The sequence below is a fragment of the Lepidochelys olivacea genome (genome assembly GCF_965140295.1).
Source record: "Lepidochelys olivacea isolate rLepOli2 genome assembly, chromosome: 3".
Taxonomy (NCBI): Eukaryota; Metazoa; Chordata; order Testudines; family Cheloniidae; genus Lepidochelys; species Lepidochelys olivacea.
The window spans coordinates 160,949,854-161,238,211 of NC_140413.1; the positions used below are offsets into that span (position 1 = coordinate 160,949,854).

A 288,358-nucleotide genomic window follows, 5' to 3' on the forward strand; every position below is an offset into this window, starting at 1 on the left:
AATGAATGGCTCCAGTGAACGAGCAGACTAGGAAGAGTTCTTCCTGGGAGCACTGGTTTCTCAGGGCATATCGTCTTTTCTTCAGTCTTCAAAGAACCACCTCCATAGTACAACAGCCAAATATATATGCTGCTGAAAGCCTGAGTAGAAAGCGTTGCCACTTCCTATATTACTATCCTTGAAAAGAATAATTAGCCTTTTTTGTCTTGAAAGCACTTTACAAACATTAGCTCTCACAATATCCATGTGAGATAATGTAGGTGTTATCCCCTTTTTACAAATAGGAAAACTGAGGCCTGGGTAAAGTAATTAACTTGCCTGAGGTGAAAGATGGAGTCTGTCTGAACTGGGATTGGAATGCAGGAGTTCCTGTTCCCCATGTCCTGTGCATCTTACGACAAGTGTATTTCCTTACTAAACTATCAGACAAGGTTTATGCTCACTCCTTGCCACTGCCAGAGCAGAGTCTCTTGTTTACATCAGTGTAAATCAGGGCTAACTCCACTGAAATCAATGGAATTTGTAAGAATGCTGTAGGAGCAGTGTCAGGCCCATATTGTATGAAAGCACATGTTTTCAGAAATTTTTTTTTAATTATTAAATCATGATTAACTGTCGGTTAGTTTACTCTGCTGAGGAGTATTTGAATGTTACACCATGTCTGCACTAGAAACTTTTGCTAGTACATCAGTGTCAGTTAGGAGATTGATTTGGGGGGCAAAAAGACCCTAGTGTAGATACAATTATTGTGGCAAAGAAGTGCTTTTGATGGTATAGTGTATTTTGCTCACTGAACTGCATATAAGCTATACCAGCAAAAGCACTTTTTTGCTGGTATAAGCTGCATCTACTCTAGTAAGAAGAGTAATTGCTGGCAATAGCAATACTAGCAAACTTTTAAAGCTAGATGAGGCCTTAAACTTGTAAATGTAAAGGTAAAAATACGTAAATTTTAAAAATAAAAAGGAAAAATTATGCACAAATACAGTATCTTAGGAATCAGCAAGTGAAGGGTAATGAAATAAAAAAGCACAGAGAGGAAGGATGGTCTTGTGATTAAGGCACTAGATTGGAATTCAGAAGATCTGGATTTAATTCTGGTTCTTCCTGAATGACCTTGGGTAAGTCTGCTTCCTTTATTTTGCCTATATAGTGTGTGAACTTTTTAATGCAGTCATGGTCTCCCGATGTGTGTCTTGTCTATACAGTGCCTAACACAATGGTGCCCCATTCTTGCCACTGTAATTCAAATACTATAACTGATATTTTACATGCCGTTGCTACAAATGAAATTTAATAGTTTCCCAGCTTGTGGCAAAAATATAAGGTCAATTTCAATTCAATCAATGGGAGTTTTATCTGAGTAAGCACTGAGCAGAAGCATCCCTCAATTTTTTGAAACCATCTGCTACTTACATGAAGTAATGTAAGATTTTCTATTAAAATAAAATGCATTTGCGTTCATCACTTTGGACATTTCTTACAGAGTTAAAATCTTGTAATAGGTTAACCTATATGTTTCAATTTCTCTTGGATTGACTGCCCAGCTTCCATTTGGCAAAATCAGAGGTCCTCCAAATCCAAGGCATTTTCAAGGGAGTACTCCCATTTTGCCAAAATACAGAATCAGTTACAGCTGATGCCAGATGATCACAAAAGGAGTTAGCTTGTATCCCTCCAAATTAAAACAAAGAAAGCTTTACCGCTAATACACGCTAAGAAACCCTTAAAAATGTGGCTCATTTTCTTGTATTTTATGAGACTACTAGATGCTCCTCCCAACCATGAAGGAGTTGTGCTAAATGTAGAATGCTTGCATATTGGGTGTGGCAAGATATTTTAAAGGGTTTAACGTAACCTTCATAGTATATTGTTTTTGTTAAATACATTAATTTTATTAGAATGATGTTACTTACCATCCAGTACAAGCACATGGGAAGACACTGTCTCTATCTCAAAGATCACACAATCTAAATAGACATGACAGACAACACATGAAAGCAAAATGTCATCTATATGTTAGATCTTGGTTTGTTGTGGTTTTTTCCTTCCTCCCCACCTCTGGATCATCTTTTCCTATTATCCTTCCCTCTTGTACCTGTAGTCCAACCATGTTATGTCTGCCCCAACGTACCCTCCCCTTCTACCATATCAACCCCTTGCCACATATAACAACCTCCCATCATGAGGCATCTGCAAAGACAGAGCTCAGGACCTTCAACACCAAAACACAGAACTCGATCACAAGAGCTCAAGGAATAACTGTGAGCTGCTAGCAGTAGAGGGATCTCAGCCACTATGCAGACCGGCCAAGCGGAACACAGCACACTTAGTTGGTGTGTTACATATAGATTCAGGCTCATTAGGAGATGGGGTAGAGGAGACAGCTAGAGAGACTCTGCCCGTGGTCAAGGTTTGCTGTAGTCTCCTGTGGGCAGGTGCTTCACTTACCTCCATGCAGTCACTGGCAATTCTTGCTATCAACACCCAATGTATGTGTGGGGCTTGTGTAGTATCATGGGGTGGGGAAGGATCCCACATTCTCTCATTTGCTCCTAGCAGTCACTGACAGCTCCCCCGAGGGGGGTGGATTGCTATTATTCGATTCTTCCTTGGGCATGATCCCTAGGGCAAGAGTTCCACATGGCCTCACCTGCCTCCAGCAGTCATTGAGAGCTCCTCTTTTCTTCTCTCCCTCCCACTGTATGGGGTGGGTTGGAGCTGGAATGCCTGCCTTGTTGGATATGCGCTGTACTGTATACGTATGCATTTACACAAATGAAAAACACACGCACGCACACGTCTGTTATAAAGAAATGCCGTCTATGCAAACAATGAACTCATTCTCCTTTAGATATTTCTGATTGCTACTTGCCCAGCTAAGTTTGACTTGGCAGGAATAAAGATGTCAGCAGGGTAATCAGAGTACAAAGTCACAAATGGTAAATGCTACTGTTCATCGGCCAAGTACCTTAGCTAATTTTAATCTTTTGTAAGTACACATTACTTCACAACCCCTTACCTACCCAGATAGTTTTGCTATATCAGCCCTTCTTAAGAACATACACATCACTATTTTAAGATAGTGGGTTGCTCCTTTATCGCTTACCTCCCCTATTATAAAAACATTTACTAAAGACCTGTAGGACAGGGTTACCTTAGGCAAAGAGCCTTCATGAAAATGTAATTTAGTAACTAGCTGCCAAACATACCAATACATCCCTGTAGCATGCCCAGCACTATAGCTGTCTGGACCAGGGACTTTCAAACGGTCCATGGATTCCGATGGCATGAAGATGGATGACAACAGGTGTGGCGAAAGCAGCACAAGCATTACACTGTACTTTCGGAGACTAGAGCGAAGGCAGCCTAAACTAGCATCAACATCTTTCCCCTTTTATTTCACACCTTATTGTCTCATAGCTCTAATGTGCCTTACATAGCAACTCCACCGCAGGTGCACTAGGAAGCATTATGAAGAAATCTTCCACTATAAGAAAGCACAGCTACTGGGCCCCTGCCCTTTAAGAAAGTGCAGTGTAGCCTTCCTTCCATGACTGGGCAGCTCGGTTAGTTGGTGCCATTGGGGCTATCGCCCTGCTTTTTTCTTACCTCCCCCCGTCCCCTCTGTGAATTGCTAGCACCGTTAACCTCATGCAGTTATTTACTGAGCCAGAAAATGTGTCCAATGTCCAGCCCCTGTATGGTGGGGAGATTCCTTGGGTGGCCCCTCCCCTTTATGCATCTGTGTAAGGGGGTAGGCATGATTTGGCCCTGAATTTAGTGAAGATTTGTAAGCCAGAGAAATCTGAGTTGTATTTGTAGACCTAGGGAAGTCAATTATGCTACGCAAATCTCTTATGCTATTCTAGTCTATTCTATAATCTTCAAGATCTTATGCTGAGCACGCTGGGGCTCACAGCTAAAAGAGAAGGGGTTTGTCACATGACACTGATTGTCACGTCCCTTGGACATGAAAAGTAGAACAGGAAAAATTTACTCTCCTCTTTCACTGATTCATAGCGTGCTTAATATTGGACAACACCCCATTCTATTAAACAAATCTTTTATAATTATATTATCTTTAAAAAATTCGGCATAATGTTTGCTGTAACAGCTCAATTACTGGGCACAAGATTAAACACTAACAAATATTCAATTAAGATACTCTATAAAATTTCACTTCTCAAATCTGCTTTGGTAAACCACTGATACCTGCAGCTGTATATATGACAAATCTATATCTGACATCCGAGAAAACTCTGCAGTTATGTGAATATAATGCTTGTAATCCAATTTCTTTGATATGTGGCTTGGACCAATATTTGTAATTATGTCAGGTTTGGAACTCCTTTGGGTAAGCAAACCTCAATGTGAAATAAAAACGTAATTGTTTAAAGCCTTTTTGACTTGACCTCCTCCAGTCTACCATCAACAAGACTATAACATAGTTACCAACGGTGCTTCATCTGCAGAGGTTTCACTTCCAACTTGTACAGTACTCAGTGAAAAAATACTATATTGGAAGGCCTTTCACTCCTGATTTTAATATAAAATTACATATATGATTTCTCTGCTATTGTCATTAAAAAGTAGCCATTTTCCAGTTCCCATCTGAATTAAGGTTACCACTGTTTACCTATATCCTTAAGAGGTCTCTATATAGTAACTGTCACTAATGGCCAGTTTTAAATGGGTTCTACTGTACGGCATATATATCTAGTAATGGCAGTCCAGTGTATCTCTCTCTGTTGACCTCCAAAGAGGCTGCTTTTCTCATTTCATTATAATATCACATTAACAATGAAACATACTCCCAACTGAACACACTGAGAACATGGGCTACAGGAGATCTTGGTTCAAAAACAACCATGGCAACTCCTCCTCTTTCAGGTGCCAGCATTGTGCTCAGTAGAAAGGCTGATTAGATTTGAATCATTCATACCTCCTGTAAGACTGCTAAGAAAGCAAAGGAATAGAGTAGGGAGTATACTTGGACAATATGGCAGAATCCCCTTCCCTCCAAATTTCATCAAATCTCCTAAATCGTGGTCTCAGAAAGGGGACACTCTCTTTGGAATGCTTTATTTTTCAGCATGGTGGGGAAAGGAGAACTCAGACTCAAATATTTGGGACAAAAACTAAATTAAGTGTAAGCCCTCTTACTACTTACAGAAAGTCATTCTCAACAACATCAGGTTTCATTACACAGTAATGGGTTTTTTACAATTTACAAATGTTCATTGTTCGGTAAAATATATTTTCCATTTCAAAATGGTGCTAAAATATAAATTATCATTTGTTTTATCCAGAGTTTTGTTTTTTAATGAAATTAATTTAAAAAGAGACAGGATTGCCAAATGTAAGATTTATTATAGCGTTTTTATTAACAAACTTTCATTGGAAAGTTCTGGATGCGTTAACAGAGCAGGTACATTGGCTTCAATGTTTGGCATTCGACTGTCAGCGGAATTGCACTTCACTGTTATAGTTCTGTTACAATATTGTGTATTTTCAGGGCAAAACTCATACTCAGCCTCTCTCACTGTACTGTTCAGTATGTGTTTCTGATCATTTTGATCAGCCTTCAAAAGTTGGTCAGTTTGCGATGAATTCGGATCTATCTTGATTTCAGTTATCTTCTGCTTTGATACTGAAGTTCGCTTGTCTTCATTTCCATTTACTGCTGTACCCCTTAAATCACACTTGTCTTTGTTTTTACAGAGTCCCTTTTGGTTACTTGATACATTATTTTCAGCTTCAGAACAAGGTTTTATAAGAGAACCAGCACTTCTGCAGATAAACAGTGAGGAGCTGGTCACCTTTGGAAGAGTTCTTACACTCTCCTCTGTATTCTGAAGACTAGCTGCATCTCTCCTGTTTATTCTTTCATGTGTTTGAAACTGCTGTACTGAATGCAGAAAAAAATTTCTAGGCAGAGAGTTCTGCATCGTGGGTCTTTTCAGTCTCCCCTGAAGACAACTGCAATGGAGCACATGTTGGACTGGGGGAACAAAGCTTTCAACAGCTTGCTGTAAAACATTTACAGGAGACACAGAGTTTTGGACCTGCACAACATTACCAGATGACGGGGCACATTGGTAGCACAAAGTGTCACTTAACTGTCTATATGCATCTGGACAGCTACACTGCCTGTTCTGAGAGGAGAGGGGGCACATGGTATGCTGGTCGACACATGGCTGTACCAGGGTTGAACCAGCTTCATTTTTGATGCTTTTATTCAATTCACTGTTATATGCTGAATGCACAGACGTGCATGCATTTGGGGGTCTGCCATTGAAAAGTTCTGAGCAGATGTGGGTTTCTTCATAACTTACTTTCTCTGATGAATTACAATTACTGGTATGTGATGCCAGAGGCTCTAACTCATAATGCTCCTGCTCCATTTCTATTTTTTGCCCTCCGGAATCCAACTGAAATGTGTTGGCAAGATGTGCTTTGTTTTGTCCCCGGTCTCCTTGGCTTCCTGACAAAGCTTGGGAGAAGACATTGCATTGCAATTTTTTTGGCAGAGGAATCTGGCCACAAGTGCCTTGAGGTCCAAGGCAACGGCACATGCATTGGAAAAAGAAGGTTGCAAAAGCCCAACTAATGCACATTATAAGCATCATGAAGGTGCCAAGTTGGGTGTATGCTAAGACCGTGGAAGGCATCATCATTGCTCCAGCCACAAATGTGGTCAAGGCAGCCATTGCAATTGCAGAGCCCATGCGGCTTAGAGAGAAGATGACTTTTCCTTCTCGGTCTGGATCAGGAGCTAAGCGGTAAGCAACTCCGTAGTGAACAGCAAAGTCCACAGATAAGCCAACAGCTACAGAAATAGTAACAGACTCTAACACATTTAGCTCCCATCCAAGAAGAACCAGAGAACCAACAGTAACAAATATAGTTCCAGCTATTGAAACTATTGCATAAAGGCTTATAATTATATTCCAAGTTGTAAGTAGCATTACACTAAATGCAACAGCAACTGAAAGACCCATGGCAATCAGAGTACCATCAGAAAGACTGTCCTGGAGGTCATAGAACTCTAAATTACTCACAAACCATCCATTGCCAAGACCCTCAGGAGCAGAACGAAGCTCATTTGAAATCCATGAATCCACCTCTCTGTAGAACTGATGCATTCTCTCATAAGCCAGTGTGAAGAGATAAGTGCTTTGGAACTCCAGTACAACAGCCCTGATAGTATCATTTATGTCAAAGCGAGGCCCTGGGGTTTTGCTGTACAAATGGTACCCAGTGCTTCTTTCTAACTCCATGATGGCCCTCTTGATGCATAACTCAAAAACTTCTTGTTTGTATGGAAACCTCCAGTGGCTGCAGCAGGGATAAAGAGCTGGCTCATCACAGTCCTGATTTTCCATCCACTGCTTAAATGTCTCAATAAAGCAGCTTGCAAAGTCTTGTTCTTCAGTTTGGTAATAAAATGTTTGATTTCTTAACTTCTGGCAAAAATGTAAAATCCAGACTTGTGAAGCTGGGCTTGCAATATTAAAACTGCTGTCTAGTTTCAGCTTTCCTTTACTTTTAGGATTTAGAGGATCTCCATTATCTTCAGGAGAGATGCCCCAGATTACTGTAATTGGCATGTGGAGTTCCTCTCCATGGTGGACACGTTCAAACATAAAAAGCTTTTTGTACTCAGCATCATAGCGTTCAAAAGGGTGAGAAGACCTAAACACTTGAAACTCAGAGAGCTCCAGTGATGGTAATTTCATTTTTGGATTAACACATACAATATATGCTCCACCTACAGTTAAAGCAAGGAACCAGAACAGCCAAATATATCGAAACTTGATAACGATGCATGGCAAGACTTTTTCAAAAAATATCCTGGATGCTTCTGAGACTGCAAAAATAATCTTGTGGCACACTTGGCACAACACTGTGCAGCAGCCTTGGTTGCTATAGACCCGCTGCTGAGGTTTTTTGAAGCAAGTGAATATATTGAGAAGATACCGTTCATGTAACACAACTACTGCTGGTAACCATGTTACCATTAAAACATAATTCACCAATATGGCAGTGCCAGCGTAAACACCAAAACATCGGATTGCTGTAATATTGCTGACGTAATTAGCATAGAAGGCAGCCGCGGTGGTAAAACTGGTTACAAACATGGAAAGAGCAGCATGTTGCAAGGTGATGCTGACTGTCTCAGAAGTAGCAGCATGAGATTTATCAAATTTTGTGTAGTTCCAAACATCACACAGGACAAAAGCATCATCTGCGCCAATTCCAACAAGAATAATTAATGCAGTGAGGTTCATAAAAGGGAAAAACTCAAAATTAAATACTACACGATAAAGAAAGTAAGATACAATCAAGGAACTAATTATTGCAAACATGGTCATCAGCGTGATAAACATGGACTTCGTGTACACACACATGACTAAGAGAACAATGACAATGGCTATGGCAGGATACACAGTATCCATTAATAGGTAATCTTGAAACAAACTATGTTTTATTCCAAACTCAATCCCCGTGATGGTCGTTATACCATCAGAAGAGTTCCAGTTCTCAAAATTATCCAGGTAAATGTTCATCATGCTTTCTCCTTTTTCTGTTGGAGAGAAGAGCATGCTGTACTTTAAAGCTGGCACGACGTAGTCAGCAGTCTTTGGGCTTAGAAAATCTTTGTCCACTAGATAGTGCAGAATCTGGTAAACAGCATTGTACTTTGTACATTTACGAGGCACATTTGTACACTTGAGCTGGTCCTTCCTTTTGGCTGCCACATCCCAGCAATCTGGCCCCAGGGTTCCATTGTAGTAGTACTTGGCACATGTACGAAGCAGCTTTAGGGTGTGAGAAACATCTCGTTCTACAATTTTTTGACATGACGATCTGTTGTTTAGAATGGCAATATAGTTGCCCAGCGTCCAGCTGGGACAGCATGAAGCAGCAGTGGTCCTCTGGCAGAGATCACCAAATTGGGAATGAGATCTTATCTGTGTAGAGACAGACACAGGATTAGAACATAGGGCAAAAGCCATTTAAAATGGCTGCTTTGCATTTAATTTTTAAATTTCAAATAATTCACAGACAGGTTCATCCAGGAGGGGTGAAAGTGACACTCATGGAATTCTGTGCCAATACTTAAATTTTTTAAGCACATGTACACATAGGCCCTGATTCTCCTCTCACATATATCAAGGTAAATCAGGAGACCCTCCACAGAAGTTCAGAGTCCCAAAAGTGTAAAAACTAGTAGGAGTGATATGACAATCAGGCCCATATGCTCAGAAATTTTAAGAATATTTTACATTAGCCACTACAGTCTAGTACATTAGAACACAGGATTGGAAGGAACCTTCTGGTTATTGAGTCCAGTCTCCTGCTATCACAGGCAACCCTGTTATATAATCCCATTCATAAATTCATCAAATTCCATCTTAAACCCGATTAGGTTGCCCACACTATTCCTACTGGAAGGCTGTTCCAGAACCTCACTCCAGAAGCCTTCTTCTAGTACTTCTGCCTGAAGATGAAGCAACTGAGGTGCACTCTTTCCCTCTAATGTTCCCCAATGTTTTTTTTTAAACTAATCAGTTGCCCAGGAGGTTGGTTCCAATGTATTCCTCACCCCTCCTGAGACCACATAAAGATGATCCTAGAAGCTATAGGGACTTCTCCTGGCACTGTAGCACAAGCGGATGGGACAGCTCCAGGATAAGAAGCTATGTAACCTAAGCTCCCTTCTACAGCCCACTTTGTACATGAGTTTTGCCTTTCTGCACCTGGCTGACTTTTCCTCTGAATGACTCCAAAGCCTTGTCTGCCTATGAAATTATACCCATTTAACTACTTAGATTGAGAAACTGATTTAGTAAAATCAGTTAAATTAGCTTCCTCAGTGTAGAAACTCTTATTTCAGTTTAAGAAGTGCCTCATACTGATTTAACTTAAACTGGTAAGGAACTGACTTAAGTTAAATCAATATGAAGAACTCTTCAACCAAAGTAAGAGTGTCCAAAAAGAGGGTTGTACTGATTTAAATACATCAGTTTCTTACTTAATATAGTTAAATCAGTAAAATTTTCCCAAGTAGACAAAGCCTAAAAGCTAAATAAGGGCTTGACGAATTTAAGACTCCCAGATTCCATGCACATGCTGCTAGTCCAAACTCCTGGCTTGGAAAGAACAATGAATTGGAACCAATCTTCCAAACACTCCAGAATGGGCATAACTTCATTCACTGGGACCATTCAAGTGAGTGACGTTACACATATGCCTACGTGTTTACAGGACTGGGCCCTGAAACCTTTATCCATGCAGATTTCAGATCAGCTAAATATAAGACATACTACTTCTTATTTATTACACTAGGTTATCATCAGTGATCACTTGTAGCACAGACAAAACCCACAATTTGAGGATTGTCATGATGGGATAGCTCAGTGGTTTGAGCATTGGCCTGCTAAACCCAGGGTTGTGAGTTCAATCTTGAGGGGGGCATTTAGGGATGTGGGCCAAAAATTGGGGATTGGTCCTGCTTTAAGCAGGGGGTTGGACTAGATGACCTCCTGAGGTCCCTTCCAACCCTGATATTCTATGACTGTCAAACAATTCCTGAACAAGAATGACCTGACATTCCATAAAAACAGGATAATTCACATTTGATTGTTTCCAGATAAATATACTCAAACATGCAAACTCAGGGAAAAATGAACAACCTAATAAATAAAAGGAAGCACTGGAATAGCATATCTGTATTTTTCATGGCACATCTCCAGATTTATCCTATGAGGATGTAACATGCAAGCTCTGGGTCAGCCAAGCCAACTGGGAGGAAAGGATTGCATTGTCCTCTCTACATAGTCAGGTTCAAGATGGGACAATGAAGCTTATATGTTATTCTTCAATACTCGCTGCAAGCTATAAATGCTGGTAAAGTAACTGTTGCCAAAGATCAAGTAACACAAACTGGCAGCTGAAACTTGGAAACAAAATTTAGCCTGGAATAACTTTTAAAAGCACTATGCAAAAACATTATTTACAAAACATTAGCATTGCAGGATTAGGCCCTACTTTGTTGGCTAATCAAAAGATATTGCCAAGGTTAGTTGGTACTTGCCAGACCAGCTGTGTCACTGGCAACATCTCCATTTGTTACTGGGATATTTAAAGAAGTGAAGTTGTGCATTCTGCATGTCTACTACCTACAAGGGCACGTCAGCTTGGCAAATGGATCTGCCTGGTGATGTAGGCTTGTGCTCCTATATTTGGAATCTTTGAAGTTTATGAAAAATAGAAGCATACAGATAGTAAGGAAAGCTTCCTGTAATTGATGTGGGAAGAAAAGGACTTCTCTAATTCTAGTTAAAAATTAGGGGCCTGATCCTGTAGCCAGTCTGCATGTGGAATTTTCATTGAAGTTTATGAGAATGCCACGTGCTGAGCAGTTGCAGGACGGCGCCCTAAGTATTAGTAAACCAGATGGTTAAAGTTGTTATTTTTCCCAAGATAGTTTCTGTGTTTAAATGCTAAGCAGCTGGAAATACGATTTTAGAGATCCCTTCTTCTATTGATGTGCAGGGGATTTATACAGATAGCTCATATTATTGCAAATAATAGTTTGGCACAGAAATCCTACATATCAAGAGTAAAATATATGAAACCTTAAGTTGGCACTTCAACTTAACTTGCAAAATTCCAGAATATGTACTGCCTAGTTTTGCTACCATTGAATTTAATGAAAGTTTTGCCACTGATTTCAATGAAAGCAGAACTGGCACCCTTAATCAGGCATGAATTTAATAAGTGAACTATAGCCAACAGAAGAGAGTCTAACAAAGACTAAAGGTCAAAAAGCATACCAATTTCTTGAGACTAGTTACAGCACAAGTCAGCATCCACTCCAGGAGGTCAAATACCAGCAAAAGAACATAGCAATTGAAAGCAGGGTACATCTAAGCACCTCATGAGATCCAGGAGGTGCTCGAAAAGGAGTAACATTTCTATATGGCTTAAGCAATAGCACGAGCCATTTAGAAGCAATTTTGTTATGAAAACAAGTTTTCGTCCAGATTGTCTAAGCAACTGGCATCTGGTTTAACTAATTTTTAATTAAAAGTACTGTGCATATAGACAGGTAAAAATTACAACATTCGTTCTTATCAAATTGTAAATCCAACTAACTAGCTAGCTACACCACCACCTTGCTACATGCAATTGTGCTCTCCAGCTCACTGCTTGATGATTGAATGCTTAACTACAAATCAAGGTTACAAGAAAAAGATCTCTTGTCCAAAACGTTTGATCTGCTACAAATATCCTATATAAAATATCTACAGACACTGCTAAAGCTTCCATGATCCTAGTACTTAAGTGGTGGTTTGTTTGTTTTTTAAGGGAGAGATGTTTTTCATGGCTTACTATATGGTGCTTTTTCTTCAAAGTAGCCTCCTCTTATTCTCCCTTGAGAAGGGTTCACTACTCTTTGGCAATCAGGACTTTTAAAAAAGTAGTATTTGATATAATAAATTCTAAAATTTCAAGGTATATTGACGATAAAAAGGTAACTTCCTCAGTAACAATACAAGCTCCACAAAATTATCCTTCAGATGTAGCAAGCTGTCTTCATTTATTTATCCAAAAATGTGTTTCCTTTTAATTTATGACACAAATATGCTGTGCCCTGAACTGGACAATGATGAGTGGCATTTATTTGAAACAGCTGTCTATGTGGACGTTCACAGACTAGCACTTAGATCGCATTTAGAATTAGTCCTTTATGTTTAAGTGTCACATACAAATAAAATATAACTTCACATCTTAACTTCCAAGTCACTGCTATGACTCCAGAAATCCTCAAAAATTGGGAGTGACTATAGGAAACCACTGTCTTCTTTCAGAGTAGCAGCCGTGTTAGTCTGTATCTGCAAAAAGAACAGGAGTACTTGTGGCACCTTAGAGACTAACAAATTTATTTGAGCATAAGCTTTTGTGAGCTACAGCTCACTTCATCGGATGCATGCAATGGAAAATACAGTGGGGAGATTTTATATACACAGAGAACATGAAACAATGGGTGTTACCATACATACTGTAACGAGCGTGATCAGGTAAGGTAAGCTATTATCAGCAGGAGAGAAAAAACCTTTTGTAGCAATTGAGACACCACTGACTTCCTGAGGAAACTACAATCCATCGGTGATCTTCCTGAAAACACCATCCTAGCCACTATGTATGCAGAAGCTCTTTATACCAATATTCCACACAAAGATGGACTACAAGACATCAGGAACAGTATCCCCGGTAACATCACGGCAAACCTGGTGGCTGAACTTTGTGACTTTGTCCTCACCCATAAGTATTTCACATTTGGGGACAATGTATACCTTCAAATAAGCAGCACTGCTGTGGGTACCCACATGGCCCCACAGTATGCCAACATTTTTATGGCTGACTTAGAACAACGCTTCCTCAGCTGTCGTCCCCTAACGCTCCTACTCTACTTGCATTACATTGATACATCTTCATCATCTGGACCCATGGAAAAGAAGCCCTTGAGGAATTCCACCATGATTTCAACAGTTTCCATCCCACCATCAACCTCAGCCTGGACCAGTCCACACAAGAGATCCACTTCCTGGACACTACAGTGCTAATAAGCGATGGTCACATAAACACCACCCTATACCGGAAACCTACTGACCGCTATATTTACCTACATGCCTCCAGCTTTCATCCAGACCACACCACATGATCCATCGTCTATAGCCAACCTCTAGGATACAACCGCATTTGCTCCAACCCCTCAGACAGAGACAAACACCGACAAGATCTCTATCAAGTGTTCTTACAACTACAATACCCACCTGCTGAAGTGAAGAAACAGACTGACAGAGCCAGAAGAGTACCCAGAAGTTACCTACTACAGGACAGGCCCAACAAAGAAAATAAACAGAATGCCACTAGCAGTCACCTTCAGCCCCCAACTAAAACCTCTCCAGCGCATCATCAAGGATCTACAACCTATCCTGAAGGACGACCCATCACTCTCACAGATCTTGGGAGATAGGCCAGTCCTTGCTTACAGACAGCCCCCCAACCTGAAGCAAATACCCACCAGCAACCACACAACAAAAACACTAACCCAGGAACCTACCCTTGCAACAAAGCCCATTGCCAACTGTGTCCACATATCTATTCAGGGGACACCATCATAGGGCCTAATCACATCAGCCACACTATCAGAGGCTCGTTCACCTGCACATCTACCAACGTGATATATGCCATCATGTGCCAGCAATGCCCCTCTGCCATGTACATTGGCCAAACTGGACAGTCTCTACGTAAAAGAATAAATGGACACAAATCAGACATCAAGAATTATAACATTCAAAAACCAGTCGGAGAAAACCTCAATCTCTCTGGTCACTCGATTACAGACCTAAAGGTCGCAATTCTTCAACAAAAAACTTCAAAAGCAGACTCCAACGAGAGATGGCTGAATTGGAATTAATTTGCAAACTGGACATCATTACATTAGGCTTGAATAAAGACTGGGAGTGGTTGTGTCATTACACAAAGTAAAACTATTACCCCATGTTTATTTCCCCCTCCTACTGTTCCTCATACAGTTCTTGTCAACTGCTGGAAATGGCCCACCTTGATTATCACTACAAAAGTGTTTTGTTTTTTTTCCCCCCTTTTCTTTTTTTCTCTCTCTCTCTCTCTCTCTCTCCTGCTGGTAATAGCTCACCTTACCTGATCACTCTCGTTACAGTGTGTATGGTAACACCCATTGTTTCATGTTCTCTGTGTATATAAAATCTCCCCACTGTATTTTCCACTGAATGCCTCTGATGAAGTGAGCTGTAGCTCACGAAAGCTTATGCTCAAATAAATTTGTTAGTCTCTAAGGTGCCACAAGTCCTCCTTTTCTTTTCACTGTCTTCTTGATTTTGTTAATCTAAATTTCAGTGAGATTCATTTCTTGACACTACTGGTTGTAACATATTTCACTGCTTATATTGGGAAACTCAGAATCCTAGGTAAGCAAATATCAGCTAAAAAAAAAGGGGAGGAAATTGGCTGTGTTAAGGTGACTGCCTGACAATACTGAAAAATCAATCCTTGATCAAATATCACAATCTAAAAAAACATTTCTGGTTAAATGCTTATGGCATATTTGTTAGGTTAACTGCTGGTGGGAATTTTATTTGGTGGTGGGAAAGATAATGGGCCTCTACCCAGGAAATCAATTGAGCATTACTAAGATAAAATGAAAAATATATGGCCTAAGTTGTTTTCTACACCAGGTCTCTGAGTTTACGAAAAGTTACAGTCGCATTGCAATTTAAAGCACAGTGTTTTCAGCGAATGAGACGCTTATACTTTTCAGATGTATATTCAAATACATTATGCCTTTTAGTTCTGTCAGTTAACGTCCATTATTAGTTGAAACCAGACACCAGTCTCAACTATGTGCACAGTTAACTTCTAACACATGCAAGAGCAACTATTAAATTCCCTTAGGCTGGCTGTTGCCTATATCATTTTGACTCTTTACGGGATGAGAGCAAGGCCCTATAGACACTGAACACGGAAAAAATATCTACTAGTCCGGGTTGACAGGGACAAAGTGTCTTCTTTCATTCTCTCACGTTCTAAGGTGGAAGCAAATTTTTATTTCAGAACTATACAATCTGGCCTGCATTACTTTTGCTGTTTGCCTAGAAACTGTATTTATGTCCCTTTGATGTCTCTGATGCCAAGCTATTCTTTTTTGAGTTCATAGGGCGAAGTGACCCACTGACAGCAAGAGATGTATACAGAACATAAAGATGCAGACAGACTGTCTTAAGGGAAATAAAAGTAAGGGACAAAGAAATGAAATCCTTGCCTTCTTTGGGAAACAAAAAGGTTGGTGTATGATTATGAAAGGAAATACATTGCAAAAGAATAAAATATACTCTTCAGTACAGAAAGTGTTGAAGCACAGAAATAGGCTTTATCTTTAGTGAAGATCACTTGAGGTGCACAAACAGAAGTTCTGATCTGTAATCTGGCAAAATTGTTTTTGAACTAGTGCCTGCCTGTGGATTGCTTACTGTGCAACAAGAAAACAACTTGAAATGCTTTCATCTAGTGGTTAGATATAAGGCACAAGGAGTTTCAAATACATATTTTCATCTGGATTAAGCAGAGTAAAGGTTTTCTTTACTTACCCTCAAATTATCTACATTGCACATTGATTTAATTGCATGCAAGTTCCACAAGTTCTCTCCTTCTGTGGAAGTAAACACCACTCGTGAGTATCGATCACCTGGAAATATAGTAAGAAAGTTTATGAATTTCTCAGGTATGTCTGATATCAGAGACTAAAACAGATTCCCATCATTCAAAAAGTAGATAAAAATTATTTTAACTGTACGTCTTCAGAATATTTGTCTGAAGGTGGGAAACTACCTTTTTCAAGAGAGGAGATGATCTCTTTATCTGAAAGACTTGAGTCCTGTAAGAGCTTCAATCTCCCTCAACATCTTAAAGCTGAAAGAATTCTCTAAACTTCAGTCTCCTATTTTATTCAATTTTATACAGTTCAGAAATCCTAAAAATGTCTAGCCATGCTTATTGTCTGCCCTCTCAGATCTGACAAGTAAGAAGGAAAAGTCTCAGCAGCAAACTATTATAGGTCTATCTTAATTCACAGCATATTGGTAGTGGATACATGATATAATCAGAGGCTGCCTTAGTAAAATAATACACTTGGGGATATCATTAATAATTACAAGGACATTTATAAAATGATTTCTTTGCTTTAGAGGCTGGTGACTTCAGCTGAAGTTTCTGGAAAGTCCTTGGGGCCTTTTTTTATTAAAAAAAAAAATCTGTATTCTGGAAGTTATATACGTCTAATGAACACAAATTCCATTGTAAAAGAAGCTTAATTTATCAGTTTAAAATATTGAGTTACTGAAAGCTGTTTCAAATAAAAGTAAGAGGGAGTAATGTCTTAGTGGCTACCAGAACTTTATGCTTAGCTAACCAGGAATGCATATTACACACACACCAATCTTAAGTACCTTGGAGTACAATATGGTACTTTGGGCTTCATATTGCCTGATTTTGTGTAATTTAGGGACAGACATAGAAGAAGTCCAATAATTCACATATCTTGGAAACACTGTAAGTACAACAGGTAGAACAGATGAAGATACTAAAGCCAGAATAGCGGAAGCCAGACATGCCTTTGTAACTCTAAAGAAGATCTCAAGAAACAAAACTCTTGCCTTCCAAATTAAAATTTGAACATTTAACATCTTTGTAAAGTCAGTCTTACTATATGGCACTGAAACTTGTAGACTTAGTAAGGTCTTAATAACTAATAAGTTTTTCATAAACAACTGCTTTGGACAAATCCTCAGTATGAGATGGCCAAAAAACAAAAATCACAAATGAACTCTGGAGGAGGATGCAACAGAAACCTACAGGAGAGGAAATTACAGAATTAAAATGGAGATGACTAGGACATACATGGAGGAAAGACTCAAATAACACAACAAGTCTGGCATTGGACTGGAACTCCCTGGGCAAGAGGTGATGAGATAGGCCCAGGATAACATGGCAGTGCAAAACAGAAGCAGAACTGAAAGCTATCTAAATGACATGGGAAGAAGTTAAGAGGAAGAGACCATCAAAGATGGAAGGCAGCGGTGAAGGCTCTATGTTCTGCCTAGTTTTGTAGTAGAACTTTAAAACATGCACTATTATGAAAAATGATTTCAATAGCCATCATCAGATTAAAAATCCTATTTTAAAAAAAGAAAATAGCCAGATCTTCTCCTACTGTCAATGAGTAGAGGAGACCAAAAAACCCAGCATAAGGTGCACAAAGCAGAATTGTCACGGAAGATGGGACAGGCTTTTCTAAATGCCTTAGGAATAGTGAGCCACAGCCTCCCAAATCCTGCTGATCCTAAAGGCACACAGGGAGAGAAGTCAAGGAACAAAGAAGGCAAAGGGGTCCAAGATGAGAGAGCTACCATCTTGCCATTGCCTGAGTCCCCGGGGATGGTGTAAATGCTGTCATGGATGGGACTACAGGAGTTAATGCTGCTTCAAGCAGTATTAACTTTCACATGGATTTCAAGATAGATCCTCCCACATTTGCTCTTGCTCAGGAGAGATCTGCTTTGTCTCAATTATCTCTACTCATGAAAAGAGAAAGGATGATCTGTGCCAAATTTTCTTACCTTTGTTAGAAGACAGACCTTATAGTGTTAAAAAAAGAATTTTATAAAAATCTACTTTGGTATTCACTTTTTGCCTCTCTCTCAGCTTAGACAATAGAAACAAATTAGTCACTTTCTAGTCAATTTCACATTCATGTTCTCATGCATTGTTATTAACATTTATACTGCAGTAGGCCCCAGAAGGCCCAGATCAAGACTGGGGCCCATGGGTAAGTACTGTACACACACATACCAAGACATGGTTCCTGTCCAAAAAGTGCTTACTAACACAATGCTGAAATATGTGGCTGGTTAAATATGAAGAGGAATGTTTATTTGTTTTAAATAGCCTTCCCCCTGTATATTTTAAATTTCATGGAAATGTTTCCACTGGTCTTACGTTTTATAAAATCTAAATTTTGGGCCAGATTTGACCTCACAGATGTCCTTTAAAAATAGTGTTGCTAGAAGAATATACAAGGAAAAGTGAATTTCTGTTTTTAGATTTAAGCTGAAGTACAGATAATGCACTACTAATGTATTTAATGTATGTTAAGTGCTACTTCTGTACTAATTATGTTAAGGTACTAACAATTAGGATTGTCAACAACTAAGACCAAATCCAAAACCCTTTAAAGAAATGCTCTATAAGAAAAGGTGAGGTGCAGTGCTTGGTGGAAATGGCTAATGAAGTTTAAAATGTGATTTCGTCTAAATTTCTCAGAGCCTTATGCAAAGAGGAAAAAGGTGCATATCATAAATATAGGGAGCGAGACTTTTTTTTTCTAATAGTGAGACATTTCCTGTGAATATTCAATATTCCCACAATATTCAGATTTACTATTAACACCATTCCACTCACTTGGAATATCGCAGAAAAAGCTGTCTTTGTGGAAATTCCAATCTGCTTGCCTTTTCTCTCTCTCATAGTGATCATCTGACCATCTGTCATCCTGATGACTAAAATGGAGGAAACATTTTTATCTTATTTGAACACAGAATATAAGATTCTTAAAAGGAGTTTCCTAACTACTTACACATTTTACTAGCTTTGGCCAGAGAAAATAGATGTAAGTGCTCATATGACTTCAACATTCAATAACTCAGATATTCATGACACTTTTATCCTACTAGGGACCTTAAAGCATATTATCTTTATCTTAACACTTCTTGTAGTTCAAAGTGGAAAACACAAGACATTTTAAATGGTTACACTATGTGGTAGGGTAAGTTTTATGAAACCCTCTCTTCAGCCTACATGAGGCCTAAGGAATATAAGGGGGGGGGGGATTGTCTGATCCAATGTCCCTTCAAGTCCATGGGAGTGTACTCATTGACTTCAGGAGGCATTGGAGCAGGCTCTATTTCAGCAAGCTGAGACAATAACATGATTAAAAATTTCTTACCTTTTAGCCTGTTCATCTGCATATTTAAAAGGATAATTTGCCAATGTTGCTTTGTACCCTGTGTTTTTCACCATATTATTCCATGTGACCAATCTCTGGCCTATTGCAGTCCCTCTTGGCTCGAAACCCTAAGGCAGAACATTACAGAATTTTATTAGTACATTTCATTCCATTGCTTTAAAAGAAGAATGGAAAACATGAACATCAAAGTGAGGGACAGCTATAATTAGAAAGTTCAGTTACTCCAGACATCTAGTTTAGAGGTGGATTGCTTTATAACAGGATGTTTTGACACAATAATGACCAATTGCATAGGACTTACAGGGTGGTTATAAATTCTGATGTATGTTACACACCTTCAGTAAGAAACAGTGATTGTCAATACTGCCTAACCAATCAGTAAACTGGCTCTTAGTATTTTCAGCAGATAAATGGTTTGAGCTAACTTATCTCAATTACAGAATATTTTGTAGCTTGAGTAATTATCTCTGTTGGTTATCTCTGCATGTCTCTTGTCTTTTCTCCATCCCCAGAAGAATAACTCAAAGCCTTAGAACCATTTAAAAGAAAACATTTTTCTTGACTAATGCAATTTAAAGGACTGCTGACTGTTTCAAGAAATACTAGTTTACTATATTCCATTTTTTCTGTGCAGCGGAACATTATTATAGTAGCAATATAACAACAGTAACTTTGTAGTACTTTAGGGTAGTCAAGTAAAACTCTTTCCATGAGAGTTCTAACTCCATGGTTGAGCTGGTTCAGAACAAATAAGAACTGACCCCAGTGTTTATCAGACTCAGATAAAGATTCCTTTTAGACCTTCAATATGGATAGGACTCCATCACTCAAAGGTTCTTAGGTTCCCTCTTCCTTTAACAGATCCTGGCACCCCAATCCGAAACCTAATTTAGAATGTATGATCTCCAGGACAGAGAACCTGTCTTCTGTGACTATGTTCTAATGTGTGGGGCAAATTCACAACAATATTAAATGCATAGTAATTCAGTTGTTGGACATGTATAAGCTTTGGATAGTTGTCTGCTGGGTACTGGAATTCAAATCTAGGGGGTAACAGACTCTGATGTGCAACCACCTCTTTGTATCCCACTTCACTCTTCTGGTGTCATGATCTGCTAGGACATTTGCATTAGAAGAAATACCAGGAACTGTAAGATCTACTATGCTCTTCCATAGGATTCATTAGATAAGGCTCACTACATTTGTTAGCAGCTTCTCAGCCCTTGTGAAAATATCATTGGGTCTGGACTGCAAAGTTCATACCCAAATGTCCTAAAAGCTCACGTGTGCTCAGATTTGGGGTTTTGGTTTGGGCACATCTGTATTGGAAAGCAATGTAACAAGCTCTCCAAACACTACTTAAATTACCTGTTTACCATTATTGTTGGGGAAAAGAGTACAGCTGAGAAAATTATCTGACAGTACAGGAAACTGTTGCTAACTTACCAGCAGAGGATCAGAGAAGTCTGGAAGATCTGGAACTAATATGCCAACCAATGCACACACCACTATTAACACAGTACACATGCCTAGAACCACCACAGGCCAGTCAGCTATCAGGGCTGCATAACTATAAGGAAAGAAAAAAAAAATCTTAGCAAGGAAAGAGGAATTTGAAAACAAAAGAAGACAAGAACAGAATTATTTCACACCTCTCTCTTTATGGAATAAGACCCATCTAAAGCATGGTACAATTTTTTTATTGCACTTAAATGAGATTAAACTGGATCTCACGTAGATACCAGGCAAAGGTCTGAAGCCTCCATTTTCATTTTTTTTTCAAATTGAAGTGAGAAACAGACCAAAACAGATGATGTTAATCTCCAGCAAATCCCTCTCCTCTTGAAACTTCATTTGGGTTCTTGTTAGGAAAAGTCTTTTTCACCAGTCTATTGGTATTTCTTTCAAGATTTTTATAAAAATATAGATTTCAGTTTAGCATTTTTGGTGTGCTGCTGCTGCTAAGATGATTATTTCTGACTTATTCAAAAATAGATTTCTTTGGTTCACAGGTCAGGTAATGATAATTGCTACTTTTACTCAAACTATTCTGGCAACTTTGAATAAAGCACAATTAACATCATTTTAAGTCAAATTGCTTCATGAGACCAAGTATACATTATTGATTTTTATACTACTTCCTCAACTTTATAGTTCTGGTTTGGTCAGAATGTTTTCCCTGATCCGCACTACACAAGAAAATAAGTGTTTTGCATAAGCCAGAAGAACCATTTGCTTTGTAACTTAAATCTACAATTAAAAAAAAGTTATTCAGAGCTTATTATGATAGTCGATAGAATTTGCTGCAAGTGCAAGGGTGAAAATAAACTGCAGCAACCACACACATACTCAGATTTCAGAATATATCATATCTTGCCAATAAATTCTTGGAGCAAAGAAGCTGTTACGTGCATAATTAAATATTTATCTCAATAAGAGGTTCTTGTTAAATTGACAAAAAGTGTGAAATAATAAAGCAAGAAAATGAAACCGAGAAGTACGAAGTTTACTATACAGTAATTAGTCTTACATCAGTCACTTGAAATCAAGCTCCTTGAGTTCCAAGGACAACTTTACAGAAAGGTTATACTGTCTAATCTTCAAAACAGAGGGGACAAAGTCCGGTGAGGTTTGTGATGCATTTTGAAAAAACATCTGAGTATGAATCATAGCATATTGATAGTAGCCGTACACATGTAAATATTGATCAGGACAATTTATATTCCACTTCCTCCACAATCTCCATAAAATAAAGGTTAGTTGATATTACAGCTCTCTCTGCACCTACTGTCACTACCCTGAGAGACTGTTATTCTTTTGAAAATCAGATCAGCACAACATCTGTTTGTTCTTACCTGGACCCAGTTACCCTCTGTCCAAAGATTTTCTGTCCTATTGCTAAAACAAGATCTAATACGCCTTTTTATTCAAAGGCAATAGGACAGCCTCTCTGGCAGCAGTTAACCATTTCTCTATCATAAAACCAACAGTATTCAACAATGCTGTTACTGACTGCCCTGAGAGTCCTCTGCAGTGTGCCTCAACCTGAAAAATCTTCACTTCAGCAATGAGAAAGGGGTATGTTCTACAGGTTTCAGCACAGACTTGGGAACATTCAAGTGTTATTATGGCTTTGCCTCAGTTTCTCCATAGATAAACTTGGAATAATTTTTACCCATCTCACAGAAGGATTCTCAAGTTTAATTAGTTAAAGTTTCTAAATCTGTTTGAAGTGCAATTTGTTATTAAACAAATCATAAATGGACAACTTGCCCAAATAACCAATTGCGCAAAGTTTAAGAGAGAGGGAGTAGATGACTTAACATTTTTCTATTTACAAGATTCAATATTTCTATATACACCAGATTGTACATTAACTAGTTAAATGTTTGTCGAGAGCTCTGAAAACTTAAAAGTTATTTTTCACCAGTGTGTTGTCACTGCAAGAATTATCCCTTTACCCTGTTGTGTGTAGGATTTCATTCTCTGCTGAGCAGCTTGCTTTCATCTCAGTTGTGCAGAACTCTTCAATCAATAACTAACACTAAAGAAAGTTGTGGCCTATGTGACCTGTTTAAAGACTTTAATAAACCTTACATAGGAAACATTACCAGGTCTTTACTCTTGTAAAATTGTCCTATGTTTTTATGTCACTGTAGTGGGAAGCTCTGATGACCATCAGGCCTAGTGGATACCTCTTGGTTGGTCAAGTCATCCCAGAGGGGGCCCCAGTTGTGGTCTCAATCACCCACTTGTGCTCTGATTGGTCCCCCAGAATCCAGTCAAAACAGAGGAGCAGGAGAAAGGGTGCAAAGTAGGGGACCTGGGCCCACCTACTTCACTGGGTCCTGAAGCAGGGCCCTTGAGGTTATCCAAGTGTCCAGCCTAGTTACTGAGCTACCCCAAATTATGTGTTCTCCAAGGTCACTTCCTAACAGTCTGGAGCTCCTTAGTTTGGGGCATAATCATAGGCTAAGCAGACTTTTCTCAGTCTCTTAGTGTCCTGTTCAGTTAGTTAAATCTCTCTCAGAGCTTTCAACTCCCAAAGAAGGGGGCGAATCCAAGTCCCTGTGGCTAGAGCAGCCTTCACAGAGCTGTTGCTACTCTTGACACAGCTCTCAGCATCAGCCTGGCTTCCTGGTATCACATACACTCATTTCCCCCCTCTCCTAGCAATAGTGTCCTTTTAAAACTGTTCCTGAACTGAGAACACTCTATGCAAGTTGCACTTGTTAAGGGGCGCAGCCTCCCTAGACCAGCATTGCTCCACTCCCCACCCTGATTCAGTGTCGGTCCCATCACAGTTATACACTGGATATTTGTATCAGCAATGATCACTGCAGTCAGAATAGCAAAAGCATCCATTTGAACCATGTGACAACAACATTTGTTTCAATATAATTTGCAGTCCTTGTTGGTTTTCAACTCTCCGATGTAGTCTTTGTTAATTAGCCTATGTGCTTTTTAGTACCTTGAACATGCAAATAATTTCACAGCTCACTGAAAATGCAAAAAAACGGCATGAGTATCTGTATCAAGTAGATTCACAATAATTTTAAGTAGCCTCTGACAAATCTGAAAATATCATTCCCTTTCCAGCCAGCATACATTTTTGAGATACAGTAATTAATTCTCTTTTGTCAACTTCAAAATTTCAGATTTTGGTTGTCTGAGCTTCATTTGGCACCACTAATGACGCCAGTGTAAAGCAAGAAACCGCTTCAAGTGATTTGTCCACAAACAACTGAGATCCTAAGTTGTTATCCAAAAGGAAAAGCTGGTCTCTCCACTTCTACTTATTTTGTAGCCATTGTGTGGGAGATGGGAGTTTTAAAATTAAATTGTAGTTCTTGCTCTAAAAGGCAAGCTGTGGATTTGACCTGAATTTAAAAAATGTGGGTGCATCGACCTGAAGATGAAAACGACTGGCCTCAGACCTCTGCCCCCAATTCAGAAAAGCAATTAAGCATCTGCTTAAATCCATCCCTAGTCAAGAAAGAGCTCAAATTTAAAACGGCACGCTTAAAGTTAAATATATGTTTAAGAGCTTTCCTGAATCAAGGCTTCAGTTTCCTGACTTATACCAGCTGATTAAACCCACCAATACATTGGTGCAACTGGCTGAAAAGAGTCAGAGGACTGGGCCAGACTGGTAAGCAAGCCATTTCTTCAACCATTCAGTAGCCCGAATCAAGTGGAAGTGCCCACTAACCACAAAATTCATAGCTGCCTGAAATCTAATTTATGCCAAAACATCTGCTGCATTCAGTCTAGTCAGTAGTATGTTAACATTTCCTACACTGCTTTGTGGTATGGTGCTACATTTTCCTAATCCACCAAATACATATATTTGTGATTCTTTACTTGCCTCACTGCACTTCTAATGAGCTGGGAAATTGTGTTTGAATACTAAGCAATAAAATAATGCTTAGGAGTTCCCTTTGTGAATCTGTCTGTGTGTGTATAATGAGAAAAACCTGGTTCATCACATTCTGGTTGCACACAAAAAGATATATACAACTTTTCAAAAGGTCTAGTTTGTGTATATTTAAGAGGTTTTCATTGTTTCACGTACAATGGAAATTTATTTGATTGGATTTATAAGCAGTATATTCACTGAACAGATCTATTATTTACTGAGGGCAATTCCTGCATGTGGATTATTCCTTTAACATGTGTTCATTTGAAATGGTATCTAAGATTTCAGGTGCATGCACAATTTTGGGTAGGCCATTCTACTTTCTTCCATTAAATGTACAGAGCCGGTACCCACGCCAAATTTGTGTTTAAGGGTAGGAAAGATTATTGCAATGCCCTCTCCTGAGCTTTTTAAATCAGGCTGTTTTATAATTCTTGGTGTTAGACCAGGGAGTTTCTGGTGGTACACTCAGGAGCAGGACTGTGGTCAGCTGTGGATTCTGTGTGCCTGATGTGGGTAGTGTGCGCACACAGTATTTGAAAAGAAAAGAAAATTAAAAAAGAATCAGAAGACAACACGGGATATGTCTTCAATTAATATTATTCTTTCCTTCTGTTTTTAGAGCGAAACCTAGTCATATGCACAACAGCTGATTTTACAATACACTATCACCTGTGTATGAGACATGGTTTTCTTAACATATGAAAGAACATGCACAAGATTTATAAGTGCTTATACGGTACCTTACCTTTTTGGTAACTTGAATGGTCTGGCTGGTCTGAAGGAAAAAAAAAAAGAATTATTGAATGTAGGCAAAATGCACTAATACTTGTGCACGAATACTTTTTTCCTGTGCAGTTCCAGGGAAGAAAATATTTTAAATTGGCATATTCTATCCTGGCATTATCCAGAAAAATGGAACCCAAAAAGGTACCCAAATAAAGCCCATTTCAACTGCTAATGATGTTGTTGCTTCTTTACTAGAAATCTAGCTCTACGGAAGTTATTCTGAATAGCAAGAGAGAACAGGCACAAATGTATTGGTTGCTAATACTTGCTCTTCTTCAAATGGATCTTATTTCATGGAGTAATCATCTTCATTATACACTTCGCATTTTAAAAAATTGTAATTAAGATGACCAAAAAGCGGTCTCTGGGGGAAAATCATAAATCCACTTAAAGATTCAATATCTATGGATATGACAAACAGATGTTACAAAGATGTAACTAAAACCACAGTTTCAGGTGAGTATGAACTTGGTTTTACTTTCTATGGTCATCTTTAATACTGTTGCTATATTCTGTAGACAGAAGACACTAACTAAAGTGACTTTTTTTTGTGAAAAATGGTCTCTTATAGTACTAAATTCTCAGTTCTCTGAAAGAGTACAGGTTTTCTAATTCCCACACCATGCATTAATGGCTCAGAATTTATGAGGGCTTCTGAGATTGTTCCAGGCGCAACTAAAAAAGTCCATTTGTCTAAGAATAAGATACATTGTCTCTGCAAGAGATACTGAGTGAAATCCTGACTCAGGGGAATGAGCTGTACCATTATAGGCATCTTTGTACAGGTATAACTGTGTTCACACTCGGGGGCTGTACTGCTTTAACTCCATGTTTCTAAACCAATATAGTTATGGTAACAAAAACAAAGAAACAAAAACCATCTATGTGTAAAACAGCCCCTAAAAAGTTAGGACTCTTTAGACCAAGCAGAAAGCTCAATCTTATGTAGAATAACTTAGCATACCACTTCACACACATGCTGACCAGCACTGCTGTGATAAGAAAGGAATAATCAAAAATAAGTTTTTCAAGCAATACTCAAATTTAAAGCATAAAATAAACTACATGTTAGCATACCTATTACTGGGCATCATCAATGACACACACGCCTTACATCAGCTGTGAAGATGAAAGAACAGATAAAGCAAGACAAACTAAACCTGGTTTCTAAACTATCTTTTAAGCATCATAGCTAAGTCTTTGTGGTCTGGGTCAAATGATACAAAGAATAACTACAACTCTTAACTACTTAATTCCTGTATCAAAAGAAAAATTAAAATGACACAGCATTTTGAATGTAACTGTACTTTAGAAATACAAAAGGAATCACAAGAAAACAAACGTTTTCATTTTATAACCAAAATAGGGCTAAAAGGCATAAGTCCTTAAAAAACAAAAACAAAACTAAACTTTGTAGACAGATATGTTTTATTGTTTTTAGAATATTTAATAAAGCATTTATTTTCCTACTGCTGTGCTACATTTTGATTAAACCCAAGCTGACGACTTCAAGAAGTTGAACACACATTTGTAAATGATCATGGAATTCGTCACTATTGATGGAGCAGGTGCTCGTAATTCCCAGAATTTATAGGGAAAACGGAAAGTCTCATTGCATTTGGTGCTGAACAAATTCGGAGACTTGACGTAATGGAGGACTTGAAAAATCCATCTGCCACTGGAGAGTAAGCAGCTTTTCCTGGCGCGTAGAAGAACCTATGCCAAATTCTGCAGAATTTTACTTTTCCTTTGACTTAATTAAACAAAGAGTTTCTATCCCTTGCTGTTGCGAAGATTAAATGCATTTCACATTTGGAAGGTTAACAATGCAGTGCTATCTTGCTGGGTCTGGAGAGAGAGAGAGAGAGAGAGAGAGAGAGGACTGAAGTACCCCTCTCTGCTGCTGCTGGTCCCGCTCCTCAGAGTTCTCCTATGATTTAACAGAGTGAAAACAGACTTGATTGTTGTTAGCTTTTACTGCTGCTATTCTGAAAACTGTGGGCAACCATCAAACTGACATCCTATCGATTGTACTACTCCTTGAGAAAGCTATGAGCAGCAATGGAAACAGGCAGCAGAGCTATTAACTCGGATATAAATGGGGGAATATAGATTAGCAAACATTGCTCTGTGTTAGCAGCCAGGAAGCTGGAGGGAAATGGTAGAATGGCAGAATGCCCAGTGCCCAGCTACAATAGCCAGGAAGCTGAGGAGGCATTGTGGAGTCCCTTACCTATGCAGAAGATAGGAGGCTTTAGGATGGGAAGGAGAAGAGAATAAATGCTCCTTCCCTCCAGCAGCCAAAGGGGGCTGGCACATTTGAAACCTTCCTTTTAGCTGGAGGGCGATATGAAAGATGGAATCTCTAAGAGGGATCTAGGAATCCCTAAGCAGGATCTAGTAGGAATCTCATCACCCTTCCCCATTTCTAGGAGTAGAGGGACTGGACTTCTCACCATGGTACTACCTCTGGACAGTGGGGCCTTCCCATCTTTCACAATGGACTCTGGAAAGTAGATTAAGTTCTCTGGCAAATAGGTGCCTGCAAAAAAATTTTAAGCCTTGATGTAACAACCTTGATCTAGATTCAAAACTTCCAGCCTATATGGCAAACTCCGTCAGTCAATCATTGGGCTTTTATGGTCTCTGAAAAGCACGACACGCATATAAATCTCTATATAAATATTAAAAGAAAAAAAAAGACATGGAAGAAGTTAAGATAGGGTATCATTTTTCCACCTACATTAGAGACCTACTTAGAAGATCAATTTTATTTATAGGTTTCTCTGTCGCGTTCATTATTGTAGCATATAAGCATCACACAAACAGTAAACCTGCACTTATCCTTTCAACATCCAGAGGGAAGGGTTATAATTCCCTATTTACAGATCAGGAACTCAAACAGAGAGATTAAGGCCAAAATTATCATATGTCCACTAACTTTGGTTGTCCAGTGTGAGAAACTTAAAACAGAGATGCTGAAAAGTCTCAACTTCAGCCGAGGTCAATGCAGTTACCTCTGAAAAAACATCAAATTAGAAACCCAAAATTTGTAGCATCTAAAACTAGTGGACTCTCTTGAAATTTTATGCCTAAGTGACTTGCCCAAGATCACACAGGAATTCTGTTGCAGAGTTAGGAACAGATCCCAGATCTACTGACTCCCAATACAAGACCATCCCTTCTCTTTCAGCCCAATTGGTAGACAGCGTGGCTGAGTGCTCTGAATGTGGTATGGACCAAGTTCTGCAGACCACTCTCAACGTATCACCAATATATGAAGAGGTTTCTACTCAAAATCATTTGAATCAGAGTTGAGTAGCAATAAGACCATGTATGAAAAGAAATGTTCACGTAAATCAACAAGCTTTTGGATTACCTCAAAGCCAAAAGGCTTATAAACAAGAACAAAGGGCAAATTAGCTAGAAAGCTATAATTAAATGCTGTAGAATTTTTCAGAATGACAGCCACTCTCAATTTACGGTATCGTTCCATATAACTATACAAATTATGAACCTTTAGCTTCATTCATGTAATAAAAAAGGTCAAAGCTTTGGTGGCATGATCAGCTCTTTGAGTAGAGGGCTGAGGGAAAAAAATTAAGGAAAGATTTTTCAACTCAGGTTGAAGTGCAAGAGACAGGTGGATAATCTACACTCTTAGTTTACACTCTTAGTAGATTGACCCCATGGCCAACCAATTTCTAGCCTTTAGAAATAAAAGATCTGCATTTCAATGCACGTTCTGTCACCTGTGAAAATGAATTTCATTCTCTAATCTGGACATAATTACAAATAACTGAACCACCACACTAAATGGCACAACTGGCAGTATGTAACCCAGAGAGATCGGTCTGGTATTGGAACAGTATGGGCTATTGCAAGCAGATTTGTGATGTGTTGGCAGGGTTATGTAGAGAAGTTTGCCAAGCACATGCCTGACTCGCATCAGTTCCAACAGGCTTCACTTTAATCAGCAGATAATTAAACCATAAAAACAGAAAAATTAATTAAGTAGCTGCTCTGTAGGGACAAATACTCTCCTCTCCACAAAACTGGCTTTCCACTGGAGTGCTCCAGAGAACAGAGCACTCCCCTTTCCCCAACCACTCCACCTACCTCAGGCTGCAGGGCTGCTGCAATAGTTTCCATGGCAGCTACCCCCTCTCCTCAACCCTTAGCTAGTTCATCTGGGTACCATGGCCACACCTGTACCCTTGTCCCCAAAATACCCCCAGAAGGTGGTCTGGTTGGAACAATGTATTGCTGAAGTATGCTGTGACACCTTCCCAGTAGAACTGCAACAGCATCTGCTGCCTGTTCCGTCAGACAAGGCTGGATAGGGAACTGTGTTCGTTTTGCATCTGTCTCATAATTAGGGCTCACTGAGCATTTCCATTATAAGTCTATCGTGAGGAGTCTTCGTACAAAATGTTTTTCCTAGGAAAAAACCTCATTTTCTTTTATACGGAACAAAAAAAACCCTCCAACTTTAATATCTTTGTGAAAACAAAACGCCTCAAACCCACATTTCCCTTCTGTTTCCTCTCTCCTCAAAGTATATTCAGAGCTGAACAAATGACGATGATTAAGTCCTTCAAGTCTGGAAAGGTTAAAGGTCACACCTGCTATCAAATTGTTTTCTTTCAAAAGGCATGCATAAAAAAAATTCTGTGTACACCAGAATGAATTCCAGCAGTGTAACCAATACCTTGCAGCTGTTATAATATCTTTATTACACTGGTCAGTAGGAAAAGTTATCCCCACAAACTTCACTAAAAAATTCTTTCGTTCTGCCCTAAAATACAGAAATGCATAGCAAAATGGATCTTTCCTTCTTAATTAATTAATCCTACTGTGGGTAGTTTTTAAAGCACTGTACTTCTATTTAATTCATTTATGTAACTCTACTGAACTTTAAAGAAAGTTTTGCTGAAGAAAAAGATTGCTCATCGATCTTCGTGAGAAAGGAACTGTAGGTTTTGTAAGAATTTCACTGAACACACTAACAGTGTACGTAAGTTACCCATATGAGAAAGCCCAACTGGAGAGGATTCAAATTCAACTCAAAGCTAAAATACCTCTGTGCTTAGCACAACAGGGGTAATGCTGAAAAGTGATACAGCAAGGATTTAAGATAGGACAATGCAGGATTGAATTGCTGCATCACAGCACTAGTACAATTGCAGTAAACCGTACAGGAAAAACTGAAGAGGGAACCTTGTGGTAGACCTGAACTCATCCACAATTTACTGTGAGCCCTCCACCATGGTAGTTGCAGCTGTCATACCCCATTCCATCCTTCCCTAATGGTCCACCAGAGGCACAGGATACCATTCACAGAGCTGTTTTAGGCTGTGTGCCTAAAACGAAAGCACAATGCAGCAGTTCACATTAGAAAGATTCCCTCTGCAACCTCGACTAGCAATTTAGTTTTTATTTTAAACAGCAGGGAGCAGAGTGTTCTGCCATATTCTGTCTCCAATGCTCTACACTGGAGCCAAAGTCTGTTCTTAGTTACACCCAGGTATTCCCATAGACATCAATGGAGTTGCACAGGTGTAACAGAGGGGACAGTTTGGTCCCCAAACTCTTAGCCTTTGGATATAACAAAAGTATTATTAATTCACATCACTTCCCTAACTTTTACCTGGACATTTCCTTGCATAAAACAGTGCTGCATTAGCACGTGCCTCACTACAGAATCATAAAAATGTAGGGCTGGCAGTGACCTCCAAAGGTCACTATAGTCCATTCCTTGTGCTGATGCTGTATCAAGTATATCCAGACTATCCCTGACAGGTGTTGGTCAAACTTATTCTTAAAAACCTCCAATGGTGGAGATTCTCCAGCTGGACCGAGGACAGACCCCAGAAGCACCCCACTAGCTATGGCCTCCCAGTTTGGCAGTGAACCATTGATAACTACTCTGAGTACGTTTCAGCCAGTTATGCACCCACCTTATAGTAATTTCATTTAGACCACATTTGCCTAATTTGTTCATAAGAATGTCATTTGGGACTGTGTCAAAAGCCTTACTAAAAGCAAGATGGATCAATATGGAACTGTGCTAAATGAATTTAATGCTCATCAATAAAAGTTATGCATGGTTTGATGCTTTTAGCAGTCTCTTTGGTTCTTTGACCTAAATTGCATTAGAGGAAAACAATTTGCAGGAAACCCAAACGTGTTTAAGGACAAGTGGTGCTCCTTAAAATTACATAGAGCTTTTTTCTCAGCCCTCCCATTGCACTTCTAGGTTGGGAGAAACTCTTTTTACCCCACAGATAGGAACTGTCATACTGGATCATTAATAGATGCTCAAGGAGGTGCTAGAAATCCTACAGAAGGCCGGTATGGATTAACCAACCCACAAGGCCACGGGAAAATTAGCAAAATAGGCTGTGGTTTGAAACCTGTTTAGCCAACAAATTTTTCACTTTAAAAAACTTTTCACAGTGTAGACAGTGTTAATTGTGTTTAAAAATGTGTTCGCTGGGTTGACAAATGACCAGTCAGCATTTTTTTTAAAAGCATACCTTGCCCTTTCTATGCTAATGTTTAAAAACCTTGTTGGTTAAAACCTGTTAGCTACACACATTTCAAAACACAACCTACTATAGGCATAGCCGGTTCCTTCCAAAACATTAAAAAAAAAAATTCTATTATAACTATAGATATTCTTGTTACCCACGTAAGTGTTCAAACCTTCTCCAAATCCTGTAAAGTTCCTGACCTTTTCAAATGTTACCTCGTGATAATTTAATTGAATGTCCCCTCATTAATGTATTATTAGAAAGAGTGAACAGAAGTTCCTGACCCACATTCTCTACACCATTCGTTAATTTGTATGCTTTTATTAGATTCTCTCTCAATTGTCTCCTCTTCAAGATAAACAGTTCCAGTTTATTCTATTTCTCTTAAAGAGAATTTTTCCATGACGAACTATTCTTGTCACTCATTTCTGAACCTCGTCTTTTTTTGCTCTATCCTTTTTGAGCTGGGATGACAAGAAATGAACACACTATTCCAAAAGGGGAGACATTAATGATTTATATAGGATTTTATTTTTAGTACTAGTCTCAATCATATTCCTTATATATCTGAAGATTTTGTTTGCTTGCTTTTTTTTTTTTTTTTTTTAAAACGGCTGCCCCACAACCACCCAAGGAGTTTATTAAGCTCTTTGCTGTGATGGTCAGGTCTCTCTGTCCAAGTTGTTACAGCTCACTTGGAACTCAGTAAGGTACATGAGTAATTCACATTATTCCTTTATATGCACATTGCTTTGCATTTGTCAGCATTTACTTTAACTACAGTCATGTTTCTCGTTTAGCTAGCATGGTTAGTCTCTCTGAGGGTCCCCCAGTCTTGACTAATCTAAACAGCCATATGTCATCTGCTAATTTTGACACTTCATTCTTCAACCCTTTCCCCTGATCATTAAACACCAGCCTTAGTTTAATCTAGGTGGCACCCCACCATTATCCTTTCACCAGGAGAACTGACCATTTAAGCTTGTTTCCTCTCTCTTAGCCAGTTTATGATCCAGTCCATTATTTTGCCTCTCACTCTTTGTTTCCTACAATGACACTTCAAAAGGGTGCTAAAAAAATACTGCTTTATACTTTTGCCATAGAAGTCACACAGATATAGAGAACTGGCATCTAGTTATTCCTGGCAAATCTTATAGATGGTGGGACAAGAATATGGGTTTGGTTTTATTTGTGTACAGTCCCTTAGTACAATGGGGGTCTGTCCCATGATTAGGAATCCTATGTACTACTGCACAAAATATAAACAAACAACAATTAAAGGAATTTACATACCCAAAAAGGCTTAGTCTACAAAATTATTCTCAAAGTAATTTAGCCACTAACAAAGAAATGTCCAGAGCCCTTCTGTTCCCACCCCACATAACTAAGGTAAAACAATTGTTTAAAACTGTTGTTCAAGCTGAGCAGAGCACATATCTGTCTATCTAGAATCCCAAATGCCCCCCATCATTGAAATATCTTAAGCATCTCCCAAACATTTATGGACTTCTCCTTAACATATCTGTTAAACCAGAAAGTGTTATTTCTATTTTACCAGTGGGGAACTCAGAGACAAGTTAAGTGATTCACTCAAATTTATATAAGACAACTATGGGAGAGTAAGGAATGGAATCCCCTTTCCTTCCTAACATGAACCTCAAATAAATCTTTATTTATGCAGGCCAAATAGTAAACAATTGGATCCTAAGCACCTCATCACTTGAGACACTTAAAATAAATCTAGACAAAACACTAGATATCATACTGAATGGGACAATCCTGCATGGGCAAGATAATGGCTAGACCAATGGCTTCCAATCTGTAGTTCAGAGAGAGTTGGCTGGTCAAAGTGCTGGCTGTTCTCCTTGGCTTCAGCTACTAGGTTACACCAAAAGTTGAAAATACATTAAATATTTTCCACATAAACAACTGCTGCAATTGCAATAAGGATATTAAGTGATCACCAGTAAGATGGTCCACCTGATAACAAATAGCTGAGAAGGCGGTCCATGAGAATCACTATAATGAGATGTAGTCCACTGTCAGAGACAGTTTAAGAACCCAGAAGTTAGACAATTTAATAGGTCTTCTCCAGCTTCAATTTCTGTGATTAAGGTCAAAGACCATTTATACTTTACTGAATGAGTCCCTCACCTCCATCTTCCTATGGCAACAACTTGTGTCACTGCATTTCACTTTGCTCTGAAGTTCACTCTTAAGAGAGTCAAAATATTAAGTTACAAATAGCTATACTTACTGAAAGACTTATCAATAGAAAGACTCCCCTGTTCAAGGATCATGAAGCAGTTAACAACGGCATTTTATTTTGCCCAAGGGAAGTTCTCCCCTTTGTTGGTAGATCTGGTTACAAGTAGTGATAAAACATAGCTTTTTATCATCTACTACACTGAGGGATAAGCTAAAACCCTGCAAGACAGAACTAGATCTGCACCACAGTGTACATCTTCCATCAGGACTTACAACAGAAGTTAAATCCCTACTGGGAAAATAATTATGCTTTCAGCATACTATTCACCATCAGAACCACTTCAATCGTTTTTAAATGTTTTTTTTTTGGTGATTAAACTGGAAACAACATCTGATCATTTAAACTATCATTTAATTTAATGATTAGATCAAGTTACCCTAAAATGTTTAACAAACAATACTGATTTAATTTTCTGTTATACCTTTCTTTGCTTCTAATCACAGACTGGCTCTTGAAACAGTTTAACCACGTGATGTTTGCACCCTTGATTTGTGCTTAGCTTTGCTTATTTAGACCTAGAAAAAGACAACACACAGCAGAACATTGCACCAATGTTGTACAAGTTCTCAAGATGCTGAATTCTTCATTTGATAACTACTTTTGTTTTCCCTTTAGCAGAAAGCATTAAGAAAGGTGCAGACAAACTTCTGGTCAACTTAAATGTACATTTACAAGCAGTAATCCAGAATGCTTTTGTTTCTCTCTCTCTCTCTCATGTTGTTAGGATGGGTCTTAAAATAATACTAACTAAAGGTTCGTCTGATCACAGGTTAAGGCAGTGATCTTGCAAAGACTTACACATGTGCTAACCTTTATGCATATGAATTATTACTTCAATGAGATAGTTCACATGCATTAAGTGATTCATGGATGCAAGTCTTTGCGGTAGTAGAGGCCAAAAATCAAATTTCTTTACAACTGTGACTAAAATATACATAGCATGTCATATTTTTACAACTGAGACATCCAGACTTAAGGGGTCTCATGTTTTGCTTGTATTCTATCCCACTCCTCAGATTATTTGGGACATCTTGCCCTACACTCACAGTAAATGTGAGCAACTAAAATTGCCGATTTCTGCAAGGGAAGGAAGTGCAATTAAGAGAATCAACAAAAAAAAGCTACACTCTCTAAATGCTGCTTGCTACCACGGATGACTTTGCCAAGGAAAATTCTGCTCTGGTGAGTTAGTGTAGCAAACATATTGGGAGAAATCCTGGCCCTACTGAAGTCCATGGCAAAACTCCACTAATGTCTTTCTGGTAGTAAACCTACATTAAATCCATTTGTTAGTTTACTGACCCACTTTTGAAAAAGCTAAACCACTTTAGACATCTACTGATCATGAGCTTTCAGTTGATGGCATGACATGAAGATTGGTTCAGCATGAAAATAGGTTTCTGATGGGCAAACAGATGTGTGAAGAGTTGAATGAATGAAAGAATATACCAGTTTTGTACATGCTTAATTTGAGCTGGATATTTTTATTTTGATATTTAATGTCAGAGTGTAATTATATACTATTTTTAAAATTAAAGCTTATATAATGTTCAGAAATACATACCCCATAGATTACTTTTAAATCTAATTCTCACATAAATGCTCCAAACTTTCTTTCATGCTGCCCCGTATGGATAAACATCCTTCCTGAATTTATTTGTAAATCCTCCGTCTCTGTATTTAAGCTACTAGGAGACTCATTTTTGCCATGCTGACATCTGATTTATACTGAGATCCCTAAAATAATTAACCTTTCCACACTTCCCTTCCATGTTCCCTAAGAAAAGACCAAGCATCACCTCATCCATTCTGTTTGCTGGTGTGCCCCTTCCCCCAGTTTATAGTCTGTTTGACTGCCTTTATATGGTGAGCACGCTGGGACAGAAACCATGCCTTTTCTGTCTGGTAGGCCACCCAGCATATTGTGGGTGCTAATATACAAAACCCTACACACCATGGATTTTATTTTCCCTCCATCTCCCTTTCACTATAGAACCTAGATCTCTGAAGACATATTCTGAGATAATAGTATATCACATTAAATGTTCTCCAAACAGCTGCTCTCCAAACAGGGCAACCACTTTTAAGGACAATTCTTATATAAGATAAGAACATTGCTAACAACACGGTTGAAATGTCTCATCACAGTTAACCATATCTGTAGTAATATTCTCAATGACAGAATTTATAAATTTAGTGTAAAGTAATTTCTTCTTCCTAAGGCCTAAATGTTTATATATTTCTTTTCAAATGGCTCTAAAAGCAAAGCTACACAATGCTTTGCAAGTTAAACAAAAGTTTTGAACTATTCAGGAAGACAATAAAAAGGCTTTTTATAATACCACCATGAATCATTATTTGAAAACAAGCCAATAACTAATTTGGAGCAGACTAATATTATTTCAAGATCCTTCATAAGTCCGAAGCCATTTGTCTTATTTCCTTTCTTTATAATTACAGTGAAATTAACAGATCTCTTCTGGGACTTAAATGATTACTGGAGTAGTTTTCAGCAGCTTTTTTGGCACAAAGTTACTTCCTTACAAAATGTTATTTATATAAATATACATATTAAAAAACTAAGCTGTTATTATACTTCCCAGTTTAATGTAGCAATGTAAGGTCATGCTCACACCTTGTATGCCTCTGATGGACAGGAAACGAACATGACCTAACAAAACACGATATACATATGCGGGGGGGAGTGAGGGAGGGTGATCTATCAAATGACACCAGACAGGACAAAACGGATGTAGGTGAGCACATATTTTAATAAATGTATTTCTAAACAGAAGGTTTTGCACTATTTTATTACAAGCTAAACTGATTCAAATGAAGCATGTACAAGTTTGACTCTGGAATCAGGAGGCTACAGATTTTCCATGTATTATACTTCAGCTGGTACATGCTTCAGGCTTCCTTCCTGTGCAGATGCAAGGACTTGTGAATTAGTTGTCAAAAGGGTCCACTTCTATCTATTGCACAGCCCTGCAGGTGTGGTAAACTTTGATCCAAGTCTTTTTGAAGACAGGCAACAATCTATTAGAGTTACTTCCAAAGTGCTAAATCGTTTAGACACATTATGGAGATGGGAAACATTACCTTTACCTTTCTGTATTATTAAATCTTCTTTAAAAACACTCTGGCTTTACTTCAACAATTTTGTCCCCAGTTCAACAAAGCACTTGTATGCTTGAAGTTAAGCATGTACTTAAGTGCTCAACTTAATAAGAATGGACTTAAGCATGTGCTTTAATGTTTTGCCAAATCAGGGCCTTTAAGGCCACATTCTGACATAAATACACGAGCATAGCTCCCATTGAAGTCTATCATATTTACATGTGAGTATTTGAGGGTAAAATTTCACCTTATGGACTTTATAATCCTATGTATATATCTACTCATGAGACTATGCACGGAAGGCAAACTCATACCAGTCTCCCCAGGAAGCCATCTTGCACTCAATATTACTCACATAAGCAGTATTAGCTACAATGCAAATGTAACCCACCCTTTGTGCTGGATCCAGAGGATGACAGTCAATTAGAGCCCAACCACAGAGCCTAGACCTTTATCTCAAGCTGTTGAAACTCATGCTTTTTAAGCACAGAAGTTCTCTGGTTCAATCCCTACTGTCAGTCAAAATGGTGGTTATGAACATTTGCATGAGCATTTACATATAAATTCACATCCGTTTAATGAAAATAAATCTTTGAAAGCCATTTTGGATTCTCCACAACATAAAGCGAGTTTGAGATTATAGTCATGTAACCATTAATATGTAAATGTGCATACAGGCAATTTGTACAGGAAGTCAATAATTCTACTTAGGATTTTCCACAGTCATCCCACAGAGCTATTCTGATATTAGAATTTTTAGAGCCACGGTTACATTAATTTTTTTTAATAGCAGCATATAAAAATGCATATTCAACAGCAGTGCTACAACATTAAACTGACTTAATATACCCATTTATTTTGTATTAAAAAAAAAGGCTTCTCTAATCCATTGCTGACTTTGCCTATTAAATTCACTCCTCTTGTTCAGACATCATCTACTTTATTTCCTGAGAAGAAATTCATTATTTGAATCTGGTTTGCTTATTAAGAAGCAAGTGAGAAAAAATTCAGGACTTGGTGAAAACTTCAGTGGTTCAGTATTTTATTTATGGAAAAGAATAAAAACAGTGCTCGACTACTGGATAAACTAAAGGAAACAGGATTAATGTAATCAGTATTTGTCAGCATAAAAAAAGCTATGAGAAGAATAAAAAGTCAGCATAAAACCATCTGTCAATGGAATCAACTAGATACACAATGATCTTTTAAATTATAACATAATAAGAATTCTGCAGAAGTATTCTCTTAAGGGATATGCCAGTGAATACTGGAAATGTGAGAAAGAAAATAATTTGATCATTGTTTTTAATGATCCTTTTCTTAACATGCATGAAATTTTTGCAGTTTTATTAAAAGGCAAACAGAAGGCTGCAGATTCCAATCACACATAACTCAAATTAGATTCCGTGGTCTAGTCACCAAAATTTTGTTTTCCACAAAATTCTATAATGCTGCTTAGAGTTGGCATTCACTAAATCACTATTCTGTGGTCTGCTAATTAGTATATGGGACTGGAAGTAAGGAAAACCAGGTTCTGTTCACAGCTCTGCTACCAATTTGCTATGTAAAATTGGGGAATTAATTGAGGACAGATCATGATATCCTTACTCACAGTTAATAGTACCTTACACTAGGAGTAGTCTCACTGGAATCAATAAGAATACTTGAGAAGGTACTGAACATGAGTAGAGGCTTCACAATCTAGCCCTCAGTCTCGGCTCTCCAAAGGTGATTTAGGCTCCTAACTTCCACTAAAATCAATGGAAGTTTGCAGCCTAAACACCTTTCACAATCTGGGTCTTCGTGCCTCAGGTTTACTTATCTTAATGTTTACAGGTAGGTAATTACTTAAACAGGTGTGCTGTAAGATGTAAATTGTTTGTAAAAAGCTTTGCGGTCCTACAGTAAAAGACTACAGATTTTTATTATTGTCCCTCAAACTTTCCAGTTTACAATCCTTTTATAGTTCTTCTAATAACTACCATTTTCCCAGGGCAAAAATAGGTCTTAACATTGTTTGCATAGTTTTCATTTTCTTTAATCATAGATGCTTGAGACAGAGAATTGCTTGTATGATAGCTGTAAGGAAGGCAGACAAACTGTGCAATAAAACAGGCACCACAGTGGAAAACACTATGTTGCAGATTAAAAGGATTCTAAATTTTTAGATTTCCAAGGTTTGCACACTGAAAGAACCAAAGACTGAAAAACTGTTTCCATGAGGAACAATCAACAGTTTATTCCTTTAGACGATACAAAGATGAAAAAAGTGAGTAATCATAGTATAAATGACCAGATTGCTATGGCTCTAATTAATGTCAAACCTTTTGTCATCTCACTTAATTATTGTAATGAGCAACTTATTAGAATTCCCATATAACACCTACAATTTATTTTTGTTATCACCCTTTAACACACATTGCACCTCCGAACTAGAAACAAAATAAAGTTCAGTTTCCAGTATAATTCATATTTGTAAATACTCAGCTAAGTAAATCATGTCATGCGTACTCTCAAAAAAATGTTTCAACCACTCAATATATAGTACATGCTTTTATATAACAGTAGTCACCTCCTCTCCTTTATATGAGAGCAACGGAATACTATTTTCAAAACTAGTTTTATTTCTGGAGAGTATGTTTAAATACATTCTATAATGTCAATGAATGATTACTAAGATTCCAGTAAACCCAGGATTTCTATATGTAAAAACATGTATATTGTTCCACTAGTGCAACTGGACAACTTGTAGAATGAACATCAATGCAATATTGATAAAGACTTATTTAGCAAGGGTGGTGGGGAGAAATCTCACACTGCTGTTATTGTTGTAACAAAATTAATGTCAATTACACTCAGAAGGATCAAACTTTGGTCTGGGTCTGCACCTTAAATCTGGGTTGCCATAGCAATGTCATACAATGTGTGAAAAATCCACATCCCTGACCAATTTAGCTATGCCAACCGAACATCAGTGTAGACGCAACTAGGTTGACAGAAGAATGCTTCCCTCAACCTAGCTATCATTGCTCGGGGAGGTGGAATTCCTATACTGACGGAAAAACCCTCCCATTTGCATACGCTGCATTCTACACTATGGGATTATGGTGGCACAGCGATAGTGCTATAGCTCTGCTGGTAACAATCCCTGTAGTGTAGAAATGGTCATGCTGTTTTCTCTCACACAGACACTTTTATTCCTCCTTCTCTGTTCAAGTACTTTTCCTTCACTGAGAAATGTGTGTGTCACCTATTATATCACTTGCTGCAGGATGAAGGAGGCATTATGAAATGCTGTCACAGGGAAGGACGGACAGATTGTAGGAAGGCTAGATACAGAGAACTGTGGTTATTTACAAGCTGCTTTTTGAAACCCATCTTCTTCATCCCCCACATAGAAAAAAGCCTCAGAACACTAGGAATATACCCAGCCCCTGCATACACCTTTTCCATGAGAATACTGAAAACCACAGAAACAGCCTTGTTGAGTCTAGTTTCTCCCTCAAGCCCCAAAATGTCTAGTGCAGTCTTGTTTTGAAACTGAACCTTGTTACAAGCCTATTATAAAAAGTGTCTGGAGAATGAAAACAGACAATATATTTGGCCAAAAAAAAAAAAATCCCACATTTCTTTTTAAACTGCCATGTTTTCTTGCTCTGCATGTACTTTTTAAGGCTTTCACAAACAAAGCTTTATGTAATTTATGCAAATTTTAAAAGTTGGCCTTACCACAAAACCAGACCATCCTATTAAAGGGGAGCACAGCTGATGCTATTTTTCCAGCCAATTTAGTAAACAAGGATGGACTTGTTATGTTGTTTGCCACTCCTCTTCTATTATCTGTTAATTTATCTCTTCTGAAGCCTACAGTTCAAAGGCCTAGTAGATCACTAGTTAAGTACTAACTATTCTGTTGTTCATGGAAAGGTGAGGGACCCAGGGCATGGGAAATTCATTTTCAAACACACTTGGTCTCTGCCACTTACAAGCACCAGGTTCTAAAGGTCAAAAGATTGTAAGACTCTGGTACTCTGCAGCACACAGACCAAAGCAGGAATTTTACAAGTTCTTTTTGCTATTGCATAGACACTTAGCTCAAAGCAATCTGACGTCTAGACAGATAGAAGTGCTTAATTAGTATGATTAAAAAGCCTGAAAAAGTCATTAGATTGCTTAATGAATAAGTTGTTTAAGACCATTTAGTTTGGACTTGCACAGACTATTTTAATTTTGTCAAGCATTTAATTATGAACTGCCTTTTTTCCACTGTGGTCTCTGCATGTTATCCCATTGCCTGAAGCTCTGTGCAAGTGCTAATGAAAAATACAGAATATTGTTTTCATAAGCAACTTATGTACAATAGTCATCATCATGGGATCTAAGAATACCTATTAAGCCGGAACAAGCCTATTAAGACTGAGTATGACTAATTTATAAAAGGCAAGTCCAAGTGAAGACTAAAAGCCTAGGCTGACAAATGGACACTCGAAGATCAGTCAGTTTGGGGGAAGAAAATAGAGCCAACCTGACATTTCAGTCAGAGGGACAGTTCTTTCCCTTCACTTGCACAAGAGGACAGAACCCAGATTTGGCAAACCTGGCTGGTGTCACAAAAGGGATATAACAGTTTGTTTCACTATCCTTTCCCTTCCCTGACGCATGGAAGCCCCAGTATAGGTATCCCATGGAGCAACGGTATTTCGTGGGTAGGAAAGGAGCTGGCTAAATTGGGGCCCCTGCTCTCCCTAGCATTGTAATTTCAGCCGCCATGGGAACTCAGAGTAAAATAATTCCACAAGAGTGTGTGAAGCAAACCTTTCCCCCCCATGAGAATAAAGAGATGGACGGGATTGGGAATGCTTTATTGTTGCCATGTAGATTACTACCACGCAGCAATTACTGGCACATACTGTGGAATCGTAGTGCATTTATGGGCGGACATCAAACCACTGGGTACTAGAAGCAAAGTAACTGAACAACAGAAACTGCCATTTAGCTATTTGAATGTTGATGAAACAGATCAGAACCATCCCCTCTGGGGTGATCTGAATAATAAAAGTGATTACTTTTGGAAACGTGTGTATTATTTTAGTTTTATAGCAAGGTTTATTGGGATAAGTCTCTGTCTTAGAGATCTTTATTATGGTTTATGCACATACACTGTACACAAAAAGTTATTTATACCTCAACATAAAAATTAAAACAAAGGAACCTTTAAATGTGTGAAATACATTGTAAACTAAATATGTTTATATTGAAAGGTGTTTGGAAGTATGCAAAATCTTTTATTTTTAAATGAGATACAGTATAAAAGTATTTTTAGAACCGTTTTAAAATATTTCTGAAGTGAGAAATAACCTCCTAAAATGTTAAAGTCAGTAATTTCTTCTTAAATATAATATATAGCAGCTCTGCAAGCACTTGAGGAATGTACTAGATAACAAATACCCTTTTCCTGGAATTGAGGAGGGAGCTGTTTCATAACAAAGTCATGTTATTATGACTTGGTATTTGGCAAACCTTTCCACTCTTTTTAAAAAGGCTTTTTAAAAACAAGAACTTTTTATTTCTTTCTGCTTCTCAGCTGTCTGCCAAGTAACTAGCAGCAAACTGTAAAATGGATAGGAGGCAGCTAAAAAAAATTCCATCCCCAGTTCACAACTTTTCAGCCACTTATTTTTATAAAACACTTTTTTTTTTTTTTAAAGGCACTCATTAAAAGGACAACTGTATTAAAGCATTTGGAAAATGCAGTTTAGACAAGCGTGTGACACAAAACTCTGAGATATAGCAGATCCTAGAATCCCAGAACTCAAGACTTAAATTAGTGACCCCACAACAGTTTTTTTAAAAGTGGACTTAAATCGATTGAATGTTACCTTTGCAACGGAAGATGAATGATAGGTCTGAAAACATTAGCACTTTGTTGGTACTTTATGTATCTATGTAAAGTAGTGTATTTTAGTCTTACTTCAAATGTGAACAACTTTGCCACTGATGTGCTGCGTCTGCACCTGTTGTTGACTTCTGCAGTTTTATCTCCTCTCATAAAATGTGATATGCTTATTAAAGCTTCAGCTCCTGGAATCACGTGATAAGATGAGAAGTTCAGCTTTCATTTAAAAAGTAAATTTTTAGCACTCATGGTTGCTAAGAAAAAGATGTAAAGCTAAAGGCTAAAAAAACAAGGAAAATAAAGCCAAATTTATTATTTTAGAAGTATTAATTTTAAATCAATATAAAGATATTTTTGTTGTTTGAATTTTTGAATGCTTCACGTTGACAACACTGTAGCGTGACCTTAGAGCAGTGGTGGGCAACCTACGGCCCATCAGGGTAATCTGCTGGCAGGTCGTGAGACAGTATTTACATTGACCGTCCGCAGGCACAGCCGCCTGCAGCTCCCAGTGGCCACGGTTCACTGTTCCCGGCCAACAGGAGCTGCGGGAGGCAGCGTGGGCCACAGGGACATGCTGGCTGCCACTTCCTGCAGCTCCCATTGGCCGGGAATGGTGAACTGCGGTCACTGGGAGCTGCGGACGGCCATGCCTGCGGATGGTCAATGTAAATACTGTCTCACGACCTGCCAGCGGATTACCCTGACGGGCCGCAGGTTGCCCACCACTGGCTTAGAGAAACCACCACCTATTTGTGTCAGTTTGCCAATCTGTAAAATGGGGATACCACCTTCTTTCTTTGCAGGGAGTTGAAAGGCTCAATTGTTTGTATAGTATTTTGTATATGTGAAACACCATGAATGAGTATTGTACTTTTATCAAGAATCATGAATTAGTCTCCTTAACTTTCTGATACTTCTGTCACCTCACACAGAACATTTTACTTGTTTATCAGCTGCAGTCAAGAGTTTCTGCAACTTCACCTCAAAATGCAAGTGATTTGGGAAGATATTGAGCCTCTCTCTACTTTGGAGATGTGCGAAGAACATTGGTGTCCATTTGTGGACCCAATCCTATAGGTGTGCAACTGCCGTATTCATAGGAGATTAAGTGGAATGGTTCACTTGCCTGCAGTATGACCTCCTCCCCTTTGCCTCTATTCAGTTCATATTTGAATATATAGATTTAAGTTCTCTAGGCTGAATGACACAAAAGAGATTATTCTAAAAGACTCAACATCAAGGTTAACAAGGATGTCATTCAGTATTTTGACTATAGCTGTCTATTTTTTAAAAAAGCACATGAACCTGAGTAAAACAGTGCAACTTTGCTCCAAAAGAAACCGTCTACAGCAGGATCATCATGCTTTCCGTAGTTCAGACTACATTTTAAGAAAGGTAATCTTTGCACTTACCATCCCATTCCATTTATATTGCATATCAGCCCTATGTGAATAACTGAAATGGGAAAATATAAAGAAAGCATTAGAAGTATTTTTAATTTTCTTTATTGCAGTGTTTTGTTCCATTTGAAAAATTAATCATATTGTCTTTTGTTCTTCCTCTCTCCCCCATGTATGCTGCATAGTCTCCATCTTCCCTGGCAGCTCCAGTCCCACCAGTGGTTCTGGTTGTCAGAGTGGGTCATACTACTTCCCCTCCTTTTGGAGGATAGTAGACTCTAATCATGGTTTTGCTGGTTCCTCCCCCTTGTCTCCATCTGCCTCTTTGGGGTGAGTACCTTGGTTGGCTATAGAAGCAGCTGAAAACACAGGTGCAGCAAGAATAAGACCAATGTGACCTGCCAGTTTTCGAAGCACTACAGTTTGAGAATTGCTGATGCACGCAAGCTCCGCCTCTCTCAGCCCCAGTGAGGATCATTGGGATGTGGGGGTGTTTGAAAAGGAGGAGGGGGTAGAAAGCCCTCCAAAAAACTAACTAAAAATAAACCACAACCCTCTCTATGAAAAATAAAGTTCAGAAAACATTGGTTTGAAAGTGAAATTTAATGTCTAGGTAATTTAATTCTATAGTTTGGGCAGACAGCTGGGATTTCACAGATGCTAAACCATTTTACAGTGAGATATTCTGCTCATGGCAAGAGAGTTAATTCAAATGTTTTCTTAACCATGTCCTGAATTAACACTGAAGACATTTGCCATCTCTTACCCAAGATTTTCAAATCTCAGAGGTTTGATTTGTTAAAAGGCTATGATCAGTGTTATTAGGCCCAACATTTGTCTATTTTATCTACTTTTATATGCATGGACTTCGCAAACAATTCTTCTATGTGTTATACCCACCACCACAAAACTCAGCCCACTCCTAACAGGTTACAATGTTTCCCCCGCCCCCATTGTAAAACAAAATAGCAGCAGCCCAGGCCCCTCCATGTGCAACCTTCTGTAAACAGATAACTAGTTCTTCCCATGTAAACACAAATATTTAGTGAATGACAGAGATTTAAGTCTTAAAGCTGTAAAAGGTTCTAAAAACTGAGTAAAATGATATTTTAAAAGTTATTCAAAAATATATTAATTTGACTGCACTCATTTAAACAGTTCTTGTTAGGTGTAGATATTTTATTGTAAATGTAGTCAAACTACAAAATTTCAAGTTGAACACATTATAAAGCCTGCAATCCAGCTCAGTTTAAAAGGCGAGCACAAATGTGCATTACTTCAATCTCTCTTCTTTACACTCTTTAATCCACAGGGATATACCAGCCCTTAATTCTTTTAAGATTAGGTCACTGACAAATGTTACGCTTTAGGCTTGAAAAACGACACAACCAGCCATGCAGAAATAATTAGTTACTTGCCTATAAGCTTTAAATTTTAGCGAAAAGATTTGTGCAAAGTTTCTTTCCATATAATGTACCTTCTTCTCCAACTCCACAATTATAACCAATACCGGAATATATATTTATACAATTGAACAGCAGCAATGAAAGCTAGCTTGATTATACTAAATTTAATTAAACTTAGGAAAACTTGCATTTAAAAACACTTTTGTCAAAACACACAAATATTCTAAAACTGGATGATTTCCAAAGTAGTTTATGTATGAAGAAACATCTCTGGTAAAGGAAACTAATCAGTCTAATTTTTGAGGTTTAAAGTATGGTTAAGTGAGTATGTAAAAATGGCACTAACTCAACAGATCCATTCCTTTTGTGCATTCAATATTATCGGATTTATTTAGCAAAAGAAATATGGTTTTACTGTTTTATACTCATTTTAACACGACAAAGCCCACAAACAGTAAATTGGACAACTGTCCTCCCCTTCAAGCGCCTTCACAAGCAAGGTCACAGGGATCAATCCCCACTCTTCAATAGCCGTGAGACCATTTGTAGGGGAGGTAGCAAAACACCAGTTCTCTTGCCAACAGCATAATTGAGGACATTCTGTTGTACACTTTTTTCTGTGAATGCAACCATCCAAGCCATGTCACAATACATACAGGAGACCAGCACCTAGATGTACAGCAGCTAGCTCAACCCAAGCAAAACCAAAATGACTCTGATCAGAAGAGGGGGAGAGGTGAGGGGGTGTTGCACTTCAAATAATTATGAGAGCATACTTTCCTCATATATAAGGTATCTCCCCTCAATTCTCAGCATAGAACCCAGCCTCAGAGTCCTGGTCACCTCATGAAACCTAAATGACAAGCTGAAGATTATCAAAGACATTTGGCTAGGGGAATGAGCTCTCGGAATAAGCTAGAGAAATTCAGAGTCTGACCACCTATTAGCAGTGCTGCAAAATCTCCTCTGAGAAAACTTGCTCACTATAAAAGGAATGAAACTTGGAGGAAAAATGTCCTGAACATTTTCATATAATGATGGATAGAGAACCCCAACACCAATAGTTAATAGTAGCAGATGCTACATAAAGTTTTAATTGCAGGGTCAAATTCTGTCTGTATTTGCAGCAATGCAACCTTATTGCTGGCATAGGGATTATATGGGTGTAGCAGTTTACTCTGAAACTTATCCTAAAGAATTATTATTACTGGTGATGAGGTGCAATGAGGAAAAAATGCAGCTTGCCTCAAGATCCCTCATGTAGCCATTAGAAAAAACATCTTTTTACTTTTAAAATTGAGCAAATTTGACTTGAAAATCAATGCATCACAATATACGTAAATTCACGTCGTCCATTTCAGCCAGTAAGTTCTCTTGGGCAGCATTCAACTGCCTGATCCACCAGACCATCTTTTCTCTTCCTGCAGATCCCTCCCTTGTTACCCTACAGACAACAGTCTCCTTCACTACACAAACCTGATTCATTCCCTGAACAGCATCCATCCTGTGCACTAAGACTATATCATACAAACACATAAAGAGGAAAAATCAAGGTTGCACAGGCTAACCTTAATTTTGGTATTTCTTAGACGTGCAGTGGTTGAATTTGAACCTTAACATTAAAATAATGCAGGAGGGTTTTGGTATGTGATTTTGTAAGCTTAAAAAACCAGAAAACAAATTCATTAGGTGGAATTATACTGGCTGTCACTTGGGTCATCAGCAAGTTTGGGCCCACAGACTTCTACCAGTTGAGCTAACACAATTAAGTAGAAAGCTGGTGAAAAACTTATTTTATGCAAGAAAATTTGAAAAAAAAAATTCCTCTTGGAAATTGATCACAAAATTGATGAAAAACAATATCAATTTGGGTTTTGAAAATCATTTTTTATTTTAAAAAGTTTATTTTCAAAAACTCAAAACATTTTCACTAAAAATGAATATTTTTACTGCCAAAATTTTGGTTCCTGGTTTTTCATTTAGATGAAACAAATTTTCCACCAAAATGTTTGTTTTGGTTGAAAAACTAATGACATTTATTTTGACAAATATTTTGAACAGCTCTACTGATTGGGAGTATCAATGGGCTGTTATCCTTTTATATTGATCTGCTGTGGAGTGGGGGACTACCCATACACTCTGCCAGGGCATAACTCTTTGCGAGACAGTAGAGTACTATTGGGACTGAGAAATCCTCGGTTCTGTTCTGGAGAGGGAATGTTCTGCCCTGGTTTCCACACCCCTTCCACTTCACCAGAAACTTCCTCCTTGCCTTCTACATCTGGGCTCCAACAAAGGCTAACACTGAGAGCACAAGAAAGATGGTCTCCTTGCTGTCAGTTTTGATGCCCAGTGACAGTGGCCCCCCGGCAACTGGGAGGAGCAATGGCAAGGAAAGTCCTTTTTAGCTGTGCAAAAGATCACCCGCAATCCAGATGGAATCCCCTAAAAATCTAGCTGCCAGACTCTAACAAGCCTCTACTGAGCATGGACACATGGTAATTCCCCCTTCCTCCCAGAGTATTAGAGCTGAGCCAAACTGAATGGCTTTTCACAGGGACAAGAAAAGCCACCCCTCTGCCCCTAGGGTGAAGCCATCTGCTACCTTGCAAGTGCCTGCTCTAAAGCATGGAGATGCTTGTCAAATAATTGTAAGAACCACTAACCCAGGAACCTATCTTTGCAACAAAGCCCATTGCCAACTGTGTCCACATATCTATTCAGGGGACACCATCATAGGACCTAATCACATCAGCCACACTATCAGAGGCTCGTTCACCTGCACATCTACCAATGTGATATATGCCATCATGTGCCAGCAATGCCCCTCTGCCATGTACATTGGTCAAACTGGACAGTCTCTACGTAAAAGAATAAATGGACACAAATCAGATGTCAAGAATTATAACATTCATAAACCAGTCGGAGAACACTTCAATCTCTCTGGTCACTCGATTACAGACCTAAAAGTCGCAATATTACAACAAAAAGATTTCAAAAACAGACTCCAACGAGAGACTGCTGAATTGGAATTAATTTGCAAACTGGATACAATTAACTTAGGCTTGAATAGAGACTGGGAGTGGATGGGTCATTACACAAAGTAAAACTATTTCCCCATGTTTATTCCCCCTCCCCCCCACTGTTCCTCAGACATTCTTGTCAACTGCTGGAAATGGCCCACCTTGATTATCACAATAAAAGGTTTTCTCCCCCCCACGGCTCTCCTGCTGGTATTAGCTCATCTTAAGTGATCACTCTCCTTACAGTGTGTATGATAACACCGATTGTTTCATGTTCTCTGTGTATATAAATCTCCCCACTGTATTTTCCACTGAATGAATCCGATTAAGTGAGCTGTAGCTCACAAAAGCTTATGCTCAAATAAATTTGTTAATCTCTAAGGTGCCATAAGTACTCCTTTTCTTATTAAGATAAAGTATATCATCCACACAGTTTGCATGCATTTAAGTGGAGTATGCCTCAGATTTTATTATTGTCTGCAAAACAGTATGTATAAAAGATTTAACTCACTCTCCTTTTTGACCTTTTCTTATTTTTGTAAAAAGTAAAATGGAGTACATGTAGAATTAGTTGCATATTGAACACCATTGAAAATTCATTCCACTCACCTTACACTGGCTACATGTTGTTGAACAGACTGATGTTGAAAATGGTCAGGCCACTGATGATGAAGGCAGAATGATGGGGAGTGTTGAAGGCAGCAGGTGGTCTGATACATAGGTGTATGTTTTTGGCAGACAGATGTTGAATATTCAGTATGTGCCTGCAGGCAGCAGGAAGTCATAGGAGATGGTGCTGTGCTCCCAGCCAGTGAATGACATTCTTGCTGTTTATTATGGTTACTTAAAGGATGATGGTATGGGCAAGGGTGGCAGCATTGTGTTAACATCTGTTGAGTTCTTTGGTTGTCTACAGGCAGAAAGGATGGTTTGATTGTACCATTAAGTTGCAGGCATCCATTTGGACTCACTTTTGCTCTTGGTGCTTCCTTGGAGGGGAGGTGTTGGGCTGCAATGCCTCCATCAGTAGCTGAAAGGATGCTGGGACCGGTAGCACTGGAGAGGATGCTGCCATTACACAGGACCACAAAATCATTATTGCCATTGTTCATAGCCATACTCCGACTGCTAGATGGGTCTGCAGTATTTCTAGAGAAAATTAAATAAACCAAATTTAGCAGGTGGCATAATTTTTTCCAGTGTTCAAAAATTCAAAACAGTTTATATAGAAAACGGTAAGACCCTAGTCCTGAAACTAGATCCCCATATAGGCCCCAGTCCATACAACTAGATCCAAGAGTAGGTGAACTCTTGCCTACATTAAACAGCATGGGCATTCTGCAGGCATAAGGGTCTGCCAGTGGATCTAACTGTATTGTTGAGGCCTAAAGCCCCGATTTAGCAAAGTTCTTCAGTACATGTTTTTGTTTCTCCATGCAGAGTACATCATTGTTGTACATTTCTTCAATGGAAAAATAAGTTTCTCTCCAAGAATCAAGGACAACCACGCTGAAAAGGAGATCTTATATGTTAAAAAACTGATTATTACATCAGTGGAAATGATTAAGTTGGGCAACAGAATAAATGAGACAAAAAGTTAAAGCCTGATAAGAAGATCACAATAAATACCACATAAGAGATGGGTTTTTTTTTTTTTGTGGTAATGATTAAAAAAATGCATCAGATTTTAAAAAGCTAAACTGTGACATAATAATCACCTTTGGGGATCATAGTCAACACGATAGTTGATTTTATCCAACTTCCACTCTTCACTAAATAAGAAAACAACTGTCTTCAAAGTAGTATGTAGCTACCACAGGCACAAAGCCTCAGGCAATTCAGCAGGAAACAGCTCAAACCATCAGCCTCTTAGCTGGGAGCCCCTAGGTTAAAGTTTTCAAAAGCAAAAGGTGAAGACTGAATGCTTTTTGCAAGTGGGCTCTTAGGGATGTCCTAGTCTCTACGGCCAGCTGGCTTCCTGGAAGGCCACAGCCTGTGGATCTTTGCAGTCTTCTTACTACCAGCCCCAACATGCCCTCCAAATATCCCTGCAGATGAGCGCACAGATAGTCCTTCAAGAGCTGGACTCTGGGCTCCCCAAATCCTGCCTCCCATTCAGGGAGCTACATTGCATACAGAAAAGAGGCAGAGAGCAGCATGAGCTCTCTCCAAAAAAAGGGTATCAGCAGGGAGGGAATGGAAGTGAGCCATAGGCAGCTGTGTGGCTGTTTCAAAGGCCTTTTACTTGTTCAACCAAAACCCAAAGTTAAAAGTGACACCAGACCAAAATGTATAATTCAAATGAACACACACTGTTGGCTGCCTCTGGTTTACAGACAGCTTGTGGTTGAGAAGCCGTGGTGCACCCTTGAGCTGGCTGGAAACAGTTCACTTCCGTCAGTATAAAGACTAACTGAAAGAGTACTATTTATAAAAACAGACTTCAATGTAAACTAAAAGTAACCATCAAAACCGTCCACTGCAGTTTGCTGACACCTTTTAACAGTTAGTGAGAGAGACAGGGCTGCATGGCAGCCAGCATTTAGCAGTAATCAACATGGTGGTTACAGTTTTTGCCCTCCCCTCACATCAACCACTAGCCATTGAAAACCAAGCTTATAAATATTTTGAAGAGATTCTTTTTAAAGGCTATTTAAAGAAATCAAAACACTTTAGTTTTCCACCTAGAAGTCTCTGTAGATGTTTGAGATAATGTATAATAGCAGCACAAACCCTACAGTTAAACTAGGAATACCTAACACAACCAACATGCTTTCCAAAACTTCAATTAAAAAAAATTAAAATATGACAAAATCCCAGGCTTAAGCTATTTTCCACTGAGCTCATTGAGGAACTCACCCTTCTTAGTAGCAGCAATCCTGAAGACAATTAGGATGTGCACTGTGCTGTAAGCATTAGCTTAAACAGTAAAGAAAGGTATTAAAGAAAAAAGTTTTTCTTAAAGATGATTTTGTTCTGTACACACACAGTAAATAGGTCATAGTTACATACATTGGAGCGGCAACTGAGAGAGGGTGGCTGAAAGCCAATGAGAGTCTAAGGTGCCAGCAACAGCTAATCTGCCTCTCTTTTTAACTATAATTTTGTTTTAAGATTTGAAAGAAGGAATGAGAAGATTATTTGGATAATTTTAAAAAACAAAACAAAACAAAAAAATATAGGAATTTGTTTCACAAGTTACCTTTGGAGATTTTTTTTTTTGATAGAAGAAGAGTGAGAATAAGATACTGTTAAAAATAATTTCCTCATACTTTTAAAAATAAGATAAATCAGGTCATTAAAACCACTTTAGCTATCTTAATTGATTAAATGCAACATTAAAATCTAGGATTAATAGTCTGACAGGTGTTAAGTGTGAGTAGTAACTTACTGGTCTGAGGCCATGTCTACACTCCCACTTATGTCGGCAAAATTTATGTCACTCAGGGGTGTGAAAAACACACCTTCCCGAGTGACGTAAGTTTCACCGGCGTAAGTGATAGAGTGAATAGCACCATGTCAGCATGAGAGCTTCTCCCACCAACACAGCTACCACTGCTTGTTGGGGATGGTTTAATTATGTTGACAGGCATGGGGGGCAGGTTGACAGGCCGTTGGAGGAGGCTAGCCCCCGGTCCCTCCCCTTCTGCCCGAAGTCCCGTCCCTCTCCTTCCTCTTCTACCCTCCACCCCTGCAGGAGCCCAGAGCACTCCACTGTAGCCCCCAGTCCCAGCCCTGGATGGTGCAGCCACAGCACCCCCAGGGCCGGGTCGCGCAGTCCAAGTGCCAGGCTGTGCAGTTCGAGTGCCAGATAGGTGGCACGGCCCTGGCCCCAGCCACTCTGAATCCCCGCAGCAGGCAGACCAGCCTGCCCCAGCCCCAGCCCTAGCCAGCCTGGGCCATGGAAGAGCACCAGGGACTGCAGGAGGGAGCTTGGGGGTGAAGAGTAGGCGGAGCCACACCAGGCTGTTTGGGGAGGCATAGCCTCCCCTGGCCTAGGATACCCGCCACCCAGGTCAATGGGAGAGCTCTCTCCCGTTGGCACAGAGCAACTATGCAAGAGATCTTACAGCGGTACAGCTGCACGGTACAGCTGTGCCGCTGTAAGGTCTCTAGTGTAGACATAGCCTTAGACTTTGCAGGAAGACATAACACACAGATAAAGAATGAAAGATAAGCAAGAAAGTTTAACTAGCTCTCTTCTCCTATACTGCCACTGAGCATTTAGAGTGATAAGAATGTTCAGCCAGCTGAGCTATTCAATTGGTTGAACAACTAATATTGAGCAGAAAGTGCTTTCGCACAATGGAATGCTGCCCGTGGCAACCTCTGGTGCTGTGTCTCAGATGTTATCCTTCCGAATCCTCAACTTCTAAAACTAAAGGAAAATGTAACCTCTGATAATGCACCCAATGCTATTTGTTATGGATCATATGCAGAGCCAGATTCTTTGTGAAGTTAACTCTAAATAGTAACTAGTCAGAACATGACAACCAACACATTTGCTAAACAGGAGTATTTTCTCAAAGGTCCAATTCCTCAAATTCTTTCTGAATATTCTCTTCCCCTGCTTCAAACAAGTCAACCCTTTTAAAAAACTTTTCACCAAGCACAGAAGAGTAAATTCAAGTGGCTGCTAAAGCTTGTCTCAGTGTGAAAAGACATTAGTTATATGAAACACTGCTGTGTTTAAACAGCCTGGTTTTCTCCCGAGCTGCATGGTAGCTTCGAAAAGAGGCTGCTAAAGGGGACATAGCTCAACATCCAGAAAAAGAAAGCTCTTATTGAGTTTTCTGGCCACATTTTAGGAATTTTTGTCTGCTTATATTTGCTCATTGATGGATAGGATGGATATGCTGCAGGATGACGTTGTTAATTAGTTCTGAACAGGAAATTACAGTGCATCAGTATTTATTAGTGCTATCAATAATACAACAAAGTGTGCAAGAATACCAGATGCCCATACACTTCAGCCAGATGAAAGCTGTTGGTTTTTGGTCTTAAAGTGTAACATATTTGTAGCATATACCAATGAATGTAAGAACGCTTCTTGGAGGACTGATTTTGTGTGGCATGTTTTGTAGCAGTTAAGTACCACAACATCTATAATCATACTGGATAATCAGTTCATGTAGAATCTTTGTCAGCATCATGGTCATTTTAAATCAAGTCTGAAAAGATTAAAAGAAATAAGTCTTTATGTGATGTCGCTAATAACTATTCTAGATGAATGGATATGAAAGTACATTCAAAGTGGGTTGGAAGTTGGTCTCTATAGGTAAAATTACATAATGGCTGCTCTATTATTAAGGAAGTATCACATTGTTTAAAAACATGTAAAACCCATGGATTCACTACAGAACTGGAATTCAAGAGATCTAAGATAATTTCTTCTACTGATTCACTGTGCACCCTTGGGCAAGCCATTTGAGCTTTGTGGCTCAGTTTCCCTATTTGTAGAAAAATTGGGATGACGTTTACTTGATTGTAAAGCAATTTGAAATATACAGATAAAAAGCACCATGCAAGTGCTTAAATATTTACTAAAATTACACTATTTTAATAAATCATACTTCAAAATTTTTAAGAAGAAACTGTTAAATATATATACACAATGCTTACTGGTAAATGGAGTGGCTACTGTATATACAGTAGTCCATACATGGACTTGGAAATTAGGTCCTCTTATTAGTGTTAAGGGAACGCCAGCTTTGGACATCACATTTATCCACTACTTCTACTACTGGACAGCACCCTGGGAATCTTCAGCCTTCACTAAAAACACACAAAGGAGCATCAGTTTAACATCTTCTGTGAAGACCAGATGAAATGGTATTCTAAACAGATGCGGTCTCTGCCTGAATGTTAGAAATCTCTTCATGTGGAAATTTAGAGACAATCTTCAGAAAGAGTTGTTTAGAAGCTATTTGATTTGAGTCAGGTCACATCACATTACAGCCTGCCATCTTCCACAAGGTGGCATATAAGATTTGATACAGCTCAGTATTTGTTCAAGCACCTCTCTTGGTGATCAGACTACTTGTGAACTATTTCAAGAGATAAGGATTGTGACAGATAAAGCTGATGTAGTCGTTCCTTCAAGGCACCAGAAACTTGAATTTTGTCAGTTTTCATGGAGTCTTCCACCAATGCATTTAAGCACCTGTTTATCTTGAAGCACGTTAGCCTCATTCAAGTAAATGGGAGTGACTACCTCACAAGCCTCAGTGCTTTGCTGGAACAGAACTGGAGAGAGGTCAATGTAATTTAAGGGTCATAAAGCAAAATAAGAGTTTGGTTTGTTTCTATTCATTAGGTTTGATGATATATCTTCTGCTTTTATATAAACTAAAAAGCACTTGTCAAGAGAGTACCACCAAGAAGTCTGAATTTTGTCTCAATTAGCTCATTATACAGAGTTTAATTGAAAACTTCACTGAACTATTCTGTTCTCTATTCAAAGTTCATTAGGTTTTAAAAAGTACAGGAAGTTACACAGCAAGTAGAAGGTAAGAATAACGTATTACAGTATCCTAATTCCATTGCGTCAGACTCTAGTGTATACAAAGATTGATATTAAAAGGCAATGAGTCAAATTCTTATCAAGATTTTGGTATCATACCGGCTTAAAAATGAAAAATTGAGAATTATGAATAAGACTAAAATAAGATTCAGTAAAATCTTTCAGAATATTCAACAGTTAACGACTCACTTCACTGCTGTATATCACCAGAATTTAGTTTTATTTAGATTTACAAATGAAAGTTTTGAAGTGATGGATGGAAACTCTAGACACATATTGATGCTATGGCTACTGCAGCTCTGGTGATTCTTAAAGACTGCTTGTAACTTTAGTCTTATTTTAATATAGCATACACAAACTCATCCACTGGTCTGGCTGGCTGAATGGCCAGCATTTTGAAGGTTAATGTCCATCTAGAAACTACACCAGTTGGATTACCATCAAAAGGAAGCTAGAATTGCCTTTAACTATTATATACTTGACAATGGAAATTGCTGAGAGAAGGTACTTCAGTGATGCAGACAAGGCCAATAGTTTGGAGCACTGTCATATCTGGAAGCTACTACACCATATAAAGGCAATGTTATAGAACAGTTTTATGAGTGATCCCTCTATTATTTGTAGTGTTAACACGGACCCCTGCTTACTCAGCAGACCTCTCTACCATCTGGGTTGCAAGGCCTTCAGGAAATACCTAATACCTAACGATGTTAAAAACGTAGGATTTGGTGTTCCTTAACTTCCATGTTCTTTTAAAACTTGGATTAAGTTCACCTGTTACTTTGGCTGCAACTGAAAGAATTTTCATTGCTTTAAATTTTGTTAAAAAAAACACACAGGCTTAAAAAAACATTAGTTCAAGAAATACCACCTGGACTAATAATGCTTGCAGCTGAGAATGACAGAAGTGCAAATTCAGATGTGAATGACGTAGTGGAAATTTGGTAGAAGCAGCTATATAGCACAGATAATTGATAGATCTTTAAAAAGTTAAGAACATAAGAACAGCCATATTGGGCCAGACCAATGGTCCATCTAGCCCAGTATCCTTTCTTCTGACAGTGGCTGGAGCCAGATTCTTCAGAGGGAATGAACAGAACAGGACAAGTATCAAGTTACCCATCCCCTATCACCTACTCCCAGCTTCTGGCAGTCAAGGTCTTAGGGACACCCAGAGCATGGGGTTGCATCCCTATCTTGGCTAATAGCCATTGATGGACCTGTCCTCCATGAATTTATTTAATTCTTTTTTGAACCGAACCCAGTCATACTTTTGGCCTTCATACCACCCCCTGGCAACACGTTTCAAGGGTTGACTGTGTGAAGAAGTACTTCCTTATGTTTGTTTTAAACCTACTGCCTATTAATTTAATTGGGCAAGGGAAGGGGTAACTTCCTTATTCACTTTCTCCACACCACTCATGATTTTATAGATCTCCATCAGATTCTACTTTAGTCTCCTCTTTTCTAAAATGAACAATCCCAGTCTTTTTAACCTCTCTTCATAGGGAAACCGTTCCATATACCTAATAATTTTTGTTGCCCTTCTCTGTACCTGTTCCAATTCCAATATATCTTTTTTGAGATGGGGCAACCAGAACTGCACGCAGTACTCAAGGTGTGTGCGTACCATGGATTTATATAGTGGCTATATATATAACAGCCCATTAAAACTGCTTGGTTTTTATTTTGGTTTTTTTAAGAGCACATGATGGTCCTGATAATAAGCATGATACTTGATGAGATGAAAATATCTCCCCATGCCAGAAGTTTGTCTGAAACAATTTAATCTTAAGTGTTGCAAGAAGTGACACATTCTTAAACTGAGCAATATTTAACACTCTTAGCTATCCATTACTCTCCATCCAGAAGAAACAGTATAATGGATTCAAGTCCCATAATACTACAGATTTTTTAATACACAAGTGTGTACCTTGTGCTCAGTTCTATAAACTCAGATAAATCCTTCCAAGACTCCATTTACTATACCATTCATTCAATGCACAACCATTCTGAAGAGGCCTTTCTCCCCTTTCACTTCACCAACATTATTTTTTGCCATTGCTTCCCCTCCCCGAAAGTTCACAAAAGTAACAGGTGGTGCCTAGTCTTTGATACTGGCTTTCATGGGAGAGCCTAGTTCTCTATCAAGGCAGTATTTGTTCAGAAGTCAATAAACTTTTAAATACTTTATTATTGTTGATCTCTGTTTTTGGCTCTCAGATGGACATTCTTAAAATTCTCTAGCATCTAATTTTTGTGTGTTCACAATATGTGGGAGCTGGTTTTCAATTTCCTGATTCTTGCTTTTTATTTTGTTGTAAACCGCTAGTTTGTCCTTGAAAAGCCTTCATTATTTAGTGAAGGAAAACTACTTGAAGATAACAAAAAGCAAAGGTCTGTCCTCTCCACATGTAGAACACTTTTCATTTACTTAGTTTATGTCTACTTTAAGATTTACCATCTGGGGTAAGAAGAGACATCTTCAGTTTTTATTCAGTAGCAACTGTTTATAAGAAATTCTCAGCAACCTTTAAAACACTAACTTTTAAACATGTTACAGTCTTTTTAACATGTTGAGTATACCAGTGTTAAATATTTATGAATGCTACCACTAGATTTTGGATGTTTGATGGTACTGAAACTATTTGTTTCCTATTTGTCTGGGATTTGTGCATTTTTTTAACTGTACAGGAACTAGGTGGACCAGAAGCATAATAGTCTCACTTTTGAATATATTCATGCCTTTCTTTGCAGATAAATAGCTTTTCAGTAATCTAAATATTTGTGACATGCAGTAATGGTTAGGGTACAATCACAATAAAGCATGTAGTTGTTGCTACCTACCCAAGCCATACGAAAGAAGAAGAAGAAAGCATCAAATTTACAGAATAAAAAATTATTCTCCTTCTCTTGCCACATTCAGTATCTCTGTTAAGCTGTTTTTCCTCCACCCCTTCAACAGCTTGATATGCTAACAAGCTGGCCTGTGTTAAACCTGGGACACCATGATTTCATTTCCTGCATTGAAGGCTGGGTCAGGAATTGCAATTCCTATAACAGGGAGTTTCCAGATGTCACCAAGCCAGGATTGTAGATCATGCTGCAAATGGGCACCTAGTGAATTGATTTCACTCAGCTGGCACACAAAGTAACCCATCAACAGCTAGGAAGTGAAGGAGTGGGAATTGGGGAAAAGAGCCAAGGGTGGGGAAAACAATATATTTAAGACCTTCGTAAGTATCTTATTAACCAGAAGTTAACTTGTTTAGTACAAGCTATGAAAAAGAGATTATTATTGGAACCGTCTGTGGTGCTTTGACCAGCCCTTTTTTCTGAAGTATAAATAAATATATACAAACATAATTTAATAATTTTGTATGAGCAAACTACCTGAAGAGGATTTACCAGTTTATTGCTGTTTGTTTTTAATACCATCACATTTGTGGTTTAACAAAAAAAGAAACGCACGGGGAGAGGGGGAAGGAATTATAATAAGTCACTGCAAGAATTACTGTTTTGAAAAAAGATATATAGCTATAGACAAGAGTGTTTTATGTATATGTTTATATTTTATATGTTTTATTTATCTCAGTGTATTAGTAGAAATAGCTCAGCAAAATTTAAGAGCATAGAAAGCAGTAAAAACTCATTGCCTGCAACTGAAGTACTGTCCTTACACTTAATCTTATTTATAGTTTAGTGACTCTGAAACCTGTCTATTACCATATAAAGGGTACTTAAGTTTTCATAATCACTAATACTCTTATAAAAAATAACCCTATTCCGTGCACACTCAAAATCAAAATCTCTCTCTCTTTTTGGGTGTGTACAAGGAGTTACTTGCAGAACGACACCAAAAAGAAACCCACTGCTATGGTACAATTACTGCTATAACAACCACCACAATGCCAATTTGAAAGGTATGTTATGTAACAGGTTAAAAACCTGTATATTTTACAGATTCACTCCACAGCAGTGTGTTGCACTAACAAAGGCTCTGTACCTAAAAAAAATTCTGTTTATCTCTTGATTATATCATGCCCACTGAATTGTAATTATGATATAAACTGGTAAATGTTATGCTGAAATTTTTTGTACACATCCAAATTTCAAAATAAAATTATATTTGGATATCCTTAAAAAATCCATTACTAATTATTTTAATTTTTTCTCTTTAATTGAGAAAAATACTGTGTATTAAATATGCAACTGAAGTGATAAATATGCACGTCAATGCATATCAAGCAGAGCTATTTTAGCCACTATGTCAGTTTACTTGCTAATAAAAATAAAATGCATTATCCGTAAGTAGTTGCAGACACTTTACCAAAGCCACTGTATGTACAAAAACAGATGTTTTTTAAAAACCATCGCACTTCAGCAATATTTTTCTTATTAAGCTAGACATCCTAATAATTTTTTGCAATATACTTTTCAATGTACTTCATCCCTGCATTAAATTCAAAACCAGTTATTTAATCTCACATTAGTTAATTTAGACTCTGAAAAACAAGTGAGAAACTACATATAATTATGCTTTAACAAAAGATCAAAACTACCTACTATAGTAACAATGGACATTTGTATTAGCACTGTTCTGTTTCAGGCACTCAAATGTTTCTGAACAGCTGTAACCTTTTACAAGAAAGGAGTTACTTGTTACAGTCCGGGTAACATTTTAGTGAAAATAAACTGAACATATGTCAAAGTCTTAAATCTGCATTTGTAATAATTTCTGAAATATCAAATAGTTTCACCTCTAGCCTAAAATTTACTACGGAAAAAATGGTTGGATTTTAAATACATTTTTATGTAAAATACTTTCCATGCTTCCTAAACACAAATAAAACAGATGAACAGTTACAGAAAAAAATGCTACCTTGAAATTGACTAACAGTATCTCCAAGGTACGACTATCGTCTTTATGAAATCGTCTTGAAGCAAAGTGTGATTTGTGAACTGCTCAAACAGCAGCAACACAACAGAAACAAACAAGCTGCTTGGAGCTGCCCTACAATACTGCAGAGACAAGCCTGAATGACAAGCATACGCAGATTGCCTTGAATTGGGCATGTTAGGGGCTGGAACTTTCAGTGTTTGCTCTCCTATAGACAGCTGAGTTTCTCTCCTACTTAACCCTTGGGGGCAAGATCTTAATGGTTACAGCTGGTATGGTGAGGGCTTGATCTCAAAACAAGGTCAGAAAGCCAGGATATGAAGGTGACATGTAATTTCTAGCTTTTTCCTGCTTCTACAGGAGTATTCCACCAAATGCTGCTGTTAGTTACAACTTTCTTTGATCTTTTTGATTTAGGTTAGTAGATTAAAGCCTGTTGGATGGTGTTATTTGATTCTTAGACTTATTTTAAGTTTTAGAGATTCAGCTTTCTAGCACATCAGTTTTATCACTTAAGTTTATATGATCAGTTATTAAATCTGTGTATAATTTCTATGTATTTTGCAGACCAAACTCTTTCTTACCTTTACATTCTAAGGAGAAGTATAAACGGGTGCAACTTGCTCCAAAAACAAGTTGTTTGTTTATTTATTTTTGACAGGAGAATAATTTTTGGAAAACGGGATACCAAAGATAGAACTGGTTATAATATGCTCCTTTCAAAATCACTCTGGTCCTTTCTTATCTCCTGAACCACAACTCTCAAAAAGCCCAACAAATCTGACAAACCATGAAGAACAAGTGTGTTGTTTACAGATCACACAGGAAACTACCGTACCTCACCTTTCCTAAACAAGTAAAATCTAAAATCTCCAACACCTTAAAAAGCAAAGAGTAAAATTCTTCCAGAAAAACTGTAGACGACTAATAATTGAAAAATGTCGTCTCTAAGTGAAAGCAATTGTGGGTGGGGCAGACAGAGATTCTGGTGCGTGTAAGCCATATCAGTGCTTTGCCTTGTGTTGTTTTTAAATTTGTGAAACAGTGTTTTGTTACATGACTATTAAAAAAAAAAAAAGGATGATCAATAAGCTAAGTTATCAAACTTGGCACTACTGTAGTTTTCAGAACTACATAGGTCTTATTCATAACTATTTTAGCAAAACAGCAGCCACAAGAGTTTTTGAAACCCCCACAATGTAGTCCTGGCTCCCCATTAGGCTTCAACATAGCCAGCTAACATGACTTCCCCATCATTAGACTCTCATCAGACCCGGTCTACACCTAAAACTTCGGTCAACCAAGCTACAATGCTCAGCACTGTGAAAAATTTCACACCCTGCGTCATGTTGACCTAACCCCAACTATCGAGCAGCTAGGTTGATGTAAGAATTCTTTCGTCAAACTAGCTACCCCCTCTGAAAGGTGGGTCACCGACATCAATGGGAAAAAACCCTTTGCCATTGTAGCGTAGACATATCCTCATCGTGCCTGCTTCCATTCCATCTTTGATGCTTAGGAAAAGACTTCCCCATCCAACAGGCTGACCTGCCATCAGCTCTTAAAATTCCTTAACACATTTCTTCCACAAAGTCTTTCAACAACAAATAAATTGGCACATTCTAATGACAGGTTATCAGACCACTTTGAGATCAGAACTTCTGATCATCTTTGTTGCCTAGCGTACAGTGTCGGAATGATGATCTGTCCAATGCAGACATATCTCTTTTGGAGCATGAGCTGTGTCTTCTGTAATTTGGACCATGCTTTGAATGCTGACAGTGCTCAATAAGTTTGTTTATTTTTACTGTTTTGTTTATTTCTTCAAACTTCTTGAAAGCACCTTTCCCAACAGCTCTAGGCACTTTTACCAATATTTAAAATATAAGAGAAGGCAACAAACTCCAAAATACTACTTGCTAACGTAAAATAGTAAAGACAAATTGATATCTTCCCTTATCTATTATGAATGAACGAACCATTGTCTCAGCACTACCAACTAAAGCACAATCGCACTGCCAATTTTTCATTTTAGGAACACAAAAAGAAAATTATTTTATTCAGTAGTGATTCTTTTTGGGGAACCCCCCCAAAACACTTAAAATATTGCCAGAGTACAAAGACTGCACATACAGATTGAAGCACTTGTTAGAAACGACAGCATACTTGATAACCATACAAAATTATCTTTTAAAAAGATTACAAAAAAACCACACATCCATTTCTGAAGTATGACATTTCAAAATGTACAACCTTAAAATGTTTAAGCCAAGGGGATCTGCGTACTACTAACTCTGACTTGGAAGGGTCTTTTTTCACTGAATCAATCTAGATGGGTTATGGGCCACTCCCAACACACAAATCTCTGCTTATGTCCTTCATAAGACTTCTGTTTATTGTCATTAAAGATCATATACCACTTTTATAAAGTCAAGGTGTTTGCCACAATGTTCTGGCTAACAACATAATGCCAACTGCATAAAACCAGCTCTTCAGCTATTTTACAGTTTCATCTGGATACAATATTATTCTACAGTTCCTGTCTTAAACTGTTGTAAATGTTGCTGTACGCTCCCATACAGACGCTGTATTTCACCTCCATGGTGGGTCAAGTGATTCCTTTCCATACATATTTGTTAACTATCTCCCGGAGCGAAGAGAGGCTGAATAGTTGTAAAGCACTTTGATATCTTAGAGGAAAAGTACTACAAAACTCCAGGGTATGACAACCTATTAAACTGCTCCAACACTACATACACTGCTAAAAACAGTGTTACTATATCTTGGCTCATCTACAAATGATAGCCAAATTATTTCCTAAGATGATATTAAAATGAAAGTATAGTACATATTTATGGATTATCATTAATAAGTTTTCTATATACATTAGGTATAAACACTATCATAAATTTGAATTAAAAGCTTTCCAAATCAGTAACTGCCTGAGTATTACTCAGCAGCATCAGTGGTTGCCCGAAGGTACAGGGCAAGGGGCCTAGCCAAGCCCCCTCCTGACAGAAACAGGACCTCACTTTTGCAGCACAGGAGGCCCAAGATCAGCAGCAGCTCCAGCCAGTACTGCCAACCCCAAGCATTTTTTAAAACATCATGGGATTATCTTAAAAATGAGCTTTTTTTCAAAACCTGGGGGTTTATTTATTTCCTTTCTGATACCTGAGCCTTTAGAATACACTCAAGTCATATTTTCAAGTTTTTCTTCTGTGAATGAGGGCTAGAAACTTACTTTAAAAAAAGTAAAGCAGAGATTTTCACAAAATCACATGCTTCCAGCACCTGGAGCTTTAAGAAGAGTACCAACTTTTGCAAAAATTGCAATAATAAAATTACGAGAGTTGGCAACGCTAAGAATCTGAGTTATTATTTGGAATTGGTGGACTGGCTGTTGGGAGGGATAAAGTATTGTAAGAGGCCCTTTTCTGCAGGGGTGAAAGTAAGCCGGTACGGTGTACCAGTAAAAAGTGGCCACCAGTACAGTACCAGTGGCCGTGGCAGTGCTTTAGGAAGACCCTGCTTAAAGTGCTGCCATGACAGAGCTTTAATGTCATTGCCCCTTTTGCCCCACTCCCCCCAGCCACTGACGGGGAGGGGGGCCAAAAGGAGCAGCTGCACCAGGGCCGGCGATTTAAAAGGGAACGGGGCTCCGTCCACCTCTGCTGCTACAGCAGCAGTGGCCGGATCCCCAGGCTCTTTAAATCGCCGCTGGAGCCCCGGGCGGTGCGGGCCATGCAGCGTGGAAGGACTGGCTGGGGGACACTGATGGCCCAGCCCCACCCCTGCCAGGGGCTGGAGCTGGCTCCCATACCGGTAAGTCTTTGGCTTTACTTTCACCCCTGCCTCTCTGGCATCTTCACACCTTTGGACTACTGGAAAAATCAGACTATATGCTTTACAAGTGATCGGTTATTCTGTCCTCTTAAGCTTTCAGGGACCAATCCCCTGAACTGCGCAGAGAGAATATCCTAGCAGACTAATGCCTAAGTGGGTCAGGCATTGTGGGATTGAGAATTGTGGGGATCTCCCTTCTCCTCAGGAAATAATAAAATGCTAGGTCTGTCATAAATATAAAGGGAAGGGTAACCACCTTTCTGTATACAGTGTTATAAAATCCCTCCTGGCCAGAGGCAAAACCCTTTCACCGGTAAAGGGTGAAGAAGCTAAGGTAACCTCGCTGGCACCTAACCCAAAATGACCAATGAGGGGACAAGATACTTTCAAATCTGGAGGGTGGGGGGAGGAACAAAGGGTTCTGTCTGTCTGAGTGATGCTTTTGCTGGGAACAGATCAAAAATGCAGCCTTACAACTCCTGTTAAGTTAGTAAGTAATCTAGCTAGAAAATGCTTTAGATTTTATTTTGGTTAATTGCTGGTAAAATAAGCTGTGCTGGCGGGAATGTATATTTCTGTTTTTGTGTCTTTTTGTAACTTAAGGTTTTGCCTAGAGGGATTCTCTATGTTTTGAATCGGATTACCCTGTAAGGTATTTTCCATCCTGATTTTATGGAGGTGATTCTTTTACCTTTTCTTTCATTAAAATTCTTCTTTTAAGAACCTGATTGATTTTTCATTGTTCTTAAGATCCAAGGGTTTGGGTCTGTGTTCACCTGTACCAACTGGTGAGGATATCATTATCAAGCCTTCCCCCAGGAAAGGGGGTGTAGGACTTGGGGGGATATTTTGGGGGAAGACGTCTCCAAGTGGTCTCTGTCCCTGTTCTTTGTTTAAAACGTTTGGTGGTGGCAGCATACTGTACAAGGACAAGGCAAAGTTTGTACCTTGAGGAAGTTTTTAACCTAAGCTGGTAAGAATAAGCTTAGGGGGTCTTTCATGCAGGTCCCCACATCTGTACCCTAGAGTTCAGAGTGGGGAAGGAACCTTGACAAGGTCCAAGGAAAGTTGTGAATAGCCTAAATGGATGGGTGGCAGGGAATATGTACAATAGGCAGAAAGCCTAATGCCTCTTTTTCTGGTATACTGGAAAATGGGGTAAAAGTGTTAATGGAAATAGGGACTCACAGTTTGACAGTGAACTTTTTAAGTGAAAAATTAAAAACTGAAAATATTGTAAATTATCAAGTTCAACACATCATTAGCCTATATCGGAGTCAGCAACCTTTCAGAACTGGTGTGCCAAATCTTCGTTTATTCACTCTAATTTAAGGTTTCGCGTGCCAGTAATACATTTTAACGTTTTTAGAAGGTCTCTTTCTATAAGTCTATAATATATAACTAAACCACTGTTGTATGTAAAGTAAATAAGGTTTTTAAAATGTTTAAGAAGCTTCATTTAAAATGAAATTAAAATGCAGAGCCCCCCGGACCGGTGGCCAGGACCCAGGCAGCGTGAGAGCCACTGAAAATAAGCTCGCGTGCAGCCTTTGGCACGCGTGCCATAGGTTGCCTACCCCTGCCACGCTACGTAATTTTGGTAACCTCATCTTTCTCTCCTATTTGTTACTCACTCTGGTCGCATCTTCTACTAGTTTGACTGAAAAAACCTATAGGACAGAGATCATGTGTACCTGTGTTTGTAAAATGCCTACCACAATGAGGTCCCAATCTGACCAGAGCCTTACTAAGAGACTCGAGTAATAAAATTACTAATCCACTATAACAACCTATTAAGTAATGTTTTTTGGTCACATTAAACTGAAAAATCTCCTAGAAGTTACAAAGAATCTACAAAATGTAACCTATTAGTCTTAATTTGGCAGTGTTTCAACACATGTAAGATAAACATACTGCAGCTGAATAGCTCCATTGCTAAGCATCTCATTATGATCAGTCAAGTGCTAGCGTGCTCAGGGCTGTACAAAACACAAATAAAGACAGTCCCAAAATAACTTCATATTTTCTTATAAAGTAAGTGAGGTTAAAAGAATTAGAATGAAAACAATTCAGTTACAGAATTATTTGTTAGTCTAGTTGCTTTGTAGAGCAATGAAATCTCCAACAAAATATGAGACATACACCAACCAACTGTAAAACTGCGGATTAAAATGTATACCTGTTAAGAATGGTGGAGTGGTCTTAAACTGAGATAAAGAAAATAATGAGATATTCATGGAAACTGCAGTTCATGTACTCCAAAAATTATGCACTGAAGTATGGTTCCAGAAACTATTCCAAATATTTAATTAGCCCCCCTATCATACTGTGATGTTCTTGAAAGGCAAAGAATAAGGTTATAATCAGGTTTCAAATCCTGAGAAATTTAGGAGCAAGAGAGCTGGAAATGTGAATTTGAGTCTTAAAAAAACAAAAAACAAAAAAACCCTAACTGTGGAAAACATTGCACCATAAGGAAGCTTAAAATTGTAATATTTGCTATAAAATGGTTGTTTTTATTTCTTCAGTGTGGACTCTATTTGATAGCACTTTAATACTTCTAATGTAGCATTAACTTGTAACAGAAATTTGATCTAAAAATCTTCAATACAAATTTTCCAACAAATATTTTAAAATTATTTTCATAGATTCATAGATTCATAGATATTTAGGTCAGAAGGGACCATTATGATCATCTAGTCTGACCTCCTGCACAATGCAGGCCACAGAATTTCACCCACCACTCCTAAAAAAGACCTCACACCTATATCTGTGCTATTGAAGTCCTCAAATTGTAGTCTGAAGACCTCAAGGAGCAGAGAATCCTCCAGCAAGTGACCCGTGCCCCATGCTACAGAGGAAGGCGAAAAACCTCCAGGGCCTTCCAATCTGCCCTGGAGGAAAATTCCTTCCCGACCCCAAATATGGCGATCAGCTAAACCCTGAGCATATGGGCAAGATTCATCAGCCAGATACTACAGAAAATTCTTTCCCGGGTAACTTGGATCTTACCCCATCTAAAAACCCATCACAGGCCATTAGGCCTATTTACCATGAATATTTAATTACCAAAACCATGTTATCCCATCATACCATCTCCTCCATAAACTTATCGAGTTTAATCTTAAAGCAAGATAGATCTTTTGCCCCCACTACTTCCCTCGGAAGGCTATTCCAAAACTTCACTCCTCTGATGGTTAGAAACCTTCGTCTAATTTCTAATCTAAATTTCCTAGTGGCCAGTTTATATCCATTTGTTCTTGTGTCCACATTGGTACTGAGTTTAAATAATTCCTCTCCCTCTCTGGTATTTATCCCTCTGATATATTTATAGAGAGCAATCATATCTCCCCTCAACCTTCTTTTAGTTAGGCTAAACAAGCCAAGCTCCCTGAGTCTCCTTTCATAAGACAAGTTTTCCATTCCTCGGATCATCGTAGTAGCCCTTCTCTGTACCTGTTCCAGTTTGAATTCATCCTTCTTAAACATGGGAGACCAGAACTGCACACAGTATTCCAGGTGAGGTCTCACCAGTGCCTTATATAACGGTACTAAAACCTCCTTATCCCTACTGGAAATACCTCTCCTGATGCATCCCAAGACGACATTAGCTTTTTTCACAGCCATATCACATTGGCAGCTCATAGTCATCCTATGATCAACCAATACTCCAAGGTCCTTTTCCTCCTCCGTTACTTCTAGTTGATGCGTCCCTAGCTTATAACTAAAATTCTTGTTATTAATCCCTAAATGCATGACCTTACACTTCTCACTATTAAATTTCATCCTATTCCTATTACTCCAGTTTACAAGGTCATCCAGATCCTCCTGTAGGGTATCCCTGTCCTTCTCTAAATTAGCAATACCTCCCAGCTTTGTATCATCTGCAAACTTTATTAGCACACTCCCACTTTTTGTGCCCAGGTCAGTAATAAAAAGATTAAATAAGATTGGTCCCAAAACTGATCCTTGAGGAACTCCACTGGTAACCTCCCTCCAACTTGACAGTTCACCTTTCAGTAGGACCCGTTGTAGTCTCCCCTTTAACCAATTCCCTATCCACCTTTCAATTTTCCTATTGATGCCCATCTTATCCAATTTAACTAATAATTCCCCATGTGGCACGGTATCAAACGCCTTACTAAAATCTAAGTAAATTAGATCCACTGCGTTTCCTTTATCTAAAAAATCTGTTACTCTCTCAAAGAAGGAGATCAGGTTGGTTTGGCACGATCTACCTTTTGTAAAACCATGTTGTATTTTGTCCCATTTACCATTGACTTCAATGTCCTTAACTACCTTCTCCTTCAAAATTTTTTCCAAGACCTTGCATACTACAGATGTCAAACTAACAGGCCTATAATTACTTGGATCACTTTTTTTCCCTTTCTTAAAAATAGGAACTCTGTTAGCAATTCTCCAATCATACGGTACAACCCCTGAGTTTACAGATTCATTAAAAATTCTTGCTAATGGGCTTGCAATTTCTTGTGCCAATTCTTTTAATATTCTTGGATGAAGATTATCTGGGCCCCCCGATTTAGTCCCATTAAGCTGTTTGAGTTTCGCTTCTACCTCAGATATGGTGATGTCTACCTCCATATCCTCATTCCCAACCATCTCCCCCAAATTCCTAGTTTAAAGCTCTCTTAATCAGTTGTGCCAGCCTCCATCCTAGAAGTCTATTTCCTTCCCTACTCAGATGAAGTCCATCCAGAGAGAACTGTCCTCTATCCATGAATGCCTCCCAATGGCCATACATCCCAAAGCCCTCCTTATAGCACCAAAAGCAAAGGCATTCCATTTCTGTTGGGTAGGGAATGACGGATTGTTCATTTTCACAGACATGTTATATGCCACAAAGTACTCTTTGCTGCTTATCCAATTCCTTTGGGTCAAGAACAGAGTAAAAACCGAGGCTCTGATAAAAATAAAACAGGAGAGGGTAATAGTACTAGGGATGTTAGGTATGACAAGAAGCAGGTCGACTATCTTTTTATGAATCCTTTCATTTCAATTGTTCATGGTACAAAATAGGTAGATTAAGTAGATCCAAGCCCTTTATTTCAAAAGGGGCATTGCAGTCACAAACCTAGTTTCAAAGGAGCCACAAAGGCAGCTGATAAGTACACTCTACTCCTCTACAATCACCTGAGATGAAATCCTAGCCCCACTTAAATTAATGGGTGGGTTTTGCCATGAACTTCAATGGAGCCAGGATTTCACTCCTGGTTTTAGGCAGAAAAGTCCAAGGTTTTGGTGGTTTCAGGCTCCATTTAGGCTTTATCCATTGCATATACTATGTACTAGACTGAAACGTTTAGCACAGCATGGGGTTAAACTGTATAAATAAACAAACAACATATTAAAACATCAAGTGGAGTGGTTTGGTGCTTTATCCAGGGTGTGGTTAGATGAGGCCACAATACACGGGCGGGACTGAAAGAAAAGGCTGGAGTGGTGGGAATGGTAAATCCCTTAGCCACCAATCCTGCAAAAACGTATACACATGTAATTTTACTCAGGTGAATAGTTACACACATTTCCAGGATGCAGGCCTTAGAAGTTAAACTGTAGATAAAGTTTTGACTTGCTACAACTGCTTAATAGTTACTGTGTTTTATGTGCATTTAATTTTCCTCATCTCAGGATGAGGGCAAGGATCCCTTTAGTCCATGTCCCACTAAGGATGATGTGCTTACCCAACCATCTCTCATCATTTAAGCTACCACTTATGTGGCAGCTGTACAGAAGGACTATTCAAAGCCTGATGGAAGACTGTATCATCCCATAGCACAGGGGTAAGAATAATTACAAGTAAAGCATATACCTTTGTACTATCTATACTTTTAGAAGCTGGGGGGCGGAGTTTTTACAATTTGTATTTAATTAAATTGTTTCCTTGTCTATTGGAGGAAACACTGAAGGAGCAGGAGCCACTTATTTTTTTCTTTTGTTTTAATAAATAAAAATAAAAACACAACCTGAGTAACTCAAGTTGCCTTATTCTAAGGGATTGGAGTGGGAGAAGGAAAACAAAACTACAAAGGTACTGAAGAATGTACATATGTACTTCTGTGTAAATAAATGTGTGTTTTTGTCATATTTGTGGATTAGGGGAAAGAGTTAAGAGGTATGGTGGGAGAGAAGGGAATGGATGGAAAGGATCCAAGATATTTAAAATGGTTGCTGCTTTATACTGGCATTCATCTAAATATCCTTTCTTTTCAGCAATGTTTATACAAATACAGGTCTAACAAGACTGCCAGATACATATGCAAATCTCTTCCAACATAGGGAATCATCATATCCATAGGAATTAAGTACTGGGCCTTTCAGCTTCAGGCTGCCAGTTTGAAATCTCCCCAGTTTAGTGAGGGCCAAAGATTACTGCCATCTGATAGATAGCAGATGTGATGTAAATTGGTTGTCCCAATCCAGTTCCCACTCAATGGGCCTTTATCACAAAATTTTCCACAACAAGCACCCTAAAGAAATTGAGCTTGGAGAACAAATGGAGTGTAGAGATTGGCCTACACTTACGCCCCAAGAAGTGGTCTTTCCAGCTCCAGGTGGAAATGCATTGGGGAGAGGGGAGTAAGAAAGGAAAACGTTAGGGGTCAATACTGCCCATTCTGTAACTTGGTCGATGGATAAACAGATGCTTTCAGGCTCTTAATCTAGAACATTTTGGAAGCAGGAAATCCACCAAACACTAAGTTCTAAGACTCTATTAAACAGAACTAGACACCTTTGACTGTTTGTTTGTTTAAACACAGTGAAAAGGGCATATTTGAAGTTGCATCATCTTAAGTGATACTGAAGGCAAAGTAGCGCAGACTGAAGGTGTCTAGTTCAGAGAGTGTTGTAACAAAATAAGAGTTGAACTTCTTAGGGCAAGACAGTGTTACTCATCTATGCAGTCCCCAGTACTATGCATTCCCAATGCTGACTGGAGTAGACACTCAAATCACTATGGTTCTGCAACTAAATACAGCAGGATAGAAATAATGGTTACTTATTTATTAAATATTTTCAGACATTCCAAGTATGACAATCATGTTTTTCTAGTTTTTACATAAAATGGCAACAAGCCACTCTCTCCAGCAGTGATTCTCGGACTTGGGTATTTGAGAAGAACTTGGCTGTACCATACATCCCAACTGTGCCTATAGCTGCATCTTACCACATAGGTATTGTATTCTAGTAGTTAATTTGTTACACACTACCTACTTGTAGATGAGTAGGAAAACTACAGTATCAGTTAAGTGATTCTTCAATGTAGATCTAATAGAGATAAATGTTTTACTGACAATGTCCTTGCATTAATATTGACATTAACTGGAAGTAGCCCTACACTGCTCCACAAAAACCACAGAGTCCTAGCTCCCACAGAATTATGCACAACAAACTAACACCTTCCCCCTCACCCCCATACATGGGCTTGGGAGCCAACAGTTATACTTTTAAAATAAAAAAAATCCAAGTAATTTATTAAGCAGAAAGTATCACAAGCAGCAAATTCAGATTTAATATATTCTTGTGCAAATAATGTGGACTATGCAAAAATGCCTTCATAAGTAAGGCAAAGCATATAAGTTAAGACACAAGTTGTTAATATCTTATGTAATTTTCAAGTGATGACATGAGCGCATCTTGTTCCAAGCAAAGCCTATTTGAAGAGGAAAATTGATTGGTTTCATTAGGTACCTGCTAGTAATGGTACCTAATTTTTCAAAGCAAAGTTTAATAGTTCTGTTATTAACCCAAATGCACTGCATGATTCTAGAAACAGAGAACAAGTTACATTGAAGTGCAGCTGTAAAAACATATTTACACATACACTAACATACTTTTATGCACATTCCTTTACCACAGGTGTATCTTTTCCACTATGAGCTATAACTAATATGAATCTTACTTAAAGCTGCACGCACAGAATATCAAACTAGGCCGTTCTACAAATTACCATGGAGGGAAAGCTATAAAGGAGTGCTTTATCTGTATACACAAAAAACAAATGATGCAAATAGCAATATGTAGTAAGCCATCCTTTGCACAACATTAATATTCTAACCACTTAATAGCACTATCGTGATGCTATAGTAAAACTCTTTGCACTTTGGATTCTACAGCAAATATCACATATTTATGACCAGTGCAATTAATCATGCAGACAACATGAAAGTGTGCTTTCTCCTAGCATTTGGAAAAATTTAGGCAACAACAGCAGTCAAAGAAAAAAAAAAAGTAACTGCCACTATACCAAGTTAATGTAACCACAGGAATTTTTTTGTCCAAATTCATGTTCCAATTTCAGATAATAAAAACGCCTACGTTGTTTGTTTGTATTAATTCAGGTATCAAGCGTACTGATTTTTAAAAAGTACAGAACATTTGTTGTCTTTAAGAATCAAAAGCACTAAACTTAAAATCAGAATTTACCATGACCACAAAAATATTAATAATACATATAATACATACCCTGTGGAGTTCAGAATTATTCTTGTTTGTTATTCTCCTTCAAGGATGAAGGAAGAAAGTTGGAAGTGTTCAATTAAGAGCAAATTATGCAACATTTGTAGCTCTCAAACATTTCTTCTACCGAATGAAGAGTTCAGACTTCAACCTGGGAGGTTACTGCTTAGTCAAAAAACCTGCTATGCCAAGCACTCTAATCTCTTGTTTTTTCAAGGGATTTCCAAAATGCAATATCCAAATCTTCAAATAATGCACAAGCTACTTCCCCCCCACGCCGCTTTTGTTCAGCACCTACAGTTTATCTCCACCTTTCTTGATTAGAGAAATGAAATAAGCACCAGATTACTTTTCTTCTTCACAAAAGAGCTCCAAGTGGTTTGAGTAAACGGATACTGCTACAGCTCATACAGAAGGTTTTATTTGATCTTCGCTTTGCTGACACACTAATGAAGGTCCAAGCAGACAAGGCAAGAGAAAATGTTATTTGACCACAAATTTAATGTTTATTCACTAGACTGCTTGCCTTTGAGAGGGTTGCCCAAACATAGCTCTTGCAATGCAGAGTCAATCTTTTCTAGCTGTCTCTTAGCAAACATATGGGAGCCTGGGAATTTCTCATGCATTCAGATAAATCAAGAACCAGACCTTTCAGACCACTAACATTTAGTACCTTTAGAAGGAGATGTCAGATTTTTCTGGGACTCTCTGACTTTACATTGTTTAGATTACACCAAAGTCACCACTTTTCAAAATCAAAACAAAATTATTTCATATATAATAAAATGGGGACTTCATCATTTCAAACACAGTTCTCTAAAACAAATCTGAGACAAACATGCTTTTACATTTACTACTGTAGATCTCAAACCCTATAACAGAGAAACCTAAATTATTAAATATATGCATCGTATCTGGCTCTTAAAATGTACTGCAGCCTCTCTATTTGTCTGCATGATTTTTCAAATGCAACATCTATCCTTTTTGTATCACGCTTCTTACACTTATTCAAAAAAGTCATACCTTAAAAAACTCGGTCCAATGTTTTCAGCAAAGCGGCAGCGCTCATCAATTACCTGAAACCAAACCACTTTGGGTTATATTCTTGTTGGCTCTCCTGAACTATACATGACTAGTCACTACTTTGACAGGAGTCTCAAAACTCCTAGGAAAAAACACAGGTGCTGCAGGAAGTTGTATTGCAATACAGCCAAACACTTAAAACTCCCCCCCAAATTATTTTTGAAATCATACACACTTTTTTGCTTGGGACCAGTTCAACATACTCCACATACTATCCTGAAAGTTAGGTCTTTCCAGCATGGCCAGTTGTCCAAAAAGATTCATTTTAAGGCTTGCCAAACCTGAAGTATATCTGAGATTTGGGCTTGGTATGTTCAATGGGACATCTGGCTAAGAAAAAGAATTCAGAATCAGGCTGAATCCTGACTATTTTGGCTATAATTTTTCTGTTAAAAACAGATCTCTCCATGTACAATTACTAGGTAGACAAACAAGGTACCTGTTTTGAGCTACACTTATTTGTATGAGCTATATCTATTTTTAGGTGACAGTTAATTTAATATTACATTTCCATTTACACTGGAGAATTATTATTTTTTAAATAGATAAGATGTAACAACTCAATTCTCTTAATACTTCCCAAACAGGAATTAAACTATCTGAAAGGGATCTAAACCTCAAACAGTTTAACTACAGAAAGAGAAAAAATGCTTACTCACTTTCTCGTAACTGTTGTTCTTCGAGATGTGTTGTTCATGTCCATTCCAAGAACAACAGTTATGAGATGGGGAGTAACCGTTTTTCTTCTTTAAGTGATTGTTCATGTCCATTCCAAGCAGGTGATTCACAAGCTAGAGCTCAGGAGGTGGGGTCGGAGTTATCCACAGAAAAGAGCACAGCTCGCCCAAAAGCCGCATCGTCCCTGGACTATTGTGTAATTGCATAGTGCGACGTAAATGTATGTATCGAGGACCATGTGGTTGCCTTGCAAATTTCCTGAATAGTGACTTGTGCCAGGAACGCCGCAGAGGAGGCCTGGTCCCTGGTAGAGTGAGCAGTTATCTGCGGAGTGAGCTCCTTTGCCAAAGTATAGCACTCCCTAATGCAGGATGTTATCCATGATGATATGTGTTGAGAGGATTCCGGGAGGCCCTTTGCTACAGCTACAAAGAGTTGGACCGACTTCCGGAACGACTTAGTTCTCTCTGTATAGAAGGCTAAGGCCCAATGCACGTCCAGCGAGTGCAGCCTGTGCTCCCTATCAGAGGAGTGTGGCTCGGGATAAAACACTGGGAGGAAGATGTCCTGGGTCATGTGAAAATGGGAGACGACCTTCGAGAGAAAAGCCAGATGAGGCCTGAGCTGGACCTTATCCTTATGAAAAACCGTGTAAGGGGGCTCAGACGTGAGGGACCTGAGCTCTGAAACCTGTCAAGCCGAGGTAATTGCCACGAGAAACGCAACCTTGAATGAGAGATATAACAGGGAGCAGGTGGCCAGAGGTTCAAATGGCAAGCCTGTAAGCCTGGAGAGAACTAAATTGAGGTTCCAGGCAGGGACAGGCTGACGTGTGTGGGAAGAGCCTGTCCAAACCCTTGAGAAAATGACTGACCATAGGGTTTGCAAAGACCAAGAGATCATCTGAGCCCAGATGGAACCTGGAGATAGCAGTCAAGTGGATCCTTATTGATGACCGGGACAACTCTTATGCTTTAGGTGAAGAAGGTAGTCCAGTATAAATGGTATGGAGGCAAGGAGTGGCGACTAACTACGTTTTTTTTCATAGATTCATAGATATTTAGGTCAGAAGGGACCATTATGATCATCTAGTCTGACCTCCTGCACAATGCAGGCCACAGAATTTCACCCACCACTCCTGCAAAAAACCTCTCACCTATGTCTGTGCTATTGAAGTCCTCAAATCGTAGTTTAAAGACTTCAAGGAGCAGAGAATCCTCCAGCGAGTGAACAGTGCCCCATGCTACAGAGGAAGGCGAAAACCTCCAGGGCCTCTTCCAATCTGCCCTGGAGGAAAATTCCTTCCCGATCCCAAATATTGCGATCAGCTAAACCCTGAGCATATGGGCAAGATTCATCAGCCAGATACTACAGAAAATTCTTTCCTAGGTAACTCAGATCCCACCCCACCTAACATCCCATCACAGGCCATTAGGCCTATTTACCATGAATATTTAATTACCAAAACCATGTTATCCCATCATACCATCTCCTCCATAAACTTATCAAGTTTAATCTTAAAGCCAGATAGATCTTTTGCCCCCACTGCTTCCCTTGGAAGGCTATTCCAAAACTTCACTCCTCTGATGGTTAGAAACCTTTGTCTAATTTTTAGTCTAAATTTCCTGGTGGCCAGTTTATAACCATTTGTTCTTGTGTCCACATTGGTACTGAGCTTAAATAATTCCTCTCCCTCTCCGGTATTTATCCCTCTGATATATTTATAGAGAGCAATCATATCTCCCCTCAACCTTCTTTTAGTTAGGCTAAACAAGCCAAGCTCCTCGAGTCTCCTTTCATAAGACAATTTTTCCATTCCTTGGATCATCCTAGTAGCCCTTCTCTGTACCTGTTCCAGTTTGAATTCATCCTTCTTAAACATGGGAGACCAGAACTGCACACAGTATTCCAGGTGAGGTCTCACCAGTGCCTTGTATAACAGTACTAACACTTCCTTATCCCTACTGGAAATACCTCTCCTGATGCATCCCAAGACCGCATTAGCTTTTTCACGGCCATATCACATTGGCGGCTTATACTCATCCTATGATCAACCAATATTCCAAGGTCCTTCTCCTCCTCCATTACTTCTAATTGATGTGTCCCCAGCTTATAACTAAAATTCTTGTTATTAATCCCTAAATGCATGACCTTACACTTCTCACTATCAAATGTCATCCTATTACTATTACTCCAGTTTACAAGGTCATCCAGCTCCTCCTGTAGGATATCCCTGTCCTTCTCTAAATTGGCAATACCTCCCAGCTTTGTATCATCCGCAAACTTTATTAGCACACTCCCACTTTTTGTGCTGAGGTCAGTAATAAAAAGATTAAATAAGATTGGTCCCAAAACCAATCCTTGAGGAACTCCACTGGTAACCTCCCTCCAGTCTGACAGTTCACCTTTCAGTAGGACCCGTTGTAGTCTCCCCTTTAACCAATTCCTTATCCATCTTTCAATTTTCCTATTGATCCCCATCTTATCCAATTTAACTAATTATTCCCCATGTGGCATGGTATCAAACGCCTTACTGAAATCTAGGTAAATTAGATCCACTGCGTTTCCTTTGTCTAAAAGACCTGTTACTTTCTCAAAGAAGGAGATCAGGTTGGTTTGGCACGATCTACCTTTTGTAAAACCATGTTGTATTTTGTCCCATTTACCACTGACTTCAATGTCCTTTACTACCTTCTCCTTCAAAATTTTTTCCAAGACCTTGCATACTACAGACGTCAAACTAACAGGCCTATAGTTACCCGGATCACTTTTTTCCCCTTTCTTAAAAATAGGAACTATGTTAGCAATTCTCCAATCATACGGTACAACCCCTGAGTTTACAGATTCATTAAAATTTCTTGCTAATGGGCTTGCAATTTCATGTGCCCATTCCTTTAATATTCTTGGATGAAGATTATCTGGGCCCCCCGATTTAGTCCCATTAAGCTGTTTGAGTTTCTCTTCTACCTCAGATATGGTAATATCTACCTCCATATCCTCATTCCCATTTGTCATGCTACCATTATCCCTAAGATCCTCTTTAGTCTTATTAAAGACTGAGGCAAAGTATTTGTTTAGTTATTGGGCCATGCCTAGATTATCCTTGACCTCCACTCCATCCTCAGTGTTTAGCGGTCCCACTTCTTCTTTCTTTGTTTTCTTGGCCAGGTAAGTAGCCCTGGTGGAGGGCTTTCTACTACCCAGGAGGACTTGTCTGACCTGGTCCAAACAAGACAGCTCTGTGGCACTTAGCCATGGAGCATCCAGGCCGTAAGGTGGAGCGACTCCAGATTCAGGTGCTGGAGTCTGCCCTGGTCCTGTGTGATCAGGTCAGGGACCAGCGGTAAAGTGAGTGTGGCCACTATGGAAATTTCCAAGAGTGAGGTGAACCGGTGCTGACGTGGCCACGCCAGTGCTATTAGCATGACTCGGGCCCAGTCCCTGTGGATCTCGAGGAGCATCCTGTGGACTAGGGGGTTGGGTGGGAAAGCATATAGCAGGCAGCCCTTCCATGAGAGAAGGAAGGCATCCCTGATGGACCCCAAGCTGTGGCTCCCGAGGGAACAAAACGTCTGATATTTCCTGTTGCCCGGAGTGGTGAAGAGGTCTATCCGGGGACAGCCCCAGAACCGGAAGATTGAGCTCGCCACGTCTGGCTGAAGGGACCACTTGTGGCCATTGAAGGTCCAGCTGAGGCTGTCTGCCAGTGTGTTTCGCACCCCTGGGCGGTATGAAGCCGGCAGGTAGATCAAGTGCTCTATGCAGAAGTCCCACAGCACAAGGGCTTCTCGGCACAGGGGAGAAGAGCATGCACCTCCTGTTTGTTGATATAAAACATCGCCGAGGTGTTGTCCATGAGGATTGAAATACATCTGCCCATTATGTGCATTCTGAAGAGTAGCATGCCAGATGCACTGCCCTCAGCTCTTTGACATTGATGTGAAGAGAGAGGTCCACCGGAGACCAGAGGCCTTGGGCCTTGAGGTCCCCTAGGTGAGCCCCCCAACCCAGATCCGAGGCATCTGACACCAAGGTGAGCGAGGACTGAGGGCTGGCAAAAGGCACCCCTGCACAAACCATTCGAGGGTTGAGCCACCATAGGAGGGAGTCCAGTACCAGGCGGTGCAGTGTTACAACCCTGTCCAATGGATCTCTGGCTGGTCAGTACACAGACGCCAGCCAAGACTGGAGTGGGCGCAGCCTGAGCCTGGCATACTGCACCACGTATGTGCAGGAGGCCATGTGTCCCAGCAGCTTTAGACAGTTTCTTGCTGACGTCGCGGGGAACAGTCTGAGGCTCTGTATGATGTCCTGAAGTGAGCGAAACCTGGCCTCCAGGAGGTACACCCTGCCTTGGGTAGAGTCCAGGACCGCGCCTATGAACTCAATCCTCTGCACTGGGGACAGAGTAGATTTCTCCTCATTCAGGAGGAGACCTAAGTCGAGGAAGGTCCTCCTTATAAACTTGACCCGAGCCTCCACCTGGGCTCTCAAGCAACCTTTGATCAGCCAGTCATTAAGGTATGGAAAAACCTGTATCTGGCGCTTGCGCAGGAACGCCGTGACAACTGCCATGCATTTCATGAATACTCGGGGGGCAGTTGACAGTCTGAACGGGAGGACGGCAAACTGGTAGTGGCCTCTATTCACCACGAACCTGAGGTAGTGTCTGTGATGTGGGACTATTGCAATATGAAAATACACATCCTTCAAGTCGAGGGCGGATTACCAGTCTCCTGGATCCAGTGAGGGGATAATGGAGGTTAGTGAGACCAAGTGAAACTTGAGTTTCTTTACGTATTTGTTGAGCTATCATAGGTCCAGTACGGGTCTGAGCCTCCCCGCCTTGGACTTCGGTATGGGGAAATACTGGGAGTAGAAACCCTTGCGCCTTAGCTCCAAGTAGGGCAGTGGAGGACATTCCTCAGGAGGAGGGACTGCACCTCTTGAATTAGAAGTTGCTCGTGAGAGGGGTCCCTGAAGAGGGATGGGAAAAGGGGTTGGGGGGGTGGGAGGGTACAGAATTGGATGGAATATCCCCTCTCTACCGTGCAGAGCAGCCATCTGTCTGAAGTAATTCGAGACCAGGCACAGTAGAAAGGGGATAGATGGGACGAGAAAGTAAGATGGGAAGGATCCAAAGGTCATACTGGCAAGCCGTCCTCGACCATACCCTCAAAAGGGTGGTCTAGAGCCCGGTGGGGCCCTGGGCTGGCCCGAGCTTTGTCCAGAGGGAGGGCGTTGCCTCCTCCGAGTGCTCCTGTTCCACCTACGCGGAGCATCCTGGCGGTTTTGGGGTTGGTAAGGACAAGGAGCAGGTTGAGGCCTAAAATGTCTGCGCTGGGTAGCAGGCGTTTGAAGCCCCAGCGAATGAAGGGTAGCCCTCGAGTCCTTCAAGCTATGAAGTCTCTTATCAGTCTTCTCAAAGAGAGCTACACCCTCGAAGGGAAGGTCTTGAATGGTCTACTGGACCTCGTGGGGAAGACCAGAAACCTGTAGCCAGGAGCCTCTCCTCATAAACTACCCCTGTGGCCAAAGTGCAGGAGGCTGTATCCGCCGCGTCCAAGGCCGCTTGCAAAGACACCAGTTTCCCCTCCTCCACGAGCGCAGAGAACTCCCCCCAAGCTTCCTAGGGCAGAAGTTCTGTAAACTTAGCCATAGACAAGCAGGTGTTATGCCCGTACGGCTTACTACGGCCTGCCGGTTGGCTATACGAAGTTGCAGGCCTCCTGTCGAGTAGACCTTCCGGCCAAAGAGGTCCAGTTTCTTGGCATCCCTGTTTTTAGGGGTGGATCCTTGAAACCCTTGATGTTCTCTCTGATTGGCCGCGTCAACCACCAAAGAGTCCGGAGGAAGGTGGGTGTAAAGATGTTCATACGCTCTAGAGGGAACAAAGTAGCGGCGCTCGGATTTCTTGGCCGTAGGTGCCAGAGAAGCTGGAGTTTGCCACAAGTTCTTAGATGTTTCGGTTATCGACTTGATAAATGGCAGTGCAACCCTGGATGGGCCGCAGGGAGCCAGGATGTCTATGACAGGGTCTAAATCCTCTTCCACCTCCTCTGCCTGAAACCCCAGGCTTTGGGCGGCCTGCCTCAAAAGCTGTTGAAGAACCCGACTGTCCTCCAAAGCTGGGTCCGTTGAAGTCCCCTCGACCGCTTCATCGGGTGAGGATGAGGAAGAGAGAACAGGAGGTGGGCCCAGTTCACTGCCTTCGGCCCCCCCGGGGTCCCTCGGCAAGCGGTACTCGGGCTGTGGAGCCAGTACCGATGAAGAACTCTGCGCCGCAGCCAGTGCTGGGGCAGATAAATCCAGTGGGACTGAGACCGTTGGGGTCGGTAGGGACGGAGCTGAGGCTTCCACCGGTGCCGTCACCTGGAGAGCTGGTGCCGGAGCTGGCTAAGGTATCGGTGCCGAAACCATGTGAGTTGGCGGGGCCACTCCGCCAGAGGGCGGCGCCGTCATCGGTGGTGCAAGCACTGACTGTGGCACGAACGACACCGAGGACACCGACACCATTCTGGAGCGCGGAGCATGAACTTGACACTGGCTCTGATGGTATGCCCAGGGTGTCCAGAAGGGCCATTGAGCAGGTGGTTGCGACTGTTGTTGCCACGGTGCCAGATACGGTTGGTGACTGCGCTGGGACCTGGACTTTCTGCTCCGCGATCTGCTAAATGGAGCTGAGTCCACCTCCGACTCCGAGGTCTCTGAATAAGAAGACCATGGAGGAGCAGTGCCCTGGGTCGCCAACGAACGACTACTTGATTCCAGGGAGCTTCCTGCGTCTGTGCAGGCGGTGCCGGAGATGGAAAGCGACGGGCCATCATGGTTGGCTTACCCCTGGAGTGGAACAGGGGGCGTGCGGTCACCGGAGATTTGTCCCTCCTTTGGGGGGAGGATGGCACCAGGAGGCACATCAGGTCCGTTGCCGCCTCGAATGCCTCCAGCATCGATGGTGGTTGTATGTCCACCAGATGGTCTGGGGACCAGGGAGGGTTCGGACTCGACTGGAACCTGGCCGGGGCAGGAGTCGATGAAACCCTGGGCAGAAGCGAGGCGAAGGCGGTCTGTCCCGAGCCACTCACAGACAGCGCCAGCCCTTTAGGTTTCAAGGAGGATGATCGGTCTCTCACCAGCCTCTTCTTCTTTACCGGCACCGGAGATGGAAAACGGTGCCGAACTGAGGCTGATGCTCTATGGCCTGAGTAGTGGCAGTGCCGGTGGGCTTTAGAGTCTTTAGCCGGGCCCGTTTTGCGCGCCGTTGGTGCCAGAGTGCTGCGCACCGAAGAGGACATGCTCAGTGCCAGGTTGTTGGGTCCCGGGTCAGATTGCGGTCTCAGAGTCGCCTCCATGAGCAGGAGTTTTAGTCTCTGCTCTCTGTCCTTAAGGGTTCTTGGGCAGAAACCCTTGCAAAGGCGACACTTATCCTTTTGGTGAGTCTTACCAAGGCACCACAGGCAAGATGAGTGAGGATCACTCTTGGGCAAAAACTTTCCACAGGACTCACAGAGTTTAAACCCCAGAGACCCGGACATACCCCCCAGGGGGAAACGAACTATCTAACAAACCACTACTAACTATATGAAGAATTACAACTATAGAGAATAACTATGGAACTATGTACAGTAAGAACAAAGACACTTCTAAGGCGCTTGCTGTAAAAGTCAGCAAAGTTCCAGCTAGCCATCACGGGCGGTAAGAAGAAACTGATGGGGTGGGGGGGTCGGCGGGGCCCGATATTGGGTGCCATGAAGGCACCACTCCAAAGTGCGCGCAGGCCAACCCTACGGACGCTGCTAGGGGAAAAAACTTCCGGCTGGCATGCACGCGGCGCGCACACACCTGCTTGAAATGGACATGAACAATCACTCGAAGAAGAACTGTACTTAAGATAAAGTTTTCCTTAAACATACCTCTCTTTCTGCCCTCTCCTCTCCTCCCCCCGCCCAGCCTTGGGAACCCTGAAAGCACCAAAACGGTTGTCGTTCCCCTGGTAAGAAGAGAGGATTTAGGAAGGCTGAACAGGGATTTTATAGCACCCTGCATACCAGAGAGTACAGCCCTGTGGGGGATCATTGTACTCAGGGACAGAAGGGAGCCTGGGCATGGACCAGTGGATCCACATAGTACAGATTCAGTGACAAAATACCACTCTCACCCTGGACAAAACACAAGGTGAGAAATACACAGCATCTTCAGAGACTACTGTAGGCATAAGACAGCAGCAGCAGCTGCAGAGCAGTTCCACAGCCTGAAGAAAAAACTGGTCTCCTCTTCCCAACTCCCCCCTCAGCCCACTTAGTTGGGCTATGTACTGCATTCAGGATTTGAGCATTAGTAATCTTAGGCCTGGTCTACACTTAAAATTTAGGTTGAACAGGTTGCTTTGCTCAGGGATGTGAAATGTCTCCCCATGAGAGAGACAGTTAAACTGATCTAACCCCAGTATAGACCATGCTAGGGGTTTACAAAAGAATTCTCCTGTCAACTGAGCTGCTGCCTCTCAGAAATGTGGATTTACTACAGTGACAGAAGAACTCCTCTGCCACTACAGTAAGTGTCCACACTATAGCACTACAGTAGTGCAGTTGCAGCTGTGCTGCTGTAATATTTCTAGTGTAGATATAGCTGTAATTAAACTGACTTAAGCCCTCCTGTAGATAGGGCTAGGTCAACAGAAGAATTTACTCCTGAGGGAATTTGCGCATAATTTATGTTCCCCACAGATTTCTTTGCTTCCCCACAGAAAAATGACTTTCTGACAGGGAAGCAAAGGGAAGCCACAAGAGCAGTCATGCACCCCCAGATTTTTCCCTGGCTGCAGGAAGCTCTGCAAACTCCCACTCTCCCCGCCCCCACTTCCTGCACCCATTGCTCCTCAGCTGCAGGGGGAGGGATCCCTGTGAAGGGGGCTGCTCCCCCATCTGCCCAACCCCCATGCATCTAGACCCCTTCATACTCAGACCCTCCCACCGAGCCTCACTCCCCTACACTCAGAACCCCCCTCCCCATGAGTCCCACTCCCCCTGCACCTGGACCAGCCCAACAAGCAACCCACACCTGGATCCCCACCCCACTGAGCTCCAACTACCTGCACCTGGATCCCCACCCCACTGAGCCCCACTCCCCCAGCATCTAGACCCTCCCACTGAGTCCCCCACACCCAGACCCACCTGCCAAGCTCTATCCCCCTGTGATATTGCACTCTATATGATTTTATGAAAATATGCTAATGAGTGTGAATATAATGTAACTGGAATATGCTTCATGCAAAAGGTGTCTTGTAAGGTATTATTACAAAGCTTATAATCTACTGAGTGTGGTCATCCAATTTGTATAAATGTATCATTCTTGTATCTGAAACTAGAAATATGAAATGTAACTCTGAGGTCCTATTGTAATTATGTAAAGTGTGGGCCATTAATGGTGGCTTGGAATTTGGATGGCTCCCATTAACCAGGACAATTCGTTCTAAATGACTCTGTTTACTTGTAACTCTTCCTGTATGTGTGTGTGCTGGCAAGTGGGTAATGAAGTCTTACAGTGACAAGTGATCAGGTCACCTGAACTGGAATCCATCTTTAACCTGGTGCTTTTCCATGTAGAAGGAGGGGTGGGAACCCAGAGAGGAACAAAGGATTCCCACCTTGTGCAAAAGATATATAAGGGCGTGGAACAGAACAAAGGGGGCTGCATCTTGAGAAGTCCCCTAGCTACCACCTGAGCTGGAACAAGGACTGTACCGGGGAAAGGATTGGGCCCAGATTAGAAAGGAGTCTAGTCTGTGAAAGAAGCTTACTGGAACATCTCTGAGGATGAGGTTTCATCTGTAATCAGTTTCTTACTATATTAGGCTTAGACTTGCGTATTTTTGTTTTATTTTGCTTGGTAATTTATTTTGTTCTGTCTGTTATTACTTGGAACCACTTAAATCCTATTTTTTATATTTAATAAAAATCACTTTTTGCTTATTAATTAACCCTGGTGAAGCAAGTATTAATACCTGGTGAAGCAAACAGCTGTACATATCTCTCTATCAGTATTATAGAGGACGAACAATTTATGAGTTTACCCTGTATAAGCTTTATACAGAGTAAAATGGGTTTATTTGGAGTTTGAATCCCATTTGGAACTGGATATCTAGGTGTTGGAGACAGGAGCACTTCTTAAGCTGTTTTCAGTTAAACCCGCAGCATTTGGGAGACGTGGTTCAGACCTGGGTCTGTGTTTGCAGCAGTCTGGCTCAACAAGACAGTGTACTAAAGTCCCAGGCTGGCAGGGAAACTGGGCTCAGAGGTTGTCTCAGCACATCAGCTGGCAATTCCAAGGGGGTCTCTGTGACCCAACCTGTCACCCTCCCCCACAGCCAGACCCCCACCCTGCCACCGCTGAACCCCCTTTTCCTGGACCCCCCTGCAGAGTCCCATTATCATTGCACCCAGAACCCCGCAACAAGCCCCAGTGCATCCAGATCCCCTCTGCACCCAGATCCCCCACTGAGCCACCTGCACCCAGATTGTCCCACACAGAACCCTCTCAACCCACACCTGGTTCCCCTCACATTAAGCCCCTCCACGGTTGGATCCTGTCTTGCTGAACCTGCCTGCCCACACAGAGGGGCAGGGCTCTGGGATGTTTCTGGGGCTGGCCAGGTCCTTACGCTGTGCCAGAGTTGGGTGCAGCCTCACCGCTGAGTCCGTGTCCCAGAGGGGAGCTGCACAGTGATCTCCCAGCTCTGTGCAGCCAGTGGCCTGTCCTCTCCAGTGCCATGCTGGAGCCTCCACATTTATTTGACAAATAAAATTTGCAGAATTTTAAAATATTGTATGCAGAATTTTAAATTTTTTGGTGCAGAATGCCCACAGGATCAAGAATTCTTCAGTTGACCTAACTACTGCTTCAGGAGAGGGTGTATTTACTACAGCAAGGGAAAAAGTCTTCTATCACTATAGCAAGTATCTAAGCTACAGCAGTGTCACTGTATCGTTTGTGATGTAGACATATCCTTAATAAAGCTAAGTAGCAAGCTGTTGAATAATATTAAAATGTGAAGACTTTTTTACATTAAATCTTATGTAGATTATATATTATTATTTTATGTATTATTATATTAAATCTTAATAGAACAGCCATGTTTAGTCTACAGTATTCAACATGCTTCAGCCAGATATTACTGCGTTGTACCTGTCACCACAGTAATATTGACCTTTCCCAGCATCAATACAATTCTCAAATATTTATGCGGTGCAAAAGTCTCTTGATTAGTAAAAGGAGCCACAACTTTGTATTTTATACCATTTACTAAGCAGCCCATTCATAGATTTATCTGGAATTTTTGCATGCTGGAAAACTACATACTCCATAGTTCTATTAACTAATGTACACACAGCAAATTTCTATTCAAATTACAAGAGCTGGGTCTCTGTGTATGTGATTGCATGCCTCCCCCCTAAAAAACAATTTAAAAAAATATTTTTACTACATGGTGTTCTTCAGATTCTAAAGTTCAAAACATTCCAGTCATAAGGAAAGTTTCATGATCAATTTTCTTGGATAGACATTTTGCTCAGTCCTGACTCCTTCACCCATTTGTATTTTTCGTACAGTAAACAAAAGGATTATGATGTGTTTCTGGTCACAACACTTCTTTATAAAAACCCCAAAATGTTTCCAATTATAAGAAACATACTGTGATGATGAGCTGTATTTAGTTTATTGTTATTTAGAAAGACTGACAGATTGCTTCAAAGTTTTAAACTGGTATGGGGCTGGCTGACTCAGAACATTAGTGATTAAATTCAAAGTTTTTTACCTCCACCCCACTAATTCAAAGCTGACCCAAGTTGGCCCGATTGGTAGATTACCACAAGTTAGTTTGTCTAGTTCCTAGTGTTTACCTGTACTTCTCACAGGATCCACCACAAGTTGCATTCTGCTGAACTGAGCAACCCTCCTATCACTAGAATTGGTCTCTGCAAGTCAGAGTTAAGACATTGGTGGGAACCTGCATTGCTTCTGTTGAGGCCATACCCACTCTGAATAACCAAAGGGCTTCCATTTCCAGAACTGAATCTAAATGTCTATTTTTCATTTTTACCCAAATTACTGTACTCCTCTTTCAGCATAGAAATTTGTAACTGTTCAACCAGAGAGCCTAATTATCTTTATCATGTATACAATAGCCTTCATAACATTGGTAAGTTTTTCGGTTACTGCGAACAATGGTCAGAAAGTAAATGTCCATACTTTCAGAAGAATATACAGATCATAAATAAAATGGTTGGACTTCTCATTATAGAGCCTGTTTTAAGAATATCAAGTGTCATGAGTTATTTCAGAGTAACAGCCATGTTAGTCTGTATTCGCAAAAAGAAAAGGAGTACTTGTGGCACCTTAGAGACTAACCAATTTATTTGAGCATAAGCTTTCGTGAGCTACAGCTCACTTCATCGGATGCATACCGTGGAAACTGCAGCAGACTTTATATATACACAGAGAATATGAAACAATACCTCCTCCCACCCCAGCAGGACAGTGGGATGGGAGGAGGTATTGTTTCATATTCTCTGTGTATATATAAAGTCTGCTGCAGTTTCCACGGTATGCATCCGATGAAGTGAGCTGTAGCTCACGAAAGCTTATGCTCAAATAAATTGGTTAGTCTCTAAGGTGCCACAAGTACTCCTTTTCTTTTTGTCATGAGTTAGTTTGCAAGCCATTAGAATGAGAGGCACAAATGACAGTCAAAAAAAGTTGTACTACTGACTATTTACACTGACATGATTTTTAAACATGTCGTCTTGTTAGAATTCTGATGGAACAATATTTCAGGAAAAACTGACTTACCCTGTATATTGTTGAGGTTTGTACAGGGCTTAGAGAAAGCCCCTATATCTTATCAAAATACAAGAACAGCTAATTCCAGTTAAATTTACTGCACAGACCCCCATACATTTCAACAAGGAATAATTCTTTGCCGAGGGAATTTCTCAATTTCTGGATTAAACCCAGTATTATTGGCTGCAGAATAAAATTATTAGCGACAGGTTCACTGAATTACTTCTTAGAGGCAGTCACTAGAGCTTCCTCTAAACCTAAAACTGCCACTGTAAATTTAACTAATGACAAGTGAGTTTTAAACTGTTAAAATTAGAGGTAAACATAATAAAAATTGTTTTATCACAGTGATTTTAATTACTGTACTTTCATTAAAGTACAAATTATGTTTTTGTTTTCTTCACTTCAAAGGTTATAAACTGAGAAATAGCCTGACTTACTACATCCCCAAATATTACACTTTAAATTAAGTTCTATATCCATATTTTAGCATTTCCAATTATTTGAGATGTGTAAATTTCCCTACTAAAAATGTAAGACAAACGTGAATTTAGAAAGTGAGATTAAAAATCATTTTTCCAAGAATTACACAAATTGGTTGCTGGTCACCACATTTAAAAGAATCCTCAGACAGAAGGCATTTTCCAAGAGGGAAAGTCCCCCTACCATTAATTAATAATACGTTCACAGGAGAAATGCAACAACACTGCAATCTTAAATTCAAAAACGTAACCAATCTGCAGATTGCACACATGGATTATTCTAGGCCTTGTCATTTAAAAGTTTTAGTAATAAAACTATTGTTAATTACTTTTTTCATACATGCACAATCTTTATCACATAGAAGTTAACTAAAGCTAGATATTTTAAGTAAGAGTTTACAATTTCCCTTGGAGAAAGGAACAATCAATATAACAAACTTCACATCTTCCTTTACAGGTATGCTTCAAAGTCATCCCTATTACTGAAGTGTCATTGGGCCCAAACTCACTTAATTCAACTAATGTTCTGTGCTAAAAATGAATGGAAGAAACAACATATGTAAATTGAGGATGTAAATAAAGTCTGTGCTGCTCCTTTTCAGCATAGTATTTAAATTCTATGATAGCCTTAGCAGAAATACAGATAAGAGAAATACAATAAGAGTAATCCATCTGGTAATATACTTAGCAAAGATGTCTAGTGGACTCACTGAAGATGGGTAAATCCAGCTGTTTAGTGGAGATGTGCAAAGCAAAATGAACTCCAATAAACTTCAGTTACTTTAACGGACTACATTTTCAGCATTCCAGTTATCTCACTCAAAATCATTTTAAAATGAGACTGCCCAGTGATGAAAGCACATTTTAATGCAAGATTTTAGCATAACCCCAAATAGAGCATGATGAAATGAAAAGATATACAAGACCCAGAAAGCATCAATGAAGTGTTTTGCATTTTTCTAGATAAATTAATTGTAGCCTTTTACTGTGCATGACAGCCACAGCATACAAGAGAGAAACTTTATCACTGAGTTTAAATACATGCATATCATTAAAAGCAGAGTCATTATCCTCTATCAATCCATGGAGGAAAAAAATCCAACTAAAGGAGAGGATTTACGGGCACTTAGAATTATTGGTCACAGTGGAAACAGAACTTTAAAAAAGGGGCACTGTCAAGTTATATAAAACATAATTTGAACAATATTTTTCACCCATTTCATTGCCAAGCCTACAATTTCTTTAGATATTCTCCCTCTGTCTTCCTTCATCTGTAAGCAAGTACTTAAATACTTTTAAAAAATATTTTTAGTTTATTAGTTATGACAGATGCAGACAGTCCTGCTTGGAAACATGCATTTTCCTTTTATCAACATAAATAGGTACAGTATGGTTAACAGTAGTACCAACTTTCCTCCCCACTTCAATGACTTGTCAACATGCCTTGCCTGACCTGAACAGTGACAGAAAATAAAGGTAGTACAGACTTGGCCTCTTCACTTCATACTAACAAGGAGCACAACCATGGTGATGCCTTTGATGTAGATACCTGGTAATGACAGGCCCCCTGATGTTAATCCCTTTGGATAGTGGCTAATTTTTGTGTTTAGGCTTAATCAACAAATTAAGACTGCGGCTACAAGGGGATTCTGCCATGAGTAGCAGGAAAAGGCCTGACCTCAAAACCTCAGTTTCTTTCTGTGGTAGGTCTAGACCAGTGACACTCAAACTTTCCAGACTCCTGTACCCTTTTCAGGAGTCTGATTTGTCTTGCATACCCCAGGTTTACCTCACTTTAAAACTACCTTAAACTACTTGTAAAAAATTACAAACTCAGACATAAAAATACAAAGAAGTGTCAAAGCGTACTATTACTGAAACATTGCTTACTTTCTCATTTTTACCACATTATAAAATAAATCAATTTGAATATAAATATTGTACTTACATTTCCGTGTATAGTATACAGAGCCATATAAACAAGTCATTTTCTGTATGAAATCTTAGTTTGTACTTACTTTGCTAGTGCTTTTTATGTAGCCTGTTGTAAAACTAGGCAAATATCTAGATGAGTTGATACGTCCTCTGGAAGACCTCTGTGTACCCCCAGGGGTGTGCGTACCCTTGGTTGAGAACCACTGGTCTAGACAATATAGTTTTCCCAGTTAATTATGATTTAGGTAGATGTCTGCATTGCAGGAGGTGTTAGGCGATATGACACTTGCAAGAGGAGTATGTTATTTATCCTGTGAACTAAGAACTAAGAATAGAAGATTCTGAGGCTGAAAGATTGCCTGAAGTTATGGTAAAGACTGAACATTATGCCGGTCTAAGGCCCATAAATTACTCCTTTGATTTATAAAAATGTGCAATCATGTACTGTTGGTGCCTAGACAATACAAAAACACATAAAATATATTTTATCCTGAATTGATGCCAAAAATACTATTGCTGTAAGAGTCCAGTGGCTGTTCTGGGGTTCAAGATCTCACAAGCACCAGGTTTAGGAAAAAACAGATTTATAAATCTCTAGGTACATACACAAATTTAGAACAAAATTCCAAAAAAGGTGGCAGAACTCTCACTGACTTCAGTGGGACCAGAATTCTTTCCTCTTCTCCCCGTACTCCATTCAGGTATTTTGAATGTATCCATCACTGTAGGCTCTGTTCAGTTCTGACCTATTTTAGTGTTAGCTATCTCAAGAACTGTTAAAAGTAAAAAAATATTTTATACCACATTCTAACCCCAGATACATGCTGTACATTGCTACTTCTTCGGAAAAAGTCTACTATTTCATGCATTTAAATAAACAGAAATTTACTCCCATTAAGTTGTGCTGAATATTTTAAAAGTTCTTTTATCAGTCAATCACTTGCTCCCCTCAATTTTTCATGAAGGCCCAGGGAAAAGCAGTGTTGCAAAAGCTTTCAGAGGTAGCCAACAAGGACCTGCAAGATCCATCACTGATTATTCTGAGTGGCACAGCAGCTCCTCTGAACAAGCCAGGCTAGTGATCTCTCCTCTGAAATGTCACTTTCCATACCACTGTGGCACAGGAGAATATTCTAAGTGGCCTTAAACTACTTCTGGCACTGGGCTTATTCTGCAGATCTCTAGGTTGCACAAATGGCCCTGGAAGTAAAAAAAAATAAATTTATTTTGAATTATTCCACTTCATAAGATTTACAAAATGAGTAAGAGTCAGCTAACAGATGACAGGGTACTTCTTGGAACGAAGCACTGAGGTGTGGTTAGTACAACGAAAGAACTTCAAAATCAGTACAAATCCACAGTGGTACTCACCTGTCTCAAATATCAACTCTCTTCCTAAGAATTTCTGGCATTTACAGTCCAAGGGTGGTCCACGGGTGGTCCACACTACTCCATCTTCAAATAACACTTTATTAAACACTGTACTAAACACTTGTACTTTATTACTTTTCAGGATTGGGGGGGGGGGGGGGACTTGTTTTCCATGCTGCAAATGACATCATAATGTTATTAGAAACTTCAGTTAGCTCTCAGCACATCAAGTGATGTTTTGAAAGTCAACAAGCAGGGAGAAAGAGAGCTTCATTCTCCTACATCAGAAGTTCTCAATATCTAGCTATCGAAAGAGATTCTATTGAGGTACGGTAGAGTCTCCATTATTTGATGTCTTGAAAATCAAGACTTCATATTAGAGCTAATTGAAAAAACGTTTAGTTAGAATTTTTCCATCGGAATTTGCAGATTTGTCAAAGTTGAAATATTTTGCTGAAATGGTTCAATTTTGATGAAATTCCAGAATGGAGCCCATGCAGCCTAGGTTTCTCAGAAGCCTGGCTGGCTTCCTGCCATCTTGCCCTCCAGCTCCTGGGAGGCCTCTTTGGCAGGCTGATGGGGAGCTGAGAGCACTAGCTCCCAGGCTTATGGCTCAGCAGCCCGCGCTCCTGCCTCTGAGGGTCCATGGCAGCCTGCAAGACCAACTGTCCCCCACGCCAGGGTTCAATTCCTTTTCACTGAGAATTTTGAAATTTTTGGTTTTCATTCCAAATTGGAATTAAACCAAATTTCAAAATATCAAAATCTTTTATGAAACGGAATTAATTTTCATCACCCAGATCTACTGGATGTCTTTCTAAAAGATAAGCTACAGTTCACACAGATTTCAGAGTAACAGCCGTGTTAGTCTGTATTCGCAAAAAGAAAAGGAGTACTTGTGGCACCTTAGAGACTAACCAATTTATTAGAGCATAAGCTTTCGTGAGCTACAGCTCACTTCATCAGATGCATATCGTGGAAACTGCAGCAGACTTTATATATACACAGAGAATATGAAACAATACCTCCTCCCACCCCACTGTCCTGCTGGTAATAGCTTATCTAAAGTGATCATCAGGTGGGCCATTTCCAGCACAAATCCAGGTTTTCTCACCCTCCACCCCCCCACACACATTCACTCTCCTGCTGGTGATAGCCCATCCAAAGTGACAACTCTTTACACAATGTGCATGACAATCAAGTTGGGCTATTTCCTGCACAAATCCAGGTTTTCTCACATCCCCCCCACCCCCATACACACACAAACTCACTCTCCTGCTGGTAAACACAGATGTTATAGGTTTGATGCAGGAATTACTAGGTGAGGTTCTAAGGCAGGGGGTCTCAAACTGGGGGTCGGGACCCCGCGGGGGGCTGCAAGGTTATTACATGGGGGATCACGAGCTGTCAGCCTCCTCCCCAAACCTTGCTTTGCCTCCAGCATTTATAATGGTGTTAAATATACTAAAAAGTGTTTGTAAGTGGGGGGGGCGTCGCACTTAGAGGCTTGCTATGTGAAAGGGGTCACCAGTACAAAAGTTTGAGAACCACTGTTCTATGGCCTGTGTTTATACAAGAGATCAGAATAGTTTTTACTGGTCTTAAACCCTCTGAATCTGAAATGGAATTTTTTTAACATTGCAAATATACCTGGGGATAAGGAGAAAAATCACTGCAAGGAAAAAATCACCTTTAAATGGACCCAAAAGTAGCAAGGTGGGTGAGGTATTGTATTGTATTGTATTGGACCTACTTCTGTTGGTGAGAGAGACAAGCTTACACAGAGCTCTTCATCAGGTCTGGGAAGCGTACTCAGAATGTCACAGCTAAATACAAGGTAGAATCACCATGGCAATAACAACACTGCATACACCAAGTACCAATCATGTACCATATGGCAAATTTTGGCAGCAGCAGCATTCTTTAGAATGCTCAGGTTCATTTGTTTGGGCACGATGCCAATATCTCCAGAGAAATGCAAACTACAGCAGGGAAATTGTGATTTTTTACCAGTTTAAAACAGCTAAACCTGAATCGAATTTCATGGGCCAAAGAAAAGGACTCACGCTCTCTGCTGAATTTCTAAAGCCTCCTAAAAACAATGAAGGTGCTATAGCTTTCCAAAAAAAAATGTTTGCAAGGATCTTTTACAATGATAAAACATCAGCATCCTAAATTATAGGGGTCATTACAATCTCCCCACAAGTTTCTTTGTCACAATCTGAAATGAATTTTACTTGGTACATTCATTTGTTCTGTTGCTGCTAACCTTAGATTCCACTGGTTCTCATGGCAGCAGTAGTAGTCAGTCTTCCATAAAGGAGTCATTTGTTCACGAATCTATCAGTCTATCTAAATTTGGTGAAATATTGCGTCTGTCTGTGACCTCACTGCTCTAGAAAGCAACCAAACAGCATAAAGTGTATGGACATGAAAGCAAGAAATCAAATTAAAAAAACAGGCCATCCCTTCAAAAATCAGATTGCAAGTTGCAGAAATTTTGTTTTGAGATATAAAATATTTAAATTTACTTTATTTAATCCCAAATTTAAATAATATTTTAATCAACCTACTAAAAAGCTGTAGTTTTTCCACCTACAGTTTAAGCCAAATGTGTCTCAGCACAAGATCGCAAAAACTTTAATTTCCTCCTTCCACTATTGTTATACAGTGCTTCTAAAGTCAAGTCTACTGCAAAATTAAGTCAACCTAAGTTGTCAACATACAGCCACTGCAGTAATTAAATCATTTTTGCACATCCACACTATGCTCATGTTGTTGGTGCGCATCCTCACCAAGAGCGTTGCACTAATTTAACTGTCAGTGTACGGCATTGCGGGACAGCTTCTGAAAGGCAGCAACTGTCAATGTAAGCAATGCAGTGTCTACACGGACACTGAGTCGATCAAACTACATCAACCTAAGTGCTAAGCCTCTCATGGAGGTGGAGTTATTAAGTCAGTTTAGTGGGCGAATTACACCAGTGCGAGCTACATTTTAGTGTAGACGCTTACAGAGTTAGGTCGACATAAGCTGCCTTACATCGACTTAACTCTGTAATGTAGACCAGGCCTAAATATTTTCCCTTCCCAGTTTACTAAAATGGAATGAGACATAGTTCCTTTCTAGTGCAGATGATTTGAACAGACATCAAGTCATAGAAAATTTTTTCACACTTTCTTGGAGAAGAACTGGATTTAAGAGATACTTTGCTCATGACAGTGTAAACTAATCTTTAATAGATGTAAAAGGAAAGCTAAAATGATCATTCTAGTATAAGCTATTGAGCACTCGTTCCTTGCATATCTTGGTGTCATGAATTTAAAGACAGTGATTAAGAGTCTACAGAGAACTGTAGGTTCCTGCATTTTTACATAGTGTTTAAATGAAGATATGATCAAGTTGAATCTCAACTGGAAAACAATGTTTTCTATTTTGAAAAAAATCAAGTTATATTGAATGTACCAAAGCTTCAAGTTGTCAGATATTTTAGAAAGGTGTTCAATAAAAAGAAATAAATACTATAGCTTTCTCAGACAAGACTGAGGAAAGGACATATGAAAATGCTTCACTAAATTTAAGATTACTTTGCAGCTTTTCACTGGGGGAAGAGGTGCTTAAGTTTCCTCACTTGTGTTTTTATTCATGCCTCATACAACACCAAAGCACACAGTTGGTACTTAGATAACAAACAGGTCCTGGAGATTTAAGGCTTCTGTCTATCCACTGGACAGGAACAGCATAGGAAACAACTCAACCTTTGAGCAATTCAAGTTTCATTTCCATGGCCAGTGAATCACTGGCGTCTCTGCAGAGACTGCCAACAAGATTGACCATTAGTGCCAATTGTGGTAGCAAACCTTCTCGTTGCAGATATAGGCTGCATTCAAACTGGTGACCCACAGGAGAGAGGCTCCATTTTTCTTTTATTGATTTCTTTTTAAATCAAATCCAAATCACTTGTTAAGCTACAATAAGCCTAAATAAGATGTAAACACAAAAGCTACCAGAAAGCTACTAGAAACAAAGTCAGTTTTCTGTATCCCCTCTTGGTAAAAGTTAAGCTGAATTCATTTTCCTTTCTAAAATACAAAACTGTGACAGAAAGATTTCTTCCTCCTAGTCAGACCAGCACTGGATTCTGTATATAGTGGTGGTGAAAAAGCATGTCTCCATACACATCACAATGTGTGTAAGAAGAAACGCATACAGAACAATTAAAAGACGCTAAAACCAAAGATCATATCAACCTCATTAAAATTATATATCTATAAAAATACTTGAGGATTTTTTAAAAAGTTTTCAAATTATTCTGTGTTACTAAGAGACTAAGTTCCCTGTCAGCTGCGTGGCCGTGCAGCACCCTATTTAGCACCGCAGAGGCGCTCAGGGAACCTGCACAGGGACCTGTTAGGGCCAGGGCGGCCCGGCTCAGACCCGAGCCCAGACCCGAACCCAGGAGGCCCGGCTCAAACCCGAACCCAGTCACGGTCGGGGCAGCGCAGCGGACCCAGCCCCAGCCAGGGACAGGGCCCAGCCCGGCCCAGCCCCAAACTCATAGTTTTTAAATGAAGCCCCGAACTCGGGTGGCCTGGCCTCGACCCAGCGCGGTGGCCCAGCTCAGGCCCAGAAGCAGACCCAGCTGTGGTCGCAGCTGCGGCAGCGTGGCCTGGCCTGAATCCAGGTGGCCCTCCCCAAACCCAGACCTGTGGGGGCCAGGGGACGGGCGCCTCTCCCCACCTCCCCAGGCCAAGTGCTGCTGCGCGGAAAGAGAGCTGGGGGGAGTCCTGTCTCCCCACTGTAGCCCTGGAACACCTTCCTGCACCCCCAAACCCTGCATCCCCAGCCCCACCCCAGAGCCCACCCCCCCAGCCGGAGCCACCCCCCCCCCCGAAACCCTTATGCTCCATCCGTGAGCCCCTCATCCTTGGCCCCACTCCCGCATCTGGAGCCCTCACATCCCTGCACCCAACCCTCTGCCCCAGCCCTGAACCCCCTCCCACACTCCAAACCCTTTGGCCCCGCCACCACCGTATGAATTTTGTTATGTGCATCAATATAAAGGTGATGTGTCTCACAGAGGTGACAGTTTCCATGGCATTGTATTTCTTTGCTCTCATGCCACAGTCACTATCTAGCTAGAATCTTTTCCATGGTTGCTCTAAACGGTGGTGGGAAAAGTTAGTCATTCCAGTGCCCCCAAATATCCTGTAATTTTATAGACACCTGTTAAGGTAAGTACAGTAATTGAAAAAGGAATATAAAAAAATTAAGTGAATATAAAGCCCTCTTCACAAAACAGATTATAATCCAGCAGTAACACACAACGGGGTGTGTTAGTGATTCATGAGTGCATTCCCATGTGCATTGTGGGGCCTTTAACTTTTACTTCGAAAAAACTAGAGATGGAGGAAGGAAGAAGGCAGTTGCTAAATTCTGTTTTTCAGCCAATGATACAAGTGTCACAAGCCATAATTTCAACAAAACCAGAAGAGAATTTTGTAGATGTGGCTCTGTGTAACAAAACCATTTCACACAGCACTGCTTGTCTACCAACAGTTGTCTCTCCCCACCCTCCAAAACATGGCACACTTTCCTATTTCTGCTTTTCTTTCCCCTATCCCTGATCATTTATTTCCATTCCTCCTTACTTTCCCTAGTGCCTTTGGATCATACCACTTTCTGAGTCAGACTGGCAGTTGAAAAGGTTTATTCATGCTGTGGGCAGGTTTTCTAGAAGCAGCAGTTTCTTGCATTGTCTTTCAAAATGGGGGAGGAAAAATCCCTGTATCCGTCTTCACAGGCAGGCTCAGTGTACAGTAAATCTAGCAGGATAAATACTATTTATCATTTCATAATGTTTAGAATCAGGAGACAGTTCTAACAAATCACTAAAATATTTCTGTATGCATGCTGATTCCACAGATTAACACACCATAATGCCATCCCATTCACCAGCTTCACCTTTTAATTATTACAGTGAGCTTCACTGCACTTGTATTCGCTACAATACTGAAATGTCAGCCACCATACAGCTCATTTATGAGATATATGTCAAGTTCTCCATGTTTAGGCTATAATAGTCACAAAGCAATCTAAGGTCATGGCTACACTACCCTTTATGTCAGCAAAATTTATGTCGCTCAGGGGTGTGGGAAAAAATTACACCCGTGAGTGACATATATTTTGCTGGCATAAGCACTCATGGGCACAGCGCTATGTTGGTGGGAGAGAGACTCTCCTGCAGACATAGCTACCACTGCTCATTTAGGTGGCTTTATTACATCAACGGGAGAGCTCTCTCCTGTCAGCACAGAGGAGCTACACAAGCAATCTTACAAGCAGGGCAGCTATATCGGTACAGCTTTGCCACTGTAAGCTTGCTAGTGAAGACATGGCCTAAACTGGTAAGAAGAAGGAGAAACAGAAAATAGGAATTTTGCTGTGCTTTAAATTAGTGGTTCTCAAACGTATTTGATCACACCCTTCTTCTTTGTGTCTCTCTCCTGCCACAAAAGTACATAAACCGATAAAAAAAAAAACATGCAACTCTCACTAAATATTAAAACCAATAAGGAATTGATTCAAACAGAGGCATTTAAGTATATAGTAAGTGAGATACTGCTTACCGGCATCACACTGTTGTTACTAGTGTGATGGGTGCGCCTGTTTTCTGGAGCAGAGCAATTCCACAAATTCCATGAATGAGCCAACGATCCATTGTAATAAGAGCAAAAGAAAAACCGATTATGGTCAATGCTAACAATTAAATGTGCACACCGTGTCATAGCAAACGGATTAATGTACAGATGGCAACACCTTTGTGTAATACTATGCAAGCTTAACAGAAAGCCATAACACACAGCGCCAGCTAGAGTCAAATGCACAGTGCCATCTGAGGACCTGATATGTCTGGAGGAATCAGCTTTGCTTGTTATTCATTGCGGTGGGTAAAATGTGTGCATTCCCCCCCCCCCCGCCCCAAAGCATCTCACGCCCTTCACCGAATACGGTTTGCACCCCCCAGTTTGAGAACCTCTACTTTAAATGACTGTATAAGTGATCAACTTTTAAAGGAGGCATTGTGACCATCACGAAAATATGTTAGATCTTTCAAAATGTGCAGTGGTAGATGACAGCTAAGGGTGTGTGGTCAGAGGGTTTTACCTCCCATACTGAAGCTGGTTCTCTTGGGGTATTTGTGTGGCTTGTTCCATGATGTGATATACTTCCCTGATGGAGTGTCCTTGTTTGGTAAAGGTGATTTTAAGTGTGGGGAGATGTGTATCCCAGCCTTTCTCCTTGGACCATATTCTACGGTATCTGAGTGTCTGGCTGTAGATAATGGATTTCTTGGTGTGACTGGAGTGGTTACTGGATCTGTGAGGGTAAGTGTGGTGATCCATGCGTTTCCTGTAGGGTCCCATTGTTGAAACTGACTGTGGTGTCCAGGAAGTTGATGCTGGTGCGGGAGAGTTCTAGAGAGAGTTTGATGGATGGGTAGTGGTTGTTGAAGTGGTGGAAATTATGAGGGAGTTTAGGTTGTGTGTCCAGAGGAGGAAAATAATATCCATGCATCTCAGGTATATCATTGGTTTTGTAGTGTATTTGTCCAGAAATTCTTCCTTGAGGAAGACCATGAAGAGTTTGGCATATTGGGGAGCCATCTAAGTACCAGTGTCTGTTCCTGCGGTTTGGAGAAACTATTGTTGAATGTACAACTGTTACGGGTGAGGATGAAACGGATGTGTTTGGTGATTAACCAGAAATGTATGTGTGAGAACTGTCCATTGTCTTGTAGATATTGAGGTAGGCAGTGATGCCATCATTTTGAGGAACGTTGGTGTATAGGGAAATGGCATCCATGGTAGTAAGGATGGTGTTCTGGGGGAGGTGATTAATGTTGGGGTCTTTCTGAAGGGGTCAGCTGTGCCTGGAGGAAGCTGGTCCTTTGTATAGTGAGTGATCTGAGGATGGTTTCTCCTTGGACCATATTCCTTCATTGATATTGCTTCAGTAAGAGTTCTGTGGAGAGACATAAATGGTCTCTCTGGGTTCCCTTGTTTGTATATCTTGGGAAGCATATAGAACATCTCTGGGGTGGGTTCATGGGAGATGAGGTTGTAGACTCTCTCTTGGAGCTGTTTGGGAAAGGATTTGAGGATATTCTTAAATTCCTGGATGAACTGTGGTTTGGGATCTTTGAGTTCTTTATAGTAGGTGGTCTCAGAGTTGTAATCATCACAGTTGAGAACTACGATGGGACCCCCTTTATCTGCTGGTTTGATCACTATCTGGTGGTCGGATTTCAGAGATTATATAGCTGTTCTTGTGGCAGTTGAGAGACTGTGGTGGATGTGATTAAGCACTTCACAGTCAATTTTTTCCCCTGAAACAATTAATGGAATGATCAAGTGTGTGATTTTGCCTACTGTGGGGTGTCTAGTCAGATAATTCTTTTTTCTTATGATTATTGGTGGGGAGGTGTCATCATTGTTGTGAAAGAATTCTTCTAGTTCTCCACATTTTAGTATGGTATCAGGTTCTGTGGTGGGGCAGAAGTTCGGTCCTTTGGAAAGAACAGATAACACAGTGCCAGTTACAGATGTTTTGATAAATTGATAATGTTGGGGTGTCTAGGAGTGGGTCTTGGAGCCATGGTTTCTCCCTGAGGTAGTGTTCTGTGGGCTGTGGAGTTTGTTCCACTTTTTGCTTTTGTGTTGGATAACTGTCATCAGGTTTTTTTGGGTAGTTTGGGTTTCATGTATGATTTCCAGGTAGGTTTCCTGATTATTTTTTTCTTTCCAGTGTGCGAGAGTATGTGATGTTGTTTGTCTGAAGTGGTCCCTTCCAATAATATCCCAGATACTTTCATTCTCTGGACAGACAACTTCAATCCCTACCACCCATCCGTCAAACTCTCTCCAGAACACCCCCTACCAGCATCAACCTCATGGACACAACAATTAGCTTCAACAATGGAACCCTACAAACAACTGCACACAAGAAACCCATGGATCATCACACTTACCTTCACAGATCCAGAAACCACCCAAACAAACCAAGAAATCTGTTATCTTCAGCTAGACACCACAGAACATGCTCCAAGGAGACTATCCGGGGTACACACCTCACTATACTCAAAATCGCCTTTACCAAAACAACAACATTCCGCCAGGGAAGTAGGTTGCATCATGGAACAGGCCACACTAATACCCCGAGAGACCCAGCTTCAATATGGGGAAAAACGACAACCGTTGACTACATACCCCTACCTGTCAGCTACCATCCCGTTCTAGAACCCATATGGGGTATCAAACCATTACAATTCATACTCAATGGGGACCACATCTTGAAAGAAATCTTTCCTGAATCCGCTCATCTGGCCTTCAAAAAAAACCCAAACAAAACAAATTAACCTTGCCAAGCTCCTCACAGACCACGACCCACCAACTTAAGTAGCATGCAGACCCTGCCAGAACAGATGCAAAACCTGAAGACATATCTCCACTGCTATGATGATCAACACCCCCCACAACATACCTTTCAAGATCTATGGGTTCTACATATGCCTATTGCAACATGGGAGTGTACCTCATCCAGTGCATTAACTGTCCCAACAACAACTATGTGAGTGAAACCAAACAATCTCTACACTCTTGAATGAACTTAAAGAAAAATGATAAAAAAAACAAAATCACCACCACATCACCTATGGGTGAACACTTTCACAAACTATCACTCTGTATCTGACCTCTCAGTCCTTATCCTCAAAAGAAACTTGCACAACACCTTCAAACGATGAACCTGGGAGCTTAAATTCATAAGTTTGCTAGACACTAAAAATCATGCTCTTAATAAAGACACTTGATTGAAAGCTTATTACAACAACCTGTAACCTGATAACCCCCCTTTTTTGTCCTATGACCGCAAAGGTGTTAACAGGCCACTTCACTTTGAATAGTCTCTTACTTATTGTAATAATACTTATACTATGGCTGTGACACTCTTGAGTACCTTTCCCAGAGTTGAAGAGCCCTGTGCAGTTCATCTCTTTCAGAAATTGGTCCAATAAAAAAATACCACCTCACTCACCATGTCTCACTAATATCCTGGGAGCAACATGGCTACAACAACACTGCCAACACTCTGGAATAGAAATGGTTACAGCCCTAATTTAGTTTCAAACCAGACCAGTTAATTACACAAAACCGTCAAAAGAGCTTAGTTGCTGAGTAAACCTCACCTGTTAATTATCAAAGCCCCTGCCTTTGTTTAAACTTCTAAAATAGGTCTCTAATATTTAGGGCCTTTACACGTAGAAGTTTAAAAATATTAAGACAGGTGGGGTGAGGTTTTTTAGTTACTACCGAATTATTTCAGAAGTTGATTTGTCTTGTTTAAAGCACCTTTCTTTGGTACTAGATAAGCCTTTAAAAAAAAAAAAAACCTTACAGGAACAATTTGATGTTCTTACTGTTAGTCATTAAAATTCGAAAGTGATAAAAAAAAGTTTAGAAGTCTTTCCTATTTTCCATCACAAATGGGCCCTACAGTAACCAACTTGTTTCATTTCAGCTATTTCATGTTCCTCGGTCTCAGAAGCATGAAACTTATGAGTTTCTTAAAAAGAGTGGACAAATTTGAAGACTTAGGCAGTTTGACTGCTTTGCTTTCAATTTTACCTACATTCCTTAAGGGCCCCAAAAGGCACATCATTTCCACTCACTTAAATGCCACCTTCAGTGTCTTTATTCCAGTTACCCTGAGTGTTCGGAGTATTAGCCACAAGGACGGTATGTCTCCACTGCAATTAAAAACCCATGGCTGGCCCATGCTAGCTGACTCAGGCTTACGGGGCTATTTAATTGTGGTGTAGACATCCAGGCTGGAGAGGGAGCCTGGGTTCTAAGACCCTGGAAGGTGGGAAGATACAAGATTTCATTCTGCAACCTGAGCCCGAATGAACTTCTGCACCACAGCTAAACAGTCAGAGCCCTCCAAGCCCAAGTCAGCTGGCATGGGCCGGCCACAGGTTTTTAATTGTACTGTAGATATACCCTTAGAGGGGTTCCTCAATTAACATAAAGTATTGAGCCCACTGATTCTGCAATACTCCCAACCTCTGTGTATGCACCCAGAAAAATTAAAAACATATTTATAGTTTGTAAATGCTACAGAATTTACAGTGACTGACAGCCTAAAAATACTTTAGATAAGAAACCGCAATTACCAAAACTCTGCAATTATCTAGGAATTGCTTTGCAATAAACCTAAACCAAAATGTGCTATATGCCATTTAATTTCCATCGGACTTCTGTATAATCTGAAAATACTTCACTTGCGAGTGAAACCATGGTCTCCAATAGTAAATTGGAAACTAGAAAAGCTAGAGAACCCATGCCCCATAGAAATTGCCAAAAGTATGGTCATTAGTTTACACCATACTCCATGATAGAGACAGAAAATAGAATATACAGTATGCCAGATATTTATAAACATCCTTTAGAAAAGGCAACATTGGCAGACATACATATATGAGAACATACCTACTCTGTGAATAGACCCTTGCAAATCCGTGGGTATCCACTTTATATCCATGGACCATATTTGCGGATCACAGCTCGGATGCGGATACAAATTTTATATCCGCACAGGGTTCTGCAGCACAGACTCACCAGAATGGAGCGGCTGTCTCCCAGTCCTCAGGCTCCAGCTCAGCTCTCTGAATCACACAGCAGCAGGGATCGCCCGCTGGGCATTCTGGAGTTGTAGTCCTCAGCTTGCTTGGATGGAGGAGGTAAACTACAACTCCCAAAGGGGAGTGAGCCAAGCGCCATTTTGAAAGAGGTGTGGTTGTAATTTAAACTTGGGGGTGGCAAGAGTGCATGCTATGAAGAGAGTAGTTGTCACCACTCTCTGTCCGGGCCAGGTCTGTATGCATTACAGTCGCTGCAGCTACATAGTGGTGTCTGAGCCCCGTCCCCAGGAGTGGGGTGCTGCACATGAGGGCCCAGGATTGTAGCCTTCCTACTCAGAGTGAGGAAGGAGGTACGGCAGGGGCGGAGCAGATGGTGGGGCAGGAGGTCTCTGGGGAGAAGTGGGGGGCAGTTGGGAGTCGGAGGCTTGGCACAGCTCTCCGTCAATGATGTGCGGTGACCTGTGGAGCTGTTCAGAGCTCTGCAAATCCGCAGACAATTTTTGAGGATTGTGGATCGGATGTGGATACAAATTTTTGCATCAATGTAGGGCTCTATCTATGAGCCCTGGTGGTGAGTACAGCCAGGATAGAAACTTGAGCTGTATCTCACTTGTGTTTAGACTAGAACAGACTTATTGCCAGCATTTTAATCACTGTGTCGTCAATCCTTCTCAGAGCAGGTCTAGAACAACTTCAGAGGTTATAGCCCGATTCTAGTGGTTCTTCTGCGGAGCTGCCCCACCAAGAGTAATACAGTAGGCAATTTCAAGAAAAATGCCCGTGTATACAAGGCCTTAGAGACATCTGTTATCCAAGGATCTGAAAGCCCCTTACAAAGATGGGTAAGTAACCTCATTTTACAGATAGCAAAACTGGGGAACAAAAAGTTGAACACTGCCAAAGGCCACGCTGAGTGTAGCTGAGTAAGTAATAGGCCTCCTGCCTCTCACTCCCTCTAAGCAACACTGTTTGCCTTGCAGAAAAAGATCCTTGAAATTTGGAAGGATGACGTTAAGGTTGTCTTTCAGCTGATGAAAAAGTAAAAAGTAGCTGAAGACAAGTTACTAGACAAACAAATCTTGATCATTAATTTCTTCCAGTTTAAGAACCAAATCTGTGCTACCCTCTCTTGTCAAAACTACTTGTGGATAACAATTATGCTTTTTTTATCAGGATGTTTAGAATTTGTGACCTCTCTAAAGTAATAAATAATTTTTAAAATCTTCAGGTCATTGTGTATTAAATTCTATTATAACTTTCCAAGGTTGTGCAGTGCCTCAGGTGCTGGTGAGATTTTACAATGGAGGCTGATCAAAGGGAAAGATTTCCAAAACTAAATTTTTACCACAATACTATTATCCGCTTGTTTGATGTATTAGCTAACACAGCTGTTGGCTTGTAATGGAACTTCAAAACTAGAAAGTAAAACAAAACAAAACAAAGAAGCTAAAGAAAATATATCAAAGTTAACTTTTGATTATATTTTAAATGCAGGAACCAAAGGCTCAAGTACAACTGAATCTGAATCAGTCTTCTTAGAAACCTTTGTTTTACCAAATAAGTTACAAGCTTTCCCATTCATCTTACTGAAGAGCTACACTGCTGAAAGATGGGCTTTGTCCTAGACAGACTAAAAATCTGACTGAGACCCTAAAACTGTACAGGGAACATCCTTATTCCTTAGCAGCTAACAGATATGGAAGACTAAAGCCATATCCCATTAGGCTATGAAGTGAGCTAAGGAAACATGGTTAAGCAAGTTTGCAATACAGAATAGCAAGTCAGCGGCACATAACTTTAACTTAAGTTAAAAACAGTAGTTTTAAAAACCACAGAACAGCCCATCCACACTGACTGGTCAAATTGCACTAGAAATGGGCTTAAACGAATATTAGCCTTGTATATACGTTAAAAAAATCAAGTCAAGGGACCTGGCCATAGGAGAACATATATATATGTGCTTCTATGATGTTCTCCATATGGTTTTTTTGGTGCTTCATGGCACTTCAGGGAATTTTGTCCAGTCCTGCTCAGTTGATATGATGTTAATTGCAAGATGGTGCTGAGGCAGCAGGGAGTGAGAGAATGAGGTAAAAGCAGAGCCTAGTGGGTGTAATGAAAAGAAATACAATGGTTACAAAAAAGATGCCACCACACTGAAGGCTGCTATATAAAGACACAGTCAAGTTGGATCCATATTTTCTTTAATTTTCCCCTCTGTAAGAAATATTCTTTTTTTATTGTTATTGAGAAAAATTTTTAAAAAACATTTCAAAGAGAGGCACAAAAATAGAGTAATTGCAAGCCAACTTACATACGCTACAGTTCCTAAGGAAAAAAAAGTTTAAAACCTCTAAAGGCAACATGGTTTATCTTTTTGCAGTTTGTCTTTCACATTCATCAGCACAGGCTAGACTATGAGGGATTTGAATTTCAGACATTTTTTGAAGATTATGGAATTTTTACCTGTTACTTATGCCTAGAAAAGCTAACATTATGGCTACGTCTACACTAGCACTTTTGTCGGTCACAGCTGTGAAAAAATACCCGCTGACTGACTGAAGTTTCACTAACAAAAGCACAGTGTGGACAGCACTATATCGGCAGGAGAACATCTCCTGCTGCCATAGCTACCGCTGCTCAGTGGGAGTGATTTAATTATGCCAGCAGGAGAGCTCTCTCCTGCCAGCATAGAGCAGCTACACAGGAGACCTTACAGAGGTACAACTGTGCCGCTGTCAGGTTCGTTGTGTAGACATAGCCTAGTACTAACTACCTAAGGAAACAGCTAAGGAAATGGCCAAGCAGGAGAGAAACTGACAACAGAAGTAAACCATGGTTGTTCACTTGTCAGACAGCTTTGTCAAGCAAATGTATCTGAGTAAAAAAAATAAAATATTCCCCCAATCCTGTCTGACTTAAATGATAGCAGAAGTGGAGCAACGCGGCCCCAGCCGGCTCTACTTTCTTTGCCCCAGCCCCAGCTGTGTCGCTGGCGGGGTGAGGGTTGGGGAAAGGTCCTGCACTCACCTGCAGCGAGAAGTGGAGCGCCGCAGCTGGGAGCTGGCGGAGTGGAGCGGGCTGGGACCAGGCTGCTCCGCTTCCGCCACTGTCCGTGAGTGCAGGGGGTATCCCTTCCCCAAAGCGACAAGGCTGGGGCCAGGACAAGGGACGCAGAGCGGGCTGCTCCCAGCCCCCCACTAATCCCCCAGACCACTCTGGGACTGCGGGGCCCCCAAGAGTGCCCCCCCGCTCCTGCCTCCCAGACTCTGGGGGGGAGCCCCTGATGCCCCCAAGACCCTCTGCCCCTTATCCAACCCCTTGGCCCTGCCCCAGCACCCTTAACACACTGCTCAGAGCAGCGTGTCTGAGCTTTATCGCGTTGTATGCAAACCCGCATTATATTGGGTGGCATTATATCGGGGTAGAGGTGTACTATACAGATTTCATGGGGGAGATCAGCGTTTCTCAAACTGGGGGTCCTGACCCAAAAGGGAGTTGCATGGGGATCGCAAGGTTATTTTAGGAGGCTTGCAGTATTGTCGCCCTTACTTCTGCGCTGCTGCCTTCAGAGCTGGGCAGTCAACGAGCGGCAGCTGTTGGCCAGGTGTCCCCACCAGCAGCAGCACAGACGAGTGGCAATACTGTACCACGCCACCCTTCAGAGCCGGGCTCCCGGCCAGCAGCCACCGCTTTCCAGCTGCCCAGCTCTGAAGGCAGCGCCACCACAGCGCAGGAGTAAGGGTACTGTAACCCACCCCTACGATAACCTTGTGCAGTGGCAGATTTAAAGTTAGTGGGGCCCTGTGCGCAGCTTCATTTTTGGGGGGCCCCCCCCAGGGGACCCAGCCAAGAAAAAGAACATTATCTACCTCCCGTTTTTCATTCTTTTTTTCCCCATCCTCCTCCTATATTATAATAGGATGTAAAGGAAAATAAAATGAGGGGCAGGGGGTTGGGGTGCAGGAGAGGTGCGAGGTCGGGCTCTGGGAAGCTGTTTGGGTGCAGGATGAGGGCTCTGGGCTGGAGCAGGGGGTTGGGGTTCGGAAGGGGTCGGGGGGGGGGTCAGCGCAGCTCCCAAAGCAACCGGCACAGGCCTCTGGCAGCGGCTCCTAGGCGGGGGATCTCTGTGCGCCACTGTCAACAGGGCACCACCCCCACAGCTCCCACTGGCTGCAGTTCCCGGCCAATGGGAGCTGCAGAGTCAGTGCTCGGGGCGGGAGCAACACACGGAGACACTCCCCACCCCGCCACCCCCGGGGCTGCAGGGACATGCCAGCCGCTTCCAGGAGTGGCGCGGCGCGGAGGGAGGAAGGCAGCACGGGCAGGGAGCCGCCTTAGCCCTGCTACTGGCACATCTCTGCGCTCCCCTTGTGGGAAGGGGGACAGCGGGTTTCCATGCACTGCCTGGGGCGGGGGCAGCACACGGAGCCACCTCCCACCGCCAGGGGCACACAGAAACATGCCAGCAGCCAGCCACTTCAGGGAGCAGTGTGGGGCCACCAGCCACGGAATGCAGGCAGCCTGCCTTCCTGAGCCCTACTGCGCCGCCAGCCGGGACTCGGGGGCAGGTTGTCAGCTGAAACTTGCCCTGCATTTTGGGGGCCCCATGCCACCGCACTGTTTGTTTCATGGTAAATCCATCTCTGACCTTGTGAGCACCCCACAACTCCTTTTTGAATCTGAATCCCTACAATTACAACACCGTGAAATGTCAGATTTAAATAGCTGAAATCATGAAATTTATAATTTTAAAAATCCTTTGACCATAAAATTGACCAAAATGGACCATGAATTTGGTAGGGCCCTACACATGGGTAAACCACAACAATAGCTGCCTCCCAAACCTCAACCACCACAGCACCTACAGCTGACTTGACAACACCGAATTGGTTAGTCACTGACTGAGAGCAGTCTGGAGTAGCAAGCTTCCAGATGGCAATAGCAGCCCACTTCTGGACTGGCATGGCCTTCCTCATCAATGTGTCCTGGTGCTGGAAGGTCATGGCAAGCCCCTCACATAAGACCATGAAGCTCTCCTTCCTCATGTAGTAGTTCTGGAGCCAGTGCTGGTCAACCCAGGTCTGCAGGATGATACAGTCACACTACTCTGTGCTCGTGGCCCTGCTCCAGACCAACCGGTCAGCAAAGAGGAGATTCCACAGCTATTACAACCTGAATCAGCTGTCTCCACTCCATCATGTTTTCATGCAGCCCTCCTCGTCAAGGCATGTCACCCTCAGAAGTGGTGATAAGATGCTGCCAAAATGTCATCGATTGCATCTCAAACACTCTGCTTCTACTTGCAGAAATGGGCACTGCATTAACTACGCCAAAAGTCCTGAGCTGGATCCATGCCTGGGCATCATCTAGAATGGAGGTTGCAGGCAGAAATGAGAAGTGTGCCAAGCCAGAAGTGCAATAGCTAACTGTGTTGATAAGCGAAGATCATTTCAGTACAGGTGCCCAGGAAGGACAGACAATACTGTGAAACATTTCGTAGAGCAGCATAGCTTACATGCCCCCAGAAACCCTAGCACCTAACCCAGGTTACTGCAGCATCAGTGTGGATGCTGCTCCATGGGTCTGACTTGAGTGTGGCTTTGCAGCACACATGCTTGCAGCTGGGCTTGGTTAGCCCAGATTCTCAGGGCGGCGAGTTATATGGGCCCTTGGTGCCTGTGAGCCAGCAAATTCAGGGCCCGGCTTCACCAATGCTGGGGGCCAGGTCTCTCCCCCGGCCCCGCCTGCCGCCCCCACATGCCTGTCCCACAATGTCCCTACCTGCCCTGGGCAGCAGGCGGCTGCCCCCTGCAGCTCCTCACTGCAGCTGGCAGTGGCTGGCGAGGGAGCGCAAAAGGGAGCGGTGACAGCAGCAGGCTGAGGCAGTGGTGGAGAGGCTGAGGCAGTGGTGGAGAGGAGGAGGTGCACACGTGATGGCAGCCCTCCCCGCCCCCTGCCCTCACCACAGGGGAAGTGAGGGGGCTTCCTGGACCTGAAAGGGGCCCAGCCTCTAAGAGCACGTGCAGTGATGGTGCCAGGTGAGTGTGCTGCCGGGGGGTAGAGTGGGACCTTTCCCCTGGAGCTCACTGCTGCCAGTGGGGAGACGGCTGGGGGAAACTGTGGATTCCTCCTCTCTGACCCCAGCCTCGGGGCAGCCTTCCTGCACCCCAAACTCCTCAGCCCCGGCCCCAGCCCCGCCCCAAAGTCTGCACACAAAATATATATCGGCTTACAAGGTGGGGAAGGGGGCACTTGGATCCATTCTGGGCACCACCAAAAACCTGATGCCCCTGTAGGTTTCCACACCCAGGTAAATTCTGGTATTAAGATATATCCTAAATAAACCAGACCCGCCATCCTTCCAGCTGATAGATGGAGTGTAATGAAGAATCTCGAAGTGCGAGATGTGTGAAGTGGAGGAAAATACAATAAGATGGTGATCAGAAATATTTTGGAATCAAAACAAAATGACTGAAAAGAAGGATAACTACCACAGAATCCCCTTTATAGGCACACATGCCACACACATGCTACACATGCCAAGAGAGCTCATAAAACGTGCATTAGTGGATCCACTCTCCTTAGTCCTTGTATGAGTAGCAGTCTCTACTTATAATAGATTTAAGTTTTCTCCTCAACTACTAGGACAAAACTAATCCATTAAAAAAAAGTCTAATTAGCAATAAACTTCTATCTCTGCCAGTTAATGTGATCTGACTGATGTTGTTAACTCTAGTCACATGTCCAACACTAGTCTTTTATAGGTGATGTTTTAGAACAAATAGTTTTTGTCTGAGCTGCCTCCATGCCTTGGTGATCCATTCAATTCAATAAATTTTTTCCTTCCTCACTGGTAGGTGAATTGCAAATGAGAACCAAAATATATTTAACAGGGACATTACTGCCCCCAAAATATAGATTTTGTAAAATAAGGTTTTACAAAGCACAATATTAAAATAAATGCTATTTAGGCTTTAAAAGATTCCATTGAATACAATTGGTTTGGATTTATTCATGCCTCTGCAGCATTTACAACCCAAAAAAGTGCAGCAGTTCTAGGGCAGAAGAACCAGAAAATGAAGGTGGCCAGTTTGTTTACCTCTTTTTTGCTTACATTATTTTGCTTAGTTCAGGCATTAACAAAGAGCAAAACTGGCCTGAAGTGAAATTGAAAACATTTATAATCTCAGGAGTTATAAATGAGACAGGTAAGGATTTTTTTATCCTGACAGTTCTTTTTAACTGAATATAAGCATTGAGAACCAGTAAGATACCAGAATACTAATTTCAATCCCTTGCATGCTGAATGGTCCAGAAAATAACTAAATAGTACAGGGATTAGCAATGGGATATGAAGTTTTTTTTTTATCTCTAAACTACTAGTTTCTGACCAGCACAGGTCAATAAGGATCAAAAATAACCGAACAGTTTTTTAGTTGCTTATGTAAAATGAACCTGTGATCTCGGTTTACAATTGTTAGTTTTAGCATAGGGTTCAGAGAATTCTTGGGCAACCATCAAGCTTCTTCCTCACTGCTGGTAAAGTTCAGGGTGTTGGGGTTTTGTTTTTTGTTTTTGTTTTTTAAAACAACGATCTCATCTCTCCAAAGCAAAAAGATTTCTTCTCCTTAGAGGAATGCCTGAGAAAACAGATAAATCTTGCTTTGCAGAGTACCCTGAAGACTGAACTTGAGGTCCACTGGACTCAGGGTGGATGTGGAACATGCAGATTTTAGAGTCAAGGACACTCTGAGGAGCACACCCTGCATTGAGCACCTAGGACGTACAATTCTGCACGTCTGTTAACTCGACTGCCCTGCTAATCTCATCTACCATATGAACAGAAAATTTCCCCAGCCATTCTCAAAATGTAACTAAATTTATTATCTTAAACAATAAAAGCAGATGCAAGTATATTAATGTGTTTTAGCGGCAGACCTCTAGTATTCTTAAAAACTGATTTATGTCAGGAATATAATCTCAAAATCTACAGATTCTTTACTCGAGGTGGTGAATAATTTAGCTCTAAGCACATTTTTGCTTGTTACCCAAGACCACACCTTTTTTGCACAGAACATTTTTTGAAGCTCCCTCCAGACAAAAGGTTTAAAATCAAAGATTTTAATTAGAAGTGTGTCAGAAAACCCTGCCTCAAGCTGTCTCAAATTTTGGAACATTACTTTTTGGATCTCAAGGTACAAACTGTTTCTTGAAAATTAGAAAAAGAACATTAAAAGCAGTACCTGTACCTGGATTAGTAATGACTGACAGAAACACAGCCTGCAACTATTAGTTTCATCTGGGCAGGAAGGAATCTCAGTGTAGAAATTTCTAGCTGGAGCTGTTTTCTGGGAGTTTTCAACAAGACAATTAAACATTGACCCACTGTAGAGTGCAACACATCTGTGCTGATGACTGCAACACAGTATTCAGGAGTGAAAAAAGTGGTATCAGTGCTGCAAACAGAGCATTTGACTAAAATATGGGTTTTTTTTATAAATGTGTGGGGTACAAAAAACTCTAGTGCTAGATGTGTGAAGTAGAGGAAAATACAATAGGACGTCCGGTGGCATCTTAAAGACTAAGATTTTTTTGGGCAAAAGCTTTCGTGGGTAAAAAACCACTTCTTCAGAGGAATCTGAACATGAAAGTAAAAAAATGCTACTGTGAAAGAATCCATTGTTTCACTTTACAGAAACTACAAACTACTTCTCTTCAGTCCTTGCATTTAAAATATCAAAGCAAGGCAGTTCAGGGCAAGGAACAATACAAATTCAAGTCAGAGCACTAACAAATCTGATCTAAAATTTTTTGCAAACATTGAAAGAAATACATTTACTAACATTGCAATTGTAATACAAGCCCGGAGTGGCAAGTACTAATTTTTAAAATCTTTGTGGGCCCCCACTTCCTGCACTCGAGGTGCCAGAGTGGGGATTCTGCCCTGACATGGTGGCAGAGCGGTGGGATAGTTTTGAACCAGACGCACCGACCTCAGAATTTTAAAAGGACACATTTTTTCTTTTTGGCTGCTTGAAAGCCAGGGAGGTTTGGTTTTTTTCTCTCTTTCTTTTCTTTGCTGCCTGGGGGGGAACAGGCCTACAAAGGGATTGGCCTGCAAAGCCAGGGAGTCCAACAAGCTATTTATTTTTATTTTATTTTTTTTATTTTCTAGCTTCAAGGCAACTAAATAGTAAGGCTAGAGTAGGGCAGCCCAGTGCAAGAGGTTGAGGTCAGGCACCAAAACCTTAGAAAAAACAGTCTTCCCAAAGCAGCATGCCACGGAGAATACAGATCCAGATTACGCCCAGACATCCAGCTCCATGACAGAAATGGAGGGAGGGGATGGGGGAATGTGGACTTCCCAGGAGGAAAGGGTCAGCCCTCCCTGAACTGAGATCCTGGTGCCAGGATGGAGAAATGCGTTTAACTCAGACCGACTTCTAACTGAGGCAGAAAGGAATTTCTACCTAGAGGTGAAGCACTTGGAAGTGGAGGACAAGCCCTTGGAGGCAGAAAAGCAGGCAAAGCGCTTGGAGGCGGAAGCAGAGAAGAGAGGTGAAGCGTTTGGAGGCGGAATTAGAGCTGAAGCGCTTAGGGCTGGAAAGGGCTAAGCTGGGTCCGGCAGGTAACCCTAACAGTCCTCCTCCAGGTACCGCTCCCCATTCCAAGCAATTCCGAACATACGAGGTAGAAAATGATACAGAGGCCCTCTTAGAAAATTTCAAAAGGGCCTACCTTGGGTACAACACCCCTATAGATCAGTATATGGTGGAACTGAGGCACAGCTCAGTGGACCCTTAGCAGAAGTGGCAGCTGAAATACCTAAAGAACATATGAACGAGTTTAAACTTTTTAAACAAAAGGCCAGAATTAGGATGGGGCTAACCCCCAAGCATGCCCGTGGGCGGTTCAGAGCCCTAAGATGGAAACCAGATGTGGCATTTTCCCGACACGCCTACCACATTGTAAAAAATTGGGATGCCTGGATATCAGGAGCCAACGTTAAGTCTCAGGAAGATCTGGCTCTCCTAATGCAAATGGAGCAGGTCTTAGAGGGTGTTCCTGAGGGAAATAGAAAGGTGCATCCTAGATGGGAAGCCCAAAACAGTAATTGAGACAGGGGAGATTGGAACCAAATGGGTGGAGGTGGCGGAGAAGAAGATAACTAGTAGCAGTTGATGGGGGTACCAGAAGGGGCAACCCAAAATGACACCCATCATCGGGGTCAGTGCAAAGCCTCACCTCGCAAGGAGGAGCCCTTCACACAGCCAAGGAGACCCAAGATGCCCTCTCGTCCCACCACCCCACTCTCCAACCACCCGCCTCGCCCCAGCCCACACTCAGCTGGGCGATGCTTTAAATGTAATGAGCTGGGCCATGTGAAGGCCTACTGCCCCAAGAGCCCCAGCCAACTACAACTCATCACCCTGGAGTCCCATCAAGAGCCTTCAGGCCCAGATGTCTCGCAAATTCCCCCAGACCGAAGGGAAACTGTGAGTGTGGGCAGGAGGAAGATTACAGTGTGGAGAGAAACTGGAGCACAGGTGTCAGCTATCCACCAATCCCTGGTGGACCCCAAATTCTTCAACCTAGAGGCCCAAGTGACAACCTTTAAGGCCAACTCTTAACTTTCCTACTGCCAGGTTGCCTGTCCAGTACAAGGGCTGACAGTAATATGGACTTTTGCAGTCTGTGACGATTATCCCATTCCCATGCTGCTGGGAGAAATCTTAGCTAACCATGTGAGGCTAACAAAAAGGGTGGGGATGGTCACCCGCAGCCAGGCTAAAGAGGCCTCCACACCTAACTCCATTCCTGAGCCTCCTACAGGGACCCAGCCAGAGGTGGTAGAATCCGACCCCAAACCAAAGTCCATGGCAGCAGTTGTAGATCCAGTTCCTAGGACCCAGCCAGAGCCAGCCCAAGAATCGAAACTGGCGGAGCAGTCAGCACTAGAGCCCGTACTTTCAACCCCATCAGAGTCAGGGGAGCCAGCACCAAAGGGCGCCACAGAGCCTGCACCTGCAGCAGCAACTAAACCGGCACAAGAGGCTCAACCGGAGCCTGAAATACCACCTAGTGCACCAGTGGAGAACGGTTCACAGTCAACGGAAACAACCCCATCACCTGCATTGCTTCCAGTGGGACTAAGCCCAAGTTCACAACCCAGGGAGGAACTAATGTCTCTAGTATCAAGGGAGAAGTTCCAGGCAGAGCAGGAAGCAGATGAGAGACTAAAGGGAGCTTGCACGGTGACACAGAGCACCCACCACCTCTCAGCTCTTCTAATAGGTCCAGGTTTGTTATAGAAGGAGAACTCTTATACAAGGAGACCCTTTCTGGTGTGCACCAGGAGGACTGGCATCCTCAGAGACAGTTGGTAGTTCCACCTAAGTATAGGGAAAAGCTCTTGAGCTTTGCTCACAATCACCCTAGTGGCCATGCTGGGGTGAACAGGACCAAGGACCGTTTGGGGAAGTCATTCCACTGGTAGGGTACGGGCAAGGACGTTTCTACCTATGTCCAATCTTGTGAGGTGTGCCAGAAGGTGGGAAAGCCCCAAGACCAGGTCAAGGCCGCTCTCCAGCCACTCCCCATCATTGAGGTTCCATTTCAGCATGTAGCTGTGGGTATTCTGGGTCCTTTCCCTAAGACAACACCCAGAGGAAAGCTGTACATACTGATTTTCATGGATTTTGCCACCTGATGGCTGGAATCAGTAGCTCTAAGCAACACCAGGACTAAAAGCATAAGCCAGGTATTGACAGACATTTTTGCCAGGGCGGATTGCCACTCCAACATCCTTACAGATTCGGGAACTAACTTCCTGGCAGGGACCTTGACATTTCTTTGGGAAGCTCCTGGGGTAAACCATTTGGTTGCCACCCCTTACCACCAAATGGCTTAGTAGAGAAGCTAATGGGACTTTGGGGGCCATGATACATAAATTCATAAATGAGCACTCCAATGATTGGGACTTAGTGTTGCAGTAGTTGCTCTTTGCCTACAAGACAGTACCACATCCCAGTTTGTGGTTTTCACCCTTTGAACTCGTTTATGGCCACCAAGTTAAGGGGCCTTACAGGTGGTGAAGAAGCAATGGGAGGGGGTTACATTTTCTCCAGGAACTACCATTTTGGACTTTGTAACCAACCTGCAAAACACCCTCAAAGACTTTCTAGCCCTTGCTCGAGAATACCTACAGGATGCTCAGCAGTAGCAAAAGGCCTGGTATGATAAACATGCCAGAGAGCGTTCCTTCAGAGTAGGTGACCAAGTCATGGTCCTGAAAGTGCTCCACGCCAATAAGATAGAAGTGCCGTGGGAGGGGCCATTTATGGTCCAAGAGCGCCTGAGAGTTGTTAATTACCTCAGAGTTCTCAGACCCTACCCTAAAACCTAGAGTATACCATGTTAATTCTCTAAAGCCCTTTTATTTGCGAGAAACCAAGGTTCTCCAGTTTACAGCCCAGGAGAAAGATGATGCTGAGTGGCCTGAAGAAGTCTACTATCAAGGAAAAAGCAACAGTGGCATAGAAGAAGTGAGCCTTTCCATCACCCTTGGGCATAAGCAGCGACAGCAAATCCAGGAGCTGTGCACCAGTTTCACCCCAATGTTTACAGCCACCCCAGGACGGACAGAATGGGCATACCACTCCATTAACACAGATGATGCTTGCCCAATTAGAGCCCAACCAAACCGGATGCCTCCTCAAGCCAAAACTGCGATAGAAAGGGAGATCAAGAACATGTTACAGATGGGTGTAATCCGCCCCTCTGAGAGTGCATGGGCCGCTCCAGTGGTTCTGGTTCCCAAACCAGACGGGGAAATCCGCTTTTGTGTGGACTACCGTAAGCTAAATGCTGTAACTCGCCCAGAAAACTATCCAATGCCACTCACAGATGAGCTATTGGAGAAACTGGGACATTTCTCCACCTTAGACTTAACTAAGGGGTATTGGCAAGTGCCGCTAGATGACCCAGCCAAGGAAAGGTCAACCTTCATCACCCATATCAGGTTGTATAAATTTAATGTGCTACCTTTCAAACTGCGAAATACACCCGCCACTTTCCAGAGACTGGTAGATAACCTTCTGGCTGGATTTGGGGAATTTGCAGTCGCCTACCTTGACGATTTGGCTATATTCTCAGATTAATGGGCAGAACACTTGGAGCACCTCCAAGCTGTCTTCCAGTGCATAAGGGAGGCAGGATTAACCATTAAGACCAAAAAGTGTCAAACAGGCCTAACATTGGACACCAGGTGGGTCAAGGTACTATCAACCCCCTACCGGCTAAGATAAATGCTGTCCAAAATTGGCCTGTCTCTAAGTCAAAGAAGCAGGTCCAATCTTTCTTGGGCTTAGCCAGATATTACAGACGATTTGTACCACACTACAGCCAAATTGCCACCCCACTAACAGACCTAACCAGGAAAAAACAGCCAAATGCCGTTCAGCGGACTGAAGTGTCAGACAGCCTTTAACCAGCTTAAGGCAGCCCTTACGTCCGACCCTGTACTAAAGGCCCCGGACTTCGACCAACCATTCATCGTAACCACAGATGCATCCAAGCATGGTGTAGGAGCAGTTTTCATACAGGAATGACCAGATCAACAATTCCATCCTGTCATGTTTCTCAGCAAAAAACTTTCTGAGAGGGAAAGCCACTGGTCAGTCTCAGAAAAAGAATGTTACGCCATTGTGTACGCTCTGGAGAAGCTACACCCATACATTTGGGGACGGCAGTTCCACCTGCAGACTGACCATGCTACACTAAAGTGGCTTCACACTGTCAAAGAGACTGACAAAAAACTTCTTCAGTGAAGTTGAGCTCTTCAATATTTTGATTTTGAAATACAACACATTTCAGGAGCCTCTAACAAAGTGGCTACGCACTCTCCCAGGAAGGTTTCCCAGAATCAGCAGGGAAAAAATGTCCCTGCATTCTAAGTCATTGTAGTCCTTAAAATGTAAAAAGTACTGTTTAGTTCTTCATGTAATTATTAGTAAAATTAAAGGTGCATGTATCTTATTAACTCTGTTTCCTACACCTCCAGGAAGAAATCCCAGCCAGTGTGGACCCAACCTGACCCAGGCTGGCCAGCACTGTCTGCGATTTGTGGGGGGCGTGTGGTAAATAAAGTGGTGGAGTAGCTCCCTTTGATGGACATCCAGCCAGCCAGTTAGCTGTAAAATCCCTCTTGGTAGCTGTTCTCTGCTTGCTTTACCTGTAAAGGGTTAACAAGCCCACAGTAAAAGAAAAGGAGTGGGCACCTGATCAAAAAAGCCAATAGGAAGGCTAGAACTTTTAAAAATGGGAAAGAAACTTTCCCTTTGTCTGTTGTTCTCCAGAGAAGGAGACACGGAGCAGCAATGCTGTGTAAGGCTTGAACCAGGTATGAAAATTCATCAGCTCATACCTCCAATTACTTATTTGAAACCTCCCAAATATGTAAGTAAATTAGGAATGTTTAGCTAGACGCAATCAGGTTTATTTCTTTATTTTGGCTTGTGGATCTCCTCTCTGCTAACCCCTGATGCTTTTGTTTGCTTTTAACCTTTAAGCTGAACCCAAAAGAAAGCTATTTTGGGTGCTTAATTTTTGTAATTGTTTCTTTTAAAATCTAGTGAAAAAAACAAAAGCTACAGTGAAAGTGAAAACAAATAAATAAAATCCAGGTAAAGTGATGCAACTGTATATTTGGGGTTTTTCTCCCCAGGTTAAAAGTCTTCTTTAAAATCTGAATTCTAGTTTTATGTAAAATAATATAATTTCTCAAGGATGTATTCAATCGCTACAACTATTTTCAACAATAATATCTACCAGGCCATGTGTACACTAGCACTTATGATGGCAAAATTTTTGTTGCTCAGGAGTGTGGAAAAAAAACAAACACACCTGAGCAACATAAGTTTTGCCACCATAAGCACTGGTGTGCACAGCACTATGTCAGCAGGAGATGCTTGCTGAGCTGGTTTTATGTTGTTGATGGGAAAGCTCTCTCCCATCGGCATAATACGGCTACAAGAGCACTCTTAAAGTGGCACAGCTAGATCGGTACACCTGTGCCACTCTAAGCTTGTAAGTGTAGACAGGTCTTACATGTCTTGTAACACAAGAGGGTGGTGGCTCTAGAAGCTCATCTCCGCCAGTGCTGATTGAAAGGTGCCAGCAGTTTTCGTGGTGGAGCCACATGGCTAGTTAAAATCTTTGCCTGAAAAGGTTATAAATAGTGCTGGGGTAAATTATGGCTGCTGGATAACAAATTGGCCAATGGTGCAACATAATCAGCAAGCAGTCCAGATAAGATGGCAGCTAGCCACTTATTTTAGTGACTGGGGGTTTGTTGGTATTAACTTTAATTATGAAAGATGGATTTTTGGTGGGGAAGGGATGGAAAGAGGGAGGTTGAAATCCATATTATAAGGCCTAACTCTAAAAACAGAGCCCCTAGTACTCTACATTTACAGCAACTATCAGAGGAATGTGGAATTTTATATACATTAACTCTCTATGTCCACATCAAATGGACAACAGTACAACATTTTGCAGCCTGGCAATTCACCTAACTTCTCTGCACCTCAGTTTACCCAAGGCCACATGCAAGTCAGAGGTAGAGCTGGGAATAGAAACCAGGAGTCCTGGCTCCTAGTGCAGAGCAGGGGCTGGACACCCCATGTCTTAAGAGTGATGATGGGTTGGACTGTGTCTATTGCTTACCTGCAGAGGGACAGCACAGCCTGGGAGGGGAATGCTTATGTTGCCCATGGCTGGTAGAGTTGAGGAGCATCAAACTAGCATAAATGTTAAATGGTATTATTTATATTAATACCTAATCCTGATTTGAAGCTTAAGTTCTCTGCCTCAATACTACCTTGTGGCCGTCAGTTCCGCAGCTTAGTTGTGTACGGTGTAAAAAAGTATGTCAATTTGTAAAGAGATGCTATCAGATTGAAATCTAATATCTTTTAGAAAATTAGTTAACAAGTATTTTCAGTTATAAATGGAGATCCACTACGGTGGAACTCGGAATTCCAATAGAAACCAATGCAGGACTGGGGTTTAAGGGCCAGATTTTTAAAAGGTATTTAGGTGCTAAATGATCATATGAGGGAGAGCAATGAAAGCATCCCTTTGTATATAGTTAGTTAAGTATACAAAGTAAAAAAAAAGGAAGAGAAAAAATAAATCTCTTTAGTTTTTAGGTATTATAATCTTGGATATTACTTGAAACACTAGTAGGCAAACATTTCAAGCAGAACTGGGATTAAGATGATGTCCCTTGAAATGTGTTTTCTCTTAATTTAATTGGGTGTCTTCTTGATAACACTGACATTTCTGCAGACTCACCATTTTGTTCCAATTCCTACACATTGTATTTGCCAAGACTAAAGACAAGCACTTATTTCTGATTTTAAAAAAAACACAGGATTAAGAGCTGTGAAATGCAGCCAGACATCTGATTCCTATATAGTCTGCACCTGTGACCTGATCTTGATTAAATGGTTGAAATTAAGCAGCACCATCACAAGGGAACACAGTGTTGAAGCAATACATACTTTTCTACACTTCCCTGCTTCACCATCATGTGAAAAATGCCAGTTACTGGACACCTGAGAAGGCTGAAGTTACTTATGAACTTGGGATGCAAAAAAAACCTCACCAAGCTTCCTCAACCAAAATCACGCTGAGATGCAACAGACTAGCTCGGTGTAACAAACTCTTGACAATCAATGTAATTACAAATTGCATTTGAAAAAAAATGAACACACACATTAAGATTTCAAAAGTCAAGCACTCAAAGCTAGGAAATGCAGAATTGAGGTTGATGCAACCTTAATTTGAGCCTCTTGTGCATATACATTATGATACAGTCTTTATTTAAATGATCACTAGCAGGTTTTCCAGAGGACCCTTGCCTCATTCATTTCACAGGATGGACAGTGCTCGATGAATGGGTTGCTACCTAATATTTCTTTTTATCTTTATCATTCAATGTGTGCCCTCTTGTCATATTTACTGCACTCTCCTCGGACACAGCTCTAAAGACTGAACTGCTAATTTTCTCATGGGGTTATGTACAGTGTTCATCACCATAGGATCTGAGTGTTTCACAGACACTAATGAATTTAGCTTCACAATTCCCGTGAGGTATTGTGGTGTTAATATTCTCATTTTAATGATGGGTAAAGGAGGCAGAGAGAGAGACTAAGATCAAAAATGAGCTTTAATTTTGGGTGTCTGACTTGAGTGTCCAGTAGCTGGAAAGCATCTACCAGTCAGACTCAGGCCCTGATTCTTCACAATATTTAGCAGCTGGCACTTTTTAGGTTCAAAGCACAGGTCCCATTGACTTCAGTTACCCTTATGAGTGTTCAGCACTTCTGTAAACTGGCCCCAAGCATCTGAAGGTGGGCACCCAGAAAAAGAGAAACACACAATTAGTAGCCACCTGTAAAAAAAGTTTGGTTTCAGTGACTTTCCTAAAATCATACACAACCCAGATTCATTCCCTGAGCACTATGCATCCTGTGTACTGAATAAGGCAGAGAGCCGGGGGAGGGGAGCATGTATCATACTGCATATGGACAAGGAGGTGAACCTTAATGAATCCCCTTGTGTATATGCATAAGGAGATGCAGTCTTAATTCTAGCGCTTCCTAGTTAGAGTTCTTGATTTTGCAACCGTAACATTCTTTGAACATACTGATCCCCATGTCAGTCATCAGCACAGTTGGAACCTTTAGATCTCTGCCTCTTGTGCCAACAGAGCCACTGATGGCAGTAAGTTCCCATCTCGTATGTGGGATGGGGGCCACCTACTAAAGCGAGATCACATTTTGCAAGGGAGTTTCATAGCTGTTTCCTGACAGCTAGGGACTGTTGAGAATGTAAAAGGAAAAATACTCTACTAAATCAAAAAATGGAGCATATTGCAGAGGAAAGATTAAGGATTATCTAATAAACACTTGTTAAAATCTTTTACTATTTGGCTAGTTTTTTCAATTAAACTAGTTGTGAACAATCAGAGACAAGCATATGGGCCCCAGCCTTCCTCTGTCCAAGGAGAGGTTACTATAATACAGTTCTTAAGAAGGAGCTGATGTAAATCAAAGTGCTCTGTTGGCAAAAACAAGCACTTTCTTCTATGAAGAAGTGAAATGAATGCCACAGGATATCAAACCAATTTAGTTTTCTACTTAAGAATTTCTCCGCATTTGGCAAAAGCAGGAATCTACGGTAGAAGTTTTCTTGGGGTGCTTCATGAGGCAAATTTTCTCTTTTTTCTGCAGTCCCATTTCTATAGGTCTCACTACACTTAAAATGCCTTTGCAGAATTAACTGTAGTTACTCCCAGGTAGTGACAGAAGGAAAGCGCTATTCAAGCTAGGTCCTGAGCAAAAATATCCATATTCTTGGCATGCCTATGGATTAAGATCTTGAGCAGACAATATTTATTGAAAGTTTTGTTGCTGTGCTCCTGGACTTAAAAGATAATATTTAGGTATGTATCATTTACAACCTTCATAATTTATAAAATGCACTTGTATGAGTAAACCTAGCAGAAGGCCAAAACCCAGTCAAACTAAGAGTTGTTCTATTTTACCAAAATGACTATAAGAAGTGTTCAGAAGAAGAGATTAGAGAACAGAGGCTATAAAAGTAAAAGTTTATTTTCCATATGATCCCGATAACCAAGGCAAAAGAAAGGACCTTGAAGGAGTGATATAGGTCTTTCTGCACTAAGGAATCCACTGCAACGTGTGCTTTTTGTACATATCCTATATTAAGACTATGTTTTCTAGAACTACATATCAGGAGATTTTAAGGATGATTTTTTGGGGGAGGAGGGCAAACGGGGAGGGAGGAAAATCAGAGGATTCTCTTGTTTTGCAATTACTCCATGCTCTATTTGTCAAAACTGTTTCAATGCAACTCTCAGGACCGCATGCTTGGGCTGCTTTTACAATTAATGCCACAAATGCTCATTATCAGATCTTATTCTTAGTTTTCTGATCTGTTTTATTATCTGCCGGGATATTCTATTTTCTGATCAAATAGGTAGACATCCATTTTAGCTTCTAGGCCACCTGGCAAGAGTACTTTACAACAAAATTGATCTGATTACACTTTTTGGACTTAAGTACCATCTTCACACCAATTACACACAAATCTACCTGTCCACTCCTGACCTGTATCCTTCCAATCTCACATCTTGACCTGACTTCAGGGCCAGATTAAGAAAGTTTGGGATCCTAGACACACCATGAAACTGTGCCCCCTTCTCCTCCCCCCCGGCCCCCCGCCAACCCACGCCCAATGGCCCAGTTCTTTGCTTGTTATGATAGTAACAGGGAGTCCCCTTCCTTTCCAAAGGGGCAGGGAGCAGCAGAATGGTGCCCTCTTCTCTTTTTCATGAGAGAAAAGGGCTCTCCTCCCCACCAGAGAAGCAGAAAATCAGAAGTGGCAGCAGGGGAGCCCCCAGCAGGTCAGTGTCAGAGCCAGGAACAGAGCCCACTGAGTGACAGCCCACCGTTCTCAACATGTCTGTTCTCAGCTCCCCATCCAGAGGGGAAGGGCTCCTCCAAATGCTAGCTTACAAGGGGGCCACAAGAAGGGAGATGAGCTCTGACTCCGCGGTCCCCCCCCCCAAAGACAAGACCCCACCCCCGATCCCACGAGAGGGGCAGGGAAATCAGAAACCCACAGAACAGGAACCCTTCCCCAGATCCTGGTTCCCACATAGGGAGAAACAGGGAGAGGGGGCAGATCGCCCAAGCATAGGGCCTCCCAACCCCACTCCCATGAGGGGGACAGGGAGAAGGACTCACACACCTCCAGGGGTACCCCTCCCCCAGATCCTAGTACACCTATGGGAGGGGAGAATGTGGGGTTGACAGGTGGCCCCTGTTCCAATCCCTCCCACTGACCCTGCCACCCCTGCCCCCCATGTCAACCCTCCCAGTGCCCCACTGTTCCTACTCCCTTAATCCCCACCACCTCTGCCAGGCTAACCCCCCGCCCCCTCCAGACTTCCCCACTACCACCCTTTTATTCCTCCCCCCACGGCTGCCCCAAATTCTTCTCTCCCTATTCCCCCACTCCCTAATCTCCCCTCCCAGCAAGTACTAGCATATGTAATTTTTTTCCCTTTTCAAAAAGAACTGGAGCGCCTTCTGAACTGTCTGCTATACTCAGAAAATATTTCCCCAAAGTAAAAACAAAACACCCTATGACAAAGGCAGATAGTAGCAAGATGACTCCTTTTTTACTTCAGATTTCTACCATGGGTTGGATTTGAATTCTCAGTGCCTAGGTGGTGCACAGATTTGATGACTACAGCATTCCCTCAGAGCTACATAAAGCCCTGAGGCTCATAAGTGCCTTTCATCACTCTTGGGCTCTCTACTCACACCCTCAGTGATTGCACTGAGAGTGTGAGTAGAGAGCCCAAGAGTGATGAAAGGCACTTATGTTGGCACCTAAGCATTAGGTTATGTATAAAGCTAAACTCTCTTTTGAATACCATTTTCAGTTTTGGTCAAGTGACTCCAAATTCGGAACTGCTAGCCCTATATCGCATCTCCATGAGGCAGAGCAAATTTCAAAAATCAATCCCAATGACCATGTGGGAACTTAGAGCATTTAGAAGAGTCTACCTTTAAACAAAAAGCTGCTCTTAACCTCCGCTATATACTGTGCCAAGTATCAAAGCCAATGTATGGAATAAATAGAACTCTGGCTCCTAGCCCTGTGTGCATGCCTCTAGATCACATGACCTCTAGGCAAGCACTATCTTCCTTCTCTACTTTATGCATTTTAATTAGGCCATGTCTACAGCTGTGCCACTGTAAGATTGCTCATGTAGCCACAATGCCGACAGGAGAGAGCTCTCCCGTCGACATAATAAAGCCATTTCCACAAACAGCAGTAGGTATGTCAGTGGGAGAAGCTCTCCCACCGACAAAGTGCTGTCCACACCGGCACATCTGTCGCTCGGGGGGGGGGGTGTTTTTTCACACCCCTGAGCGAACTAAGTTATACCGACAAAAGTTGTAATCTAGACATGGCCTTAGTCTGTACCCACGTGAGAGTTGACTGAACCGCCATAATGCACATCTCTGTGCCATGTACAAGTTGGGCACTTTGTATACCACAGCAGTTCTGAGAGATTTCTAAGGCCTGCAAAGCAGCTGTTTCATGTGGAGAGTGTGGACAATACCATTGTACATTTCTGGACTCTCACATCCAGTTAGTGCTGATTTCTTAAGATAGCATGTGACACTTAGAATTTCACAGGGATCATAACATACAAAAGTTGGTTTAATATCCAAATTCCAACAGGAAAACACTCAAAAGTAATCAAAGACACCAATCTTCTCCAAGACAGATTAAAACAAACACAGGGTTTCAAGGCCAAGCTGCTTGGGAACTACAATAAATCAATACACACCAAACAATTAAAATTATCTCCCAAATGCAGTCAGAGTTGCCTCAACATGTCCAGAGAAATTCTACCATGGTTACAAATTTTTTTTTAAAAGTATGATGTTTAAGGCATACTGGTTTAGCTTTGGCAAAACTAGAGCATCTAAAATCAGATTTAGACTTATAATGGAAAACAATTTTCTCCAACTAGGCACAAAGCACAAGAGATGTTCTACATTTACAAAAGGTAAGTTGTAAATACTGTTCTAGAATGAAGAAAGCTTGTAGGGGGGAAGAAACCAGAGATCAAAATATTTTATGCTTGTGTAACTCAAAGCAAGCTTACAAGTGTGTAGAGAAAAGCATCTAGAAAAAAATTGTACATTTTAATTACTAGCCAATTAAGATCATTTGTCTTTTGTCTCCGATCATTTGCAATTCCTGACAAATCTGGGTTTGCAGACAACATCAGACTATGAATCATATATCCCACAAGGTTGGGGTGAAGGAAAGCCACAGACCTATTATGGCAATGAGATATGTAACATATGAGGTTAGAACTGCTTGTTAGGAAATTGTCTACAGCCCCTTGAATTGTGATCACTGAAGGCATTTCTTCAATTCACAGGATTTCTTAGATGAAAATCACTTTGTATAAAGCATGTGGCTTCATGTATACAAAAAGGAGAGATTCAGCAACACTGTGGAGGATTTGAAGGGTACCATAATTATGTATGTTCTGTTAGTCAAAGAAATAGACCTGTTTCAGTGGCATAGTATGCTAGTTCCGAGACCACATCTTAGTTAAGACAGAGTTTTTCCTTATTTGGTCAAACGTGTTTCCTTTTTAATTCCAAATGCAAGTTCCTATTGGGTCAAGCCCCAGGCAACATTCACTCTTGAAGTTTAAATCAAAGAGCAAATCAATTTAAGGAAGAAACCAACCACTACAATAATCAACAGAAATAATCCATGTCCTATGTACGTTTTCAAAAACACTATCTGTGTCTATCTAAGTATAAATATAGCCTCTAAGGGAACGTCTACACTGCCATTAAAAACTTGCGGCAGGCCAGCTGACTCGGGCTCACAGTGCTTGGCTATTTAACCGCGGTGCAGATGTTCGAGATCAGGCCCAGAGCTCATGCTGCAGCATAAGCCTCAATGTCTACCCCGCTATTAAACAGCCCAGGCCAGCTACAGGTGTCTAGTTACAGTGTAGACATACCAGAGCCACTGCCTTCCCAGTCTGCACATCCTCTCCATCCATGTTCTTTAAGCAGGGCAAACACCAACTAGCCAGCAGTGGAGAAAGGGCCACACCCATTAAACTTTCACCACTATGGATGGCTTTGTCTACACTACCACTTTTGTTGGTCGGGGGTGGGAGGGAGGGTGTTTTTCCACACAGATCGTAAGTTTCACTGACAAAAGTGCTGGTATGGACAGTGCTATGTCAGGAGGAGAGAAGCTCTCCCGCCAACATAGCTAATGTCGCTCAGAGGGGGTGGTTTAATTATATTGGCAGGAGAGCTCTCTCCTGCCAGCAAAGAGTGGCTACACAGGAGAGTTTACAGCGGTACAGCTGTGCCACTGTAAGGTCTGTAGTGTAGATATAGCCTATATCATGCCGTCAATTGTCTGCTCTGTACTTAATTAGATGGTTATCAGTCATCACTACCTCACTCACACTCATCCAAGTGGTTTGTACCCTATCAGTTGCCTGACTGATTAAGAGCAGGTTCAATAGGCAACAATCAACTGATTCGCTCTGTTAAACTGATTTAATTATCACATTTAATCTTGCCCAACTTTTTTTGCTTAGTTTTTTGATCAGCTCTTAATCAACTGATTGCCTTGCTAATTAACCAAATTACTTGCCATTACATTGATTTTGTTGCTCGATTTGTTTCCTCTCTGCATTTTTAGCTTTGTACCTGTTCTCCCCACACTATCCCCTTGTGCTTGCATAGGAAGAGGGAAGCTCTTACACCAGGCATCCTCACTTCCTGCCTCAGAACATATTTGTTTCACCCCACCTTCCACTATTAACTTCCATTCCCGTGCTGTCAACTCCTCCACTCTTTTCCTACCTCAATCTCTACCTAAACTATCAGAATGTTTAATATTCTTTTCCTATAGTAAATAACTCAATCTTGTTTTAGCATTTCTTTCCTTTACTAAACCCCTTTAACTTCAGGTCCTATGGTGATCTAATTTTGATTGTAAGCTCCTTGGGGCAGTAACCATGTCTTTTTAAATATCTGTGTTAAGTGCCATGAAAAATGATGGTGTTACAAAAATGTAATAACAGCTGAAGAAATGTAAGTAAGTTCCACAACCATACCATCTACCAATGTGATATATGCCACCATGTGCCAGCAATGCCCCTCTGCCATGTACATTGGTCAAACTGGACAGTCTCTACGTAAAAGAATAAATGGACACAAATCAGATGTCAAGAATTATAACATTCATAAACCAGTTGGAAAACACCTCAATCTCTCTGGTCACTCGATTTCTGACCTAAAAGTGGCAATTCTTCAACAAAAAGACTTCAAAAACAGATTACAATGAGAGACTGCTGAATTGGAATTAATTTTCAAATTGGATACAATTAACTTAGGCTTGAATAGAGACTGGGGGTATGTCTACACTACAAAATTAGGTCGAATTTATAGAAGTCGGTTTTGTAGAAAGCGGTTTTATACAGTCGATTGTGTGTGTCCCCACACAAATGCTCTAAGTGCATGTAGTCGGCGGAGTGTGTCCACAGTACCAAGGCAACCGTCGACTTCCGGAGCGTGGCACTGTGGGTGGCTATCCCACAGTTCCCGCAGTCTCCGCCGCCCATTTGAATTCTGGGTAGAAATCCCAGTGCCTGATGGGGCTAAAACATTGTCACAGGTGGTTCTGGGTACATATCGTCAGGTCCCCGTTCCCTCCCTCCCTCCGGGAAAGCAAGGGCAGACAATAGTTTTGCACCTTTTTTCTTGAGTTACCTGTGCAGACACCATACCACGGCAAGCATGGAGCCCGCTCAGCTAACCGTCACCGTATGTCTCCTGGGTGCTGGCAGACGTGGTACTGCATTGCTACACAGCAGCAGTTAATTGCCTTTTGGCAGCAGACAGTGCAGTATGACTGGTAGCCGTCATCAACGTAGTCCTGGGTGCAATTTTAATCGGGCGCCTGGGCAAACATGGGAGTGACTCAGCCAGGTCATTTCCCTTGTTTCGTCTCGTGGTGATTCAGTCCTACCGGCAGCGTGCTGTCTTTTAACCTCCAGCCAGCAGAAGATGATGGCTAATCGTCATACTGCACCGTCTTCTGCTGAGCACCCAGGAGATGATGACGGCTAGCGGTCGTACTGCACAGTCTGCTGCCAGCAAGATGTATAAAGATAGATGAAGTGGCGCAAAACAAGAAATAGACCAGATTTGTTTTGTATTAATTTTCTCCTCCCTCCTGTTGCCGGCACCCAGTGCCGAGAGGCTGAACAACAGCTTGAGTTGGTTCATTACCCGGTGTGCTACACCCAATAATCACAACGGGATGGAGAAGCAGAAAAGTTTATTTGAAGCTTCAAAAAGGTACAGGGAGATTTGAATCTCAAATCCTGTACAACAGAGCAGGAAGTTACACAGGCTTTTATACATCCTTTTTCCCAGCATACTTATCCAATAGCAAGCTGCTCCAAGTATCCATATAGCCAGCCAATCCAGTTCCCAGCTAGTTCCCTGATTCTCTGTATCATTTGTTAAACTATACATAAAGCTGCTTTATTCAGCATTGTTCTTCCATATCTCCCCTGTTTGGCCTTGCTTAGTTTCAGGCAGTCTGACTCTGCAACATAGTGTTGCAGATTCTCAGCATAACTGCTGTGTGTGCCTCCAGGCGGGGGGGCCAAGGACACTTGGGCCTAGCACGCAGAGCTGCTGCGAGTGCCTCCAGGCAGGAGGGGGGGGGCCAAGGACACTGGGGCCTAGTGTGAGGGGGCTTCATCGACACTCGTGGTCTTCCATCCCCTCGAGTTACCTAGTGGCCATGCCCCAGTGTTCCCAACACTCCCTCCTTCCCTCTGTGAAATCAATGGCCTGGCTAAACCCAGTTTTGAATTCTATCCTTGAGGGGGCCATTCAGTTTCTCGCAAAGCCAAGCCCTTTGTTGATTTTAATTCCCTGTAAGCCAACCCTGTAAACCATGTCGTCAGTCGTCCCTCCCTCCGTCCATTTTAAGAGCCCTTTAAGTCGAAAAAAGGGCTTCATCGTGTGGACGGGTGCAGGTTTACATCGATTTAACACTGCTAAATTCGACCTAAACTCCTAGTGTAGACCAGGGCTGGGAGTGGTTGAGTCATTACACAAAGTAAAACTATTTCCCCTTGTTTATTCCCCACCCCCACCCCCGTTCCTCAGACGTTCTTGTTAACTGCTGGAAATGGCCCACCTTGATTATCACTACAAAAGGTTTTCTCCCCCCCACATTCTCCTGCTGGTAATAGCTCATCTTAAGTGATCATTCTCCTTACAGTGTGCATGATAAACACCCATTTTTTCATGTTCTGTGTATATATAAATCTCCTCACTGTATTTTCCACTGAATGCATCCGATGAAGTGAGCTGTAGCTCACAAAAGCTTATGCTCAAATAAACTTGTTAGTCTCTAAGGTGCCACAAGTCCTCCTTTTCTTTTTGCGCATACAGACTAACACGGCTGCTAATCTGAAACAACCATACAAAGTTTTATTTTCTTTTACAAAGAGACTGCTATCTAGCAAAAACTGTTGAATGTTCAATTAGAGTGAAACAGGACAAATCAATGAAATCTAGCTGAACTTGTTTCAAACAGCATGTTAGAAGAACACATTCTAATATACCAGAACATTTTAAAGATCATGATCCAGAGGTGAATTTTTGCACTGAACTACTTTCGGTTTGACACATGCTCTAATGTTCTACTAATTGTGGGAACACCACATACATGGTATTAATATAAAACCTTCAATAAAGGAAGAGCACCTTCATTTAGACACAATGTAGTTAGTTGACTTATGAGAAACTGAGGGTAAAAAAAAATTAGAATAAAAACCTTTCCAACTGTATTTAACTTAACATAAATGAAGAGTGATAATATTTTCAACTAGAAGATAAATATTAAAATAATGATGTATTTGAATCTAATTCTTCCAAATTAAGGATGTGGAGGCATTAGTATGCAACATTTGTCAGTTCCATACGTTCATTAGAAACTGACCATTGACTTTTTTACAGATTCATCGATTCTAAGGCCAGAAGGGACCATTATGATCATCTTCTCTGACCTCCTGTACAACACAGGCCATAGAACCTCCCTAAAATAATTCCTAGACCATATATTTTCGAAAAACATCCAATCTTGATATAAAAATTGTCAGTGACGGAGAAACCATCACAACCCTTGGTAAATTATTTCAGTGGTTAATTACTCTCACCATTAAAAATTTACATCTTATTTCTAGTGTGAATTTGTCGCTAGCTTGAACTTCCAGTCACTGGATTGTGTTATACCTTTTTCTGCTAGACTGAAGAGCCCATTATCAAACATCTGTTCCCTGTGTAGATTCTTATAGACTGTAATTAAGTCACCCCTTAACCTCCTCTTTGTTAAACTAAATAGAATGATCTTCTTGAGTTTAATCCATGTTGATTGCAGAATTTTGATGCAGTCTCCACAGGCTTTACGAGAAGCTATAAAAATCAGTTCACAATAACCAGTGATAACACAGATACAACCATTTTGCCAAGGGAGAGCAAGTTTGGATTCTCCCTAATTAACTCAAACTCTTGGGCCTAGAGTAGTTAAGGATTCCTAAGAATGTGAAATAATCCAAAATTCAAACATTTAAAGAAATAAACACACTTTTCTTATATGGAGAAAACCACTTTGAACTATATCAATGAATACCACATTTCTATATTTTTCTGTACATAACTGCATATTCCCCTTAAAATTACACAGCCTTTACAAACTGGCACATGAGAAACAAAAGAGTATAATACAATTCAAAGACACCAGGGAAAGAAAGGATGGTTCAACCATGTATAAAAGTTACAGAACGGTCATGCAGTACAATTTAGGGCTTGTCAAACCTAAAATGTTATAGTGGCACAGCTGTGCGGCTGCACCACTGTAGTGTTTCAGTGTAGAAACTGCCTATACTGATGGGAGGGATTCTCCTGTCGGGGTAGGTAATCCATCTCCCCGAGAGGCGGTAGCTATGTTAACAGAAGAATTCCTCTGTCGACCAAGTGCTGTCTACTCTACACCAGCATGTAGCTACACCAGCGAGCAGTGTGTGGATTTTTCATGCTCCTGAGAAATGCAGCTATATCGATGTAGACCAGGCCTGACTGTAGATCAGTTTGGCACCAGCCATCCTCATAACAAGGCATGATGAACATTTAAAAAAAAAAAAATCAAGTATAATCATATAAATTGTGAACTCCTCATGAAGATTTCATGAGTTATTCAGACCTTCAACCATACTAATGTTACTACTACTTATTCATACCATATGGGTTTCTGCAAGAGCTTTTTTGTTTTAGTCAGAAGCAGGGTTATATCATTTTATCAGTTTGATCACTTTATAGCTCAATACATGCACAAGCCCACTTATAATCCAAATAAATGACAATATAGTATTTAGTAATTCCATGTAGATAAAGGAAAACTGATGTGTTTCATTTTAATACCTTAGGGTTACATTTTCCTTTACAGAACATATTACTGGCTATTTTGCTCCCCCGGCATGTGTCAAAATCCCTCAGTGAGTTCATCAGGAGTTTCAACAACACAGGAAGAGTTGAACAGATACCAGGAAAAGCAGTGCATGCATTAGAGAAGGAATTTAGCCTTTAGATTGCTAAGGAGGAAGTCTGGATGGTTCACATTAAGGGGATGTGGAGCTTTTTGACTCCAGAACAATCTGTATCCAGTCCTAATTTGTAGTGACTCATAGTTACTACCCTCTTACTGGCCTACGAGAAACTAGTTCATTCCAGTTTTTAGTGGACCTATATCCATATTAGAACACACACACAAAAGCCATAAACCTCACACCATTACCCTAAAAAGCACCCTTAGTAACAATGTCAGCATAGAGACCAAGGACTGAGTAAGCATAAAATTTAACTAACTTTTGCCGCTAGCTCTCTAGGTCAGAGCTGACCAGTTGGGGCAGTCATGCTTCTACTGCTGGACCTGCAAAAAACCTATGACTATCAATCCAAAATCTGTCTGAAGTCTGACAATGATGATTTTCAAAATGGTTTCTACAAATACATGTTACTGCCTGGTATCTCTGTAACAGTGAATGCTGGTCCTGTCTCAGGTCTTGTCTACACTTAAAATGCTACAGTGGCTCAGCTGTACCATGATAGCGTTTCAGCATAGACACTACCTATGCCGGCGGGAGGGCTTCTCGCGCTGGCATAGGTAATCTACCTCCCCGAAAGGCGACCTAGCACTGTCTATACTGGGACTTAGATTGGCTTAACAATGCCACTAGGGGTATGGATTTTTTCACATCCCTAAAAGATATAGTTAAACTGACCTAATTTTCTAGTGTAGACCGGGCCTTGCACTCTACCACCATTTTACTGCTTTTCCCAGCAGCAGACTAGTCTGCAGTGCTAACAGTTTTGGATGAAGTGCTTCTCTGCATTTGAGAATGAATAAGAAAGAGCTGAAGCTTCATCTACTTTAAGTTCTAGAAAGATTTGCAGAGAAAAATAGATACTGTTCATGTTATGCCCTATTAAAATAGAATTTACCCTACAACAGCTTTGAAAAATCTCCAGCTTCTCCTGTGCATATTCAGCAGCTGAATATTTCCTTAGTTATAGAGCAAATATAACTCCCTGGTTCATTAGCCATTTTTATTTTGTTCAGTTTTTTTTCAAATCTGACATTTTTCATAATATAAATCATAAATATTAAAATATAGTAGCTTGTCTTCTTTCTAAGCAAGTTCAGCAAATCCTATCTTTTACCAGCTTAATTTGTTAAATCTTAAAATGCTTTGCAATTTTGGGGCAGCTTAAAGTTTTGGGAGCCTTTATACAACTATAAAAAAACAAAACAAAACCCCACACCTCATAAGTGTAATGTCCCTTTAAAAGAGTTATTTGTATTACAGCATGATTATGTCACTGTCTTGTGGATAATTTATTATTTCACTTTATAAATGCAAGTGTTATTGTAATTGTTTTCCTCTGTTCCTCCGCTCCCAAATCTCCACATATCATAACACTACACAATGTAATCTTTTGCACTTTAAAAATTCAACATCTTGCTTGGAAACAGCTTTGAAAAGTTGGCATATGGCCGACTTGCAACTGATACTACAGTTTAAATACCTTCCCAGCAAAGTTGCACATTAACTTCAAAATACTTTGGGATCAGCCATTAAAATGTTTTTGTTTCAGTTACAACACTAATGAAAACCAAATGTCTGAATATATTTTAAACTGGTCTAATGCACTAGGGATTTCACTTAAAAGAGAAAAGTCTGAATCAACTTCCATTTACCCAAATGAACACAGATTAGTCAGTACTACACTATGCAGATATATGGCCAAACACTTGGAGTAGGATTAAATAATTATGAAGAACATTTCAACCACAGATTAAATGAAGAAAGTCTGAGTAACTGGCTAAATTTGATCCTTCTCCTAAATCTTTTAGTTATGGTGTGCTAAAGCTATTGAGCTGCAAGCTTACAAAATTCCATTTACAGGTGGATTCAGGACCCTAAACCTCTGCTTTGCTAACATCTAAGCCATTGCAAAATACGTATTTTCACCTATCCAGGTAAGGCACATCAACTGATCTTGCTCTGTAAATTTAAGCATACCCTAAATATTTGCTTGCACAACGAAGACCTAACAGCTTTGAAGGAACCATATACCAGAAAAAAAAGTTTGTCTAAGCTGACCTCTTTATGGGAATGATTTCAAATACTGAATTTTAAGAAGTCAGACAGTGAGGACAACCAGAAAAATAGGATGTACCCCTAAAAGAGTGATTTTATGTACTGGATTATGAACCAGTAAAAGGAAAAGAAACAATTTTAACTTTAGGATTCTGGACTTGGGAGTTTCTACCAGAACTTCTTCAAATAATTATTTTGACAAGTTCCTATTAAGTGTTTAAAGGGTAGAGGGTAGTCTTTAGTTAAGGCATAGGACTGGATTTAGGAGATTCATTTCCTTGCTTTACCAGTGACTTCCTGATGACCTTGGCTTATCACTTTATTTCCAAAACTCAGTACTCTGTGTATAAAATAAAATTAATTCTTCCCTACTTCAGAAGGGTTTTATGAAAATTAATGTTTGAGAATCTCAGATATCATGGTGACGGGGGCTTCGTAAACAGATTACCCAATATACTTAAGGCCATACACATATTTCTGAATATCAGTCCTTTCAGGCTACAGCAGAATTTCTCATTGTTGTCCAGATTACTTCCAATCTAATTCTATCTTTGAATTTTCACTTTAAATTAATGTATTTGTTGCATTCATTTCTTCAAGGTCATTCCCCGTAGCCCTCCCACCCCCCACAAAAAAGAGAACTGTTTAATTGTCCAGTGATTGTTGTTATTGCAGTCTTTTGGCTAATTAAAGAGAGCAATAGACAGAATACACAGTTAGCTTCTAGCATGCTCATCATATTTTGATGTGCGACATCTTTATCAAAGCCTCAGGAGTTACCAGGATTTGAGACGCATTTTAAATAACAATGAAATTAAACATAAGCTCTAGGAATAAAGAAGAAAAATTCAGTCCTGAGTCACACTACAGTAGGTCACATGCAGAAAAGAATCATTTCTTTCTATAGCAAAATGAACCGCTCTGTCATTGAAACTAATTAAAAAACCCAAACGTTTAAAAAGTCAACTAATTAATGGTGAAGAGCTACATTTCCATTAATTTTGTTTTTTAAAAAAGTCAAGTATTTTTAAAAAGAAGAGTACTTCTCACCGTTGTATCAATGCATCTCCAAAAGTCAACCTAAAAATTGCATTCCATAAACAATGAATACTTTGTGTAGGAGATTTAGCGCAAGCTATGAAATGCAAGTTACAAAATATCTTTTTTAGCCAAGAATCAAGACAACCTGTTGACAATTTATTTCTTTTACAATTAAATTAGAAATTCTAACCTATTTCAATGCAAGCTATAATGATAATTGGATATGAATTGTAAAGCCTGAAGAAATACATTGTAGAAATGTAGAATTTCCCCTGAAGAAATACATTGTAGAAAACCCTGCAGGTACTTTTCCATAGCAAATAGTTTACACTTCTCTGAAAGAACCAAAAAAATCAGCACAAGCTATCCCAGGACTTATACCAATATCTAATTTTTCATGACATGCTCTGACAACTTTGTTGACTATGGTCCATATTTCAGAAGTTTAGAACATATACCACCTGTTTCCGACTAATATTCAAACTGTTTCTATTGTACAATCAACAACAGCTGCTGAAGGGTCTAAAATATCAAGGATTAGGAAGGGACAATTATTAATGGCTATATTATACTAAACAGGTCAAAAACTTTCTGCTAAAGATGTATATAGTTCACAAATGCATCAATACTTTCTGTAAATATATACGTACATTTAACACCACTTTCTTCATTTTGTTCTTAAGACCATTTACTGTAATTCAAACTTTAGGGTTTTTTACCTGCAAGAACAGCAAATAGCTGTGCCGCTCTGATTGTGCTAAGGACAGCGGAGGAGGTGAGCTGTGCAGAACCCTGCATGTAAGCTTCCAGATCACTGCATGGTTAGGAAGTTCTTAACAGGGGATTTTCAAATTCTCGTGTGTGTAAATTAATACTTGTTATTAATCCAAAAGGCTGTACAATATCTTACTGTTAGAACATTTTTGTGGAGAGATTAAAAAGTCTGCAGCAACAACAGGAACTGTCTCACCCAAGCAGAGATGCTAAGCATGCACATTCCAAGTCAAGAAAGAAACCAAAGATGCAGGCAAGTGAAAGTTGACAATTTAATCAAGTAAAATCTGGAAAGTAGCATCTGGCAAGAATTAAAGCAAGAATTTTGAGGTCATTTATCAAGTGGTTAATTGTTTAAAATAAAGTTTAAGACCTAACTAGTACTTTGCTTAAAATACAAAGCATATTTATAGACTGATATATTCCCATCAGACTTTCAGAAGTGTGATGAACCATAAGAGCTTGTCTCCAGGTCAGATTTGTTGTAGATCATCTTGAAATCTCTCTCATTAAAAAAATCTTACAGCCATACACAAAATGTTTTGTTACAAATCTTGCTCTTTAATACATGTCATAAAACCCACTTTGGAGGTGGGTTTACTTAGATGCAGGAGGAGCTTACTCACAGCAAAATATACATGGATACATGTGCAACGATTGGTACAGAATGCAGATCTATCAGGTCTCCCACTAGTATCCCATACTACTTTGCTGTCGACCTTGGTTGCCTATATATCTCATTCTGCTCTGGGGTCATCCTTACCGGATGTCACCTCACTGTTTAAAAGGTCATCCTCAGCCAAGTGCTGTCCTTTGTGATTCCATCATGAGGTGTTCACACATAGCTGTGCTATGCTTGTGATAACTCTCTAGTAATGCCTCATGCTGCTGTTTTGTAATCCCACACTAGGACTCTGGCTTTTTAGACCTCTGAAGATAGGAGCTTTATCCAGCCCAGCTGGCTGGCAGTAAACTGGTATGCAAGCAAGTATCATGGCTCTTGTTCAGTAAGGTGCACAACCAGAACACTTTCCAGTGTTGCAGTATAACAGAGGAGCTCCAGCTGGGACTACAGACATTCAAAGTACAATTTGTCTGAATAGAGAAGTAGCACAGTCTGACCTTACTATGAGGACCTTGACTGGATGTGTCACCATTGTACAAGTTTTTTGTTGTGAACAGTCTGACTGATCCACAATGACCTAGGTGAACCCTGAGCCAGACAATCATGAAGGTCCCAAACCACCTCCATTCAGAGCAGAAGGATGAGTCTGAACCACAGACACACACCCATACTGTGGATAAGATCAATTCCTGGAAGTATTAAAATGATACCGCAAAATACAACAGAACAAGAGGGCAGGTTACACATGTTGGGAACTGTAAGGATGTCTCCATGTTGGCATAACTTTTCACTGATTCATGGGCTTTTAAACCCCACCCACAATGCTTAACGCAAAGGTGGCACTAGAGACTGCACAAATGCTGTTTCTTTTTATAGTAATAAAAACCCCACAGAAACACTGTGTAACCTTTCTATGTCCTGTCCCATACCCCCATCGCAGTGCTTATTAATCTTTCCCCCTCCACACAGTCTCCTCCCCTTCTTTCACAAAAATAGTGGAATTGCATAGCTTAACAAGAAAGGAGACTCAAAGTAAAGATGCTTACTGAAAATGATGGTTTTTTATTCTTTATTTTTCACCATGACAGCAGGATCAGGAAGAGAAGAAAAACACAGATAGTAATACACTGGACTATGGAGGGGAAGGCTACGTTACTAAAGCAAATGGCCTACTAACTTTGCACAGCAGTGTAGCAGCTCAATAAAATTTTAAAATGCTTATAAAGTTCATCTTTATTTATTATTCATATTGTTTACTAAAATAATTTGAAAGTGTGTTTTCATTCATGTTTGAATCTTAGACCCTCCTTTCATTGCAAAGCATCCAGTTAAAACCACCTTACTGGTACAATAATTCCATCAAAACAAGTACTATATTAAAAAGCATTGCATTACAAATTGCACGTACAATGCATTAAGAACAAAGAAATATGTGCAGTATTGTTATGACATGCCTTATACAACATACACATTTCTCATGAGTAGGAGCACAACATATTCATCACAATTATTCTACACATAGGCCACCTCCCTCACTGTTCAAAATGTTCACCATGTGTGCACATCCTACTCCCATTATGTGCAATGATCTCCATTGTATGCACAAAGATTGTAAAATACACAGCTATCAGATATAATCAGAAGATGTCCCTCATCAGCATCCAGACCTGACATCAGGATCCTCCATCTACCTTTCGGTCTTCCAAAATGCACATTCCACAGTCTTTCTGCAACTACTCGGGATATAATTAACCAGTTCCTTTTGCCTCTCCAGTGACAGGCTTCTTAGGCCAGGAGAGCAGAGAGTAAACTACCTCCTAGAATGACTGGAGGAATGGCAATGCCATTAACGTTCATACAGACCATTGGTGCAAAAGTTCCATTTGTCATTACATGAAAATGTCCAAACCTTCTAAAAATCATGGTGTCATGGACCTTTCCAGATCACCCCACATAAATATTAGTGAACGTTCCACACCAATCAACCAAGCCATGCAGCACCACAGAGAAATAATCCTGTCTGTTGATGAACCCTGAAGTGGGAGGCAAAGAATGGGCACATGGGTCCCATCAGTGTCCCCCACACAATTAAGGAACCCGAATCATGCAAAGCCATTAATAGCCACCAGCACATTGCCTAGAATTATGACCTAGAAGGACAGCACCTTCTTGATTGTGGTGTACACCTCCACTGCAACAGCCTGATGCTTGATCTACCAATGCCAAACTGGCTACTAACTGATCAGTAGCAGTCAGGGGTGGCGAGCTTCCACATGGCAATAGCGACATGTTTCTCCATGTTGAGGGAAGCTCTCATGTACATGGTCTACCACTGCAGCTCCAGGGGCAAGCTCTGCACACAGTTCTAGGAAAGTGGCTTTTGACCTCTTGAAGTCATGCCACCACAGCTGGTTATCTCAGGTCTGCAGCACTATCCTGTCCCACCAGTCAGCACTACATGGCAAAGCCAAAAAGCAGTGTCCTGAGCGAGTCTGCACCAGTAAAAGCCGAGGAAGTGTGATTGTTTTCAGCCTCCTCCTCCTCACATTCCCTTATTATTCTGGTTGTACAGCCATTGCACAACTTTAGATATTATACCAGCAGTCTTTATATACGTGACAACAAGGACTGCAGTGCCCAACAACACTTCCTCCATGCTGACAGTGCTTTAAAAGTAGCACCAGATCACAGAAACAAGAAGGTTGATGGGGTGAAACAAGATGAAACATAGACGTTATTCTGTTTGACCACAAACCCCAGAATTCCATTGCTTTCTGGCAAACAAAAACAAAACAAAAAATCCCAGAAGGCATGCAGCAGAGTGGCAGAACAATGATGCGATGTCTGACCAGAATACTGTGTTCATTGCAAAACAGTGCTGTAATGGATGACCACAAAGATATGAAGCAACATTCTGACTGCACATTAATTTCTGTGCAAATTCTGCATGTGCAGTGGCACAGAATTCCCTCAGGAGTAATTTAACTGGATTGCAGGATAACAATGCAGGGTGTGGAAATTAACTGTGCAACAGTTGTTGCGCATCACTTAACATGGATAAACAAAACCTGCACCAAGTTAAAAATGTAGACATACTCTCAGTTGCTTTCTCTCTTCTGTAGCCTTCCTGCATTCTAAACATAGTTGGAAGCTGAAATAGTCATAACAAAAGGCTATTTGTGCCTTTTCAGAAGGTTCCAGGTCACATTTACTAAAAATCTAGAAGTTATCTTTGCACTTACTGCTAACAGTTGTGTCACTGTGCTCACAACAATCCAATCAATTTAATTTGTTTGTATAGTTTAGCTTTTCTCCTCCATCAAAGCCAGAAGATAGAATTTCAATACTGAACTTAACGTAAAAACATTTAGCAGCAATTTTATCTCCCAAAAGGGGGCAAAAGGAGAAAGACAGCGAACAGGTGAAACTCTCTAGTGTTGACACACGTGAACACCTTGTCCCATCTTACAAAGAACAATTCGTGTTGCAAGAACATTGAAAACTTTTTACAGTGTCACTCAAATTAAGAAGTTGAGCCTGGGCTATTGTGACCTTTTAGCTAGATGCCAATCATCTCTACCCTCACTACAAACACCAGCTAAAGGAATTCTCTACTTCAAACTTCCAGCTAAATTCCTACCAATAGAAGCAGCAAATGTCATTAAGAAGCTCAGTTGGTTGCAGCATGAGACTAGTACTCATCCATCCCAAACATGTCACCTCTCAAACACACTTGCTGTCTGCCACTCTAGGGAAAGGAAGACCCAATAAATTTCTTAACTCTGTGATAAGTTTGAACAGTAACTGTACAAGACAATAAAGGCCACAGAGACTCAGTGTACTGTAGTATGATTCTACAACTACCCCACCTCAAAAAAAAAAGATTTTGTGCACCCAAAACCATCATCAAGTTACTTCTAAGGATATGTCTACACTGGAAACTTCAAAGCGCTGCCATGGGAATGCTCCCGCTGCAGCGCTTTGAAGTGTGAGTGTGGTTGCACATGAGCGCTGGGAGAGAGGTCTCCCAGTGCTCCTGGTACTCCACCTCCACGAGGGGATTAGCTCCGAGCCCCGGGAGTGCGGCTCCCAGCGCTTGGAGCCTTTCTACACTAGCGCTTTAAAGCGCTCAGACTTGCTGTGCTCAAGGGGGTGATTTTTCACACCCCTGAGTCAGCAAGTTAGAGTGCTATAAAATGTAAGTGTAGACATACCCTAAGTTTCAGTTCTCTGAAAACCTGAAGACATACTTACAAAATACTCAGATAGTTTTAACGAGACAAAAGGTCCTTGATTAATGATCCCACCCTACTGCGTGAATGTCTTCAATTCCCATTAAGGAAGTTTAACTGCGCTTTATAGGCCAACACTTAACATTTAGAATGGGACTGGGAAAATACTTATTTTGTGCATTCCCTGTAGGATGCCAATACAAAGCATTTTGGATTAAATGAGTAGTCTTCCCAAAGGTCAGTATAGTTAAATAGGTCACTGCACTGACTCAGGGAGAGAGGAGGAAAAAAGCACAACAGAACTAAGAACATGAGGCAGGCCATACTGGGTCAGACCAATGGTCCATCTAGCCCACTATCCTGTCTTCCAACAGTTGCCAGTGCCAAATGCTTCAGAGAGAATGAACAAAAAAATGCAACTTTCAAGTGATCCATCCCCTGTTCTCCAGTGCCAGCTTCTGGCAGTTGGAGGCTTAGGGATATCTAGGGGCAAGGGGTTGCATTCCCAGATCATCCTGGCTAATAGCCACTTATGGATCTATACTCCATGAACGTATCTAAATTCTTTTTTGAAACAAGCCCAGGCATACTTTTAGCATTCACAAAAGCCCTGGCAAGGGGTTCAACAGGTTGGCTGTGCATTGTGTGAAGAAATATTTCCTTCTGTTTGTTTTAAATGTACTCCCTATTAATGTCACTGGGTGACACCTGGTTCTTTTGTTGTGTGAAAGGGTAAACAACACTTCCTTATTAACTTTCTCCACACCAGTCAACATTTTATAGACCTCCGTCATGTTCCCTTTAGTGGTCTCTTTTCTAAGCTTAACAGTCACAGTCTCTGTCTCTCCTCATCGGAAAGCTGTTCCAAGCCCCTATTCATTTTTGTTGCCCTTCTCTATACCTGTTTCAATTCTAATATATATTTTTTGAGATAGGGCACCCAGAAATGAACACAGTATTTAAGGTGTGGGCATACCATGGATTTATATAGTGCCATTGTGATATTTTCTGTCTTTTTATCTATCCCTTTCCTAATGGTTCCTAACATTGTTGGCTTTTTTGACTGCTGCTGTATTTTGAGCAGATGTTTTCAGAGAACTATCCTTAAGGACTCTAAGATCTCTTTCTTGAGTGGTAACAGCTAATTTAGAACCATCATTTTATACATATAGCTTGGATTATGTTTTCCAACGTTCATTACTTTGAATCATCAACAATGAATTTCATCTGCCCTTTTGTTGCCCAGTCACCCAGTTTTGCAAGATTCCTTTGTAACTTTTCTCAGGCAGCTTTAGACTTAACGGTCTTGAATAATTTTGTATCATCCTCAAACTTTGCCACCTCACTGTTCACCCCCTTTCCAGATCATTTATGAGAATGTTAAATGGCATTGGTCCCAGGACAGATCCTTGGGAGACCCTGCTATTTACCTCTCTCCACTGTGAGAGCTGACCATTTATTCTCACCCTTTGTTTCCTATCTTTTAACCAGTTACTGAGCCACGAGAGGACCTTCTCTCTTATCCCATGACTGTTTACTTTGCTTAAGAGCTTTTGGCGAAGGACCCTTGTAAAAGGCTTTCTGAAAGTCCAAGTGCACTATATCAATGGGATCCCCCTTGTCCACATGCTTGTTGACACCCTGTCATAAATATGAAGGGAAGGGTAAACCCCTTTAAAATCCCTCCTGGCCAGAGGAAAAATCCTCTCACCTGTAAAGGGTTAAGAAGCTAAAGGTAACCTCGCTGGCACCTGACCAAAATGACCAAAGAGGAGACAAGATACTTTCAAAGGCTGGGGGTAGGGAAAAACAAAGAGTCTGTCTGTGTGATGCTTTTGCCGGGGACAGAACAGGAATGGAGTCTTAGAACTTAGTAAATAATCTAGCTAGATACGCATTAGATTATGATTTCTTTAAATGGCTCAGAAATTAAGCTGTGCTGAATAGAATGGATATTCCTGTCTGTGTGTCTTTTTGTAACTTAAGATTTTGCCTAGAGGGATTCTCTATGTTTTGAATCTAATTACCCTGTAAGGTATTTACCATCCTGATTTTACAGAGGTGATTCTTTTTACTTCTATTAAAATCCTTCTTTTCAGAAACTGAATGCCTTTTCATTGTTCTTAAGATCCAAGGGTTTGGGTCTGTGGTCACCTATGCAAATTGGTGAGGATTTTTACCAAACCTTCCCCAGGAAGTGGGGTGCAAGGCTTGGGAGGATTTTGGGGGGAAAGACGTTTCTAAACAACGCCTTCCTAATAAATAAACCCAGATAAACGTTTGGTGGTGGCAGTGGAAGTCCAAGGGCAAAGGGTAAAATAGTTTCTACCTTGGGGAAGTTTTAACCTAAGCTGGTAAAAGTAAGCTTAGGAGGTTTTCATGCAGGTCCCCACATCTGTACCCTAGAGTTCAGAGTGGGGAAGGAACCTTGACATACCCTCAAAGAATTCTAATAGATTGGTGAGGTATGGAGTTCCCTTTACAAAAGCCATGTTGACTCTTCCTCAACACAGAGTGTTCATCTATGTATCTTGTTGAAACTATAGTAAACAACAGAATTATCAAACTGCCTGGAACTGAAGTTAGGCTTATCAGCTTGCAATTGCCACATCACCTCTGCAGCAGTTTTTAAAAATTGGGCTTATATTAGCTATCCTCCGAAAGTCCTCGGAGGCTGATTTAAAGGGATCAATTACATACCAGTTAGTATATCTGCAATTTCATATTTGAATTCATTCGCTACTCTTGGCTGAATACCATCTGGTCCTGGTGACTTATTACAGTTTAATATATCAAGCTGTTCCAAAACCTCCTCTACTGACACCTCAATCTGGGACAGTTCCTCAGATCGGTCACTTTAAAATGGTTCAGGTGTGATAATCTCCCTCATATCCCCTGCAGTGAAAACTGATGAATAGAATTTGTTTAGCTTTTCTGCAGAGGTCTTGTCTTCCTTGAGCGCTCTTTTAGCACTTCTTCATCCAGTGATCCCCACTAATTATTTGGCAGGCTTCCTGCTTTTGATGGAATTAAAACATTTTGCTGTTAGTTTGTGCCTTTTGCTAGTTGCTCTTCAAATTCTTTTTGGCCTGCCAAATTATATTTTTATATTTGACTTGCCAGAGTTTATACTCCTTTCTACTTTCCTCAGCAGGATTTGACTTCCATTTTTTAAAGGATGTCTTTATGCCTTTAACTGCCTCTTTTACTTTGTTGGTTAGCCATGAGGTTAGCCCCGCCTCCTCATCAAGGCATCCTAAAGAGGTTAGGAATCAAAGGATAGCAAGCTAGAGCCTCATTAGGAAGCTTTCAGCCTAGCCTAGCAAGAATCTGGGCTCAGCACACAGCCCCCTAAAGAGACCACACTATAAAATTCAATCAAGCAGGCAAATGGCAAGCAAGCACGCACATGACAAAAAACTAAGACAACAAAAAGAAAAAGGAGTACTTGTGGCACCTTAGAGACTAATCAATTTATTTGAGCATAAGCTTTCGTGAGCTACAGCTCACTTCATCGGATGAATACTGTGGAAAGTGTAGAAGACCTTTTTATACACACAAAGCATGAAAAAAAGACCTCCCCTCACTCCACTCTCCTGCTGGTAATAGCTTATCTAAAGTGATCACTCTCCTTACAATGTGTATGATAATCAAGGTGGGCCATTTCCAGCACAAATCCAGGGTTTAACAAGAACGCCGGGGGGAGGGGGAGGGGGAGGAAAAAACAAGGGGAAATAGGCTTGAATAGAGACTGGGAGTGGCTAAGTCATTACGCAAGGTAACCTAAGTTAATTGTATCCAATTTGCAAATGAATTCCAGTTCAACAGTTCTCGCTGGAGTCTAGATTTGAAGTTTTTGGTTGTAATATCGCAACTTTCATGTCTGTAATCGCGTGACCAGAGAGATTGAAGTGTTCTCCGACTGGTTTATGAATGTTATAATTCTTGACATCTGATTTGTGTCCATTTATTCTTTTACGTAGAGACTGTTGAGTTTGACCAACGTACATGGCAGAGGGGCATTGCTGGCACATGATGGCATATATCACATTGGTGGATGTGCAGGTGAACGAGCCTCTGATAGCGTGGCTGATGTTATTAGGCCCTGTGATGGTGTCCCCTGAATAGATATGTGGGCACAGTTGGCAACGGGCTTTGTTGCAAGGATAGGTTCCTGGGTTAGTGGTTCTGTTGTGTGGTATGTGGTTGCTGGTGAGTATTTGCTTCAGGTTGGGGGGCTGTCTGTAGGCAAGGACTGGCCTGTCTCCCAAGATTTGTGAGTGTTGGGTCATCCTTCAGGATAGGTTGTAGATCCTTAATAATGCATTGGAGGGGTTTTAGTTGGGGGCTGAAGGTGACGGCTAGTGGCGTTCTGTTATTTTCTTTGTTAGGCCTGTCCTGTAGTAGGTGATTTCTGGGAACTCTTCTGGCTCTATCAATCTGTTTCTTCACTTCCGCAGATGGGTATTGTAGTTGTAAGAATGCTTGATAGAGACCTTGTAGGTGTTTGTCTCAGTCTGAGGGGTTGGAGCAAATGCGGTTGTATCGCAGAGCTTGGCTGTAGACAATGGATCGTGTGGTGTGGTCAGGGTGAAAGCTGGAGGCATGTAGGTAGGAATAGTGGTCAGTAGGTTTCCGGTATAGGGTGGTGTTTATGTGACCATCGTTTATTAGCACTGTAGTGTCCAGGAAGTGGATCTCTTGTGTGGACTGGTCCAGGCTGAGGTTGATGGTGGGATGGAAATTGTTGAAATCATGGTGGAATTCCTCAAGGGCTTCTTTTCCATGGGTCCAGATGATGAAGATGTCATCAATATAGCGCAAGTAGAGTAGGGGCTTTAGGGGACGAGAGCTGAGGAAGTGTTGTTCTAAGTCAGCCATAAAAATGTTGGCATACTGTGGGGCCATGCGGGTACCCATAGCAGTCCCGCTGATCTGAAGGTATACATTGTCCCCAAACGTAAAATAGTTATGGGTAAGGACAAAGTCACAAAGTTCAGCCACCAGGTTAGCCGTGACATTATCGGGCATAGTGTTCTTGACGGCTTGTAGTCCATCTTTGTGTGGAATGTTGGTGTAGAGGACTTCTAATCCATAGTGGCCAGGATGGTGTTATCAGGAAGATCACCGATGGATTGTAGTTTCCTCAGGAAGTCAGTGGTGTCTCGAAGGTAGCTGGGAGTGCTGGGAGTGTAGGGGCTGAGGAGGAAGTCTACATAGCCAGACAATCCTGCTGTCAGGGTGCCAATGCCTGAGATGATGGGGCGCCCAGGATTTCCAGGTTTATAGATAGAATATCCCAGGTCGGGGTTCCAGGGGTGTGTCTGTGCAGATTTGATCTTGAATAGGTCGGAATATGAACAAGAGGCTGCTCAGCACCTCTCCAACACCACTTTCTACAAGCCATTACCCTCTGATCCCACTGAGAGTTACCAAAAGAAACTACAGCATTTGCTCAAGAAACTCCCTGAAAAAGCACAAGATCAAATCCGCACAGACACACCCTGGGGGGAGTGAGAAAACCTGGATTTGTGCTGGAAATGGCCCAACTTGATTATCATACACATTGCAAAGAGAGTGATCACTTTAGATAAGCTATTACCAGCAGGAGAGTGGGGTGGGGGGAGGTATTTTTTCATGCTTTGTGTGTATAAAAAGATCTTCTACACTTTCCACAGTATGCATCCGATGAAGTGAGCTGTAGCTCACGAAAGCTTATGCTCAAATAAATTGGTTAGTCTCTAAGGTGCCACAAGTACTCCTTTTCTTTTTGCGAATACAGACTAACACAGCTGTTACTCTGAAATAAGACAACAAACTCACTCCAAGGGTCACATAGTTGCTCCTCCTTCACCTGGAGCACTCCTTCACAAAACTCTCATTTGCTGCTCCTGTTTGCTAGCTAACTGTCATGTATTGCTTCTAGCCCAATTAGGTAGTGCATGGGTGCAGACCCTGGACTTTCAAAACACCTATTTTTTCCTCAGCTGAGAGTATGAAAACATCTGCAGCCAACTAAATTATTCCAAATGCTCAAATATGGGCTTATTCCTTTCATGCAAAAGGTACCCTTGAAAAAGGGAGGCAGCTACAGAAAAGTCAGATTAATAATACAAATTAAAAATACCTCCAAAATATTGGTTCTGTGCCCTAGTTGGCTCATTGAAGCTGTTTATCTGGTTTACTGGCTTGAGATAAGGAGTCACCATGGGAACTATAAAAAGAAGAGGGACTAAAAACAACAAGAGCTAAACCGAAAAAAGCAACTATTACACACACCAATATAACTATATCAGCTTAAATACACATCCTTGCTTATACTGGTATGAATCTTCCATGTAGACAAGCCCTAAATGTGACAGAACTGTAGCTCTTCAAATATTCTGTTGCAAGGTTTGGCAGATTTTTTTTACATATTGCCATAGTAGGCCAACTGAAAATATGCACTGCATTCTGCAGAAGTCTTCAAAGTAACAAGGGAAATATCCTGGAGCGAATTTTTTTTTATCATTTAAAAAAACCCACAAAAACAGGTAAAGATAATTAGAAAAACTTGTGCCATCATGGTAAATGTTACAACTATAGTGGTTTTTAGCTAGCAAAATCTTAACTACTCATTCTCTGCAGCTAAAAAGCCAAAGAAGGAAGTTTTAAATATACTTAGTCTCAAGTCTTCACTATGTTGGATATTAATTCATTTTTTCTGCATAAAAAGGTTTATTGGAGGACTTTTAATCTTTAAAGAGCTGGACAAAATTAATTCTCACAGCATCCATCTGAGGCATTAGCCACATTCTATAGGAGGAGAAGAGAGGCAGATAAATTAAATGACTTGCCTAAGGCCACACAGTAATTTAGTGTCAGAGTTGAGATTAGCTTTCAGGGGGTTCTGTCTCCCAGGCCTAGTCTCCCTCCAGTGATCCATATTGTCTCTTATTTTTGCATCTTTTACTTTTAATTGTTAGTTCACGACAAAAAGACCAGCATTTGCAAATTAAGAGATGGTTATATTTCATATCTCAACTCCAACCAGAACAATAAGTAAATCAGACTGAAACCTTGAAATTTGACGTATTGTACCCAACATAATTTGACGAGAGATGTGATTTTTCAAAGGCAGCTCTGGGGGTCAACTTGCTCTGGGGGTCTGCAGTGCAGCAGCAATGTGTACCTCACTCATTGATCCCAAGATACCATTTGTTTGTATAAAGCAGCAGTGTGGAGTTTCAGTAGAAGGTTTCAGTAGAAGGTTCTTGTCCTGTCCTGCTAGCTGGAGGAAAGATGCAGTAGTTCTCTTTGAGAAGGAGGGAGTAGGAATACCAGATGTATAATAAAGATGTGACACTTACTCAGATACCCAAGGCCCAACATCATCACAAGAAGAGAAAATGCATGATGAGGACTTGAGATTAACAGCCACCATTGTATCCTTTTTATTTATATTTGTTGCAATGAGCCATATTCTTATTATATGTACAGTGAAAAAGAAGAAAAGGCCTTGAGCTCAAAGAGTGCATCGTAGTATGCCCATTGCAATTCAGATATAGTGAACCTTGATTTAAAGAGAAGTTGACTGGTGAAAAAAGAAAAGTGATTTCAAGACAAAAGAGTCACTAAAACTCAAGATGTCTATTAAATACCTGTTTTATTGCATAATGAATTCCATTATACAATATTTAAACCAGACCAAGATTAAACCTTGAAATTTCTGAAGAATGGAACTTTCAGAATTCTGCATGACCTACCTTTAGATCAATGTCACAGCTCCGATCTCAGCTGAAATGTGCCGTTTCCCAATGTCGTAAAACTCACGCTTTGAGACAGTTAAGAGTACAAAGCCAAGATCCTGTGCCAATTGCTTTTAGATACCTAAAAGGGAAAACAGTATGCATTTAGTCATACAATTATACACAAGAGGCCTTTGATTGTTACTATTTATAGTACTAAAAAATTATCTCTGAAGTACTTTTTCCTCCAAAGTATGCACAAAACCAGTCAGAGTCTACAGGTATACAAAAGTTGTGTGGGAAATGGTTTTGCCATGTTGGGAAATTTTTTAATATTGAAAACAGTTTTCCCTTTCCAAATTGGGAGAAGATCAAAATCTTGAAAAATTTCAGATTGAAACTAAAAAAAACTCACAGTTCATTCAAACAATTTCATTTAAATACTTTTGAAATGTTTTGACTTTTATTATTATTTAAATTTCACTATAAATTAACTTAAATTTCAAAACAAAGGTATTTCAAATCGAAAGATGGAACTTCTGCTTTGAAAGTGCCAAAACAGGACATAACAACAAATTTAAAAACTTTTGACATGGAAATGTTTAGTTGAAGAATTCCCAGCCAGCTCTACTTATGACAACTGTTGATCTGGTCATCTGCACCATAGTAAACTAAGTGCTCAACAGCTCAATAACAGCAAGCAGTCTTCATATGCGACCAGTCTACTTTGGTACAAGGAACTTGTTAAATAAAGCAACTAAAAATATTTGGCCTTGCCTGAATACTGTAATAGTACATTTCTGTTCTACAAACTCATACTAACTAAAGGACTGAGTTTAGGTTATGTCACTAAACTGAACAGCATTGGTATCAGTTTCAAAACAAGTATTGGCATCCTGGGCAGGAGGAAGCATATGCAGTCACACTATAACATGTAAACTTTTTTATTAATTATTATTATTAATAGCTAAATTACTTAATGTTAACTTACTGAAGATTTATGAATTAATAACCAATACAGATTCAAATACACAAAGAAGGGCAAGGGGATGAGAAGTGGAAGAGTTAAAACTTCAAAAAGGGAAAAAATTGCCACATTGTTTTCTTATTGAGTGAAACAGTGCAAGCAATACAGATACATGTTAGTCTTTTCCCATATGTGTTAATTAAACATGAAACTCTTTCCTCCCACCCCCAACTGGGACAATCTCAAATAAGGCAACTTCAGAGCAATTAGTGCCCAGTAAGAAACAGTTATCTTCAGTTTCACAATTGAGATTACATTTTAACAACACAACACTGTTTTCTTTTGCATAATTTTATTATTGATACAACACTCATCATATGAGCCCACAATAATAAAAGGAAGAAAACTGGTCACAGAAGGGTGAAATAAAGGGAGACCTTACATACAGTCAGCCTTGATATTAACTCTAGCTGGGGACCTTAGCAAAGCCACATAACCTTCTGGTGACATAGCTCAGCCTTAGATGAACTACTCAAGGTTAGCACCATTATCAGTTAAAATATAGTGAACTTTGGACATCTGATAGCGAGGCAGCTGTTCACATTACCCTGCTTACAAAAAAGAACGAACAATACTGCAAGACACAGTGGACAGGCAGGAACTTTGTTGGCCAAGTTTATATATTGGTAAAAATTACTGGACTCCCAGAGCAGAGAGATGTCTTAGGGCTTTTGACACTTAGGGCATGGCTACACTTGCAGATGTAGAGCGCTTTGAGTTAAACCAGTCTTCGGAGAGTGCAGTAGGGAAAGCGCTGCAGTCTCTCCATACTGACAGCTGCAAGCAAACTGGCGTGGCTACATTCGCAGCACTTGCTTCAGCATTGGGAGCGGTGCATTATGGGCAGCTATCCCACAGAGCCCCTCTTCCCATTCTGGCGCTTGTGGGAAGGGGGCAGGGGATGCAGGGCATTCTGGGTCCTGTCCCAAAGCCCCATGATGCATCCGTTCACATCCCAGCAATCCCTGTGCTTCCATCCACATTTGGCGCCATCTTTCAACGTTTTTTGTACTGCGCGCTCTGTCTTCCCTTTCGGTCTGCGGGAATGGAGCCTGAACTGCTGAGGAATATGCTGACAAGTCTTGCCAGCACGTCACGTTTGGCAAGTCGAGTTACTCCTTAAGATCCAAAGTGACAGTGAGGACTCCGACGATGATAGATGCGAGAAAGGCATATGACATGAGACTGTTTGTGGCATTCACAGACATGCTCCCCACTGTGGAATGCCGCTTTTCAGCTCGGAAAACAAGCAGAGAGGTGGGATCACATCGTCATGCAAGACTGGAATGATGAGCAGTGGCTGCAGAACTTTCGGATGGGACTGTATAAGGAGCTCGCCCCCACCCTGCAGCACAAGGACATGAGATTGAGAGCTGCCCTGATAGTGGAGAAGTGGGTGGCTATTGCAATCTGGAAGCTGGCAACTCCAGACAGCTACCGATCGGTCGCTAACCAGTTTGGAGTGGGAAAGTCAACTGTTGGAATTGTGTCGTTGCAAGTTTGCAGGGCCATTAACCATATCCTGCTCAAAAGAACCGTGACTCTGGGTAATGTGCGTGACATTGTGGCTGGCTTTGCACAAATGGGTTTCCCTAACTGCGGAGGGGCAATAGATGGGATGCATATTCCAATTCTGGCACCAGCCCACCTAGCCTCTGAGTATGTTAATTGGAAGGGGTATTTCTCTGTGGTTCTCCAGGCACTTGCGGATCACCGTGGGCATTTCATTGACATTAATGCAGGCTTGTCTGGAAAGGTGCCTGTCACACGCATCTTTTGGAACACTGGGCTGTCCAGGAAGCTGCAAGCCAGGACTTTTTCCCCATACCAGAAGATCATCGTTGAAATGCCCATTGTGATCCTTGGAGACCCCGCTTACCCTTTAATGCCGTGGCTCATGAAACCCTACACAGGGAGCCTTGACAGCAGCAACGAGCGGTTCAACAGGCTGAGCAGGTGTAGAATGACTGTGGAGTGTGCTTTTGGCCATTAAAGAGCCGCTGGTGCTCTCTGTATGGGAAGCTGGACCTGGCTGATGACAGCATCCCCGCAGTTATATCCGCATGCTGTACCCTCCATAACATTTGTGAAGAGAAAGGTGAAAGATTCACTCAGGCATGGAACTCAGAGGTTAAACACCTGAGGCTGAATTTGAACAGCCAGAGAGCAGGGCTATTAGAGGGGCCCAGCGTGGGGCTGCAAGGATTAGGGATGCAATTTGAGGGAGCAATTTGAGGCTGAAAGCCGCCAGTAATGTCTGGTGCCCTGCACGGGAGTGAAGTGCAGTGGTTCCAGTGTTAGTTGGAATCTGTGTTTGATACGCTGAATTGCAGTGCCTGTTGCTTTCCTGGGCTGAGGTATCTTTTACTTTATGCACTAATAAAGAATGTTTTCAAAGCCAAAAATCCATTTATTGAAAAGAAAATTCATTTATTGAAAAGAAACAACTGCTTGGGAAACAGAAAGGGCAAGGGGGTGGGGTGGGGAACAGTTCAATCACAGATTTGCATATGTCCTGTTCTCATACTCAGACTTCCTGTCAGAGTGCTGCACTTCAGGATGGCTATAATGCATGGTGATGGGGGTTGAGTGCAGTGGGTAATGGTTGTAGTTTTCAGGGCTGGGTGGTGAAGCTACAGGTGTTGGAGGCAGCTGGTGGCGACAGGAACACGGATGTTGGGGAAAGTGGGGTTGGAGGTGACATGGGGCACAAGGGAAAGAGTTTTGGGACAAGGGCTGCAGGGGCATGTAGGGGTGGTATTGCTCCGCCTGCATGGCTACAAGCGCCTGGATCAAGTCTGCTTGGTGCCCCATGATGCTTATCAGCCGATCCGTGCTTTGCTGCCAGAGCTCCGCACTTTTGTGCTGGCACTCCTCATTCTGCTAGCGGATCCTCCTTTCACTCTCCCTCCACTCCTGCACTTTTAGATTCCCATTAAGGGACTGCTGCATGACTTCATGCAGCATGTCATCTTTGCTTCTAAGTGGCCTCTTCCGAATTCTTTGCAGTCTTTCAGCCGATAACACAGAAGGCTGAGATCTCAAGGTTGCATCTCTAAAGGCAAAATGCAACACTTAACAGAGGCAGCATTGTTCACACCAGACAGAGTAATGATTCCCCCCTACTTAAGGGCAGGCACAGTCTATACAATAGCAGAATTTGCCTGTCTCAAAGCGAGCGCACATAACCCACAGGAGCCCCAAAATGGTGAGTAAGCACAGGGTCAAGGGGGACTGATTGTTTCACAGAAACCCGTCCTCTGGGTTTCTGTGCCTTGGGGAGAGCCAACAGTAGCAGGGGGCCCCTATACTGAACACTGTCCTCACATTTTCCACAGGAGTTTGTCCTGGAAGATATCTCACTGCTGAGGGTGACCTGGGAAGCAAGGGAGGGTCTTCTACCACAATGCAGCTTCTGCCCTGGCCCATATGCAGCTTGCCTGTGTGCAGCAATGGTCCCCCTGCTCCGCACGGCACACTGGCGCAGACATGTTAGCCTGTCTGGGACAAGGACCACAGTGGCTCTCCCAAGAAACCTGCGCAAGCGCATTGCCCAAGTTCTGGATGAGACCTTTGAGGAGATCACTGAGGCTGATTACCGCGATGTGAGAGACCGCATCAATACCCTATTCCGCATCTAGGTATGCATGCAGCCCTAACCCTCCTCATCCCAAGTGCCTGCACCGAATAACTTCCTTCCCAAAATAAAAGCCACTTATTGGGAACCTCTTCTGGTGTTTGTCCTTCCCCAAGCACCGGCCACTGCGACTGGCTACCTTCCTCCTGGCTTGAGAGCAGCTCCTGGCTGCATGCATCTAGGGATTCTGGGGTGTCTTCCCTGCCTCGCTCCCGCTTTCCTCCGCCTCCTCCTGCCTTGTTGAACTGGCCTCTGAAGTGTCCATGGTGGTCCTTGGCGTGGAGGTGGGGTCGCCCCCCAAGCATCGCATCCAGCTCTTTGTAGAAATGGCATGTCGCAGGGGCAGCACCGGAGCAGCTGTTTGCCTCGCCGGCTTTGCGGTAGGCATTCCACAGCTCCTTCACTTTAACCCTGCGCTGTGTCCCGGTCATGGCCCCTTTCCATCATGTTCCCTCATATCTGCCCAAAGGTATCATAATTCCTACAGCTGGAGTGCAGCTGGGACTGGACAGCTTGCTCCCGCCCAAACACTGCTGAGGTCCAGCACCTCACCATTGCTCCATACTGGGGATCGCCTGGCGCGTGGAGGCATGGTCACCTGGAAAGATGCACTGAGAGCACTCCACACCTGGCTGAGCAAACAGGAAGGGGATTTTCAAAATTCCCAGAAAATTTAAAGAGCAGGTCTGATGGTTGGTCACCTGAGGGCAGGACAGAGTTCAAAAAGTGATGACCAGAGTGGCTAGAACAGGCATTCAATCAGGGCGCATTAACAGACCAGGGCGTCCACACTGATGTTGCGGCGCTCCAGCAGGGGTGCACAAAACATTTTTCCACTCGCTGAGGTGGATTACCAGGAGCGCTTTAGCCGCGGAGTCAGAGCACTCTATGTGCCTTGCCAGTGTGGACACGTCGTGAGTTAGGGTGCCCGGGGCTACTTTAATGCGTTCTAACTCGCAAGGATAGCCATGCCCTTAAAATGCTACAGTGGCACAGCTGCACCATTACAGTTGCAATGCTTCAGTGCAGACACCGCTTACACTGACAAGAGGGTTCTCCCATTGGTGTAGATAATCCACGTCCCTGAGAGGCAGTAGCTAGGTCAACGGAAGAAGTCTTCCATTGACCCAGCTCTGTCTACATGGGGACTTAGGTCAGCTTAACAATGCCACTCAGAGGTGTGGATTTTTCACGTCCTGACCAACATAGTTAAACTGACCTAATTTTCTAGTGGAAACCAGGTGTTAGTCTTGTCATCCCATCATCACTGCTTTAGCCTGGGCTTCTTACAGCACAAGACGTCAAAGTCACAACTGCACCAGGAAGTTCTAGACAAACAATATATCCAGACCATCTCTCTTTAGGGCTAGAGGGGAAGAAGATCAAGATAATTCCAAATAGAAACACTTAGATCATAAGCTTACAGATGCTAAGTTACTTGTACATACTTGAACGATAGCCAAACGCCAGACCCACTGTTGAATTTCTCTGAAACTCAACCTATTATCTTTGTTGCATGTACTGTTGTTAAGTGTGCTGATTAGAAAAGTCAATATAAAAAGCATTATGGAAATTTCTGCAAGGTACCTGTTTTTTAAAAGATAAAAGGATACAGCTGAGAAAATACCAACAACTTTATTTTCATTTTACTGACCATACCTCTCCCCACCACTATAAGCTAAATAATCCTTTAAAACAGCTGTTTAATTTCATGGTCAAGATATTTGTAGAACTTGAAGGTATTCAAGGCAAAGATAAAACAAAGTCACATCATCCCCTTATGGAAAGGCCATAGAAAAGTCTATGTTTGAATATATGTTGGCTGGACAAATGAACGTACTTAATCATTATTCAACATCACCACCCAAAAAGCAAGTAATTGTTTCCTCAAATTGTTTCCATAATCTCTATTGATTTTAACAGAAAACAATTACCAAGGGACCAAATTTAACCTTAAACTACTGTCCACTACTGACAAATAAATTAATGCAAAGAGCTATGTTAATGCAACAGTTAAGTATCTACATCAGAAAACGTTAAGTTAAAGTTGTATGGTCAGCCTTAATACAACTTCCTCGTGCACATGCATTATGATAACATACTATTTCTCAAGTACAATATGTATTATTTTCTAGATTCACAGCCACAGCATCTTGTAATTTTTTCTTCATTCTTGTAAGCTTATATTACTTTCGTTGTCATAATTGGCCATGATATTTTTGTTGACTTAGGCCTACATGGAGCTCCTTGTAGGATCAGGGCCTCAGACTTTTTATATGATCAGGAACATCTCTAAACTAGGTATTTAAATAACTATCAGACTACCACAGAAACACACAATGAGCTGTACTAAAAATGTTAGTAAATAAAATTAATAAAAGTATTAATAAAATAAAACTAACATTTATGATTTTGTTTTACTATGTTACTTGTGTAAAAGGGTCATGATGATGTACCCTAGTTTCAAAGGGTCTTAATAAAATTAAAATTTTTCATTATCCTAGTGTTTGATGCATTGACTTTATTGTTGACAGTTTCTATAATAAGTGAGAATGTGTGTATAAGTTTAGAATGAAATCTGTTCTGAATGGCAGAAATTCTCCTGGTACTATTCCACAATGGTTTAGCATACTGTGCATAAGAAAGATAGTTATTTTAGTTCACATGCAAACTTATCTGTAATTTTCCAAGTAAATCATAACAGTAGCAGCCTTAACTGAATTGTCTTACTTCTATTTGTCTCAAAACCTTTTAAAAAACAAAACAAAAAACTATTGGTCTCTGAGTGCTCCTATTAGAAGTACCAAGTCATGCAAGGAAGGTCAGTCCAGTGATTAGGATGCTAGGACTTTGGGAAACCTGGGTTCAAGTCCCTGCTCTACACAGATTTCCTGTGGGAGTTTAACTAAGGGCTAGCCTACACTAGAAGCACTGCAGTTGCATTGCTGTAGTACATCTCATGAGGACGTTCTATGCTGACAGCATAATAAATCCACCTGGTTGAGAGGTGGTAGCAGCTCGCCCACCGACACAGCCCTGTCCATACCCATGCTTGGATCAGTGTAACTTACGTTGCTTGGCAGGGTAGCTAATTCACACCCCTGAGCAACGTAAATTATACCAAGTAAATGGTAGTGTAGACCTGGCCTTAGGGAACCATGGCATAGAGACTATCTATAAAACAGGGATGACACTTCTGTACCTCACAGGTGTCTTTTAAAGATAAACACATTGAAGACTGTGAGGTGCTCAAATATTATCATAATGAAGGCCATATAAACATCTTAGATTGAAAAAAAATTATATTAGATACATTTTTAAATTTGAGACACAAAATCTATCCAAAAGTTTATTGCAAGTCTAGAAACTTCTTCACTCTCTGAAACTGGAGGTGTCAGAGAACCCACCGTACCTATTACAGTTGACAGTAATTTATGGCTGTGAAAGTAATAAAAATCCCCCTTCAAGTCTTTTAAAATCACATCTTCAATTTCAGCCCAGCCCTTCAGCACAGTTGTAATTTGAGATATAGTATACCCCTCACATTCCAGGTGAATTGAAGTTTTATGTGAATAGTTTCCATGCTTAATCTGCTTTGTCTAGTCTCACTGTTGATATTCCATCCCCTAACTAGAAATTTAATCAGGTACAAACATTTAACTATCAAACGATTTCAAGATACAGACAAATGCAGACTTTCCACATTTTCCAGTCCGGAAAAAATATTTTACTGCAAAAATAAATTAAAGTTTTTGATACAGTAAAGAAATGCAAAGTTAAATGTGACATTACCATGGAAGCCCTAGAGAAGTCTTTATGGGTGTAAAGGATCTTCTTTTAATTATGTTGGTGTCATGAGATTCTATGTACACTGGATTTATAGCTTGAATACACACAACTCTAAATGCGAAGAGGTTCATATAGCTGCATGTCCATCTTTCTGAAAGTATTGTTTTTTAAAGTCCACTCCTTGTTGGGACAAGTATGAGAAACAGGAAGATGACGGTACTGTGGGTACAGTTATATGCTCTTGATCTTAGACAAGACACTTACCAAAATTCTATTCAAATGCATCTGAGTGGTGAGCTTCCTATTTTGGGAATAGGAGTAAGAAGCATAGCACTAGCTGTGGCACCAGGTACTTTAGAAATATGCCCTGTACTTACATCCAATAAGAGTGCATTCATCTACTCTAGAGGTGCCAATGGCATAGAGGACTATTATGAAGTCCACATTAGAAGTGTGTTTGCAACCTCCTTGCCAATCTTAGATCAAGAAAAAAAGCACTGGAGGTCTATGTTGATTCTTGACAATCCTCGAGCAGTAATGACCTTTAGTTCATAAATGTTATTTATGGGTAAAGATAAGAAAGCTCTCTTTGCTTTGAATGCATGCTTAACTAGGAATATAAATATTTTCTGATGCAAGCAAGTAGAACCTAAGTCTCATTCCATTAGGGCCAAAGCTTCCTTCCCTACCATTTCAACTGCATATGGGGTGACCATTGACAAAAGTTCTGAGAATAAAGGCAAGAGGCATCCAGGTACTAACAAACACAGCAAATATTTACGAGTGTTATGATTAATTGGTGCTCTACAATATTCAAGTCATTTTTATGTATTGCATATGCTGATTCTGTGTAAGACCTAATTATGATCAAAACTGTTTTCACTATTGTGTTGAGTTAGTCTGTTTTTATGGAAAACAATTTCCATCAATATTCTTTAGCGCAGCAGATCATGAGTAAACAGCTCTTATTTGGGCATGAAAGACAGAGAAAGACATACAACTATACCTGGGTATCTTTGTGTGTATTAGAAACATTTCACTTTCTATATGTGCCAATGTTTTCTAACCACATAAGATTATAGGATATATTATGTGCAGCAAGACATATGCCCAGAAAGTAAACTTAATAGGGTAGAGGGCTGATTTACTTCCATTTTCAGCCTCAGGATGGACATGCCAGTCTATCATTGCATTCAGCATTTTTACATGCAGATTAGTCACTTTCCCAACAGACAGTAAACTAGTGGATCAGACACTCAATAGCTCTGCTAGCCTGAGCACATTGTGCCCATGAGGGGCTCCTTCCTTTCTCCTCATGGGCACAGTGTGCTCAGGCTACCATTGCTCTCCATTCTGCCCCTCCTCCTGCTGTTTACTGTCTCTTTAAAGGAGCAGCGAACTTAACTTCTAGGAGTGTTCCAGGAGAGGGCTGGACACTACAGGGCAGATGGTTTGGGGGAAACTCAGGACTGGGGGATGGGGTCACACTGCAAAAAGTAACTGGATGATGGAAGCCAGTATGTGACCTACATGCTTGTAAGGCTGACTGTTTGGTGTCTGGGCTGTGAACCACAGCAGCATAGCATTTAAGGTATCCATAATTGCAGAGCAGGTGGTGAAAATTTCTTAGTGGTCTGGGTTGAACCCCAAAGCATCACAGACCCCCTCTCTAAACTTGAATAGAGGCTGTTAATCTTGTTTTTTTAAGCATATGGTTATGGAATTAATACTTTCTCTAGTCTCAAGAAAGATTGAGGGCCTCCCCTGTTGGCTTCATATTGCCCTTCCATACGACAGATGGGAGGGGTTAAACAGTTAGGTGTGAAACAACATTTAATATATAGGTTTCAGAGTAGCAGCTGTATTAGTCTGTATCCGCAAAAAGAAAAGGAGTACTTGTGGCAACTTAGAGACTAACTAATTTATTTAAGCATAAGCTTAAGTGAGCTGTAGCTCACAAAAGCTTATGCTCAAATAAATTTGTTAGTCTCTAAGGTGTCACAAGTACTCCTTTTCTTTTTACTTAATATATAAGATATGTTCAGGATTTTATCCCATGTGCTTCTTATCTAAGTAGCCTCTTTCCCTCAGAATTAAATCTATTATATGTCTTCAATGACTGAAATATAATTCAGATATTTTTCAGATCTTCATTATTATTTCTACAAAATATCTCAAATATTTTTAGTCAAACTGATAAAGTTAAATATTTAGCTTTTATAATAAAGTTACCTAACTCCTCAGATATTTAACAGTTCATTTTGCATAATTCCATGTAATTTCAAAGCTGTGTAAGAGATAGCATTACCTGTCTTACCAATTAGCATCTTTTCAGGTTACTATAACCACGAAATCTAAATTCAGAATGTGCATCCATAAAATTCCGGTCCAATTCCAGCCAAGAGACAATGTTAAAAGGCAAGTGACAAAGAAATTAGAAGTGTATTAATTTACAGACTGCATGAGAAAGATCATTTAAGAGGGCAAACAATTAGAACTGAGAAGCCAACAAAGCTTAAAAATAAGTTATAAAATATTTTACTTACTGCTGAAGAGGGATTCTGTCACGCAACTTTTTGATAATAAGCACTTAACATCTTCAAAGTGTTACACATGCAGCAATAATTAATGTTTAGTTCTGAAATGCCTAAAAAAATTATTGTAATCTTGTTGGGAATAGCCTTCTTAATCTATTCTTATGCTGCAAACTGAAAATTATCTGTTTATATAGGACTTAGCAAAAAAAGTGCTTTTACTCCCGCTTATAGGTGCGGCAAAAGTTAAAAACTATTACCAAAGAACAGCTGACATGATAAAAACTGGTCACAGGCAAGCAAGTCACACTAAAGGTTAGAAATAGCATACGGTCACTGTACTAGAGAATGACAGGTTTCAGAGTAACAGCCGTGTTAGTCTGTATTCGCAAAAAGAAAAGGAGTACTTGTGGCACCTTAGAGACTAACCAATTTATTTGAGCATAAGCTTTCGTGAGCGATGCATCCGATGAAGTGAGCTGTAGCTCACGAAAGCTTATGCTCAAATAAATTGGTTAGTCTCTAAGGTGCCACAAGTACTCCTTTTCTTTTTGTACTAGAGAATAGCAGCAGTTGCTAAACCAAATGAATGCTATTGATCAATTTGGAGATCTCTGTACTTTGTTATTTTTGCATTTTATTGAAATAACCACTAAATTTAATGTTCAACAATATTAACAACTCAGATGTCTGATTAATTCTACAACCTTATCACAGTTTTAAGGGTTTGGCGGAAAAGGAATGCATACTACTCAGACCTACAGTTAACATATGAGAAACATTACTGAGAGTCATTCAGCAGCCTCCTCATGGGAAAGGGTAACATTATGAGAACTGTTAAGTGTTTGCATATGTTGTTTTACCTTTGTTCTTTTATTGTCTTATTTCTCACCTTTTACACGTTAAGACTTTTGGGAGCTACTAATTTGACTGCCTTCTCTTTCTTCCTGGGGCCCTCTGGGCTCACCCCCTTCATTTCACTCTCTTTTGTTCCTGCTTCAGTGACTCCTGCTTCAGTGACGCTCCCACCAATCAAGGAGAGCTAGACATGCCATTCTCTGGGGAGAGAATTGTAAGGAGAGTGATCACTTTAGATAAGCTATTACCAACAGGAGAGTGTTGGTTTTAGTTTTTTTTTGTTTGTTTGTTTGTTTTTTTGGGGGCGGGGGGGAGAAAACCTGGATTTGTGCTGGAAATGGCCCACCTTGATTATCATTCACATTGTAAGGAGAGTGATCACTTTACATAAGCTATTACCAGCTGGAGAGTGGGGTGAGGGGAGAGAAAACCTTTTGTAGTGATAATCACCCATTTTTTCATGGTTTGTGTGTATAAAAATGTCTTCTGTACTTTCCACAGTATGCATCCGATGAAGTGAGCTGTAGCTCACGAAAGCTTATGCTCAAATAAATTGCTTAGTCTCTAAGGTGCCACAAGTACTCCTTTTCCTCCCCCCCTCCCCCCCCGTCCAGGCTTCCAACTCACACTCAATCATCGAGGGAACAGAAGCATAACCTTGATATTGAACTCACATTTCTTGTATTATGTAGAGCTGGCTGAAATTTAAGGGGTTTATTCGCAGATTTTGCTACTTACACATTCACTTTCCTTCTGATTTAGAATGAAAGCAAATTTACCAAAAAAACAAAGATCCCCAAAAAATTTTATTTTAGAAACATTGAAATATGGTGCTCCTGAAACAAAACATGAAATTTATTTTGTGTCAGTTTCACAGCTGCTATTCAGGCTCCCAGGGCTGTTTGCTGGAACGAGGGGAGACTGCCAGCACCCAGAGTCCCAGCTCTATCTAGCCAGGGCTCCAGGAGTTGGCAGATTTTCTGCCTAGCTGAAGACTCTGAAACCTGCCTGTGTTTCGGCAAAAGTTTAATCGAATCTGTAGTAGATTCATCAAAACATCTCTCTACAATGAATCAGCGCTTTCTGAAAAAATGTTTTGCTGGAAAATTTCTGATCAGCTCTAGTATTAAGAGAGCTTAAAAAAGACCCACTCACACCTATTACATAAGTAATGGCTGCTACTATGCTACAACAAAAACTTTAGCGTTTAAGGTAGAAATTAACAGCTAGGGGAGGAGAGGCATACCTTCAAATACAATCACAGCTCATACAGTCTTTTAATTATCACATTGCAAAATGAAAAACCAAACTTAACTCTGCTCTCATAATCACATCAAACTACAGATAAGAAACCCGAGCATCTTATTCTCCATATAGAAATAACATTTTCATCCCATCCATCAGACAGTAGAAAGATTTCATATCATTCTCTTCATATACTCTCAAAGTCCCATTATACTGTCCATATTTTACACTTATTGTATAGGACCTCACTTTCCACCTGTCCATCCACCTCCAACCAGCTCCTAGTCACCCGCCTCAGTGTAACATCATCCAGAGTCAGGATAACCTAAAGGGGATGTAGAGGTGATTATTATCCATCTCACCCCAGATTCAGCCCACTAACCCCTCCAAAACCACATAAGCACATCCAACACACAGCAAAGCTGCACAGCCAGACCAGGAACACAATTTACAACTCCATCCCTCCCCCAGCCACACAACGTATGAAGCACAGACAACAAACCCACAGTACATACCACTTACCCAGTCTCGGGGAATCCTCAGAATGGAAGAATCTCAAGGAGGTAAAGGCAGAAATGCATGTGAAAAAAAAAGTTATCAGAGCCTCCCTAGACTAGGAACAGTAACTGCCCTCCTCCCACCTTTTTTTTTTTTTTAAATACCACCACAGCAATTATATCTGCAGGAGACAGACTCAAGGACAGGGCCCTTATCAACAGCAGAATGGCTGGCAAACCTGAAGGGGAGAAAGCTTGTGACAAAATGTTTGTGGCATCATTACAGAGGACCTCTCCCCCCCAAAAAATGCAGGGAGTTGGAAGCAGTATTTAAGGACTGAGAGATTGTTGCAGTGGCAAAGGACAGCGTGGCAGTGGCCAGGGAAAGCACTGCCATGTCCAAAAACAGCATAGAAAGAGGGAGATGCAGAGGCAACTCCTGGGGACAACACAAACCCGAAATGCCCTATTGCAGCATTTAACTATTAGGGCAGTCAGCAATACAGTAGTGCAAACCAGTCCCAGCCATATTATGAAGCCCCTGAACAATACAGGCTACAAGGAACAAGAGTACACACCTCCCTGGTGTAACCCCACAGCAGTACTCCCAGGCCATTTCCCTCTGAGACCCAAGCTGAGGGCACAGAGAACAATTTGGGGCAATTAGGACCCCAGCTCATTTGAGCCCTCAATTGCCCCTTGTAACTTCAAACCTCAGCATGCCACACCAGAAAGCCCACAAACCAGAAGAGGCTGAGCAAAGACACGCACTAGCCTGTAAATGTAACCCCCTTCGTGTTGTGCCCTGCCTTGCACTGTTGCACTTGACTGTTTCGTTTCACTGAGGATATAATGAAAGGGTTCTTTGTAGTTAGATAATAGATTGCTGTTTAATATAGTGTCATAATTAAAAGCTGTTTTTCAGCTTTGTTTCAGCTGAATGTTCACTTCTGCTTGTTACATAACAGATTAATAAAAACCTTTTAAAATGTCAAACATTCATATGGAGTTGATGACAGCTCATTTTACACAGAAAATTATGTTTGTACTAATTGATAGGGCTTTACAAACACATTCAGGCAAAGACACTTGGTGCAATAGGGAGTGCTGGCTCTGTTGCACTTCCACCACCCGTAAACTACACTGAACTGAACAAAAGACTTCAAACCCCCCTCCTCTCCAGGAGTTAATAGCTGGATGTACAGCTGCACAATTCAGGCCTGAGCCTCAAAATAAGAGCAACAGGCATCCCTGATAATACTGTCCCGGCTGTTTGCATTTTGTGTTGGATGCTTTGCTGGTTGCTCAAATCACGGAGCAAGTCTCTGCAACTCAGCCTCCCACCCATCACTAAGGCTCTCCCCTTTATTATCACAAATATTGTGCAAAATACATGATGCTATAATCGCTGATGTGTTTTTCTGTTGCTTCCAACCTATTCAACAAATAGCACCAACTCCCTTTCAAACAATGCAAAACTTTAGTCTACAAGTCCAATCAGTCCTACTTCTTGTTCAGCCATTCACTCAGACAAATATGTTTGTTTACATTTCCAGAAGATAATGCTGCCTGCTACTTACTAACAATGTCACCTGAAAGTGAGAACAGGAGTTTGCATGGCACTGTTGTAGCCAGCATCGCATGATATTTACATGCCAGATGCACTAAAGATTCATATGTTCCTTGATGCTTCAACCACCATTCCAGAGTACGTGTCCATGCTGATGACAGGTTCTGCTCGATAACAATCCAAAGCAGTGCGGAGCAATGTATGTTCATTTTCATCATCTGAGTCAGATGCCACCAACAAAAGGTTGATTTTCTTTTTTGGTGATTTGGGTTCTGCAGTTTCCGCATCATAGTGTTGCTCTTTTAAGACTTCTGAAAGCATGCTTCACCTCATCCCTCTTAGATTTTGGAAGGCACTTCAGATTCTTAAGTCTTCGTTCGAGTGCTGTAGCTAACTTTAGAAATTTCACTGCAAATTTGACAAAATGCAAAGAAGATACCAATGTGAAAGTGTTCTTAAAATGAACAACATGCTGGGTCATCAACTGAGACTGCTATAACATGAAATATATGGCAGAATGTGGGTAAAACAGAGCAGGAGACATCCAATTGTTCCCCAAGGAGTTCAGTCACAAATTTACTTAATGCATTATTTTTTTAATGAGGATGGAAGCACGTCCTCTGGAACAACGGCCGAAGCATGAAGAGGCATATGAATCTTTAGCACATCTGACATGTAAATATCTTGTGACACCAGCTACAACAGTGCCATGTGAATGCCTGTTCTCACTTTCAGGTGCATTGTAATTAAGAAGTGGGCAGAATTATTTCCCATAAACAAACTTGTTTCTCTTAGCGATTGGCTGAATGAGAAGTAGGACTGAGTGGACTTGTAGATGTAAAGTTTTACATTGTTTTGTTTTTTAGTTCAGATACATAACCAAAAAAACTACATTTGTAAGTTGCACTTTCATGATAAAGAGATTGCACTACAGTACTTGTATGAGGTGAACTGAAAAATACCATTTATTGAGTTTACAAATATTTGCACTGTAAAAATGATAATCAAAAATAATACAAAGTGAGCACTGTACACTTTTTATTCTGTGTTATAACTGAAATCAATTATTTTTGAAAATGTAGAAAAACATCCAAAAATATTTAATAAATTTCAATTGTTTAACAGTGCAATTAATCATGATTTTTTTTAGTTAATTGCGTGAGTTAATTGCGATTAATTGACAGCCCTAATTTAAAGTGAAGCATGTGTATGAGTACTGTAGTCCCATTGACAGCCCAGGTGCTTAGAGTGTTAGCATTTGCTGGCCTAGTGCTTGTAGGAGTATTTTTGCCATAACTAAAGATGTTAACCTGCTTTACAACTTGTATGTAGAACAGCAGCGCAGTGTTTCAGAGAAATATGACATATACCCAAAGGCTAATATAAGATTCGCCCCGCCAAGAGTCCAGGAACAATAGGAATCCTAGCACCCTTTCCCTTCCTCTTCTCAGCAGAGAAAGGAAGGGAGAACAGCTTGTTCTTTCCATCAGGACATCATCCTTTAACAGTGCCCCCACTCCAGCTTTCATATTTGCTCCTAAGTAGCAAGCCCATGAAGTTTTTCAAGCACTGCTTTTACACGAGAAGGATGTCATGAGAAACTATTACACAAGAGCAGAGATACGATGTGTCCCAAAATGAAGTAGCTTGCCAAATTGTATACAATTTCTAATTCCTTCATGCAGCCTCTCAACCACATTGTGTCCTAGAATATAAACTGGTGGGAAAGGAGAGCAACATTTCAAAACATAACCAGCATCCAAAAGCATGTTCAAGTTTCATCAGATTTCAGAACTATCCACTTTAATATGAATATGAAAAAGACTAAATCCTTAATGTAAACACATATTTAGGAATGAATGCAAAGATCATGCCATTTCTTATGAGAGGCTTTTTAGATAAGGGACAGAAGAAAGAACCAAGGCTATTCATTTAGCACTGGTTTAAATAGAATAATAATTGCTGTGTCCTACCTCAGACCCAGGTGATTGTCAGGTAAGTTTTCCCCCCTCCCCATCACCTGACAACCACTAAGTATTCAGTACTTTGCACATACACACTAGAGGCCCCCATCACTCCCATCAGTGACTAACTTGATGCTAGAATCACTGCAAAGATAGAAATATTACTTTTCCTACAGTGAGTTTTCCTACAGCAGTGGCAGCCCCAATTAAAGTATCAGAGGCATTGCTAATGTCTTCCTGAGCTAGAATTTCAACCTGTTTGGGAAGAGGGATACAAAAGGAGGAGGAGATTAGGCAAGCGATGGGAAAATCTTATCAATGGGATACCATCCACAGAAAATCTGTCTCAGAAGTACTTCTAAATCCCTAACAAACCGAAGCACCCTAATGTTATTACTGTTGTTGAGATAGGGGAGAAAGGGAGAAGAGATCGGATAAGCCCAAGGCCACCCCTATTGCTACCCCAAGAGGCACTTGCACCTACACATGAAACAGATACTCCAGCACACACACAGTGAGGGAGCCATGAAGCCAACACAATACCACATATGCCGGTTTCAAGACACATCCACACACGTTGCTGACACGCCGTTGCTACCAGAAACACCAGGGGTTGTGTCCCGGGGACAGCGCCGGGGGACGCTCTCAAACCCATCTCGGAGCCGAACTCGCTGTCCCGGGGCTGGGCTGCCCGGCCACGGCACCGCCGCCCCCCAGACCGGCTGCCCCGACCAGGGCGGCGCAGGGACCGGAGCGGGGCACATCCCACAGCCGGGCAGCGAGTCACGCGCGGCGGAATAAAACTCCCCCCGCCCCCTCCCCGAAACAGCAGCTGGCCCCCGCCGGGGGACCGGGCGGCTCGGTGAGGCCTACGCCGGGCAGGGCTCAGGGCCAGGGGCCAGCCCGAGCCCGACCCGCCGCGGGGCAGCCGGCTCGGGCAGCCCTGGCCCCACCACGCCGGGGAGGCGAGGGCAGCCCCGCGAGACAGCCGGCCGCGAGAGAAGCCCCCAGGGTGGGAGTGCGGGGGTGACCCCCCCCCACGCCGGGCAATGCAGCGGGGGGGGGGCGTCTCGCTCTCAGCCCCGCAGGGCGGACCGGGGAGGGGTGCACCTGGCTTCTGCCCGGTGAAGGGGGGGGGCGGGGTTCTCCTTTCTCTCTCTTACCCCCGCCCCACTCCGTTGTTGTCTCTGTGCCGCAGGAAGCGTGTGAACGGCCCCGCGAGCGTCCCCAGCGCGGCGCAGTTACCATGGGACGGGCGCCCGCTCTCTCTCCGGAAGCCACCGCCGGGAAGGGGCAGGGAGAGATGCGCGGCGAGCCGCCATCTTGAGTGTGGCGCGGCGGGGGCCTCTCGCCCCCGGGCTCTGGCGGGCGCGAAGGGGTTTGGTGGCGCAGCCCGCCCGCCGGTCCTGCTCGGGGAAGGGGCCGCAGAGCCGCTCCGAGGGCCCAGCAGCGCTGACTCACAGGCCCTGAGCTCCAGGCGCCCTGGCCGGGGCGGGGGGGGATGAGGAGCCGAAGGCCGCCAGGCTGCAGCAAAGGGCCATTGGCTTATGCTCATGCTCAAATAAATCGGTTGGTCTCTAAGGTGCCACAAGTCCTCCTTTTCTTTCTGCGAATACAGACTAACAGGGCTGCTGCTCTGAAACATGTCAAGCACTAATTCATTTGAATGAGAGGGCAGAAACAGCTCAATCTGCATTTTAGCAAACACAAGCTGGAGAGAAGCCACCCCACAGAATTTTCTTCTGCTCCAGCCTCTGTCCTTACAGCTTGAATGAACTTTCCTTTGGAGGGTAATCTTCAGAAGGATCCATTTCAAAGGTTCACTGGACTATAAAAGAAAAAGGGCAAAGAGTCCCATGTTATCTTTTCACCTAAGATGACAAAGAAACTGAACACTTTAGTCTTTGAGGCGAGATCTTGACCATAGGGGCAGTCAGCTATCTTGCTGTAAGAAGTTTGTGGTAAAAATCTTACCTGATACCCAGACAATACTTGTTAAAGTTTTAGCATCAGAAAATGTATTTTTACTCGTTTATAACCCTTTCTAACTTAATTCCGTCTACATGGTATCAGTTAAAATCATATCTCCTTTGGTTAATAAGCTTGCTTTACTTTTTTCTGAATGACTCCAGTGCTGTGTTTGAATTATAAGAACAGCCATACTGGGTCAGATCAAAGGTACATCAAGCCCAGTATCCTGTCATCTTATAGTGGCCAATGGCAGGTGCCCCAAAGGGAATGAACAGACAGGGTATCATCAAGTGATCCATGCCCTGTCACCCAATCCCAGCTTCTGGCAAACAGAGGCTAGGGACATCATTTCTGCCCATCTTGGCTGATAGCCATTGATGGACCTATCTTCCCTGAATCTGTCCAGCTCCCTTTTGAACCCTGTTATAGTATTGGCCTTCACAACACCCTCTGGCAAGGAGTTCCAGAAGTTGACAGTGCGTTGTGTGAAAAAATACTTTCTTGTGTTTTAAACCTGCTATCTTTCATTTGGTGGCCCTTTGTTCTTGTATTATGAGAAGGAGTAAATAACACTTCCTTATTTACTTTATACCACTCATGATTTTATAGACCTCTATCATATCCCCCCTTAGTCACCTCTTTTCCAAGCTGAAAAGTCCTACTCTTATTAATCTCTCCTCATACAAAAGCTGTTCTATACCCCTAATGATTTTTGTTGCCCTTTTCTGACCCTTTTCCAATTCCAATATATCTTTTTTGATGTGAGGCCACTTAAAATGATAACGCTGGGCATTTTGTCTCTTCAGAGGACCAAATAAACTATTATTCCTCTGCATGGTCCAAGAAAGGGCTGGAAACTGCAAACCACACAGTTTTGTGAAAATGAAAGACTGGGGCACGTTGTGGTCCTCTTGCCAGGTGTAACGAAAGCTGGTGGATACTGGAGTGTGGCTGGAGTGTAACAAGGAGTCTGCCAGAATCAGAGTTGCTAAACCACAGCTGGTTAACACAGAGACACTCAGTGCTTGCTTGTCTACTGGTGTTCAGGCTGTGAGCTACAGCAGCAGAGCATTTATGGCACCCAGGGCTACAGGCAGTAACACAATCACTTACTGGGGTGGATTGCACCCCACAATGTGACTATACATATCCCTGCAAGGAGAGTCTCCAGAAACAAGAGTTTTTTTTATCAGAGTTCTTTAATTGTTAGTTTCCCCAAGAGCTCTTCCTTCTTGATTGCTTTTTGAGTTTGGGCACTAGAGGAGAAGGAGATTAGGATTATCTGAAGGACAGCAGGGTAGTCCGCTGGTTAGAAGAGGTAAGGAAGCCGGACTCTCAAGTTCATTTACTCTGATCATAGGGAAGTCAACTAAACTCTTTTTGCTTCTGTTTCCCAAACAGTAAAATGGGGCCTCATAGAAATCCTGTGAGGATTAATACATTCAACACAGGTTTGCAAGGCTCTTTGAGATCCCTCAATGAAGGGTGCTACATATAGTATTGGTGATCTCTCCCACTGCCTCCCAGCCACCCCCTCCTGGCCTGGGGTCACCCAACAGGCAGCCTGCCTCACTTCCAAGGGACTTTTTAGCAAATTCCACACCCTTTTTTCCACTCACGACATCCCTTCTTGGGTCTGTGTTTATTCAGATAAAATATACTCAAATAAAATTCAAATAGCTGAAACACAATCCATTCATTTTATCTTCTTGTCAGATCACTCCCCAGCCTTTCCCACCTGTAGCCTCAGCCCCACATCCCAGGACTCTCTGCTGGAGCCTGATCACTCTTAGCGGTCTCTGATCATTATACTCCCAGGCCTTCCCTGCTTTAGTAGGCTACTCCCAGACCCTACTTGGCTGAGTTCAGCTTCCTGGCCCAAACCCAGTCAGGGTTTCCCACTGGAGCCTCCTACTCACTAGGTTCTAGCCTCAAAACTTCATTGACATCAGGATCTTTGCAACAGGAGCCTTTCTCTTTCTTTACGATTTCCTGCTGATCGATATAGGAAACCACCTGATCCAACCCAGGTGAGCCTTTTGAGTAATCAGGGTTGGCTAGCCCCAGTACCTCCAGCCTTTAAGAGTTGAGCTACCCTGTTACAGTGTTGTTCAACAGTATTGTTGACTTTGCTGATGGTGTTTCTCTTCTTTGCACTCACTGACATACTACGCTGATCAGTTATTTCAAGACTGCATGTGCCTGAGATAATTCAGTCTGGGTAACAAGTTTTTCATAGTGCTCACACTTACCGTAAAGATAGCAGATACCACTGGATATGTGTCGCCATGTCAATTTACAAAGAACAGTGGACTTTGAGGGGCTTTAGACATTTCAAGTGAAATGGGAAGAGGGGTGTGGGGCTGTGTTCTTTATTGGCTTTTGGAGGCTGGTAATCGGGTAGTTATTCTAACTAAAGGGTCTCTTTAGTTAGACAGCATCCCAGCAACACTAGGAAGGACAGCAACATTTACAGAAGTAATAATACTAGTTTCTAAACCAAGATAGTGTAAGTAGGACACCTAGGAGTACACTTTTTTAGACTTGTTTCATGGATCTAAACTGGTGATTTATGGGCTTAAATGGGTGAATAAACTAGAAGAAACCATTGCTATAATTTTCTGCAATAGACACTCAAGTGCAGTGCAGTCCAAACTACATCTATCAAAAAGTAAGGCATGCAAGACATGGTTTGTATGCTGAGCACGTAATTGACATTTTCTGTCATTTAATCTTAGGAGCAATTGCTGTAACCAGATGCCACAGTTCAGTCAGTTATTGGTTATATTCATGTAATTGTCTGACAGCTATACAAACAAAGATCTGGAAAAAGGTTTCTTTAGATTCTGGACTGCAAGTCTGAAACAAGAGCTGAATTTTCCTTGGCCAAAAGGCCAGTGTAAATCCAAAAATATTGTCAATTTATATTTTGAGATGCTGGAAAGAGAGATGGTGCAATTATGCAGCCCATAGAATACACAGAAGTGGATACGGTTTTCTTTAACTCTGTAAAGAACAAGTATTTCTGAGATACATGTTAGAGATAAACAGACATTTATAGCTATGTGTGGAATTAAAGGGGGGAATTAGAGTCACATAAACCGAAGTTATACCACATCTGGTATTAAAATTGCTGTTTTCAGTTTAAAGGTATTTGAAAAGTACGGCTCAGTTTTTAAAAGAAAATATCTCAGGGGCAGGGAGGGCTCTGCACTGGGAACAGTAGGGAGCTGTTAGAGGAGTTGTTGCAAGGGGGAGAGAAATAGGCTGGGTTCCCATGACCACTCCACCAACAACCATGCTGGAATGGTTCATGGCCTCAGTGGTCTAACCTTTTGGAGAGTCCACATGGGGCAGGAACTACTCCATCCTAGGGGGATGAGGAAACAGCAGGAAGAGAGAGACCCATACTGGGCTCCACCCAGTCACCCCTCTTGGCCATTGTACATGGCTCCTGCAGCCCATCCCTCCAATTGGGGCACCACATGGGGTGAATACCCCCACACTCCTGGAAGGGGGAAGAAAGAGAGACAGATCAGTCTCCCGCATCCACCTCTGGACCCAGTACACCGTCTCTGGGCTAACAGCCTTCTCTTGCTGCCTTCTAATGTGAGTACTGTAGCTAAACTTGTTCTGCAATACTGAAGATTCAGTGTACATTATGTGGGGGTTGTCTCATTGCACAGAATAGAATTTGTTTTAAAACTTTCTTTAATTAAAAAATACATAAAATTACACACAAAAACTACACTAAAAGAACATGACTTAGATTGCAAAGTCAAACACTAAAAACGTTAAACAATGCCAGATTTGCAGTTGTCCATGCAACCTTAGTTCAGCCTCCTTGTACATATGCCTTATGACAAAGTCTTTAATTACATGGTCACATACTGTTTTTTCCATAGGACCCCTCCTTCATTCAGTGCACACAATGGACACACAAGAGGGCAGACCTAAGGTTGCACGGACCTCTAAATCAGACTACATTTCCCAGACCTGAAGAAGAGCTCAGTGCAAGCTCAAAAGCGTGTCTCTTGCTCACCAACAGAAATTGGTCCCATAAACAGTATTGCCTCACCCACCTCTCTAATATCCATAAATCTGGCATTTCCAAATTCAGTGCTTGACTTTATAACAAAGTTATTTTGACATTTTTTCTATGTTATATATTAGTAGACGGTATGCAGTGTTGTTGTAGCCATGTCATTCCCAGCATATTAGAGAGACAAGGTGGGTGAGGTAATATCTTTTATTGGGCCAGCTTCTGTTGGTGAGAGAGACATGCTTTTGAGCTACACAGAGTTCTTCTTCAGGTCTGGAAAAGGTACTAAAGCCATGTCTACCCTAGCGAGCTTACAGTGGCACAACTGTGATGCAACTGCGCTGCTGTAAGATCACTTGTGTAGCCGCTCTATGCTGATGGGAGAGAGCTTCTCCTGTTGATATAGCGCTGTGCACACTACCACTTATGCCAGCAAAATTTATGTCACTCAAGGGTATGAAAAAAACATAAGTTTTGCTGACATAAGTGGTAGTGGAAACACAATCCAAGAGTGGCATGCTAAACTATCTGTTCCATCTTGTAATTAGCTGTAAGTAGTTAGCACATATTCATCACATATTCAGACGTCAAGAATTATAACATTCAAAAACCAGTCGGAGAACACTTCAACCTCCCTGAACACTCAATTACAGACCTAAAAGTTGCAATTATTCAACAAAAAAACTTCAAAAACAGACTCCAATGAGAAACAGCAGAACTGGAAACTGGACACTATTAAATTAGGCTTGAATAAAGACTGGGAGTGGATGAGTCATTACATAAACTAAAAACTGTTTCCCCATGTTAATTTTCTCCCTACTGTTACTCACACCTTCTTGTCAACTGTTTGAAATGAGCCATCCTGCTTATCACTATAAAAGTTTCTTTTTCTCCTGCTGATAATAGCCCACCTTAATCGATTGGTCTTATTAAGAGTTGGTATAGCAACCCCCATTTTTTCATGTTCACTGTATATATATAATCTAATAACTGTATTTTCCACTGCATGCATCTGATGAAGTGGGCTTTAGCCCATGAAAGCTTATGGTCAAATAAATTTGTTAGTCTCTAAGGTGCCACAAGTACTCCTCATTCTTTCTGCTGATACAGTCTAACACGGCTACCACTCTGAAACTTGTCACATATTCTAAGGGACCATTCAATGTGAAGTGGCCCAATAATATATGACTACAGAGGCGTTAATCATAGAATCACAGAATATCAGGGTTGGGAGGGACCTCAGGAGGTCCTCTAGTCCAACCCCCTGCTCAAAGCAGGACCAATCCCCAACTAAATCATCCCAGCCAGGGCTTTGTCAAGCCTGACCTTAAAAACTTCTATGGAAGGAGATTCCACCACCTCCCTAGGTAACGCATTCCAGTGTTTCACCACCCTCCGAATGAAAAAGTTTTTCCTAATATCCAACCTAAACCTCCCCCACTGCAACTTGAGACCATTACTCCTTGTTCTGTCATCTGCTACCACTGAGAATGGTCTAGATCCATTCTCTTTGGAACCCCCTTTCAAGTAGTTGAAAGCAGCTATCAAATCCCCCCTCATTCTTCTCTTCCGCAGACAAAACAATCCCAGTTCCCTCAGCCTCTCCTCATAAGTCATGTGTTCCAGTCCCCAATCATTTGTGTTGCCCTCCGCTGGAAGTTTTCCAATTTTTCCACATCCTTCTTGTAGTGTGGGGCCCAAAACTGGACACAGTACTCCAGATGAGGCCTCACCAATGTTGAATAGAGGGGAACGATCATGTCCCTCAATCTGCAGGCAATGCTCCTACTTAAACATCCCAAAATGCCATTGGCCTTCTTGGCAACAAGGACACACTGTTGACTCATATCCAGCTTCTCGTCCACTGTAACCGCTAGGTCCTTTTCTGCAGAACTGCTGCCGAGCCATTCGGTCCCTAGTCTGTTGGTGCATGGGATTCTTCCATCCTAAATGCAGAACTCGGCACTTGTCCTTGTTGAACCTCATCAGATTTCTTTTGGCCCAATCCTCTAATTTGTCTAGGTCCTTCTGTATCCTATCCCTCCCCTCCAGCGTATCTACCTCTCCTCCCAGTTTCGTATCATCTGCAAACTTGCTGAGGATGCAATCCACGCCATCCTCCGGATCATTAATGAAGATATTGAACAAAACTGGCCTGATGACCGACCCTTGGGGCACTCCACTTGATACCGGCTGCCAACTAGACATGGAGCCATTGATCACTACCCATTGAGACCGACAATCTAGCCAGCTTTCTATCCACCTTCACCTAATGGGCCACTTCACCTTGAATGATCCCTTAGAATATACACGATCTGTTCCATCTTGTGTTTTAGCAGTGGGCATGGCTACACTAGAGAGTTTACAGTATCATGCAGCTGCACCGCAGTAAGCTCTCTGTAGCCGCTCTAAACCAATGGGAGAGAGCTCTCCCATCGGCTTAATTAATCCACTGCCAATGAGTGGCAGTAGCTATGTCGGCTGGAGAAGCTCTCCCACCAACATAGTGCTGTCCACACTGGTGCTTAGGTCAGTGTAACATATGTCACTCAGGGGTTGGTTTATTCAAACCCCTGAGCAATATAAATTATGCCGACATAACTGTAGTGTAGACATAGCATCAGTATTTTTCCCAGACTTGAAAAATTGCTCTGTGTAGCTCGAAAGCTTGTCTTTCTCACCATCAGAAGTTGGTCCAATAAAATATATTAACTCACCCACCTTGTCTCATATATTCATAGAGTTTAATGCCAAAAGGAACCATCAGATCATCTAGCCTGACCTTCTGTACAAAACAGGGTGTTAAATTTCACCCTGTTGCACCTGTTGTTGAGCCCAGTAACTTGTGTTTGACATAGTAGTCATTAAGTTAATCACATAAGACTTTGAATACACCCAGGAAGTAGAATTGCTGCAGAAGAAGGTTACATTTTAATGCAGTTACTTTTTGGGTGGAGCTACACTTGAAGAGTGTGGAAGTAAATTAGAAAAAGCAAGTGAATTTAGAAAACCATTAATTTGAGGTGAATAAGGAGAATTCCAGTTCTGTCTGGTTCTACAGAAACTTTGCCCACCAAAGCTCCTCAGAAGGATAACCAGTTACGTCATAGGAACAATATTTCATTGGCTAATTACAGCCAGAGGGTGGGATGCTGTTACTCTCAGATCTTCCTAGATGTCTCCAGCTTTTCTTATAGATTGGAGTCTGTTTCCCCATACCTATCACAATCATTTTAATAGATTTTGTAATTCTCATTGCCCTTTCACTAAATTCAATGAAGTGTATCTAGTGAATATAACTTGGGCTTCAGTGTCTTTCTTTTGCTAACTCTTTGTGGCAGAACACGTCACATTTTTGGAAATTTAAACAGGTCTGTTAAGAAATATCTATCTCCTATCAGACAGTGCCATCTAGTGACTAGATGTAGAAACTGAGATACATATATTGTAATTAATGGAAATTTTTGGCAGATAAATAAGTAGTTTCAGGATAAATAAGTAACATTTTGGAAATTAATGAGTTTTACTAATTGAGTTTATCATTGTAAGGTAATAGCATTTTGGCAGATGCAAAAATGTTATGCTTGTGCATACAGTATATTGCTCGTATTGGGATTGTCAATGGGGAGTAACATTTACTTTTTTAGATTTTTATGGCACTAATTTCTGACACTGACACTTTGCAATATTTGAAATCAATTCTACTAATGTATCAAATGTGTACGTCAATAATTTGCTTCTGGATTCACCATTATCAGTAGTTAAGCAACCTTTTCCATAGCAGTGGCAACAATCACTAAAGAAACCCACCACGTCAAGCCTGTCACCAAACTTCACCTGAAGCCCCTGAAAAGATTGGGGTCATCAAGGTCAAAGGCTCAACCCAAGGCTTTATTGCACATATAGGCCCTAAACTAGTCTAGAAGAAGTTGATTATAAATGTTAAGGTCTTCAAAATGATCTCATTTCATCTGGCCATGCTCTGCCAGTCCCTCCTTCTGTGCTACTTCTGTTGTTGTGCTACACCTCAGGCTGCCCTTTTATGCCTGACACAGAATGCTACCATTCTCTCTTCATTCAAATCCCTCCATAACATACAATTATTCCTCCATTCCCACCCCATGCTAGCACACCTAACTTGTATGTGCTGCTACACACACAATACTTTTATCTTCCCACTCCGATAAAATTCCACTGGTGATCCAAGGGAATGGTGTTGTTCTGCTTATCTATTTAGATGCTGATCTCCATAGGTAGGGACCATGTCTTCCTGTGGCTTTTATGGCACCACACATGGAATAAGAATTTAACAAATATGTATTATGTATTTAAAAGCGACAATAAAGGGACATTATTTATCCTATACCTTATGGTTGCATTCAGCATTAATCAATGGGAAAAGATGTTCCCCCTTTAGGCCCAAAGCTATTTCTGCTCTTTTCCCCTTTATTTCTTCCCCATGTTCCTTTCTTGTTTCTCTCTGCACCTTAGCTGAATCTGTGTCTACACTACCACTTACGTCGCTCGGGGATATGAATAAGCCACCCTCTGAGCGACGTAAGTTACACCACCTAAGCGCCGGTGTGGGCAGCACTATGTCAGCGGGAGAGCTTCTCCTGCGGACACAGCGACTGCTGCTCATTGGGGGTGGATTAATTAAGTTGACAAGAGAGAGCTCTCCCTTCAGCTTAGAGGGGCTACACTTGAGAGCTTTTAGCGGCACAGCTGCATCAGCGCAGCCATTGTGCTGCTGTAGTGCTTCAGTGTAGCCACTCACTGCAGAGATGGGAGGGGTCGTCCCATTGCTGTAGTTAATCCACCTCCCCACAAGTCAGTAGCTACGTTGACAGAAGAATTCTCCTGCTGACCTAGTGCTGTCTGCACAGGGTGGAGGGGGGAAGGAGGTTAGGTCAGCTTAACTACGTCGCTCAGCAACGCCCAGCTCCTGTCCCCATCCCCAGTTCTATTTCATCCACTAAATGACCAGCAATGAAATAGTTCATGCTTCCATTAAAGTGTCCTTGGTGGACCTTAGCATTAACACTTCATCAAGATTACTTGGTGGGGAGAATCTAAAGATGTTCATACCTCCCAGCCTCATTGTTTCAAGCTGCTGCAGACTCAGGAAGACAATACTACTTTGTTTACCCATGGTTATATGTAGAAAGAAGGTTCTCTCTCTGACCATAAGTCCTAGTAACTTCTTTTTTGTTTTAATTAAATCTTAAATTCCAAACGTTATATGGGTCCCATGTAGCCTGCAAACCAAGCGTTTGACACTGCTGGCACAGAGGGAGAGTCCCTACCCTGAAGAGTTTGTAACCTTGATTAAGATGCAAAACATGAATGTATTAAATAAATGAAGAGAAAGAGAGGATGAGGGTAAAAGTGAAAGGAACTCTTGGTTCCATCAGTAGCTTTGTGAACAATTAGATCATATCAATGAGAAAAAAAGTAATTATAAGAAATAAACAAAAACCAAAATAGATTTCACTAATGGCTGCTGGCCCCCTGCCTAGCCGTGGAAGAAAGTCATTATCTTTTGAGTTACTCTGGTTAAAAAAACATAGACTACAAGGTGCACAGCTACTCTCATTCCAGTGGGAAATTTAATTTAATTAGTGTCTAATTTCAAATCACACTTCTGGCAGCTGTGTTTATTCACATTCTTTAAAGCCAGAAATTAGCATGCATTGAAGTTACCATCAAAGCTCATTTATCCGTATGTCTACATCCTGCCGGCTTGTAGCAATCTGGGCTTGTGTGTTTATTTAGCACTTTATTAAAGTTACAGTAAATAAGATTTCAGTATATATACTGGATTTGTCACAGTATTTAGTATGGACTTGTTACACTGTCATGTTACAGCCTTCATTGGAAGTTTGATCAGAGAAATAATGTTCATTATGGTAGATGGGATATTAATATGGTGGCAGACTGGCCGCAAGAATATGCTTGGATCTTGATAACAGCATGCTCTCTCTCACCCCTCCCCCCCTGCTCTCTCATTAACAGTAAAAGCTCTACTTGACCTTTCACTCCTAAAGCTACTGAAAACTTTATGAAACTGTAAGTTGATCATGTTGTTGGTCTTTTTAACTGCTTATAGGATTAGAAGAGAGAGGTGCTCTGTAACGAACTCAGCAATCCCTGCCATAGCTGCTTGGTCTATATGCCAGCACTTACAGAGGCTCTATCTGATGAAACAAGGAAGTGTGACAGACAAAGAATTGATATATATATTAATCTATGAATACTGATATGGAATAATGGTTTGAACATTGTAAATTACCTAGTCAGTCAGATAAAATTATTGTATAACTATGATGGGTTATTAGAATTACCTGTATGGATCTAACTTAATAGGGGGTAGTGGGAAAAGCAAACAAGAAAGCAACACAATATATTTAGATAAGAACACACCAGCACACATTTTAAACTCTGTGACAAACTATCTGTCTCCATCAAGTTGCAAGCCTTTTTTTTGCCAAAGCTAGGAGCCTGGAAATCAAATACACACTAAACAGTTAAAAAAGCACTTCTCAAGGGAAGACAGGACTTGTCAGCAGCTGTTTAGGAAGACAGGTGGAGAGAGAAAGATGCTGTAGAGGGAACCTAAAGAAGTGTTCCTTCCCAGATACAGGGAATGGTAAGACTTAGGGAAAAGCCAGAAACGCTTTCAGTATATTTGTTGTGTTAAGACCCATTTTCTCTTAAATTCTTTTGTTCAAATTTAATAATACTTTGCTTTAAGGAGTCTGTCCACTCCCAGTCACTGCTGTCATTGCTCATGGAGTGAACAAAACTGCAGAGACTGAGCCTAAATCAGATCTGCTGAGGTCTGGTTAGTGGCTGGGGACTGCAGCCAAGGCCCAGTCTCAGGGTGGGAATCATAGAATATCAGGGTTGGAAGGGACCCCAGAAGGTCATCTAGTCTAACCCCCTGCTCAAAGCAGGACCAATTCCCAGTTAAATCATCCCAGCCAGGGCTTTGTCAAGCCTGACCTTAAAAACCTCTAAGGAAGGAGATTCTACCACCTCCCTAGGTAACGCATTCCAGTGTTTCACCACCCTCTTAGTGAAAAAGTTTTTCCTAATATCCAATCTAAACCTCCCCCACTGCAACTTGAGACCATTACTCCTCGTTCTGTCATCTGCTACCATTGAGAACAGTCTAGAGCCATCCTCTTTGGAACCCCCTTTCAGGTAGTTGAAAGCAGCTATCAAATCCCCCCTCATTCTTCTCTTCTGCAGGCTAAACAATCCCAGCTCCCTCAGCCTCTCCTCATAACTCATGTGTTCCAGTCCCCTAATCATTTTTGTTGCCCTTCGCTGGACTCTCTCCAATTTATCCACATCCTTCTTGAAGCGTGGGGCCCAAAACTGGACACAGGGAGAATTGCATGACTCCACTCAAAGCCAGGTGACAGCTGGAGGCTTAAAAGCATGGAGGAGATGCACTTGACAAGACCAGAGGTCAGGGATGCAGTTTGCCTGGGAACTGTGACAGACAGCGTAAGCTGTATTAGGCTAGCAGGGTTAGGGAGAAATACAGCTTTCTGTCTGCTGTTTACAGTAATCTTTACTGAGGTAGTGAAGAACTCCCCCATAGCTTCATTACAGCTGAGCCCTGTCTCTTCTTTTACACAAGGGATGCTCCAGGCTCAAATAGGAACACCAAAGCCAGTTCTCCTTGAACCTTGAGGAAGTCCCAGTTTGGGTCTACATCTGAAAATAACTGTTCTGGCCAGGAATGGAACTAATGGAGGAACATGAGGGTGTCCAACAACTCAATCCCAAATATGTATCTATAGGGGGATGGGACAAGGAGGCATCACACCCTCCACATTATAAAGTTTGTTGACACATCAGTGACTGTGTTGGTACACAGAGAAATCCTCCACAGGGAAACAAAATCAGTTACCAGTATTGTGCATTCCCGATTTTTGTATAGATTTATATGTGTTGTATTGTCCAGAACCACTGTCCTACAAACAAGGCTCAGGATCCTGTGTTTATTTGTGGCCTGCTTCTTTCCGCATAGTAGGCCCCTGTTGACACACAAACTTTCCAGTGGCGAGAGGGGGGGAAATGAAGATGTTCTGTGTTATCAAGAGTCTTATAAAGGGGATGGGTAGAGGAGAGGAAATCAGAACTTTTACAGATGAAATCTGCATCTGACCCACTAACCTCCTGTCTCACCACCCTCAGCACCTTGTTTAACTTGCAATCGTGGATTAAGCTCTTACTCTCTGTAACACACTGCTGGGGATATGCAGAACTGTAAGCCACTGTGTTACCTCTTTGCCTCAGCAAGAATGAGTTTTGCTGGCAACTAAAGTGTGTGTCAGCTCCCTGCCACATCAGCCTGTCTTCCACAACATCAAACTCCTCAAGGCTCTACCAGCCCAGACCTTGCCTAGCAGGTAACAGTCAGTGAACTTCAGCCCCCCAAGCTCTTCAGAGATGTTTCTCTGCAAATGCACAGACCCTACCACTGTTCATTCACAGAAGAGATTGTTTGTTGCTTTGTTAAAGAGTCAGTACGTCACAGTTTAGTAATTTAACTGAGGTAAATGCTCCTTTCCCTTCAAACACAGCATTGACTTGGTTTATAGTAAAAGTGAAACAAGTTTATTAACAGAAGACCATGGATTAAGTGATATCAAGTAAAAGAGATAAAGGTAGAAATGGTTACAAGCAAATAAAAGTGAAAACATGCATCTAAAAGTAAAAAATGTAAACTAGCAAGATACAATCTTTGTTCAAGATAGTTTCTTTCACGCCCAGTCTCCTTTTCAGCTATTTACTGGCCAGCCTGGCCAGGACCCATCACAGAGATCAAATCACTTGGTTTCATTGTCTCCTTGAAGGTGCAGGATCAAGATGGAGTCTCTCTGTTCTTCCTATTCCCAAAGGGATTTCTTCATTTTACAAGTCAGATAGGCCTCCTGGGGACTCAGTCGCCTGCGTCCCTCTGGGGTGCAGGAGCCAGGTTAATTCTTTGTCTCTCAAGTTCAGTCTCAAGATAATCCCCACTGCTTTAGCTTGATAGTTTTGTTTATAGCTAATATGTAAAAACTGAGATAAACCCACATTTATTTGTCCAGGATGCACCTGTTTATCACCTTTACCTAGGCTAACCTGTCTTTGTCTTGAACAGGTTCTAGTAACATTATACAGATGGAATTCTAACTTCAAACAAAGCTCACACACGCATTTTACAATGATATTGATAACCAGTGTGGCTTTAGCTTTCCGATGATCTCTCACAAGGCATATTTTGTTCAAATATTATTGCAGTAGTGTGTAGGGTGTGAATACAGGGGTGCCTTTGCTCCCACTTTCCATTGCTGAACTTCCCTTGTCTGACATCACATTGTCTCCAGTATTGCTCACCTGCTTCTTCTTTCTCCTCTCACCATCCAGTCCTTCTGTGATTTCTAGTCCATCAGCGTCCATGACTTCTCCTCTGCTCTCCCCTCCTTCCTGCACGGTTGCCAGTTCTCACATTTTATCATGAATCTGGCAATATTTGGTGTTTGTTTTAAAGCTTCAGGTCCTGGAGTAGGTGATTAGTACCTCAGCTTTCTAGCCTTCATGGTTGTGGGAAAAGATCTGAAAACCTAAAGGCTCAAAAAGCAGCAGCCAAATAAAAACAAGATTTTATTTTTTTACCATTTCAAGATTTTAATGCATGGGATTGGTAATAGAGCTGGCCGCTCTTCTCCATTGTCCATCATTGACTTTCTCTCCCATGGCAAGGTCTTCCACACCCCCAGCTCACCCCCCCCCACCTCCTGCTTATTTACATTAACGTGAATGTTTCACTGGTACCTTGTGCCACAGTTCAGGGCAACTGCACCTATGTTTCTCCTCAGTGGTCTAGCAGAACACTGACTCTTGGCTTTCAGCTCCCCAGCTGTTGCCTGTCTTGGGTGTAGACTTGTGTTTTTTTCCCTTCTGACCAGGGGATTTCCAGGCTACACAATTCCCTGCCTTTACAGGTTGCCCAAGGACACCTGCTTGCTTTCTCTTTAGAGACCGTTAATAGGTATAATTGCTAGTTATAGGTATCATACAATTTTTTCTATGTAAGCCCACTTTATATCTTGGGTTTCTTAAGGTAAAAAGCACTAGAGAGAAAACATATTAAAATAATAAAGAATCTACATGAATGCTATTCAGCCTACCAAAATTAACCCCATCCAAATATGGATTCTGGCTGACCCAGTCCTTCCAACCATATTCTAAGGCTTGGGGTCCTCCATGGATTAGGGGTCCTGTCCATTTGCTCGATCAGGAAGAAGGCCTGAGCCAGTTTAAAACCAGGCTATTTATCCAAAACCCCTTTCTTTGTCTGGTAGTCCTTGGACTAATAAATGTGCCACCTATTCAGGGGGGTAGTTTCTCTGGAGATGTTACAACCTGAGTGAATTTGTCTAATCATCCCCTGCTGTTCTCCTACTTACCCTTCCCAGGGAAATACATACAATTCCAAAACACATACACAATTGCATTTTTAATACAATGAACTCCAGAGATGTTAAAACTAATTCAATAGGTTTAACTTAATTCAGTAAAGTTTGTTCAGGATATAATTGTCAGTCTGTCACACCTTGTCCTCCGCCTCTCCATTTGTTTGCTGTATGTACTTGTTTTTCATCATATGCTAAGATATAAATTCTTTGGAGCAGGGACTGCCTTTTTAAATGACATGTGTAACAGTACCTAGCACAACTGGGGCCTTATTCTTCAGAAAGGTCCAAATAATTCAGCCTGGAGTAAGTCTGACATAGTTATGTGCAGTTCTCATGAGTCTTCAGGTCAAGTTCAGCAGCGACAGAAGTGGTGCTGTTAGCCCTAAATGGAGGCTTAAAGATGAGGTGTAGGATAAAGCCACCGTTTACATCACTGTTTGCGCTACACATGATAGAACCCTGTGCATACCAGGAAAAAGTATGTTGTTGTAAGGGCAGCAGAGCCTCTCTGAAGGGAGACAGATCTAATCACAACCACAGCAGACTTTCCTTTTTGCTTCCTTACAAGTCTCCAAGGAGGAATGTAGGAAGCCCCCTAGTACTAATAAAACACCTACTGCTTAAGGGCTGAATGGTGTGGAAAATAAGCTGCTTTATGCAAAAGAATTCTGCACTCCTGTTGAGGTTTCCTGTTCAATCTACTACGTCTCCAATTCTCTACACACAGACAAAGCAGTGCCAAACCCATTCTCTGTTCTGCTATTCCCATCCTTCATTCATTCCTAGTGAGACTGAGACCCACCCCTTCCTGCGGACATGGCACTGGAGCCTAGGTCTCACAGGATAGGGGGAAGAAGAGCTGAAATCATGTAATTATACGTGTGTGTATCTTGGCAAGTGATACCCAACTCATAGTGTGAAATTAGAGACTGGCCCATTCCCTGGAATTCTGATCCAATTGAGAACTACCTTAGAATGCAGGGAGGTGTTCATACCTGGTTCAGAGCCATGTCTCCACACAAACATTAACTCTATAGCTCCTAGGACATGCACCAAAATAAGACCATGACAAGATACCACACAAATGAAATCAATCAACTAGGCCTGGGGTGAAGTAAATTTTGTTTTTACTAGGGCTGTCAAGCGATTAAAAAAATTAATCGCGATTAATTGTGCTATTAAAAAAATTAATCGTCCTGTTAAACTGTAATAAAATACCTTTTATTTAAATATTTTTGGATGTTTTCTACATTTTAAAAAAATATCGATTTCAATTACAACAGAGAGTACAAAGTGTACAGTGCTCACTATATTATATTTATTTTTAATACAAATATTTGCACTATAAAACAGAAAAGAAATAGTATTTTTCAATTCACCTAAGTACTGTAGTGCAATCTCTATCATGAAAGTTGAACTTACAAATGTAAAATTATGTAAAAAAAATCCCTGCATTCAAAAATAAAATAAAGTAAAACTTTAGCGCCTACAAGTCCACTCAGTCCTACTTCTGGTTCAGTCAATTGCTCAGACAAATAAGTTTGTTTACATTTGCAGAAGATAATACTACCTGGTTCTTGTTTACAATGTCATCTGAAAGTGAGAATAGGTATTTGCATGGTGCTGTTGTAACTGGTGTTGCAAGATACTTACATGCCAGATGCACTGAAAATTCATATATCCCTTATTTCTTCAACCATCATTCCAGGGGACATGCATCCTTGCTGATGATGGGTTCTGCTTGAGAACGATCCAAAGCAGTGCAAACTGACATGTTCATTTTCATCATCTGAGTCAGATGCCACCAGCAGAAGGTTGATTTTCTTTTTTGGTGATTTGGGTTCTGCAGTTTCTGCATCAGAGTGTTGCTCTTTTAAGACTTCTCAAAGCAGGCTCCACACCTTGTCCCTCTCAGATTTTGGAAGGCACTTCAGATTCTTAAATCCTGGGTCAAGTGCTGTAGCTATCTTTAGAATTTCACATTGGTATCTTCTTTGCATTTTGTCAAATTTGCAGCAAAAGTGTATTTAAAAGGAACAACATGCTGGGTCATCATCCGAGACTGCTATCACATGAAATATATGGCAGAATGTGGGTAAAACATAGCAGGAGATATACAATTCTCTCCCAAGGAGTTCAGTCACAAATTTAATGAACGCATTTTTTTTAAACAAGCGTCATCAGCATAAAAGCATGTCCTCTGGAATGGTGGCCAAAGCACTAAGAGGCATATGAATCTCTAGTGCATCTGGCACATAAATATCTTGTGATGCTAGCTACAACAGTGCCATGTGAATGCCTGTTCTCACTTTCAGATGACACTGTATTTAAGAAGTGGGCGGCATTATTTCCCGTAAATGTAAACTAACTTGTTTCTCTTTGCGATTGGCTGAACAAGAAGTAGGACTGAGTGGACTTGTAGCCTCTTGAAGTTTTACATTGTTTTGTTTTTCAGTGCAGTTATGTAACAACAACAAAAATCTACATTTTTAAGTTGCACTTTCATGATAAAAAGATTGCATTATGGTACTTGTATGAGGTGAATTGAAAAATGCTATTTCTTTTGTTTATCATTTTTAAGGTGCAAATATTTGTAATCAAACATAATATAAAGTGAGCGCTGTACACTTTGTATTGTTTTGTAATTGAAATAGATATATTTGAAAAATGTAGAAAAACATCCAAAAATATGTAATAAATTCCAGTTGGTATTCTATTGTTTAACAGTGCGATTAATCACAATTAATTTTTTGAGTTAATCGCATGAGTTAACTGCGATTAATCGACAGTCCTAGGTTTTATACAAAAGGACCCATTACTTTAGCAACTTAAGGTCGAGGAATAGAAAAGTGAAAACTAAAAATACAAGAACATGGGAATCCATAAAGTGACTATTAGTTTTCTTATGTTCACTCATTCACTTAAAACAAAAGGGCAAGTTTTACATCATTCTTATGCTGACTTGGAAACATCTGTAGCTACCCAGAATAGACTATGATTCAGCAGGATGCTTTAGGTACCCTAGCATATCAAATTCCATTGCATAGTCCCAATTGGATGTTTTCCACTTTCAAAAGTAACCATCTAATGTCAAGTCCGTGATTCACACATCAGAATGTAAGGGCTCCAGTTCAATGCTCATAAACATAGGGAACCAGGTGGCAGATGCTCCATCAACCTCCTTAGCTCAAATAGTAAAGCGTCAGATGTCACAGAAGGCAGCATGAAATCTTCACCATCTCCTTTCTACCTTTCTCCATCACAGAGCTATTTTGGCTCTATCTAGCTGGCTATTGGACATTGGAATAACACTGCTGGACAAAGGAATGTGATGTGTTAGCCCCAGAGCATGCTAATGATATGTTAATGTCCTATTATAGAGTTATTTCAGTATCAGAGGAGACCACACTGACAATGTTGCCATCATTTCTTAACAGCTGAGTTACAGTTTGGACTTTGTAGGTCATGTTTTGAAGCCTCATCAATGTTTGCAAAAGTGCTTCTTTGAGAAAACTCCATAGCATCCTTGAGTCTAATAGATCCATATTCTACACTCTGTACCTCAAGGTGGTGTTTTTCATTCAGAGATTCTGCCTCATTCGTCTCAGAGATCATTTCACCATCTTCATCATCTTCAGTTTCCTGCAATGAAGACAATAAGAAAAATTTACTGGACAAAATGAAACCTGTTCTGATGTCTTCTATAAGGAGACACTGACAGCAATAGCAGTGTGAGTTTTCTGTTACCTTGGGCTGAGTAGCTCCATTACATAAGATTGGGTTACTGTCTAACTGCCTGTAACCGTTATACACAGAACTAACAGGAACTCTGAGAAAGGCCAGCACTGTAGCTTGAAACTTGTTTTAAGTTTCTGAAGTAGTGATCTGTTCTAGAATTAAAAATGCTACAAGCCATGAAACATACTTAAAGTCTACCGTGAAAAGAAACTATGTAAAATCACCACCCTTTTGCTGCTCTGCTCCATGAGTTTATTCAGAAAGAGATCTAATTGCTTTAGTGAAAAAAAGTTATTTTTACTACTTTTTTTTAGCTGTGCCAGTTCTGCAGAACATACAGCTCTGGCAAGGTAAGCTGGATTTGGGGGGGCACCTCAGGGGTCAGAATTCTTATGTTCCAGTTGCAAAGCCTCCTATGCAATCCTATTGTCCTCAGATTATGCCCTCAGTTTCCCTTATCAAGCCCACTAACAGGAATTAAATAGGTCTGCAGAGATGTACCTGGGGGCTTAAATTTGAGGACAAATGGGGTTGCACAGATGGAAAGAAGAGCGTTTGACTAGTGAAGAGCCAGAAAGAACCAGCTTGAGTGGAAGATCTCGGGCTGAATTTGCAGAGCTGGAGATGAAATTTTTGTATTTTTAACACCTGTAAAAACATATTTAATATGAAAATTATTAGTCTACAAACAGAAAACCCACAATGCCATTTTCACACAAAGTAGGACTGTAGCCTATAGGGATAGGTATTTGCTATGTAAGGCATATACATAAGTTAAGGCAGTAAAGCAAGGAGTTTACAAGCCACAGGCCTGTAAGACAATAGCTTAGATAAACAAGGAATAAAGCCCCAAAGCCTTAGCCTATGCAGTTAACCAGGAGTAACCCCAGATCATAAGAGAATGCTGTAATGACTAAACTGCTAACAAGTAACCATAACATTCTAGTTTATATTGGCTTGGTATATTTTAAATTAGGAACATTCACAGATGTCTGATCACAAGAGTGCCAGGGTAACCAATTGACCTATATTCTAATTAAGCTTGAGGTAAAAAGCCTACTGACTTGTGGGACGAGGGCACCCCAACATTAGTAGGGTAAGGAAATACAAATAAGGACAAAGAAAGAAATCCTTACTGAATATGCGTTAGGCATAGCAATGTCAGCCTAACAATCTACAAGTTGTCTCATAGCCTATGTGCTTTGGAAGGGAGATGCGTAGCTCTGGGGCGGTGACAGGATGATGACCACTGGCGATGGTGATGAGGAAGGAGATGATGGTGAGGCAGATAATGACTAACATTTCAGATTGTTCTGCAAGGGATGGTGCGAGTATATGGATGCTCAGATGCACATTCTGTATTATCTCTGTCTATCTTACTGGGTTGGAATGTTTGTGACTTTGCTAACTGTATTAATAAAACTCTCATCACATGTACAGAAGCTTCTTCATATGTGAGTGTTGCATCTGTGTGAACAGTAATTCTAATATTACTGGCCTTGATCTTGGGACAAAAACCTATCAAACCTTGAGGTGCTAACTGGGAATTCTTAAGTAGTCAAATTAAGACAATCCATAGATCAGGCAACAGGACCGTCTTTTAAAGAATAAAGCTGACCCCCAGCAAGTAATTTCAGATTTTTGGGGGACTGTGGTGGGTTTAGAATAAAAAAAATTGTGACTAGTCCTTCTCTATAACAGGACCAAATTCAAATATATATAAGGAAATCTCTGAAATTTGGGGCAGATTCAAAATCCAGACCCAGGTCAAAATTTTGCAGCTTGGGCTCATCTCTGTTTATAAGCAGCCTTCAACCACGCAAAATTGTCTGAAAATGTGGTGGTGTCCTTATACATTCATCTCCCCCCACAAGTCAAAAGGTTATTTCTTGTAAAACTTTATTGCTAGAACTCATCCAATTTCTGCATCTGTAGCTGAATATAAAATTTCATCTGCATGCTCGTTTGTGCACAGCAGTTTCCTCAAGAAACAAACATGCCTTTGATCAACTTAACCTACAACAAAACAGCCATATATCACGGTGACCAGTAACCAGTTTCTCAACATAGCAGGGCAGGGTAGGTCATTTTGTTCCAAGTTTTGGAAGGAATGAGTAAGAGGACAATTGGAATTACACTACATTATTCAGTGGGAACAGTCTTCTGGACCACAAGCCAGCAGTGCTAGGAGAAATATTTCAGGAGAGCAAACCTCTAGTGCCTTGTAAATAGCTGAAGACAGAAAAATGAATACTAAAAATAGGACGTTTTTGAAGGAGTTTGTGTTGTTCACACCCCAAGGCTTCTCCACAGTTTTGCGGAGTCCTCATGGAATTTTCATTTACTTTTCTATTCTAGGACCACCATTCAGCCATCTTCTGTCTAGGTGTTGCCAGTACAGCACCTTGACTCAGTGCAGACAGGTGGGGCAAACATTTTTCTCCAACCCCCATCCTGACAGTGGTCTCTGAATCTGTTAACATGGGGTGATGTGAGAATGAATGACCAAACTTTCCTGCCACCACCAGGGTACATATCCAGATTGTCTTCACAATGGAGCTCAACCTTGTCAACTCAGGAAGTAAGACTCTGGAAGTCATTCTGGAAGAGAACTAATCCACAATACAAACATTTAAAATCAAACCCCTGCAGCCTGAAAATTTAATCACAGCCATTTCAGTGTATATAGTGCATTCTGATGCCAGAACATCTCAAAGCTTTTCATAGGATCTGTACAGAGCTAGTGACTTTAGTAAAGGTTCAAGGATACCCACAAGTGATCCACTGAGAAGATTTTAAACTACATATACAGAGAGAGAAAAAAGAGAAAGAACACACACAAACACACAGGTTTGCTTAGATTGTAAATTCTTTGGGGGCGAGTGTTTTTGTTTTGTGTCTTGTTTGGAAAGAAGACTGTTGGTTCTTAATAATAAAACATGATAAATTAAGTCCCATATTTTTTGTTCTCCACTTGTTAAAAAGCTATGTATGCATTTCATTTACCTTCTTCTGTGTCCTGTAGTATTCATCTATTGCATATTGATATTTAGGTTCATTGAGTCCAAAGAGTGTGGCAAGCTTCCCACCGAGGAATTCGCAAGCTAAAAAGACAGGGAGGAGAAAGAATAACAGCAATTCTATCCCTTATGTAAGTAAGGAGCTTGTCTAGAGAGGCATTTTATGTGGTGCGAGAAAATAAATAGTTTTACGCACTGATATATATATGAACAAAAGGACAAGGGCTGTCTTCATCAGCTCAGGAAATACAAGCCCCTTTCAGTAAGCCTAGTCCTGACTCCAGAAAACTACTGAATGGCTACCCATTTCAATCCTTTTCCAAAGACTTAGCCAGCATTCCTGGAAATGATGTATGTCCACTTACACCAGCTGCAGCCTTAGGCAGTTTGTTCCATACTGTGTTTCAACTACACTTTGCGTAAACAAATTCAGCCTGGGTTGTTTTCCATGGCAATTCACTCTCAAACAGTCAAGAGGTCATAGACAAGTCTTCTTTCCTTTCAGGATCTTCTTTCAACTGACAGAAGCCTCTCTTCCTCTGTATCAGGAAGAAGAGATGGATTTTGTATCTCTTGTGTTTAGGAGGCTAGTGATTTTTGAAAGGGGGAAAAAGTTGTGACTGCTTTCAGGTGCCACTTTTTCAGACTTAGCACTGGCCTGCCTGGAGTATCACAGTTTATCAAAATTGTATGCAATGATGTCAGTTGGCAGAGCTAGATTGTCCTAATCCATCTTTCTGCAGTATTATGCTTGTTGACCTGTCTCCACTTGACCCATTTTCTTTTCCTTATGGCCTCAGTTTCTTGTCCCTCTGCCAATTTCTAATCTGCTTCAGTAGTTCTACCCTTATTTGTGCCCTGTTGGTGCAAATTTTCAGTTGATTATATCAGTCTGATCTGGAACACTATTAAATATTTTCCTACAGTCCAGGTAGATTTTGTCCACCCATAGTTTTACCCCCTGCCTGCCAATTAATGCCATTTATTAAAGGTGGCGCAGGTACTGACAACTATAGTTAAAGTTGCCTGACACTTTTCATTATAAAGATCCTGTTTTCAGTTGCTTATAACTTTGCCAAACTTAAGCTGCAGGGGCTGAAATTTTCCATGCCTGGTGTCTCTCTCAAGCTGAAATTTTTGCAAAAGTTTCAACTAACATTATTGTAATTTCCAAGAATGAGGTTAGGGGAAAATACACATAGCCCACATAAAAAAAATGGTTACAGTTGTTTCATTGAGAAGCTCTAGCACCTCCATGATTTGGAGCAGGGACTTGAGATTTGGCAGGGCTTTGCCCTAGTGTCAGGATGCACCTTTTGCCATCCCTATGAAAATCCGCCCACATTTGGTCACATTATAAGACATAGTGTAAGAACATAAGAGTGACCATACTGAGTCAGACCAATGGTTCATCTAGTCCAGTAACCTGTCTGACAGCAGTCAATGCCATATGCTTCAAAGGGAATGAACAGAACAGGGCAACCATCAAGTAATCCATCCCATCGTCCAGTCTCGCCATCTGGCAGTCAGAGGCCTAGGGACACCAAGAGCATGGGGTTGCACCCCTGATCATTTTGGCTAATAGCCATTGATGAACCTATTCTCCATGAACTTATATAATTCTTTTTTAAATCCAGTTATAGTTTTGGTCTTTACAACATCCCTGAAAAAAATCTGTTAGCATGTGCTCAGCAGAGATTTGTTAAAAAAACTGGAAGCCAAGTACTCAGAAGATTCCATGTGCACTGAGCATGCTCCGTCCTCACAGCTCCTATGTGCTGACTAGACTGTTCATACACCATCCCTGAAGAGTGGCTGAGCATACACCATCCCTAGTTGAGTAGCTCTTTCCCTTCAACTGTTTTGCCCAGTTCCCAGGAGCCACTGTAACTGAGACCAGGGAGACTGCATCTCCTGCATCCTCAGTGCTCCCCTTGCTGGTACCCAGAAAGCACAGAGGAGGAAGCAGCCTGACTAGAATGCAGAGGTATGAGCAGGAGAGACAGGGAAGAGAAATGCAGGGCAGGAAAACTGGAACAGAGAACGTGACAGGTAGGAGCAGAAGGGAACAGGGCCAGTGGTTATAAACCACTAGAGCATGCTTTCCTCCAGAACTTGGAACTGAACCCATTATTCCCAAGTGCCACTATTCCTTTGCTGTGTAGCAAATAGCTGTGAAACCCATGGCTAAAGTTTGCATCTTAGCTTTTATGTTGACCTGCCACAAGAAGGGGTCACAGCATTCTACGGCTACTGGTTAATCTTTTAACTCAAGTGACAGAGGAGTCAACTGTGCTGCGGATCTAAATATCCAAACCCTGGTGATGACCCGTGTATGTATGTGTGGGTCAGTATAGTTTCACAGGATTTTTTTCCTTTTTTTAAAAAAAAGTAGGAAATTATATTTTTTAAAAATTAAGTTAAAAGAACATTAAGGTGCCAAAATCAAGAGAGGCCAGAATTAAGATTGCCTTGTATATATGCACTGTGGTACTCTTTAATTATCACTTTTTTCCACAGGACCTTTGCCTCATTCGGGACACAGGACAGACTGTGAATGGATCCTGGGAATGGCTCATGATTGTGCAGTGAAGGAGATTGTTGTCTGCAGGATCGCTTCCTCATTTGTTGCAGAATTTGGAAAGCGTGCAGTGAATGAGGCAGAGACTGCAGGAACAGAAAAGATGGTGTCATGATTAAGATAGTTGAATGCTGCCCCGGAGAAAAAGATTTGATTGCAGCCTCTGCTGCAAAGTTCCTATGTGGCGTCGGGCAATAACAAAAGTTTTCACAGGTGGCCACTGTGTGCACACATCTCATTTTCTGAGTCCCAGGTTGACACACATGGGATCTGAACTGTAGAAATGCTGACCTCACAGCTTCCACAGAAGTCAGTGGGAGCTTTGCTTAGAGCATTAAGCACCTTAATATGCTGTGTACTTACAAAAAAACCCATATGCATCTGGAGCAGGGTGGTCACCTGCTCCTGCCCTGAAAGGCTTGAAATCAGCCTTGGGAGAGAGCTGAGGCTGTGAGAGGGCTGCTGCTAGGGAAAGCAGCAAGCCTCAGCTGATTGGGAAAACAGCCACAGCTGCGGCCACGCCTCAGTCAAGGCCCAGCTGGCCTTTATAAGAGGGCAGTGGGCCGGAAGGACACAGTCTCTTTCTAGATGTTGAGAGGGAGAGGCCTGACTGCTCGGAGCTGAGCAGGGTACCTAAAGTGGAGCAGTGCTGGGGAAAGGCCAGAGGAGCTGGAGAGCTCTGGCCTGGGAAACCCCCAGGCTGCGGGCCTTGATGAAGGCCTAGGAAAAGGGTACTGAGGTTGCAGAGGGCAGCCCAAGGGTAGGCAGAAGCAGCAGGTCCAGACCCTCCTTGCCAATAACGAGTGGCAATTATACTGCATTCCGCCCCAGGGAGCAAGGGCTAGATGGTGACTGGCAGTAGCCACTGAGGCAAGATGGGGATAGTGGGTTGGGGGTTCCTGCGGCGGGCAGAACCCCTGAGTAAAGGGGCACTGGGAGGGACTTGGGGGCCCAGCAGCAAACAGGACACTGGCCTGCAGAGGGTACTCTGGAGGCTGGAAATGCTAATTCCCTGGATGACCAGCAGGAGGCACTGCAGGGGTGAGTCCTGCCCCGCTACAGCATCAAATAGGGCACCCAAAATTAGTTGACACTTGACAATTTTTGGCTCTAATTTCTGTGTATCAGTTCCCAAAGTGCAAAAGGGAGGTAATATCCCCATACCACAGAACGGTGTTGTGAAAATAACTTCATTGTGTTTGTGAAACACTCCGAAGACAGTACTATGATGACACTATCATAGAGACACTCAAGAAGAAATTAATAATTCTAGGGTTTTGATGGTGTGCAGTAAATAATACATGGAGCCACACATGGAACGAGAAGGATAAAATCAGATACTGAATAGCTAACCATTCAGTGAGCACCACCTCACATGTGTACTGAATAAGGGTTTGGGGGGAAAAGTAGTATGTGATCATACAATTAAGAAGACTATATCATAATTCCTATGCACAAGGGGGCCAAATTAAAATTGCTCAGGCACCCTTAATTCAAGCATTTCCTAGTTTTTGACTGCTTGACTTTGAAACTAATGTTCTTTCAAGGTAGTTATTTTGGATGCAGTATTTGATATACTGTCACACTAGAAATGAAAAGGATACCTAGCATCTGCCAACTAAAATGACATATACAGAGACTCGTATTGGTTAAACCCATCACTGTGGCAATGAAAAACCGATTTAGTATTATAGGGCTGAATGAAAGCGAGACCAGCTTCATGTCAGCAGACCCACTGGAAATCATCTGCCGTGGAGGTTGTTGCCAATGAAACCTGCTTTTCTTCAGTAGCTGCAGCATGGCACGTTGTGCTAGATGTGTTGGTAGTTCGAAAGTCAGAGTCCCCAAGACTGCATAGCCAGATCGTGACATACTGGTACAGCCATCAGGCTCTTGCCACTGAATTCAGGTTGCTCCTTTAAGCATGCTGAGGCAGTCCCCACATTGGTGGGAGTTTCTGTCTGGTTGCTATAAGAAACTGTTTTTTTTTTTTTTAAAAAAAGGACAATGGATGGCCTGATCTCAAATAATCTAACCTGAAGTATTTCATATTGAATAGTGTTAGCTAGATATCTATCTCCTTGAAGAAAAATATCATATTTTGTTTAATATATTATAAAATATATATAATAGAGAGATTTTTTTTTTTGGTATAGAATAGCAACACCCAGTTTTGAGAATACATAAAACAAATAAGATGAAGGAAACAATTCTGGTGATGATCTTATATCTTAATAATATTGAACAGTAATTATATTCAACTAAATGTAAAATAACTCTCCCATTGATGCAAGAAAAAATATACCTACTAAAAAGTGAAGTTGTTGCGATTCGAACTGCCCACAGCCGCAGATAGAGCCCCCAGGAGAGTTTGGACTACAAAACAAGAACAAAAGGAAAACTTTCATTTTAGACATACAGAGCTGAACTAATCCATGGGCTTGTACTAGAGATTAATTTGACCCATAATATTTGCCGTATGCAAGGATCTTCCATGGTGTAGGGGAGAAAGCTAATTGTTTTCTTTACTTCAGTCTTTACACAGGGTGCTGTTCAAGCTAGCTAGTCTCAGCTGATTTACAGCAAGTCTCTGTCTATTTAAACTAGGGATACCAGTTTCATTTACCAAGCCAACAAGAAACATCAGTACAATGAACATAAGGAACACATATACAATAGAACACAAAGGGTCCAATCCTGCAAAATACATAAACCTGTGAGGAACTTTGAACTCCATGTGAATAAAGTTGTTCACAGGTTTAAGTATTTGCAGGATCAGGCCAAAATACTAAAAAATATTTAGAGATTTTGGACAGAAATAGATACATGTAAATGTCAATATCTAGCACAATATAATGCTTTACATTTTCAGAGATGATTACAAACATTACTTATCCTCACTGTATCCCTGCGAGGTCAGTAACTTAAGGTTTGTCTACATGCGGATGAATTAAGACAAATTAACTAAGGTCTTGTGTACATTCAGAAATTAGGTCAATATAACTTCATTGGTCTGGGGTGTGAAAAATCCACAATTAAAATCGACCTAACCCCTGGTGTAAGTGCCCTACTACACCAACATAACTCCACCTCCACGAGAGGTGTAGGGCTTATGTAGGTGTAGTTAGGGCGATAGTGTTTTGTAGACAGTGTGTTACTTACATCAGCCCTTGGCTGGCTTTCTTGTCAATTTCATGGCTCCTTGCTGGAGTTGTGACATTGACAAGAAAGTCCTCCCAGCTAAGCTGCTGCCCACTGCCTGGGCTCCCCACTCCAAGCTGGGCTGCCTCTTGTGCTCCTGGTTTTCTGCTTCCAGGGCTGCTACCCAGGATCCACACTCCAAGCCAGGCTGCTCCTGGGGTCCCAGCTCGCAACTGGGAGGCAAGAGCCTGGGTGGGCTCCTGGCGAGCGATGAGAGCTGGGGGGAAGAAGGGAGCAGCCAGGTTCCGAGCAGGGAACAGAGAACTGGGCAGAAGGGCACGCAGCCAGAGGGAGCGGGGAGCCTGTGGGGCAGCTGGGCTCCTGGCGGAGAGCTGCGAGCAGAGCTGAGAGCCTTGGCTCTCAACTCCCCACACTGCCCTTAGTGGTCGGTGGAAGTGCTCCTGGTGAGGGTGTGCACCACCGACTTAAGGAGGGTAGGGTGGACATGAACCACCACAGTAAAATCTATCTATCTATAAGTCGACTTAAGAGTTTTTAGTGTAGACAAGCCCTAAGGCCACTTTTCTTCTTAAGCAGTGTCCAGACAAGGGTTTAATTAGTCTTAACTTTCCCCAGGTGTCTCCATGTAGACTAGCCTTCAGTCTTGTTCTCATTTTAGAGATGAGGAAACAGACATATGGCATTTAGGAATGGGTCACGGAGCACCAGGGGACATGCTCCTGCATGTTTTTGCTTTGGGACAAATTCCTTTTGTGTAGGTTTCTTCTCATCGCCTTGCTGCATCTTCTCACCACAAGATGAAGCTATCATTAGGTAGGGGTATAGCAATAGATCCTATTTTGATCTGCTTAACCACTACTCTCTCCTCAGCAGTCAGTCCCGTGGCCATCAGGAATAAAGCACATTAGCAGGAGAACTTGAAGAAGCTTGTACTGTTGCTATCCAAATTGTACTAAATCTGTTCTGTGACTGGTTAGAGAAGTCACAATATTTACAGGGGGGGGGTGGGAAAAGAGGTAAGTGATCATCTACAGAGTTAGCTATTATGGCTGTGAAGGGTGCAGTGTTCTCTAATGTGCATAGAGCAGAAACACTCCTCCCCTCTTCCAATTTCCCCAGAGTTTCCTAAAAGCCAATAATGGGGCTTACTGTGTCAAGTGGCTGCGGCTGCTGCTCCTCCTCCTCTTCTTCTGTACTGTACTCTTCCATGGTTTCACCACTGGCAAAGTAAATGATCCTCCTGGGAGACCTTGTTTCTCCCCCGTCTTTATCCTCCATCTCATTGTGCTGGAAGCCATCCTCCTGCTCAAGAAAAAACACCCGCCAGGAGTGCCCTGTTAGTACACTGGACAATGGACTGCATAGTGTTCAGCTTCACCTTAACTCTTAGGCTAAGGAATATCAGGACTGGGTTTGAGAATCTTATTTAAACCCTCAAAAGGTATAAAGAGCCCTGCATAGTTCAGTTTTGGGAAGAGGCAGCCCAGGGCATAGCCAGAGCTACAGAAACCTGGCCTGTGTCATGATGGTGCTTCCAACTCTTACAAGAACAGGTACAATTGTTGGTGTCTCAAACAGCTCTTCCATTGGTCTTCAAACGTCTGTGCATGTTTTCTGTCATTGACTCAGAGTATACTACTACGATCTAATATGAGACACTTCAAAACAGCAAAAGATAAAGAGTCAGAAAGGCCAAATCCTGCAACATGCAGACATGAATGGTGCTTAGCACTTTGCAAGATCACAGCCTAAATAAACAATTTGCAGCTTACTACTGTGCAATTGAATAACAAGGCAATACTATTTATATAGCACCAGAAAGTGCACAGAGGGCTTCGCAAATAGGGATGACAGCCCCCCCCCCCCCCCGCAAGAGCTTCCATTTACATGGACACAGATCCAATGGGGGAGAATCATGATTTCCTTTTTCCACAATTAGTGTTTTTTTTTCCCTTTTGCCCCATGTTTATTAGCATTTGCCTTTTAAATTGCTTAACTTGGGCCTATTTGGGTTTTGTCTCTGTTAGGACTATAGCAAAATGGACAATGCATACATCTTTTAAAAGTTTAATCCTTTCATAATTTCAAATTTCTAACAGCTATATAAAATATAATCTAGAGTTAAGGCGGCAAATAGGTATCCAGTAACTATGGAGAAACCCTTAAGATAATAAATTTCTTAAACTATTTATGCTCTTAGCCCAATGGTGTACCATAATTTTATATTTAATTTCTTTGATGTTTTCCCTTCAAATATATAGCATTCTTCAAAATCTTACTTTAAGTCAAATAGGAAAAGTTATATATGCCATTTGCTACTATGTTTTCCCCATTCCATTTCACTAATCAATTTAGAATCAGTCATAAACAAGACAATAAGATCATTACTTTAACATTCCAAAGACAATAAATATTAGTTTACAGTGTTCTCCTTATGTTTGAAGGAGAACATTGGTGGGATCAAATACATTGCTGAAATATATAAATGTGAGAAATCTCTAGCCAACAACAAATCAAAAGCAAATTCACCTGCAGAATCTCTCTGGTATCTTCCATCACTTGAAGAAGTTGCAGTGCAAAAACTGATTAAGTTGTTTCCAAGACAAGTAAGGGAAAAAACCTAGAACCATGACACTTGATCGTGTATGTAATTTGTGCATGAGGGGAAAAAAAAACGTCTCTGTAGCATTTGCAGCAGCTCAGGTCTGGAGGCAAGTCAAGAAAGGTAAACACAGTGTTCCAGGATGCAACTGTCTGAAAGGACTGGGCTATGTTTGAATTGTGGGCAGGACCTTTTTATTTGCATGTTCAGCAGTTAAGACAACTGGTTGGGGTGGCAAAAGGAATGTGGGCACAGACATGGACATGGCAAGTAGATACTCCAGGGGGGCATGTTGAAAACCCTGCAAGCTGGTTGTTTTTAAAGCATATCACATTTCTTGAGGACATTTTTCAGCATTCTGCTTCCCTTGGTTTTTGCTTCATTTATGAAGTGAACTTTGACTTTACTAAAGCTAAGTCACAGGTATAATATTTACTTTTTCCAGCAAAGTGAAGGAACCAAACACGCACCTGCAAACAAATATTTCCTGCAACTGGTATGACACCTACTGGCAGTTTGGAGGAATAGGCCCATATATCAGCAACTGTTAAATAACTTCTTAGCAGAACTAGCCAATCAAAGGAAATTAATAAAACAGACCAATGCAACCTGGCATCTTTGGTATTGGATCAACAGAAGAGGCTACAGATGTGGGTGAAACCAGGCCTACTCCTAGTTAGGAAGTACAATTTCTTCCCCTGCTCCAGGTACCTACTTAAGTAACCTGCCCAATAGCAATAGTGAAGTACCAAATCACCTGATCAGTTAGGCATATGCACATGGCATTCTTTATCTTCTCAGTGTGTTAAGAATGTTCTGTATATTTTCAATTTAGTGCAAATTCAATAATAATACTAATTTTAACTTATTCAAAGAGAAATATTCCCTACCACTATAATTAAAATTTGAAAAGCAAAGCCAAAAAAGGTACAGGTTTTAGATGGACAGAAGTTAGAATAAAAATGATAAACTACTCCATGTTCTAGAGTGTGCAGTCATAATTTTCAGACCAAATATGCAGTTGATAAGTTTTTTTGTTTGTTTTAAAAAGTGAAGTACCCCACTCTTTCCTCAATTTACTCTATTCAGAGATCAACCAGTGAGTCTCTCACCTCAAATATTAGGTCATAGCCCCTGAAGGTACTAATATCAAGCAGGGAAGAGATTGTGCACATGAAAGACCACAGTCCTGGGTCCCTCAGATGGAATCTGCAGACAGACATTCTCAAGAGCATGACTGGCACTGAGAGGGACTCCGTGAAATCAGAATATATCCTAGAGGCTATTGTGAGCTACTTACACCAAAAAAGGAAAACGGCATGAATAATCTCAAGATGAGTACTGAAAGATAGGGGCTTTGCACAGTACCTGTAGGCTAAGAGTCATCTTGAATTTATGTTCCGTAAAAGTTTCTCATCCTGTTCTTTCAATGCCAAAACCCCTCATGTTGGCATTTCCCTCCAGCAAGGCAAATCATTAGGGACAGAGTAGAAATGCAAGAAATAAGCATTAGCAGGATCTATGTTAACTCTTCAGCTTCAGAGATTTTAGATTCCTTCTAGCCCCATGTTTGGTATCACCACAAATATCCTCCAGCGTAGAGGGGCAAAGTCTTCCTCCAGATCCCCCATGAACCATATTAACATAGGTCAGGAGGTAGCAGGTAATAACGTTAAAAGCATATAAACCTCTGCTTTCTCCCCCCGCCCCCCAACTCAGAATTGAAAAAGGAAAAACAGGACAATAACTTTGGGTAGTAACCAAACTGGGTCTTCGTGATCTTGGGAGAAGGCTCTAGATATGACCACATCAAGAGCACAGACTCCATTTGGATGCAGACCAGGAACTGGGTGAGATTACATCTTCAAAGCACCTCGCTAGAATGGTTCCCAATAACCTACTGTGTAAAGAATCTGAACAGTCCAAGTCATGTAGGACATTAGTGTCATGATTAATAAAAGGCAACGTGGAACTTTGTCTGCTTCCGAGATGCACTTCGGTATCAGTGCTATGTAAGAACCTGAGAGCCTTTAGCATTAGCATCCTAGTCCAAATGCTGAGTTAGATCCTTACAACTTTTCTGCTTTCACCACTGTTGGCACCAGAACTGGGGGAAAAAAATCAAGTGTGGAATTTGGAAAGCATGCAATGTACATTTGTGCCTGTTAAGAAATGAAGAAGCATATCAAGAATTGCATTAACAGTTTATTTCATACATACAATGGACAATACATTTTAATTTTAATGTTTTCCCATGAAATCTCACTAGTATCAGACTGCAGCAATCAGTACAACAGAAACAAAAATAAAGGAGTATTTACAAGCACATTGTATAGTAATGAAAATGAATGATTAGATTTCTAAAGTGCAAAGTTGGCTATACAATACTGTACATAAACAAGTGTCTGCTTGCTTTCCTAGACTATGCACAGATATTGTATTGTCATGGTATATCAGCCAATTAGTCATACTAAATGCATAAATGGACCAAATCCTGCACTTGGATGCACATACAAGACTCCAACAGAAGCCCGTGAGAGATGGGCATGCACATTCAAGGACCTGATTTAGTCCTTTGGCTGTACAAAGTGTTACGTGCTAAATGATTACATTTCATATTAACCTAATAACATGGACCATGGAGTAAGACACATCATAAGTGTATTAAACGAGTTTAGAATATTTTCCTATTAAAGGACAGGTCTTGCTTTAATTATTAAGCTATTATGAGCCCTCATGTTAAATATTTTAAAAGGACAAAAACACCAAGAGCCTGATGTTCAGCTAGTACTTTAGTGTCCGACATCTTTGTGGCTGCAAATTTTGCCTCCACTGTGAAGTGCGAGCACAAGTATCAAGTCAGACATCAGATGTTTACATCAATTTTTTTTTTCTGGGTGTAACTAAAAGAAAATTGCACCCACAGATAGAGGCCATCACTAAAACCATGTCCTCATTGTAAGAAAGCAGAGGCCTACTAATGCTGATGTTAATAAATATTAAAAAGTCACCTTATGAAATACATTATCTTTTAAAAAATTACTAAAGGAAACCTTAGCAGAAGGAAACGTATTATATACATGTATATGTGCAGACCGATTGAAGCCCCCCAATTAGACTTTCTAAATGCTTGAGCAAATGGAATAGTTAACTCAAAGAATGGAGTGTCTATTTAAATACCTTAACAATATCTCCCCGCTTCATAACAACTCAAAAGGATCACCCATTACAGAATAACATCCTCTACTTATTTTCAGACTAAAATGTCTATATTCCTTGCCAAGGTGGGTGAGGTAAGATCTTTTATTGGATCAACTTCCGTTGGCGAGAGAGAAGCTTTCAAGCTATGCAGAGCTCTTCAGGCTGGGAAAGGTACTAAGAGTGTCACAGCATTTAGCTTTGACACTTACTTTCCCAGTTCTGAAGAAGAGCTCTGTGTAAGCTCAAAAGCTTTGTCTCTCTTACCAATAGAAGATGGTCCAGTAAACACTATTACCTCACTCACCTTGTCTCATTATCCCAGGACTGACATGGCTATAACACTGCATATATTCCTTGCCCACAAGCAAGACTACTCACTACATACCATAGGCTTTAAAATACAAGTAAACAAAAGTAAGTCTTGAGAAGCAACAAAGTTTAAGAGCACACACTCATTCCTTTAATCAGTTTTTAAAGCTACTCGTCTTGTGGTTACTGAAAACAGCTACAGCCTGGGACCAGCACAAGGTTACAGCCTGGCTTATGTAACGCCACTATCTAACACTTGAGTTGTACACAGCCAGCAAACATTTACAGTGAATTTCAATCAAACAAGCCACTTAGTTCCAGAAAGTAGAGGATAATACAATGCCAGGGTCCAAATGCCAGTAAATATGCAAGTTCATAAAATAAGCTTCTGGAAGGTTTTTGGGGGAAGATCTGGATAATGGTTACACAAAAACTATAGATTTGGATTTTAGGAAAAAATGTATATGCTACAGCACACACACGGTCAAATGCACCAAAGCAGGTACAAATCATGAACACACATGTGCAAGAAAATAAAAACAGTTAGGCGAATCTGTGCAATAGTCAGCAGCAGGGATTAAGAGAAAACTGTGTTTTATTAAATCTTAACTTTGATTAGAGGAGATAAAATTGTCAGTAGAAAAATGCCTCGATACAGGTTATTAAGAATAAAAAAGAGTAACAGTACATACTGCAAATTTAGGACTGGGAGCATGGAGCTAATCAGCTTATCCTTCAGTAAAATGAAAGCCACGTAATTGTAAGGATAGAATATACTTTAAAATAATTGAATTTTTGGCAACACCACATATTTGTCCTACTTCCTACCCCCATCCTCCACCTTCAACTCCATCACCACTACCAGTATGGGAGATCCTAAAATGGCCCCTATAATTATGCAGGAGACCAGAAGTTTCTCATCAGTAAATCAACACTTGGTGAAACTTTGGCCAAACATACTCAGCTCCCTTCCTTCAAAACTTGGGATGTAACAAGAAAGAAAAAAAAAAAAAAAAAAGTGGAGAAGTTTTGAGAGAGAAATATCTATCCAGCCTCTTTCAGCCCTGCCCCCCTCCCCAAACACCTAAACACCTCAAATAGTTAAAAATAGAAATGATCTTGTCCTTCACAAGCCATGGGAGAAATAGTTTGATTAGTTTATAGGGACATGTGTATTGAACTGATTAGGAGAAAGGTAAACTTAAAGGTAAAGGGGGGACGGATAGCTCATTGGTTTGAGCATTGGCCTGCTAAACCCAGGGTTGTGAGTTCAATCCTTGAGAGGCCATTTAGGGATCTGGGGCAAAAATTGGGGATTGGTCCTGCTTTGAGCAGGGGGTTGGACTAGATGACCTCTTGAGGTCCCTTCCAACCCTGATATTCTATGAAATTGAAAAGAGCTTTGCATCTGATCTGTCCATACTGGTTAGCACCACAATCATTCATATGTCTTGTAGCAATGAGCTGCCTGGTCCAGTCCAGTTTCTGTGAAAGTTCAGTTTCCCAACTTCATAAATTGCCTATTATTGACCAGCAGCTTCTTTGCTCCAGCTTTTGTGGAAAGTCACGATCTGCCAGGTAGCTACATCCAGTTCCACAGAAGATTTTTAATATCAAGACAGAGTCACTGAACTGGACTCTGTACTGAATGGAGACAGCAGAGCACTGGAGCATACTTTCCTTGTAACCTGCGATGCTAACCATATGGGTTGCTGTGTTTATCATCAGCTGAGGCTTTTTCAAGGTGTGTAGCTTCATTCCTAGGTGTAATGACTTGCAAAGCTCAAGCCTGGAAGACATACATACACACAAGGATCACTGTGACTAGTTGTGTGTGCCAGACAATCTTCTGACCAGTTACAAATGAAAATAGAAGTTTTCGTTGTCACAGTTGTATTGAACACATTACTGCTGAATGCCCATAACGACACCAAGTCTGCAAACTAACTTGTCTGAGAGCATAAGTCCTCAACAGTGAGGAAAGCTATAGAAAGAACAAGTTCTTCAGAGCACTTCCCTCTTCCAATCAGCCTCAGTCTTGCCTGGGGTCATTTTTTCCACAACTGCTCTTTATCAAGGTGCTGTTTTCAGATAGCCATTTAGGAAGCTGGGAGAAGATGCCATTTGTTTGAGAAAAAGGAGATCTAGAGATGGGTCTCCTTTGGGCTAAAACACCAACAATACTCACTGTCTATGATACCATTGACAGAGAGGTATTACCCAACTGAAAATACAGCACATTAATTACAGCTAAATGCATTCACCCGAGTTCTATGAAGCCACTGAATTTTAAGTACCCATAATTCAATCATTCTGGACCTTGCACAGTATTAAATTTGGAAAAAGTCTGGAAGTCTGACATCATGATATATTCATTTTAAGATTTTTTCCACTTACTTGCTGCCTCATTCTCCCATGCCACCAGCAGACTCCCAGTTTGAGATTAAAAGGCTTAAAAGTAAGCAGTTGGATAAAATAAACAAGCTTCGGCAGAAGCAGGTTACTATGAACTTGGGTATAGGGAAACCTGATTTAAAGTGAAGTAGAATGGAGTGTCCAGTTGTTTCAACTGCGTATAAACTGCATTTAGATTATGGAGAAATTCTGCTTCTGAAGTATAGTGAAGTGACTTCACTATAGAAGTTTTCACATGGATAAAGCTCAAATGAGAATTACTTTTCTTATTTATCAGAAACAAGAGAATGGGAATGAGTCAGGGTTTTAAGCCTTTGGAACAACCATGACTAGAAGACTGCTTCTGGCAAATTTCCATTTGTATCTTTTTTGTTCTGGGCACGTGACACTAAGTAGTAGGTAAAGAATTAAATCTCATGGAAAGAAACCATATCCTTAATTTTACCACCCTTTCCTATGGTGGGAAATACTAACTTCAGTATGCTATTCTCTGTATAGAAGCTAGCCTGAGACCACCACCTAAACTTAAAAAACACTTTCTATAAGCATGAGCTCATTCTGAGGTCCCAACTAAAAACAAAAAAAAAAAAGCATGGCTATAAATAATTTCATTTATAAATCCAGCCACATTCTCAATTAAGAGACTTTTACTAAACATAAATCAGTAAAATTAAACTTTAGGATTAAGAAGAATTAGAAAAGGGGATCTGAAATGAAAGCCCCAGAGTTCATTAAATACAACTTGTAGAAGGAATTCAAAGCACTTGTGGTGTTTAAGAGATCTGGCATCCACTGTCTTTTTGAGGCTTTATATCTGGTTCTTTCATAGGTTTCACTTCTTCCTCTGGTTTTGGTTTAGCCTGCAGACAAGAAAAGAGTTTGAAAAAGATTAATTAAAAGAGTCATGGGTTTCACACAATGTCCATATTATAGGTTTCAGCAGCAAGACCATGCAGAGTTTAGATATAATTGTCCACTAGTCTTCTCTATTCTCTCAGCTCAGGGCGTTCTGGCTTCTCCAACACAAAAATGTTAAATCTGCTGTATTTTATGATGGCTTGAAATGGAAAGCAGAGACTGGACTAAACTAAGTTCATCCAACTTACTGCACCTACTTTAGAAGTACAGCTGCAGCTGGTTTGAAGGCCATTGCCTTCTTAATGACATGACCCTTAAATTCTACCTTAAGAAATGGAGACAGGCAGAATAATAATACCACCACCTAAGTCCTATCTAGCACTTTTCATTCAGAGACAAAGTGCTTTACAAAGAAGGTAAATGTCATTACATGAGCCAAAGACAACTAGGAAACAATGGAGCTTCTAGGCTCTGGATTAACAGAAATTGTTCCATGAGGAGAGAAGGTGCTGGGAGCTTGGATTGTTGACCTATGACTGACTCAATGTGTGCTTTTTTGAAGGGGGAATTCCACCATCTACCTCTACCTCACAGGGGAGTGACAAAGCTTAAATGAAGCGTGCTATAAAAAGGCAAAATAGTAAGGACTGGCAGAAGGATAGTGTCCTATGATGCTGTTTAGCAATACCTCAAGCTACTAAAAGCAGATACATTAACATTCTGTGCCCACGTATACAATGTTTATTTATTTAATTACATTACACTGTCCCATGGCATTAGCTTCTATAGTACCTCAGTACCTCACCAACTTCACTGAATTTAACCTCAACACCCCTGAGGTGTGACAGCATTACTTCAGATTCACCGCTGGGGACACTATGGCACAGAGAGGTTCAGTGACTTGCCTAGTCACATAGTAGAACCAGGAATAGAACCCAGGTTTCCCAATTCCCCTGCATAGAGCCTACACCACAAGACCATCCTTCCTCTGTGTTTGCTCTATTGAGCAGGATAGGGCAGAGGGCGGTGGTGGAAAAGCAGCATGCCAACTCTCTACTATGTGTGGGATAAATTTGATGGGAGGGAGAGGAGGAACAATGTTAAGTAAAATATTCTTACACTGTCATCCTTTGGCCTCTTGGTGAGATCAAACGCAGCCAGTGTTTCAGGGGTCCAGTGTGCATGCAAGGCAGGAAATTCAAAAAGGATGGGCTCTACCAGGCCATAGTTCGCCTTCAGCTCCAGCTGAGGAGCCTCGGGTGGCACTTTCTGAAAGTAACTAAGACAGAATTTAATATTTTAAAAACACAGTAAACAAGGATTTGCAATTAGTTTATCTTTCTTCACTTTTGGGAGTAACTGGCCACTCCAAAAGGCATCACACTATTACTGCTGAAGTGGCCCCATTTTATTTAAGAATCTTAATGCTGGTATTATGAAAAGGCATTCAGTTCAGCAGGTTTCCCTGATGCTTCACAAGAACAGACAATTTCCCATTTGTGCTTCCTCCTCCCCAGTGACTACTTTAGTCATTTCCATCTGGTAACAGATTGGTTTTCTCCCCTTTGTTTTGGTGGAAGCAGAGATAAATGATGTTGTTTCAATTTACAGATACTTAAAATGCTATAGGAGAAAGGGGAAAGAGGCAGATGCAACAACTTTCCTCAATCTCCCTCAAGTCAGATGTTTGGCATGCCAGCATGCATTGATGCTGGCAACACTGCAACCACCAGAGAGCCCTGCTAGATTACAAAACCTGAAACACAGTATTTTATATCAAAATCTTTTGCAAAGCCACACCACACAATAGAAACTGCCACTTATCTTATGTTCAACACATATCGTGTTTATGCTCAAGCAGAGTTCTGTGACTATTGCTCTGTCAGCAGTATGGCATAAACAACATCTCAGGGAACAGGCCCTGGGCATCTGACTGTGTTTTGTTGAAGGGACATGCCATCAGACTTCTATGAATCTCTTTATATACTACTGTTACAAGTTAGAAATACAATCCATGTAACTGAAGATTAGCAAAATAAATTTCTCTATTTTTAGTTTACTGTGTTATTTGACACCACTTGTGTTCTATGATTGGCAAGGGGATTCAGAGGCTGGTGTAGTTCTTGTAACTATTCTGAACTCACTAGATTTAAAAGTTGATGTCCCTTCAAGAGTAAGTTGATAAATCAGTTAACTGAATGCCCCATTTACCATAGTTACTTTGGTGCACTTGACAATCAGCAAGGCCACACAGCTCAGGCAATGTTATAGATTAACTTTAGAAAAGCCAGCAAAGAAAGTACAAATATAGGTTTTTATTTAGGTCCTATAAAAACAATGGCTAAGTTTAGGAAAGTCACAAGCAAAGACAAGATTCAAAGTTTACTTATATTACATACACATGCAGAACGTAGACACTCTTCCAGTTTCTTTAATACACTGAAGCAAATTCTTTAGTAAGGGCAAGATTCTAAACTTTACAAAGAACAATCTAACCTTAAAATTAATAATAAATGAAGGATTTAAAAAAAAAAAAACCAAGTAGGAAATATATACTTACATGAATCCATTTTCTCTCTGGCATTTTTCTAGGGTATTCTTAACCAGACTTCCTAGTTTCCTAAAGAAGAGGTGGCCAGAGGGTTTGGCAGTAGTCCCAGGCCCTTTGGTTTCACCATATTCTTTGCATAATGCTTCAGCCTTGACAAAAACTTCACAAGAAAGGAATGTGAAAAAGTTACAATTGGCATAAAACTGCACTTACAATTCAAATAAGAGATAAGAACAGACCCAGTAATCCCTCCAAGATTCTGATTAGATAAAGCAGAAGCAGCTGGTTTCAGGCTGACTCCTCCAACCATGGCCAAAACATCAGTATAGTCAGTAAAAGAGTAGACAACTTTTTGGGTGGGGAGGACAGACAAGTATTCTTATTTGCAGAGACAAGTAGAAGTGGGACTGTAAAACAAGAACTGGAACTACATAGCTACGGAACTGAACACAGTCCTGAAAGAATTCAGGGACAGACTAAGGGGAACACCACTGTGGGTGTTTGGTATGATGATAAGCCAAGCACATGAAAGAAGCCTGAAATGTACAGTTGTGCCCTGAAGGACCAAGGGAAAACTTCAAGAAGGATGCTTTTCTATGACCCTTTTGTTCTGCGTAGCCTGTTTGAGGGGGACGGGGGTGTGCTCTCTAGAAATGCAAGACTTACTTTAATAAAGCTAATCCAAAGTGAACCTACCTAGTTTAACTCTTGCCAAGTGTAAGACAAGATATGTTATGTAGACTTTTCAACTGATTTTCCCCTATTTGTTCTTTAAAATATATATAATGTTTTAAAGTTACTCCATTTGAATCGTCAATTGCGCTGTGGTAAAGTTACTGGGGTATAGTCATTGGGAAGGAAACAGTACCTACCCTGGATCACCTAGATGAGAAAGCTGCACCAGAAGTAAACCCAGATACAAGTTGCAGTCAGGAATGGTCCTGAGGAAAGCCAGCAGATCGTGAGGAATGGTGGGAATAGGGGTATGTCTACACAGGGATAAAAAAAACCCCATGCCTGGCCCGGGTCAGCTGACTCAGGCTTGCAGGGCTCAGATTCCAGGGCTGAAAAATTGCTGTGTAGACCTGCGGGCTCAGCTGGGACTCTGCAGTCCGAGCCCGAATACTGACAGTATTTTTAGCTCTGCAGCCCAAGCCCCGTGATTCAAGGCTGGCCATGGCCATGCTACAGGTCTTTTATCCCTGTGTAGACATGAGGTTACAGACATCTCTAATAGCAACTTTAGGAACAAGATCAAGTAAAATAATTGCGCTCTCTAGCCATGGGAACTTAGATATAAATGAAGATATTATGATTGAGTATTAACTCAAATTTTATATTACCATTAGTCCCTTGATACAAATATTTAAGTTCATAGAAACGTAGGGCTAGAAGGGACCTTGAGAAGTCATCAAATCCAGCCCCCTATGCTGTAGAAGGACTTAGTAAACCTAGACCATCCCTGACAGGTGTTGGGCCAGCCTGTTCTTAAAAACCTCCAGTGATGGGGATACCACAACCTCCCTTGGAAGCCTATTCCAGAGCTGAACTACCCTTAGAATTTCTTTGCTTAATATCTAACCTAACTATAAGTCTTAATTTGTATCGAGAGACCATTACAGTTCCTGTCCTAGCTTCTGTGGACATGGAGAGCAATTGCTCACAGTCCTTTTTATAATAGTCAACATATTTGAAGACCATTATCAGGTCCCTCTCTGCCCCCCTCAGTCTTCCTTTCTGAAGACTAAACATGCCCAGTGTTTTAACCCTTCCTAAACCTTATCATTTTTGTTGCTTTCCTCTAGAGTCTCTTCAATTTGTTCCCATCTTTCCTTCAGTGTGGCGCCCAGAACTGGACACAGTACTACAGCTGAGGCTGCACCAGTGCTGAATAGAGCAGGACAATTACCTCCTTGTCTTACAAAAGATACTCCTGTTAATTCACCCGAGAACAGAGGTGGGCAAACTACGGCCCACATCCAGCCTACAGGACCGTCCTGCCCGGCCCCTGAGCTCTCCACTGGGGAGACTAGCCCCCGGCCCTCCCTGGCAGCCATGCAGCGCTCTGGGCAGCAGGGCTGCGCACTCCTGCAGGGCAACACGGCAGCGTGTCTGGCCCCGGCTGGGCGACATGCCGCTCAGAGCAGCATGGTAAGGGGGCTGGTCCCGGGGGGCAGTTAGGGGGCAGCTGGATTGAGTGGAGGTTCTGGGGTGCGCGGTCGGGACGGGGGAACAGGGGGTAGTTGGATAGGGCAGAGCTTCTGGGGGGGCATTGGATGGGTCGGTGGTTCTGAGGGGGGCAGTTAGGGGGTGGGAAGTGGAAGGGGTTGGATAGGGGACGGGGGCCAGGCTGTTTGGGAGGGGCACAGCCTTCCCTATCTGGCCCTCCATACAGTTTCACACCCCGATGCGGCCCTTGAGCCTAAAAGTTTGCCCACCCCTGCCCTAGAATATTAGGGTTTTTCACAGCTGCATCACACTGTGGACTCATTCAATTTGTGATCCACTATACCCCACCCCGATCCTTTTCAGCAGCATCATGACCTTTCCAGTTACTTCCCGTTGTGTAATTGTGCATTTCCTTCTTAAGTGAAGTACTTTGCAATTGTCTTTGTTAAAATTCATCTGGTTGATTTCAGACCTATTCTCTACTTTCCTCAAGGTCATTTTGAATTCTAATCCTGTCCTCCAAAATTCTAACTCCTCCTCGCTGGTTTGATGTCATCTGCAAATTTTATAAGTGGATTCTCCTCTCCATTGTCCAAGTCATTAATGAAAATATTAGATAGTACTAGATCCAGGCCTCACCCCTGCAGGACCTCTCTAGATAAGCCCTCCCAGCCTGACAGCAAATCATTGAGAACTACACTCTGAGTATGTTCTTTCAGCCAGCTGTGCACGCACCTCAGAGTAATGTCATCTACACCACATTTCCCTAATTTCCTTATGAGACTGTCATGTGGGACTGTGTCAGAAGCCTTACTAAAAATCAAGATATACCACATCTACTGCTTCCCCCATCCGCTAGGCCAGTAATCCTGTCAAGAAGTAAATTAGGTTAGTTTGAAATGATTTGTTCTTAACAAATCTATGCTGCATATTTCTTATAATCCTACTATCCTTCAGGTGATTACAACCTGGTTGCTTAATAATTTGCTCCAGTATCTTTCCAGATATCAAAGTTAGGCTGACTGGTTCTATAATTCCCTGGATCCACTCTGTTCCCTTTTAAAGATAGGTATTAGGTTTGCCTTTCTCCAGTCCTCTGGGACCTCAACTGTCCTCCATTCTGAGATTGCTTCAGCTAGTTCCTTAAGGACCCTAGGATGAATTTTATCAGACCCTGACAACTTGAACACATCTAACTCAGTGGTTCTCAACCTGCAACCCATGGGCCACATGCAGCCCAACTGGCACATAGCTGCGGCCCACAATGGTAAATAGGTTGAGAACCACTGATCTAACTTATCTAAATATTCTTTACCCTGTTCTTTCCCTATTTTGCTTTGTGTTCCTTCCCCCTTGTTCTTAATATTGTGTTGAATATCCGGTCACCATAAACCTTTTTAGTGAAGACTAAAGCAAAATAGGCATTAAACACCTCAGCCTTCTTGATGGCATCAGTTATTAGCTCTCCTTCCCCACCAAGTAGAGGACTTATACTTTCCTTCATCTTTCTCTTGCTCCTAATATATTTAAAGAACCTCTTCTTAATGCCTTTTATGTCCCTTGCTAGGTGTAACTCATTTTGTTATTTCACCTTTCTGATTTTGTCCCGACATGCTTGTGCTACTCTTTTATAACTCTTCCTTAGCAATTCATCCATGCTTCTACTTTTTGTGGGATTCCCCTATGATTCTCAGGTAATTCAAGAGCTCCTGATGGTGCCATCTTTAGGACACTTTTTTTAAGCCTGCCAAAAGCTTCAATTTATCTGGTGTTTTTAGGCTAACAGGATAAAGTACATTACGATAAAATGGAATATTGCATTACCAGATGTAACAAGGAGTTGGACCCTGCCTCTGTTTCCCTTTCTTGGACTTTCCAATAACTGCACCCAGACTGTCGTGCAAGTCACACAACATCCCTTTTTGGGGTCAGATTTATTAAAACATCAGAGTACAAATGTCAACTTAAAACAAGTCTTTTCCCAACACCAGAGTTCTGCAGACTTTTAATGGGCTCATAGTTTGTTTCAAACCCAGGTTCTGCTGCCTGGCATTTCCTCAAGTCTCTTCCCTCTTAAGGCTTCTGCCCCCCCCAATACAGGTTGCTCCCTCCAGGCCTTTTCACCTGGCTAGCATGGACAGTTCATTCCACAGTCCTCTGTGATCCTGGTCCTCTAAAGATCTCTTTCCTCTCTGGATTCCCCTGATGGAGTCTCCCGATGATCTCTCTCCTCCCCAAACTGACAGAACTCCCTCTCGCAGGAACTTCAGTCTTTAACTACATCATATTAAGCCATTCAATACAACCATGCACACTCAGTCTGCCCAAGCCAAAATGAGGGGTAGAACCTGTAATATTAGGGAAGACTGAACTAAAGGAAGTCAGAAATTCTAATACAAATCTACAAACAAGAAGAGAGCCACAGGTTCACAGAAGACAACATTAGAAATAGGATAAAATAAGTGCAAAGAAAAATTTAAACTGCTCTTGAACTCGCTAGTATCTAAGTACTGTACTTTTCAATATGTGTATTCATATATCTGCTTTATCCGTGCAAGTAACTCATTTAATATTAAATAGAATGAATGGGTCTATCACCAGAACACAGCAGTTGGAAATGGAAGAGTTTTAGAATGTGGAAAACAAACTGTCTTCAGCCTCACTAAGCAACATCTAACAGCCATGCACCTGTAATGCCTACAGGTTTAGTGAGGACATGCCTAATTTTGCTGCAGTATGATGTGCAGCCAATCCACCAGGAGCATGCACTTACCACAGGGTTTATATCCTCCTCCCAAAATAGGGGCGTAGCAGATTAAGTTGACATTGGTCTCCTTGTTGTGTATTTTCTTTGTATCACACATTTCTGGACTCTGGACACACTAAGGACTCCAAAAGGTCGTCAGTGATTTTAGATAGCTAGTATGCATTGATTGCCTATGTTAGGGGGCTTATTCCTTCATCCACTTACTTCCCTAGTCCTTCTTGCATGAACAGAGAGCAACAATACCCAAAGTCCAAAAGGTGCAAACAATTTGATGTTTATTGGGGTGAACTTCCAGCAAGCATGATTCCAGGTTCCTTTCTTAGTGTCCCCCTTCCCAGCTCTGACACCACAGAGCCATACCTGTGCCCCTGTTCCCCCCTTAGCAAAACATGATTCCAATTTCCCCACCCCCATTCTCCCCTTTTCTTCCTGATTGACTGCAGACTATATCGTAAAACTTGAGTTCTGCTTAGCTATACCTTAATCAATCATTTTACTGGAATTTAACTAACCAATCCTAACATATTGTAACATGATAGAACAACAAAGAAAGGAGGATTTCGCATCCCCTATCACTATAGTCCCCATTTCCCTATTGTTTGTTTGCATAATCTCTGTCTGGTTCTGTGATTGTTTCTGTCTGCTGTATAATTAATTTTTCTGGGTGTAAACTAATTAAGGTGATGGGATATAATTGGTTAAATAATCATGTTACAATATGTTAGGATTGGTTAGTTAAATTCCAGTAAAATGATTGGTTAAGGTACAGCTAAGCAGAACTCAAGTTTTACGATATAGTCTGCAGTCAATCAGGAAGAAAAGGGGCGAATGGGAACAGGGAATGGGGGTGGGGAAATTGGAATCATGTTTTGCTAAGGGGGAAATGGGAACAGGGACACGAGTAAGGCTCTGTGGTGTCAGAGCTGGGAAGGGGGACACTAAGGAAGGAACCTGGAATCATGCTTGCTGGAAGAAGTTCACCCCAATAAACACTGAATTGTTTACACCTTTGGACTTTGGGTATTGTTGCTCTCTGTTCATGCGAGAAGGACCAGGGAAGAAAGCGGGTGAAGGAATAAGCCACCTAACAGCCTACTCTAATACAACCTTGATAATGTGTTTATTTGGCTTTAACACAAACATTTGGATATTTTGTGAGCTAATCTGAATTATGAAAACTAACATTTTTTTAATATTCTCTAAACAGTACGACAGCAGATGTTCCAGGAGGGATTTGAGAATGTGGCATCCATACTTACATTTTTCTGATTCCTGCAGAGATCTGATTGCTTCTCCACATTTATCGCTGGCCAGTAAAGTTTGACCATGGTAGCAGTATGACTGATGAGAGAAGAATATAGGTACTAGCATCAATCAACAATTTCCTGTCACCACATCAGTTTTGCTATTTTTCCTCCTCACTGGATGGGGATCGTGTACAGCTAAACACTAGCCAGAATGGCAAGATCTGCATCTCTCTGCAGCTGCCATCGGTTGCACAGTCAACCAGCAGGGGGTGCAGGGAGGTAACATGACACAGCACTCACTGGTGCCTAAGCACAAGTCCCTTCAGCAGGGAAGAAACCCAGTTTTCATGATGAAAACCAGGTACAATGAGAGTTTAGGTTTTTTACATCTATGAAAAAACTTCACTGAATTCAGAAAGGCAACAGAAACATTCCAGCTTTTCTGAACTGTAATGGCAAGGTTGAAGTGGGACTTCACCACACTCCCATTTTCTCCCTTTCATAAAACTATCTTGGGCTCCTATGCTCAAATAGGGTTCCTACTGGAGCACAATATCAAATGCTCCTTTTCATTTGTAAAAGCCCACTCCACTTAGATTAGGCCCAAAACACAATATAAATATTCTCAAGATGCAACATATATATATTTTCCTTGCTGTATTGTGAAGCTGAATACAACAGCATTACCGTATTCCATCATTGTCCATATTACAAGGGTTACACACAGCTGGTCTTAACAAATAGCACAAATCAAACCCAGCCCTGCCTTAATTTTCTCACCCATTCACAAGATAAACAGCCTCTGGCTACAGACACAAACTAAGAGAAAGTCAAAGTATTTTTCTTTTTAAAACTAAAATTTGGTCAGATCGGAAGCAGCAACTAATTACAGAGCTGCTGGTCCTTGATGGAGAATGTTATGCCAGGAGATCAGCCAGGCTCTAGCAGAACATGCATGCTAAAGGCAGCTTGGGGGTGGCAACTGATGTTATCAGGTCCTATCTTATCCATATCTAATTCCAGTGTAGACAGAATATACACCTTTGTTCGCAATCTACAAAGTATGCATTGTAAGGTATCATTTAAAACTGGTTTCAATATTTCAGGCTGTGATGACCCCCCCCCCCCCAAGAAGTGACAGCAAATTACTGTAGATGCTCACAGGAGCATACTCGTGGCATTGCCACCCTTACTTCTGTATTGCTGCTGGTGGCCGTACTGCCTTCGGAGCTTGGTGGCCAGAGAGCAGCAGCTGCTGTACCCCCAGCTCCCCTGCCTCCTGGCAATATTTTTGTGATCTCATGACCCCCCCCCCACAATAGCCTTGTGACCCTCTTTTGTGTTAGGACCCCCAGTTTTAGATGCACTGATTTAAAAATGCATAATTTGTTGATCAGCATTATTATGGCAAAATGAAAATAGCAGCATAATATTTGAAACTATAAACTTCTTCCTATATAAACAAGCTGAAATCATGACCAAAGTATGTTTTTTCCTGGGAAGTCTGGGGAGTGACCTATAAGTTCCTCAGAGACAAAGGGCAAGCTGATGCCTGAGCCATGTGTAAACAAGGCTGATGGACAGTTACCTGCCAAGTGACCATTCTTTGGCAGGAAAGGGGAGGCAGGGCAAAAATTTACGTATTAGTGAAGAAATAGCATGGAGTTTCCTTCTACACAGATTGCCTGCTGCCTTGCTCCCAGCTGGAAATGCTTCTTAAAGTGAGGACAGGACTATAGAAAGAAGGGACAGACACCCCCTTCTCTCTCCCTGCCCATCACATTCACTGCAACTAAAGAGACAAAGGAAGCAGCCGTTGGACTCTGTGGGAGGGGTACTGACCTAAAGAGTTTGGTCAGTAAAACTGCTGAAAGCATGTGGCAGAAGAAATTTGTTTTGAATCTAATATAGGTTGTTAGGCACTAGTAAGCGTTTTACCTCTTTTTTTTTTTTTGGTTAACTTTCTGACTTTTATGCCTCATAACTTGTACTCCAAATCTCTCTGTAGTTAAAACAGTAAAACCAGTTTATTATCTAAATCTAATCCAACGTGTTCAAGTTGAAGGGTCTGGGTGACTCTATTTGGGGTAATAAGTTATGTGCACATTATTCCCTTAAAGGAATAATGGGGGGGGGGGGGAGGGATAGCTCAGTGGTTTGAGCATTGGCCTGCTAAACCCGGGTTCAATTCTTGTGGGTTCAATTCTTGAGGGCGCCATTTTGGGATCTGGGGCAAAAATTGGGGATTGGTCCTGCTTTGAGCAGGGGGTTGGACTAGATGACCTCCTGAGGTCCCTTCCAACCCTGATAGTCTATGATTCATAAATTTAGAGATGTGATCAACTCTGAATTACACCTGGAAGTAGATTGGATATCAGTGCAGAGAATAGAGCACAAGTATTAAATGCTCAGATTGACCTGCCCCAATTGTGGAGGTGAGTAACTACATTAAATTCTACAGGGCACAAATTGCATCTTATTCTAGAAGAGTGTATTTTTAAATACTACAGGGACTGCAATATGTCAATGTGGTGACAAGGACAAATGATAATTGACTCCCATTCCCCATCTAACTCCTAGATAACCTTTAGAAACCCTTTTGAAGTGTTCACAGATTGGTTACAGAGTACTCACATAAGCCATATAGAAACATGTCTTCAAGTGTAAGTACTTTCTCCATTTAATAGTGTATGCTGGATCCAAACTGGATAACATTTGATCTAGAATTACATAAACAATATTTTTTTCTAAATCATTAAAAAAAAACCCCATATTCAGAGCAGCACCCTGGTCCAGTTAAGTGTATCTATAGACCATAAGTATGAAATAGCTGTAACCTCAATTAAGTGCACCAATTATACCCGCAGCTGCAAAAAGAGACTTACGCTGCATGAAAGCATCAAGTTAAAAATTATTTAAAAACCCAATTAAAAAAAAAATCTGGGAATTCCCTTTTGTTTGCTAAACAAACATGCAATTTTCATTGCTAAACAAAGACAAGGAATTCCCAGATTCATAAGTTTCAGTTTCTGTTTGAGGTAGCCAAGGCAAAAGAACACAGCTTTAAGTTGAAGCTTTTCTGTATTTCCTTTTATTTAAATTAAACAGCCCATATTACTGCAAAACTATTACAAAACTTTTAAATATTTTTCAGTAATTTTTGTTAGTATATTCTAATAATAATTTTATTTTTCCCCAATTCAAACTGGTATTTACCAGTGCCCTATCAGAAACTAATTTTTTCTAGGAAATAGCCAGCCTTGCCCTGAGGAGCTGCTGTTGAACAACTCAAGACACTCCTTTAATCTTCATCCACCCCCTTTTGTCTACTAATTTACTATCATAGCTGGCTGAAGAACAGAACCAGAACAAAATCACCCACAGAGCTAAAAGGACATTGCCTCTAGACCCGCCCATTATAAATCTGTTATATTGAGAACTGACACTTGATGATTGTCACTTAGGATATGATTTCAAATTACTGACTGGAAGCACAGACATGCTGTTAACACTGTCCACAAAGAAACTGTAGCAGGGTTACATCTCTTAATTGCAATGTTAGTGGTTTGTTTGTTTTTCTGCAAGGCATACAAACTAAATCACTAAGGACTCAAAGGACATTGTAATTTAACTTACCAGCTTTTTGGTAGAAATTGGCTGTTTCATAGGCCAGAGCAGCTATCAGACCAGGATTGTGTTTCAGCTCAATAGCTCGGGCAATTGTCACTAAAACCATTAATAAAATGTAATTGCAGACAGTCAACTTTATCGATAAAATTAAGGCATAACTATCGTCTGAACAGAATAGCTCTAAATGAGTACAAAAGAAAACCTGACAATATGGGCATGGTTAGGCTGCAGGGAGATTAGTTTTCAATTTCTTTATTTCAAAATATTTAGACCTTTAGTTTATTAGATGTTTTTGTATTGCGTTAAGCGAGGGTGCCTGAGAAGGGTGGAGAACAAGAATCTCCTAGAGAACTTCTCTAAAACCGATCAACAAATATTTGTAATGTTTTATTGTCATTTGTATAACAAAAGTGAAGAATTTGATTCTGGCGATGCAATCAACCCCAAACCGCAGTACTTTGGGAGAACACTGGCGGTCACCATCCGGGAGACATTATGAACCACAAAAGAAATCCACAGATAAATACCCCCATTATTTTTTTACCTTCTTGAGCTTCAGCTTGGCACTGGATGATGTAGGAGTCTATAAGTCGAGCTTCTAAATCCCTTCCCTTTTCTACAGGTGTAATCAGCTTGGGGATATGGCTCTCCTAAGTAGTAGAGAGACAGTCAGTTTCAAAGTTAGTTCAAATCTAAAAGACACCACTACTAAATGTCATGTTTTTTTCCAGATACCGTGACAAAGTTCCTCCTCTGCCTTGGTGTGTCCTGTGCTTATTGGCAGATTTGCTTGCCTCAGAGATTCACGGCAGCCCTCGGTTTGGCCACTTTTGCTAGTGGCTCAAACCTGCCGTTCACTCAGCTAACCTCATCACTGGCCAGCATGGGAAAAAGGAAGAAGAACAATCCCTGCAGTCTCTGCTGATCCACCACGTGGTTCAGGGAACAGACCAGAGACCTTACCCTCTGGTGGAACCCACAGTCCAGGTCAACTCCTCCTGTTTTTGATCAGGAGTTGGGGTGTTTGAGGGGAACCCGGGCCCGCTCTCTACTCCAGGTTCCAGCCCAGGGCCCTGTGGACTGAAGCTGTCTCGAGTGCCTCCTGGAACAGCTGCGCGACAGCCACAACTCCCTGGGCTACTTCCCCATGGCCTCCTCCTAACACGTTCTTTATCTTCACCATAGGATCTTCCTCCTGGTGTCTGATAATGCTTGTACTCCTCAGTCCTCCAGCAGTACACCTTCTCACTCTCAGCTCCTAGTGCCTCTTACTCCCAGCTCCTCACACACATGCCACAAACTGAAGTGAGGTCCTTTTTAAACTCAGGTGCTCTGATTAGCCAGCCAGCCTGCCTGCCCTCATTGATTCTAGCAGCTTCTTAATAGGCTCCAGGTGTCCTAATTAGTCTGCCTGCCTGAATTTGTTCCAGCAAGTTCCTTCTGTTTCAAAAAAAAAAAAAAAAAAAAAAAAAAAAAACTGCCCCTAGTACCTTACCCAGGGAAAATGGACCTGCTCAATCTGGGACTAATATATCTGCCTTCTCACACTCTCCTGTAGCCATCTGGCCTGACCCTGTCACAATACATATTCTATTACTAAATGGGTGCAAATTACAAGTGAAGGAGTCAAGGTGATAGCTGGCCATTTCACTATAATACACTCTTGCCATTACCCTTCTACCTTGATTAACAGCCAGCCATAGCAACTGACTAGTAGCGTGACTCATTGATGGTACATTATTTTCTGCAGCATTCAAAAGCTCCACTATCACTGCATAAATCCTCTGCATATGAACCAAAAAAGTCTTTTTGTAAAAAAAATGTTTGTAATGTTTGCACTGACAATTCACTGAACGTTGTACGGGACAAGTAGAAGACAAAGGCTCTGTACAGAGAAACTTACAACTTCAGAAATAAGAATAAAGGTATGTTTTCTACCTTCAAATGTTTAAAAATCCCAGCTGCTATCTTCAAGCTTCTGTGAACATCTTTTGCTTCATCTTCTGTTATACTGAAAGATTGTTAATGAAATATGTAATTCTGCATTCAAGTTAATATTACACAGTGGAATTATTTACCAGCTCATAATCTCACATAAGTGACTACTCAAACATTCATTACCTTATATCTAAAAGGCTGGGATTTTGTCCATACATTGCTCTTGTAGAGTAGTTCTACTTGTTCACTATCCTTAGTTTTATTGCCTGACCTTTATCAGAATTGCTTGGCTGTACTTTTTCCTCAGCAAAATGCTACTTATGAGGACACCATAGTGGCTGTGTTTATATCTGCACTTTAAACAGGACTTCAATCCCTCTAATTCACACTTAAATTTCAAAACTAAATCCAGTCATTAAACATGCTCATTGTGGGAGAACTGAATTTTCTATATTTCCAGTCCAATATTTAATCATTTGCATAGAAAACACTAAGGTTTCCCTTCACATTAACATTTTTCAGGCTTCTCCAAGTGAAGAGCCACAGTGACTAGAAACTTCCCCCACACACTCATTTAGAAAATGAAAAGTAGCTGGCTGAGACAATCTGAGTTACAAAAAGTTATTTCCTTTGTTTGCTATAACTTATTTTACCTCTGTGAAGAAAAGCCAATAAATTGTCAAATTCTGCCAGTTACTTCTGTTCATTGATGCTGCTAGCCAATTCCTTTAATGTTCAGCTCTGCCCAGTCAACAGACCCTGGGGAGCCAGGGAGGTAGACTTGGCAGCAAGAGATGTTGGAGGAGCTATGTGAACATGGGGGAAACTAACCTTCACTCCAATGTGACATTTTTCTATGCAGAAATAAAATATTGTAGATTTCAGTGGAGAATAGGCTTATAAAAGTGTTAGATCTAGGTGTGGCTGAAGTTTAAATTATGCATCTGACCATGATGTAGAGAAATTTGGTGTGTGCATTGTTATTGGTTACATGTTGTAAGTGAAATGAAGTTTGCTGCGGAGACAAGCAGCCAGAGTGCATCTGAATGTTAAAGCATGTGAATGAAGTCTGCTTTAACTGAGGATTTCCTTTTTGTTGGGATATTATTGCAACAGAATTGCTAAAGGAGAAAAGAACACTTACTCTTCCTTTCCAGCCAGTCTCGATGCATATTTTGTGTACCATAGAGCCACGTTAAATCCCATGGAAACCAGTTCGAACACAGCATCCTGCTGGGCACTAAAAATAAAAAAAATAAAGCAAAACAAGCAATTTCATGCTTTCCAATTTGTTTAGACAAGTTCTCTAACTTGTACTTCTGCAACATAACAAATTGTAGCTACCTGCATAAAGTAGGTTTGGTTTTCATTTATAATGTCAGAAACTTCCATTTTATAGCTTTTCTATTTCTTCGATTTCCTAACAATTTAATATTTTGCTTATCCCCCAAGAAGTCAGGTGAAAAAATCCCACAGGGTGTTCAAATATGTGCCTTCACGTGGATTTTTTTCTGGGGTTGGGAAGAGAGTTTAGTAGAATTTTTATGTTAACAAGGTAACATGCTTTACTGAGCTTTCAGCAAGGTTAACATTTCTCTTTCATTTATTTTTAAAATGCTTGTTTTGTGGAAAACCAAGGTCTGGGATAACTAGTTTAAATAAACAAAAAGATGTAGTCTCAGACCTGTTAACTTGGCAGCTATTTTGAAGTGCTTTCTACTGCATGCAGTTACTAATTACAAATAAAAGGCATATAAGAATAGAAAGTTGCATAGATGTTAAAATACTCTTATGATAATAAGTTCATCGCACTTAAAGGGTAACTTATTCAGCTTGATTTAAGGATGTGGCAATAGGAAAACACATAGAAAAAACATCCTTCTATTAAAGAATCGGTTTACAGTTTATCAACAGCACCCAAAAGCATGCTATATGCTTCAGAAGACAGGGAGAAAGACCCTGACCAGAACAGTTTTGTCTACGTTTCAGGTGAGACACAATAGGGGAGTGAGGATATCACCAGAAAATACAAAGGTAAGACTTAAGTTTCAGATTTCCAGCACCAGAAACCACTACAATTATATACATTCTAATTCTTATTTTATATTATTAATTTTGTATGATTATTTCCTATTTTGCACTATAATAGTTAGTCTGTCTTCAGCTGCATATAGAGGATGTAGAAAGCACCAACAGACTGGATCCAACATTTCAATGTAGTGTCTTAACCTCAAATAAATGAAAGAGAAGCACTTTGGCATCTCCAGAACAACACTGTAATAGATATAAAGCAGAAGAACAAGGCAATTATTAAAACACTAATGTAATCAGCCTCTTGGGAACTACTTAATGATCAGCATTGTGCAACATTTACTATAGTGGCAGATCTATACTATAATCTAAGGAACCTGGCCACAGACATTGCAGACTCCACAGAACATATACCTTGGAATTTGTCCTTGTAATGTATCTGTCCACTTAAAATTCTGAATATATCGCAACTTGCAGTCTTGGGAAGAGTTATCCAGTGAGACTATAAAGCCTGTCCAAAAACAAAACAAAAAAACACACCAACAGGCAATTTGAACATTAGAAGGCAGCGATATAAAGATGCAAGTAGAGATGTAGACAGTTGGAACAGCAAAAAGTCTCTCTCAGGCCATTCATGTTACTCCTTAAAGCTTTTATTCTTCAGAAAGTTCAGAGAACAAGATTTACAACAGAAAAGACCAACTGGTCTTATCAGACACTCCCTGCTCCGACAAGTTATTGCCTCAGCCCTGTGAGCCTTGTGTACACTAGGGAAACACTGCTGAAGATTTCACTGTTGCTAAGCTCCTGGTATAAATGGACTGCTGGCAGTTTAAACACCTTGTCATCTAACTATACTCAGGAGAGGTTTAATCAACATGGTGCTTGAAAGAGTCATCCTCTAAAGTAGGGTTCCTAATACTGCTAACGCTGATAGGAAATATTTGAAAAATTTATTTGACACAGAAAAGGTTTTAGGCCTCCTCTTCATTGCAGTGTTAGCTCAATTTATAATTTGAATTTTGTCCCAACCTGATTCCTGTCCACAGACCCAAATCTCTTAGGTGGTGCTTCAAGCTTGAGTTAGTTGGCCTGTCAGGGGAGCGACTGAAGCTTCAGTACTGCCAACACTTGATCACATTAGTAATGCAGTGGGGAAGTAACAACTCAGACGCTAATCCAAACACTCTAGGTAGCTTGAGTGTTGTTTTCACGCTCACTCAGGTAGGTTAACTCGAGTGGAATAAACCAAATGAACTAACTCAAACTAACTGTGAAGACAAGTCCCAGTGACTGGATATGGATTCTCTTTATTGAAGGCATCCTTCTCCTCCAATTGTCTTCTCTGCAGCAGCTTGGACAATACCCTCTCCTGTATTTGGGGAACCTGATTGGTCTGCAGTCTCAAGACCCTTGTGTGACACAGAGGAATATTTACTATAGATTATTACATTTTTTTAAAATGAGTGATTAAACATACAGGGGATTTTAAGGCTGATAGAGAGAATACATAATTGTAATTTAAGCCAAAGGTAACTTGATTTGAAAGATTCACGTCAGGCTGGGACATAGAAGGCTATAAGCATACTAATGAACCATCACTAACAGACAGAACACCACTGTTTGTGGAAAAGGCAAGTTATTATTTATGTAATTTCAAAACAATGTTTCAAATCAATGTAGGAAAGAACTGAACGGAGGTGGACAAGGAAGCAGAGGTTCATATAATATTGAATAAACTTATACAGTACAGTGGAGCTGGGAGGGGGGCAGATTTCAAATGAAAATGGCTGCAAAAAAAAGGGTAATTGTCCGTAGGCCAATATAGCCTAGAAAGCCATAACTAACGTGTTTCATTTAAGCTCAGCTCTGCCCATTGCACAGAATTCAATGATGTTACTTGACAGGTCTGTAGAGCCATTTGGACACACAGGGAAAATGCTGACTCAGAGTGGGTTACTGAGAAGTTGGCATGCTGAGGGGCAAGAAAGAACGTGAGGAAGCATGACAGACATCTGAGCCATAAAATGTAAATGAATATCTACTGAAAACTCAGATACCAAAGTGACAAAAGCCATATCAGCATCTGGATAACTGTAGTTGCAAGACTGCTTTATTTAGCTAAACTATTACCTAATGTTAGACCTGATACGATTTTACACTTTTGATTTGGTATCCTCTCCATTCTGAGAGAAGTCATAGACCTGTTTTTAGGAGTAATGCAGTCTATTCCCAGAGACAAGGAAAATGAACTTCTCGCCTTCCCAGAAAGCAGAAGGTGGTTGAGATACCTAACCTGGAAAACTTGGTTAAAAGGCAAAGAGCAAAGGATCGTCCATGCTCCTAATACTGCCAGGATGCTGACTGAAGCTTCTAAGGTTATAATGGGTAACAGGAACAGGAGACACTGTATTTCCTGGTGACCAGATAATGCCCCTTACATAAGCTGGAATAACAAATGATTACGAGTTTCGCTAAACCTAAGATTATTACATAAAACCTTTTATTTGCAGCTTACAAAGTTCTTACCTTGCAAGAGCGAAAAGTACAAATCAGTTGCATTCTTTATCATTTCTGGATTACAACTCAAATCAGTAAATAGCTCCAAGAGTCGTACCCTGGATGATCTTAAGTCACTGTGTTAAAAAAAAAAAATTATACGAAAGGTGATCCTTTTAATAGTCCCCCACACTATGTCTTATCCTTCTAGCTAAGTGAAGTACCAATTTAATATCTGATAGCCACTGGAAAAAAGACACGTCAAACACTTCTCAGGAAGGGAACAGATTTAACAAGTCTTTTTATCTCTTGTAGGACCCAACAGTCACTTCAACATTGGTATTTTCAGTTTAAAGTATGACTCATTTTGGACACATAGTATGTAGTAGTTATCAATGTTATTAAATGAACAATTTTAGCTACTTTTTAACCCAAATTTTAACCCAACAGAAATATTTGTTATTCACCCAAAACTTCAGAGGTAGATCACTGTACCAGTGGTGCACTAGTAGAGTACATTATAATTAGAAGTAAATCCGTAATGGCACGTTCCAATAGTACCTTTTTATAATTGTGTTTATGCAATGATCTCAAATTACATCACTTATATGAATTAAGCCTCACATGAAATAAATCAGTGTTGTACTCATTTCAGATCCATAAACGGAAGCAAAGAAGGTAAGTAACTTGCCCAAGGCCACACAGCAAGAGTGTGACAGAAGTTAAGGATAAAACCAAGGAGCCCTGACTCAAAGTCTCTTAATCAAAGATATATGCACACACAGTGTAATTGATTCTCTTGCTTTTGTAAATGAAGCCATGTGTTTGTATGCCAGAATACATAGGAAGTGATGTTCATCCTCTCCAGAGAAGTTAACATGGCAGGGGCAATATCAGCATTGGGATTTTACACTACATGAATAGATGGAATTGTAATCATGTTGCTGTATTTATATGCTTGACTTAAATGCTTTTTCAGAGCCACTCTTATCTCTACAATAGAACACTTTTGGTTTATTAATTTATGTACGTTACTTACACTAATCCTTCCACAATAGGATACACACAGAGCAAAAAAGTGATGAGACGTCTAGTCCTTTTAGTCTCCGTTTTGTTACAATAGGTTTTTCTATGCAGCATCAGATTTGTAAGATTAGATTAATCATTATCTAGAACTGGATGCTGAGAATGCTATCAGTGCTTTATTGTCTCCCAACCTACAAATCTCTAGTCTCTTCAAACACTAACACTAGAAAGATGTCCATTATACACCCTGAACACTGGAAAAGAAGTCAGTGTTAGTCTGAAACATACTTACTTGCAAATCTTTGTTGCAGCAGGACTGCTGGCTACCCCATAGAAATTGAATGTAACAGGAGCTGTCGCCTTTAAAGGGTTGCGATGAAACCAGTGGGTCATCTCTCTCAAGTACTGTTTGCGATGTTACTTATTGGAAACCTAAAGATTGGAAGAAAACAGTTACATGACAGTAACTGGGGTCTCCTATTTCTCTAGTGCATCTGATGCTCCACTTGGGTCTATAAAGTGAACGTGAGATACATTTTTTTTATTACATGAATTCGCAAAGCGCTATAAGTAATTTTAAAGGGGGTGGAGGGAGAATTGTTGGAGATCCCAGACCTGTTAGATATATTGATATGTATTTACATACTTTTTGAAACTCTGAGCTCACCACTGTAGGGCACTATTCCACAGCTCTTTTACAGGCTTAGCTCACACTGAAAAAATGGGAGATTGCACAGGAAAACCCACAGCAACAAGCCCTTATTATAGTACAAGAGAAACCGTTTAAGGTGGTAGGCCATAAAGTTTTACTTGCCTTTCCTCCCATGCGTCCTCAGCACCAAGAAGTCTTCCACTCTTCACAATGACTTTCCCTTTAACAGAGAGCTGGACGCTCAACTACAAAGCATGCTCAACCACAATCAAGGCAATTTGCAATCTGATGGGTGTTTACATACAGCAACATACTTTTAGGAGACATCAGTTGTTAGAAGTGCCTTTTTTCACCTTTGTCTGGTAAGGCAATAGTTTGTCTGATGTGGCCTGTGGCAAAGTTATCCATGCCTTTTTGATATCCATACTCAATTATCGCAATGCCTGCTATTTGAACCTACATTTGGAGACTGGAAGACTGCTTCCCTATAGCATTAGCAAAAAGAGATTCTTCTGAAGACTGTCCTGACTTCTGGGTAGGGTGCATCACTGATTTAGAAAGTTCTTTTATGGAGAGGATCCTGACTACGAGACACCGTCTTTTCATTTTCTATGCGTACAGTGCCTCACACAGTGGCTCCTGGTCCATGACCAGGGCTCCTAAGCAATTCAGTAATACAAATAATAATAATAATAATAATATTCATACTAACAGTCTTTAGAGCTAACTGTCTGGGGTCTAATAGTACAGAATATGCAGCAGAGGCCCCTTGACATCAGAATGTATTTCAGACAGTTCTAAAGTCGATTACTGTTTAGAGCCATGGTGTGTGGCTATTCTGTTTTTACAGATCTTTCTGGAGTAGAGGTGGAGAGAAGCAAAAGAACAGATTGTTGGCCTAGATGATTAGTCAACTTTTTTTCTGGCACGGGGAAGAGAGAAGAATCTTTTTGTGGACAGCAAATGCCTCACTGTATTTTTCCCCAAGGCATAATGCACCTAGTAACACTTGCAAGAGGGAAGATTTGAGAGGCTTCAAAATAAGATGAACTAGAGGAAGGTATCAGACTACACCTAGAGAGCTCTCTTTTCTGTTCTGAATCCTGTCCTCAATATAGCAGCACAATAACAACCACGGTGGTCAAGTGTCTGAGCAAACCGTCACTTCAGCAACTTTCGATGAAACAATCTCTTCTTTGGGCATTACAAGGAAGCAAGTGGCCAAAGAAAGTGCTCAGAGCAATTACAAATAACTATGTCCTTTTACAAGTATGTACGATAACTGTTCAATAATTCTTGTATTAAATTACTCTGCTAAGCAGAAACCCAGAATATTTAAAGAACTGGGACTAGTAACCTGGACAATTTTAAAGATCTTGTAAATCTGCCAAGTCAAGAGCCGGGTGAGTTTGTCCTGCACTTCGTAGTATCACTACCACGTTTCGTGGTGTATTGCAAGTAATACACACACGACCATGTAGAGCTGCTGGGAAAGTTAGAGCGCCTCACCAGCTGCTTGGGGAACGCGAGGGGCTGCGGGCCCGCCTGCCGCATCTACACCAGTGGGGTGCAACTTTGTCTAGACCCCGGAGACCCCTCTCCCAAAGCACTCCCGACCCTGTCCCCCGTCTGTGGTCCCCAGCTTGAGAGCCAGGATTTAGCCCACGCAACGAGCCAAGGCAGGAGGGCCGCACTTCCCAGCGCCCTCAAAGGCCAAGAAACCCAGCGCGACAGTCAGGCCAAGCTCACAGCAAGGGAGTCCGGCCCCGGCCCCGGCCCCTCCCCTGGCCAGGCTCACTCACGGGCAGACACCCCCACGAGACATCGGGCCCGCACAACCCCTCTTACACTATGGGTGGTGGCTGCTGTTTACCTCCGCGGACGAGCCTGCTTCTGATGCAGAACCCGCCCCGCTACGCGCTGGCGCAGCAGCCTCAGCTCACAGCGAGACCACTTCCGCCCTTACTGTTCCCAGATTCCCCCTCCAAGTAGCCCTACTTCCGCCCTCAGCGCTTGCGCCGGCGCAGTATGGAGCCCACGCCAGTCCGTGCGCAAAATGGCCGCCGCCACGCAGGCACAGGTAGAGGAGAGCCGATCTCATTGAGAGCCTGCGGACGATCGGGGGCATTGATCCCTGCCAGCTGTGCTAGAGAACGGGTTCCCCCAAATCTCTGGCAACTAAGCATACAGACCTGCTTCTCCCGCACCCAAGGAAGGTGGTGGAATGGAGGCCGCTGTTTAGGGCGACCAGATGTCCCGATTTTACAGAGACAGTCCCAATATTTGGGGCCTTTTTCTTATATAGGCTCCTATTACCCCCCACCCCATGTCCCGATTTTTCACACGTGCTATCTGGTCACCCCACCGCTGTTCCGCCCTCCCCCACTCGGGCTTTAGATCTCTAAATGAGCAGATCCACAGAGAGGTGGCGAGTGTCTGGCTGAAATATCCAGCCAAGCCCTCCCTTCCCGAGGCTGCGTGTGTCACACTCTGCCCGCAGCCAGCCCGCCCGCCCCTTTCTCTCTCTCTCTCTCTCACACACACACACAATATCCCAGCACCTCTGACAGGGCAAGTGTCTTTCCTCCGCTACCCCACTCGCAGCGAGTGACAGATGGAGCCAGCTCTATGCTACAGGCGATGCAGCGGTTACAAACTGGTCCCTCCACTCGAGCCCCAGAGGATGCTGTTCGGAGACTGATTTGATGACAAGTTGAAGTCCTGACTTGAGCCTTCCGTTACGGCTAATGCGCAGCCAGTCCGAAGAAAAAAAGAGCCGCTCTCATTATTTCCCAAAGCTGCGGCTCCCTTCAAACAGGTCACACGTTATTAACATAACCCCCATCAAATTCAGAAATCCCGCATCCACCCACATACTTAACATCTAGCCCGGCACAGTGTTCCGAGTTTCAGTCCCCGTGTAGGTGATATGTATACTCGGTTAGTACCCCCACCAGGTTTTTGTTCCTCCTCCGCACAGATGGCCTCCTATTATCATTACAATTGCACTGCCTCCAAGCAAGACCTGACAAGTGCAACACCTTCACCCAGGCCAGCTCGTCTGAACTGTGCCCTCTCTAGCACTACAGATAGGAAGCGCATAAAACGCGGCTCGATTGGTTCTCCCAGCCAGTCCCACCCTTCAGGGGCCACTTAAGGGAGGAATCCTCAGCACCTCGTGCTTGCGCCTCATGACAGCCTGGGGGAGCAACTGTATCGGCCTATGGGGGGCCAGTCTGATTGAGACCGTTAACAACTGAACTATACCTAGGTCTGGGAAAGCCACGTGGGTCTCCCAAATACAGGCAGGAAAAGACACCTGCCTCAGGAGAGGAGACTAACCACTGCCGGGAAACGGACCCCCAGCGAGGAAAGGGGAGGGTGTGACGCCAGGGTTACTAAACACGTTCCCCTGTAGCCGGAGGAGGAGGAGGAAAGGGAGACGCTGACAGCCAGGACACGGATTTCCCTACTGCAAGGAGACTCGCCCTCTAACAGGAACGAACCGCCCCCTACTCACTTACACAGGACACCCAGCCCAGCGCAACCCTTGGTCCGAGCAGCACTGGGAGCCGGGCCGGCTCGTTACTGCCCAAAGGCGCAAGCCAACCGCAACTAAGGCACCTGCCGCTCACCTGGCACTGGGGACTTCCCGCACAGGAACAGCTGGAGCTGCACCGGCTCAGGAGCAGGACGCTGCTCCCAGCGGCGAGACACCGAACTTGAGGCCCGCCCAGGACGAGCAGAGTTGCCGGCTGACCCCGTGACCTCCGACCCCGTGACCTCCTGCCCCATGGCACACACCGAGGCGGAAGGGTCCGCGCCGACTTCCTGGAGCCGAGGGCGAGGCAGCTTCGATAGCAACGGCCTCCCCCGCCCGTTGGGGCCGAGGGCGTGGCCGGCGCAGACTAGCCTGCTGGGAGGGGCGGGGCTGACTGGAGGCGGCCGCCAGGGTGGGTTGCCGCCGCAAATGGGCTTGGTCGGCGGCTGGGGTGGCTGGAGGGAGCGGCTCGCCCGTGTGATGGCCGGCCCCGGGCTGAGCATGCTGCCCTAGTGCGGGGGCCATGTCGGAGGCGGCTCGGAGCCTCCTGCAGCGCTGGGGCGCCAGCTTCAGGAAGGGAACCGACTTCGACTCGTGGGGGCAGCTGGTGGAGGCGATAGACGAGTATCAGATGTGAGTGCGGGGCGGCGCCGGGACGCGGGCGGGGGGCCAGGAGCGGAGACGGGCAGGGATGGAGGGGGCTGGGATCCTGGCTGGGGGTTGGGAACGGGGCCGGTCTGGGACACCGGCTGGGAGTGGGCCGGCAGGACGTTGGCTGGGGGCGGGAGGGGGCGCTGGGGCTAGAGAAGGGACTGGTTCAGTAGCGCCCGGCCCCGGCGTGTCCGGTGCTGTACGCGCCACGCAAGGTCTTGTTCCCCACAGTCCAAGAAGTCAGGTGCCCTGTGAGGGACGGGGGCAGAGAGGCCGCTCCCACCTGAGCAGCGCCCCTCCCTGCCCTGGCACCGTGTAACTCCTAGACTCATGGAATATCACGGTTGGAAGGGACCTCAGAAGGTCATCTAGTCCAACCCCCTACTCAAAGCAGGACCAATCCCCAATTTTTGCCCCTGATCCCAAATGGCCCCCTCAAGGATTGAACTCACAACCCTGGGTTTAGCAGGCCAATGCTCAAACCACTGAGCTATGCCCCCCCCCCCAACTTACCCACCTGAGGCAGCTGAACTGATCCTGCTGCCTCTAGGGCTGGCACTTGTGGCTGGTCTCTCCCAGGGGTGGGGCTGTGGGCAGGCTGGATGGCTGCTGGGCACAGCGATGAGATCAGTGGTTCTCAAACTTTTATACTGGTGACCCCTTTCACATAGCAAGCCTCTGAGTGCAAGCCCCCCCCCCCCATACACTTTTTTGTATATTTAACACCATTATAAATGCTGGAGGCACAGTGGGGTTTGGGGTGGAAGCTGATCTCTTGTGATCACCGTGCCCCCCACCCCATGTAATAACTTGCAACCCCTATGTAATAATCTCGTGACCCCCTGGGGGGTCCTGACCTGGCCAGTTGGAGAACCCCTGGATTAGAGGATGATTGGTGTGGGATTTTTTTTTTTGGAGGGGGGGTTAAGGGTCTGTCTTGTGGAGTTGGGGCTCCACAAGGGGGATCTGGGGAAGTTAGGGAGGCTGTCGATTTGCTTTGGATGTTAGACCTGTGGGCATCATGGAGCCTGTGGGCAGCTGAAGGTGACACCTGAGCATGGGACTTGGCAATGGCTCGGAGCAGCTGTTGGAAGGAATAGTTGAATATGAGATGTGGGTGCCCGGGCTGGGGGGAAGCAGATGGGGCATCGCTGGGCCTAGTCCCTACTTACTTAAGAGAAAGGGCTGTCGCACCCTGCTCTCTGGCATATACGAGCCACTGTTCGCTTGGCGGGGGGTCAGAGCCCAATCTGCATGGGCAAAGGGCTTACTGCCCCATTTGCATCATGGAGGCTCCCTCATAAAAGAAGAACTACCCTTGGGGTGGAGGGCAGATACTGGCTGCAGTTGTTAGTGCCTCTCTTGAGAGGGCAAGCTGCCAAGCGCACACAGCAGCACTGGTTAGACCTTTGATCATCCTTGGTGTGTGTGTGTATGTAAAACAAACAAACAAAACCAAAAACCAATAACCTTTGCCAAATACTGACCTGTCTCTAACTTCCTTTTGGGGGATGGAGGTGGATAGGAAGATTATCAAGGTAATTATGAGACGATTTCGGCTATATTCTGAGTCTGTAGATTTCCTTGATCCCTTTTTCTGGGTATAGAACAGACTGCGGTGGCATCAGTTGTTGATCTCCTCCTACTGATGGAAAAAACTCAACTGTCTGTTAATATTGGTTCCATCTGCAACTTTTTGATGCACCATTGATCTAATGGTGGTGACTGCCTGTGGAATCCTGCAGGGGTGGACAACGGCAACTCTTCCGTGAGTTAATTCCTTAAACTTGGAAAGGTCTCAGTGCTGAGCAAGTTCATCCTTCCCGTAAAAGCCCCCCTCTCTTTTGCTCTATATTTTAAAGTACTTCATACAGTAACAGTATCTGGACAGTTGATTGGTTGGGCTGTGCCACAGCTTGGCTGTTAGGAAAATGCCTACCAAAAGAGAAGAATCTTGCACTGTGATCTGAAGATTGCAGATCTTGGGCTCAGCTTGATCATGGGGTGGTGAATTTCCTAAGAGGCCTGTTGCTTGGAAAATCCTTCAGGTTCACACTTGTGCTCCATCATTCATAGTATTCTCAGAGAAAGATGGCAAAAGAGATGGTTTCTGAGATAGCCTGATCAAAATCCTAAATGAGTTAGGAAGATAAGGGCCAAGACTTCGAATTTTATCTGAAATTGGGCTTGTAAATCAGAGTAAATTATAAAACACTGATGTTTATGCTGTCATCACCTCTCTCCACTTAGCAAATGGGGTGACACAAGTTGAACGGTTTGGTTTCCTATTGGTTTTCTGAATAAGGACAGGGTATTGTAATAATAAAACCTTGGGATGGGAAGGAAAACAAGGAGGTCTGTTGCTAGTCCAGTACTTGAAAAGGGGTGGAGTTCCTTCACCAGGTGAAAGTAAAAGGTGTTTCTAATAGTTATGTGGACATCCATAAGGAAAAAAGAGTCAACCATAACCTGAAAGTTTGAAATCATCTTGGCAATCTAAGAACATAAAATCTCAGTAGAGGGTGAAATCAGTTTCCCAAAGTGAAGGTTTCTCCAGGCTTTTTCACTCTGAGGTCACTTCATGAGGGTGCAGGGTCTGAGAGTATATATCGTCCTACTGCTTGGTTTGTAAAATACTTAATTCTGCAGAACAATCCAGTTTGAGAACCTCAGCTCTAATTACTACTCTCTTTTCACCAGCTTCACTTCTTTCTGGTCAGGACTGAGCTGAAGCAGGTGTCTTTCACATGCACTCTTCTTTCTGTCTGATTTCTAACAGGAGACTCCTTTTCTAACACAAGTGTTCAACCATTCAGCTGGGTATCATCAACATGTTGGTGACAGTGTAGTACATGTCTGCTGATGATCTCAGTGTTTCTTATCTTGAATAAGAGAAGTGATAGGCATGAGCCTTGAAGAATCCCACAAGAGGGGACCTTTCATGAGGAGGAAGAGCGTCCCATTGCAGTCTTCTGATCTTTCATAGGAAAGAGCAAAGCCAGTTTAACATGGCTCTGTTCACCTCTTCTAGGTACTACAGGCAGGTTAGTAGCATCTCTTGATCAGTCCCATGGAGGCCGCTAATAAATAACAGCACTAGCATGGATATTTTGACCTATTTTTTAGCCTAGGGAGATACACCAGCATGGTTTAATGCTGTTGCATGTCAAACCCTAGTCTGAAGCCATATTAGAAGGGGTCTGTCTAAATTGTCGCAGTTGGCTGAAGTTGACTAGCTCCGATGGTATCAATTTACCCAGGAAGTGGAGGTTGGAGATGGGGTGGTCACTGGCAAGCTTGCTGGCGTTGCATAATGGCTTCCTGAGTACAAGCTGGCTTATAGCATAGTTTTAGTGCTGTTGGTGGGTTCAAAAAAGAACTAGAGAGGTTCATGGACTTGTTAATGACTATTAGCCAAGATGGTCAGGGAGACAGCCCTATGCTCAGGGTGTCCCTAAACCTCCAACTGCCAGAAGTTCTGAGTGGACAACAGGGGATGGATCACTTGAAATTGCCCTGTTCTGTTCATTCTCTTTGAAGCAGTTGGCACTGGCTGCTATTGGAAGACAGGATACTGGGTTAGGTGGTCTATTGGTCTGATCCAGTATGGTCATTCTTATGGGGCAAAACAACTGCTTGCCTCCTGCAAGTGTCTGTGAACATGTGGTCAGGTCTTTGCACTGGCTTCCTGCACTTCCAAAAGCAATGCAAAGTGTTGGTAAAGCCCTGAATGACAAGGACAGCCTGTCTGAGTGACCATCTCTTGAACCATCCCAGCAGTTCAGATTGGCTGGAAGACCTGTGGATTGGCATCAGCACCTTCTCAATTAAAGACCCCTTATCCTTGGAATTCTCTTTCCTGGGCAGTTCAGATAGAGCAAACTTTAGAGTACAATGCAAGATGCATTTACTTAATTGCTTTCTTACATTTCTGACAAATGGAAAGATGGTTGTGCTGATACTTCTATAATCAACAGCAGTGGTTCTGCTATGGGAATAAATTCTTTATAAATCATTACAATTAGTACTACTGTGCATACAGTGTATCTTCACACTGGTAAAACACAGCACGGGGACAGCAGATCTGAGCTCTATTTCTGCCATGTGTGACCTTGCGTAAGTCATGTAACTTCTCTTTGCCTCTATTTCCTTGTCTATAAAAGGGGGATTAAAACCACTGTGTTGTGTGGCTATGCTATTTTTCCCTCCCCTGGTTGGAAGGTGCTATAAGAACTTAACTGCTCCAACTCCACATGTAGGATCTTGAGCTTAAGACACAGAACTGGGAGTTCAGACTTCCAGTGGCAAGTTACCTAATCTCTCTTTGCCTTTGTTTCTGCATCTGTAGAATGGCATAATGTACATCTCACAAGGGTTGTAAAGGTGGATTCATTCAATAGTGTAAGTTATGGGGAAATCCTAGATGGAAGGAGCTGGAAAAATGTTGAGTACTGGTGTTGTTTTGGTGTCCGTTTATTTATAGGGAATCACAGCAATTGACACCAAAGCTCCATTTGTTTAATTTTTTCCTTCCTCACTGGAAGGAAAATTGTAGTAGCTCTTCCCATGGATTCTCTTCAAAATGCCCTTTAGTTTCCTTTCACTTTCTTGGGCTATTTGCTTACTGTAACTTTCCAATCCAACCCCTTGATGCTCCTCTCTCTTTGATTGTGGGTGGAGTCTCCATTCAGGATGTGATGATGAGGGGAGCAAATGTCAACTAAGCTATCCAATACAGTTTCAGCCCATCCTTGCCTGCATTTAATCTCCAACATCGGAGAACATGTGGTTACTACCTACTGCACCAGTTGCTACTCTCCTCCTAGACCCATCACCTGTGGAAACTTTAGGGGGGGATCTGACTGCTGCTATAAAGCCTGCATTGACTTTCATTAAACCAGGTTTCCTCTACTGGCAGTATATCCTAGAGCTAGTTTTTGGTTTGGTTTAAAAAAACAAACCAGAAAACAAAGTTTAGTAACTGTTTGTGAAAGTGGCTGCAGGTTGTGAAGGGCATTAGTTTCCCAGTTTGCTTAGAGCAAATATTAAATCCCCACAATACCTTGTTTGCTTCATTTTTTAAAAAGAGGTTAATGTGTTTGGTGCTGCTCTGAGTATATTTTGTCTGTCTCTTCCCCCCCCTCCCCCCCAATCGAACTTGAGTGAACATCTCAGTGACATGTTTGTATAATGATTAAGGATCTGGGATGGGGTAGTCTACCCCTTATGGGTGGTGGTGCCTAGGGGTCAGCCCAACCCCTGTCACCTGAAATGGTCCATTAAGATTTTGAAAGGTTTCGATGATTGCAAAGACCTAGGAAATAAGAGGGTGTTGGTAGAGGGGAAGCAGTCCCGGGAATTAATAGTGTGTTGGAGAAAATCAGTTATTGTTTCTTTAAGGACCCATGGCCAGGAGCATTGCAGAGTGTGTGAGGAGGAAGGAGGGGGACAAGGCTCCTCTCACCAATTGGGTATAAGCTAGGAGAAGGGAACTAGTGTATATGCTGCCTCCTCCCTCATAGCATGGCATATACCAGCAAGAGAAGGCTGGTGCTGAACTCTCTAAGCCTGAGGACTAACTGGGGAAAAGAAGGCAGCTGAAGAAGAAACTTGCTAAGGCCCTACAACTGGCCTAAGTTACACCTCAGCTCCAGGGAGTAAAGCAGGGGATTCCTGGCATGAGAGTAACTGTTTAGGGTACAACCCAAGCTCCATAAAGGGGCCTCCTGAACAGGGGCAAGAAAGCTGACCAGGACCGTTATATGGACCTGGAATGGGTGTGAACTGGGTCAACTACTAAACTGAGTTACACTTCATAGGAAGACTTAATAAATCAGACCCCACAAAAGGGATACTGTGGCATTACCCAAGGTATAATCTGGACTGTTGAACAGCTGTGTCCTCTCAGTTCTCTAACTTGGGGTGCCTTTTACACTGCTTCACTGTGTGAGAGGAACCACTCCAGGTCCACTCATACACAGCCTACAGCGTGTAAGTATTCCCAGCTATACAATGAGTGTATGGCCAGCCACTCTTTAATTACATTGCAGAGCAAACCAGCAAATTCAGTCCCAGACTTGCCCCTAGAAATGTGTGTCTTGTACTGCCCAGTCCTCTGCTGGACAACACAAGCTCATAAAAAGTATGTCCTTTTATTAATAGAAAATGATATGCACAAATCCATCTCAAATGGCGTTTCCCAAACACTTCAATCCAATCACGTTTGTTTAGATAAACAAAGTTTAGCTACAGATAGATTTTAAGTGATTACAAATAATGAGGCATAAAAGTCAGAATTGGTTACAAAGAAATTAAAAGTAAAACACAATTAATATGACAGGTTTCAGAGTAGCAGCTGTGTTAGTCTGTATTCGCAAAAAGAAAAGGAGTATTTGTGGCACCTTAGAGAGACTAACAAATTTATTTGAGCATAAGCTTTCGTGAGCTACAGCTCACTTCATCAGATGCAGTGCGCTGTAGCTCACGAAAGCTTATGCTCAAATAAATTTGTTAGTCTTTAAGGTGCCACAAGTCCTCCTTTTCTTTTCACAATTAATATCTCACTTAACAAACTAGAAAGCGAAAGGTCTGTCTCTCACCACATGCTTCAGTAGTCCTACTGGCAGAATTCCTTTCAGACAGGATCCCTCCATCAGTCCAAAGCTGTTACGTTTTTCCTCAGATATTGTGGCTGCTGTGGATTGAAAAAGGGAGGACATTTTGGGGCACCTGTTCCCCATTCTTATACCTTTCCTTCTTTTTTGAGAATCGTTTCCAGCTGGGGTTCAGGAGACAGTCTGTGGGGATGGGAAAGATGTAAATTTTTTGGTCACCTCCTTTTTCTTGCCAAAGAATGGCCAGTTAACCAGGTAATAGCCAGGTGTCAATGAAATCAAATAGACCGAGGCGTCAGTTTGCTTTTTATCTCTGAGGAACTGATTTGTGGCTGCTTCCCCAAATTTGGAATATGTCTTAGAGCTTGTCTACACTGCAAGGTAACTTTTTTTCAGAAAAAAATCCCTAGTTTTGGCGACAAAAAACTTCCACCCCTGCAAGAGACTTTTGTCTTTTCCCCTTCCTTTATTGTTGACAAACAGCCAATGTAGACACCGCAGGTTTTTTTCTCTCGATTTTATTGGCCTCCAGAAAGTATCCCACAACTCCCTTGCTGCCGCTCTGGTCAGCAGTTTGAGCTCCACTGCCCTGCAGCCAACCCGTCCCTCCCCCATGCAAGACCCGGGACTTTTAAATCTCATTTCCTGTTTGCTGGCTTCCCAGAGGAGCTTCCCAGGTGAGCATGGTGGGCTATCACACCAAACGCGCTCCCACTTAGACCACTGCTGAGTTGTTGGATCTGATCAGTATATGGGGAGAGGAGTCTGTTCAGTCGCAGCTGTGAGTGACCCGTAGGAATCAGGACACACTGGCAAATTTCTCAAGGGTTGTGTGAAAAGGGCTATGATCGGGACACGCCGCAGTGCAGAGCGAAGGTAAAGGAGCTGAGGCAGGCGTACCATAAGGCATGGGAGGCGAACCATCACTCCTGTGGTTCACCTAAGACCAGCTGTTTCTATAAGGAGCTGAATGCTATCCTCCGTGGTGACCACACCTCCATTGCCGATTGCCCTGTGGATACTTCACATGCAGTGGAAAGAGGGGGTAACCCACAGGCTGGAATTGTGGATGAAGAAGTCAAGCTAGAAGAGGATGTGGTGCTCCCAGTGGGGCAGGCAGCCAGGAACTTTTCTCCACTGCAGAAGTGCTCAGCGGAGAGCAGGAAGCAGATGAGACTCCAGGTAAATTGCTGTGGCTTGTGTAGGGAATTGAAAAGTGGGAGGCAGGTAGTGTTTTCTGTGAGCTGGACATTGTCCTGTGTAGCTAATCTGCATGGCCAAGCAGGGTGTTGATGGACATCGAGTTCTGCAGGGAATCCTCCAGAGAGGGAGGCTTTGGAAAGTTTCCAGGAAGTACTTGTTAATCCTCTGCCTCAGATTCCAAGGGATTGCAGCCTTGTTAGTTCCCCCATTGTACGAAACTGTACCATACCATTTAGCAATCACTGGAACTGGGACCAAAGCAGCACATAGCTGAGCTGCATATAGACTGGGGTGCAAGCTGCAAGCATTCAGCGGCTGAGCCCTGGTTTCTCTGGTCACCGTCAGCAGGGGGATGTCAGCCAGCAGGTTGGCCACCTGTGAAAAAGTATGGGATAAATTTAGAATGAGTTCCCTGCAAGCTGTGACCTTTTTGTCTGTACACACAACCACCTTCCCCCCGCTCCTGAAACTCACCATGATTGGGGTGCTTGCAGAGCCCTGTGCCTGCCTAGAGTCTCAGAGTGATTTCTAGGAGCAAAAGGCCCTTGTTACATTCAAGCAAACGATTGAAACATTTTAGTAACAATCCCCCTTCTGTTCAGCACAGACCTTATAGAACACATCATGTACCCCCGCAGACCAGCTGCGGCAGATAAGAAAAAAACCTAGGCATAACAGAGAAGAAGTATTCTGCGAGGTTCTTCAGCGTGATGAGAGACAGACCAGGGAATGGAAAGAGTGCTGGGAAACCGAAAGGCAGGACAGAAAAGAGAATACTGCTTTTGCTAGGCATGATGATAAAAGTTACGGAGGATCAGACAGAGATGCTCAAGTCATTGATACAGCTGCACACTGAGCAGATCCGAGCTGGAGCGCCACTGCAACAGATATACAATTCTTTGCCAACCCCACCCCCCCTCTCTGCCCACACATTACTTTTCACTTCCTATTCCCCATCACTCCACCCCCTCTTACAGCTTGCACAAAGATACCTGGAGCTACATTCAGTTGTGAGGTTTTATCGTTTTTCACAATAAATAAAAGCTAAGGTATCTAATGGAACAACATTTTTATTCTGTGTTCTACAAAAGCGTATAGCAATCAAGTCACTCTTGGGGACAGGCTTCTAAAGCATTGTGTTGCATGGATCTTGGGCCCCAAAATTGTATATGGATGCAACAGGGAAGCAACTCCAGAGCAGACCTGTGTTACTGCCCCTCATTGTCAAAGTGGTTCCTCAAAGCCCCTCTGATGTTAATAGCAACCCCCTGCGCCCCTCTGACAGCCCTAGCATCTGGCTGTTCAAACCGTGCAGCCAAGCACTCTGCTTCAGTGCTCCACACCTGAGCAAACATTTCACTCGTGGATTCACACAGATTATGCAAAGTGCAGCATTTGGCTATGACCATGGGAATATTATCCTTGGTAAGGTCTAGCCTGTCATTTAAACATCTCCAGCGAGCTTTCAAATGGCCAAAGGCACATTCGACTACCATGCGGCACCTGTTCAGCCTGTTGTTAAAACGCAACTTGCTGCTGTCCAGGTGCCCTGTGTAAGGTTTCATGAGCCAGGGCTGTAAGGGGTAAACCCGGTCTCCGGGATTACTGTGGGCATTTCCACATCCCCCACTGTGAACTTGTGGTCTGGAAAGAAAATCCCCACCTGCAGCTTTCTGTACAGGCTACTGTTCTTGAAGATGCGTGTGTCATGAATCTTTCCAGATCAGCCTGCATTGATGTCCGTGAAACGCCCCCGGTGATCCACAAGCACCTGCAACGCCATGGAGAAGTATCCCTTCCTGTTGATGTATTCAGAGGCAAGGTGGTCTGGCGCTAAAATTGTCCATTGCTCTCGCTGTTTACAAAGGTGCCCCAAATGTGGACACGATCTGTCGCCAGAGGGAGCAAATGTAGACATGCTTTGGCGACTTTGCTTTTGTCAATTTTTCCTTGGCGACACTAGTTTCATCGAAAAAACTTGCAAGTGTAGACAAGCCCTTAGTAACATCGTACAGTAGAAATCTTAACTTTACATACAATGTTGCCACACATTTTACCAGGACAATAAAGATTAGCAAATCATGAGTTTTCAGATTATTATTTTACAAGGCATAGATTTCATTGTACAAAATTTATCATAGCCTTGAAAAAGGGGCAGATATAGGCATAGAGACTGTTACAGGTATGTATTTTGAACCACTTTAGTCTGGGTGATTGAAACAACCTGAGTAGCAACTGAATGCAATGTATCTCAAGGTCCCATAGGGGTGTGTGTGTGTTGCAGGCCAGTGCCCCATAGCAAGATCTGAAGATGCTTTGTAACAATGCAATCTTGAGGAGCTGTACCTTAATCCTAAAAGTTCCTCATGAGCTGAAATGTGGTGTAGAATCGTTGAACAAATAGGTTTTTTCCATCTCTAGCTTCTATCAGTCCATCTCCCAATGCAGAATCATTCCCTAGAGCACACCTTCAAATGCTTTGTCAAATTTCCATGATCTAACTGCCAGGGCTCTTTTCCCCCTGCTGTGCAACAAGGGAAAACATGTAGTGTTCCTCTTTAAAATTTCATCCCACTACTTTTAGTTATACCCCAAGTAGTACCCTTAAATAAATACTCTGCCTCTGTAACATTTACACCCCTCATATATTTGTGGAATCCTTATTTCCCACTTTGTTTTTATTTTGCCAATGAGTCGTGTAAATGAAACTACCTTCTGACTGCTGGAAAATGGCCCCTTCTGGGTGACCTGGGCTTGGGAAAATCTGTGTTCCTACAGTACATGTTATCAGTCAGACACCTTACATGAGCATTACATTAACATCTAAAAACAAAAATTGGGCTGCTAAGAAAATGCCCAGTTATTTCTACTGGAACGCTCTTGCTGTCATCAAATGCTGAAGTCTGGCATGTGACCATTGCATTATTTTTCATTTATAGAGGCCCACTGGGGCACTCAATGCTACACAGAGGACGTCAGTCCCCACTCAAGAAGCTTATACTCTAAATTAAATACCCTCCATCCAATCTCTCTCTCAAATCTTATGTTCTTGATTCAGGAAAGTACATGCTGAATGGTGAAAAAGGACAATGTGGCTTCTAGACCTATTTTTTTTTTTTTGGCAATTAAAATTTTAAAGTTAATCCACGAATAACTAACAAACCAAATTTGCAGTGTTCAGGTACGGTCCGTGTGTGCGTGCATGCGTGCACACGCTAGTGTTTGGACTAACAGCCCAAGTCTCTTTATTCATAGAACAGGAACAATACAATAAGCAAAAGTACAAGCTTCTTCCACACATTGTCCTGCTAATGTATCTCAACCCTGTTCTGAAAGGACCATGTCTAGGAGTGAGAGGAAACAGGGCCCATTCAGTTCTTGGATATTTTTTTTCTGAGACTGCCAGCAAGAGTGTCTTGGTATAAATTGCAGGGTGTTTTGTGTTAAACACATTCACTGGGAATCTGACTGAGATGATCAGACTCTTCGCTGAACAGCCATCTAATGCTAGCAATTTTTGGTCACGAATGACCTAAGCCAAGGTTGGAAGGACAATGAAAGTCACTATATCCCAATTCTAATCTGCTGAGTCATCCATTCTTCCCTCCTCCCCCCATACAGTTTTTAAAGTGGAACTTTAAAAAGACCATAAAAACTAGGTTTTGCTTTTTCAATATTATGTTTCTCGCTGAGGAAGATACACTTCACAAAAAATAAGGTTTTGGAATCTGGTACCAATGAAGTCTTTCTTACTAGCAAGTACAGTGGGCATGGGAGAGATGAATCAAGAATGAGCTTTTGAATTTCTCTAGGTTTTTTTCTCCTCCAAAAAGTTTCCTAAATGACCTTTCAGAATGATAAGCAGTTGTGGGGAGAGATTCCTTTCCCTTTCGTATACCCAGTTCTGTACTTCTACTGGTACAGAAAGTTCAGAAGTGCTGATATATTGGATTTTTTTTAAAAGAAAGGTTGAGATTCTATTTCAGGTTCACATGGAATGCAATCCCAATAGTTCCTTGTCAGTAACTTATTGCAAACTTGTAATGAGTTTACCTGTTCTTCCATAGATCTTTGACGAAACTGCCTCTAAAAGCTTTTTAATTCATCTTGTTTCCAAATTGGAATTATAAACCTGTGCTCTAATATCTCTTACTTCATTAGAATGGAGGGATGTCAGTTGCTATGTTGAACGGGATTAAAAATTTAACTTCTGAAAAGATTTTTGGAAAAGTAACAGTTCATCTATATAAAAATACTTAGCTCTTATAGAGTTTTTCATCCATAGATTTCAGTGCTTTATAAAGGAGGTAGGTATCATTGTCCCCATTTTACAGATGAGAAAACTGAGCTACAGAGAGAGTAAGGGTCTTGTTAACATGTGACATTTGTAAAAACAGCCACATTAGAAAAGCATTAAGTTAAACAAAAACACCATTAGGATTAATCCTGGCATCCTCTCTCCAATGGTAAATGAATAGCGCTGTGCAAGTTTGCTGTCTGAACTGGAGAAAAAAAAAAAATTCAGATTGACCCAAAACAAATTTTTTTAATTTTCCTAGCAAAAACAAATGCCGCCCGCCCCGCATCCAACCACCTTGTTTTGGATCAAACAGAATGTTTTGTTCTCACTTTGGACATTTTAAACTTTTTTTGAATTAACAGCAAAAGAAATTTAGAAATGCCACTCACAAAACTTGAGAGGGAACAAGTTCAAAATGTGCTCCCTCATTCAAAGAATCAAGTCCTCCTGTGTATGGTATTGTCGGGGCTATACTCCAGATTCCTCCAAGTTCTCTTCTATATAAGTAACAATGCTTTTTTTTTCCCTTGGCTTAATTAAATTCCATGACTCTCATGCTCTATGATAGCGGATAGACCTGTTAATGCTTTCTTGCCCATTAGCAGATGGCATTGGTTTTTATGAGCCTTACTCTCAGTTTTATCCAGAAAATTAACATTTTAAACAATATCTAATTTGTTAAAATATGATGAAATCAAATAAATACATATTTTGCACTTGGTGCTTTCCAACCAAGGGTCAAAGTGCTTTACAGAGACTGGTAATTACCATCCTTGCCTGATAAATGGGAAAACTGAGGTCCAGAGAAGTTAAATGACTTACCCAATGTGTCACAGTGAGTCAGTGATCAATTCAAGAAGAAGTAGTCTGGTCTCCTAATTTCTGGTAGGGCATTCTGAAGGGCTATACGGTGGTATCTGCACTGAAGTGTGACAGTCTTCTGATTGTATGATAGATATGAATATTTAACTTGTTTTAATATTTGATATTTAAAGTACAATGAAACCTATAGAAGAGACCACCTTCATTGGAGAGCTCTCAAGGCAGGAGGTTGTCTAACATATCCCCAAATGTAACAAGTCCAGTTCTGCTACAGCTTTGTGAGAAGACCACTTCTGTTAAGCAAGTGATTTAGTCAGTCCCTTCTACTATGACATGTGCAAAAATGACTCTTTAATTGAGCTTATCCTCATTTTGCTCCTTTATGATATATGAGGCCTGAAAGGTGCTTCTGAAAAGTGTTTGCTTGTTTTTACTTTAGATGTGTCAGGGATGTAAAAGCTGCTTTTTCTGGAAGATCTCTTGTGTCTTGATAATCAGTCATCTTAACTGAGGGAGTTGTATTGAATCTTAAACAGACATCTCTTCTCCAGAATGTCTGTCATTAACTTTATTAACACCTAGTTAACTCTAGACTGAAAATTGTTACTTTGACTCTCGTGATGCTTTAGTTTCAGGAGTTTTCCAGTCATTACAGAATTATCCAGGGTAAACAAGACCTGTATTTCTAAATAAATGTTGTGCTTGTTTTTCACATTAGAAAGTTTAAGTGGTCCTTATACATCATAAAAAGATGCAATTCCACTTTTACCTTTTTGTAGATCACCTGTAAGTCTTGTTTGTTTGTCTGGTGTGATCATGTGTTTTCCAGTACAATGTCCACAGTCTAAGGGTTTTTAATATTAGGAATATGCAAGCACAACAGTCTACAAAACTTCTAGCTAACATGTTTTCTGAAAACAGCACCATGGGATTCAGTATGTTGTTCCCAATCTACAGAAAATATTTGATACTCCTCTCCACCCTTTCCCCATCCAGATTAGCAAGACACCTACAGAAAGAAGCCCAGTCTCAACACAACAACTCGGAGTTCACAGAAGATCAAAAGGTATGTTACTGTTCGTTCAGTCCATGGGGGCTTGATCCTGCAAGATCCTGGTCACCTGAGTCCTCTTGAAGGCTCTCAGTGTCTCAGAGGACTGAGCTCTCTGTTTTTCTTCTCTCTTGAAGTATAAAGTACTGTGAAAACAGAGAATAGCATGGCTGAAATGTTTATCATTAGATGTGACAGATATTCTGATGTGCAGTAGTCATGTCTTACAATCTGGCCAGAATTCTTCATAACCAGAGTTTCTTTTTGGGTGACCTTTTGATAAATTACTTATAGAACTTTGGCAAAGAATTAATTTAATTTTGTAAAGTCCAAATGTAAAATGTGTTGAACTGCAGATGTGTCTAGTGTGTGGGGGAGGATGTTAAATTAACATGTAACACCTGATGGGAAGTGGGACTGCCAAAGTCTTCTATAGCAGGGGTTCTCAAACTTTCTTTCTCAGGCCCTCCGAACATGCTATTAAAAACTCCATGGCCCACTTGTGCCACAACTGTTTTTCTGCATATAAAAGCCAGGACGAGCGTTAGTGGGTAGCAAGCAGGACCGCTGTCCAGGGCTCCATGCAACAGGGGGCCCCATGAAGCTAAGTTGCTCAGGCTTTAGCCCTGGGTGGCAAGGCTTGCGGCCCTGGGCTTCAGACCCATGCGGCAAGTCAATGCTGGCCCTGCGTAATAGACCCCCTGAAACGTGCTCGTGGCCCCCCAGGGGAGTCCCGGACCCCTGGTTGAGAACCACTGATCAAGAGTCTTCACATGCTTTCGACTGAACAAGATTGTAGTGTGTATTTGGTGTGTGTTGTGTTGTATTTTGTTAGCATCATGTTAGTGTAATTCTGGAAGGGGGTTTGTTAAAAATGGAAACTCCAACAGACTTTCTCAGCACTGAAAACCAATTTTAGTGATGTGTATTCAGTATAATTAACTTCCCCCACCCTGCTGTTGGTAATACACGTGACTTTGCTACCCTTGTGATATTTTGTGAAGGGACAGGGTTTTATTAGGAGTGATGGCCATGTGGAGAAGACTTGTGATTACAGGTATTGTTTATGGGAGCAATAGCTTATTTGGGAATGGAATTTTCTAGTACACAACTCAATTCAATATACAAGTTACAGAATTATGTGTGGATTAGAGAAAAAGAACCTAGTGAGAGATGCTTTATGATCTGCTGTGGACTGAACTTCAAGGTGGATAAAAAAATCTGAGAAATGAATATGCTGCCATTTTAAAATGTCCACATTTGCCTTTAGTTACTACACGGAGACACATGCTAGGACAGTGGTTCTCAACCTTTTCCATACCACGTATTAAAACAAAAAAGCTTTAGGACTCTTCTCCCCTTCATCTAGTCATAAAGAGAGCATGTTCATGAGCCCCCCCCACCTTAACTTGTCTTGGGCCCTCATGGGGATTGTGATCCTCTTCCTGCTCTTCCCCCCCCCCCCCCCCAAATAAGAACCCATGGACTAAGGAGATCTCTTTGGTAAGTCAGAAAATTTTGATTCTTTAATGGCTTCTGTTGTCATTGCAGATAGTTTAGTCTTTTGTTATAGTTTCACTTCCCCCTTCCCACCAATTTTGATTGTATATTCCACTCCCCCACCCATTGTTGGAAGTAGAGTTGGAAGGTGTGGTTTGTTAGCAGGTGGTGTTAATCTCACTTATGGCAGGCTGTGATTAACAGAATGCTGTCCTTTATGCTGTGTATCAATATGAACTTCATTGTTTCAAGATGATCGCAAAGCTGGGTTCTTTGAACTTTGTGGATAGTGCCTTGCCCCAGATAAGGGTGTGTGTGTCATGGGGAGGGGAAGGCTGCTCCCTGTGGAGCATCTCTCTTGTAGGGCCTGGTTTTTAACCGAAACACTCTGTTGAAAAGGGACCCTGGCGGCACTGATCAGCACTGCTGACAGGGCTGTTAAAAATCCAGTTGGCAGTGCTAAGGGGCTAAGGCAAGCTAGTCCCTACGTGTCCTGGCACTGTGCTGCACCACACAAGCGGCCAGCAGGTCCAGCTCCTAGGTGGGGGAGCCACAGGGTTCCATGCGCTGCCCCATCCTGAGCACCGGCTCTGCACTCCCATTGGCCGGGATCCAAGTAGACTTCTACTTGGTTAGGGTATGTCTACATTGCAAAAGAACAAAGCAAAACAAAAGGGCAGGGGGTTGTAACTCAGGTTAAAATAGCAGTGAAGACACAGCAACTTTGCTTTTAACTTGGGTTAGCAGCTTGAGTAAAAGCCTATTGAACTGCTAACCTGAGTTAAGAGCAGAGTTGTTGTGTCTTCTGCTATTTTATTGTGAGTTAGCTAACAAGCTAACTCACATTAAGATCACACCTTTCTTTGCAGTGCAGACATACCTATAGTGAGCAAGCATAGCTTATTACTATACATATATACATACTATACATACCAGCTATATACACACACCCCCCTGAACCACCTATGCATGATGGGGTCTAAATGATGAGAGAGCTGTGACCACGCGAGAAAGAGATCTTGGAGTCATTCTGGATAGTTCTCTGAAAACATCCACTCAGTGTACAGCGGCAGTCAAAAAAGTGAACAGAATGTTGGGAATCATTAAGAAAAAGGGATAGATAAGATGACAGAAAATATCATATTGCCTCTGTATAAATTCATGGTATGCCCACATCTTTTGGGCAGATGTGGTTGCCCCATCTCAAAAAAAGATATATTGCAACTGGAAAAGGTTCAGAAAAGGGCAACAAAAAAGATTAGGGCTATGGAACAGCTTCCGTATGAGGAGAGATTAATAAGACTGGAACTTTTCAGCTTCAAAAAGAGAACTAAGCAGGGATATGATAGAGGTCTATAAAATCATGACTGGTGTGGAGAAAGTAAATAAGGAAGTGTTATTTACTCCTCCTCCTAACACAAGAACTAGGGGTCATCAAATGAAATTAATAGGCAGCAGGTTTAAAACAAACAAAAGGAAGTATTTTTTCACACAACACACAGTCAATCTGTGGAATTCCTTGCCAGAGGATGTTGCGAAGGCCAAGACTATAATAGGGTTAAAAAAAGAACTAGATACATTCCTAGAGGATAGGTCCATCAATGGCTATTAGCCCAAAGGGGCAGGGATGGTGTCCCTAGCCTCTGTTTGCCAGAAGCTGGGAATGGGCGACAGGGAATGAATCACTTGATGATTACCTGTTCTGTTCGTTCCCTCTGGGGCACTTGGCATTGGCCACTGTCGGAAACCTTTAGTTTGACCCAGTGTGGCTGTTCTTATTACATTAATTGATCTCCTTAGCTTTGGCTATGTCTGTCAGCCTGCCCTTCTGCACAGGGTGTTAGTTGTTTTCATCCAGATATCCACACAATGCATGTGACCTTTCAAGTTTCTGACTAAAAAGTGCTTGCATGAGCCTTTTTAAAAATTATTCTTGGCTTTATGCAGTGTTGAAAAAAATCTTATTTTTTTGTGTGCTGATAACTTGCTGAAACACTTGCACAGCTGTATAATCTTAGCATGTCTCCTTAAACTACTGGTCTGCTAACAACTTGGACCTTTCTTGAAAACCAAACTTCGCTTAGGCTCTCTATTTATGCAAACATCTCAAACTGCATTACAGTTAGCACAGTCATTACTCACACAACAGTACAGAGGAAGCCTTGACTACTAGATCAACTGACTTTTTCTCTTCTAAACACTAGTTTACATTGAAACTGGATCTTTAACAGCTCTAACTAGCAGAGTTTGTTACAGCTTCAGTACTGCTAATAAGATATTAAGTGTTTTCATTGCTGTAAAAGGAGCCTCTGCATGGGATAGTTGCAGCTGAAAACGATAGTGTTTAGCTGCATTTTGTACTTTCGGGTTGGGTGTGGTCCCTTAAAAATAGTTATGAATAATGGCTGCTGGTATCTTGCCATAATTCAATAGATTCCATATAAAACCTGTTCTTTTCTATTTTAAACTCCAAATCTCTCCAAAGTTAATCTGTTCCTAATGCTGTGTTATCATTCTTCAACTCCCAAGAGCCTAACGACACACTTTGCAAAGTTTCATTTGCACCACTGCAAGGAGTTAGCTGGTTAGTCCAGGCAGCTGTTAGAATCTAACTTCAGGATGGGGTCTGCTAAGCATGTCAGTGAGGGTGGGGGAGGGGGAAGAAACGAAGTAGCATTTCTGAAGACCTCGTTTCTATCTTAGGCTCAATACTGTGTGTGTGAGACCGAGGAAGAGCAGAAGTTAAATTATGTTTACAAGTCTTGCCTACATCACACAGTGCTGGAGATTCTTAGTGTACCAATCCTCTTGCTAATTGGAAGAGCAGTTGCTCATTGCTCTCAGAACAGATTATGATTCTGGACACTATCTTTTGTATTTTCTTAACACTCAGTTGGCATGCTCACTGCTCCTTTGCACTAATATTAGAATTACATTTTATATGTAGAGATTCTGCCTCCCTAGGGGAGCTCTGAGGAGTCCTCTGTCTTTCTCCATCACTTCAGGGGAGGTCCTACATTTGTGGACAGCCTCTTTCCCATTTTCAACAATAAAGAACTCCCAGTGCTGCTGCTTAACTGACTAGAGAGAGTACCAGACATTCCCTCCTGGGGGTTGAGCATGCTACATCTGTAGCCCTACTATCTTTGATTTTCCCCCACCCCCTTCCCAACCCTGACCGCAGGATGAGGCCATGCATTAAACTGAATGTGTGGAACATGGTACTCAATCTTTTTAACTCTAAGGTATTTGAGCGTACTCCAGAGCAGGATGTACATGATTTCTAATGTGTATTGGTTGAGGCTAGAGAAGCATAGTTTTCCAATCTGTTTACCCTCTAACATGAGGCAGATGTCATTCAAGCACAAAATAGACAGGGCTTTCTCAGGGTCCAGCCCAAGACTGGAATGAACTCCCATAAGAATGAAGGACCATCACAAACCTCACCAACTTCCAGTGGAAGTGCAAGGCATGCTTCTTTGATTTTTGCCTTCTCTAATGTAAACACATAGCAATGTGTTTGTATATATGTTATAAACAAAAAAACTCCAAAACATAGCACTCCACTGCACACGCTTCTCTGCCAGGGAAAGAAGAGAACAAACACGTGACAGATGTTAGGCCAGAGGTTCCCAAACAGTAGGGCCCACCCCAGGAATGTTCAGGGGGGCAGGGCCCAGGTCAGCCCCCATGGGCGTCAGGGAGGGAGTGCCTCCCAGCCATGGTCCCGGCCCCGTGCCTGGTCCTGCCCCCAACCTTTAGCATGGCTTCGCACCCGGCTTCCAGCCTCCACCAAACCTGGCTAAGGCTCTGCTTCTTCCCCCAGTTCGGCTCCTTGCTCCCACTCCCGGTCCCAGATCCACCCCCAGCTTCGGTCCCCTTATCCTGTTCCCCCCCACTCCCAGCTCCTTCCCCCAGAGCCATGGCCCAACTCCTGGCTCTGGGGCGGGCACAACCCTCAAAAGTTTGGGGACCACTGTGTTAGGCACGTTGTTTAGTGCACTGCTGGAAAGCGCTCAGATACTACAGTGCTAAGCATGGTATAAGAACCTGTGTAGTATAGAACAGAACATAGTATAAACTACAAGGAAGCTATGCCTAGATCAGCACCATCTCATGAGGCAATATTTAAAAAAAAAAGGCAGGATCACTGTACAGTAGGTATTGGTTTTTGGCTGACATGCATGGCTTGAGAATTGACCTAAACACTGTTGGACTCAGTAGTAGATCAGCCTCTTTTCTATTTTTAGGTAGTAGAATTGCTACATCAGGAACCCAAACTCTTTTTTTTTTTTTTTTAAACTGGGCAATAACAGATGCATTTATTGGACTTTCACCCGAGAAACTTTATCACCCATTGTATTTAACTTGCTTTTCTCTATAGCTTTATCATAGTCACCATTTTTGTCCTATTGGCCATATTGCACTTTTCTGTCTATCTTTTGTTAACCTATTGCTAGTTAGTTTGTCCCCATCATCACCAAGACATTTTCTTCTAGGTGCTGAATAATCTTGTGACTTTCAAAACTGTAGCCATTGCAGCAAAATGCTTCTAATGGGTAGTCTTGATTATTAGCGCCTACCTGATTGGAAGCTTCGTTCTTCCTGAAAGCTTTTATACTGGTGGCACTGGAGATGATCTGCATCATTGCTTGTAAGCCTTCTAATGTTCTTTATTTCTCTAGCTGTCCACTTTGAAAGGCCTTTATGAGAGATGTAATTTTTGAAAGACTTATCTAGTCTTGTCTAGGGCTCCGGCTCTCTCCTCCACAACTAGATGAACTGAGGTCTTTTAGGGAATTCACCTGCGGTAATCTCACTGCAGCATCTCGCGCATCACTTCTGTATATGAAGGGAGAAATTACAACCTACTCTTGATCAATGGCAATCTTACATGGCTAACAAGCTTTAACTGAAGAGTTCTCTCTATTTGGGTGAAATTGTTAACCCGTTTCACAGAGTTTAAAGTAGCCTAAAAAGTTTTACAAGACCTGCTTTGAATTCATAGGGACTGCTATTCCTAGAATATGTCAGCTGTTGCAATTATATGGACCAGTAAGTTGTTGTTTTGTTGTTCAAGGGAGTCCTCTTCTATTCTTCCCCACAACACACACAGCAAAACAAAAACAAACCTATGCTTAAGGTACAATAGGGCCTGCTTCTGAGAGATTCTGAGCATCCACAACTTCCACTGAAGGGTGATCAGTATACATCTCTGGATCAGGTCCTCGTTTAGTTTTGTAATCGATTCGGGGGGGAATCTACAAATGTTTCCTGGAAGGGCAAATGAGAACAAGTAATTTCACATTCTCAAAGTAATTGATCTTATTCTCCGACATGTCCCCCATCACTCCCAGAGTAATCATCAGGTTTATAACCAATTTATGGTGTGGGAGGCAGTGCCCCAGTCTGCAGTTCATTCACTGACACATTTGTACCAATGAGCTATGTGGAAGGAGTTCAATTGCCAATGGTTATGTAATATTGTCCATTCCACTTTCAATCTCTCTGGCTTGTATATATTGTTTCTCGATGCAAATATTAAAAGAATGTTTGATGTTAATCTGTTAATATTTCTCTGTAATCCAATTTTTGGGGGTGTGAAGAAGTGTTTGTAAGCTTGTTTTAAAGAAAGGGGCTGTTTTTTTGCATGCAGCTTTAATTGGCAAACAAATGAAGTAATTTCCTTCTCTTCCTTACAGAAAACCATAGCTAAAATTGCAACATGCCTAGAATTGCGGAGTGCAGCTTTGCAGGTGTAGTAACTTAATGTATTCCCCTGCCATATCCTGTTCTGCTCTCTTTTTTGCTTTTGCGTTTTAATGAGTGTCAACCAAAAACATGGGAAGACAATTCTGTATGGAAATCTGATTTGTGCCATCAGGAAAGTGACTTTGCTTCTAATGTTAAATGTTTCTGTTCCTCTCTCTGTTAAGTTTCAGTGGAATGAAGTGGGGAAATAGGTAATGTGTAAGGCTTTCCACATGTAGACATGATTTCTGGCTGACAAAGTTAGCGATCTCTTTGAATGCTGGGACTTCCACCACCAGGTAGTTGCTTGAAAGCCTCTGAATACTTCGGGGCATTTGCTTCAATGGGGCGAAACTGCAGGCTTCCTGTTCCTTGTCACTTTAGATTCCTTCCACAGAAAATGACAGTGCTGGTGGTTTGCACAGAGGCTGTATGGACAAGAGCAGAAATAGCCCTGGAGTGAACTTCACACAAGCCTAGCTGTTTTCACGCTGTCCCTCCTAGACCTCAAGGAAGCACTTCAGCAATTTTCACTCTGCATAGATTCATGTCCTCGTTACTCCTCCTCCAGGGGAAGCTGTGCAGATACAAATTTTGGGGGGCGGAGGGAAGACAGTTAACTTTAAAAAGGAGGTGAGAGGGACTTCTAAAAATGGGAGACGAGGTGACAGAAAATGAATTTAGGCTCTGAGCTGTGGTGTGGGTTTTGTTTCTTCCATTATTCATCTAAATAAGGTCTTGTAGAAATCCATTTAAGATGTTTCTTACTGCATTGTGACCTTGGCGCTTATTTTCTATACCTTTCCACCCCTTTCAGTAGCTAATGAGCAAGTTATTTAAAATCCCCTTCTATTATCCTGGCTGCTTATGAAACAATAATTAATAGTTACAGTCACAAAAAATACAGGCAGGGGATGTACTTCATGATGATTTATGGACTGTGTGTGTTAAATATGATTTGGTTTATAAGAAATTCCTCAAACTCAGTCTTGCCGGTAAAGTAGCTCTGGCCTTTGTCAAAATTATAGCAGAAAAATCTTGCTTTTAAAATTTTAAAATATAAGCTCTGTTTGCTTTTTGTGACTTTAAACATAGTCTAGTGTACAATATGTGTTAAGACTATAAGGTTTTGATTTAAAAGCTGGAACAATCCTGCATGCCCATTCTGAAATAGCAACAGACGGTGCATAATGAAACCTAATACTATTTTCCTTTGTAACTATCTAGTCCACGCAGTCGCAGGAGGAATTTAAGCTGGAGGATCTGAAGAAGCTAGAACCAAGTAAGTAGTATCTGACATTTTAAGTGGGTGATTTTAATAATTACAGTGGAAAGTCTGATAGCCGCAGTAATGCTGACTGGCCTAAATGTGGGTAGACAGCAATGCTGGTAAGGTTATTCCTCCAAATGTTTGCTACCACATACATTCTTTAATAACCAGGCTTTAGTGTAGTGCTGATTTATATATGGATGTCCTTACACTTCAGTAGTCTAGGAATTTGTCCTCCCTTGAATGGACAGTGCTCTTTAGGGTCACTAATAGTATTATAGTACAGCAGAATCCATCCAGTATAGCAATGGTTTTCAAACTTTTTTTTCTGGTGACCCAGTTGAAGAAAATTTTTGATGCCCACAACACAATGGAGCTGGGGATGAGGGATTTGTGGTGTGGGAGGGGCTCAGCGCTGGGCAGAGGGTTGGGGTGAGGGCTGCGGGCTGGGGCTGGGAATGAGGGGTTCAGAGTATGGGAGGGGGCTCTGAGCCAGGGCAGGGGGTTGGAGTGTGGGAGGGGGTCGGGGCTCTGGGCTGGGGGTGCAGGCTCTAGGATGAGGGGTTTGTGGTGCAGGAAGGGGCTCTGGGTTTGGTGGGAGGGATCAGCTGGGCAGGAGATCGGGGCGCAAGGTTGGGGCACGGGCTTACCTCGGGCGGCTCCTGGTCAGTGGCGCAGCGGGGGTGCTAAGGCAGGCTTCGTGCCTGTCCTGGCACCGCAGACCACGCTGCATCCCGGAAGTGGCCAGCAGCAGGTCCGGCTCCTAGGCGGAGGCATGCAAGCGATTCCGTGTGGCTTTCGCCTGCAGGACCGCCCCCTCAGCTCCCATAGGCTTCCCTGCCAATGGGAGTGCAGAGCCTGTGCTCGGGGCGGGGGCAGTGCGTGGAGCCCTGTGGCGCCGCCCCCCCACCCCACCCCCAGGAGCTGGACCTGCTGCTGGCCATTTATGGGGCGCAGTGTGGTATCAGAACTAGTAGGAATGAGCCTGCCTTAGCTGGGCAGCACTGCCGATGGGACTTTTAACAGCCCAGTTGGTGGTGCTGACCAGAGCCGCCGCAACCCAGTGCCTTACATTCTGCGGCCCAGTACTTGGTTGTGACCTGCAGTTTGAAAACCACTGCAGTATAGAATACAAGCATTTTAAAAATTCTACACTGCTTAATTGAATCTTCAACCTGCATGTATCTTTTTGAATGGTATTGTATTACAGTTGTAAGCTCAGTGGGGCAGGAAACATGTATTTCTCTGTACAGTGCCAAATACACCAGACCTCGGCAAATAATTCAGAATATACTCTGATACCAAATCAACTCTTACCCAACACGCTGGTGGTATTGTAATAATGTCAAATTCTACTGAGGAAAATAGAAGGAAGATAAACTATGGCAAGTCAAGTGTAAAAGTATAGTTAGGCAAGCCCAAAAAAAAATTTAATTTTTTTTTTTTGGGGGTCTTCTGCTAGTTGCTCTTCAAATTCTAACAGCAAACTTTTTTAAGCACATCAGAAGCAGGAAGCCTGCCAAACAATCAGTGGGGCCACTAGATGATCGAGGTGCTAAAGGAGCACTCTAGGAAGACAAATCTGTTGTAGAGAAGCTAAATGAATTATTTAGATTGGTCTTCTCGGTAGAGGATGTGAGGGAGATTCCCACACCTGAGACATTCTTTTTAGGTGGCAAATCTGAGGAACTGTCCTAGACTGAAGTGTCAGTTGAGGACGTATTGGAATAAATTGATAAATTAAACAGTAATAAGACACCAGGACTTGATATTCAACCAAGGATTCTGAAAGACCTCAGATATGAAATTGCAGAACTATCAATTCAATCAGCTTCTGTACTAGTTGACTGGTGGTTAGCAAATGCTCCAGAGGTGATCCTAGTAAGTACAGGTCAGGAAGTCTAACTACTTTACTATAGTTACAGTTTGCCTGGTAATAAACAGAATTGTCAGACACCTAGATGAACATTGTGTTGGGGAAGAGTCAACACAACTTTTGTAAAGGGAAAACCTGTCTCACTAATCTATTAGAAATCTTTGAAGGGGGTTGTCAAACATGCACAAGCATTATCTTGTTGATATAGTGTACTTGGACTTTCAGAAAGCCTTTGAGAAGGTTCCCTCACCAAAGACTTTAAGCAAAGTGGGCAGTCATGGAGTAAGAGGGAAGGTCCTCTCATGGATCAGTAATTGGTTAAAATATAGGAAACAAAGGGTAGGAATAAATGGTCAGTTTTCAGAAGGCAGAGAGGTAAATAGTGGGATCCCTCAAAGATCTGTACTGGTACCAGTGGTGGTCAATGTATTCATAAATATTCTTTTTGGGGGAAAAGGGATGAACAGTGAGAAGACTAAGTTTTGCAGATGATACAAAATTACTCAAGATAGTTAAGTCCGAAGCTGAATGTGAAGATTTACAAGGGGATCTCAAAAAATGGGCAATTGGTCAAAAAAATGGCAGATGGAATGTTGATAAATGCAAAGTAATGCAGGTTGAAAAACATAATTCCAACTATATATACATACCAAATGATGGGGTCTAAATTAGCTGTTACCACTTAATAAAGAGATTTTGGAATCATTGTGGATAGTTCTCTGAAAACATCCACTCAGTGTGCAATGACAGTCAAAAAAGCTAACAGAATTTTAGGAAACATTAGGAAAGGGGTAAATAATAAGACAGAAAATATCATGATGCCACCATATAAATCCATTGTACACCCCTTGAATACTGCTTGCAGTTCTGGTTGCCCCATCTCAAAAAATATATGTAAAAGTTGGAAAAAGTACAGAGATGGGGTATGGAAAAGCTTTCATATGAGGAGAGATTAAAAAGACTGAGACTGTTCAACTTAGATGACTAAGCAGGGATATGATAGAAGTCTATAAAATCATGAATAGTGTGGAGAAGATGAATAAAGAGTTTTATTTAGCTCTTCACATAACACAAGAACCAGAAGTCACCCAATGAAATTAAGTCAGCAGTTCTAAAACAAACATAAGGAAGTATTTCTTCGAACAATGCACAGACTGCTCGCGAAAATCATTGCCAGGTGGCAGTGTGACTGCCAAAAGTATAAATGAGTTCCAAAAAGAATTAGATAAGTTAATGGAGGATAGGTCCATCTGTTGTTGTTAGACAAAATGGGATGCAACCACATGCTCTGGTGTCCTTAAATCTCTTGACTGCCAGAGGCTTGGACTGGATGGTAGGATGTATCCACTCAATAAATTGCCCTGTTCTTTCCCTCTGAAGCATTTGGCACAGGCCAAAGTCAGAAGACCAGATACTGGGCTAGATGGACCATTGGTCTGACCCAGTATGGCCATGCTTATGTTTTTATGATGTCAGGTAAATCTCAAACCCTTATGTCCTAAGTCTGTTTCAGTAATGACTGAGACAAAATGTTGCTATCTCTCAATTCAGAAGTCATTTTTCCGTTTCAGAAATAAACCAAATTTGTCTGCTCCATTCTCCTTCTGGTAATATTGGCTATTGACTTAACACCAGACATTGTCTTTGAAGTCAGAGGATCTGCAGCCATGCAAAGTACCATGAAGGTCTACAAGACAGTCAGCTTCTAACGCTTCCTTCATAAGCAAATACGTTTTTCCTTTTCCCCAAAAGAGTGAAAATTAGCAAGCCCAGGCCACTTACTCTAACATGCCTCTCAGTCATATCTCCTACTGGACCGATCTGATATTTCATTATTATCATGTGATGTCATTGTCATGAGACTAAGCAGAGCTGGTGCATTGTCATGTGGCTGTCTGACGTTCTGCTCAGATATCAGACTGTGCATCACTTAAATGATTGTTTTGGGCAGTAAAAGAACTTTTTCATACTTTTGCTGATGAAAATATGGAGTCTGGATATTTCAGGGTATTTCCTTGGGACCAAGAAGGGTATAAAAGCAAGTTTTCTTGCTGAGGTTTCTCTCTCTTATATGACCCCCATTGCTGTAGTGTGTGAGCACCTCACAATCTTTAATGTATTTGTCCTTGCAACACCATTGTGAGATAGGGAAAGATATTTGGCTATTGCTCTGCTCAGCGTTTAGGTGCCAAAGTCTCATTTTGAAAAGTGACATAGGTGCCTAAGTCTAAGTGACTTGCCCAAGGCCATGTATGAAGTCTGTGGCAGAGCAGGGAATTGAACCCAGGTCTGAAGTCCTGGACCACTGGGCATTCCTGCCTCCATCTCTATGGGCACAATTTGCAGTGGGCACAATGCATTTGAAGACTCTGTGCTTCAGTGGAGACAGGTTATTAAGACCTTAATTGAGGAAAGCATCCTTACTGAGGAAAGTACTTAAGCATGTGCTTAAAGTTATGCTTTAAAGAGCTTTCCTGAATTGGGGCCTAAATACCATTCTTAGAAATGGAATGCCACATTTTGGTCTCTGATACTCCACCTCCCCTGTCTGGCATCCTGGCATTCACAACAGTAGATTTGGGATTAGACTGTGGTCTGAAATATATATTTCTCCGAGCTATTTGCAAAAATAATAAACGTTTTATCAACTACTGATTATAACCTCCATTGTAGTTTCAATGTTTGCGTCTGTAGCAGACTGCAGTCCTTCAGGCAGCTTCTCTGAGCTGGCCCCTTTAAATTTCCTTCAGCTGGTTCCACCCAGGCAGCCACAAAGTCTTTTCAAAAACCAAACTGAATACAAACAAACCTTCATAGCAAAAGTCCTTTCCTCCCAGGCATCTCTGTTGGGTGCAGTCTTCCAGCCTTTCTCTGCCAGTTGGCGGCCAGGTCACACCACCTCAGTCCCTTCTCCCATGAGTGGGAAGGCTTAGCAGGCAGACAGTCCTTCCCTGAGTGTCCCCCTGTGTAAGGAAAGAGGCAGATTATATGTTGACCTCTTTTGCAGAATTTATCCTGGGTGGCTGAGAGAGGGGAGCTTTGTCTGACCCTGTGCTACAAGGCTCCCTATCCCGAACATGTAAAGAAACAATGGTCTGGATTTTCCCAGACATTATCACCCCAGGGCCACATCCTCTCTTCTGTCACCTTCCTCTGCCATTTCCTAGGCCCTCCTCTGCTTCAGAATTCTTGGAACAGGGTAACCTGGCCTCTCAGACTTCCCCTTCTGGCCTTAAAGGGCAAGTATTCTCCCTTCAAGTCTTTTGTTGTCAGTGTGATCACTTGTGAAGTTAGTGTATTAATATTTTGTTTAGCTTTCTGCTCAGCATATTCTATAAATCAGAAGCTCTCAAAGTGAGGGATGCGGGGAAGAATACACAAGGAGCTTCAGGGGAGGGGAGGGGAACATACTGCTCACACTTTACCTACAGCAATGAATAATGAGCAAAGCCGATTACTCCAGACATATCAGGTCCTCAGATGACACGGTGCATTTTGGTGGATTTCTGTTAAGCTTGCATAGCATTATACAAAGTTATTGCCATCTGTACGTTAATCCGTTTGCTGTGACATGATCTGCACATTTAATTGTAAGCATGGAGCAATACTGAGGTTTTCAAATGCATTCAGCATTGGCAAGTAGTTAGGCCAATGCTGAATGTCTTTGAAAATCCCCTCGTCAGCATTCTACAATGGTCCAAAAGAATGCTGTGTAAAAGATTTATAGTGAGATTTTCAAAATTGCCTGTTAAAGTTAGGAGCATAAATCACTTTCAATGGGCTTTGTGTTCCTAACTTCCTTGGATGCTTTCAAAAATCCCACCATTAGTGGGTGTTTGACACAGTTTTCAGCTGATGTAAATCACTATAGCTCAAATCAATGGAGCAACATCAAGTAAGAATCTCACCTGAAATGTAGAACAGACAAATTAAATGTAGTAATTTAATTTAAAGACAGAAAATATTGTGGTATCTTGTTAAAAAGGCTCTGTCATGAGAAACATGTTTAAGATATTAAATTACACATTTTGCCTGTGAAGACATATGCTGTTTCTAACTTTATTTCAGTTATTTTACTTACATTTTACCCATATAGCATAGTACATTACGATATCTGAAGTTGTTATCCTGTCAGAGCTATAATTTTTTTCTGTTTACAACTGATAACTGTTGTCTGTCCTCCAGTGGCAATAAAGGTGAATTACTGAATAAGTCTTTCAGAGTGTTGTGTATTCATAGTAACACGTCTGTTTCTCTCTGAGAACAGAGAAGAATCTAATGCTGCTTGTACATGAAAAATGAAGTGTAAACTTTTTTTCTGATACTGGGTTAATATAAAAGTCTGATCAAGTTTCTTTCCGTCTTTAGGCTGTGTTCCCTCTTGCAATTCACTAAGCTTGGATAGTTTCACTTTCAGTGTCTCATACACATTACTGCTTAGCTATGTTTTCCAGCACTGCAGGGGAATTTTGAAATTCATGAAAACCTCTTCTGTCTCTCACCCAAAATGTTTGTAGTGTTTGTGTGCTATTAAAAACTGCTTTGCTTCCAAGAAGCAATAGCTATAATCTCCCTTACTGACCTTTCAGGGATTAAGGCACTGGAGTGAGGCTCCAGAGATCTGGGTACACTTCTTAGCCTGCCACAGATTCCCTGTGGAACTGTGGGCAAATCTCTTAATCTCACTGTTCCTCAGTTCCTTATCTGCAAAATGGTGATACCCACTTTACTCACAAGGGTGAGTTAGGATGAATTCATTAGTGTCTTTAGGGTTGAATTTATAGAAATCGGTTTTATATATTCGAGTGTGTGTCCCCCCACAGAAAATGCTTTAAGTGCATTAACGCGGCAGAGCGCTTCCACAGTACCGAGGCTAGAGTCGACTTCCGGAGCGTTGCACTATGGGTAGCTATCCCACAGTTCCCGCAGTCTCCGCTGCCCATTGGAATTCTGGGTTGAGATCCCAATGCCTGATGGGGCTAAAACATTGTCGCGGGTGGTTCTGGGTACATATCGTCAGGCCCCCGTTCCCTCCCTCCCTCCGTGAAAGCAAGGGCAGACAATCATTTCGCGCCTTTTTTCCTGAGTTACCTGTACAGACGCCATACCACTGCACGCATGGAGCCCGCTCAGGTAACCGTCACCCTATGTCTCCTGGGTGCTGGCAGACGTGGTACAGCATTGCTGCACAGTAGCAGCAACCCCTTGCCTTGTGGCAGCAGACGGTACAGTACGACTGGTAGCCGTCATCGTCATGTCAGAGGTGCTCCTGGTCGCCTCTGTGAGGTCGATCAGGAGCGCCTGGGCAGACATGGGCGCAGGGACTAAATTTGGAGTGACTTGACCAGGTCATTCTCTTTAGTCCTGCAGTCAGTCCTATTGAACCGTCTTATGGTGAGCGGGCAGGCGATACGGACTACTAGCAGTTGTACTGTACCATCTTCTGCCGAGCAGCCATGAGATGTGGATGGCATGCAGTCCTTCTGCACCGTCTGCTGCCAGCCAAAGATGTAAAAGATAGATGGAGTGGATCAAAACAAGAAATAGACCAGATTTGTTTTGTACTCATTTGCTTCCCCCCCTCCCCTGTCTAGGGGACTCATTCTTCTAGATCACACTGCAGTCACTTACAGAGAAGGTGCAGCGAGGTAAATCTAGCCATGTATCAATCAGAGGCCACGCTAACCTTCTTGTTCCAATAAGGACAATAACTTAGGTGCACCATTTCTTATTGGAACCCTCCGTGAAGTCCTGCCTGAAATACTCCTTGATGTAAAGCCTCCCCCTTTGTTGATTTTAGCTCCCTGAAGCCAACCCTGTAAGCGCCCCTCCCGGCGTCAGAGCAATGGCAAACAATCGGGCATCTGAAAGTGCTGTCCAGAGCAGTCACAATGGAGCACTCTGATGGGGCTAAAACATTGTCGTGGGTGGTTCTGGGTACGTATCGTCAGGCCCCCGTTCCCTCCCTCCCTCCATGAAAGCAAGGGCAGACAATCATTTCGCGCCTTTTTTCCTGAGTTACCTGTGCAGACGCCATACCACGGCAAGCATGGAGCCCGCTCAGGTAACCGTCACCCTATGTCTCCTGGGTGCCGGCAGACGCGGTACGGCTTTGCTGCACAGTAGCAGCAACCCATTGCCTTCTGGCAGCAGACGGTGCAATACGATTGGTAGTCGTCCTCGTCGTGTCCGAAGTGCTCCTGGCCACGTCGGCCGGGAGCGCCTGGGCAGACATGGGCGCAGGGACTAAATTTGGAGTGACTTGACCAGGTCATTCTCTTTAGTCCTGCAGTCAGTCCTATTGAACCGTCTTATGGTGAGCGGGCAGGCGATACGGACTGCTAGTAGTCGTACTGTACCGTCTTCTGCCAGGCAGGCAAGAGATGAGGATTGCTAGTAGTCGTACTGTACCATCTTCTGCCAGGCAGGCAAGAGATGAGGATGGCTAGCAGTCGTACTGTACCATCTTCTGCCGAGCAGCCATGAGATGTGGATGGCATGCAGTCCTTCTGCACCGTCTGCTGCCAGCCAAAGATGTAAAAGATAGATGGAGTGGGTCAAAACAAGAAAGAGACCAGATTTGTTTTGTACTCATTTGCCTCCTCCCCTGTCTAGGGGACTCATTCCTCTAGGTCACACTGCAGTCACTCACAGAGAAGCTGCAGCGAGGTAAATCTAGCCATGTATCAATCAGAGGCCAGGCTAACCTCCTTGTTCCAATAAGAACGATAACTTAGGTGCACCATTTCTTATTGGAACCCTCCGTGAAGTCCTGCCCGAAATACTCCTTGATGTAAAGACACCCACTTCGTTGATTTTAGCTCCCTGAAGCCAACCCTGTAAGCCGTGTCATCAGTCGCCCCTCCCTCTGTCAGAGCAACGGCAGACAATCGTTCCGTGCCTTTTTTCTGTGCGGACGCCATACCAAGGCAAGCATGGAGGCCGCTCAGCTCACTTTGGCAATTAGGAGCACATTAAACACCACACGCATTATCCAGCAGTATATGCAGCACCAGAACCTGGCAAAGCGATACCGGGCGAGGAGGCGACGTCAGCGCGGTCACGTGAGTGATCAGGACATGGACACAGATTTCTCTGAAAGCATGGGCCCTGCCAATGCATGCATCATGGTGCTAATGGGGCAGGTTCATGCTGTGGAACGCCGATTCTGGGCTCGGGAAACAAGCACAGACTGGTGGGACCGCATAGTGTTGCAGGTCTGGGACGATTCCCAGTGGCTGTGAAACTTTCGCATGCGTAAGGGCACTTTCATGGAACTTTGTGACTTGCTTTCCCCTGCCCTGAGGCTCATGAATACCAAGATGAGAGCAGCCCTCACAGTTGAGAAGCGAGTGGCGATAGCCCTGTGGAAGCTTGCAACGCCAGACAGCTACTGGTCAGTTGGGAATCAATTTGGAGTGGGCAAATCTACTGTGGGGGCTGCTGTGATGCAAGTAGCCCACACAATCAAAGATCTGCTGATATCGAGGGTAGTGACCCTGGGAAATGTGCAGGTCATAGTGGATGGCTTTGCTGCAATGGGATTCCCTAACTGTGGTGGGGCTATAGACGGAACCCATATCCCTATCTTGGCACCGGAGCACCAAGCCGCCCAGTACATAAACCGCAAGGGGTACTTTTCGATAGTGCTGCAAGCTCTGGTGGATCACAAAGGATGTTTCACCAACATCAACGTGGGATGGCCGGGAAAGGTGCATGATGCTCTCATCTTCAGGAACTCTGGTCTGTTTCAAAAGCTGCAGGAAGGGACTTTATTCCCAGACCAGAAAATAACGGTTGGGGATGTTGAAATGCCTATATGTATCCTTGGGGACCCAGCCTACCCCTTAATGCCATGGCTCATGAAGCCGTACACAGGCAGCCTGGACAGTAGTCAGGAGCTGTTCAACTACAGGCTGAGCAAGTGCAGAATGGTGGTAGAATGTGCATTTGGATGTTTAAAGGCGCGCTGGCGCAGTTTACTGACTCGCTTAGACCTCAGCGAAACCAATATTCCCACTGTTATTACTGCTTGCTGTGTGCTCCACAATATCTGTGAGAGTAAGGGGGAGACGTTTATGGCGGGGTGGGAGGTTGAGGCAAATCGCCTGGCTGCTGGTTACGCGCAGCCAGACACCAGGGCGGTTAGAAGAGCACAGGAGGGCGCGGTACGCATCAGAGAAGCTTTGAAAACCAGTTTCATGACTGGCCAGGCTACGGTGTGAAAGTTCTGTTTGTTTCTCCTTGATGAAACCCCCCGCCCCTTGGTTCACTCTACTTCCCTGTAAGCTAACCACCCGCCCCTCCTCCCTTCAATCACCGCTTGCAGAGGCAATAAAGTCATTGTTGCTTCACATTCATGCATTCTTTATTCATTCATTCATCACACAAATAGGGGGATGACTACCAAGATAGCCCAGGAGGGGTGGTGGAGGAGGGAAGGAAAATGCCACACAGCACTTTAAGCACAGCACTTTAAAAGTTTACAACTTTAAAATTTATTGAATGACAGCCTTCTTTTTTTTGGGCAATCCTCTGTGGTGGAGTGGCTGGTTGGCCGGAGGCCCCCCCACCGCGTTCTTGGGCGTCTGGGTGTGGAGGCTATGGAACTTGGGGAGGAGGGCGGTTGGTTACAGAGGGGCAGCAGTGGCAGTCTGTGCTCCAGCTGCCTTTGCTGCAGCTCAACCATACACTGGAGCATACTGGTTTGGTCCTGCAGCAGCCTCAGCATTGAATCCTGCCTCCTCTCATCACGCTGCCGCCACATTTGAGCTTCAGCCCTCTCTTCAGCCCGCCACCTCTCCTCCCGGTCATTTTGTGCTTTCCTGCACTCTGACATTATTTGCCTCCACGCATTCGTCTGTGTTCTGTCAGTGTGGGAGGACAGCATGAGCTCGGAGAACATTTCAGCGCGAGTGCGTTTTTTTTTTTCTTTCTAAACTTCACTAGCCTCTGGGAAGGAGAAGATCCTGTGATCATTGAAACACATGCAGCTGGTGGAGAAAAAAAAAGGGACAGCGGTATTTAAAAAGACACATTTTATAAAACAGTGGCTACACTCTTTCAGGGTAAACCTTGCTGTTAACATTACATACATAGCACATGTGCTTTCGTTAGAAGGTCGCATTTTGCCTCCTCCCACCGCGTGACTACCCCCTCAACCTTCCCCCCTCCCTGTGGCTAACAGCGGGGAACATTTCTGTTTAGCCACAGGCAAACAGCCCAGCAGGAATGGGCTCCTCTGAGTGTCCCCTGAAGAAAAGCACTCTATTTCAACCAGGTGACCATGAATTATATCTCACTCTCCTGAGGATAACACAGAGAGATAAAGAACAGATGTTGTTTGAATGCCAGCAAACATACACTGCAATACTTTGTTCTACAATGATTCCTGAGTACGTGTTACGGGCCTGGAGTGCTAAAGTGTCCTACCATGAAGGACGCAATAAGGCTGCCCTCCCCAGAAACCTTTTGCAAAGGCTTTAGGACTACATCTAGGAGAACCGCAAATGCCAGGGCAAAGTAATCCTTTCACATGCTTGCTTTTAAACCATGTATAGTATTTTAAAAGGTACTCACCAGAGGTCCCTTCTCCGCCTGCTGGGTCCAGGAGGCAGCCTTGGGTGGGTTCGGGGGGTACTGGCTCCAGGTCTAGGGTGAGAAACAGTTCCTGGCTGTCGGGAAAACCGGTTTCTCCGCTTGCTTGCTGTGAGCTATCTACAACCTCCTCCTCATCATCATCTTCTTCGTCCCCAAAACCTGCTTCCGTATTGCCTCCATCTCCATTGAAGGAGTCAAACAACACGGCTGGGGTAGTGGTGGCTGAACCCCCTAAAATGGCATGCAGCTCATCATAGAAGCGGCATGTTTGGGGCTCTGACCCAGAGCGGCTGTTCGCCTCTCTGGTTTTCTGGTAGGCTTGCCTCAGCTCCTTCAGTTTCACGCGGCACTGCTTCGGGTCCCTGTTATGGCCTCTGTCCTTCATGCCCTGGGAGATTTTCACAAAGGTTTTGGCATTTCGAAAACTGGAACGGAGTTCTGATAGCACGGATTCCTCTCCCCAAACAGCGATCAAATCCCGTACCTCCCGTTCGGTCCATGCTGGAGCTCTTTTGCGATTCTGGGACTCCATCATGGTCACCTGTGCTGATGAGCTCTGCATGGTCACCTGCAGCTTGCCATGCTGGCCAAACAGGAAATGAGATTCAAAAGTTCGCGGTTCTTTTCCTGTCTACCTGGCCAGTGCATCTGAGTTGAGAGTGCTGTCCAGAGCGGTCATAATGGAGCACTCTGGGATAGCTCCCGGAGGCCAATACCATCGAATTGTGTCGACAGTACCCCAAATTTGAGCCGGCAACGTCGATTTAAGCGCTAATCCACTTGTCAGGGGTGGAGTAAGGCAATCAATTTTAAGAGCCCTTTAAGTCGAAATAAAGGGCTTCATTGTGTGGACGGGTGCAGGTTTACATCGATTTAACGCTGCTAAATTCGACCTAACGTCCTAGTGTAGACCAGGGCTGAGGTACTTGGCTACTGTGATGATGAGGCAGTTATCCTCACCTAGGTAGATAATGTCAGTAAAATTGAGAGTTTCAGGTTAAATATACAAAATCCAAATTATTTCCATTGAACGTTTAAGAGTATTAAACAATTATCAGGTTTTGAAAAAATGTTATACTACAAAACTTCATTCTGGGCCTAAGTTTAGGTGTACAATGTTTTTAAAGCCCTCTATGCTGTTAGTATTGAAAGCAAAATGTTTGGGGTTTTTAAATAGTTCAGTACCAGGCCTCCTAAAAAAGGCTGGAACAATACTAATCCTAATTTGCAAATGGGCAAGTCCTCAGTGATCATAGACTATCCCTTTTAAAAAGAATTCCAGGCAAATGTGAATAATTACAGACGAACCTCACTCACTTATATCTGTGACTGGGAAACTGGTTGGTTGAATTTTCAAATTTGGTGAATAAGTGAGCAGACTTCAAAAAAGAAAGGCTAGTGTGTCATAGAAGGGGTATTCGAAGTGAGTGTCACGTATGGTCAATGCTTAATTTGTAATGAAAGAGGTGCCGGCGCTCGAGCAATTGTTTTACATTCATAACTGATGCAGCGCTAGAGGTGCTGGGGCTATGAACTGCCAAGCCCAGAGGTGCTGGGACCCAGCCCTAGCAAGCCTTGCCAAATTAAGCACTGTGTATGGTGTAAAGGCTTTCTCAAAGAAGGCTTTTCACCAGTTTCTAAAGAGGGTCTGTCATAAATATAAAGGGAAGGGTAACCACCTTTTATGTATGCAGTAATATAAAATCCCTCTTGGCCAGAGGTACAGAATCCCCTTACCTGTAAGGGGTTAATCAGTTCAATTAACCTAGTTGTCACCTGATCAGAAGGACCAATGGGGAAGAAGATATTTTCAAATGGGGCTGGTGGGGGAGGCGTTTTGACATGGGGAATATCTTTGTTTTTGTGCTCTGTGTGTGTACTCTCAGGAGACAGAGAGAGACCAAGCAAGTAATCCAGCTCCTACTGAACGATACATCTAAAATTACAGAAATAGTAAGTAATAGCAAGGAAGTGCGTTAGAGTATCTTTTAAAAAAAAGAAAAGGAGTACTTGTGGCACCTTAGAGTCGAACCAATTTATTTGAGCATGAGCTTTTGTGAGCTACAGCTCACTTCATCAGATGTATTTTTTGTTTTAGCTTGTGAATTTTCCCTGTGCTTAGAGAGGTTTATCTTTTTTTTTTTTTTTTTTTTTTTTTTTTTTTGTAACTTTAAAGTTTTGCCTAGAGGGGAATCCTCTGTGTTTTGAATCTGATTACCCTGTAAAATTACCTTCCATCCTGATTTTACAGAGGTGCTTCTTTTACTTTTTTTTCTTTATAGTAAAGTTCTGGGGGTTTTCTTAAGAATCTGGTTTTAGTGTCCTAAAACCCAGGGATTTGGTCTGTGCTCAACTGTATCAATTGGTGAGGATATTTATTCTCAAGCCTCCCCAGGAAAGAGGGTGAAGGGGCTTGGGGGTAATATTTTGGGGAACAGGAACTCCAAGTGGTTCTTTTCCTTGAATCTTTGTCTAACTCACTTGGTGGTGGCAGTGAATACCATCCAAGGACAAGAAGAGATTTGTGCCTTGGGGAAGTTTTAACCTAAGCTGGTAGAAATAAGCTCAGGGGGTCTTTCATGCGGGTCACCACATCTGTACCCCAGAGTTCAGAGTGGGGAGGGAACCCTGACAGGGTCAGACTTGGGATTCCCTGGGTCTCCTCTGGAAGTTTGTCCCAGAGCTGGGTCCCTTCACAGAGAATGCTTGTCTGAGCTCTCATGATTCATCCTGGTCTTTGTGATCTGAATTGTCCCGGAGGAGCGCAGCTGTCATGGGGGTTCACAGATCAAAGTTTGGTCATTGATGTAGGTGGAGCTTGATCCATTAATTGCCTTGAAAATTAGGACCAAGGCCCTAAACTGACACTGGATGCCAACTGGGAGCTGGGAAGGGAGCTTAGCCCAAGCATGATATACTTACGGAAGCCTGAGCCGTGGAGAATCGGGGCACCTACATTCTGTACCATATGGATGCTGTGAGTCAGTTTCACATTCAGCTTCTGATAAAATGATTTACAGTAATCCCGCTTGAGCCAGCTGCTCTTCAGCCAAGAGTTAATTTCCTGTAGGCAATCTGACATTTTAGAAGTGGCAGTGGCTGCATCAGTGAATGCCAGAGAATGTCAAATAAAGTTCAAGGTTTCAGTCCTTATCTTCAAGGCCTGAGTGGCCGGGGCCCAGGGTATCTAAAATATCACCTAAAGCTCCAGGATACAGACTCTGGTCATCAGCTCTGATCCTTGGGTACAGTGGAACTTCCTACCATAAGAATAAAGCTCACTTCCAGGAGATGGAGCTTTCCTTGGGGATGGAGACTGTGGAGTGAACTCCAACAGGAGCAAGGACCATGACACACCTCACTACCTTCCACTTCAGGTAAAGGTGCACTTTGACCTAGTCTTCTCTAATAAATGCATAGCAATATGTGCATTTAAAAAATATTCCCCAAATCAAAACACTCCCCTGCAGCCACACTTCTCTTCTTGGGGGGAGGATGAGAGAATGCATGAAGAACACACACATGACCAATGTTAATTATGTTGCTGAAGGCATTCAGGTACTGTTGTAAATAGGTTCTTCTACTGCAATTATGTAGAATAGGTTTGAGAAAAATGTTATGCCAGAGTAAAATTCTTAGTTTTTTAGTTGGCAAACTCTTGTTACTTCCATTCTTTGATTGGTGAAGGGATGTCACCCTGGTGCCCTCTGTGGTTCCCATGAAAATTTGCCCGAATTTTGGCAGGTTATGAGCTTCTGAAATTTTGGAGTTAGCACATGCTCATTAGACTTATTGGAATTTGGCAGCTAAGTTCTCTGAAGATTTGGTCTGTACTCGGGGCTTTCTCCATCCTCTCACAGCTCATATCTGTGACCAGACTGCACATGTGTCATCCACTCAGAAGGACCAAGCAGGACATTCCTGGCAATTTTCTCCCCACTTCCACAGGCTGATTTGGTATCAGGCAAAGGAGCTGAGAGCAGGAGCATCCCACCTGTGCTCCCTCCTACCAGTACCCAGGCAGCATGGAGGAGGAAGCTGCCTGACCCAAATCAAATGATATGGGGGTGAAGAATGTGGTGGATGATGGGCACAGGAACCCAGCAGGGGCAGCAGCTGGGGAGTAGAGGTGGAGGAAGGGAACTGGGGCTGTAAGGAGGGGTTTACTGGGTATCTATCTTGAGATACCCGGGGTTTGATTTGCGGATGTGCTGAGTAGTCACAGCTGCAACTGAGGTCAGTGGGAGCTGGGCTCTGAACATATAAAATGTTATAAAATGCCAATGCTCTTAAAAATCAAGCCCTAGGCTTCTTAAATTGGTTTTAAGTTCTGTGCTTTAGTTGCCCAAGTGTAAAATTGGTATAATAAATCCCACCTCGTAGGGGTGTTATGAAGATTAAATCACTGATATTTATGAAGAACAAAGATGTGACAAAAACATCATAGAAAACCCCATGAGTAATGAATAGTTCCTTATGTACTGTAGGGTTTGGATGGTGTGCACGGTGACAGATGAGGATAAATATTGACTAGCTACCCGTTCCATGAGCACCATCCATTCTGTGTACAGAATGAGGCAGGGGTGCTGTGGAAGGAAATAGTACGTGGCCGTTTAAGTAAAGACTGAATTGTCACAAGACAGGGCTTCTCCCCAGCTTCTGAAGGACTCACTGCCACTCCCACAGTCTCTTAAGAGTTTTTTTAATTGTCTATACTTAACCAACCAACCAACCAGAAAACTATTCCTCAGCTCATCCTTCACATCTCTGGTCTCACTGCCTTCTCTCCCAGGGGACTCTGGCAGTCCTGCTACTCCTGCTTTGTAACTCTCAGCCACTTCTGTTCTCACAGCCAGTCGTTCCTCACTGGAATTCCCTCTATAGTCCCAGGTGCTGCCCTACCCTCTTAAGTGACCAAATGCTCTGACACACTGGAGGTGGACCTACTTCAGTTACAGGTGCCGGTTACCCTGTGACCTATACAGTCAAACAGGCCAAATTAAGGTTGCATATGCAACCGTAACTCTGGCACTCCCTAATCTTTGAATGCTTGACTTTACACCCTTAACGTAGTTTTGTGGCTGGAATGTAGATTTAGGGGGAGAATTTCAGAAGCACAAAGAGCAGTTAGGCACCCAAGACACATGGAGAGTCATTAGCTGTTAGGCACCTAACTGCCATTTGTGTCTTTGGAACCAGTTTGGCTTGCTCCTGAACTGGACCCCCGCCATACAAACTGACAGATTTAAATTGGGGAGTTTCATTGGGGTTTTCCGATGATAACATCGGAGGCTGGAGTTTTCAAAAGTGCTGAAGGGAGGTAGGACCCCAGCTGAGGTGCTTCTGAAAATCCCACTTTCAGTTTTTGAATCCACTGGTTTAAAAAAGAAATGCATGTGAAAGAGAGAATAAGACCCCATAATTGAAATGGGTAAGTTTCCTGTACTAAGCGCAGAGCTGCAAATTTGCTGCTCCTTTCCTGGGAGCAGCTACAGCCTTCAATATCCACTGGTTTTCTAAGGGTCTCAAATTAATCTTTGCTCTGCTCTGAAATTTCCTGGCTCTTCATGTTAGCCTGCCTTGTATGCCTACGTGGGTTAGCAAGTCTCAACCAAATTACACCTCAACAGCACTACAGTCAGACTTTAATAGTACCTGTTCTAGATATATTTGCTATAAGTCTGTATTTGTTATAAATGTGTCCTAGGTGTGTATTAAGGAATGTCAGTTCTGGGGAATTGTCAATCTGATTGGAGCTGATGATTGTAATGCTAACATCTGAGAACTCCTGCCAAGGCTTGCCAGTACCAAAGTTATTGTCCCTGGATTGTTCCCACTACACTAAGGCTCCTTGTTTCTCTTCATACTTCTGACGATGTAAATGTGGCTAAACCCTCGCCTTTCTGGGTAGCTGTATCATCCTGAGCTAAGCTATTACGTGGAAGCGACCATTCTTGTGATGATGTAATTCTAGTTGTACTGTCACTGGCTCTTTGGTGCATTTTGATGTATCTGTCACAAGGGCACCATGAGAATGGACACAGACAGCACCATTAAGTTGTGCAGGGTAGGTTGTTTTTGTTTTGTTTTTGTAAACTGGTTTTCTTAGCAAATGAAGTCTGTTTTTTTTCTTTATAGTCTTAAAGAATATCCTCACCTATAATAAAGAATTCCCCTTTGATGTTCAGCCTGTCCCACTCAGGTAAGGAAAATTGTGGATTTGTACATGTAAAAACTGAATTGGTATGAAAGGCAGCATGGTCTAGTGGTTAGAGCAAAAAAGTGGGAGACATGAACTCCTTGGGTCGCATACTTGCCATGTTGCCTTGGTAAGACAATTTTTTTTAAAGCAGCGTCTTATTTTGGGGTACCTAAACTTTAGATGCCCCTAGCCTTTTTTCGTGCCTCAGATTTGTTAAATGTTCAATATCACTTGAAATTAGTGGAAAAATCAGGCCCTTGGTATCCAAATTTAGAGTCCACTCAAATTTGGCCCATAATCTCTGTCTGTCTAATTTGTATGCTAGCTTTGCAGGCTCAATTTGGTTAGTGTGTATAGCATTCAGATGATCAAAAGTGCTAAGTGTGTGTCTTGGGACAATGTGTTGCTTCTGCGCTAAACCTGGGAGTTGGTGACTTTTTTCCAATCGTAAACTTTATTTTAAGATAAGTCACTAGGTTTTGTCTTACAGGAAGATTTTAGCACCTGGAGAAGAGGAGAACTTGGAATTTGAGGAAGATGATGAGGACGGTGGAGCTGGAGCAGGGTCTCCAGATTCTTTTCCTGCCAGAGTTCCAGGTAGGGTGACCAGCTTCATCATCGGAAATATTTCATACATCAAGGAAGGGATGTGGGACTTGTTTAGAAGCTGTTATAAGGGGAAGCCATTTCCAGTCACTCCTGGATCATCTTCAACAGAACTTCTCGAATGGTTAGACACCAAAGCAATACATATCTCATAGGAATTTTGGACTAGTGGCTGAACCAGGTGGAGTTAATCAGTGAGAGCCATATTCCTCCCTTCAGTGAGGAGATGGAAATTATAGCTGGGTATTTTCCGTCTTGCTTTCATGGTGAATCGTTTGTGAGAGATACTAGTTTGAATTAAACTATTGTGGGGTGTTGCTCTGGTTTTGCTATCCAAAGGATAAATCACTGTCCATATGAAAGTATGTGGAGCAGTTGATACATCTACAGGTCCTAGTGAGGACACACCTTGTTAATTACACTTTTTGTGTGCTGAAGATTCATGGGGATAAGAGAGTGGAAAATTAGAATCAGAGGGATTTTGACCTCCTTATTGTTTCTCCTCATTTCTTCAGAGCAAATTACCAAATTTAAGTTCTGGGAAGGGGGGGAAAATTTGGTACTAGAATTGTAGGCAACATAATTGGGGCAGGGACTCTATTCATCTGTGCATATACACTGTAATATAAATGATTCATATATGCAACTGCTGATTTAGTATAAGTATGAAATCGTAATGCCAGTGTGCAGACTACACATGACTAGCTTTGTGGTATAGTATATAACTGCAATTTCTGAATGCTGTTGTCTTGCTGTTACCTTGAGAAACTGTGTAAATATGAGTTCTGTCAATTTCAAATAAGCATCTCCCAGGGTATTGCTTTTGTCTTCCCCTCTGTATGGCTGTACGTCTGTGTTGTCTTTGGTGTTTGTCACCTCTGAAGTTCTATTAATGAGAAGTAACATGACAAATTGTAGTTGAAGATATTCTTAGTGAATCTAAGGATTAAATCCTACACATAGTAAGGGGACTACTTTTGTAGCCAAATGATCTTACCTGAGTAAGAAGCAAAATTGCTACAGTGGTTTGGGGTAGAGGGAGATGCTTAAATAAAACAGGGTGTCTAACATTCAACACACTGGCTACTTAAAATGCTTAAAGTAGGTAAAGAGTTGGAAGGGCCCTGGGCAACTCAGAGAAATGTGCAACTATATTGCATTTAGGCCACCTATTTTGAGTCCTGCCCATATTGGCAGCAATTGAAAGATACCACCATATAGTGGGTGATGCTTGGTAAGAATTGGGTTGAGGCCCCCAGTTCAATTCATAGGTCTTTTACAGTTCAAAACTACCACAATTAAAAATACATTGATGCCAATGTTAGACACCAAGAATAAGCCACAGAGATTGAATTAACATCTCATTCCAAGAGGTGGCATCTTCATTTCAGAGTCGGTGAAGGTACAATGGCAGAGCAGTGTGGAGAAGCTTGCTCTGGCCTCCCAGTGGTACACCTGTTCTGAGGGTAAATGGACAGAGCTCTGAACCCACCACTTCTTAAAGAAGCATTCAGTTCACATGAACAGAACACAGCTCTGTTCTGAAAAGTAATGAGGTACACATGGTACCTTCTCACTGAGCCGATGGACTCCCGGGGTGTGGTCACAGATCTGCTGATTGTTGTTACAGAATTGTGTTTACTGCTTTTAGTTCCTTTTTAGATGTCTTGGCTCTACAGGGATGAGAGAATGAGCAGGATTCAGTTCCTCCTTGAGCCTCATAAACAGCACAGTTACTAAGCTGCAGTCAAATACACCTTTGCAACCCCGCTGAAGGCAGTGGAGCTGCGCAGGTGCCACTAATTAGGAACCTGTAGAACCTTTAGTACAAGTGGTGTGCAAGAAGGGAAGAACCCAGCTTGACGTAGAAGCTAAATTGGGTTTGCAGGGTTGACTGTTAGAAAAGACGCATTTATTGGTAAACCTAGCACACTAGATATAAAATCAGAGTGAAATAATACACATTGGGCCCCACAGAGCCATTCTTACAGAATCACTTTTCAGGATAGGACCACCCTTCAAGAGTAGGTGAGGGCACCCTGTAAACTTAGTATTAACACATTTAGTTTGTTGCCGAACTTGCAGCATGAATTGCACACCCTGCCTTTCACTTAGTTTGATGTTGCCTTCAAAAAGGAAGTCAGCCTTAATGCAAACAATCTAACGGCTTTGAATTGTCTTGCCGCTTGGCACAATCTGGGTTTCTTTTGCCTTTCATGTAGGAATATTTGTGTGGCGTAATTACTTAACCTTAGATGTTGGCTTGTCACTTTTCTGTGGCTCAAACTAAATTAAAAATAAAATAAACTATTCACTATTCGTGACTTGAGGCTTCTGAATCTAAGCAACAGACTGTCCTAATTGATTCAGTTAGTTACATTGTACTTTCTTCACTTATAGACTTTGCTTCTGTATGCTTTTAATTCACATTAGATTACTGTATTGTCTAATTGTCCATGGTCTTGTCTTCTGCATGCATGGCTTCATCATGTTATCACGTGCTAAACCATTCATCTAACTCAGGAGTCATTGAAGGTATGATAACATTTTAATGTGTATAGTCATTGCTGTGGCATCTTTCATTTATATCTTAATTCCAAGTGTCAAAGTATAATTGTTTTTGTAGTGAAAGAATTGAGGGCTTCTCTGTGTATAAGTAACCGGTGAGCTGACTTGCAGCTACAGAGAAAGGAAGGATCATGTTTTAGTGTAGCACCTTAGATGTCTCTCTAGAAACTTGCTTGTTTTCCTTATCTTGATTTCTCTTGCTCTCTGTCTAGCAGCATTGCTGGTTGCATGTATAGCTGGGTTTCTTTCAATGGGGTGCATGCCTAGCTGGCTTTGCATTGCTAACCGGAAATGCTTTGTGGCAGAAGTTGGGCTACAAAGTGACCTCACAAATACACTATTTCATTCTTGCATGCTACCCCAGTATGTTCTGTGTCCCGCATGGAAATAAGTAGGGTTCCCTGTCGCTTAGGGCTAAAGTGACTGAAGTTTATCTCCTGGATAGTTTCACTCAAGACTGTTAAAAACTGACAGGCCCCTGGAGGGAGGGACTGGCATTCTCATGTCTAGTCTTTTCTCCACAGGATCGAATTCTTTTCAAAGGTTGCTACCAACCGATGGTGCCTGTGTGAGATGGATCAATCCAAATCCTGAGGCACGCACATGGTGGCTTGTATGACATGGACATACATAACTGTCACCTTCTTAAGTGGTCTTAGAGGTGCTAGGGATTAAAATGGTAAGGAGATCTGGGCTGCCTTAGAGACCCAGGAGGTGGAGAGGGACATCCGATGGAAGCTTGAATCGCTGTTCCTTGTCATCTACCCTATGAGCAAATAAGGGACTTCACACAGTCAATCCAGCACCCTCCAGGATCAGTAAATTAACATGGGAAAAAATAAAATTCTTAAAAGAAACCCAAGGAAAAGGCCCAAGTCTGCCCCCTTCCTAAAGTGCTTTTTTTACTTATTAAATATCCCACTGGTAACAAAAACCCTCTGTCCTCCCAAGCAATAGCTGGCGAAGACTTGAAATCACAGGTTTTATATTATACCCCTGGCTGGATTCCTTGCTCTTTGGAGATGGCTTTGGCATGCCTCCTTCATTTTTGTGTTTGATACAGGATAGGCAGGGCATACCTACAAGCATGTAGGGAGCACAGGAAAGGGCTGGTTGAGATACAAGCCCTCATTTTAAGCATGTCTAATAAACATGGGAGGAAAACCCCTGGCTAACCACAGTGCCAGAGAAAGGGCTCTGTGTTGAAGCAGGATGTGTCAGCAATTTTCCCCAACATGAAAAGTGCCTGTTTTCATTGGTATTGTGGACTATCCAGTTCAGTCTTTAGTTTGTATTCATCTGTTCCCAACTCTACAGTTAGCAGTCTTTGTCCCATCAACATTAAATGCTGGGGGCCAAATCCTGTCTTGAGTGGAGCTATGACCCACTCTGCTGTGAGATGTGGTCCCCTGGGGTGGCTGGTGTATAGAAGCCATAAGTCATTACAGCTGTCAACTGAGTCCATACAGACTCATGCTTTTGTTGCTGAAGGTTCTGGGTTCCAACCTAGTTAACGACCCCAATGAGGTGGTGGGAGTAGTCAGACAATCTCTATAGAAGTCTTGGTTGCTGGGGGTGCAGTTCTATGGGCAGAATATTTGGTCCTTTATTTTGAAGCCTGTGTCTCTGTCATAATGTAGTAAAGAAAACTTAAACATGTGGAGGGGATGACTGACTCCATTTGCCAAGGGAAATGATTTCTTTTAATTTCTGGAGTCATAAAACTTGCAATCAAAAACAAGGCTTTACATCAGACTTGCTCATGAGTTTGATTACTTTCTCTTACACTGTTTGTGAATCTAGCACCACTAACACCAGATTCTGTCTTAAAACCTCCCAACTTTGTCTAAAATCAGCATGAAGGAAATATTCTATAGTTGATTTCAAGGGTATTTGACTTCTTGGACAACAGGGGATGGATCACGCGATAATTGCCCTGTTAGGTGCTTCAGGGGGAAGGAACCGGGCATTGGCCGTTGTCAGAAGACAGGATACTAGGCTAGATGGACCATTGGTCTGACCCATGTTGCCATTAACATCAGTCTGTATCTTAGCATAAGAACATCTTTGATTTTCTTAATGTTTAGTTGGAAATGACTTGGCATCCCTCACATTCTCTCAGTTCTGGCAAATGCTTTTTTATTTTTTTATGCTGCTGCCTTTTGATGTCTAATGCCAATAGATGCTAAATACTCTAGACCAGTGTTTCTCAACCTTTTTGATAGCAGGAACCAGCTTGCTGCCTCCCTAAACTGTGTCCGGGAAATCTCCGGGACCAGCGCTGGTCCATGGACTGGTCATTGAGAAACACTGCTCTAGAAGAACCTTGCTGATCTGGTATTTCTCTTATCTCACTAGGTGCTGGGGTTCATACCAGTGCAACAGTCCCTTTTCTATTGCTCCCATCTCTTTTACTAGTTGTAAATGATCAGCCTGAAGCTGGTGGATGGCTGCCTGGACACCCTGCAACCACAAGTTCTAATCCTAGCAGGGTGGTCTCAGCCCTTAAGAACTATAGAAATGGAATTCTATCGCAATTTACAATGCGTGCAAATCAGAGACCTGAAAACCAAAGGTCCTGTCTGCTCTGCTTGACATTAAAGATCCCACAGCACTTCCTGTAAATAGATGCTTACGCCGTCTCTCTCAATGTTGTTTAATATGTTATGCACTGACTTGCCACTCTCCACTTCAGAGCTGGTGACTTTCTTTGCACCCTATAAATGTGTAAACCACTTTGAGATCTGTTGGTGTTAGATAACTGTGTGTGTCATCAGGATACAAATCCTTGGCCTTAGGACTAATCCCTATCCCTTCTCATTATCCATTGTACGTTGTGGTGGACAAAGGCTTCCATGAGCAATGAAAATGGGGGAAGGACTGAAGTAGGGCCCTAGCTGTAAGAGTCCCAAAGGGTTAATGTTTTGGCTTGCTCTCTGTTGCCAGGTACTTTATTACCCAGGTTGCCGTCGGAACCCGGGATGACGTTACTCACTATCAGAATAGAGAAAATTGGTCTGAAAGATGCTGGGCAGTGCATTGATCCTTATATCACAGTTAGTGTAAAGGGTAAGTGTTGCTGTTTCTGCTGTGTTCTGACTTCTGCTCTCTGTGAAGGGACGTATGTGTTTTAGGGAAATAGGCTCCCTCTTCCCCATACAGTGAAGCACTCTTGTTGGCACTCAGCGCGCCTCTCTCTGCACAGTCGTTTTGTGGCTTTATGAGGCAGTTATCTTAGTCAAGGATGAGAAGATTCTGATTTTGCTTCTGGGTAGGGTCCTGTATCTCCTCCACCATCCATCAACCAAAACAAGTGGATATGACCCTTCCTCCGCTCTCTTGATTCCTGTGAATATATTAAACATTCAGACCCCTGCTTCTCTGGGTATGCTACTGTACAATTAGACACCTGTGGCTGGCCCTTGCCAGCTGAATCAGGCTTGCAGGACTGTTTAATTGCAATGTTGATGTTCAGACTCGGGCTGAGGTCCAGGCTCTAGGACCCTGCAAGGTAGGAGGGTCCCAGAGCTTGGGTTCCAGCCTGAGCTTGAATGACTACACCACAATTAAACAGCCCCTTAGCCTGAGTCCGAGTCAGCTGGCATGGCCAGCCACGGGTTTTTAAGTGCAGTGTTAGATGTACCCTGTGTCTCTGAGCTTGTCTACATGAACACTTAGTTTGTGGCAAGCTGGGGTGTGAATCTACCCTCACAAGCCTGCTGCACTCGCTGTGCTTGTCTGTGTGGACCCTGCTGACTTGTATTAACAGTTCTTTAAGAGTATTTTGATCTAGCCTTGCCTCAAAGAGAGCACTAGACCAAAGTGCATTAACGAACTGCTCGTGCATGTCAGCGGGGTGCACATAGACACTAGGTCCATGTCAGTCTAGTGTGGAGCAGATTCACACCCCAGCTTGCAGCAAACTGATTGTTCGGATAGAGAAGCTCTCAGTCTGAAGCCTCTTCCGTCTGATGGAAAACTGTGGAGCCTGAATCCTGCTCTCTCCTGACACACATTCACCCAGCATTTCTCCCAGTGAGACGCTGAAGACGCAAAAGGTTTATTTTTAATAATGTTGCTGTGGTTCTTCAGCATTATTTTTAGACTCTTTAATTACACGTCATTCCTCGCATCCCTCCCAAGTATTCCTTGTCAGTAATTTGTTGTTTTTGTTCTGTTCTTTTGCCCCCCAGCTGGCTTAGAGATCTAGACTTGTGGGACCAGGGGTTACAGTTATTGTTGGAGTCCAACATCCGATCTAGGTCAAATCAAGCATGAAGGAATGCATTTCACTTTTGGCTAATAGTAAAGTACCAATTTTTAACGCCATCCTAATATTGGGTAATGAAATTTCAGAGTTCAAAAGCAAATATCTTATAAACTGCCACGTTGTTCTGTTCGAAATGTGTTAAATTTCCCCTTTGCTAATTATATATTGTAAAACCACAAATGCTAGTAGCTGCAGGCAGGAGGCAGGGTAGCGTGTACAAGTGCTGTGCAAGCTTTCCTCATATAACCCTGCCCCTCAGTCCTGACCTACAGTACACGTGGTATTTTTCTGAGAAGCAGAAATTACCAAGCAATGCTGTGCTATCAAATTGTATGATCGTCTGACTCTGCTTTCCACTTACCTATCAATCTCTTAGCTCCCCAGTGGGAGATTGTACCACCTATTTGAAATGAGAAGGGGTGTACTTTTAATTCCCCTCCCCAGTTTTTAAAGTGAGTCTACTCAGAAAAGTGACTGTTGGTTTAATTTTTTTTAAAAAAAGGCATTGTGAGACCGTGTTCATTGTCTCTGACTCCATACCCTTAAAATCTGTCTGGAATCTGAAAGTTGGTGGCTAACTCTTCAACCATAAGAGTTCTGCCACTGACTATTTGTTAATGTATTTCAGCAGCCCCTGGATGCCTTCATCAGGGCCCAGGTGCTAGACACTGCCACACGCGTGCCCACACAGTAAAAAAGACAGCCTCCTCCCCAAAGAGCTCACGACCTTACCATATGTTTAGGCACAACAGATGGATGAAACAAACAGGTGGGGGGAGGAGGGCGGAAGTGGGAAAGGACAAAGTAACAGTCAAACAACCATAAGTAGAACAAGCAGCATTCTTGCTTGTTCTGGCTTATGCTGGAGCAACACAATTGTTAATCTGTGCTCGCATAACGGAATCCAGTTCCCTCCCCGATACCTGTGCCGGCTCTGGAGTGCCGATAGGAGTGAAAAGTAGTGAGTACTGTTTCTAGCCAGGAAAGCAGGTATATCTGCATCGGCTCTGGAGTGCCGATAGGAGTGAAAAGTAGTGAGTACTGTTTCTAGCCAGGAAAGCAGGTATATCTGCATCTGGACAGTTAGAGGTAATGGGTTACACCTGTATTTTTTCATAGACTTTTCTCAGAATAGACCTTTAAGCTCTATTTGAAAACTTTCCTCAAAAGGGAATTTGATACTTCACGGGCAAGCATAAAAATTGCCCTTTTTGAAAATAAAATTGACTAGTTCTGACCTGTCGCAAAAAGGAAGGTGACAGAATAGTGACTCTGACATTTCAGGGGGCTCTCTTTGAAGCAGAAGAGAGAGGATGCAGATTCTAGATAAAGAGCTGGTTTTGGAATTTGAACCCAATGAACTGATGATAGGATGTAATAAATATGGATTCTGGGTAAGATTTGTTAATACTAGGATGGAAAGTGCATGTATGCTAAGGATAAAATGACAAGTTTTTTTTAAAAGAGGTTTGACCTTAAAAGGGGCAAATTTTTTATTTCCTCCAGATGTGAATGGGGTAGACCTGACCCCTGTGCAGGATACTCCGGTGGCTTCAAGGAAAGAGGACACCTATGTTCATTTTAATGTGGACATTGAGATCCAGAAACATGTTGAAAAACTAACAAAAGGTGGGTAAGTTTAGACTTCTGAAATAGGGTCCATGAATCTTCAGGGCAATAGTCTTAACGCTGCTTCTATTTGGAGGAGCAGCCGGGGTAGGAGCAATGTCCAGACTACGGCCACGAAGACTCAGGGGTTGTCTACATGGCAAGTTCCTGCACGGCAAGCCAGGGTGTGACTCTACAGTGCAGTAGCAGCTTCTTGTGTGATCACTGCTACAGCTCAGTGCAAGGCCTAGAGTAGTGGCTTGGCATATTTTGCTTTCAAGTAGTACCCTCTGTTACACTTGTTTGGACCGGTCACGCTGTCTAGCTGTGGTTCTGCCATTCATGAGTAACAGAGTGGGGGTACGAGCTCAGGGGAGTAATTCTGACATTTCAAGAAACGTGAATTTTCTCATCGATTCAGGACATCTAGAGAAATAATAGAAGCAATTGTCTCTGATATATGTAGAACAGGTTATGATGACAGTCATGTTTTCATGCCAAGGAATCTGTTATAGGCAACATTTGACTAGTTTTTCTCTGATAACTTTTTCCACCTTTAGGTGCAGCTATTTTCTTTGAATTCAAACACTATAAGCCCAAGAAGAGATTTACCAGCACCAAGTGCTTTGCTTTCATGGAGATGGATGAAATTAAACCTGGGACAATTGTTATAGAACTGTAAGTGACCTAGCATACAATCTGATATATAGATGATATATAAATATACATGGTAGATTCCAGTGACATGATGCAAAGGAACTAATCTAGAGCTTGGTATTGTCTGCTGATGCTTTGCTATATTAGATACAGGAAACTGTTTACTGTCAAACATACCACTTTATCTCCTCCTGGTTTTCTTGCTACTTTATTCCTATGATCCTGAAAATACAATTACAGACCCCAGCATTTGGTTTGGTAGGAACTTTGAACACACCAGCATAAAAGTGTTAGGTTCTATATGTTTTGATCCTTAACTAAAGTAATCAGATCTGCTCCTAAAATAACAAACATCTTCCTGGTTACCACGCAGGCCTTCTTTTGGAATGAAATCCCTGTGGCTTGCCACACACCCAAAGGACGCGATCAGGTCAAAAATAACTTTCAAAAACAGATGACCTACTACAGTAAATTTGAATATTAAAACTGACAATGTTAAAACCCCTTCACAGTTAGACTCACTGCTTGTACTGTCTTCTGATTGGAAAATGAAAGTAAACTGGCTGGTTGGTTTTTCTGGTTAATCTGTATTGATTTCTGACTCTCCTGGTGCCACTATTGTAGCGCTGTAATGAGTTGCAAACATTGAGGGGTATGACAATTTGCCTCGTCTCCTTAACTTTATTTTCTTTCTTATCGCTATTTATCAGCTAGAAGAGAAGGGCTGGGAGTTGTGAGGTGTCAGTTGCAAAATGGCCATTTTAGGACTGCAGCTATTTGACTCTCCCAAATTTAAAGGGCCAGTCCCAGAAAGGCATGCAGGTCAAAGTAATTCTGTTAAGAGCAGTCATGCACTTAGGGAAGAGGGGGGATGGAGAAGGTCCTACTTTGATGGTCTCAACTACTGTGTCACATGGGGAAGTGTTTTAATCAGAAGTAACTTTAGTGGGAAACATCTAATGAAAAAGGCTCCTGCTAGTAGCAATTTTGTAAGATCTGGTTTTTTTGTTTTTGTTTTTTTTAAACAAATCTAAATGTTGTCAGAATTACTAGATAGTTTTTCCTGATAGAATTAAACCTGCAGTAACAGGTTGCACATGTGTGTGAGGCAAAGCAAGGTAACCTGAATAGCTTGCAACTGAATTCTCTTCTACTCAGGCTTGTATGAGTTTGAAAGTTTAACTTGCCATGCCTTGTTCTAAAATAGTAATCCAAAGAAAAGAAAATGAAGAAACTCAGTTTAACCTACTTTTCATTATTGTTCCCTTGTATGAATCCTAAATTCATACCTGAAGCACTTTCCCAAATAGTGTCAATGGGGGTCTGGGTACTGTCGGAACATGGGCATTTGTGCCTGGGTTTATTCAGATGCATTTAGTCATCATTAGCATTTGCCTTCAATTTTATTTCTTGTGGTTACAGATACAAAAAACCCACTGACTTTAAAAGGAAGAAACTGCAATTGTTGACCAAGAAACCACTTTATCTTCACCTCCATCAAACATTGCACAAGGAATGACCCTTTTGTGAGACTTCTGTGAACTAAACCACTTGTCACAAATCACGGTAGCTGCATGTGTAGCACCCCCATCCTTCAACAGGCAGGAAAACAGCTGTACTCCTGCCAGTAGGTCAGATGAGACCATCACACACTGCACAGCAATACCACAGGGTCAGAGGTTAAGCCTACCATTCAGGTGCAAGTTTCTTCCAGTACCTTTTGGATACCAGTTTTATCACAAGTGTACTGAAGTATTTTGTGACAATTTCTCTTCAGAATTGAGCTGTTTGTAAAATTTCAATTTTGTAACTTACCTCTGTTTTTACCCTTCCTTCAAAAACCTTGCTAGAGGGTGGGAAGTGCCCCATTCACCATGCCTGATACCGCAAAATGTCGTGGCAAGTTTGCTAGCTTGTGTACTCTTGCTATGCTTGCTATTGCAGTCCTTCAAGTTTTAGAGTCCTTCACTCTGTCTCGTTGGGAGGGTGGGGGAAGGTGATAGAAAAGGGATTTTGTAGAAAGAAAGCGTCTGTGAGTGGTTTAAGAAGCAATCAGGGGATGGTGGTTAGAGAGAGAGAGAGATTCAATCCAAAGTTGAAATGCTGCTCTAGAACGTCTTGTCAGCCTGCTCTTTCGTCTTAGCTGGCTAAGTGGCAGAGGAAAGGAGGGAGGAGTGTTTTGAGGGTAAAAGGGAAGGTGCTGATGAGACAACCAAATTGTCAACTGTTGATCTCAATCCCATTCAGATAGTTCACAGACTTGCAGCATCCAGTGTATCATGTGATTTCAGGTAGAACTTGTCTATTATTACAAGTGTTGGAATCCCTTAAAAATCATGAATACTTATTTAAGGGAACAAACTTCTTTTTTCTGTACTTCATATTTGCTATCCACTTTCCCAGCCAGTGTGTGGGAGAGCTTTGGGGGCCCATCCTACTCCCTTTGCTGTCGGTGGGAGTTTTACCATTGATTTCACAGGTGGTAGGATCGGGCCCTTACTACTCAGCATAAAGCCCCCACCAAAAACATGAACAGCTCAGAAGTGCTCTGGCTATCTCAAGTTGTTGACTGAAGATGGACATGCCTTCCCATGAGAAACTGTTTTCATAAGACCTGATTGTGGATCTTTGCATACCTCTATTCATATGCAAGTCTGGAAACTTAATCTAAAATAACCTGGTTTTTATGTAGGTAGATAGGATTATCATTTATTTTCTATATTATTGAGATGCATAGTGTGTAATAAGCTGCAGGGCATTGGCTTATTATAACATGAATATTTGCATCCACCTTTTGACTTAATAAAGGGACCGAAGTAGAACCCATTCAAACTTTTCATATATTCAGTGAGTGGAATATTTAATACAGTTCTTCAAGGTCTGATGTGCTTCATGTGTATCTTAAATAGTGCCTACATACACTCTGCTATGCTAACAAAGGACCAGCTCCAGGAGAATGCAGTGTCAAATGTTAGCTTTTTCTAATTGCTTGGATGTAAATGTACCATTAACGCCTTTCTTTCTGCACCATGTAATACTAACTCACTCCAGAACACTGTTTAAAAAAGTGAGGGAAAAGGATTTTTTCACTTTTCATGGCAGTCTGTTTATGGAGTATGTCAGGGGTGTTCCTTTCTGCCTCTAGTACAGTGATCGAACTGAACTGTAATGGGGATCAAATAAGGCCTTTTGGAAGTTAGAAGCTGAATTTAACCTTGTGTTCTCCCCTTCTTTCCTCTCCTCTGGCTTAATTGTGGATGAGTTCACCTCAGTGAGCAATTATTTGGCTAATGGCTGAAGAACTGTGTATTTTCCTGTTAACAGTTCTTAAAGGGACCCAATTACATTATAACCTTTTACAACAGAATGTCATGCCTGAAACAAACACTAAATATCTTGATTAGTTTTGTTAAAATAAATGTAAATATAATCTGACATAGTGTTCCTCTATTGTGTCTGCTGGTGTTGTACAAAGGAAGGAAACATTCATTAAATAAACTGACTGTATCTTATAGGTGCAAAACCACAATCTTTCACCAATGCAAAAGGTGTAGTGTATGACCCTGATCATCCAAAGCACTTGCTTAATTGCAGTTATTCACATGCTTAAAATTAAGGTCAGTGGGTCTCACTGCATGCACCAGTGCTTTGCTGAATAAGGTTCTAGGTCTCATGTAGCCTTCTAGAAGTCCAAGAGGCTTCCATTTTTTCTGATGTGTACATCTGTCATACTAAACAAATATTTTGTGGCTATGTACTTGTCTACACATGAAGTACTCAAATGCATCTCCATATAAACTGTCCTGTTGTTGTCAGTCAGTAATGGGGAAAAGGTAAAAAGTACTGAAACTGAGTCTAGTCCTGTTTCTAAGATGTACTCTCACCCTCTTTGTTATACTGACTGCTGGGGATAATCCTTTCAAAGTTAAGAACTATTTCAGATTTTAATTTAGGGGGGTTAAATGAAATGGAATAAACTTGCTTTGAGGGGAATATAATAAGTTAAAGTTTAACTTGAGGGATCTGATTTTCAAAGATGGGTGTCCTTAAAATGCATATGTTATAGATGTGTACAGTTAACCAGTTACATGTCTACTGGTGAATGGGTAATGAGCCAATTTGTACACTATTGCCTACAAATTAAACATGTTTTCATGTGAAACAGATCCACTGGTTCTAAACTATCACCCTTGAAGTCCCTATTAACTGCAAGTGTATGGAATGTCATGTGCAGTACAGTTTGAAACCTTGTTTGTTTAATATACAAGTAGAGCTTTGTATTTAATTGTAGATGAATGTTTGTATAATGTTTTTTAAAGTCCCTTCTCTCTCCATTTTTTTCATCCTTCATGATGTAGTGATCCCTGAAAGACTTTCCCAAAAGTGAAACACAGGGTGCTGCTTGTATCGCTATGTACAAGGGTGATCTACACTTCTGCTATATATCTGTCAGAGCTTGTTTAGCTAAAAGGTCATTTCTTGTTATGGTATTTGAATAACCTACCTACACTTACAAGTCAAATTAATGGCTGCTTGTATCTGCAAGTAAAGATGTAGTTCCTGAAATTGGCCCTGCACTAGATTTTTTTGCTATCCCTCTCCCCAAAAGAGAAACTATTCAAAGCTTTGTATGGCAGAGGGTTTCACTTTTCTCCCTGGAATGGATCTAGCTTCCCAGTACAGCAGCAGCTCAGCATTATGAACGCTTCAGGAATGGAGGTTGGTTGTAACTCTGAACAAAGTTCACAACAGAACATTGACTTAATACAGCTTTGAAACTTTACTATACAGAAGAAAAATGCTGCTTTATTTTTTTAGTAGTTTAACACAATACAGTACTTTTGTCTCTGCTGATGCCTGATTGTTTACTTCTGGTTCCAAATGAGGTGTGGGGTTGACTGGTCAGTTTGTAACTGAGTTTCTACTAGCCACACCTCTCATTTAAGAGTATGAGGGAATAGCTCAAGTGAGATCCTATCTTGCCTTGTAGCTATTTAACCACCTCACCTGAAGCCCTGTAGAGGCTACTGGTGCTTCTAGACTAGCACCACTTCAGCCTTACAGGAAACATTTTTTTCCCTCCCAAACCATTTGATAAGGGGAAATCCTGTAAGCTTAAAATATAAATCTACCTTCCCTGAAGTTTGATTTTGTAAAGTATAGTTCCATTTGTTTAAACAATTTGCTAAACTCCATGATTACACAGGATCAATGTAGGTGCTTTGTAAAGGGCACTTTATTTACTATTTATAATCTGAATTCAGCCCATTAACTGAAGTTCTAGCCTCTATTTTTGAAAAGCCCAACTATGCACAAAACTTTGATACACAGAGTTGTGCTTTGGGGAAGATGAATTTTTTTAAACTGCATTGGACCCTAAACTTTTCTGTACTGCAGTTAAGCACATGGGTCACAGGCTAGCCTGGCTTTCACTGCAATATGTCAGTTCAAGGCTGTGTACATGGGCACAAGTGATGTAGGTCTGATTAGTTCCATAAAACCCAAGTGACTTAAATTTCCATCAGGAGTTTGCTATAGCCTGATTTTGAATTTAAGAGCTGTGCAACTGCTTGCATGAGTGGCTCAAGTCTTACACAAGGTTACTGTTAACTTCTCACAAGTGGCTTCCAGGACAGATTCACTTGCATGCTCAAAGATCTAGCAAATTTATTTTGCTCTTTATTAGAATTTTCCTTTGAGTACAGGGTAGCTCATGTTCAATCTTTCTGACCAGACATCTTAAAAAGGTAAATATTTTTAGAGTCTTACTGTAAACCATTGGTCTACAGTAACTGCAGGTTAATGTGAGGGAGAAGACAAGTTGGGTAGCATTTTACTTACAAAAATATTTCCACAGGAAATGTTCTGATTACATTTTTCATGAAATTTTAAGTCATTCAATAACTGGTTACATAGGCTACATTAATTAAAACCAACCACACGGGTACTTTTGTATTGCACATTTAAAGAGCTGCAGGTGGACCACAGCTATAAGAAGCAGGCTTCAAGTCCATCATTAGCATATGATTTTTGCATTCCCAGAGGGTGACTTTTCTTTAAAGTGATCTCAAATGCACATGACTAGGGAAATTTGAGGGAAAAGTAATTCTGCAAAAACTAAATATACTGAAACCAAATTTAAGAATAAAATTAAAAGATAGTTGTCTTTTGAAGGCATTTAAAGTCGTAACTGCATGAAATGTGCTAGAATCCATTCCACAGAGCTGCCATCCAACTGTTGAAGTTATGGTTTTCGTTCTGGAGGATGTGTGTTGTCCCTGGGACCTGCTGGTGATGGTGGACAAGGAGGGGCTGGTGGGTAGTCTCTAGGTCCTGGTGGAGGCAAGTCTCTATTTGGAGGAGGAGGATAGTCCCTTAAGCCTTGTGGGGGTAGCAGTGGACCAGGAGGATAATCTCGTGGGCCAAGAGGGCCTCCAGGTCGAAAAGGAGGAGGGAAACGTACATATCCTCTTGAGTCAGGAGGTGGTAACGGGCCAGGAGACAGGTCTCTCATTCCTAATGGTGGGCCAGGTAAATAGTCTCTTGCAGCTGGAGGTGGCAGCGGAGGACCACAAACTGAAAGGAAAGGGGAAATTGAGTGATGATGGAAGTAGTGACTACACTCATTTAATGGAAGTGATACAGAAGTTTCCCCATGTTCCCCTGTTCCCATCCTGGCCCAAAGCATTTTAGCTAAAGAAAGATAGGTGCCAATAGAAACTGCAAATACAAACATTTGAGGCCACAAATCCCTGGGGGGATTTTTGGCAGCTAGCATTTCCTTTTTCACACTATTACTGTACAACAAACAGATATAGATGCTTTGAATGGGGCTCCTTTGGAAGCTTGATGAATCGTGCTCAGCAAAGTGTTCCAGGAACTCACAGCGTAGGTCTACACAGCAAACACACACCCAGGACAGGCTTGAGCTGCAAAATTCAAGTGTAGAGATTCAGGGCTGGGCTCTGGGACCCTCCCCCCTAAGGAGGGACTCTCACTGCTGCAATAGGATATGGAGGAGCTACTGGAAGTAAGAAGAGGAATGGCTGAAAAAAACAAAGTTAAGTTAAACTCAAGCATAAGGTAATCATACCTAAGGGTAGAGGAAGGGGCCGAGACCCATAGTGCCCACGCAGTGGAGGTGGCAGTGCTCCAAATCGAACTGGAGGTGGTGGTGGTCCAGTCACTGGAGAGGTCATTATGGGTGTCCCAGGAAAAGATGGACCTTTAGGACCTAGGTTTACCTGTTCAAGATGTTGGTTTGAAACTTTAATAAACATGATTTGTGACGATAACCAAATATATGGATGCTAAAACACCAGAACTTAACTTGAGTGCCAAAAGGTAAGAAAAGACAAGTAAGGGCAAACAGCCAAAGAGCAACAAGTTGTCAAACCTCCCCCAGCCCTTTGCAGAGCATGGAGTTTGCTGCCTTTGGAAGAATCTGGTTTAGGCCACTCAAATGCATTCACATTAAACATACCTTTGGGATGACTGCTCCTATAGTACAGCACAGTCAAGACTAACCCCACCTCACAGATGCCAGTAGGCCCATACAATATTGCTGGATGTCAAAAGCTAAAACAAAATACCACCTTTCTTCCTGTAGTACGGGTTGAAATCATCTAAATCCTTCTGTACTACAAATATTTAGGTACCACAATATCACATTTCATTGGATTACTCTTACAAGTTCTTCCCAAAGAAATGTTTGCATGCAGTCCTTGACAAAAGCAATAGGGTTTTTGTCATATTGCAATAAAAATCAGACATAAAACTATAACAGAGCCATCAACAGGAGTAAAGAAACCTTTAAAAACAGAGCACCCATGGTTAGTTTTGCAGAGCATTTAGCTATTCAGCAATTTAAAACACCATGCCCTTTATTTCTCTCCATCAAAGCAAGGAGTGCACCAGCACCATATCCAGCTGCCAAATACTCACTGCTGCTGCTGCTTCCGAAGATGAAGGCAGAACAGTAGATACACAGGGGGCTTCAGACTCTTTGGGAGGGTTTTGCTTTTGTTTTTGGCAGTAAATGATGTACAGGGGATACAGACAAGATAGAACATGATACACAATTAAGAAGAGAAGCAGCAGGTACAGTGGGTCACAAGAAATGCTGCCTAAAGTGTTCCCTTGGCAGAGGAAAAGTTTTCAGCTTACCACTCCATCCATGGATGTGGAAGGTGAGGAGGTTCTTGGCCCACTATTGAGCAGGGCTGCTACAGCAGGGCCGAGATCTGTAAGAAAAGCAGAAATTTCATATGACTTTACTCTGCTTTGGAAGAGGAACCCGGGCCTTCAAATACACGTTTCCAGTCAATAAACAGCTAGCTAGCTAACTAACTGAAAGGCTTGGAGGCTGCAGCTCATGTAACTCACCTGGGACAGATGATCTTCCAGACAGCTCAGGTGGCCTCCTTGGAGCTGAAGGGCCATCCACCACCGCACCTTAAAAGAAATATAAAACACAGAGCTCAGACCCAGACTTGTTAATTCAGTTAGCTACTTTTACAGCAAATCCATATCTTCTGTACAGCGGCACCTACACGTCACTAATTGTGTACAGGTTCAGTGGCACCACTAGGGGTAGAGAGAAAAAACTAAATTTTGGGAGCAGTTTCCTTTTGAACCCTTTGAGGGAGATCACTTCCCAGCACTATCCTCCTATGAGCCAGCAGTGCAAGTGCAAGAAATCCTTAGTTAGGCAAGGGGTTGACACTTCAGCACCTCCAGACATAAAACAGCATAGATTTCTAGGAATTTTCACAAGGTGTAGCATTTTGGATTACTTGAGTAAGAAATGGATTTATTTTTTTAAACAAGTGAACCCTTACAGTGACGGTAAGCTCATTACTTAATCTAATGTGGACAGATTCAGTCTCTCCAACCATTGTGTTGCATGTGAAAAACTCAGAGGTGTATATACATCTGTGTATAAGCATAACTGATGGAATCCCTAGCTGAAACCAAGCTGATTAAAAACAAAGTCAAATGCTGCTACCAGGCCCCCCACCCTTGATCTCAGTAATACTGAGACTTTCAGACTGCAGTTTCTTTCTAACAAATTTGCATTTGGACTAACCCATACGTTAAACAATAAGCTTCAAAGCTAAAATGAAAATTAACATGAACCCATAAACTTGTGCTGAATGAGTTCTCTGGCACTTTCTGGGATGTCCCTGGCAAACTAGAATGCACTGTTCTGCAACACCACAGATATGGTTCACCCTATCCAGAGAATTTCACAAGACAAAAAAAATAATTTCAAGAATGTGAGTCACGCAATGCCTTTTTGTGCTGACTGCCCCTCTCAATGTGGTTAAAGTGAGGACCTTCAGGGTATATGCCAGCTTTACTCAAGTTCTCTCTTGCAGTTCACTGGTAACACTATCTAGGGACAATAAGCACTAGTAAAAGGCAATATTTAGCATTTGCGTATTTCCCCAAAAGGCTCCACAAACAATACATTCTCAATTCCTCTCTCATATAAGGATAAATGGGCACAGAAGTCAATTGACTTGTTCAAGGCCACAGTGGGAACTGAAATTAGACCTCAGAATTTTTGTGTTCAGGGCTTCCTCCCATAAATGTCTATGGCTGCAGGAGAAGTTTCACTCCTTACCAAATTCACTTCTTGAACCTTCCCTTCTTGTGGCAGAGAGGGGCTGACCAGGAGCTTCCATCATCAGTGGTGGGGAAGGACCTCCTCCACTCACAGGTGATGGCCCAAAAGAGCCATCACGGCTCAGTGGACCTGTGTAAAGGGTGCAACAATACTTCATTAGTCCAGCACAGTTATTTCACTCTATAAATATTTAGAGCAAATACACCCAGGACTTCACAATCTTTAGAGGAATGGTGCAGGTGAGGGAGGGAAGATCAGTATTTACCTCTCCGTACTGGGACTTGACGGTCAGGTCTGCCTGCAGTTGGTTTTACAACTAATGGTCTTTGAAGCATTGCAATTTTTTGGTTCACTTCTATTAATCTAAAAAAATAAGCACAAGTTAAAAAATAAATTACGTTGAGTATACTTTGTCTGTTACAATATACTATTCAGGCCACCTGTATTGTAAAAGCTTACTAATGTCTTTCAGCATGAAGAT

The 288,358-nt window shown here is 41.8% G+C and overlaps 5 protein-coding genes across 23 annotated transcripts in view; 1 reads left to right on the forward strand and 4 right to left on the reverse strand.

The window, feature by feature from the left end:
* Positions 1-5,363: 5,363 nt before the first annotated feature.
* DISP1 (dispatched RND transporter family member 1) lies at positions 5,364-166,713 on the reverse strand. 12 transcript variants are annotated; one of them, XM_084623987.1, is made up of 10 exons: positions 166,430-166,552; positions 160,025-160,190; positions 148,164-148,287; positions 50,110-50,649; positions 25,807-25,836; positions 21,086-21,209; positions 19,619-19,746; positions 19,075-19,172; positions 16,206-16,303; positions 5,364-8,978 (listed from the first exon to the last, which is right to left on the reverse strand). In XM_084623987.1, the coding sequence occupies exons 4-10, from the start codon at positions 50,616-50,618 to the stop codon at positions 5,373-5,375; spliced, it is 4,593 nt and encodes a 1,530-aa protein (XP_084480113.1). In that variant the 5' UTR covers positions 50,619-50,649; positions 148,164-148,287; positions 160,025-160,190; positions 166,430-166,552; the 3' UTR covers positions 5,364-5,372. The 12 variants fall into 12 exon arrangements, with proteins under 12 accessions (XP_084480113.1, XP_084480112.1, XP_084480118.1 ...); XM_084623986.1 differs by lacking the exon at positions 166,430-166,552 and adding an exon at positions 161,485-161,710; XM_084623992.1 differs by lacking the exon at positions 160,025-160,190 and having other exon boundaries at positions 166,512-166,570.
* An 18,470-nt stretch (positions 166,714-185,183) lies between these two features.
* FAM177B (family with sequence similarity 177 member B) lies at positions 185,184-196,817 on the reverse strand (the record flags this gene model as incomplete). Its single annotated transcript, XM_084625284.1, has 5 exons — positions 185,184-185,402; positions 188,505-188,602; positions 193,409-193,475; positions 195,411-195,566; positions 196,791-196,817. The coding sequence occupies 5 exons, from the start codon at positions 196,815-196,817 to the stop codon at positions 185,184-185,186; spliced, it is 567 nt and encodes a 188-aa protein (XP_084481410.1).
* A 2,525-nt stretch (positions 196,818-199,342) lies between these two features.
* BROX (BRO1 domain and CAAX motif containing) lies at positions 199,343-227,922 on the reverse strand. 7 transcript variants are annotated; one of them, XM_084623998.1, is made up of 14 exons: positions 226,030-226,044; positions 224,319-224,376; positions 223,797-223,936; positions 222,509-222,615; positions 220,394-220,490; positions 219,093-219,188; positions 217,949-218,021; positions 216,555-216,660; positions 216,017-216,106; positions 215,015-215,100; positions 212,393-212,474; positions 206,207-206,357; positions 204,766-204,925; positions 199,343-203,648 (listed from the first exon to the last, which is right to left on the reverse strand). In XM_084623998.1, exons 3-14 carry the CDS (start codon positions 223,895-223,897, stop codon positions 203,562-203,564), a joined length of 1,236 nt encoding a protein of 411 aa, XP_084480124.1. In that variant the 5' UTR covers positions 223,898-223,936; positions 224,319-224,376; positions 226,030-226,044; the 3' UTR covers positions 199,343-203,561. The 7 variants fall into 7 exon arrangements, with proteins under 7 accessions (XP_084480124.1, XP_084480121.1, XP_084480126.1 ...); XM_084623995.1 differs by lacking the exons at positions 224,319-224,376; positions 226,030-226,044 and adding an exon at positions 227,792-227,922; XM_084624000.1 differs by lacking the exons at positions 224,319-224,376; positions 226,030-226,044 and adding an exon at positions 227,111-227,192.
* A 205-nt stretch (positions 227,923-228,127) lies between these two features.
* On the forward strand, positions 228,128-282,812 carry AIDA (axin interactor, dorsalization associated). 2 transcript variants are annotated; one of them, XM_084624001.1, is made up of 10 exons: positions 228,128-228,330; positions 242,284-242,353; positions 249,541-249,594; positions 250,817-250,871; positions 268,474-268,537; positions 269,028-269,134; positions 274,658-274,780; positions 277,488-277,610; positions 278,150-278,267; positions 279,669-282,812. In XM_084624001.1, exons 1-10 carry the CDS (start codon positions 228,221-228,223, stop codon positions 279,763-279,765), a joined length of 921 nt encoding a protein of 306 aa, XP_084480127.1. In that variant the 5' UTR covers positions 228,128-228,220; the 3' UTR covers positions 279,766-282,812. The 2 variants fall into 2 exon arrangements, with proteins under 2 accessions (XP_084480127.1, XP_084480128.1); XM_084624002.1 differs by lacking the exon at positions 228,128-228,330 and adding an exon at positions 230,049-230,116.
* A 1,091-nt stretch (positions 282,813-283,903) lies between these two features.
* Positions 283,904-288,358, reverse strand: part of MIA3 (MIA SH3 domain ER export factor 3) — a 35,625-nt gene continuing 31,170 nt past the window's right edge. Inside the window, exons 23-28 of the mRNA XM_084623977.1 lie at positions 288,143-288,240; positions 287,875-288,006; positions 286,632-286,700; positions 286,413-286,489; positions 285,340-285,490; positions 283,904-284,822 (exon numbers count right to left, since the gene is read on the reverse strand). Coding sequence (XP_084480103.1) covers positions 284,491-284,822; positions 285,340-285,490; positions 286,413-286,489; positions 286,632-286,700; positions 287,875-288,006; positions 288,143-288,240 — 859 coding nt within the window. The 3' untranslated portion in view covers positions 283,904-284,490. The remainder of the gene's footprint in view (positions 284,823-285,339; positions 285,491-286,412; positions 286,490-286,631; positions 286,701-287,874; positions 288,007-288,142; positions 288,241-288,358) is intronic.

Coding starts and splice junctions, on each gene's coding strand:
- AIDA (XM_084624001.1), top strand. CDS start 228,221: ATGTCGGAGGCGGCTCGGAGCCTCCTGCAGCGCTGGGGCGCCAGCTTC. Junction 250,872..268,473: donor TCTGAAGAAGCTAGAACCAA/GTAAGTAGTATC, acceptor TTTTCTTTATAG/TCTTAAAGAATATCCTCACC. Junction 269,135..274,657: donor TTTTCCTGCCAGAGTTCCAG/GTAGGGTGACCA, acceptor CTCTGTTGCCAG/GTACTTTATTACCCAGGTTG.
- BROX (XM_084623995.1), bottom strand. CDS start 223,897: ATGACCCACTGGTTTCATCGCAACCCTTTAAAGGCGACAGCTCCTGTT. Junction 216,107..216,554: donor CCAAGCTGAAGCTCAAGAAG/GTAAAAAAATAA, acceptor TAATGGTTTTAG/TGACAATTGCCCGAGCTATT. Junction 204,926..206,206: donor CAGAGAGAAAATGGATTCAT/GTAAGTATATAT, acceptor ATTCTGTCTTAG/TTACTTTCAGAAAGTGCCAC.
- DISP1 (XM_084623984.1), bottom strand. CDS start 50,618: ATGGCTATGAACAATGGCAATAATGATTTTGTGGTCCTGTGTAATGGC. Junction 21,210..25,806: donor CCATTCAAGTTACCAAAAAG/GTAAGGTACCGT, acceptor CTTTCCTTATAG/TTATGCAGCCCTGATAGCTG. Junction 19,173..19,618: donor GCAGATGAACAGGCTAAAAG/GTAAGAAATTTT, acceptor CCTCCATTTTAG/TCATCAGGATGACAGATGGT.